The sequence below is a fragment of the Equus caballus genome, chromosome 24, assembly GCF_041296265.1.
Source record: "Equus caballus isolate H_3958 breed thoroughbred chromosome 24, TB-T2T, whole genome shotgun sequence".
NCBI lineage: Eukaryota > Metazoa > Chordata > Mammalia > Perissodactyla > Equidae > Equus > Equus caballus.
Genome location: NC_091707.1, coordinates 49,647,050 through 49,934,190, shown reverse-complemented (window position 1 = coordinate 49,934,190; position 287,141 = coordinate 49,647,050). Strand labels below are relative to the sequence as shown.

The 287,141-nt window shown below is 45.0% G+C and overlaps 7 protein-coding genes and 5 long non-coding RNA genes across 38 annotated transcripts; 7 read left to right on the top strand and 5 right to left on the bottom strand.

Annotated features, from left to right (window-relative positions):
* The first annotated feature begins 8,600 nt into the window (after nt 1–8,600).
* Nucleotides 8,601–16,073, top strand: LOC138920541 (alpha-1-antiproteinase 2-like). The gene is made up of 5 exons (XM_070249365.1): nt 8,601–9,634; nt 11,280–11,938; nt 13,372–13,642; nt 14,815–14,962; nt 15,796–16,073. Exons 2-5 carry the CDS (start codon nt 11,284–11,286, stop codon nt 15,985–15,987), a joined length of 1,266 nt encoding a protein of 421 aa, XP_070105466.1. The 5' UTR covers nt 8,601–9,634; nt 11,280–11,283; the 3' UTR covers nt 15,988–16,073.
* Nucleotides 16,074–21,877: 5,804 nt separating this feature from the next.
* SPI2 (alpha-1-antitrypsin) lies at nt 21,878–32,507 on the top strand. 5 transcript variants are annotated; one of them, XM_070249150.1, is made up of 6 exons: nt 21,887–22,012; nt 22,672–22,772; nt 27,696–28,354; nt 29,789–30,059; nt 31,226–31,373; nt 32,209–32,507. In XM_070249150.1, exons 3-6 carry the CDS (start codon nt 27,700–27,702, stop codon nt 32,398–32,400), a joined length of 1,266 nt encoding a protein of 421 aa, XP_070105251.1. In that variant the 5' UTR covers nt 21,887–22,012; nt 22,672–22,772; nt 27,696–27,699; the 3' UTR covers nt 32,401–32,507.
* A 5,512-nt stretch (nt 32,508–38,019) lies between these two features.
* Nucleotides 38,020–48,893, top strand: LOC100065068 (alpha-1-antiproteinase 2-like). Of its 4 annotated transcripts, none has more exons than XM_070249147.1 (6): nt 38,052–38,135; nt 39,080–39,180; nt 44,101–44,759; nt 46,191–46,461; nt 47,635–47,782; nt 48,616–48,893. In XM_070249147.1, exons 3-6 carry the CDS (start codon nt 44,105–44,107, stop codon nt 48,805–48,807), a joined length of 1,266 nt encoding a protein of 421 aa, XP_070105248.1. In that variant the 5' UTR covers nt 38,052–38,135; nt 39,080–39,180; nt 44,101–44,104; the 3' UTR covers nt 48,808–48,893.
* A 6,417-nt stretch (nt 48,894–55,310) lies between these two features.
* LOC138920523 (uncharacterized) lies at nt 55,311–80,813 on the top strand. 5 transcript variants are annotated; one of them, XR_011431859.1, is made up of 5 exons: nt 55,311–55,431; nt 62,062–62,209; nt 70,242–70,326; nt 71,041–78,506; nt 79,865–80,813. It is a non-coding gene; the product is annotated as an uncharacterized lncRNA (long non-coding RNA). The 5 variants fall into 5 exon arrangements; XR_011431857.1 differs by lacking the exon at nt 70,242–70,326 and having other exon boundaries at nt 71,041–76,790; nt 78,356–78,506; nt 79,865–80,809; XR_011431858.1 differs by lacking the exon at nt 70,242–70,326 and having other exon boundaries at nt 79,975–80,812.
* Nucleotides 80,814–92,534: 11,721 nt separating this feature from the next.
* Nucleotides 92,535–105,519, bottom strand: LOC138920684 (uncharacterized). Of its 9 annotated transcripts, none has more exons than XR_011432314.1 (7): nt 105,295–105,477; nt 101,212–101,360; nt 100,773–100,923; nt 99,824–99,978; nt 97,886–98,171; nt 94,975–95,166; nt 92,567–93,436 (listed from the first exon to the last, which is right to left on the bottom strand). It is a non-coding gene; the product is annotated as an uncharacterized lncRNA (long non-coding RNA). The 9 variants fall into 9 exon arrangements; XR_011432313.1 differs by having other exon boundaries at nt 99,824–99,975; nt 105,295–105,436; XR_011432309.1 differs by lacking the exon at nt 92,567–93,436 and adding an exon at nt 100,096–100,227 and having other exon boundaries at nt 93,862–95,166; nt 105,295–105,436.
* Nucleotides 104,149–122,631, top strand: SERPINA6 (serpin family A member 6). The gene is made up of 5 exons (XM_005605423.4): nt 104,149–104,316; nt 112,378–113,006; nt 117,885–118,155; nt 120,252–120,369; nt 121,706–122,631. Exons 2-5 carry the CDS (start codon nt 112,397–112,399, stop codon nt 121,922–121,924), a joined length of 1,218 nt encoding a protein of 405 aa, XP_005605480.2. The 5' UTR covers nt 104,149–104,316; nt 112,378–112,396; the 3' UTR covers nt 121,925–122,631.
* Nucleotides 122,632–131,757: 9,126 nt separating this feature from the next.
* Nucleotides 131,758–143,675, top strand: SERPINA10 (serpin family A member 10). Of its 2 annotated transcripts, none has more exons than XM_014735764.3 (5): nt 131,758–132,198; nt 134,387–135,197; nt 136,444–136,717; nt 139,431–139,581; nt 141,296–143,675. In XM_014735764.3, the coding sequence occupies exons 2-5, from the start codon at nt 134,438–134,440 to the stop codon at nt 141,485–141,487; spliced, it is 1,377 nt and encodes a 458-aa protein (XP_014591250.3). In that variant the 5' UTR covers nt 131,758–132,198; nt 134,387–134,437; the 3' UTR covers nt 141,488–143,675. The 2 variants fall into 2 exon arrangements, with proteins under 2 accessions (XP_014591250.3, XP_014591249.3); XM_014735763.3 differs by having other exon boundaries at nt 131,780–132,198; nt 134,391–135,197.
* Nucleotides 139,367–247,202, bottom strand: PPP4R4 (protein phosphatase 4 regulatory subunit 4). 4 transcript variants are annotated; one of them, XR_002803657.2, is made up of 27 exons: nt 246,900–247,196; nt 245,495–245,568; nt 210,603–210,705; nt 192,532–192,679; nt 191,689–191,762; nt 189,539–189,645; nt 188,623–188,730; nt 183,403–183,524; nt 180,735–180,857; nt 179,283–179,452; nt 178,825–178,944; nt 176,193–176,270; nt 175,263–175,346; nt 174,502–174,684; nt 169,905–170,010; nt 167,906–168,053; nt 163,830–163,974; nt 161,544–161,585; nt 161,369–161,443; nt 156,107–156,176; nt 155,591–155,674; nt 155,208–155,301; nt 153,585–153,649; nt 148,175–148,319; nt 145,085–145,277; nt 141,761–141,877; nt 139,367–139,613 (listed from the first exon to the last, which is right to left on the bottom strand). XR_002803657.2 is itself a non-coding variant. In XM_023628327.2 (25 exons), the coding sequence occupies exons 1-25, from the start codon at nt 247,014–247,016 to the stop codon at nt 145,253–145,255; spliced, it is 2,610 nt and encodes an 869-aa protein (XP_023484095.1). In that variant the 5' UTR covers nt 247,017–247,202; the 3' UTR covers nt 143,469–145,252. The 4 variants fall into 4 exon arrangements, 3 of the variants coding, with proteins under 3 accessions (XP_023484095.1, XP_023484097.1, XP_023484098.1); XM_023628327.2 differs by lacking the exons at nt 139,367–139,613; nt 141,761–141,877 and having other exon boundaries at nt 143,469–145,277; nt 246,900–247,202; XM_023628329.2 differs by lacking the exons at nt 139,367–139,613; nt 141,761–141,877; nt 210,603–210,705; nt 245,495–245,568; nt 246,900–247,196 and adding an exon at nt 195,893–195,994 and having other exon boundaries at nt 143,469–145,277.
* LOC100064891 (interferon alpha-inducible protein 27-like protein 2) lies at nt 246,842–285,323 on the top strand. Of its 4 annotated transcripts, none has more exons than XM_001495656.6 (6): nt 246,842–246,933; nt 282,681–282,819; nt 283,516–283,631; nt 283,783–283,812; nt 284,383–284,544; nt 285,104–285,323. In XM_001495656.6, exons 3-6 carry the CDS (start codon nt 283,625–283,627, stop codon nt 285,304–285,306), a joined length of 402 nt encoding a protein of 133 aa, XP_001495706.3. In that variant the 5' UTR covers nt 246,842–246,933; nt 282,681–282,819; nt 283,516–283,624; the 3' UTR covers nt 285,307–285,323. The 4 variants fall into 4 exon arrangements, with proteins under 4 accessions (XP_001495706.3, XP_070105888.1, XP_070105887.1 ...); XM_070249787.1 differs by having other exon boundaries at nt 284,349–284,544; XM_070249786.1 differs by having other exon boundaries at nt 246,908–246,933; nt 282,681–282,791.
* Nucleotides 252,196–256,090, bottom strand: LOC138920634 (uncharacterized). The gene is made up of 3 exons (XR_011432126.1): nt 255,755–256,090; nt 252,761–252,964; nt 252,196–252,386 (listed from the first exon to the last, which is right to left on the bottom strand). It is a non-coding gene; the product is annotated as an uncharacterized lncRNA (long non-coding RNA).
* LOC111770397 (uncharacterized) lies at nt 259,425–264,249 on the bottom strand. Its single transcript, XR_002803656.2, has 2 exons — nt 263,489–264,249; nt 259,425–262,401 (listed from the first exon to the last, which is right to left on the bottom strand). It is a non-coding gene; the product is annotated as an uncharacterized lncRNA (long non-coding RNA).
* On the bottom strand, nt 276,409–282,778 carry LOC138920633 (uncharacterized). The gene is made up of 3 exons (XR_011432125.1): nt 282,668–282,778; nt 280,298–280,413; nt 276,409–277,947 (listed from the first exon to the last, which is right to left on the bottom strand). It is a non-coding gene; the product is annotated as an uncharacterized lncRNA (long non-coding RNA).
* Nucleotides 285,324–287,141: the final 1,818 nt, after the last annotated feature.

The window sequence follows — 287,141 nt, the reverse complement described above, 5'->3', positions numbered from 1 at the left end:
CTAGAGCCTGCTGACACACTTAGTGGCGAATCGTCTCTGCCCTCCCTTCAGGAGAACAGCTCCAACGTGTCCCAGTTGACCAGACGACCAATACAATTCAATATTCAGACAGGGGATCTAAACAAGGATCTTGGGGTGGGGGGTGCTGATGTTGCATCTGGAAGATGTTCTTTAGACACAAAAATGTTGGGTTTCCCAGAGTTTTTCTGTGTTAGTGAGGCTAACAGGACAATCTTGAAATCCAGGGGACTCAACATTTACTGGGTGTTCACTCTATGCCAGTCCTTCACATATATTCGCTTATTTCACCCTAACGACCACCCTAAGGTTGGAACGATAATGTCCTTATCCAGATGGACACTGAAGGCAAGAGGGTGAAGCAACTTGTCTACAGTGAACTGAGGCCGGCGCTGACTGTCCCCAAATCCCATGTTCTTGCCAAAGTCCATGCTGTTCCAGGCAAGTGGCAGGACCATCATTTTTCTGGAGCTCTGCCTACAGGAAAGGGGAGCCCCAGAGACTCAGGTTGGGGTGGTACATGTCTCTCTGTGTGTGTCTGCGTGTGCGCACGTCTGTGTGTGTAAAATGTTTGCCTTCAACCTGCTGAATGGCCACACCCTCCCTGGTGAGCCTGAGGGCTCCAGCCCACCTGAGGAGGGCGCGTCTCTCTTAATCCCATCCCACAGCTTGCAGGGTCTGAGCGGAGCCACGGAACGGACGGAGCCTTCCTCTTGCTTGCCTTTAGCCCAGTGAGGCGCAGGTGGAGGATGGAGGGCAGAGAGAGGCCCAGAAAACACGGCGTCGCTGTTTGCTCTGCACAGACCCTCCTCGCAGGAGGCCGTGTTGACCTAGCGATGTTTACTTTGCTTGCCCAATGTGCTTCGAGGTGGAAAGTTGAGTACCAGGCCCCGAAAACCTGGTTAAGTAGAACAGAAATCATTAATTTCTCACTAAATTCCTGGTGGAATTTTGTTTTTCGTTCCCAGCCACTTTACAGAATTAGTTAATTTCTACTTGCCTGCCGTTGAGACAACTGTCACACAGCCCCGAGGGTGAAAGAAAGGGAAATAATATTTATTAAGCCAGGCCTTTCAGGATTGGTATCTCTTGTAACCCTCACTGGAAACTCATGATGACAAGATGATCGTCCCACCCAACAAAGTAAATGAAGCGACTGGCTCCAGGTTCTTAGCGCCTAAAGGCAGATCCTGGATTCGAACTGCTTCTCCATTCCAGCCCTGGAAGCTTTCACAGACATAGGGAAGGGCAAGGTGGAAGGGAGAGAGAGCAGCTCCTGATAAAGTTTGGCATACACTACCCTATAACTAGCCATTCCTCCCAAGAGACGTGAAGACATGTTCACACAAAGACTTGCCCATGAACGCTCACAGAGGCTTTACTCCCGCTGGTCAAGATTGGAGACAACCATCAACACCACGGAGACACCCATGAACAGATAAACTAATTGTGGTGCATCCATACAATGGAACTGTGATCAGCGAGAAACACAGCAGAGTGCCGATGTAGCAATGCCTTAGAGGAATGTCAAAAACGTGGTGTTGATCAAAAGAAGCCACACACACACAAAGTACACAGTGTATTCTCCCATTTACATGCCCTTCCAGAAGAGATGAAATTAATCCCTGGAGACGGAAGTCTGAACAGAAGCCGCCTTTGGGGGAAGATCGGGAGATTGACAGAAAGGAACTTCCTGGATGGATGGATTTGTTCTCCCCGTCTCAATCAGAGTGGCAGTTACACGGATGCACGCAAATATAAAAATGCGTTGAGCTGTACATTTAGAATTTTTGGTTTTACCGCATGTAAATAACACCCCAGTAAAAATAAATACATAAAAAGTAAAAGCAGAAGTGGTGATGGCAGGGACGAAGGCGGCAGCCGTGGGAAGTGGAGCCATAGGAGGGTTCAGGAGAGTTTGCATAGAGTGATCCTATTTATTCTGTCGGAGCCTCATCTGCAAAGTGGATATAATACAACCTTCCTTGCAGAGCTGTTGGGAAGATGAGAGTGTGTGTACACAGTGCCTGGCACCCAGGAGCTGAGCAGAGGATGGGTCGCTTTTGCTGGGATTACGCCTTGAGCAGCTGTGGGGGTGGGGAGACGGCAGAGTGAGGGCCTGGGCAGCGGGGCCAAGGAGGGAGGCCCCTGCACTCGCCAGGCTGAGCCCTAGGGAGAACGTTAGGAGGCAACCACGGGGCATAACGCAATCCGCTTGGCTCGGTAGCATTTCGCCGTTAGAGCTCAGCCCTCACTCTGCGGCCCTCCCGTGAACTGTTCCCCTTTTCCGGCAGGGTAGACAGATGAGGCCAAGGCGGGAAGCAGTGGTGGTGGGAGGGCAAGTGGGAAAACCAGGCTATAGGTCCCGGCTGCGGGGGTCAACCTGCTGCCCACCCCTCAGTCTTCCCACAGAGGGGGCGGGGCGGGGGGAGGTTTCCTCGGATGATGGCTTCCCCCTCAAATAGACAAAACAACTGTTTATTTCTCCATTTAAGAAGTTGCATGCACCATGCCGATTTTTAGCATTCTAAAGGTTTTCATCCTTTCACCCTGGCAAGACACCCTAACCATCTGATGAGAGAAGCGCTCCATTTCTACCTCCTTCATTCTTTTTAACTCAGTTCATCAAGCATCCTTTGAGCACCTGTGTCACACTCGGCAGCGTCAGCAAGATGAAAAAAACACAGCCCTGCCCTCGGGTAGCCTCAGTCTGGTGCTAGAGCTGAGCTTTGGGGTTCTGTGCTCTTGCCTTGCAGTCTCAGGCCCTGCCTGGTTCAAACCTCCCCTCCACCACTCGCCAGCTCCGTGACTCAGGGCTAGTTGCTTGACCTCTTTGAGCCTCAGTTTCCTCATCTGTAAAATGGGGATAACAAAAGCACCCATCTCATGGACTCACTGTGAGGATGAGAAGAGTTATTCTCTCTAAAATGCTTCCAGTGGCGTCTGGCACATGCCACGTGCTCAATGATTGTCAGCTCGTACGATATATGTTTTCAGGGACGTGTGCAAAGTGCTGTGGAAGCATCAAGAAGGGAGCCCTAACCCAGCACGGCCAGGTTGTGGGGGTGGGGTGGTCAGGAAAGCTTATCAGTGAACTTGTCCCTGAGCTGAATGTGGAAGGACACACTGCGTCAGCCCTGCAGAGAGGAAGAGAAGGATGCTTCCCTCCCGGGGCAGAGGGCAGCCTGTGCAAAAGCCAGCAGCCCAGGAGTCAAGGCTGCAATCGACAAATAGAAGGGGCGAACGTGACCGCAGTCTCGGGCAGGGATCGGCAAAGCTGTACAGGAAAGGGCCAGATAGTCAATATTTTAGGATTGCAGGCCATATGGTTTCTGTCGCAACTACTCAACTCTGCCACTGTAGCATGAAAGCAGCCGTGGACAATAAACAGATGGGCGTGGCTGTGGTCCAATAAAACGGTATATGTGGACCCCGAAAACGGAATTTCATTTAATTTCCTTGTGTTAAAAAACATTATGTTTCTTTTGATTTTTTTTTTTCCCAACCATTTAAAAATGTCGAAACCATTTTTAACTTGCTGGCCATATAAAAGAAGGCCGTAGGTTGGATGGGGTTGTGGGCTACAGTTGGTCGACCCCTGGAAAGAGGGATGTGGAGGGGAGGCTGGGATGAGTCCAGAAGAGGGACAGGGGACGGGGCTTCTGATGACCTTGGATGCCATGCTAAGGAGCCAGCTAGAGTGAGGGAGAGTTACAGTCTTGCTGGGTGGACGCAAAGAAAGACCAATGGGAGCTGATGGCTGTGTTAGTTCCTTGTGGCTCCGTAACGAATTAGCAGAACTTAGCTGCTTCGAACATCACAGATTTGTTGCCTTACAGCACTGGCGGTCAGAAATCCGAAATCCAGGCAAAAGCAGGGCTGAATTCCTACTGAGGCTCCAGCAGGGAAGCCTTTCCTGGCCTTCTCCAGCTTCGACAGGCCGTCTGCATTTCTGGGTCCCTGGCACCTTCCTCAGGTCCCTCCCGACCTCTGCTTCCATCGTCACATGTCCTTCTTTGACTCTGATCCTCCTGCCCCCCCATTAATAAGGAGCCCGAGATTACACTCGCCCCACCTGGAGAATCGAAGTGGCAATGCTGTGGCGGGACCAGCTTGAACCACACGGTCCATCTGAAGATACTTAACCTTAATCCCACCTGGAAAGACCTTTTGCCAGGCAAGGTGACACATTCACAGGTCCTGGGGATTGGGACTCGGGCATCTCTGGGGACATTATTCTATCTAGCACAAAGTATCGACAAGAGCGTGGCTGAAGTGATGGACCATGAGGCTTAAGCTGCCCACACCACACCATCTCCATTTGTCTACACTGGCAGTCCCATGAGGGCCAAGGACAGGTGGGGAGGGGGCAACAAGAGGGGGACCTGTGGCTGAAGCGTCGGCATCAGAGGCCTCAGACCTGACACCAAGGTCCCAGGTGTGGCCGTGACTCATATGTGGGGGGACAGGAATGAAGGAGAAGGCCACACTGGAGGTGAGTTGAACAGGCAGCAAGGGGCCAGGGGCTCGGAAGGCCATCCACAAGGAAGCTGAGTGGTGCAGAGAAGACCAGGTCGGGCCCACATGCCCTTCTCCTGTGATGCACATGGTGATCCAGGGGCCTGTGGAGGTCAGGGATGTGGCTGGGAGAAGGGGCGACTGTCCAGGGCGGTGGCTACATGGCTGCTGTGGAAGGAGAAGTTTGGAGGCCAGGAGAATCGGACCTTCTCATGGCGCCCAGGGTCAGGGATGTAGGAGGATGAAAGGCCCCCACTGGGGAGGACTTTAGGAGAAGCAAGGTCTCGGGGAAGCTGGGTCTCAGCTGCCTGACTGGCACACGGGACGAGGAGGGGCTGTTGGAGGAGGGGATGGGGGCCTGAGCCCCAGAGCTGAGATGGGCTGGAGAGAGGAGGAAAACAGGAAAGATGCCGTGAAATGCCCCTGCTGAAGGACATCTCCTCATCTGCAGGGCCCCGCCAGCTGGCTGTGGACCTGCCTTTGGAGCCGCTGCTCCCTGCTGTCACAGGAGGATGGGGACGAGCCTGTCTAGGGAGGTGGGAGAGTCCACAGAGAGAACAGAGCAGAAGGCCCGGAGATGGGGGTCCGGCACAGCGTGCGGGGGGCCCAGGGGCAGCCCACGCCTTCCTGACACTGAGCCCGAACGTCACCCTCATCTGCTGCTGCTGCCTCCTGTTTATGTCCCAAACCCACCCCTCCCCTCCGTCCCTCTGCCTTATCCTCCCTCCCTCTCCCTCCCTCCCGGGACATCTGAAAGGGCATCTGTGGTGTGAGTTCCCACCAGGGTGTGAGTTCCCACCAAGGTGTGAGTTCCCACCAGGGTGTGAGTTCCTAGACAGTGGGAACCACATCTTTTCACCTTTGCAAACTCTGAGGCAGTAGGTGATCTATATGTGATGGTTAGTGAGTGAATGAACCAATGAACAGACATATTACTAGATGGGGAAACTAAGGAAGACGACCCCCTCAGCTGACTGAGGACACAAGAGGGAAGGGAAGAGCAGGAGAGGGAAGAGCGGAGGAGGGAGGGATGGCGGCCATAGACTGGCTGCATCGTCAGCCTCCTGGTAACTCTCTGTGCCTCCGTTTCCCCATCTGTACTAAGGGGAGCAATAATGGTACCCAACACACAGGATTAGAACAGAGCCTGGCCGACAGTGAGTGCTTGAGAAGTAGCAGCTACGATGCCTGCAGGTGGTGAGAGGACACACATTAGGGTCGATTTGGGGGTTTGTATTGTAAACTGCAAGCAGCGAGAGGCTCAGTAAAACCAAGCAAACAGATGCTTAAAGTCAGCAACACGGAGACGACAGGGAGAATCGAACCATTGCCGCCCAAGGCCTGTGTTCGCAAAGGGCGAGTTGGAAGAGCGCTGTCGCTCCCCGTTATCTGAGCCACCCACGCAGGGCTCGGACTTCCGACCAGGAAGGCCAAGGTCCTGTGGGGTCCCTCTCTGCCCGGCAGGGGTGAGTCCTGCCCGGCCCCTGGCTCCCTGAACGAGAGGTGCCAGCTTCTGCTCTCTCCTCCCAGACACCATGTCTTGGGGCAGGAGAAAGTGAAGATGGGCCTGGGCCGTGGTGTCATTGCCAGAAAGCCAGTGTGTGCTTCTGAAATGTCAGCAAGGGCTGCCGAAAGGAGAAAGGAGACAACTTCAAGGGGCTCCCGTGGCCAAAGTGGGACAAGTTGACCATCCAAAAGGAAATACTCGTTATACTTCCATGACAGGTGAGTCTCCCAAAGGCGGAAAGTCCATAATGGCCATAACGTCCCATAAATTCAAAACCGTAAAGATTAAAAAAGCGTAGAAACTGTATGTAGAAACCGTTCCTTATAGACTTTAATAAGTGGGAGATGAAGCTACAGATGATGTTTATTCCCTCTATCAGCTGTATGGTCACTTACGAAGCACAGATTTGCCTTCTTTTTCTCCATCCCAGTAAGGATGAGGAGTGGAATTGAGAAGCTGTGAAGAAGCCAGCTAGTTTCAGAAAGAGCAAGAACTGAACCACACACAGGAAGCGGCCCTGGGGGTTGTGTGCAGGAGGGAGGAGCGTCCACTAAGATGTTGCAAGCTGGCAGATTCGCAAGACGCCAGAGGAAGGCAAACGGATGACGCAAACTGGGTTCATCCCCTGGACGAGAAGACCTGGGACACCCAACCCGGCCCCCTGCCCCTCACAGGTGCTCAGTAAGATGCTGATTGCACCTGGCCGGGGGCCTTCAGGAAGCAAGATGAGCGCAGCCCCCAGGAGAAGGGACTGGTGGCTTTCTGGGATAAGCGGAAGCTTGAATCTGCAGAGGCGTCCCTGGACAAAGGGCCCTGCTCCCCGAGTCTTCCTCTGGCTCAGCCCCTGAGATCCGTTGGAAAGGTTTTCCAGGCCTTGGACACAGCCCCGAGGATCTTATGGTGGTTGGTACATACTTAGGGCTCATCTATGTTTGAGGCTGCCCTGAATCTTATGTGCTATCATCTCATTGACCCTTCATAATCCTAGTAGAAGCAGCAGCCTTATCCTCCATCTCACAGATGAGGAAACTCAGGCCCAGAGAGGTTAAGTGGCTAAGATCTCACAAAAAGAGGGTGATGGAGTTAAGGCATGAACCCAGATGCTTAGCTCCCCAGCCCGTGCCTTAACCCTGACCCACACTGCCCCCTGAGGAAGGACCGGGCCTGGAAGGGGCATCCCCTAGAGAGTATGGGGGGATCCAAGAGTGGGGTGCATGTGGTGTGTCTGCGTATGTGTGCATGGGGCAGTCAGAAGGCTGGGGCCCACATCCTCTGAGTGGGTGCAGGGTCAATGGGTGCAGCGCCCCTGAAGTCCATCACTGTCCTGGCTAGTCTGGGCCTCTGGTCCTTGATCTGCTTGGCCGAGAGCCCCTCACACACCCCTCTCCCTCACTCCCTTCCTCCTGCAGAGCCCATACCTCAGCTCTCCTGCTTCTCTCCAGCATGCCCATCTCAAGGCATGGCCCACAGAGGGCTCAGCTCTCCCCCAACTCCCCTCATTCACAACCAGCCCACAGGACCTTCCTATGATGCAAAACTCCCAGGGAATCAGCACAGATTCAATCTGCAATCAAGAATTCCAGAAACAATCAAGTGGACAACACGTTCCCCACCAGGGCTGTGGCTCATGGGACACAGTGCCCTTGAGAATGGCTGCCGGAGGCCCCTTCACACCAGGGATTCTGTCCTTGCTCATTTTCCAGATGGTTCCACCCTTTCTTCCCAGGATGTGTGTCCAGAGGAGCTCTCCATAGCGTGAAATCCTGGTGGAGTGGGGAGTGAGTGGGTGTGAGGATGGAGAGATCACGATAAGTGAGCACGGAGCCCTTGACTTGAAAGGGGCAGGGCTGCCGAGGAGCAGAGCCCCTCACTTCCTCCCATTCCCCCCGCTGGGTGTGTTCTCTTCATTTCTCCTCCAAACGCCTCAGTCCCCTGGGGATGTCTCGCTTCCCTTCTGCCCCCAGCCAGGATCTGCGACACACACCTCTCCCCTCGGAGCCCTCAGAGGCCCGCTGAAGGAGGAGGAGGAGGCCTGGCTGCAGCAGGAGGTGTGGCCACCACCACAGGGCCTGGAATTGGAGGTAGAGGGGGCAGGGAGGGAGACCAATGTACAGATGGGGAAACTGAGGCACAGGGAAAGGAAGAAATGCCCAGGAGGTAGGGAGGGCAGGCCTCTCCACCACAGCCTAGCTCTCCAGGCTGTAAGTGGAAGCAGAGCCCCAGGGGGAAACGCCCATTCAGCCAGCTCAGGGGAGGCAGCCAGGGCCCTGGTGCCAGACTGTGGAACTGGGGAGTTGGGAAGGATGGGAAAGGGGCGTCCTCCCCTCTCTGAGATCTTCCTGCTCCCGGATGGAGTGTGCGCATTCTCCCCTCACAGGGTTACTGGGAGTCCAGAACGAGAGAAGCCTGGAGGAAAGCTCCAGGGAGGCACCCCTCACCCACCCACCTGGAACGACACCAGGGAGACCCACTGGGGGAGGGCACCATCACAAAGGGCTTACTGGGCGCGCCCAACCCCGGGCTAGGACCTTACCTTGAGCTGCTACATTTAATCCTCACAGCAGTCCAACAAGGTAGATGCTGTCACCTCCCCCTTTTTACAGATGGGGAGACTGAGGCACAGGGAGCTTAAACAGCTTGCCTGAGGTCTCACAGCCAATGAACCGGGGGGAGCACGGTTCCCTGGCCTGACTCTGTGTGTAGAGGAATCTGCAGGTCCTCCGCCTGGGAGAGGTCCGCAGCTGGGACTGCGGGAATGGGAGAGGAACAGAAACGCACTCATCCGCTCATTCCACAGACGTCTCTGGAGGATACACCGTGCACCAAGCAGGCATGGGAGGTGCTTAGTGGGATGTGGTCTGCCTTAGGCTTTTAAAGGGACCACAGTCCAGTGGGGGTCTACTGGCCTCAACCCTGCAGCCCCTTCAACTGCCGCCAGTGCCCGGAAGGGTCCGAAATAGCCCCAGAGCGGGGCCAAACTCCTGGAAAAATTCAACCAGTGTATATGGATGGCATTTGTCTGCCAGGAGCCACATCCAGTGGAAACAGAAACAGGCCTGAGGCTGGCCAGGAATTGAGCCTCCTCCTGCCCAGAGAAACCTGGGGAACAGGGCTGAGCAGAGGGCTGTGCAGGCCAAAATAAAGAACCTACTGGGTGCCACACACTTTACAGAAGTTATTTTGAACGTCCCTGATGACCATGCTAGGAAGTGGGACTTCCAGACCCCTGCCATGCAGATGAAAACACCTCCTGGTTCAGAGAGGTGATGCAGCTTGCCAGAGGCAGCATAGCACTTCTTCATAGATTTACTCTCTGACCCCTGACCTACGGTATAGGGGTTGGGCACAATGCCTGCCTTTGAGATAAGGAGCAGGGCTGGCTGCTGCCCAGGCACAGCACATACAGGCAGCGTGGGCGGGCAGCTCAGTGTCCAGCCAACGGACTTAGTCCCTGTTTGCTCATCGGAGAACTGGTTAATATTCACCAACAGCCTCCCCTGTTGTCGCTCTGGGCCCACTGCTTAAATACGGATGAGGACGGGTTCTGTAACCTCAGCCTCAGTCACCAGCACTGACGTGGGACAGTGAATCGTAAGTATGCCTTCCACTGGCCAGAGCCTCCACAGAGGCCCCCACATCCCTGTGCTGCCCAGGCAGGCTCGGGATGCAAGTGGATGGAGTGGGCCAGGGCTGGGTCTCCCATTGTGATAGTAACAGCAGTCTTAGAGGTCCTTTCCCGCTCCCCAAGCCTGCCCAGGGCCCCCTAATCCCTACTGGTGGATAAAGTGCCCTCTGTGAGCATGAGTGGAGGTGGGTGTCTGGCGCTGGAGTCCTGGGGCCCCAGGAAGGAGCACCTTTCAGTCGGCACAGCTCCTGTGTCATTTTTGCGGGTTGTCTCCTGTAGGCTGCACCACCTCCCCTACCGCTTGGATGAGTATCTTTCTCCCCTTCTACAGATGAGAAGGATGAGGCCCAGGGAGGGACAGTGAGGACCAGGCTCCTGTAGGGACCAGGTGGTGAAGCCAGGCCCCACCAGGAGCCCAGGTTCAGCCGCTTAATGGGCCTCCAGCCTCTGCAGATGCCCTGAGCAGAACTGCACCCGGCTTCGGCATGGAGGGGTCGCAATGGGCCTCACTGCACACGAGGGTCCTGTGGGAGTCAGGGCGATGGGAAGCCCAGGGCAGGGCGCTGTCGTCAGGGCTACGTGCTGGCTCCTGAGCCCTGGCTCCGGCTAGGTGGCTTCTCAGCTCCTTGCACGCAGTCGCACACAGAAGCCCCACAGCAACCTTCAGAGGCGGTTACTGTGCATGTTCCCATTTTACAGATGAGGAAACTGGGGACAGAGAGGTTCGTAACTGGCCCCAATTTATGCACCAGCCAGGATTCAAACTCAGGCCACCTAGTTCCAGAACCTATGCTCTGCATCCCGTTCCTACTGTCAACATGATTCTCTCCAGTCTCAGGCGCCAGTTGGGGAGTGGAGAGTCCAGGCTGACCTCCAGGCTTCTCTGATGCGGAGTGACCCTAGATGGTCACTCGACCTCTCTGTCTTCTTTGGCAAAACCTAGAGAACCTTTGCCTTCTCTCCCCTCACCCCATTCCTACCAGCCTTGATCTCCTGAGCATTGGGAGGATATGATTTCTCTGTCGTTGGTTTTTGGAGATGGGGTTTACAAAGATGTGTATACGGTGGCCGAGGCAACCGTATAGTGCTCTGAAAGATCCACAGGAATATCCATGACAACCGATGCTTCCGGAGAGCTGACTGTGTGCCCGGCATTTTATAAAACGGGGGCTGTGGCATCCGTACCTCAGGGTCACTGCCGATGTTAGTGGGGCCATGGAGAGCATGGACTCCAGACCCAGACCACCTGGGTGTGTGATGCTGGTCCTGCTGCCTTACTGCTCTGTGACCTTGGGCAGGTGACTGACATCTCCCTGGCCGTTGGTGCTCTCATCTGTAAACCGAGACTTGTCACATGACCTACCTCCGGGGTCCGTGACACCAGGACAATGGGATAAGACAGTAAAGTACCTAGAGTGGAGCTTGGCATGCGGTAAGCACCATCAAAGCCTTTGCACCGTTCTGAGTCTTTCCATGATGGTGATGTAGGACAATGCTTGGCGCAGAGTAGATGTTTCATAAACTGTGGTTGCTCTCCATGGTACTGATCAGTGGCCCAGGGACTCATTGTGTGGCCTGAATTGGGCTTGGTGCCCCTTCTCTCTCTTGCAGAACAATGCCATCCTCCGTCACATGGTGCCTCCTCCTGCTGGCAGGCCTGTGCTGCCTGGTCCCCAGCTCCCTAGCTGAGGATCTGCAGGGAGACGCTGTCCCGGAGAGGCACGCAACCAAGGATGATAACGAACACCCACAGGAGCCAGCCGAACACAAGATTGCCCCGAACCTGGCTGACTTCGCCTTCAGCCTGTACCGCCACGTGGCCCATCAGTCCAACACCACCAACATCTTCTTCTCCCCAGTCAGCATCGCGACCGCCTTCGCGTTGCTCTCCCTGGGAGCCAAGGGCGACACTCACACCCAGATCCTGGAGGGCCTCAGGTTCAACCTCACTGAGCTAGCTGAGGCTCAGATCCACGACGGCTTCCAGCATCTCCTGAACGCCCTCAACCACTCAGACAATCAACTGCAGCTGACCACGGGCAACGGGCTGTTCATCGACAAGACTCTGAAGCTAGTGGATAAGTTTCAGGAGGATATCAAGAACCTGTACCACTCAGAAGCCTTCTCCATCAACTTCGGGGACATCGAAGAGGCCAAGAAACAGATCAATGATTATGTAGAAAATGGAACCCAAGGAAAAATTGTGGATTTGGTCAAGGATCTTGAAAAAGACACAGTTTTGGCTCTGGTGAATTACATTTTTTTTAAAGGTAAGGTTGCACAACCAACCTGAGCTAGTTCCCATGGAAACAGCCAACAACATTGCCAAACACTCCCTTCTTAAACTTTCCGAGGCAGTGCAGGGTGGAATCTTAGGAGGTGCTATTCAATTTTCCACACACGACCACTAAAAAGTTTCCACCAGCAAAGAAGGTTGGGGAATCGTGGACTCAACAGGCGAATCATTGTCTTCTCTGCAGCCTTTCCAGAGCCGTTAGTGTCCTGCAGTGCGTGTAAACTCCCACCTGGGAGGGGGGTACAGTATGCAATGTCTCCTAAGATAGAGACCCAGAAAAGCAAATTTTAGTAGAGCCTATGAAGGGAATAGATTTATGGGACGCAATTCTGACAACTCTCGTCTAGTGGAAATAGGGACAGCTTGAGAGTCGGAAAGTCCCCGGTTGAAATCCTGCCTCTACCACTTCTTAGCTGTTTGACGGTGGGCAGGTCATTTTGCCTCTCCGAGGTTCCAGTTTCCTCTCTGTTACCTGGACATCATAAGACCCTTGGTGGCAGCTTCTTGTGAGGTTTAAACACGTTACAAAGAACACGGGACTCGGCAGTCTCTTAGCAGGTGCTCAGCTAAGCTTGAATGTCAGCCTGCCTCCTACCTGAGTGTTGAAACCGGCGGGAACCTGTGGGCCCTGGAGGGCATCTTAAGGCACTTTACACACCCATGGGAATAGCCTGGGGTGGGAGGGGAGGGTCCAGGCAAGGGGCTGCTTCCTGCACACTCTTGGCTGCTTGCTCTACAGGCAATAGTGCGATGGAGAGGTCCCAGCTGGAGTCAGCACTTCTATGTCTCAGCTCTGCTGTGGGCTTTAGGGGGGGGCTCTCACCCCCTCTCCCGCCTCAGTCTCCATCTCCTGTCCAATCAGAAATTTGGGCCCAGGGCTCCCCGAGGCACCCATCTACTCTGACCTGCTGGGACGGTGACGTTCTCTCCGTATGGCAGAGGGGAGGTGCCTAGGCATCCTCATTTCACCTGCTGGTCCAGGAACAGGAAGTTAGGGTGAGATCAAGAGTGATTTCCCTGGATGATAAGAACTGTCACCTGACAAGGGGCAGGGAGCCCAAGGCAAGCGGGTGCCCAGCACAGCTGGTGCCAATAATTCACATTTAGAATATCCCAAGCCACCAGCAAACAAATAAGCAAGAAATACAAGTAAAAACGCTTACTCTGCACAGCCAGATGGGCAGCCCTTCCTTTCTATAATATAGACATTCTGGATCCTTCTCAAGTCCTCCTTTATCCTCTCAAAAGTCCGTCAGTTTTCTGACTGTTCCTGTTAGCCCCGTTTACAGATGGGGAAGCTGAGGCTCAGAGAGGGGTCTCGTCTCGGAGGTTCTCGGCTCCTTCATTCTGCTACCCTATTCTAGACCTTTTCCCACCCTGGCTGATGTCCACCTTCCTTCTCTCCAGGCAAATGGGAGAAGCCCTTCGAGCCTGAGTCTACGACAGAGCAGGACTTCCACGTGGACGAGAAGACCACGGTCAGGGTGCCCATGATGCACCGCCTGAGCAGCTTTGACGTCCAGTACTCTGACGCGCTCTCCAGCTGGGTGCTGCTGTTGGACTACGCGGGCAACGCCACGGCCTTCTTCATCCTGCCCGACCAGGGGAAGCTGCGGCACCTCGAGGACACGCTCACCAAGGGGATCCTCGCCACGTTCTTGGAAAACAGACACTCGAGGTGACTTCCAAACCTTGAGATGCCACAGGAGGTCAGGCCAGTAGGTTGGAAGGGGGGTCCACATCCCATGGCACACAGCCACATCGCGTGACCTTGTGAGTCCAGACAGGACCTAGCGTCCGTTCAGGTAGCACCACTCAGGCTCCGGGAGAGGGACGGGCCCACAGCTGAGGAGGTGAACGTCCCGTTCCTGGGGACATTCCCCAGCACTGACACTGCCCATTCCGGTGCCAGGGCCCAAACTGGGCGAGCAACACCAGCACATGCCGTGGGGGAACCTGGAGGACGGGGTGGGTTCCCTGGCAAAGGGAGCAGTTGCTGTGCAGGAAAGGCTAGAACGTCCACGCTGGGCAGGGGGAGCAGCTGAGAGGAGGGAGAGCAAAGGCCCAGAGTGGGGACTGCAGCACATGCTGAGGGTGTTGGGTTCTTCTGATGTTAGATCGGGGTGCTTGGACCGGGTCCTCTGGAGTGAAGTGATACCTGAGGCTGCAGCCCAAATAGTGCAGATCTCTGAATCCATCCAACGCCCAGGCCTCCTGCACTCTTCTATTATGTACTTTATGAAACAGAAATGAGAAGGCAAAGAACTGTGAGGTTAAAAACATGAATAGACGTTTTAGGACCTCTTCCCCGCCTCCTGTGTTCGGGCACCAGAGGCAGAGTAAACAGAACAAGGTGGGCTGGATCCAGAACAGGCCAGACAGAGCCTGAGTGCCAGTCAGCCACATGTCAGATCCGCAGGGCGGCACCTTGTCCCCATGGAAAACGAGAGCTGACTCAGGCCCCCAGTCACTCATCACTCACCAAACAGATGTCACTCAGAACCTCAGACCAGGCCCCACGTTCCCCTGGGATTCAGGCCCAGAGAAGGCCCACTCTGGGGTGGCCAAACCCTGCAGGACAGTGTGCAAAGTGCTTCCCAGAGGACACCTGGATCTGCTTGGAAGGCTTCTCAGAGGAGGTGGCATTGGAGAGGCTTTGCAGGACAAGAGGGTCCTGTGATTCTGATGTCCTCTGACACAGGTGTATGGGGGCTAAAAGCAGAATAAACCCAGGCTGGCCTTGCCTCCTCATATGACAGGGGGTAGGGGGCTAAATGGGAGAAAGGCTCAGAAAGGAAGCACTTTCAATGCTCTGAAATAAACTCCTGTGTTATCTAAACTTTTTGACAGATATGCCAATGTAAGTTTGCCCAAACTGTCCATTTCTGGATGCTACGATCTAAAACGCATCCTGCCTGAGCTGGGCATCACCAAGGTCTTCAGCCTGGAGGCAGACCTCTCCGGGATCGCTGAGGAAACGTCCCTGACAGTGTCCAAGGTGAGGCTGTGCCTGTGTCCGTGGGGCAGATGTGTGGGGGCCGCAGCTCAGGGTTGGGTCTGAGGACGCAAACACGCCTGCAGGCGGGGGGCCTCCCAGGAGGGCCGCTACCTCCAGCCAGATTGGACAGGCTCAGAGGGCAGAGCGGAGGAGGCGGCCTCAGCGCTCCTGGTGTCTCAGGGAGCTCCTCCAGGCCAGACACCTCGACCTCTGTGCCATCTGTGTGCAGGGCTTTCCCTTCTTGGCCTCGATCGACCCATGTTTACAAAGACAGGCTTAGGCTCAGGGCTTTCCGAGCACTTTGGGCCCCTGAGTCCCCTGACTCTGGGAGATCCTCGCGAGTCACTGAGTCCGAGTGAAAAGGGACTTCGGCTGAGATGCCATTTCTTCAGGAGAATTGCAGGTGATCAGAGACACCAGTGCAGCTCAATGACCGGGCACCAACCAAGTGCCTGGTGTGGAGTGGGTGCTGAGAAGATCCCCGTCCCAGCCTGGGTCCCCAAGGAGCTTGAAATCTGCTACAGAAACAAGAGATGTGCCGGAAACCCCTCTCCCTCCTGAGGGTGAGGCTGTTTGCAGGGAGGCTGAGGACGGTGGCACGGGAGGAGGAGTGAGGGCGCCATGGCGGAGTCAGGCAGCTGCTGGAGGAGGTGAAGGAGGCTCGTGGGCCCCCTGCAGAGAGTGAGGACGAGGATGGGATGCAGGCCAGTGGATGAGAGAGGCCTGAGTGAGCCCACCCGAGAACGCCCTCCTCATCGGGCCTTGCTCCCAGGCCGGGGTGGGGATCCTCCCGACCCTGCTCAGAACAGGCCTCTGTGCCCTCTCCCCTCCAGGCGCTGCACAAGGCCGTGCTGACCATTGACGAGAAAGGCACTGAAGCTGCTGGAGCCACGATTGTGGAAGCCATCCGCACGTTACTACTCACAAATGTGGAGTTCAACAGGCCCTTCGTCTTAATCATCTACGATAGAAACACCAAGAGTCCCCTCTTCGTGGGAAAGGTGGTGGATCCCACCCAAAAATAACTGCCTCTCTGGTTCAGCCCTCCCCTCCCAGGCCAGGTCCCCACCCGAGACCACATTAAAGAATGGCTGACCTGGCACAAGCTTCAGTGTGACGGGCAAAGCCCTCATCTTCTTGTCTCTGATTCGCTGTTGATGACCCCAGGATGTGTGTGCAACCCAGGACACGGCAATCTTCCCTGTATCTACTGTATTCATATCAACTAGGCATTTACCCCTCCCAGGCCCTGTGCTGGGCCTCGATGAAATGTTGGCTGAAACCCACAGCTCCCTGAAAAGCTCCAGGCCTCCCAGTCTTGTCTGGGAATCCCCCAGGAGGAATGGCACGGGCTCAGATACCAGCCCGAGTCTCCCACCTCCACCAAGCATCCACTAGGCCCTCCTGCTGAGCCCCCAGCACTGCTGATACTCGTGGAACCCCCGCACTGCTCCGTGACAGCCCTCACCCTGCAGGGCAGCCAGTCCCGACCATGAGGCTGCCTCCCTGTTGCTCCCAGAGCCTTCAGCTCACATGGGGACCTTGAGATGCCACATCTCCAGCAGCAAAAGGGAGACACCGGCTCCCCGTCTCATCCCACATTGTTCCCCAAGCCGGGCGTGGACCCCAACAGCACACAGGTCTTTCTGCAAGTGGCTCCGGCTGATTCTCCCTGGAGCCCTTTCCAGTGCAGCTGGACCGGAAGTACATGCTTCTGTCCTCAGCATTTCATCTCTGCCTCAGGAATCCTCCAACACGCAGCTCTCCTCACCTGGCGTGCATCACCTGCTCCAATTCCCCCAGGACTCTCAGGCCCCCAAGGCACTTGTCCTGTGTGCACTTCTCCTCCCTAATCAGGTGGCCAGGGTGCCCTGGATGGCTCTGGAAAGTCATTCTAACGATTCTTTGGTCGAGAGAGAGGAAGTCTAACAGACCATCGACCGCCTCTGGCCCTGCCTGCCCTCCCCTGGCCGAGTCTGATGGGCTCACATTTCAACTTGCCCCAGGACCCTCCCCGTGGTCTTCGGAGGGAAAGCCCAGCTCCTGGGCCACAGCCAGAGGCTGTGCTGGGAGCAGCCCTTTCAGGAAGGTCCATCAGGCTCCTTCCCGTCTTCCAAGGCCCTGCTGAAGGGCCACAGCTGTCAGGAAGACACTGGACCCCCAGCCTGAGGGAGCCAGCTCCCCGAACTCCCAGGGAACGTGCTGGTCCCGTGGGAGAATGGCCCCACCCCACACAAACCTAGGAATCACCACCTAAGCCACTCCCTGGGCACGAGTGTGCACCTGAACAACTAGGTTGAGTCCTGTGACATTTATACCTTTTCAGTCAAAATGGCCATATGTGTGCAACTCCACATAACAGTATAATGGTTAACGATTCCCTTTTTCCAGTGTCTCACGTCCTCTTGAGTTTTCTCTGTCTCGAGACTTGCAACTCCACAAAGTCCATTAAGGATACGGACATTGTCAAGCACGTTCAATAATCCCAGACCCGAGGGGCTAAAGACCTTGATGGAGTTCAGCCTCTGCCACTCTCCAGCTGTGTGACTTTAGTGACTTGCCATACATCTCTGAGCCTCCATAGCCTCATCGTGGTTATATAATCTACCTTGAGTTGGGAGTTGGTGTGGGATCACTTCAGATAGTTAAAACAGCTAATTGAGGATAGCAGAGCAGGGTGCCAACATGAGGGATGACGGTGATGGCTTTTGCATCGATGAGCTCCCTGTGTAAGCACTCAGAGCATTTTCGCCTTTAATCCTCACAGCAGGGCTGTGAGGTCGCAAGTGGAGCCCCTCTCTCTTATTTGCACATTCTACAGGGGAAGAAACTGAGGCTCCGAGAAGCCAGTTGTCCTGCTCAAGGTCACGGAGCTAGTAAGCGGCAGAGCTGGCTTCCCGGGCTCTCCTTCTTCCTCCAAACCTCAGCACATCACCCACGCTACCTACCAGACGGCCACGCTGGACCTTCATGCAGCTAGATTGCTCCTTGAGGAGGAGGAATGCTGGGAGCCCACAGCGCAGGCAGCGATACTCTGCAAGAAGAGCTTCCCCTGAGCGGCTGGGGCTCTCCCCGCGAGGTTAACAAGCTCAGAGCCCAGAGCAAGTGACTTGTGCAAGCGTTTGTGGTCCCCACGTGGCATTCCCGATAGCCCAGGGCGGGCCAAGGAGGCTGAGCCGAGGGCAGTCACCTGAGATGCCGCCATTGTGCCCGTAAGAATGGCCTGTCGTTACATTAGTCTGGATTCTGGTTGGCAGAGACCCAATTCCAACTAGTACGAAGCCCCCAGAGGGAAATTCAGTGGCCCCTGTGGGAAGCACACAGCTAGGTTCATGGAGAGTTACAGTCTTGCTGGGTGGACGCAAAGATAAACCAATAGGAGCTGAAGGCTGTGTTAGTTCCTCGTGGCTCCATAATGAATTACTAGAACTTAGTTGCTTCAAACATCACAGATTTATTGCCTTATGGCACTGGCGGTCAGAAATCCGAAATCCAGGCGGATGCAGGGCTGAATTCCTCCTGAGGCTCCAGCAGAGAAGCCTTTCCTGGCTTTCTCCAGCTTCGACAGGCCGTCTGCATTTCTGGGTCTCTGGCCCCTTCCTCACGTTCCTCCCGACCTCTGCTTCCATCGTCACATGTCATTCTTTGACTCTGATCCTCCTGCCCCCCCATTAATAAGGACCCTGTTAATTATTGATCGTTCGTCCCCCATGGAGAATCCAGGCGGACATGCTGTGGCAGGACCAGCTTGAACCTCACGGTCCATCTGAAGATGCTTAACCTTAATCCCACCTGGAAAGACCTTTTGCCAGGCAAGGTGACACATTCACAGGTCCTGGGGATTGGGACTCGGGCATCTCTGGGGACATTATTCTATCTAGCACAAAGTATCGACAAGAGCGTGGCTGAAGTGATGGACCATGAGGCTTAAGCTGCCCACACCACACCATCTCCATTTGTCTACACTGGCAGTCCCATGAGGGCCAAGGACAGGTGGGGAGGGGGCAACAAGAGGGGGACCTGTGGCTGAAGCGTCGGCATCAGAGGCCTCAGACCTGACACCAAGGTCCCAGGTGTGGCCGTGACTCATATGTGGGGGACAGGAATGAAGGAGAAGGCCACACTGGAGGTGAGTTGAACAGGCAGCAAGGGGCCAGGGGCTCGGAAGGCCATCCACAAGGAAGCTGAGTGGTGCAGAGAAGACCAGGTCGGGCCCACATGCCCTTCTCCTGTGATGCACATGGTGATCCAGGGGCCTGTGGAGGTCAGGGATGTGGCTGGGAGAAGGGGCGACTGTCCAGGGCGGTGGCTACACGGCTGCTGTGGAAGGAGAAGTTTGGAGGCCAGGAGAATCGGACCTTCTCGTGGCGCCCAGGGTCAGGGATGTAGGAGGATGAAAGGCCCCCACTGGGGAGGACTTTAGGAGAAGCAAGGTCTCGGGGAAGCTGGGTCTCAGCTGCCTGACTGGCACACGGGACGAGGAGGGGCTGTTGGAGGAGAGGATGGGGGCCTGAGCCCCAGAGCTGAGATGGGCTGGAGAGAAGGGGAAAACAGGAAAGATGCCGTGAAATGCCCCTGTTGAAGGACATTTCCTCATCTGCAGGGCCCCGCCAGCTGGCTGTGGACCTGCCTTTGGAGCCGCTGCTCCCTGCTGTCACAGGAGGATGGGGACGAGCCTGTCTAGGGAGGTGGGAGAGTCCACAGAGAGAACAGAGCAGAAGGCCCGGAGATGGGGATCCAGCACAGCGTGCGGGGGCCCAGGGGCAGCCCACGCCTTCCTGACACTGAGCCCGAACGTCACCCTCATCTGCTGCTGCTGCCTCCTGTTTATGTCCCACACCCACCCCTCCCCTCCATCCCTCTGCCTTATCCTCCCTCCCTCCCGGGACATCTGAAAGGGCATCTGTGGTGTGAGTTCCCACCAGGGTGTGAGTTCCCACCAAGGTGTGAGTTCCCACCAGGGTGTGAGTTCCCACCAAGGTGTGAGTTCCCACCAGGGTGTGAGTTCCCACCAAGGTGTGAGTTCCCACCAGGGTGTGAGTTCCTGGACAGTGGGAACCACATCTTTTCACCTTTGCAAACTCTGAGGCAGTAGGTGATCAATATGTGATGGTTAGTGAGTGAATGAACCAATGAACAGACATATTACTAGATGGGGAAACTAAGGAAGACGACGCCCTCAGCTGACTGAGGACACAAGAGGGAAGGGAAGAGCAGGAGAGGGAAGAGCGGAGGAGGGAGGGATGGCGGCCATAGACTGGCTGCATCGTCAGCCTCCTGGTAACTCTCTGTGCCTCAGTATCCCCATCTGTACTAAGGGGAGCAATAATGCTACTCAACACACAGGATTAGAACAGAGCCTGGCCGACAGTGAGTGCTTGAGAAGTAGCAGCTACGATGCCTGCAGGTGGTGAGAGGCCACACATTGGGGTCAGTTTGGGGGTTTGTATTGTAAACTGCAAGCAGCGAGAGGCTCAGTAAAACCAAGCAAACAGATGCTTAAAGTCAGCAACACGGAGACGACAGGGAGAATCGAACCATTGCCACCCAAGGCCTGTGTTCGCAAAGGCGAGTTGGAAGAGCGCTGTCGCTCCCCGTTATCTGAGCCACCCACGCAGGGCTCGGACTTCCGACCAGCAAGGCCAAGGTCTTGAGGGGTCTCCTTCTGCCCAGCAGGGGCAAGTCCTGCCCGGCCCCAGGCTCCCTGAACGAGAGGTGCCACCTCCTGCTCTCTCCTTCTCCCAGACACCATGTCTTGGGGCAGGAGAAAGTGAAGATGGGCCTGGGCCGTGGTGTCATTGCCAGAAAGCCAGTGTGTGCTTCTGAAATGTCAGCAAGGGCTGCCGAAGGAGAAAGGAGACAACTTCAAGGGGCTCCCGTGGCCAAAGTGGGACACGTTGACCATCCAAAAGGAAATACAAGTTATACTTCCATGACAGGTGAGTCTCCCAAAGGCGGAAAGTCCATAATGGCCATAAGGCCCATAAATTAAAAAAGGTAAAGCTTGAAAAAGCGTAGAAACTGTATGTAGAAACCATTCCTTACATACTTTCCGAAGTGAGAGATGAAGCTATAGATGTCATTGATTCCCTCTATCAGCTGTATTGTCACTTTTATGAAGCACAGGTTTGCCTTCTTTTTCTCCATCCCAGAAAGGATGAGGAGTGGAATTGAGAAGCTGTGAAGAAGCCAGCTAGTTTCAGAAAAAGCGAGAACCGAACCACACGCAGGAAGCGGCCCTGGGGGTTGCGTGCAGGAGGGAGGAGCGTCCACTAAGATGTTGCAAGCTGCCAGATTCGCAAGACACCAGAGGGAGGCAAACGAATGGTGCAAACTGGGTTCATCCCCTGGACGAGAAGACCTGGGACATCCGGCTAACTTAAAGGAGTTGTGAGAAAATGGACAGGGAGAGGCCCTCACTTCTTCCCCCTCCTCCAGCTGGGTGTGCTGTCTTCACTTCTCCTTCACACGGCTCAGTCCCACGGGGATGTCTCGCTCCCCTTCTGCCCCCAGCCAGGCTCCGTGACACACACCTCTCCTATATATGCACACCCTTCCCAGCCTCCGGCTCCTGTTGGACATTTCAGAGGTGGCCCAGCCCTCTTCCCTCCAGAATTGGCCCTGGAAACCTGCCAAGATGCTGGTGCCAGGCCCGGGGCCAGGAGGGCAATGAGTGTCTTCTTCATTAATCGCTCTTACAGAGGCTCAGAGGAACTCGGTGGCTTGTCCTGGGTCACACAGGAGGGACTCAACAGGAACAGCAGGTGACATACTGGACAGCCCAGGACGGGAAGGGCCATCTGACTTCTGGCTGACTGCTGGCAGTTTGTGCAAGGCAGCTTCCTGCTCCAGTTCCCCACCCCTCCCGCACCTGCTGCCTCCACCACCAGGAGCCTCCTTCCTCCTGGGCGGGTCCTGCAGAGACTTGTTGCTGTGCTCAGGGCTGCAGGCCTTGGAGCCCTCGGAGGCCTCGGAGGCCCACTGAAGCAGGACGGGGGCGGTGGGCTGCAGCAGGAGGCGTGGCCTCCACCACAGAGCCTGCAATTGGAGGTAGAAGGGGCAAGGAGGGAGGCCAATGTACAGATGGGGGAACTGAGGCACAGGGAGAGGAAAGATGCAGCTTGCCTAAGGCAGCACAGTGCTCCTTTCTACATTTACTCTCTGACCCCTGACCTGTGCCCACGGCCGCCCGTGTCAGCCTAAAGTGGCAGTGTCAGTATCAGTCCTGACCCATCTCCTCCTAGGGGAAGTCCAGGGAGTTTTTGTATTTGAGACTGGCTTGGTGACTTGAGATGAGCAGCCTTTATACTTGGCCCTCAACTTCCCCATGTGCTAAATGGGCTCAGAACCTCCTCCAACACCCCCCAACCCCAGCCCACCGGTAACATCTTCGGCAGTAGGGATTTCAAGGTGGCCCAGGAAAGGGTAGCTCTTGCTCCTCGTGGGGCAGCCACTGAGAATTCCCAGTGGGAGTGTAGGCCAGCACAGTACTGCCGAGCCAAAGAGGGGCTGAGTCATGACAGCCCACCTTGGGCCCAGGACTCTGTGGTTCAGGAGCTGGGCACAATGCCTGCCTTTGGGATCCGGAGCAGGGCTGGCTGCTGCCCAGGCACAGCACATACGGGCAGCGTGGGCGGGCAGCTCAGTGTCCAGCCAACGGACTTAGTCCCTGTTTGCTCATTGGAGAACTGGTTAATATTCACCAACAGCCTCCCCTGTTGTCGCTCTGGGCCCACTGCTTAAATACGGACGAGGACGGGGTTCTGTAACCTCAGCCTCAGTCACCAGCACTGACCTGGGACACTGAATCGTAAGTATGCCTTCCACTGGCCAGAGCCTCCACAGAGGCCCCCACGTCCCTGTGCTGCCCAGGCAGGCCTGGGATGAAGGAGGACGGAGTGGGCCGGGGCTGGGTCTCCCATTGTCATAGTAACAGCAGCCTTAGAGGTCCTTTCCCGCTCCCCAAGCCTGCCCAGGGCCCCCTAATCCCTACTGGTGGATAAAGTGTCCTCTGTGAGCACGAGTGGAAGTGGGTGTCTGGCCCTGGCACCCTGGGGCCCCAGGAAGGAGCACCTTTCAGTCGGCACAGCTCCTGTGTCATTTTTGCGGGTTGTCTCCTGTAGGCTGCACCACCTCCCCTACCGCTTGGGTGAGTATCTTTCTCCCCTTCTATAGATGAGAAGGATGAGGCCCAGGGAGGGGCAGTGAGGACCAGGCTCCTGTAGGGACCAGGTGGTGAAGCCAGGCGCCACCAGGAGCCCAGGTTCAGCCGCTCAATGGGCCTCCAGCCTCTGCAGATGCCCTGAGCAGAACCGCACCCGGCCTCGGCATGGAGGGGTTGCAATGGGCCTCACTGGACACGAGGGGCCTGTGGGAGTCAGGGCGATGGGAAGCCCAGGGCAGGGCGCTGTCGTCGGGGCTGCGTGCTGGCTCCTGAGCCATGGCTCCAGCCAGGCGGCTTCTCAGCTCCTTGCACGCAGTCAGGCATTGGGCCCCACAGCAACCTTCAGACGTGGTTACTGTGCATGTTCCCATTTTACAGATGAGGAAACTGGGGACAGAGAGGTTCGGAACTTGCCCCAATTTATGCACCAGCCGGGATTCAAACTCAGGCCACCTAGTTCCAGCACCCATGCTCTGCATCCCGTTCCTACTGTCAACATGATTCTCTCTGGTCTCAGTTGGGGAGTGGAAAGTCCGGGCTGGCCTCCAGGCTTCTCTGATGCTGAGTGACCCTAGATGACTGCTCAACCTCTCTGTCTTCTTTGGAGAAACCTAGAGAACTTTTGCTTTTTTCCCCTCACTCCATCCCCGCCAGTCTTGACCTCTGGGGCATTGGGAGGATAGGATTTTTCTGTTGTTGGTTTTTGGAGACGGGGCCTACAAAGATGACTCTATGGTGGCTGAGGCAACCTTATAGTGCTCTGAAATATCCACAGGAATATCCATGACAACTGATGCTTCTGGAGAGCTGACTGTGTGCCCCGCATTTCTTGGCACTTTGCATGTATTTGCACAATAGCTCTGTGGGGAAGTGCAGCCTTATCATTTCCAGGAAACTGAGATTCAGAAAGGTTAAGTAATTTGTCCAAGGTCACACAGCTGATAGCAAATCGAACTCGGGCCTTCTGGCCTCATAGCGCCTGATCTTAGCCACAGGGCGACGCTGCCCCTTTTCATTCACTCAGGCCACCTTTGAGGTTTTCTGTTTCGAGCCCTCTGGATTCAGCTTTATACACAGAGAAGGGCTAAATGGCGGGTTCTAGAATCGAAATGCCTGGGCTTACATCCCAGTTCCATAAGCAACTAGCTCTGTGGTTTTCGGTAAGTCACTCAAACTCCGAAGGCCTCAGTTTCTCCATCCATGAAACAGGGCTAACAATAATGCCCACCTCACAGGGTAAGCTTCGAGGGGAGAGTGGCTGAGACAGTGCGTATGCAGCCCCTGCTGTTCCTAAGTGTGAAGATGACAGTGATGCTGATGCTGGCGTTAGCCGGGCATAGGGATTGGCAGCTAACAGGCAATAAATCAATCCTGGAGAACTGAATTTTATATTTTCCGAACTCAGAGGCAGTTCTGTGCTGAGCAGGGGCCCTTCTCTGGTCTGTGCAAGGTGGCGGCTCGCCGGAAGGAAATCTGCCAGTTCTCAAGGGTGAGCTCTGCCCGTGTGCAGGAGCAGGGAGGGCTTTCACACCTGGTGCGTGTCCGCCGCCCATCACCGTGTTGGTTCCTCACGTCGGCCCCTCAAGAGGTTCTTTTCTCCACTTTCCAGGCAGCAAGCCGAGGCCCAAAGAAGTGAAGCCCCCTGCCCATGGCAGACCTGGGTCACACCTGGGCTTCTTAGCGCCAGTTTTCAGCAGGTTGTGACCTTGTGCCACAGTGATCTCCCTGGACCCCGCTCGGTTGCGCCTGGTCGCTCCTTCTATGTTCCTGGGTGGAAAAGGTGTGAGAATAGGCAAAGCCGTGGCTCACCTCACCCTCCCCTCGCTGCCGGGGACTGCGCCCGCCTGCCGCGGACCCTGCGCGTGGCGCTGTGACGGCTTCATCCTTTAGCTTTGAAGCTTGGCCCGTATACCTCGTTCGCCATCTGCTTCCTCATGTCCCGTCGGCTTCCAGACACGAGGCTTTGGGGGTGTAGGGTGCTGCCTTTGGTAGAAGGGTGAGAAGAGAAGAGACTCTTGAGCCCCTGAAGTTGTAAGGAACCGACTGGGAGGCAAAACGAAGCCAACGGGAGGCTCAAGGCCGTCCTCAGCGTCCCTCAGGGCCCAATTCTGACATTCCTAGAGCCTGAGACCTGAAGAGATGGCAGTCTCGGTCTACATCTCAAGTAGGGGAAAACTAAGACTTGTTCCAGCTTTGTCACTGCCTCGCTGTGTGGCCTTGGCAAGCCCCTGACCCTCTCTGGGCCTCAGACCATTAAAAGGAGAAAGTCAGAGTAGGTGAAGTAACGCCCAGGAAGATGGATTAGTGGGACAAGTGCTCACCCCAGCTGTCGCCCCTCCATCACAACCCCAGCCACCTTGCGCCTTCTCAGAGGCCAGCAGCCCCCGGGTAGTGGGGGGACCCCTCACCCCAGCCCTCCGCATGGGAAGTCTCAGCCCACGTTGCTGCCCCAAACCCACAGACCCCTTTAATTCAGAATCCGGCGTCAGTGCACAGGGACCTCAAGTAGGTCTTTATGCACGTCAATTTACAGGGTCGGGAAGAGCGAGGCCCCAGGACCAGAAGGTGCTTGCCCAAGGCCAAGCCGACAGTAGTGGGCCTGTCAGGCCCGGAAGCCACAGCCTCTAGCCCTGAAACCACTCCGCATATTTAGTGTCCCCACCTTGCTAGGGCCCAAAACCCTTCTGATCTCTGAGCCCTGCAAAGACGGGGAATTTCCATAAACCGAGAAGGACAGTACTGGGATTCAGCGGGTTCAGTAAAGAGGAACCTGAGGGAAACGGGATAGTCAGGCCTAATTTTAGCACCATCGGCAGCTCTGAAACCACTGGCTGCTTTAGGAAAAACATACACATGTTTATGTAAATGTGTGATCTGCTCTGTTTGGGTTATTGAGAGGCATGAGGGCCAGAGAAAAGGAAGTGGAAAGAAACCAGCGTTGTGCTCTACTTTGTTGCTTGATTGGAAAGAAACGTTTAAAAGTCCACGGGGGTACATGCAACCCAGAATTTCTTGTTTCTAACTTTTTCCCCTCTGGTTTTCATATTCCAAATTCAAGGATTCTTTTGTCTTCGTGTTTTGTTAAGATGAAGTTTTTAGTGATGTGAGTAATAACTAGCTATGTGGTTGCAGGCATCTCTCCCCCGCTTGGAACTCGGTTTCCCCATCTGTGAGGAGAGCACGTTGTATGTAGGAGGCTGCAGGCTGGTGGCCGAGGCTGGGTCACACCTGGAGCAAAGGGAGCTCTGCGAGGCAGGGCGGGTCCATGTTGCTGTGGGGGACATTGACTTTGACCATCACTAGATGGAGCCTGTTCTTGCTGGTCCAGCCACAGGCCTCGCCACTCACTATTGTCTCCCCCCAACCACCATGGAACACATCTCCCTCTCTGGCTTATCCTCTGAAGGCTTCAAGTCTGCACCCTTAGCAGCCTCTTCCTCAAACAGCTGCTCCCTCAGGTCCTTCCAGTGGAAGGTTTGGTAGCTAGACCTATTTCACTGAATTCTCCCAACAATCTCCCTTTCCATACAAGGCAAACTGAGGGCTGGAGAGACTAAATGACTTGTCCTAGGTCACACAGCTGGTAGTGGCAGAGCCCAGATTAGAATTCAGATCTGTCTGAAGAGAAAAGAGATGCTTTTTCAACTCCTCCCCCTGCCAAACAGGCACACACGAGCCCCCACTTTACTGGAGAGACCAGCATCTCTCACACCCACGTCACTGATGAGCCCAGAGCTGGGGCACAGATGGTGACCAGGAGGAGCAGCTTAGCTGACTGCAGGGAGCACAGCGCAGTCATGTAGCTGAGGCCGCAGACTCCTCGTGAGGGCAGCCCTCCAGCTCAGGGAACTCCTAGGGACTGAGGCTCGCTGCAAGTGTTGAGTGGGGACAGCCTCCGCCTGAGTTTCGTCAAAGCTCCGCTGTGTGCTGGCTGTGTGTCATGGGGCAACATCCTCTCCTTTCTGGGCAGCAGCTCCTCTGAGCATTAAATAACAGGGTTCAACAGCAGCCCTCCAGGGCCATTCCAGACCCAATGATCCCTGAACCTGATCTGAGCTGCTTCCTGGGTAATTGTGCATGTGTACATTATGCTTCCCGTGCCTCAGTTTCCTCTTTTGTAAAATAGGGGCTGTGGCATGCCCAACTCGGGTCACTGCCGATGTTAGTGAGGCCATGGAGAGCATGGAGTCCAGACCCAGACTACCTGGGCGTGTGATGGTGGTCCTGCTGCCTTACTGCTCTGTGACCTTGGGCAGGTGACTTACACCTCCCCGGCCTTTGGTGCCCTCATCTGTAAACCGAGACTTGTCACGTGACCTACCTCCGGGGTCCATGACACCAGGGCAATGGGATAAGACAGTAAAGTGCCTAGAGTGGAGCTTGGCATACGGTAAGCACCATCAAAGTCTTTGCACCGTTCTGAGTCTTTCCATGATGGTGATGTAGGACAGTGCTTGGCACAGAGTAGATGTTTCATAAACTGTGGTTGCTCTCCATGGTACTGATCGGTGGCCCAGGGACTCATTGTGTGGCCTGAATTGGGCTTGGTGCCCCTTCTCTCTCTTGCAGGACAATGCCATCCTCCGTCACATGGTGCCTCCTCCTGCTGGCAGGCCTGTGCTGCCTGGTCCCCAGCTCCCTGGCTGAGGATCTGCAGGGATGTGCTGTGCAGGAGACACATGCAACTGCACATGATGAGGAACACCTGCAGGAGCCAGCCGAACACAAGATTGCCCCGAACCTGGCTGACTTCGCCTTCAGCCTGTACCGCCACGTGGCCCATCAGTCCAACACCACCAACATCTTCTTCTCCCCAGTCAGCATCGCGACCGCCTTCGCGTTGCTCTCCCTGGGAGCCAAGGGCGACACTCACACCCAGATCCTGGAGGGCCTCAGTTTCAACCTCACTGAGCTAGCTGAGGCTCAGATCCACGACGGCTTCCAGCATCTCCTCCGAGTCCTCAACCACTCAGACAATCAACTGCAGCTGACCACGGGCAATGGGCTGTTCATCGACGAGAGTGCAAAGCTACTGGATAAGTTTTTGGAAGACGTCAAGAAACTGTACCACTCAGAAGCCTTCTCCATCAACTTCAGGGACACTGAAGAGGCCAAGAAACAGATCAATGATTATGTAGAAAAGGGAACCCAAGGAAAAATTGTGGATTTGGTCAAGGATCTTGACAAAGACACAGTTTTGGCTCTGGTGAATTACATTTTTTTTAAAGGTAAGGTTGCACAACCAACCTGAGCTAGTTCCCATGGAAACAGCCAACAACATTGCCAAACACTCCCTTCTTAAACTTTTTGAGGCAGTGCAGGGTGGAATCTTAGAAGGTGCTATTCTATTTTCCACACACGACCACTAAAAAGTTTCCACCAGCAAAGAAGGTTGGGGAATGGTGCTCTCAATAGGCGAATCATTGTCTTCTCTGCAGCCTTTCCAGAGCCGTTAGTGTCCTGCAGTGCGTGTAAACTCCCACCTGGGAGGGGGGTACAGTATGCAATGTCTCCTAAGATAGAGACCCAGAAAAGCAAATTTTAGTAGAGGCTATGAAGGGAATAGATTTATGGGATGCAATTCTGACAACTCTCGTCTAGTGGAAATAGGGACAGCTTGAGTGTCGGAAAGACCCCGGATCAAATCCTGCCTCTACTACTTCTTAGCTGTTTGACTGTGGGCAAGTCATTTTGCCTCTCGGAGGTTCCAGTTTCCTCTCTGTTACCTGGACATCATAAGACCCTTGGTGGCAGCTTCCTGTGAGGTTTAAACACGTTACAAAGAACACGGGACTCGGCAGTCTCTTAGCAGGTGCTCAGCTAAGCTTGAATGTCAGCCTGCCTCCTCCCTGAGTGTTGAAACTGTCGGGAACCTGTGGGCCCCAGAGGGCATCCTAAGGCACTTTAAACGCCCATGGGAATAGCCTGGGGTGGGAGGGGAGGGTCCAGGCAAGGGGCTGCTTCCTGCACACTCTTGGCTGCTTGCTCTACAGGCAATAGTGCGATGGAGAGGTCCCAGCTGGAGTCAGCACTTCTATGTCTCAGCTCTGCTGTGGGCTTTAGGGGGGGGCTCTCACCCCATCTCCCGCCTCAGTCTCCATCTCCTGTCCAATCAGAAATTTGGGCTCAGGGCTCCCCGAGCCACCCATCTACTCTGACCTGCCGGGACGGTCACCTTCTCTTGGTGTGGCAGGGGGGAGCTGCCCAAGCATCTGCATTTCACATGCTGGTCCACGAACAGGAAGTTAGGGTGAGATCAAGAGTGATTTCCCTGGATAATAAGAACTGTCACCTGACAATTGGCGGGGAGCCCAAGGCAAGGGGATGCAGAGTACAACTCTTGCCAATAATTTGCATTTCAAATATCCCAAGCCACCAGCAAACAAATAAACATGATATACAGGTAAAAACACTTACTCTGCACAGCCAGATGGGCAGCCCTTCCTTTCTATAATATAGATATTCTGGATCCTTCTCAAGTCCTGCATTATCCTCGCAAAAGTCCGTCAGTTTTCTGACTGTTCCTGTTAGCCCCGTTTACAGATGGGGAAGCTGAGGCTCAGAGAGAGGTCTCGTCTCGGAGGTTCTCGGCTCCTTCATTCTGCTACCCTATTCTAGACCTTTTCCCACCCTGGCTGACGTCCACCTTCCCTTCTCTCCAGGCACATGGGAGAAGCCCTTCGAGCCTGAGTATACAACAGAGCAGGACTTCCACGTGGACGAGAAAACCACGGTCAGGGTGCCTATGATGAACCACCTGAGCAGCTTTGACGTCCAGTACTCTGACGCGCTCTCCAGCTGGGTGCTGCTGTTGGACTACGCGGGCAACGCCACGGCCTTCTTCATCCTGCCCGACCAGGGGAAGCTGCAGCACCTCGAGGACACGCTCACCAAGGGGATCCTCGCCAGGTTCTTGGGAAACAGACACTCGAGGTGACTTCCAAACCTTGAGATGCCACAGGAGGTCAGGCCAGTAGGTTGGAAGGGGGGTCCACATCCCATGGCACACAGCCACATCACATGACCTTGTGAGTCCAGACAGAACCCAGCGTCCATTCAGGTAGCACCACTCAGGCTCCGGGAGAGGGACAGGCCCACAGCTGAGGAGGTGAACGTCCCGTTCCTGGGGACATTCCCCAGCACTGACACTGCCCATTCCGGTGCCAGGGCCCAAACTGGGCGAGCAACATGCCATGGGAGAACCAGGAGGACGGGGTGGGTTCCCTGGCAAAGGGAGCAGTTGCTGTGGAGCAAAGTCTAGAACGTCCACGCTGGGCAGGGGGAGCTGCTGAGAGCAGGAGAGCAAAGGCCCAGAGTGGGGACTGCAGCACATGCTGAGGGCGTTGGGTTCCTCTGATGTTAGATCGGGGTCGTTGGACCGGGTGCTCTGGAGTGAAGTGATACCTGAGGCTGCAGCCCAAATAGTGCAGATCTCTGAATCCATCCAACGCCCAGGCCTCCTGCACTCTTCTATTATGTACTTTATGAAACAGAAATGAGAAGGCAAAGAACTGTGAGGTTAAAAACATGAATAGACGTTTTAGGACCTCTTCCGCCACCTCCTGTGTTCGGGCACCAGAGGCAGAGTAAACAGAACAAGGTGGGCTGGGTCCAGAACAGACCAGACAGAGCCTGAGTGCCAGTCAGCCACATGTCAGACCCTCAGGGAGACACCCTGTCCCCATGGAAAACGAGAGCTGACTCAATCCCCCAGTCACTCATCACTCACCAAACAGATGTCACTCAGAACCTCATCCCCCGCCTCACATTCCCCTGGGATTCGGGCCCAGAGAAGGCCCACTCTGGGGTGGCCAAACCCTGCAGGACAGTGTGCAAAGTGCTTCCCAGAGGACACCTGGATCTGCTTGGAGGGCTTCTCAGAGGAGGTGGCATTGGAGAGGCTTTGCAGGACAAGAGGGTCCTGTGATTCTGATGGCCTCTGACACAGGTGTCCGCGGGCTGAAAGCAGAATAAACCCAGGCTGACCTCACGTCCTCATGTGGGCAGGGGCATAGGGGGCTAAGTGGGAGAAAGGCTCAGAAAGGGAGCACTTTCAATGCTCTGAAATAAATTCATCTGTTATCTGACCTTTGTGACAGTTTCGTCAATGTACATTTGCCCAAACTGTCCATTTCTGGAACTTATGATCTAACAAGCATCCTGCCTGAGCTGGGCATCACCAAGGTCTTCAGCAGGCAGGCAGACCTCTCCGGGATCACTGAGGAAGTGCCCTTGACGGTGTCCAAGGTGAGTCTGTCCCTGCATCCGTGGGGCAGATGTGTGGGGGCCGCAGCTCAGGGTTGGGTCTGAGGACGAAAACATGCCTGCAGGTGGGGGGGCCTCCCAGGAGGGCCGCTACCTCCAGCCAGATTGGACAGGCTCAGAGGGCAGAGCAGAGGAGGCGGCCTCAGCGCTCCTGGTGTCTCAGGGAGCTCCTCCAGGCCAGACACCTCGACCTCCGTGCCATCTGTGTGCAGGGCTTTCCCTTCTTGGCCTCGATGGACCCATGTTTACAAAGACAGGCTTAGGCTCAGGGCTTTCCGAGCACTTTGGGCCCCTGAGTCCCCTGACTCTGGGAGATCCTCGCGAGTCACTGAGTCCGAGTGAACCAGGGACTTCGGCTGAGATGCCATTTCTTCAGGAGAATTGCAGGTGACCACAGACACCAGTGCAGCTAAATGACCAGGCACCAACCCAGCGCCTGGTGTGGAGTGGGTACTGAGAAGGTCCCCGTCTCAGCCTGGGTCCCCAAGGAGCTTGAAATCTGCTACAGAAACAAGAGATGTGCCGGAAACCCCTCTCCCTCCTGAGGGTGAGGCTGTTTGCAGGGAGGCTGAGGACGGTGGCACGGGAGGAGGAGTGAGGGCGCCATGGCGGAGTCAGGCGGCTGCTGGAGGAGGTGAAGGAGGCCCGTGGGCCCCCTGCAGAGAGTGAGGACGAGGATGGGATGCAGGCCAGTGGATGAGAGAGGCCTGAGTGAGCCCACCCGAGAACGCCCTCCTCATCGGGCCCTGCTCCCAGGCCGGGGTGGGGGACCTCCCGACCCTGCTCAGAACAGGCCTCTGTGCCCTCTCCCCTCCAGGCGCTGCACAAGGCCGTGCTGACCATTGACGAGAAAGGCACTGAAGCTGCCGGGACCACGATGTGGGAAATCATGCCCATATCGTTACCCCCAGATCTGAAGTTCAACAGGCCCTTCGTCTTAATCATCTACGATAGAAACACCAAGAGTCCCCTCTTCGTGGGAAAGGTGGTGGATCCCACCCAAAAATAGCTGCCTCTCTGGTTCAGCCCTCCCCTCTCTGGCCAGGTCCCCACCCCAGACTACATTAAAGAATGGTTGACCTGGCACAAGCTTCAGTGTGACGGGCAAAGCTCTCATTTCTTGGCTCTGAGTCTGTGTTGACGACCCCAGGGTGTGTGTGGAACCCAGGTCACAGCAACCTTGCCTGTGTCCACTGTATTCAGGTCAACTAAGCGTTTATCCCACCCAGGTCCTGTGCTGGGCCTCGATGAAATGTCGGCTGAAACCCACAGCTTCCTGAAAAGCTCCAGGCCTCCCAGTCTGGGAATCCCCCAGGAGGAATGGCACGGGCTCAGATACCAGCCCGAGTCTCCCACCTCCACCAAGCATCCACTAGGCCCTCCTCCTGAGCCCCCAGCACTGCTGGTGCTCGTGGAACCCTCGCACTGCTCCGTGACAGCCCTCACCCTGCAGGGCAGCCAGTCCCGACCATGAGGCTGCCTCCCTGTTGCTCCCAGAGCCTTCAGCTCACATGGGGACCTTGAGCTGCCACATCTCCAGCAGCAAAAGGGAGACACCGGCTCCCCTTTTCATCCCACATTGTTCCCCAAGCCGGGCGTGGACCCCGACAGCGCACAGGTCTTTCTGCAAGTGGCTCCGGCTGATTCTCCCTGGAGCTCTTTCCAGTGCGGCTGTACCGGAAGTACATGCTTCTGTCCTCAGCATTTCATCTCTGCCTCAGGAATCCTCCAGCACACAGCTCTCCTCACCTGGCGTGCATCACCTGCTCCAATTCCCCCAGGACTCTCAGGCCCCCAAGGCACTTGTCCTGTGTGCCCTTCTCCTGCCTAATCAGGTGGCCAGGGTGCCCTGCATGGCTCTGGAAAGTCATTCTAACGATTCTTTGGTCGAGAGAGAGGAAGTCTAACAGACCATCGACCGCCACTGGCCCTGCCTGTCCTCCCCTGGCAGAGTCTGATGGGGTCACATTTCAACTTGCCTGAGGACCCTCCCCATGGTCTTCGGAGGGAAAGCCCAGCTCCTGGGCCACAGCCAGAGGCTGTGCTGGGAGCAGCCCTTTCAGGAAGGGCCACCAGGCTCCTTCCCTTCCTCCAATGCCCTGCTGAAGGGCCACAGCTGTCAGGAAGATGCTGGACCCCCAGCCTGAGGGAGCCAGCTCCCCAAACTCCCATGGAACATGCTGGTCCCGTGGGAGAATGGCCCCATCCCACGCAAATCTCGGAATCACCGCCTAAGCCACTCCCTGGGCACGAGTGTGCACCTGAACAACTAGGTTGAGTCCTGTGACATTTATACCTTTTCAGTCAAAATGGCCATATGTGTGCAACTCCACATAACAGTATAATGGTTAACGATTCCCTTTTTCCAGTGTCTCACGTCCTCTTGAGTTTTCTCTGTCTCGAGACTTGCAACTCCACAAAGTCCATTAAGGATACGGACATTGTCAAGCACGTTCAATAATCCCAGACCCAAGGGGCTAAAGACCTGGATCGAGTCCAGCCTCTGCCACTCTCCAGCTGTGTGACTTTAGTGACTTGCCATACATCTCTGAGCCTCCATAGCCTCATCGTGGTTATATAATCTACCTTGAGTTGGGAGTTGGTGTGGGATCACTTCAGATAGTTAAAATAGCTTATTGAGGATAGCAGAGCAGGGTGCCAACATGAGGGATGACGGTGATGGCTTTTGCATCGATGAGCTCTCTGTGTAAGCACTCAGAGCATTTTCGCCTTTAATCCTCACAGCAGGGCTGTGAGGTCGCAAGTGGAGCCCCTCTCTCTTATTTGCACATTCTACAGAAGAAGAAACTGAGGCTCCGAGAGGCCAGTTGTCCTGCTCAAGGTCACGGAGCTAGTAAGCGGCAGAGCTGGCTTCCCGGGCTCTCCTTGTTCCTCCAATCCTCAGCACGTCACCCACGCTACCTACCAGATGGCCATGCTGGACCTTCATGGAGCTAGATTGCTCCTTGAAGGAGGAGGAATGCTGGGAGCCCACAGCGCAGGCAGCGATGCTCTGGAACAAGAGCTTCCCCTGAGCGGCTGGGGCTCTCCCCCTGAGGTTAACGAGCTCAGAACCCAGAGCAAGTGACTTGCCCAACCGGTCGTGGTCCCCACACGGCAGTCTGTGGGAGCAAAGGGGCAGGCACAAAGGCCAGTGGCATTCCTGAGAGCCCAGGGCAGGCCAAGGAGGCTGAGCCGAGGGCAGTCACCTGAGATGCCGCCATTGTGCCCATAAGAATGGCCTGTCGTTACATTAGTCTGGACTCTGGTTGACAGAGACCCAATTCCAACTAGTACGAAGCCCCCAGAGGGAAAGTCAATGGCCCCTGTGGGAAGCACACAGCTAGGTTCATGGAGAGTTACGGTCTTGCTGGGTGGACACAAAGATAAACCAATGGGAGCTGAAGGTTGTGTTAGTTCCTCGTGGCTCCGTAATGAATTAGCAGGAACTTAGTTCCTTCGAACATCACAGATTTATTGCCTTACGGCGCTGGCGGTCAGAAATCCGAAATCCAGGCAGAAGCAGGGCTGAATTCTTCCTGAGGCTCCAGCAGGGAAGCCTTTCCTGGCCTTCTCCAGCTTCGACAGGCCGTCTGCATTTCTGGTCCCTGGCATCTTCTCACATCCCTCTGCTTCCATCGTCACACATCCTTCTCTGACTCTGACCCTCCCGCCCCCCCATTAATAAGGACTTTGTGATTACACTCGTCCCATCTGAAGAATCCAGGCAGAGATGCTGTGGCGGGACCAGCTTGAACCTCACGGTCCATCTGAAGATGCTTAACCTTAATCCCAACTGGAAAGGCCTTTCGCCAGGCAAGGTGACACATTCACAGGTCCTGGGGATTGGGACTCGGGCATCTCTGGGGACATTATTCTATCTAGCACAAAGTATCGACAAGAGCGTGGCTGAAGTGATGGACCATGAGGCTTAAGCTGCCCACACCACACCATCTCCATTTGTCTACACTGGCAGCGCCATGAGGGCCAAGGACAGGTGGGGAGGGGGCAACAAGAGGGGGACCTGTGGCTGAAGCGTCGGCATCAGAGGCCTCAGACCTGACACCAAGGTCCCAGGTGTGGCCATGACTCATATGTGGGGGGACAGGAATGAAGGAGAAGGCCACACTGGAGATGAGTTGAACAGGCAGCAAGGGGCCAGGGGCTCGGAAGGCCATCCACAAGGAAGCTGAGTGGTGCAGAGAAGACCAGGTCGGGCCCACATGCCCTTCTCCTGTGATGCACATGGTGATCCAGGGGCCTGTGGAGGTCAGGGATGTGGCTGGGAGAAGGGGCGACTGTCCAGGGCGATGGCTACATGGCTGCTGTGGAAGGAGAAGTTTGGAGGCCAGGAGAATCGGACCTTCTCATGGCGCCCAGGGTCAGGGATGTAGGAGGATGAAAGGCCCCCACTGGGGAGGACTTTAGGAGAAGCAAGGTCTCGGGGAAGCTGGGTCTCAGCTGCCTGACTGGCACACGGGACGAGGAGGGGCTGTTGGAGGAGGGGATGGGGGCCTGAGCCCCAGAGCTGAGATGGGCTGGAGAGAGGAGGAAAACAGGAAAGATGCCGTGAAATGCCCCTGCTGAAGGACATCTCCTCATCTGCAGGGCCCCGCCAGCTGGCTGTGGACCTGCCTTTGGAGCCGCTGCTCCCTGCTGTCACAGGAGGATGGGGACGAGCCTGTCTAGGGAAGTGGGAGAGTCCACAGAGAGAACAGAGCAGAAGGCCCGGAGATGGGGATCCGGCACAGCGTGCGGGGGGCCCAGGGGCAGCCCACGCCTTCCTGACACTGAGCCCCAACGACACCCTCATCTGCTGCTGCTGCCTCCTGTTTATGTCCCAAACCCACCCCTCCCCTCCGTCCCTCTGCCTTATCCTCCCTCCCTCTCCCTCCCTCCCGGGACATCTGAAAGGGCATCTGTGGTGTGAGTTCCCACCAGGGTGTGAGTTCCCACCAAGGTGTGAGTTCCCACCAGGGTGTGAGTTCCCACCAAGGTGTGAGTTCCCACCAGGGTGTGAGTTCCTGGACAGTGGGAACCACATCTTTTCACCTTTGCAAACTCTGAGGCAGTAGGTGATCAATATGTGATGGTTAGTGAGTGAATGAACCAATGAACAGACATATTACTAGATGGGGAAACTAAGGAAGACGACGCCCTCAGCTGACTGAGGACACAAGAGGGAAGGGAAGAGCAGGAGAGGGAAGAGCGGAGGAGGGAGGGATGGCGGCCATAGACTGGCTGCATCGTCAGCCTCCTGGTAACTCTCTGTGCCTCAGTATCCCCATCTGTACTAAGGGGAGCAATAATGCTACTCAACACACAGGATTAGAACAGAGCCTGGCCGACAGTGAGTGCTTGAGAAGTAGCAGCTACGATGCCTGCAGGTGGTGAGAGGCCACACATTGGGGTCAGTTTGGGGGTTTGTATTGTAAACTGCAAGCAGCGAGAGGCTCAGTAAAACCAAGCAAACAGATGCTTAAAGTCAGCAACACGGAGACGACAGGGAGAATCGAACCATTGCCACCCAAGGCCTGTGTTCGCAAAGGCGAGTTGGAAGAGGCTGTCGCTCCCCGTTATCTGAGCCACCCACGCAGGGCTCGGACTTCCGACCAGCAAGGCCAAGGTCTTGAGGGGTCTCCTTCTGCCCAGCAGGGGCAAGTCCTGCCCGGCCCCAGGCTCCCTGAACGAGAGGTGCCACCTCCTGCACTCTCCGTCTCCCAGACACCATGTCTTGGGGCAAGAGAAAGTGAAGATGGGCCTGGGCCGTGGTGTCATTGCCAGAAAGCCAGTGTGTGCTTCTGAAATGTCAGCAAGGGCTGCCGAAAGGAGAAAGGAGACAACTTCAAGGGGCTCCCGTGGCCAAAGTGGGACACGTTGACCATCCAAAAGGAAATACAAGTTATACTTCCATGACAGGTGAGTCTCCCAAAGGCGGAAAGTCCATAATGGCCATAAGGCCCATAAATTAAAAAAGGTAAAGCTTGAAAAAGCGTAGAAACTGTATGTAGAAACCATTTCTTACATACTTTCCGAAGTGAGAGATGAAGCTATAGATGTCATTGATTCCCTCTATCAGCTGTATTGTCACTTTTATGAAGCACAGGTTTGCCTTCTTTTTCTCCATCCCAGAAAGGATGAGGAGTGGAATTGAGAAGCTGTGAAGAAGCCAGCTAGTTTCAGAAAAAGCGAGAACAGAACCACACGCAGGAAGCGGCCCTGGGGGTTGTGTGCAGGAGGGAGGAGCGTCCACTAAGATGTTGCAAGCTGGCAGATTCGCAAGACACCAGAGGGAGGCAAACGAATGGTGCAAACTGGGTTCATCCCCTGGACGAGAAGACCTGGGACATCCGGCTAACTTAAAGGAGTTGTGAGAAAATGGACAGGGAGAGGCCCTCACTTCTTCCCCCTCCTCCAGCTGGGTGTGCTGCCTTCACTTCTCCTTCACACGGCTCAGTCCCACGGGGATGTCTCGCTCCCCTTCTGCCCCCAGCCAGGCTCCGTGACACACACCTCTCCTATATATGCACACCCTTCCCAGCCTCCGGCTCCTGTTGGACATTTCAGAGGTGGCCCAGCCCTCTTCCCTCCAGAATTGGCCCTGGAAACCTGCCAAGATGCTGGTGCCAGGCCCGGGGCCAGGAGGGCAATGAGTGTCTTCTTCATTAATCGCTCTTACAGAGGCTCAGAGGAACTCGGTGGCTTGTCCTGGGTCACACAGGAGGGACTCAACAGGAACAGCAGGTGACATACTGGACAGCCCAGGACGGGAAGGGCCATCTGACTTCTGGCTGACTGCTGGCAGTTTGTGCAAGGCAGCTTCCTGCTCCAGTTCCCCACCCCTCCCGCACCTGCTGCCTCCACCACCAGGAGCCTCCTTCCTCCTGGGCGGGTCCTGCAGAGACTTGTTGCTGTGCTCAGGGCTGCAGGCCTTGGAGCCCTCGGAGGCCTCGGAGGCCCACTGAAGCAGGACGGGGGCGGTGGGCTGCAGCAGGAGGCGTGGCCTCCACCACAGAGCCTGCAATTGGAGGTAGAAGGGGCAAGGAGGGAGGCCAATGTACAGATGGGGGAACTGAGGCACAGGGAGAGGAAAGATGCAGCTTGCCTAAGGCAGCACAGTGCTCCTTTCTACATTTACTCTCTGACCCCTGACCTGTGCCCACGGCCGCCCGTGTCAGCCTAAAGTGGCAGTGTCAGTATCAGTCCTGACCCATCTCCTCCTAGGGGAAGTCCAGGGAGTTTTGTATTTGAGACTGGCTTGGTGACTTGAGATGAGCAGCCTTTATACTTGGCCCTCAACTTCCCCATGTGCTAAATGGGCTCAGAACCTCCTCCAACACCCCCCGACCCCAGCCCACTGGTAACATCTTCGGCAGTAGGGATTTCAAGGTGGCCCAGGAAAGGGTAGCTCTTGCTCCTCGTGGGGCAGCCACTGAGAATTCCCAGTGGGAGTGTAGGCCAGCACAGTACTGCCGAGCCAAAGAGGGGCTGAGTCATGACAGCCCACCTTGGGCCCAGGACTCTGTGGTTCAGGAGCTGGGCACAATGCCTGCCTTTGGGATCCGGAGCAGGGCTGGCTGCTGCCCAGGCACAGCACATACGGGCAGCGTGGGCGGGCAGCTCAGTGTCCAGCCAACGGACTTAGTCCCTGTTTGCTCATTGGAGAACTGGTTAATATTCACCAACAGCCTCCCCTGTTGTCGCTCTGGGCCCACTGCTTAAATACGGACGAGGACGGGGTTCTGTAACCTCAGCCTCAGTCACCAGCACTGACCTGGGACACTGAATCGTAAGTATGCCTTCCACTGGCCAGAGCCTCCACAGAGGCCCCCACGTCCCTGTGCTGCCCAGGCAGGCCTGGGATGAAGGAGGACGGAGTGGGCCGGGGCTGGGTCTCCCATTGTCATAGTAACAGCAGCCTTAGAGGTCCTTTCCCGCTCCCCAAGCCTGCCCAGGGCCCCCCAATCCCTACTGGTGGATAAAGTGTCCTCTGTGAGCACGAGTGGAAGTGGGTGTCTGGCCCTGGCACCCTGGGGCCCCAGGAAGGAGCACCTTTCAGTCGGCACAGCTCCTGTGTCATTTTTGCGGGTTGTCTCCTGTAGGCTGCACCACCTCCCCTACCGCTTGGGTGAGTATCTTTCTCCCCTTCTATAGATGAGAAGGATGAGGCCCAGGGAGGGGCAGTGAGGACCAGGCTCCTATAGGGACCAGGTGGTGAAGCCAGGCCCCACCAGGAGCCCAGGTTCAGCCGCTCAATGGGCCTCCAGCCTCTGCAGATGCCCTGAGCAGAACCGCACCCAGCCTCGGCATGGAGGGGTCGCAATGGGCCTCACTGCACACGAGGGGCCTGTGGGAGTCAGGGCAATGGGAAGCCCAGGGCAGGGCGCTGTCGTCGGGGCTGCGTGCTGGCTCCTGAGCCATGGCTCCAGCCAGGCAGCTTCTCAGCTCCTTGCACGCAGTCAGGCATTGGGCCCCCAGCAACCTTCAGACGTGGTTACCGTGCATGTTCCCATTTTACAGATGAGGAAACTGGGGACAGAGAGGTTCGGAACTTGCCCCAATTTATGCACCAGCCGGGATTCAAACTCAGGCCACCTAGTTCCAGCACCCATGCTCTGCATCCTGTTCCTACTGTCAACATGATTCTCTCTGGTCTCAGTTGGGGAGTGGAAAGTCCGGGCTGGCCTCCAGGCTTCTCTGATGCTGAGTGACCCTAGATGACTGCTCAACCTCTCTGTCTTCTTTGGAGAAACCTAGAGAACTTTTGCTTTTTTCCCCTCACTCCATCCCCGCCAGTCTTGACCTCTGGGGCATTGGGAGGATAGGATTTTTCTGTTGTTGGTTTTTGGAGACGGGGCCTACAAAGATGACTCTATGGTGGCTGAGGCAACCTTATAGTGCTCTGAAATATCCACAGGAATATCCATGACAACTGATGCTTCTGGAGAGCTGACTGTGTGCCCCGCATTTCTTGGCACTTTGCATGTATTTGCACAATAGCTCTGTGGGGAAGTGCAGCCTTATCATTTCCAGGAAACTGAGATTCGGAAAGGTTAAGTAATTTATCCAAGGTCACACAGCTGATAGCAAATCGAACTCGGGCCTTCTGGCCTCATAGCGCCTGATCTTAGCCACAGGGCGACGCTGCCCCTTTTCATTCACTCAGGCCACCTTTGAGGTTTTCTGCTTCGAGCCCTCTGGATTCAGCTTTATACACAGAGAAGGGCTAAATGGCGGGTTCTAGAATCGAAATGCCTGGGCTTACATCCCAGTTCCATAAGCAACTAGCTCTGTGGTTTTCGGTAAGTCACTCAAACTCCGAAGGCCTCAGTTTCTCCATCCACGAAACAGGGCTAACAGTAATGCCCACCTCACAGGGTAAGCTTCGAGGGGAGAGTGGCTGAGACAGTGCGTATGCAGCCCCTGCTGTTCCTAAGTGTGAAGATGACAGTGATGCTGATGCTGGCGTTAGCCGGGCATAGGGATTGGCAGCTAACAGGCATAAATCAATCCTGGAGAACTGAATTTTATATTTTCCGAACTCAGAGGCAGTTCTGTGCTGAGCAGGGGCCCTTCCTGGTCTGTGCAAGGTGGCGGCTCGCCGGGAGGAAATCTGCCAGTTCTCAAGGGTGAGCTCTGCCCGTGTGCAGGAGCAGGGAGGGCTTTCACACCTGGTGCGTGTCCGCCGCCCATCACCGTGTTGGTTCCTCACGTCGGCCCCTCAAGAGGTTCTTTTCTCCACTTTCCAGGCAGCAAGCCGAGGCCCAAGGAAGTGAAGCCCCCTGCTCATGGCAGACCTGGGTCACACCTGGGCTTCTTAGCGCCAGTTTTCAGCAGGTTGTGACCTTGTGCCACAATGATCTCCCTGGACCCCGCTGGGTTGCTCCTGGTCGCTCCTTCTGTGTTCCTGGGTGGAAAAGGTGTGAGAATAGGCAAAGCCGTGGCTCACTTCACCCTCCCCTCGCTGCCGAAGACTGCGCCCGCCTGCCGCGGACCCTGCGCGTGGCGCTGTGACGGCTTCATCCTTTAGCTTTGAAGCTTGGCCCGTATACCTCGTTCGCCATCTGCTTCCTCATGTCCCGTCGGCTTCCAGACACGAGGCTTTGGGGGTGTAGGGTGCTGCCTTTGGTAGAAGGGTGAGAAGAGAAGAGACTCTTGAGCCCCTGAAGTTGTAAGGAACCGACTAGGAGGCAAAACGAAGCCAACGGGAGGCTCAAGGCCGTCCTCAGCGTCCCTCAGGGCCCAATTCTGACATTCCTAGAGTCTGAGACCTGAAGAGATGGCAGTCTCGGTCTACATCTCAAGTAGGGGAAAACTAAGACTTGTTCCAGCTTTGTCACTGCCTCGCTGTGTGGCCTTGGCAAGCCCCTGACCCTCTCTGGGCCTCAGACCATTAAAAGGAGAAAGTCAGAGTAGGTGAAGTAACGCCCAGGAAGATGGATTAGTGGGACAAGTGCTCACCCCAGCTGTCGCCCCTCCATCACAACCCCAGCCACCTTGCACCTTCTCAGAGGCCAGCAGCCCCCGGGTAGTGGGGGGACCCCTCACCCCAGCCCTCCGCATGGGAAGTCTCAGCCCACGTTGCTGCCCCAAACCCACAGACCCCTTTAATTCAGAATCCGGCGTCAGTACACAGGGACCTCAAGTAGGTCTTTATGCACGTCAATTTACACGGTCGGGGAGAGCGAGGCCCCAGGACCAGAAGGTGCTTGCCCAAGGCCAAGCGGTCAGTAGTGGGCCTGTCAGGCCCGGAAGCCACAGCCTCCAGCCCTGAAACCACTCTGCATGTTTAGTGTCCCCACCTTGTGAGGGCCCAAAACTCTTCTGATCTCTGAGCCCTGCAAAGACTGGGAATTTCCATAAACCGAGAAGGACAGTACCGGGATTCAGCGGGTTCAGTAAAGAGGAACCTGAGGGAAACGGGATAGTCAGGCCTAATTTTAGCACCATCGGCAGCTCTGAAACCACTGGCTGCTTTAGGAAAAACATACACATGTTTATGTAAATGTGTGATCTGCTCTGTTTGGGTTATTGAGAGGCATGAGGGCCAGAGAAAAGGCAGTGGAAAGAAACCAGCATTGTGCTCTACTTTGTTGCTTGATTGGAAAGAAACGTTTAAAAGTCCACGGGGGTACATGCAACCCAGAATTTCTTGTTTCTAACTTTTTCCCCTCTGGTTTTCATATTCCAAATTCAAGGATTCTTTTGTCTTTGCGTTTTGTTAAGATGAAGTTTTTAGTGATGTGAGTAATAACTAGCTATGTGGTTGCAGGCATCTCTCCCCCGCTTGGAACTCGGTTTCCCCATCTGTGAGGAGAGCAGGTTGTATGTAGGAGGCTGCAGGCTGGTGGCCGAGGCTGGGTCACACCTGGAGCAAAGGGAGCTCTGCGAGGCAGGGCAGGTCCATGTTGCTGTGGGGGACATTGACTTTGACCATCACTAGATGGAGCCTGTTCTTGCTGGTCCAGCCACAGGCCTCGCCACTCCCTATTGTCTCCCCCCAACCACCATGGAACACATCTCCCTCTCTGGCTTATCCTCTGAAGGCTTCAAGTCTGCGCCCTTAGCAGCCTCTTCCTCAAACAGCTGCTCCCTCAGGTCCTTCCAGTGGAAGGTTTGGTAGCTAGACCTATTTCACTGAATTCTCCCAACAATCTCCCTTTCCATACAAGGCAAACTGAGGGCCGGAGAGACTAAATGACTTGTCCTAGGTCACACAGCTGGTAGTGGCAGAGCCCAGATTAGAATTCAGATCTGTCTGAAGAGAAAAGAGATGCTTTTTCAACTCCTCCCCCTGCCAAACAGGCACACACGAGCCCCCGCTTTACTGGAGAGACCAGCATCTCTCACACCCACGTCACTGCTGAGCCCAGAGCTGGGGCACAGATGGTGACCAGGAGGAGCAGCTTAGCTGACTGCAGGGAGCACAGCGCAGTCATGTAGCTGAGGCCGCAGACTCCTCGTGAGGGCAGCCCTCCAGCTCAGGGAACTCCTCGGGGCTCAGGCTCGCTGCAAGTGTTGAGTGGGGACAGCCTCCTCCTGAGTTTCGTCAAAGCTCCGCTGTGTGCTGGCTCTGTGTCATGGGGCAACATCCTCTCCTTTCTGGGCAGCAGCTCCTCTGAGCATTAAATAACAGGGTTCAACAGCAGCCCTCCAGGGCCATTCCAGACCCAATGATCCCTGAACCTGATCTGAGCTGCTTCCTGGGTAATTGTGCATGTGTACATTATGCTTCCCGTGCCTCAGTTTCATCTTTTGTAAAATAGGGGCTGTGGCATGCCCAACTCGGGTCACTGCCGATGTTAGTGGAGCCATGGAGAGCATGGACTCCAGACCCAGACCACCTGGGTGTGTTATGCTGGTCCTGCTGCCTTACTGCTCTGTGACCTTGGGCAGGTGACTTACACCTCCCTGGCCTTTGGTGCCCTCATCTGTAAACCGAGACTTGTCACGTGACCTACCTCCGGGGTCCATGACACCAGGGCAATGGGATAAGACAGTAAAGTGCCTAGAGTGGAGCTTGGCATGCGGTAAGCACCATCAAAGTCTTTGCACCGTTCTGAGTCTTTCCTTGATGGTGATGTAGGACAGTGCTTGGCACAGAGTAGGTGTTTCATAAACTGTGGTTGCTCTCCATGGTACTGATGACTGGCCCAGGGACTCGTCGTGTGGCCTGACTGGGGCTTGGTGCCCCTTCTCTCTCTTGCAGGACAATGCCATCCTCCGTCACATGGTGCCTCCTCCTGCTGGCATGCCTGTGCTGCCTGGTCCCCAGCTGCCTGGCTGAGGATCCTCAGGGATGTGCTGTGCAGGAGACACATGCAACTGCACATGATGAGGAACACCTGCAGGAGCCAGCCGAACACAAGATTGCCCCGAACCTGGCTGACTTCGCCTTCAGCCTGTACCGCCACGTGGCCCATCAGTCCAACACCACCAACATCTTCTTCTCCCCAGTCAGCATCGCGACCGCCTTCGCGTTGCTCTCCCTGGGAGCCAAGGGCGACACTCACACCCAGATCCTGGAGGGCCTCAGTTTCAACCTCACTGAGCTAGCTGAGGCTCAGATCCACGACGGCTTCCAGCATCTCCTCCGAGTCCTCAACCAGCAAGACAATCAACTGCAGCTGACCACGGGCAACGGGCTGTTCATCGACAAGACTGTGAAGCTAGTGGATAAGTTTCAGGAGGATGTCAAGAACCTGTACCACTCAGAAGCCTTCTCCATCAACTTCGGGGACACCGAAGAGGCCAAGAAACAGATCAATGACTATGTAGAAAAGGGAACCCAAGGAAAAATTGTGGATTTGGTCAAGGATCTTGACAAAGACACAGTTTTGGCTCTGGTGAATTACATTTTTTTTAAAGGTAAGGTTGCACAACCAACCTGAGCTAGTTCCCATGGAAACAGCCAACAACATTGCCAAACACTCCCTTCTTAAACTTTCCGAGGCAGTGCAGGGCGGAATCTTGGGAGGTGCTATTCAATTTTCCACATACAACCACTAAAAACTTTCCACGAGCAAAGAAGGTTGGGGAATGGTGCTCTCAATAGGCAAATCATTATCTTCTCTGCAGCCTTTCCAGAGCTGTTAGTGTCCTGCAGTGCATGTAAACTGCCACCTGGGAGGGGGGTACAGTATGCAATGTCTCCCAAGATAGAGACCCAGAAAAGCAAATTTTAGTAGAGGCTATGAAGGGAATAGTCTCATGGGACGCACTTCTGACAACTCTCGTCTAGTGGAAATAGGGACAGCTTGAGAGTCGGAAAGACCCCGGTTCAAATCCTGCCTCTACCACTTCTTAGCTGTTTGACTGTGGGCAAGTCATTTTGCCTCTTGGAGGTTCCAGTTTCCTCTCTGTTACCAGGACATCATAAGATTCTTGGTGGCAGCTTCCTGTGAGGTTTAAACACGTTACAAAGAACACGGGACTCGGCACTCCCTTAGCAGGTGTTCAGCCAACCTTGAATGTCAGCCTGCCTCCTCGCTGAGTGTTGAAACTGTCAGGAACCTGTGGGTCCCAGAGGGCATCCTAAGGCACTTTAAATGCCCATGGGAATAGCCTGGGGTGGGAGGGGAGGGTCCAGGCCAGGGGCTGCTTCCTGCACACTCTTGGCTGCTTGCTCTACAGGCAATAGGGCGATGGAGAGGTCCCAGCTGGAGTCAGCACTTCTATGTCTCAGCTCTGCTGTGGGCTTTAGGGTGGGGGCTCTCACCCCATCTCCCGCCTCAGTCTCCATCTCCTGTCCAATCAGAAATTTGGGCTCAGGGATCCCCGAGCCACCCGTCTACTCTCACCTGCCGGGACGGTGACCTTCTCTTGGTGTGGCAGCGGGGAGCTCCCCAGGCATCCGCATTTCACATGCTGGTCCAGGAACAGGAAGTTAGGGTGAGATCAAGAGTGATTTCCCTGGATGATAAGAACTGTCACCTGACAATTGGCAGGGAGCCCGAGGCAAGGGGATGCAGAGTACAACTCTTGCCCATAATTTGCATTTCAAATATCCCAAGCCACCAGCAAACAAACATGATATACAAGTAAAAACGCTTACTCTGCACAGCCAGATGGGCAGCCCTTCCTTTCTATAATATAGATATTCTGGATCCTTCTCAAGTCCTGCATTATCCTCGCAAAAGTCCGTCAGTTTTCTGACTGTTCCTGTTAGCCCCGTTTACAGATGGGGAAGCTGAGGCTCAGAGAGAGGTCTCGTCTCGGAGGTTCTCGGCTCCTTCATTCTGCTACCCTATTCTAGACCTTTTCCCACCCTGGCTGATGTCCACCTTCCCTTCTCTCCAGGCAAATGGGAGAAGCCCTTCGAGCCTGAGTCGACGACAGAGCAGGACTTCCACGTGGACGAGAAGACCACGGTCAGGGTGCCCATGATGCACCGCCTGAGCAGCTTTGACGTCCAGTACTCTGACGCGCTCTCCAGCTGGGTGCTGCTGTTGGACTACGCGGGCAACGCCACGGCCTTCTTCATCCTGCCCGACCAGGGGAAGCTGCGGCACCTCGAGGACACGCTCACCAAGGGGATCCTCGCCAGGTTCTTGGGAAACAGACACTCGAGGTGACTTCCAAACCTTGAGATGCCACAGGAGGTCAGGCCAGTAGGTTGGAAGGGGGGTCCACATCCCATGGCACACAGCCACATCGCGTGACCTTGTGAGTCCAGACAGAACCCAGCGTCCGTTCAGGTAGCACCACTCAGGCTCCGGGAGAGGGACGGGCCCACAGCTGAGGAGGTGAACGTCCTGGTCCTGGGGACATTCCCCAGCACTGACACTGCCCCTTCCGGTGCCAGGGCCCAAACTGGGCGAGCAACACCAGCACATGCCGTGGGGGAACCTGGAGGACGGGGTGGGTTCCCTGGCAAAGGGAGCAGTTGCTGTGGAGCAAAGGCTAGAACGTCCACGCTGGGCAGGGGGAGCTGCTGAGAGCAGGAGAGCAAAGGCCCAGAGTGGGGACTGCAGCACATGCTGAGGGCGTTGGGTTCCTCTGATGTTAGATCGGGGTCGTTGGACCGGGTGCTCTGGAGTGAAGCGATACCTGAGGCTGCAGCCCAAATAGTGCAGATCTCTGAATCCATCCAACGCCCAGGCCTCCTGCACTGTTCTATTATGTACATTATGAAACAGAAATGAGAAGGCAAAGAACTGTGAGGTTAAAAACATGAATAGACGTTTTAGGACCTCTTCCCCGCCTCCTGTGTTCGGGCACCAGAGGCAGAGTAAACAGAACAAGGTGGGCTGGATCCAGAACAGACCAGACAGAGCCTGAGTGCCAGTCAGCCACATGTCAGATCCGCAGGGTGGCACGGCGTCCCCATGGAAAACGAGAGCTGACTCAGGCCCCCAGTCACTCATCACTCACCAAACAGATGTCACTCAGAATCTCACCCCACACCTCACATTCCCCTGGGATTCGGGCCCAGAGAAGGCCCACTCTGGGGTGGCCAAACCCTGCAGGACAGTGTGCAAAGTGCTTCCCAGAGGACACCTGGATCTGCTTGGAGGGCTTCTCAGAGGAGGTGGCATTGGAGAGGCTTTGCAGGACAAGAGGGTCCTGTGATTCTGATGTCCTCTGACACAGGTGTACGCGGCCTAAAAGCAGAATAAACCCAGGCTGACCTCACGTCCTCATGTGGGCAGGGGCATAGGGGGCTAAGTGGGAGAAAGGCTCAGAAAGGGAGCACTTTCAATGCTCTGAAATAAACTCCTGTGTTATCTAACCTTTGTGACAGTTTCGTCAATGTACATTTGCCCAAACTGTCCATTTCTGGAACTTATGATCTAACAAGCATCCTGCCTGAGCTGGGCATCACCAAGGTCTTCAGCAGGCAGGCAGACCTCTCCGGGATCACCGAGGAAGCGCCCTTGACAGTGTCCAAGGTGAGTCTGTCCCTGCGTCCGTGGGGCAGATGTGTGGGGGCCGCAGCTCAGGGTTGGGTCTGAGGACGCAAACACGCCTGCAGGCGGAGGGCCTCCCAGGAGGGCCGCTACCTCCAGCTGGATTGGATGGGCTCAGAGGGCAGAGCAGAGGAGGCGGCCTCAGCGCTGCTGGCGTCTCAGGGACCTCCTCCAGGCCAGACACCTCGACCTCTGTGCCATCTGTGTGCAGGGCCTTCCCTTCTTGGCCTCGATGGACCCGTGTTTACAAAGACAGGCTTAGGCTCAGGGCTTTCCGAGCACTTTGGGCCCCTGAGTCCCCTGACTCTGGGAGATCCTCGCGAGTCACTGAGTCCAAGTGAACCAGGGACTTCGGCTGAGATGCCAGTTCTTCAGGAGAATTGCAGGTGATCAGAGACACCAGTGCAGCTCAATGACCGGGCACCAACCGAGTGCCTGGTGTGGAGTGGGTGCTGAGAAGGTCCCCGTCTCAGCCTGGTCCCCAAGGAGCTTGAAATCTGCTATACAAACAAGAGATGTGCCGGAAACCCCTCTCCCTCCTGAGGGTGAGGCTGTTTGCAGGGAGGCTGAGGACGGTGGCACGGGAGGAGGAGTGAGGGCGCCATGGCGGAGTCAGGCAGCTGCTGGAGGAGGTGAAGGAGGCCCGTGGGCCCCCTGCAGAGAGTGAGGACGAGGATGGGATGCAGGCCAGTGGATGAGAGAGGCCTGAGTGAGCCCACCAGAGAACGCCCTCCTCATCAGGCCTTGCTCCCAGGCCGGGGTGGGGATCCTCCCGACCCTGCTCAGAACAGGCCTCTGTGCCCTCTCCCCTCCAGGCGCTGCACAAGGCCGTGCTGACCATTGACGAGAAAGGCACTGAAGCTGCTGGAGCTACGATGTGGGAAATGATCCCCATGTCATTACCCCCAGAGCTGGAGTTCAACAGGCCCTTCATCTTAATCATCTACGATAGAAACACCAAGAGTCCCCTCTTCGTGGGAAAGGTAGTGGATCCCACCCAAAAATAACTGCCTTTCTGGTTCAGCCCTCCCCTCCCAGGCCAGGTCCCCACCCCAGACTACATTAAAGAATGGCTGACCTGGCCCAAGCTTCAGTGTGACGGGCAAAGCTCTCATTTCTTGGCTCTGAGTCTGTGTTGACGACCCCACGATGTGTGTGCAACCCAGGTCACAGCAACCTTCCCTGTATCCACCGTATTCATGTCAACTAAGCATTTACCCCACACAGGCCCTGTGCTGGGCCTCGATGAAATGTTGGCTGAAACCCACAGCTTCCTGAAAAGCTCCAGACCTCCCAGTCTTGTCTGGGAATCCCCCAGGAGGAATGGCACGGGCTCAGATACCAGCCCGAGTCTCCCACCTCCACCAAGCATCCACTAGGCCCTCCTCCTGAGCCCCCAGCCCTGCTGGTGCTCGTGGAACCCCCGCACTCCTCCGTGACAGCCCTCACCCTGCAGGGCAGCCAGTCCCGACCATGAGGCTGCCTCCCTGTTGCTCCCAGAGCCTTCAGCTCACATGGGGACCTTGAGCTGCCACATCTCCAGCAGCAAAAGGGAAACACCGGCTCCCCTTCTCATCCCACATTGTTCCCCAAGCCAGGCTTGGACCCGACAGCGCACAGGTCTTTCTGCAAGTGGCTCTGGCTGGTTCTTCCTGGAGCTCTTTCCAGTGGGGCTGGACCAGAAGTATATGCTTCTGTCCTCGGCATTTCATCTCTGCCCCAGGGATCCTCCAGCACACAGCTCTTCCCTCCTGGCGTGTATCACCTGCTCCAATTCCCCCAGGACTCTCAGGCCCCCAAGGCACTTGTCCTGCGTCCTCTTCTCCTCCCTAATCAGGTGGCCAGGGTGCCCTGGATGGCTCTGGAAAGTCATTCTAACGATTCTTTGGTCGAGAGAGAGGAAGTCTAACAGACCATCGACAGCCTCTGGCCCTGCCCGCCCTCCCCTGGCCGAGTCTGATGGGCTCACATTTCAACTTGCCTGAGGACCCTCCCCGTGGTCTTCGGAGGGAAAGCCCAGCTCCTGGGCCACAGCCAGAGGCTGTGCTGGGAGCAGCCCTTTTCAGGAAGGGCCACCAGGCTCCTTCCCATCCTCCAACGCCCTGCTGAAGGGCCACAGCTGTCAGGAAGATGCTGGACCCCCAGCCTGAGGGACCAGCACCCAAACTCCCATGGAACATGCTGGTCCCATGGCAGGATGACCCCATCCCACTCAAATCTAGGAATCACCGCCTAAGCCACTCCCTGGGCACGAGTGTGCACCTGAACAACTAGGTTGAGTCCTATGAGATTTATACCTTTTCAGTCAAAATGGCCATATATGTGCAACTTCACATAACAGTATAATGGTTAAAGATTCCCTTTTTCCAGTGTCTCATGTCCTCTTGAGTTTTCTCTGCCTCAAGACTTCCAATTCCACAAAGTCCATTGAGGATACGAACCTCGTCAAGCACGTACAATAATCCCAGACCCGAGGGGCTAAAGACCTGGATCGAGTTCAGCCTCTGCCACTTTCCAGCTGTGTGTCTTTAGTGACTTGCCATACATCTCTGAGCCTCCATAGCCTCATCGTGGTTATATAATCTACCTTGAGTTGGGAGTTGGTGTGGGATCACTTCAGATAGTTAAAACAGCTTATCGAGGATAGCAGAGCAGGGTGCCAACATGAGGGATGATGGTGATGGCTTTTGCATCGATGAGCTCCCTGTGTAAGCACTCAGAGCATTTTCGCCTTTAATCCTCACAGCAGGGCTGTGAGGTTGCAAGTGGAGGCCCTCTCTCTTATTTGCACATTCTACAGAGGAAGAAACTGAGGCTCCGAGAGGCCAGTTGTCCTGCTCAAGGTCACAGAGCTTGTAAGTGGCAGAGCTGGCTTCCCGGGCTCTCCTTGTTCATCCAAACCTCAGCACGTCACCCACGCTACCTACCAGCTGGCCACGCTGGACCTTCACGGAGCTAGATTGCTCCTTGAAGGAGGAGGAATGCTGGGAGCCCACAGCGCAAGCAGCGATGCTCTGGAATAAGAACGTCCCCTGAGCGGCTGGGGCTCTCCCCCTGAGGTTAACGAGCTCAGAACCCAGAGCAAGTGACTTGCCCAACCGGTCGTGGTCCCCACACGGCAGTCTGTGGGAGCAAAGGGGCAGGCGCAAAGGCCAGTGGCATTCCTGAGAGCCCAAGGAGGACCAAGGAAACTGAGCTCAGGGCACTCACCTGAGATGCCGCCATTGTGCCCGGAAGAATGGCCTGTCGTTACGTTAGTCTGGACATTGGTTGGCAGAGACCCAATTCCAATTAGTAGGAAGCCCCCAGAGAGGAATTCATTGGCCCCTGCGGCAACCAACAGGGTCCATTCATGGGATGGGCAAAGCCTCAGGGAAGCCTTGTCATAAGGAGGACAGGAGTGTGCCACAAATCAGGCAGGACAGCCATAAACCTCAGCTTTGCCTGGTCTTTGGAGTTTTTAAATGTATTCACTGTCTAGTCTCACCCTCAGAAAATGTCCCTGAAGGTCACAGGCTCAAATCGTTATCCTGTTTACAGATGGGGTAACGGAGGTCTGGCGGGTTGGGAGACCTGGCCACACAGGCCTAGATGGCAGATCCGTCCCTCACTCTGAGGCCTGGGCTGCCCTGATGGCGTACATTTTCCAGTCCACCTCAGATCTCATGAACCATTCCATCCTCCCCGTCCACGCACGGCCCTCTTTTCTGCCCTAACGCCAGCTGAAGCACGGCTGCTGAGGGTTCTGGGCTGGTCCAGATCCGTTTCCTTCTCCAGGCAAGGACCCAGCTCTGCCCTAAGACAGATGACAGCAAAACACACTGCAGGCCCCAGGCTCACGCAGGACAACACAGTAGTGACATTACACCTCTCTAACAGTTTGCAGCAACAAGACATACCAGTTAGATTTTAAGCATAAATAAATGAACATCTGAGTTTAAGAGTAAGCTCTGCCCAGACCGGTGGGGCCTTCTGAGCCTCATTCATCAAATGAGGACAAAGGTCAGGGGTGCTTCTGGGCTCTCATGCATGTGCACTGATTCAGAAACGGGGAATACAGATGGTATGTTGATTTGCATCCTGTAAGCTCACTTGATGCTCTCCACAAGACCATGGGGCGGGCATTTGTTCCACAAGGAAAAGCACCAGTGCTGGGTATCTGCCATACCCTGGGCACAGAGAGAAGGAGACCAGGGCCCCTCGGGGAACACTGCTCTCTGGCAGTGGATAGTGGGTAATGAATGAGGCTGGGATACTGTGATTTACAACGAGAAATATAGATTTAGTCTCATCTGTGTTTCTGGCACAGAGATCCTACAACTCTTGGAATTTCCTAAGTGCTGAGCACCTTAAAGGTTTTTTTTGTCATGTTAATGACGTGGATTTTGGGAAGCCCTTAGGTCACCTAAGGGTGGGGGCCACTTGCTGGGGGAACCAACCCCAGACCTCCAGGGAGGGGAGAGGGACTGGAGATTAGTTCAATCAGCAGTGGCCAAGGCTTTAGTCAATCGTGCCTCTGTGGTGGAGCCTCAATAAAAACCCGGAAGGACGGAGTTCGGAGAGCTTTCGAATTGGTGATCGCGTGGAGGTGCTGGAAGAGTGACGAGCTCAGAGAAGGCGTGGAAGCTCCATGTCCTTTCTCCAAACATTTCCCTACACATCTGTCCCATCTGCCTGTTCTTTTTTTTCTTTTAGTTTTTTTTTTTTTTTTTTTTGAGGAAGATTAGCCCTGAGCTAACATCTGCCGCCAATCCTCCTCTTTTTGTTGAGGAAGACTGGCCCTGAGCTAACATCTGTGCTCATCTTCCTCCACTTTACATGTGAAACACCTACCACAGCATGGCTTGCCAAGCAGTGCCATGTCCACACCCAGGGATCTGAACCTGTGAACCCCAGGCCGCTGAAGCAGAATATGTGGGCTTCACTGCTGTTCCATTGGGCTGGCCCCCTCATCTGGCTGTTCTCGAGTTATATCTTTTCATAATAAATTGATAATCTAGTAAGTAAAATGTTTCTCTGAGTTCTGGCAAATTAATTGAACCCACTGAGTGGGTGGAAGCTCCAATCTACAGCCGGTGGGTCAGAGGCACAGGTGACAACCTGGACTAGCAACTGGCGTCTGAGGTGGGGATGGGGGGCCGTCTTGGGGGACTGAGCCCTTAACCTGTGGGATCTGACACTACCTCCATGTATCGTCTCAGAATCGAGTTGAATTGTGGGACATCCGGCTGGGGTGGGAGGAATGCTTGGTGGTGTGGGAAATATCCTGCGTGCTCTGGAACTGGGTGCAGGACCCTTGGTGTCCCTGCTGCGTGGGGAGGGTGCCCCTTCGGTTCCAGCCTCAACAGTCTGGGAGCTCCTGGAGAAGCCGGGGCCTTTCTGTCATTGTCCTTCCCTGGGTAGTCCCAGCTGGTGCAGTGAGCAGAGTATGCGGCCACGCTCACAGCCAGGCCCTGCCTGGACAGCTTCTGAAGGAAACTGAGCCAAGTCCGGAAGGATGAACGGAATGCTCCTGGGTGGAGTAACCAGAGAAAGGCATGCTCACCGAGCCAGCTCCCTCCCCAGCGAGACAACTAGAACTCAAGGAAGCGCACTCAAAGAAGTCTTCACCTGGAGCTGGCCCAGTGGCAGCGCCACTTCAGCATGTTCCACTTCAGCAGCCTGGGGTTCACGGGTTTGGATCCCGGGCATGAACCTATGCACCGCTCATCAAGCCATGCTGTGGTGGCATCCCACATACAAAATAGAGGAAGATGGGCACAGGTGTTAGCTCAGCAACAATCTTCCTCAAGCAAAAAGAGGAAGATTGGCAACAGATGTTAGCTCAGGACCAATCTTCCTCACCAAAAAAAGAGAAGACTTCACCTAAGAAACAAGCCTGGAATGACAATGAAGGTCTGAAAAGGACAAAGGAAGGGTAAAGGGCAACTTTGGGAAGGGAGCCACATTAGAAAGTTCCAGAAAAGGAGTGTTCAGTGCATGCCAAGGGAAGTCAGCCCAGGTGAGGTAGTGAGCATGTGCCAGGAGTCTTGGGGGATGTGGGGCTGAGGCACAGGAGAGAGGGTCGCAGCAGGTCAGTCCCACAGGGAGCGGCCTGGCCCAGGTGGAGCTGACGAATGACTGCTTGAGACATATTCTCTCAGAAGTCCAAGCTGCCTTTCCATGACCAGGTGCTCACTTGGCGTCACTGGGCATCACTCTAGTTATCAGGGAACAAAGTGAACCCCATGTGAGGCAAAATCAGAGCCATCGGAATTTTTTTACTGCAGTGGCATGACTTTCACAGAGAGCATAACGAACAGAGCAAGTTAGAAATGTCTATTAAGTTAAAGAAGCGATTTTTTTCCTTTAGTCCATAATTATCCACAGCCTCGAAATATGTTCTGAGTATATCAGTGTAATTTCCTTTCGTTCTGAGGTGACTTTCAGCATGAAAATGTTAGAACGAAAATGTTCTAGGAGTAGAGCAAAATAGAAAGAATTCAGGAATCCCAACTCAGCCTTCTAATTGGTGTGGAACCCTGAGCAGGCCATTCGATCTGCGCGCCTCAGTTTCCATTCCTGCAAAATGGGGATAATGAGGCCTAACTCACAGGTTTCTTCCAAGAACGATTGTGCAAAGGGTCTTTTTATAGTCCTGGTTCTTACCAAATAGTAAACGTTAATCTAGACTGTGGCTCCCAAAAGTCATCGTCCGCGGGCGAGCTTGCCCCGTCTCTTGATTCACCGGCGGAAAATTAAGGCATACATTACAGATATTCACACATTTTGTTACCAACGATAGCAAAAGTGAGCTCGGAGTCAGACAACCTGGGGTCTTTTCCCAGCTCTACCAGTCACGTTCCCCCGGGGGAGCTGGGGTGGTCAGCTTCCCTCTGTGAGCTTCCGTCTCACCACCAGCAAAATGTGAGCAGCAAATCCTCTGGAGCAGAGCTTGATATTCTGCAAGATTCTAACCACATCAGGGTGACCCAATCCCTCTCTCATGTGATTCCTGCAAGCCTTGGCATCTGGCAGCTGCCTTTTATCTGCCTGCTATTCATGGCCAAACGGACTTTGGAGTGGAACGACACAGATTCCGGGCCCCAGGGTACGGTTTTCTGGGTCTGGGGACCTGGAGGTAGCTAGCCCAGTGACTCCACGCAGCTTACATTTATAGAAGGTCAAGCGTGGACCAGGCACAGTTCCAAGCTCAGGACATGTTTCAGTCACTTACTCCTCCATGAGATGGGTATGCAGATGAGACGAACCCTTGGTCTCGCATGGCCATGGGGCTGCCAATCAGTGCAGGCGGCCCTTACACCTGCCGGTCCGGTCCGCTGGAATAGGCCACTTCAGGAAAGAACAGCCAGGCCCCCAGGTGATATCAGGTCCTCACTGGCTGCGCTCTGGAGGCCCCTCAGGCTTGTTTTATGCACAGCAGTGGGGGAGGGGGGAGGGTGGATGGTGCTTACTGGGCCCATAGGACGGAGCGTCCCAACCTCCTGAGACTGCCCTATAAGTAGGGGCAGCTGTGTGAGAGTGTGGACAGCCTGTGGGCGAGTCCAGGTCAGCGAGCTTCTCTGAGGCATAAGTGAGTTCCATCTGCTGGGTGAAGAGTCCTCCCTCTGCCTCCTCCTGAATGGACACCGGTGGGTGAGCCTGAGCCACCGAGCCAAGATTATTATCTCCACTTGACAGAAGAGAAAACCGAGCCGCAGCCAGGTTTGGCTCCGACTTGCCAGGGTCAGGATTTGAAGGTCGGCAGCCAAGCCTCTGCTGTGCTGTTCAGCACGTCCTTGGGAGGATGGAGTCGCATCATTCAAAGGCTCCTGGCGCATAGTAGGCCAGCTATAGTGATACCTGCTGGTGGGCGGGGTGGCTCTAAGGGTCACTTTTCTCCTTCCCCCACTCTCCCCAGGCTTGGACAGAACCCTGTGGCCTCAGTGGTCTTCACCTGTGTCTCTCTCACCTGCAGAAGACAGGGGCACATCCCCCTGGAGGGTCCCCCTGTTCTCTAACACGCTTCTCTGCTTCAGGATCTTTCTTTCTTACCTGGTTTTTTTTAAACTCCAGCCAGAGCCGGAGTCCTTGACCTTGCCTTGTACATTCCACGTCCCACCACTTAACGATCTCACTGGAGAAAGCAGAAGCCCTTTAGCCTCCCCCCGGGGTGGCCTGTTCCCCAGATTTCCGGAGGACGGCCCATGGTCTCCCCTCTCTGCTCTCTGGCCCCCACCCTCCTGCATGGCAGACCCCCAGCCTTGACCTCCTTATTGGAACTCCTCCTCTGAAAGGTTGAGGTGTGTTCATTAACTCCTCAGATAACCCTGCTATCTTTTCTGTCACCTCCTCCCCTTTCTTATCTGGGTTCATGGCCCCATCTCCCATCCTTTGACTCCCCACTGGTCCTAAAACCTTTAGTTTGCAAAACCCACCACCCTCTTCTCCCAGAGAGCTGATCTCTCAGGTCCCTTCTGATTGTGAGTTTTGATGACTAGACTCATTTCATTTACTCCTCCCAACAACCTCATTTCAAAGGCTCAGAGAGATGAAAATGTTTGTCATGGGTCCACAGCTGGTAAGTGACAGAGGCGGATTAGAACCCAAGTCTGTCTGAAGCTAAAAAATAATGCTTTCCACCACCTCCTCCTGACACATCATTCTTTGTCACTGAAGGGACCAGCATCTCCGAAGACCTGATCATCTGAGCCGAGGGCTGGGAGGCAGGTGGTGCCCAAGTGGGCGGGTGAGCTGCCTGCAGGCACTGCAGACAATTTGGGCACTGGGACCCGAGACTCACCGTGGGGCCAGCTCAGGAAAGGCTTTTAGGGGCTGCGGCTAGGTGTGAGGGTTTGGGGGGAACAGCCCTGACTCTCGGAGGGGTTGTCATGAAGCTCCCAGTGGTAGAAGGACCACAGGGGCATCTGAGCTCCCAAGGTGGCAGGTGAGGAGATTTGCTGCGGTCTCCCGAAGGCCTGCACAACATGCCACAGCAGGATCCTGGGGTTCCCAGACAGGGTCCCCACCTAAGGAGAATGAACACCCTAAACTGATTGGGGTCCAGTGAGCACTTTGGCCCCAATGAGCAAACTCAGTTGGGACTCATTTGACCCAAATTTGCTCTGAAGTTAGAAAAGTTACTTCAACTGTGAGGAAGGGACCTCACAAATGGGCCTCATGCTCTGAGCCCCTCCGCCCCCCACAGGGGAACTCCACCTGCCACTTTGACTTCAGGGGACACTGGGTAATGTCTGGAGAATTTTTTGATTCTCACACCTTGGGGTTGAGGGGTGGCTCCTGGCATCTAGTTTTCTCTAGGATGCTGCTAAACATCCTATAATGCACAGGACAGCCCCCAACAGCATGGAATTTTCCAGTCCAGAAGGTCAACAGTACTGAGCTTGGGACACCTGACTTCCCATGTGACAGGCCTTAGGAGCAGCCAAGATCACTCTTCAGGGGGCCACTCATCAGGGGTCAACCCCCCAACCCCCGGACACAGAGTGCTGGGCCAGAAGCAGAGGGACCTGTCTGTCCCCGCTCTGCCTGACCAGCTGCGTGGCCTCGAGCAAGTTACTGGAACTCTCCAAGCCTCACCTTTCATGTCCTGTAAATTGAAGATAAGACATTCCATCAAGCGAAGTTAACATCTGTGAGGGCCTCGAGGCTGAGGGCTCTCGGCATTTGTTTTCAACAGCATTCCTAGGCCTGGATGTTGGAGGATCAGATAATAATCAACTCCAGGCTCAAGTGGCCTGTAAGGTGACGGCCATAGTCGTTGAGGGAGATGGATGAAGTGTGTGGAGTCAGAGAGAGTCTGCGCCGAAATCAGGCAGGATGGGTTTCCTCCAAGCTCCGCTGTGTTCTGGCTGTGTGTCATTGGGCAAGATCCTCCCCTCTCTGTGCAGCAACCCCTCTGAGCATTAAATAACAGGGTTCAACAGCAGCCCTCCAGGGCCATTCCAGACCCAATCATCCCTGAGCCTCATCTGAGCTGCTTCCTGGGTAATTGTGCATGTGTACATTACACTTCCTGTGCCTCAGTTTCATCTTTTGTAAAATAGGGGCTGTGGCATGCCCAACTCAGGGTCACTGCCGATGTTAGTGGAGCCATGGAGAGCATGGAGTCCAGACCCAGACTACCTGGGTGTGTGATGCTGGTCCTGCTGCCTTACTGCTCTGTGACCTTGGGCAGGTGACTTACACCTCCCTGGCCTTTGGTGCTCTCATCTGTAAACCGAGACTTTTCACGTGACCTACCTCCGGGGTCCGTGACACCAGGGCAATGGGATAAGACAGTAAAGTGCCTAGAGTGGAGCTTGGCATACGGTAAGCACCATCAAAGTCTTTGCACCATTCTGAGTCTTTCCATGATGGTGATGTAGGACAGTGCTTGGCACAGAGTAGATGTTTCATAAACTGTGGTTGCTCTCCATGGTACCGATCAGCAGCAGGAGGACTCACCATGTGGCCTGGCCTGGGCTTGGTATCCTTTCTCTGTCTTGCAGAACAATGCCATCCTCCATCACGCGGCGCCTCCTCCTGCTGGCAGGCCTGTGCTGCCTGGTCTCCGGCTCTCTGTATACATCCAGCCATGATGAGCAACCACCACCCCTCCACAGCCTAGGCCGCAAACTGTCCAACTTCGCCTTCAGCCTGTACCGTGTACTGGCCGCTCAGTCCAACACCACCAACATCTTGTTCCCCGCACTGAGCATCGCTACCACCATTGTGCTGATCTCCCTGGGGGCCAAAGGTGACACTCACACCCAGATCCTGCAGACCTTAGATTTCAATTGCAAGGACACATTTGAGATCTACATAGGCTTACCACATTTCGTCAACAGACTACACCAGCCACGCCAATCATTGCTGATGAGCACCAACAATATACTAGTCATTGATAAAAATCTGAAGAAAGTGGGTACATTTTTAGTGGATGCTAGAGAGCTGTTCCACCCAGAAGTCCTCCCCGTCGACTTCAGGAACACTAAGAAGCCAAGGAACAGATCTCCGAGAATGCACAGAAGACAACTGGGAGAAAATTGGTGGATTTGATCAATGACCTTGACAAAAACACAGCTCTTGCTCTGGTGAATTACATTTTCTTTCATGGTGGGTTTTACCACCAGCCGGAGCTGTTTCAAATGGGAACATCCAAAAATATTCATAGTCTAAATTTCCTTGACAGTGTAAGACAGGATGTGGCAGCACATCTCAGCCTGGGCTACTCAATTTTCTACACACAACCACTAAAATACTTTCCATGATCAGATAAGGCTGGGGAATGATGGGTTCAACTGTCAAATCATCAACTTCTCTGTAGGACTTTTCAGAGCCTTTAATGTCTTAATGTGCATTATAAATCCCTACAAGGGAGGGCGTACAATAAGCAATGACCCCCAAAATAGAGGCCCAGGAAAGCAAATTTTAGTAGAGGCTATGAAGGGAATAGTCTCATGGGACGCACTTCTGACAACTCTCGTCTAGTGGAAATAGGGACAGCTTGAGAGTCGGAAAGACCCCGGTTCAAATCCTGCCTCTACCACTTCTTAGCTGTTTGACTGTGGGCAAGTCATTTTGCCCCTTGGAGGTTCCAGTTTCCTCTCTGTTACGTGGATATCATAAGACCCTTGGTGGCAGCTTCCTGTGAGGTTTAAACACGTTACAAAGAACACGGGACTCTGCACTCTTAGCAGGTGCTCAGCTAAGCTTGAATGTCAGCCTGCCTCCTCCCTGAGTGTTGAAACTTTCCGGAACCGGTGGGCCCTTGAGGGCATCCTAAGGCACTTTACACACCCATGGGAATAGCCTGGGATGGGAGGGGAGGGTCCAGGCCAGGGGCTGCTTCCTGCACACTCTTGGCTGCTTGCTCTACAGGCAATAGTGCGATGGAGAGGGCCCAGCTGGAGTCAGCACTTCTATGTCCCAGCTCTGCTGTGGGCTTTAGGGGGGGCTCTCACCCCCTCTCCCGCCTCAGTCTCCATCTCCTGTCCAATCAGAATTTGGGCTCAGGGCTCCCCAAGGCACCCATCTACTCTGACCTGCGGGGACAGTGACGTTCTCTCAGTGTGGCAGAGGGGCGCTGCCCAGGCATCTGCATTTCACCTGCTGGTCCAGGAACAGGAAGTTAGGGTGAGATCAAGAGTGATTTCCCTGGATGATAAGAACCGTCACCTGACAGGGGGCGGGGAGCCTGAGGCAAGGAGGTGCTGAGTTTGCCTTGGGGAGCTTCCAACTGCTCCTAACAACTTTTATTAATCATCCTCCGGCCATCCATGAATAAACAGAAAATCCCAGGAAAAAAGGCCTGCTCTATGCACCCAGGTTGGTGCCATTTAGTCTCTGTGATACCGAAATTCTGGTTCCACCTCTGGCCTCAGATTATCCTTACAAAGCCCATCGGAAGCCTGATGGGTTCATTTTTGCCCCGTTTTACAGATGGTGAAGCTGAGGCTCAGAGAGAAGTGTCTCACTGCGGGGCCTCAGGGCTCCCTTCTCTAGCACGCTTGTCTAAACCTTTATCCCACCCCTAGCTGGGTGCATCTTCACCCTCTGCCAGGCAAAGGGAGGGATGATTGCGACGCTGGGCGCTCGATCAAAGGAGACTTCCAAGTGGACGAGAATGCCACCATCACGGTGCCCATGGTCAAACGCATAGGCGATTTTTTCCTGCACTGGACCTTTGAGCTCTCTTCCTTCGTCCTGCTGCAGCGTTACACGGGAAGTCTCTTCACCTTCCTGATCGTGCCTGGCCCCGAGAGGAGTATTCATTGGCTGGGTGACCGTATCATTGACAAGGACCTCTCCCTCTTCCTCAAACGCGTTAACCGACGGTGATTCCCAGCCCAGGGCAGACCGAGAGGTGCCACAGGAGACCTGACCAGGGGCTGGGAGGGCGGGCCCACAACCCCTGGGCCACAGCCACTGTGCGTGACCTTGTGCATCCAGACAGAGCCCAGCATGCATTCAGGCAGCACCAGCTGGGCCCCGGGAGAGGGACGGGTCCACAGCTGAGGAGGCGAAAGTCTTGGCCTTCGGGACTTGCTCTCCAGCAAGGACACTGTCCCTTCCGGTGCCAGGACCCGGTGCTGGGCCAGCAACGCCAGCACTTGCCATGGGAGAACCAGGAGGAAGGGGTGGGCTCCCCGGCAAAGGGAGCAGTTGCTGTGGAACAAAGGCTAGAAGGCCCACGCTGGGCAGGGGGAGCAGCTGAGAGGAGGGAGAGCAAAGGCCCAGAGTGGGGACTGCAGCACGTGCTGAGGGTGTCGGGTCCCTCTGATGTTAGATCGGGGTGTTTGGACCGGGTCCTCTGGAGTGAAGCGATACCTGAGGCTGCAGCCCAAATAGTGCAGATCTCTGAATCCATCCAATGCCCAGGCCTCCTGCACTCTTCTATTATGTACTTTATGAAACAGAAATGAAAATCAAAGAAGTATGAGGTTAAAAACATGAATAGAAGGGGCTGGCATGGTGGCATAGTGATTGGGTTCACCTACTCAGATTCAACTGTCCAGGGTTCATGGGATCAGATCCCAGGCATGGACCTACACACCACTCATCAAGCCATGCTGTGGAGGTGTCCCAGATTTGAAAGAGAGGAAGATTGGCAAGATGTTAGCTCAGGGCCACACTTCCTTAAGCAAAAAGAAGAAGATCGGCAACGGGTGTAAGCTGAGAGCCAATCTTCCTCATGAAAGAAAGAAAAACAATGAATAGACATTTTAGGACCTCTTCCCTCACCTCCCATATTCCGGCACCAGAGGCTGAGTAAACAGAACAAGGGGGGCTGGGTCCAGAACACGCCAGATAGAGCCTGAGTGCCAGTCAGCCACATGTCAGACCCTCAGGGAGACACCCTGTCCCCATGGAAAACGAGAGCTGACTCAATCCCCCAGTCACTCATCACTCACCAAACAGATGTCACTCAGAACCTCACCCCCCGCCTCACATTCCCCTGGGATTCGGGCCCAGAGAAGGCCCACTCTGGGGTGGCCAAACCCTGCAGGACAGTGTGCAAAGTGCTTCCCAGAGGACACCTGGATCTGCTTGGAGGGCTTCTCAGAGGAGGTGGCATTGGAGAGGCTTTGCAGGACAAGAGGGTCCTGTGATTCTGATGGCCTCTGACACAGGTGTCCGCGGGCTGAAAGCAGAATAAACCCAGGCTGACCTCACGTCCTCATGTGGGCAGGGGCATAGGGGGCTAAGTGGGAGAAAGGCTCAGAAAGGAAGCACTTTCAGTGCTCTGAAACTCCTTTGTTTTCTAACCTTCGTGACAGTTCTGCCAATATACATGTGCTCCAACTGTCCCTTTCTGGAACCTATCATCTGAAAACCATCCTGGGCAAACTGGGCATCACCAAGGTCTTCAGCCTGGAGGCAGACCTCTCCGGGATCACTGAGGAAGTGCCCCTGACAGTGTCCAAGGTGAGTCTGTCCCTGTGTCCGTGGGGCAGATGTGTGGGGGCCGCAGCTCAGGGTTGGGTCTGAGGACGCAAACATGCCTGCAGGAGGGGGGCCTCCCAGGAGGGCCGCTACCTCCAGCCAGATTGGATGGGCTCAGAGGGCAGAGCGGAGGAGGCGGCCTCAGCACTCCTGGTGTCTCAGGGACCTCCTCCAGGCCAGACACCTCGACCTCTGTGGCATCTGTGTGCAGGGCCTTCCCTTCTTGGCCTCGATGGACCCGTGTTTACAAAGACAGGCTTAGGCTCAGGGCTTTCCAAGCACTTTGGGCCCCTGAGGCCCCTGACTCTGGGAGATCCTGGCGAGTCACTGAGTCCGAGTGAACCAGGGACTTCGGCTGAGATGCCGTTTCTTCAGGAGAATTGCAGGTGACCAGAGACACCAGTGCAGCTCAATGACTGGGTGTGAACCGAGCGCCTGGTGTGGAGTGGGTGCTGATAAGGTCCCCGTCTCAGCCTGTTCCCCAAGGAGCTTGAAATCTGCTACTAGAAACAAGAGATGTGCAGGAAACTCCTCTCCCTCCTGAGGGTGAGGCTGTTTGCAGGGAGGCTGAGGACGGTGGCACGGGAGGAGGAGTGAGGGCGCCATGGCGGAGTCAGGCGGCTCCTGGTGGAGGTGAAGGAGGCATGTGCACCCCTGCAGGGAGGGAGGATGAGGACGGGAAGCCAGGCCAGATGATGAGAGAGGTCTGAACATGGTTGTTGAGCGACAGACAAGGGAGCGGTTCCCTGGGGAAGGGAAGGGTTAAGTGGGGGAGTCCAGGATGGGACTGGGTACGTTGGCAGGACCCGTTGATGGAGCCCACAGTTACCAGATAAAGATCTCGAATGTGACATACAAATCCCTCATCCTCTTGTCTCTGAGTCTCCCTTTACTTCCTCAGGATGTGTGTGCAACCCAGGTCACAGCAATCTTTTATGTATCCACTTAATTAATATTTATGAGGCATTACACTGTCCAGGCACTGTCCTGGGCCATGATGAAATGTTGGCTGAAGCCCACAATTTGCTTAATGGGTATGGAAAGCCAGCAATGACAGGAGATGGGCTTCTCTGGAGGTGGGTGGGAACACCTAATTAATTGTTTAAATTTTGGTAGAAGAGCAATAAGAAAATGGCCAACAGTAAGGCAAGGCCAAGCCAGGCCGGCCACACAACAGGGAGAGAGCTAAGCGGTCTGCACTCATTGGGGGACCACAATCGGTTCAGAGTGTTAAAGGCTCATGTCCACATTAAATAATGGGTGTTTGGATCTCTTGCTAGATCAAACACGAAAACATAAAAAACATAAATGTTCTAGAAGAAAGAAGTGGTTTAATTTATTTCTTGATATTGTAGTGGGTAAGGCCTCTCTAAATAAGGCAGAAAACCCAGAAGTCATAAAAGTAAGGATTGACGTATTTGGCTTTATAAAATGCAAACTGTATAGCTGAAAAAAGGCCATTCAATTCACCAAGACGATGCAGTTATACATGCACTGAGCATCAGAGTTCCTCTATATATGAAGCAAACATTGACAGAGTTAAAGGAACACACAACCGCACAATATAGCAGGAGAATCAATACCCTACTCTCGATAAACAACAGAAAAACCAGACAGAAGATCAATAAGAAAACAGAGGATTTGAACAACACTCTAGACCAATTGGACTAACAGACAAATACAGACCACTCCACACAACAGCAGAATACACATTTTTCTCAAGTGTACATGGAATATTCTCCAGGACAGACCTTACATTAGGCCACAAAACAAGTTATAATAAACTTTAAAAGATTGAAATCAGGGAGCCGTCCCCATGGCCAAGTGGTTAAGCTGGCCCGCTCTGCTTCGGTGGCCCGGGGTTTCACTGGTTCAGATCCTGGGAATGGACATGGCACCACTCATCAAGCCATGCTGAGGTGGTGTCATACGTGCCACAACTAGAAGGACCTACAACTGCAATATACAACTATGTACTGGAGGGCTTTTGGGAGGAAAAAAGCAAAAAAAAAAAAAAAAAACTGAAATCATACAGAATATGTTGTCCAATCAAAACGGAATAAAACTAGAAATCAGTAGCAGAAGGTAAACAGAAAAATCCAGAAATACATGAAAATTAGGCAACAACTTTTAAGCAACCAATGAGTCAAAGAAGATATCACAATTAGAAAATATCTTGACACAAGTGAAAATGAAAACACAACACACCAAAACTTATGGAATTCAGTAAAAGCCGTACTAAGAGGGAAATTTATGATTGTAACCATAGATATTAAAAAAAGAAGAAAGAGGGGCTGGCCTGGTGGTATAGTGGTTAAGCTCACACGCTCCACTTCAGTGGCCCAGGGTTCAAGGGTTTGGTCCCAGGCACAGACCCATACACCACTTATCAAGCCATGCTGTGGCAGCATCCCACTTATAAAATAGAGGAAGATTGGCACAGATGTTAGCTCAGGGCCAATATTCCTCACCAAAAAAGAAGAAGAAGAAGAAGAAAGGAAAATAAAGAAGAAAGATATCAAATCAATAACCTAACTTTACACCTTAAGGAGATAGAAAAAGAAGAATAAACTAAACCCAAATTTAGCAGAAGGAAATAATAAAGAGTCAAGTAGAGATCCACAAAATAGAGGATTAAAAAAACAATGAGGAAAATCAACAAATCCTGAATTGGTTCTTTGAAAAGATCAACAAAATTGAAAAACCTTTAACTAGACTAACTAAGAAAAAAAGAGAGAAGACTCAAATTACTAAAATCAGAAATGAAAGAGGCGATATTATGAGCAATTTTACACAGTTAAAAAGGCAAACATGTATACCAATGGAATAAAATACAGAGGCCAGAGATAAACCCTCACTTACATCAGCAAATGATTTTGGACAAAGGCGCTAAGACAATTTCATGGGGAAACGACAGTCTTTTCAATAAGTGGTGCTGGGAAAACTGGACATCCACATGTGAAAAAATGAAGTTGGACCCTTCACCCGCTACAACGTAGACAAAATTAGCTCAAAATGGATCAAAAACCTAAATGTAAGAGCCAAAACTACAGAACTCTTAAAAGAAAGCGTAAGGGAAAGCTTCCTAACATTGATTCAGTAATGATTTCTCAGATATGACACCAAAAGCATAGGCAACAAAAGTTAAAATAGATAAACTGGACTATATCAAAACTTAAAACTTCTATGCATCAAAGGACACAAACAACCGAGTGAAAAGGCAAACCATGGAATGGGAGAAAATATGTGCAAATCATATATCTGAAATGGGTTAATATCCAGAATATATAAAGAACTCCTACAACTCAACAACAACAAAAAACAACCAACCCAATTAAGAAATGCGCCAAGGACTTGAATAAACATTTCTCCAAAAAATATGTAAATGGCCAACAAGCCCATGAAAAGATGCTCGACATCACTAATCATTGGGGAAACACAAATCAAAACCACAGTGAGAAAGCCCTTCATACCCACTAGGATCGCTATTATTTTAAACAACAAAAAAGGAAAGAACAAGTGTTGGCAACAATATGGAGACATTGGACACTGTGTGCACTGTTGGTGGGAACGTAAAATGATGCAGATGATAGAAACTGTACAGCCCTTCCTCAAAGGACTAAAAATTGAATTCCCATATGATCTAGTAATTCCGCTTCTGGATAGATGTTACCCAGTTATCTTCCCAAGAGGCGAGTACCAGCAGCTGGGGAGAGGAATGACAGTTGACGTTTAAAGAGTATAGAGTTTCAGTGTTGCAAGAGGAAAAGAGTTCTGGAGACGGGTCACACAACAATGTCAGCGTCCTTAACCCTACTGATTGTGCACTTCAAAAGGGTAAGATGGCGAATTTTATGTTATACGTGTTTCACAACAATTAAAAACAGAGTAATACAAACTGTCTTTACATTTAATAGTAATAATTGTATTTCCTAAATAAAACGATGAAATTTCTGACATATTCAGCTATTACTTATAATCCTATGGCCTTAATAATAATTTTACATCAATTTGTTAAAAAATATATATTCAACTGCCATATCAAAAAGTGCCATAAGCAAAGCCGAAGGGCAAACTGAGAAATTTGTTAACAGATGTGACAGAGAGAGAATCGTTTTAATTTTAAAGAACTCTTTCAAATCTATAAGGAGACAGTAAGTAACCCAGGAGAATAATGAGCAAAGGATTTAAGCAGGCAGACCACAAAAAAAAAGTACGAATTACCAATGGAAATACGCAACGATTCTCATCTCCATTCACAATTTTAAAAACACAAATCGAACGAGCAGAGCGCCATTTTTCCACTTACCAAATTCGCGTGAATGTCTGTGGTCAACAGCACTGGGTGCTGATCTGCGTATGTGGAAACAGACATTTTCATACAATAGATGGGGGGGGGTGTAAATTTGTGCAACCTCTTCGGAAGATAATTGGGTAACATCTTTTAAAGTTAAAAGAAGAAAAACCTACTTTTTGACTCAGGAAGTCTACGACTGGAAATTTACCCTGTGGAAATATTTACAAACAAATGTAAAAAAGAAATTTCTTTTTAATTGCAGCTTTGTTTGAAGAGCAAAAAATCCTGAATGTCCATGAATAGGGAACAGATTATATAAATGCAGGTACATCCCTACAATGGGACATCGTGCAGCCTTTAAAAAGCCTAAGGCTAGTTCTGTACAGGCTGGTAGGGAGAGAGCGCTAAAAGCAAAAAATATGGGAAAAGCCAAGTGCAGAACCGTGTGCATATATGATTTCCTCTGTGAACACACATTCCTTTATCTAAGTAGTGTTTACTGGGCACCTACCATGCGCCAGGCACTGGCTGTGCTGCTGTGAACACAGACAAAATCCCTGTGCGCAGGAGCTCCATGGGCGATGCAGTCCCTAACCCAGGTAAGTCAGTACCGTGGTGCATGGGATGAGGGAAGGTGAGGAGTCCCGCAGCCAAAGGATAGGAAGTGCGGGGGTGTGTGGTGGGAGACGCGCTCAGACAGTGATCAGGCAGGGCAGACCTCACTGAGAAGGGGGCATCTGAAACTCCAGGGAGGTGAGAGAGTAAGCCATGTGGATAGGGAACAGGCAGGGCAAAGGCCCTGGGGCAGGGATGTGTCTAGCATATTCAAGGGAAGCAAGGAGGCAGTGTGCCTAGAGCAATGGAGACTATGAGCGAGAGAGAAGCAGAAGAGGCCAGAGGCGAGACTGCAGGGCCTGCCTTGGGGGGCTCAGGCGACGTACCCCTCTAAGGACTGGCTTTTGTTCTGGACCTGGAGCCCGAAGCGGGGTTCCAGCAGAGGCACGAAGTGATTTACATTTTGACAGAATCACATAGAGATGTGGGTGATAAAATCATAGATGATTGTCTTTCCTTCTTTATAGTTTTCTATATTTAAAAAATATTAAATATTAATTTAAGAATCAAATGGAAGGGGATGCAGGGAGATTAAGAAAGCTGGGTGGGCAAGTGAGAGCTCAGGGAGGCAGTTCTAGGAGGACAGAGAAGCAGGGGCCTGGCCTCCGGGGAGCTGTTCCGCCGAGGCGTTCCCTGCGGTGTTAGTTTGTGTTACAGGGGAAAAGCTTCCTTGGGAGAATGGGTTTAGCGAAGTCTGGATAAGTCTTTACTGGGGAACTTCTCAGTTCCTTTCCAATATTACCATCCAAGTGGAAGAGAGAGGATGCAGCGTTTCCCAAACTTATTTGACCACGGTTTCCTGAATCATCTCTAGGGTTCCATAGGATACACTTTGCAAAATTCTGCTGCAGGTAAAAAGGCTCTTAAGTGGGGTAGCGGCAAGGGCACATTGCGTCGAGTTGACTGGCTCAGGCAGTTGGGGGAAGAATTGGTTGGCGGGGCAAGATGAAGTATAAGGAGATCTGAGCACTCACTCTCTCGTCACACACATCTGTTGCCCCTTAGGAGCTAACAGGCCCTTGTCCCCACAGACAGGGATTCAAATACCAGATGCCCCTGCACTCCGAGACCCAGTGGCACCTACTGGAAGCATACTGATGTGGCAGAGCGACATTTGACATTCTTGGTTCAGAGTGACAGCACCGCCTGCTGCCACCCAGAGACCCAGCCCACCTCCCTCCTCCCTGGGTATTAATGGAGGGCAGCTGGGGTGCAAGAGGCAGAGTGGACAAACAAGATCGTCAGCTTCAGAGGAGGTGGCCAGGCCCGTGATTACACAAGCTCGCACCACCTGGGGGCTGTTAATATTAACTCAGCCTCCAGCCTGGGGCGCAGCAGCAGAGACACTGCCCTGATAAACCTTGACGTGCCCGTCTCGTTGGCTAGATCTTCAATGATTCTCCCTTGGCCTTAGGTTGGGATCCTGCTGAGTCCTCCATAATTATGGAGCTTTAACCCCCTGTGGTTACATGTTGGGGGACGTTCCTCCCATGGGACAGGGCGGAATGTGGCGGGGGGACTGAATGTGAGCAGAAAACCCACCCGAAGCAACATGAATGATCAACCAAAGGGCTTCAGGGTGATTGTCATTTTGAGCCATTGGTGCCATTAAGAGCTGCTTCTAAGAAGAGTATGTTTCTCCCTGGTGGGCACTCCCTGTGTGTTTGGTGTCTGAATACTTCTGCTTCCAATCATTGCTCTCGTAAACTAAGCTTATGCAGGAGGAGATTCAGTCAACCAATCATTATTTCGTTCAATCGTTTTGTACTGAGTGAATCATTCATTCATTCACCCATCTTGTACCCAATCCCAATCATGTGCAGGTCCTGGGCTACACATTGTGCTATATGTGAGTTCCACGTAAGTTCAGTGAATCATTATGAATTACAAACTTCTTCGCCAAAAGAATCAAGGGCTTTATAGATGGTCCATCACCTGCTGCTTCTTCAGAGGATTGTCTTTAGGGTCAATGAGGACAGTGGTACAGGTTGTGCACTGCACATGAGTGCCTGGCAGAGGAAATATGGGGCCTGAAATCCAGCCCATGCTACACTTGCCAAGTGGTGCACTCTGGTACCTGGTGACATTCATTTGGGAAAAGAAGTATTCTTTTTAATTTGCACAAGGATCCCATTACTCCAGAGAGTATGTGATAAAGCGAGCATAGTCGAATGTTAATGAAGAATCTAGGTCGTAGATTTAAGGCAGCCACTGTAAAAATCTTTCTACTCTGCTCTGTTTGAAAACTGTCGTGCTAGAATGTTGGGGAGGGTGGAATGCCATTCCGCATCAAGTTATGTCTGGGCCGGAGAGATGCTGTTAGGGGTTCAATTGTATCCCCCCTAAAATTTATAGGTTGAAGATCCAACCCTCAGTACCTCAGAATGTGACCTCACTTGGAGATAGGGTCTTTACAGAGATAATCAACTTAAAATGAGGTCATCAAAGTGGGCTCTAATGCAAGAGGACTGGTATCCTTACAAGAGGAAGAAATTCAGACACAGAGATGTGAGCATAGACGGAAGAACATGTGACAGTACAGTGAGAACACCACATGAGCGTGAAGATGGGCAATCTACATGCCAAGCAGAAAGGCCTGGAACACATGCTTCCACCACAGCCCTCCGTGGAAACTGACCTTGCCAAGAGCTTGGTTGCAGACCTCCAGCCTCCAGAACTGGGAGCCAATACATTTCAGTTGTCTAAGGCACCCAGTCTGGGGTACTTAGTGATGGCAGCCCTAACAGACTAACACAAATGCCTTTCCTAGTCTGCACAGGGGGAGGCACCCTGAAGACCAGCAGTGGCTGGGTCACCTCCTTGAACTCCTAAAGTAGACACAAATGTAAGAAGCCTTTTGGCAGTGTTTGAGTAGAGACTTCCACTGTGAGGTTTGGGGAGCTGGGAACTGACCACGGGCTAATGTTTGCCTTAGGAAGATGTGAGTGATAATGAAGGGAAGTCATTGCCCATTGGGATCTAAAGGGCAGCTAATGTATAATAACGGGGCTATAAACAAAGAGCTTTGGCACTGTTAGCTTTTGACCCCCAACGCTATTCTACGAATAAAGACGCAAGACAAGGTTGTTTAAAAACCCACAGGAACCCAAGAAACCAGGCATGGCAAAGAGTGGCTGGAGTCTGGTTCTGATCCTGGCACTAACCACTCACAAGCTACATCATCTGGGTAAGCCACTGGAACTCAACTTTCTCATTCACAAAGACACAGGTTGTTGGGAGGATTAAATAAGGTGCCACATGCAAAGCTCTAAGCACACAGTAGGTGCTCAAGAAAAGGGGGCAAAAATCCAGACTGAGGATCGAGATGAGCCTCATGAGGACTGATAAACAGGCTCAAAGGCTTGTTTGTTCAATCCACAAATGGCTATGGGTGAAGGTCAGCAGGACTGTGAATGTCAAAATCAATACTCGCCTGATAGCAGGTGTTTATTCCCAAGAGACTCTGTGAGAACTGGCTATGATCTCTTGCCAATCCTGAGAGAATGCATGGTACAGTAGAAAGAACACTTGCTTTAGAGGCAAGAGAAGGGATTCTAATTCTCACTTTGCCCTGGCCTATGTAACTCTTGGTATGTCTCTCTTACCTCTCCCGACCTCCACTTCCTCATCTGTCAAATGACAGCATTGGACTAGACTAACAATGGTAAACACACGGCTATGGGCAACTCCTTCTGCTCACATCCACAGCAGACATCGCTAATCAACCATGGCCCTGTTTTCACCTTCATTCAGACACAGTCTCAGAATCCTTCTCAAGATAATATGCCAGGAACCACTAGAATACATGCAAGATGGCAGCGTAGACGAAAACCATTTACTGTCCTGTCCTAGATGATCTTTTTTTTTTAAAGATTTATTTTTTTCCTTTTTCTCCCCAAAGCCCCCCGGTACACAGTTGGATATTCTTCGTTGTGGGTCCTTCTAGTTGAGGCATGTGGGATGCCGCCTCAGCGTGGTTTGATGAGCAGTGCCACGTCCGCGCCCAGGATACGAACCAACGAAACACTGGGCCACCTGCAGCAGAGCACGCGAACTTAACCACTCGGCCACGGGGCCAGCCCCCCTAGATGATCTTTAAAATATTTTCTAGTTCCTGTGTTTGCTGAGCCTGATTCCTTTCTTGGCCAGACATAACTCTATTTTGCATCTTTCAAGACTTTCGTGTGGCAATTATTCGAGATGTCTCACTGTCTAGGGTCTTATATCTTGTTTTATTGTCCTACTGCTCCACATGCCCTTCTCCCAGACCAGATGTCCAATATCCTCACCAGGGCCCTAGGTGTTGGTAACTTCATTATTTTAAGTAACCTGGCTCCGAGTAATAATCCTCTCTCTTTCTCTCTCCCTATCTCCACTTTCTCTTCTCTCTCTTCACTTTTCAAATCTCCTAGACACCTTAGAGCAGGGTTAATTCATGACATTTATTTCATCGCTTCCTCTGCCCATTCTGAAGACAGTCATGGTTAGCATATTAAAGTGCTCTCAGACAGCAAGAAGGAGTTACAACTGCCTTCTCTACTCAGTCTCCCACGCAGCCCCACCAATAGCTTGAAACTGATGTATCAGGTAAAAACTATTGCCCATTTCATCCCGGGAAAGTATGCCCAGAGAAACTTTCAAACAAATTATTAAACCAGGAAAAAACTAGCTCTGTGTGTGTGTACGTGTGCATGTTTACAAATAGCTTCAAACCAGTGCCATAGAAATAGCTTTCTTTTCAATGCTCAAGACTAAGTAAGCCTTCAAACAACCCTTCCAATTCTCCTCCTACCTCTGTGGCAACCTCCGAATGTGCCTATTCCTAAGAAGTCGCCTGTCATAGTAGAATATAGATCCGGGCGTCACGTAGCTTTGCATGCCAAGCCTGCCTCAATCTCTATAAGCTGTTTGCTTTGGATTGAGTAACTTTACTCAATCTTTCCTGGGCTCATCTGCAAAATAGGACTAATGCCTCCTTATTGGGTCATTTTAGCACGTAGAACATATTCTACCATCTAGAAGACATTCAACAAATAAATAACATTGGCTGTTATCCTTGCGTGTATTACTACCATTATTAGTATCATATCTATATTGATCTGTTGGTCCTTAGGCTTTTGCATGGAAAAATAAGATACTGTTCATGCCCCGGAGAACTGCAAAAGGGAGCAAGGGCAGATGAACAAACTGGAGGAATACCGCACTGGACTCTGAGCCCTCTTGAGGCACCGCTCAGAGGTTGCTAGGCCAGTGTATCCTCTTCCCTCTTTGTGGCTGCACAAATCCTGCCCACCCTTTAGGACCCAACTCAAGTCCACATTCTTACAGAAGCTCCACCGAGTACTCAAGTCTCTGCTCTGTCTGGTGGAGAAGCTTAATCTCTGTTAACTCTAGTTGAATTCTACTAGTTCAACATAAACCTTGTCACCTCAGGGTTCTTTTAGTCAATTGAGGGTTTCCCCAGTCCAGAGTTTCATACACTCTACTACTCGTCCCTGAGGTATCTGAGTATGGAGACAATAGGTATCCATGGCCTCAAGTGAGACACGCATCTTGAAGGCAGTGATAAGATCACCCTAAATCCTCCCTCAATGCCACCCCAGGCCAGCAGCACAGACTCAGGTCCTGAAGGGTCTGGGGTTGAGCCTTGCCCAGGTCCTCGACGACAAGGTCCACACGCACTATAGTCAGCTGCTCTGTGCCCTCCTGCTGCCCCCTGGGGAGTGCCAGCCAGACATGGGCAGCATGCTGTTTGTGGATGAGAAGCAGAACCTGCTGCAGAATTTGGTTGATATTGCCCAGAGTCTGTGCCACACGGAGGTCTTCCTCATCCGCTTCGGGAACCACGAGACAGCCAGGGAACGGATGGATCACGTCACGAGGGAGAAGAGCCACGGCAAACTTGGGAATCTTGCTCAGCAGTTGAAGGAAAACACTGTCTTGATTCTGGCCAGTTATATTTTCTTTAAAAGTAAGTAATTCTTGGGGCAGCCTGGTGGCATAGTGGTTAGGTTCGTGTGCCCCACTTCGGCAGCCCAGGTTGGCAGATTCAGATCCCGGGCACAGACTTATACCACTCACCAAGCCATGCTGTGGCAGCATCCTGCATACAAAATAGGAAGATGGGCACGGATGTTAGCTCAGGGCCACTCTTCCTCACAAAAAAAAAAAATCAAACTAACAAGTAAGTAAGGCTGCAATGACCCCTTTGCAGTTTATTACAAAGTTAATCCATCTTTCATCCAAGATAAATTTTTCCTCCTCCCTCACACAGCATCACATTCCCTCCTACCTCCCCGCTCACTGTTCTATCGATTAACCTCCTCTCTCTCCCATATCTTCATCCTCTCTTCTGGTGCCTTCATGGAAACATTAGAATCCAGTTCCCTCTCTAGCTATATTCCCAGCTCTCTCCTTCCCATCGCAGCCAAAGTTTTAGGAAGGGGTGCCCCTCCCGGACCAGCTACATGATTTGTGGGCCTTAGTGCAAAACCAATGTGTATGGCCCGTGTTCAAAAATCACATTTCAGAGTGGTGACAGCAGAGCGTTAAACATCTTTCAGAGCCCTTGTGACAGCCTGGGTGGCGCCTCCTTGAAGCCAGCCCTGCCCACAAGAGCTGTCCCCACTTGCCTCGGATCCCACCAAACACAAGTCTTGCTCCTGGGCCCATGACTCGTCTCAGATGGTTTTGTCAGGCTCCCTCCCATCCACCCCAAAAAGAGACTCCTTGTTGAGTCCAGGAGCCTCGTCCTTCTGTATCCTGCTTGCTTTGCTGCGTTTAACTCTGTTTTGTTGACATCTCCTCCTTGACGCTCTCCCCTGTGGGCTCAGTCAGCATGGCTTTCCTGATTCCCCTTCTACCTCGACTCCTTGGCACTTCTCTCTCTCCTGTGGAGCCATTAAATGTTGGCATTCCGTAGAGATCGTCCTCAGCCATCTTCTTTTCTTATTCTACACAATCTCCCTTGAGCGAGCTCGGCCCCTCCAGCAGCCGCTAACCCTCCAGTATGCGGAAGACTCCCAGCTCTCTATGCTCAGCCCACATCTCTCGTGAGCTCCAGACTCACATCCCCACCAGCCATCGGGTCACCTTCATCCAGGGGTCCAAGAAGCACCTCAACTCAGCACATTCTAAACAAGAAGTGTTTCTTCCCACTATCTCCCCGACCCCCCAAAAACGCCCTCCTCCTGCTCCTTTCCTCTAAGTCCCAGTCAATGACCCCCACTCCATGCACCTGCCCCAACCAGAGACCTTGGGGTCACTGCTCGTCGCTAGCCGGGCAGATCATCGGCGTCTCTTTTCTCTCCCGCACTACGCATCTAAACAGGAACCGCATCTTGTGGATTTCGCCTGCCTAATCTCCTCAAGTTGTCCACCGTTGTCCCTCTCCATTGCCACTCTCCTAGCTCAAGAAACGTTACCTCCGACGCGAAGTACTGCAATTGCTGGGCTGGCCTTCCTGTCTGCAGCTTGCCTCTTGCGCCCCACCCCCAATGCATTTCCCACACTGCGGTCAGGGGGACCATTCTGCAGGCCAAATTTGCCTGTGTAACTCCACTGCTTAAAACTTTTCCAAAGCCCTAACCCAATTGTAGCCCTTAGGATCACGCTCCACATCTTTAGGATGGGCCATGAGGCCCTTAAATAACCTGTTCCCAGACAGTTTCTTCAACCACATCTCTTGTCACCCTCCCTACTGTTCCTCTATCCTGAGGTGCCACAAGCTAGCAGCATGAAACAACTCCCCTTTCCTGAATTGCACCATCCCTCTTGCCTATGGGTCTTCACAAGGACCAGCCCTTCGCTTCCCAATTCCCCTCCATTTCCCCATCCGTCAGGTACCCATCCTTCAGGGCTCAGCTCAGAAGTCGCTGCCCCCAGGAAGACCTCCTTCACAATCTCTGCCACTGGGGCTGCCAGATGCAGGAACAGGACAAAACAAAACATAACGTACGCTTACGTTAAAAAATTATTTGTAGTTTCTCTGAAATTCAAATTTAACTGAGCGTCCTGTATTTTATTTGGCAACCTTACCCATCCCCCTCAAAGTAGGTGTTGGTGGGAAGAAATGTTCTTTGTTTTGAATGTGCTGAGTGTGAGGTGCTTCTTGGACAGTTGGATGGAGGTGACCGGATGGCTGGTGAGGATATCCACCTGGAGCTCATGAGAGGCGTGGGCTGGGTATAGAGAGCTGGGAGGCGTCAGCGTACAGGAGGGTTAGAGGCCGCGGGAGGGGACCAGCTCGCCTCTCCTCTGTGTTCTGGTAGTACCACTTCATTTCTGTGATCTGAAGACTTAACACACAGTGTTATCATTCTCTGGTTATCGTCTCTCCCCCGACAAGACTGTGGGCTCCTTCCCACGGGAGGGTGTGTTTGTGTAACACCCACCTTCACTGGAATCCAGACGCTGTCAAGATGGCAGGGCTCAGAAATGCTGCTCCCGGTTCTCCTCAGTACCAACTGCAGTGCAAAGTTCACCAAGTGGCCCTCAGAGCTGGGCGGCCCAGCTTTTGGCCAGGAGCCTCAGCAGCCAGAAGAAGGCAGCTTCTGGCAGAAGCTGCCAGAAGGAAGCACACCCCAAAGGAGGAGGAGGAGGCTCTCCCCAGCCTGCCGAAGCTGCTCAGGCTCTGGGAGCCCGCAGCTGACTTGTAGACTGCGTTCAAGCTCCTCCAGCAGGCACCAGGGACGACTATGGAATCATATTTTGTACAGTTGCAGTGAGCACTGTAATGGTAAAATGAGTAGCTAACAATTACTGAGCAGCAATGTGCCAGGCATTGTGGTCAGAGCTTTACTTAGAGCATCTCATAGAATGTTCACGGATACCCAGTAAAGTAGATGTCAGTAACCCTGGTTTACACCTGAGGACATTGAAGGTCTCCATTCCCTCTCTACCTCACCTACCACTACCCTCTCCCTCACTCCTTCTGCTTCAGGCTTCCCCATGTCCCTCCAACACGCCAGACCCATTCCTGCCACTGGGCCTTTGCACATACCATCCCTTCTCTCTGAGATATTCTCCCTGACACACTGTGGGTCATTCTCTTATCCTTTACTCTTTACTCCATGTCACCATCTCATATATTCATATTTTTCATATGAAGACTCTCCTTCCTTGGCATAACTCTCCCCTTGCTTCATTTCTCTCCTTAGTTCTTACCACCTTCTAACATACGGTTTCTCTCTCTTGCTCCTTGTTTCCCCTGGTATGCAAGCTCCCTGGGGACAGCAGTCTTTCGTGCATGACTGTATTGCCCACACCAAGAATGGCACCTGGCACATAGTGGCCTCTCCCTAAGTGTCTTCCAAAGGAATGAAATATCCGATGTCCGGAGCCCTCTGCCATGAACGCTGGTGACCTCCTCTGACACTCACATTCTCTCTTATCAGGGCCATAGAAAATCCTTTTTGAGCCAAGACTCACGGAGATCAGACCTTTCTCAGTGAGCAAGCGGGCCACGGTCCTGGTGCCCACGATACAGCGGGTGGGCTGGTTCCAGCCAGCTGCACGGCTATGTCCTCCGGTTGCCCGGCAGCTGCAACACCACCGCAGTCTTCATTCTCCCGACTCAGGGAAGACCAGGCAGACAGAGGAGGCTCCGATGAGAGGGGATTTGGACACGTGGACCCAGCCCTTCCCACTAAGGTGACACCCCAGCTCCCTCCAGCCCTGCGAGCGATGAGGCCTCTCAACAACCACCCTCTCAGCCTCAGCAGCTGGGAGGCTGTGACCCCTCTGTCTTTGGGGCCCATGCCATGAGGGGATGGGGCTAGACTACACCCTAATTGTCAGGCAGGATTCAGCTAACTGCTCCCGCAAGAGATGGAAAGAGGTGTGCCATCACAACAAAATCTTCATCATCCTCTTCCATCTTCCCCTGAGAGATTTATAATTCATCGTAGCATCTCACAGCACTGAGAAGTTGTAAGGGACTGCACGACATTTAACTTCGTTTTTGGGAGTTGAACATGGCACGCATTTTAACAAATGCCCTATAAACAAACAACTGTTCCGTGCGAGCCAGGGTAGGAGAGTCACCAAGGATCTGTCTTCCCACCTCATAAACTGATGCAATCATGGCGACCAGTAAGCCACCCAGCAGGAGCCAGCCCCAGGCCTCTCCACACCTAGTCACGCTTTCCAGCCACCTGCCCTTCCCTGCTTTCTGCCGCACCCCGTGATCAACTTGCTCCTTTTCCTGGAGCCCTTGAGCTCCCTGCTACTCAAACTGTGGTCCATCGACCAGCATCCTTGGCTTCACCTGGGAGTTTGTCAGAAATATAGGATGTCAGGCCCCACTCCACACCTCCTGACTCAGCATCCTTATTTTAACAAGACCTCGGGGGGATTAATATGCACATTAAAGATTGGGAAGCCCCCACCTGGGTCTCAGGGAAGTCCCACCACAGCCAGGGAGAACTGCACTGACCTGAGAGTTGAGGTTTTTGCCAACAGAACTCTCTTGCCCCGGATGCCTTCCCCTAGAGAGGACTCAGGGGTGCCGGCCCTCCACTCTGTTGCTTGGTTCACGTGGAAGACACCCGGGGCTGCTAGGAGGCCGCTGGCCCAGCGCCTGGTGGAGGGATGGAAGCCAAAGCTGGGAAGACACATTCTCCGCGCTCAGTCTCCTTGTGGCTGTGAACCCAGCGAGCCACAGTCCAGCCGCCCTGCAGGGAGAGCCCGTGTGCTTTTGAGGTGCAGTCATAGAAAGGTGAACCAGAAGGAAACAGGGGATGCTGGACCTCAGCCCTGCCCAGGGCCAACACGCATGCGAGGAAGGAAGCAGGAAAAGCTGCATGTTGGGCCACAGATAGGCAGACAGGCAGAGATGCTCCTGGTCCGCGGGGCCCAGTGGCAGGCTGCGGTCTTAGACGCAGCAGCACGGCTGGAGGAAAAGGTTCTGCTGTGGGTGCAATCCTTGCTTCTTAGGAACCGTGTGACTTTGGGCAAGTCACTTACCCTCTTTGACTCTCCATTTTCTCACTCATAAAGTGGATATCTTTAGCACCCAACGCCCAGGACCACTGTGAGGATGAAATTCAATTAGCTTATAAAGTACCTGGTCCAGATGTGTTCATCGAAGCCGGCCAGTAAATACAACTGATGCCGATTTGATTCCATTAACCTACGTGCAGCAAGGTCGCGGGCCGGGGCCATTTATTAGATGACACTCTTTCAGCTCTGTTTCCTCCTCTCGTTCCCCCGAGTAGCAGGAGAAGGATGTATCTTCCAAAACTCTCTTTATCTGGGAACAATCAACTGGACCAACTCCTGCCCTCATTGGGCATCTCGGATATATTCACGTCCTGTGCAGGCATCAGGGGAGTTTCTCAGCAAACCATCCCCGTGAAGATCTCCATGGTAAGCTGGAAGCCGCCAGTGTCTGGGCCCCTTGTAACACAGCACGCATCTTCTCTCTTCCTCACGCATTCAATACACCGAGGGGCCCTGGCCGCGCCGTTCCCTGTGCTCGGCCTGGGGCACACAGGGCCGGGCCATGAAGGGCTCCCCATCAGGGGCGGAAGCCAAAAGAGGAAATGGCAAGTTATAACACCCAGTGGTGACTTGGGGACTGGAGGGTGCTAGGAGGGTAGCACTGCTTTCCCAAGCTCACTGGTCAGGCAAGCACTGCTGCTCTGGGGAGGAGGGAAGGAGCTGTGGCGAGCCCGAGGCCCGCTGTGTTCCTGCAGTACTGACCCCTCCTGGGAGGGTAAGGACCCTTGTGGCTACAAAGGATGGTGGGAGGTTTCACAAGAATGGGGGCGTACACAAGGACGAGGGGCTGAGGCCTCCTAGATTGAGTCCTGAAGTCTTAACACTACTGTGGAATCTCTGGGGAGTAGAAAGAGGAAGTAGCCGGCTTTGGGAAAAGGCAAGTTGGAAGGAGGAGGAGGAGGGAAAGGGGGATGGGGAGGATGGGGAGTGTGGCTCCGCTGTGAGCTGGGTCCAGTTGCAGAAGGGCCTTGTCTGCCAGGCACGGGTGCTCAGACAGTCACGCTGTGAGCATCACTCTGTGACCTGGGGTGGGGGGTACCACCAGTTGGCTTGAAGCAAGGTCTAGATTGGATCTCAGCATCAGGGAGCTCAGGCCACTATGCCATGGAAGGAGACTGCAGAGCCTGAGGGTCTGAGGGTGGCAGGTGGATGAGACAGCAAGTGACAAGCAAGGCAGGTCTCAGAGAGAGGCACTAGAGACGGAAAGAGGGGCTGGATGGGAGAGGTGTTTTGGACATGGAGACGCCAGGACTTGTGTGGCTGGCTTAGGGGTGGGGAGTGATTAAAAAGAAAACATTTCTGAGAGGCAGGGGGGAAAGTGGTGCAAGCCATGTGCGTCACACAAGCACAAATGGTGGAGGCAACGGTGAGTCTCAGGGAGCAGGGGGGACCCCATCATCGATGAGATAGAACAAGACAGCATGCCCTTCTCACTGCAGAGTGAGGGGAGACCAGCCAAGGGCACAGAGCCCGATGGGGACAGGCAGCATCCTTGATCTCTTGTGGATGAAGAAACTGAGTCTCCACTGGAGACAGGATGCACCAGGTCATGCATCCAGTCTGGGCAGAACCAGCACTCCTGGGCCCAGGCAGTGCTGTCTCTCCACCTGGCTTTACTCACCAGCATCCAGAGGGTCTGAGCTTACAGCGAGGGTCAGTGTGGTAGCCCCAGAGAAGGGGCGGCTCCTGCTCTGATAAGCACTCTGAATCTTGGTCCCTCGCAGGCGGTGCACAGGGCAGAGCTGAGCGTGAATGAGGAAGGAGCAGAAGAGGAGGACACCACGGACCTCCGGTTCCTTCCCCAATCCCATCTCCCTCCCATTTCTTTCAACAGACCTTTCCTGGTGTTAATTTTTGAGGAAAACAGCCGCAGCCTCCTCTTCATGGGAAAAGGGACAAATCCCACAGCAAAGTCATAGTCAGGGGACGGGATGGGAGGCCGTGCCTCCCTGCCCCCACCCTCATCATCCTCCCCATGCTGTCCATGTTCTGGGCTCCTGAAGAAAAAGGGAAGCCATGGCTGGAGCCCACTGGCACAAGCACACAGCTTATGAGTCTATCTTCTGGTCTTTGCACAAAAGCCCTCTGAGTTATTAGCCTCGTTTCACAGATTAGCAAACCAAGATCCAGAAGAGTTGTGTGATTATGAGCCAAACTGGTTGCCCCAGTGCCAACCGTCCTGGGAAGATCTATAGACCCGACTCTCTCTCAAGATCTTCCACCAGCTTCATGTTCTCTGCTGGCTTCTGGACTTTGACTTCAACTTTTAGTTTTCACATTCCCTTGCCACCTGGATTGTAGCAGAGCTGTGTTCCTTCAGAGAATCGGCTCAATAAAGAGGCAAATGACAGCCTTGTGTGAGGGTGTTTGGGCGCCACTGGGCAGGCAGTCCCCCCGGGAGGCCTTGGGGAATCCACTGAGAGTGGCCTGGGAGCATGTTTGGGTGGGGTGGAGGGTACGACCCCCCTACCATCGCTGCCTGCTGCCATCTGACAGGCCCAGAGGTTTGCAAGGTGTCAGCCGGGTCTCGGGTCCCCTCCACAAGTGGCTGAGAAGGCAAGCACACAGAGAACTCCTCAGGGTCTCTTTGATAAGAAAGGCTGCTTAATGTTACTTTGTATTTGGAAGTATTTGTGTATCTCAGCCGCGATCCTGCAAAGGATGACCCAGCACAAACCCTCCCCAAACCCTGCCCAGGAAACTCTCCATGAGGGAGTCCTCCTCGGAAAGAGGCTTGGGGAGCAGCGACTGGAAGTCTCCATCGACATTCAATCTGTGTGAATCATCCGCGTGAGCATCCTCTGAGCACTAGATGTGCGCCAGGCAGCATCCTCAGGCTGAAAGAGATGGAGGAGACGGTCCCATCCTCAAAGAGCTCATCGTGAAGATGTGCACAGCACACTGCCCACTGCAGCCCCTCCTGGAGTGGGGGCTAACTGTAATCAGTGCAATATATTCTCTCTTGCTACAAAAGTCGGTCGGATGGAATTTTAAGCTGCATGGGCGAGGACCCGAGACTGACAGGGTCTGAATTACTGTGAGAGATGGAGCAGGGTGCAGCCTGATGTCAACTTGGTGCCAAAGAAGAGCTGCACGTTGATGGGAATCCGTGGGAACTTGGTTTTCACGACCATTCCATAGACCCCGTCCCTGCGGCCACAACCTCCCCACAATCTCAAGGATCCCCCTCTCTGTCCACCGCCTCCTTTCTTTCCAGCTCATTCTTTTTCACACCCAACTCCAACAACCCTTCAAGCCCACTGGGATGCACAACTCATTGATCCCACCAGCTTCCACCTCCCTCTCGTCCTCCTGTCCTGGCTTCCTCCTTGAATTCCATGGCCAACCATAGCCTCAGCTCCTTTGCTCTTCTCTGCCTTTTTCACAGCTGCTTGGCATGACCCTCCTGTCCTCCCTCCATTCCACACCTGCGCTCAAACTGCTGAATGTAGCTAGGGAAAAACACTGACTGGTCTCGTTTTAAATTCGTGATCACTAAACCTCAAGAGAGCCCTGGATCCTGGGCGGCAATCACTCTCTACTCAAGCCCTTTCATGAAGCCACTGTCTTAAGTAAATACTTCGTAGTTTCACCTCTTATCAAACCTCCGACAGCTCCTGCCCCAAATCGCTCTCGAATGGTGGCCTCACTTCCTTTTTCACTGGCAGAATATAGGCAATCGTCCACCCACCCACCCGCAGCTCTGCTCCTGTCTCCAGCTTCCCTCTCATTGCAATGACGGGAGCACCTTGTCATGATCCTGGCTGAGGCCACCCCTCCACCTATGCCCTTGGTTGTATTTTATCTCATCCACTCAAGGACGTCACATCAGCAATCCTGCGCTCTATCCCCTCAATCACAAATCTTCCCCGTCTACTAGACTTTTCCTATTAGGATGCAAGCGTGCTCTTGTTTCTTCCATCTTAAGGTAGGTAGATGGATGGACAGGTAGATAGGTAGGTAGCTAGATAAGATAGATAGAGAGCTATGTCTAGGTGCAGATATAGATATAAATACAGATATAGATAGATACATCACTTCCTCCTCCGGCTGACGCACCATTGCTTGAAAAAGTGGTTTATTCTCCTGTCTCCAAATTAGGGTGACCAGTTGTCCTAGTTTGCCTGGGAATGAAAAGGTTCTAGGACATGAGATTTTCAGTTTTAAAACTGGAACAGTCCCAGGACTTGGATTTTCAGTGCTAAAATCAGTAAAGTCCCAGGCAAACCAGGAACATCTGGGCATCCCACAAAATCCTCTCCTGTCATTCTCTTGAACGTATTCTGATCAGGCCCCCTTCCTCCCCCACGCCCCCTATCCCACCGCTATTATGCCAAACTACTCTTGGCCAGTCACCTGGGGTCAATTGCTAATTCGTCTGTCAATTCTTGTTCATCATCTTTTCCGACTTATTAGCATTATTTGACATAATTTATCAATTCCTGCTCTAGAAATATTTGCATCATTTTGATTCCAGGACCCCTCTCTGTCCTGGTTATCTGGCATTATCTTGATAGCATCCTTGCTGGTTGCTGTTTCTCAGCCTCCTTTACCGTTCTGCCTCGCCTCCCTAACTTCTCAACATCTGATGCCCCAGGACTCAGTCCTTTAGCCTTTTTTCTCTTCTATCTACATGTACTCCCTAGTTGACCTGATTCAGTCTCCTGGATGTAAAAACTATCTGCATGTTGATGCTCCTAAATTTGTATCTCTAGCACCAAAGTCTACTCTGAACTCCAGAGTCGTACATCTAACTCCATGCTGGCCATCTCCGTTTGAATTCTGATAGTCATCTCAAACTTAATGTGTTCACAACTGAGCTCCTGATGCCCACATCCCAAACTGGCTCCACTGGCGGTCTTCCCATTGTAGCTAATAGTGATTTCATCTTTCCAGTTGCTTGGGTTCAATCCTTTGGAGTCATCCTTGACCCATCTCTTTTTCTCACACCACACATTGCCTCTCTCAGCAAATACCATCATCCTGACCTTCAAAATACACCTGGAATCCAACTGTTTCTCACAACATCCACCACTGCCCACTGGTCCAAGCCACCATCCTGTCTCTGCTCACCTATTATTACAATTGCCTAAACTAACTCCCTAAATGTGGGAGCCTTAGGTAGGGAAAAGGGAGAGATGGAGGATGTTGAAAATGTACTAATCCAATAAATACCATGTAAAGAACTAGAGGATCAAGTGCAGCTATAAAATTATGCTTATAAGAAATCAACTCATACATTTATGCTCAATTAATTTTCCAAAGAGTTGCCAAGAAAATTCAATGGGGAATGGATAGTCTTTTCAACAAATGAGACTGAGACTGTTGGAAATCCATACACATACACACAAAAAAGAACTTAAACCCTTACTCTACACCATACACAAGAATTAATTCAAAATGGATCATAGACCTAAATGTAAGAGCTCAAACTATAAAACTTCTAGAACAAACCACAGGAGAACATTTTTATGACTTCAGGTTAAATAAAAGTTTCTTAGCTATGACACCAAAAATGTGATCCATTAAAGAACTTTAAAAAGTGATAAATTGGATTTCACTAAAATAAAATGTTTACACTTCAAAAGATGCAGTTAGGAAAATGAAAAGACAAGCCATAAGTTTCTTACAAAGCTAAACATTGTCTTATCATATGATCCAGCAATCATGCTCTTACATATTTACCCAGCTAATATGAAAACTTTGTCCACAGAAAATCCTGCACCCAAAGGTTTATAGCGGCCTTCTTCACAATTGCCAAAAACTGGAAGCAATCAAGATGTCTTTTGACATCTTGGATAAGCAAACTGGTACATTCATACAATGAAATATCATTCAGCGACAAAAAGCTGAAGTGATAAAAAGAAATGAGCTGTCAAGTCACAAAGAGACATGGAGTAATCTTAAACGGACAGTGCTAAGTTAGAGAACTCAGTCTTAAAAGGCTACATATGATACGATTCCAGTTATACGGCATTCTGGAAAAGGCAAAACTATAGCAACAGTAAAAAGGTCAGTGGTTGTCAAGAGTTTAGGGAGAAGAGGAAAGGATGACTAGGTAAAACACAGGGTAATTTTTAGGGTGATGAAACTATTTTGTATGACACTGTAATTGCAGATACATGACCTATGCATTTGTCAAGATCCAGAGAACTTTACAGCACAAAATATTAACCTAAAATATGCAAATTAAAATGAAAACTCATTTAGGAGATTTGAGAATCCCAGAATGGAAAACAGAACATGACAAAACAATCTAACTGGATTCAAATGTATGAAATAATTTCACCGAAGGGAGCAGTGGGGCAGGGTGCGGGGTGGGGAGAAAGGTGCTGACCTAAGCACCTTGGGAAACAAATGAAATGTGTATCACTACAGGCAAAAGAAATTGTTCATAAGCGCTGTACTGTGGTTTGTAAAGTCATTTCCCACAAGAGCACAGGTTAACAATTCAGATGCTGCAATACATGCATACAGGGAGTGAGCAATTAACCAAATGAAGTAAATGGATAGTGGATGGTGGGAGCCAGGTTGGAGTGGGAGGTTATAGATAAGCAAGAGGAAACTAAAATGATCTATATCTTAGAGTTGCAGACGTCCATATGAACTCATGTTTAACTTAATATAGATACAATGGTTACATAAAAAATGTTTATAGATATGTATATATACATGGGTTAATGTACATACGTATGTTCCCCTGCTCTGTCAGCTGAGAGGGTCCAGAAGCAATGATATCCCAGTAATAATGAGCTTGTGTAGTGCCCAGATCTGGGTTTCTAATACCATTCTCCAATGAAAGAAACCAGGACTCTTTGAAGAAATGGCTGATTCTGTGACTGCAGCAGGATATATACAAGATGAGCCTGGAGCATCTTGTATGCCAGAAAGTGAACATGTGATTTTTAAAAACCCCACAGTGAATGGTGGAGGGTATGTCACATCAGTACGGGAGCCAATGGAAAGAGCTCCCAATGTCCGAAGTTGGATCAATTTGAACAAAAAAAAGAAATAATTAAAGTAGATTATAGATTATAATAGCACAGCTACAGATTTCAGGTTATAAGATTATAAGCCAAAGTATAAAATAAATATCCATGTGTCCATACTGATATAAATAAATAAATAGACAAACGGTGGAGAAGAGGCAAATCTCCCAGGAAGACGAATTCCAAAGAATTTGCGTAGGCCCTCCCCCCTCACGGAGGTGGAGCGGAACTGCCCCCTGCTCAAGTTTGGGCTGTGCGTAGTGACTTCCTTCCAAAGAGGGCAGTTCGGAAAGGGGAGGGAAAGAGTAACTAATTTACAGTGGAAAAACAAACCTGACAAGCACGACCTCAGCCGGGGGATCAAGGCCAACATCAACAGTGATAAGTCATGCTGATGGAATGTCCCCTTGATCTGATGTAATGAAAATGGTAACTCTTTGATTTTCCTCTCAAAAACCCGTAACCCCAGGATAATCATGAGAAAAACATCAGATAAATTCCACAAAGGGGCATGCTGTAATATACTTAGCCAGTTCACCTTAAAACTGGCAAGGTCACCAAAAACAAGGCAAGTCTGAGAAACTGTCTTAGCCAAGAGCAGCCTAAGGTGATAGGATGACAAAATGCAATGTGGTATCCTGGATGGGATCCTGGAACAGAAAAAGGATAATAAGCAGAAAAGACTCACATTGAAATCTGAGTATAGACTTCAGTTAAAAATAATGTATCAAGGGCTGGCCCAGTGGCCAAGTGGTTAAGTTCACATGCTCCACTTCGGTGGCCCAGGGTTCATCCGTTTGGATCCTGGGTGTGGACCTACACACCACTGCTCAGGCCATGCTGTGGCAGCATCCCACACGGAAGAACTAGAATGACTTACACCTAGGTACTGGGGCTTTGGGGAGAAAAAAAGAGAAGATTGGCAACAGGTGTTAGCTCAGGGCCACTCTTGCTAAAAAAGAGAGAGAGAGCAACAGTCTCAAAAGAAAAATTAATGTATCAAAATTGGTTTATTAATTGTAACAGATGTATCATACTAATATAAGCTGTTAATAACATTGGAAACTGGATGTGGGGTTTATGGGACCTCTCTGTAATATCTGCAATTTTTCTGTCAATCTCAAACCGTTCTAAAAAATCCATTGCAAAAAAGGCAAGTTATAGATAGGAGGAAATATACGTAAATTATATATCAGGTAAAGAACTTGTATCTGGAATATAAAGAAATCTTATAACAACTTAACTCTTATAGCAAGTTAACCCAAATTAGAAAGGACAGAAGACTTGAACAGACGTTCACCCAAGAAGACATATGGACGGCTAATAAGCATATGAAAATGTCCTCCAGTGGGTCACCAGTGAAATTCAAATTAAAGCCACAATGAGATACAACTACACACCCACTAGGATGTCGACAATCAAAAAAGCAGACAACACTGAGTGTTGGCAAAGACGTGGAGAACCTGGAACTCTCACACATCACTGATGAGATTGTACAATGATGCTGCCACTTTGCAAAACAACTTGCTACTTTCTTAAAATGTCAAATATAAACTCGCCATGTGACCCACAATTCCGCTCCAAGGAATCTACTGAAAGAAATGAAAACATATATTATACGAAAACAGACTTGTACATGAATGCTTCTATGAATAACAGCCCCAAACTGGAAACAATCCAAACGTCCATCAACTGATGAGTGGCTGAACAGAATGTGGTCTATCCAGACAGGGGAATACTATTCAGCAACAAATAGGAACCATGTACTGATACGTACTACAACATGCACAAACCTCCAAAACAATATGCTAAGTGAAAGAAACCAGACCAAAAAGACGCATACTATATGATTTCACTAAACGAATCATCCAGACAAATGTGCAGAACCACAGAGCAGATCAGTGGTTGCCTTGCTGGAGAGGGGAGTAGGAATTCACTGCACAAGTGTTCGTGGGATTTTTTGTGATAATGGAAATGTTCCCAAACTGGACTATGGCGATTTTGGTACAACTCTATAAATTTACTAAAATTCATTGAATCGTACACTGACGATGGGTGAGTTTTATGGTATGTAAATTATATTTCAGTGAAGCTGTTAAAAAAAGAACTTTGGAGACACATCTAACACTGCACCTGGAGGAAATTTTGCAGCTTCAAATGCATATATTAATACATAAAATTTAAAAAATCTACGAGGCGATCATCATCTTAAGAAGTTAAAAAAGAACCACAAATGGAGCAAAACAATGAAGAAGAAAGGAAATAATAAACACAACAGAAATTAACGAAATGGAAAGCAGACATAAATTAAGACGGATCAAGAAACCGAAAGGTTGGTTTTTTGATTATGCAACAACATTAAGGACCCCTTGGTGAGACTAATCAAGAAAAACAGAAAGGGCGCACAAATAACCAAGGTCAGGAATGAAAAATGGGCCATTGCTGTGGATTTGGCTTACCGTTGCTAAAAGGTAATAAGAGAATGTTATGAAAACTATGTCCATAAATCTTACAGCTGGATGAGGGAGGGTCTTTCTGCTTGCTAGATGGGATGCTGCCAAATTCATGAATCATCCAATAAAGCCAAGTAGATCTTAAAAAAAAAAATAAAAGCTAGATGAAATGGAAAAATTTTAAAAAAATGCTACTTGAAGAAAAAGAAAATCTGAATAGTTCTCTCACTACAAAAGAAATTAAATCCGTAAATAACAAATTTCTCCCAAAGAAAATTCTAAGCCCAAATGATTTATCTGGCAAATTCTGCCGAACATTTAAGGAAAAAATAAGGTCAAGCTGACACACTTTTCCATGTTTTAGAATAACAGAGTGCCCTCCCCAACTTGTTTAATGAGGCCAGCTTGACCCCATAGCCACACCTGCTAAGAAAAGAGTAAAAGGAAAACCCGTCAACCATTGTGTGTTAAACACGTTAAATTATTTCCACTCATCACCACAATGACCCTCTTAGGGGAGTGAGATTTTTCACCTCATTTAATGAACCAGAACATCGAGCTTTGCAGCGAGGAGGGAGCTTGCCAAAGTCACACAATCAGTAACTGGCTGGAGCAATATTGGAGAAGGTCTGACCGACTCAAAGGTCCTGACAGTTCCTCTCTTACTGACTTGATTCTAATCTCCTGCCTCCTCTGCCCTCAGGGAAGGCGGGAAGTTAGGAACCGAGCCCCAGAGAAGTCAAGTGTCTTGACCAAAGTCGCAGAACAAATTTGTGACAGAGCAAGAGGCAGAGCTGGGCCCTGAAGCTTCTCCCGAGGGAGATGGTGTGTCCGGAGCTTCCTGCCCTGCCCCATGTTTCCCGGACTTTTTCAGGCTAGTGCCGGCTTATGAATTCATAGACCGTGCCTGGACAACAGGGGGCATCCACATCACCTCTCCAGACCCCGACCCAACACCCCCAGTGACCCCTCAGCCCCAGAATCTGCCCTGCGGAATTCCTCTAGGTCGAGACAGGAGTGCCCATAACCTCTGCTCTGATGTGGGACAAGGCAGGGAAGGGATGAGCGAAGACGGAAGCAGCTGAACTGTGTGGTAAGGGCTTTAGCTAAGGTCCCTGGGTTCAAATTCTGATTCCTCTACTTAGTAGTGTGACTTTAGGTGAGCCTCCTAACCTCTCTCTGCCTCAGTTTCCCATTCTGCCAAATGGGAACAGCAACAATCGTTAGCATTCTTATAGCACTTAGAATATATTGGGCACTGCTCTATGCTCTCTCCGCATATGCAAATGCCATCTTCACAACAACCTAAAGAGACTCTAGACACTGGGATCTCCATTTCCCAGCTGAGGCCTAGAGAGCTTCTGTAACTTGCCCAACATCACACAGCTAAGGTCCGGATTCGAACCCAGAGTCCATGCTGTTGACCGCTATACTATGCTGCTTGATAATAATACCTACCCCATAGGGTTCTCATGAGGATTGAATAGGTCAGTACACATAACATGAGAGCTGGCACCCAGAGAAGGCTCAATAAATGCCAGCTTCCATCCTCCCTTGGCACCAGACCCAGAGCTCAGTGCTTTACGTACGGCTGTAAAACCAGTGCAGAGCAGGAAGTGGCAGGTGGCAGTGAGAAGGGAGATAGAATTGGTGAGCCAATGCAAAACCTTAGCAGCAAATTAATAGCCCCCTCGAGGCTGTGTTCCTGGATTCCGGGAGGCGGAGGGCCTAGAGGGGCTTAGCATCCTGCTTGGTCCAGGAACTGCCCAAAGGCTGAGCTTGCAGGTGGGACCCCAGATGCGAGCCAGCAGGGCTGCAGGAGAGGCAGCCAGGCCATTCTGCTGACACTCAACAGCCAGAAAGCAGGCCCTAGGGCCAGCGAGAGCCAGCTCAGGTCCAGCCTCTGAAGCCAAAGATTTAGCCCAACCTACCCACGCCACCCCTATGCTGGCCACAAGAACTGGCAGGCAAACTTCCTTGCCAGCACAGCTCATGATCCCTTGGGTAAACAGCCAGCCAGGCTCAGCAAAGGCCAGCCAAGACTCCTCCCTGGCGATTCTGATCACTGTAGTTCTCTGGCTTGATGTGTCCTGTCCCACGCCAGGCAAGGCCCAGGCCCTGTTTTCCTGGGGACAAGATTTCAGACCACGCTGCCTTATCCACACGGCCGGAGAAGTTGGGAGGCCCTGAGCAACGCTCCCGGTCCCAGCTTCTATGGTTGGCAGAGTGAGGAAAGAGGAGCCCAGGGCAGCACATGTACCTTGGGGTGATTTCAGAGGAGGAAGGTGGTCATCCTTAGAGGGCTTCAGCCAGAAGCTCCTCTCAGGATTTGGGGTGAACCCTGAAAGACTTAATCATTCTCAAATGAGACCCGGATGCAGCAGTGACTGGCCCAGAGAGAACCACTGAACTGGGCCTCCTGGTAAGCGGGGAGCAGGCCTCGCTCATCTAAAGGCCACTAGCCAGGGCCTGGGGGGGCACAGACCAGTGGTTTTGGGAACACACAATAAACAAATGGACGTCTGATGCAAGAGTGCTTATGAAAAATGTTCCTTTATTTTAAAGAATTATTTTTCTATTTTCAGGGGCTAAGAGGTTGACGATTAAAGAAAAGGTCTTCTTGTCAGAAACCGGCTAAGCAGAACTTAGTACTTGGTGGGCGTCAGTCACGAAAGAGGTCAAGCACAAGTCGAGCAAAGGGCTTCTTCACTGAGGCCTTGTGATGCACTTCCGCTGTGCTAGGCTTACCGTTCCATCCGGGCTTCACCGCAAGCCCGTGTGTGTGTGTGTATGTCTATGCATATGGATATAGTTAACATGTCTATCCTCTCATATAGATACAAAAAAAAGAAAAGAACAATCTCTCCTTGTGATGAGAACTCTTAGAATTTACTCTCTTAACTTCCCTATAAATCCTACAGCAGTGGCCGCTATAGTCGTCATGTTGTGCATTACGTCCCTAGTATTTATTTATCAAATAACTGGAAGTTTGTGCCTTTTGACCACTTTCCTCTATTTCCCTTTCCCTCCACCCCTGCCTCAGGTAAACACAAATCTGATTTCTTTTTCTACGAATTTGGTAATTTTTCTTTTAGGTTCTATGTATAAATGAGATCATACAGTATTTGTTTTTCTCTGTCTGACTGATTTCACTGAGCAGAATGCTTTCGAGGTCCATTCAAGCGGTCTAAAATGGTATGATTTCCTGGTTTTTTATGGCTGTAATATTCCATCGTATGTACGTACCACAACTTCTTTACCGACTCATCCACCAGCGGGCACTTAGGTTGTTTCCACGTCTTGGCTGTTGTGAGCAATGCTGCTGTGAACATGGGGTGGCAGATATCTTTCTGAATTAGGGTTCTTGTTTCTTTGGATATATTCCCAGAAGTAGGATTGCTGGATGATATGATAATTATATTTTTAATTTTTTGAGGAAACTCCATACTGTTTTCCATAGCAGCCTCATCAGTTTACAATCCCACCAACAGTGCACAAGGGTTCCCTTTTCTCCACTTCGGTACCAGCATTTGTTAGCTGTTGTCTTTTTGATGATGACCTTTCTAGCCATCCATATATCCTCTTTGGAAAAATGTCTATTCAGGTCCTGTGTCCATTTTTTTAAATTGAATTATCCTTTTTTTTGCTATTGAGTTGTATGAGTTCTTTATATATTTTGGATATTAACCCCTTTTCAGATATATGGTTTGCAAATATTTTTACCTATTCCATAAGTTGTCTTTTCACTTTGTTGATGGTTTCAGTCACTATGCAGAAGCTTTTTAGTTTGATGTGGTCCCACTTGTTTATTTTTGATTTTGTTGCGTGTGCTTTAGGTGTCATATCCAAAAAGTCGTTACCAAGATCAATGTCAAAGAGGTTTTTTCCTATGTTTTCTTCTAGGAGTTTCATGGTTTCAGGTCTTATGTTTAAGTCTTTAAATTATTTTGAGTCAATTTTTGTGAATGGTGTAAAGTAGGGGTCAATTTTCATTCTTTCACTTGTGAATATCCAGTTCTCCAAGCACCCTTTATTGAAGAGACTGTCTTTTCTCCATTGAGTATTCTTGGCTCCTGTGTCAAATATTCGTTGACTGTATATGCCTGGGTTTATTTCTGGGCTCTCAATCCTGTACCATTGGTCTGTTTGTCTGTTTTTATACCAACACTCACATTTTGAAAGAATGCAATCCCTGTTGTCACTAAACGGTGTCAACAAACATATGGCAAAAGATAAATTTGACACCAACTTCATACCACACACAAAAATCAAATCCAGATGGATTAAAGATCTACATGTGAAAAATAAAGCTATAAAGGCTTCTAAAAGAGAACATAAGAAAATATGTTTCACAACATTGGGGTGGGCAAAGATTTCTTAAAGAAAACATAAGCAGCACTAACTATAAAAGAATAAATGGAAGAATTGGACTCAATTGAAATTGTGAAATATGTCCATCAAAAAATTCCATAAAGAGAGTGAAAAGGCAAACCACAAACTAAGAGAAGCTATTTTGCAATATAAAGTTACGCGTGACTTAGCAACGGGGATACATTCTGAGAAATGCGTTGTTAGGCAATTTCATCATTGTGCAAACACCATAGAGTGCTCTTACACAAACCTAGATGGTGCAGCCTATTACACACCTAGGCCATATGGTGCTAATCTTATGGGATCGCCATCGTGTATGCAGTCTGTCATTGACCAAAATGTCATTATGTGGCACATGACTGTATTCTCATCTATCTGGCGCTGCTATAAATCAATAAAAAAGATGATCTGACAGAAACAGGCACTTCTGTTCAATCTTAAGCAGGCACTTCTCAAAAGATCATAACCAAATGGCAAAAAACCCAAAAGTTAAAAGGTGATCACCTTCATTAGTCCTCAGAGAAATACAGTATAAAACTATCATGTTGTTGATCCAAATGAGCAACTTTATGAGGCAAAAATGAAATTTTAAAGAAAAAGAGGCTTTATTTAAAAAAAAAAAAAGGTTTGCAAACCGGGGAAGAGCACCTCCACCTGAAGGTTGATAGATGAGCCCCCCACCTCGGTCTTTGGTGGCTGGTTTTTTTTTTTTTTTTTTTGGTTTTCCTTTTTCTTCCAAAAGCCCCCCAGTAGATAGTTGTGCATTTTTAGTTGTGGGTCCTTCTAGTTGTGGCATGTGGGACGCCACCTCAGCGTGGCTTGATGAGCGGTATCACGTCCGTGCCCAGGATTCGAACAAGCAAAACCCTGGGCCACCGAAGTGGAGCGCGCAAACTTAAACACTCGGCCACGGGGCCCAGCCCCAAGGGTGGCTGGTGTTTAAAGGCAAAAAGCGCAGAGTCTGTAAGGCTACAGCTGAGCCCAGTTCTGAGTGGTCGCCCTTCCCAGCTGCAGTGTGTCTGTGTCTGGGGCTTTCTAAATATCCTGACTGCAGGGAAAGATGACTGCATTGTTCTCTGGCCATCTGGTGACAGACAAGGTTAAAATGTGATTTTTTATTTCTGCCCATAGTTCTTCCTTGCGGTGATCATGGTAACCATCAAGTTGACTCTGGCCTCACTGTGTTTTTTTCTTTTATCATTTTCGTCTCTTGATCATAGGTTCACCAAGGCAACACCTTCGATCAACTCAGAGAGTGTTCAGGTCCCTTGAAGCCCAAGTGTCCCCTCAGCTGCTTGGGTTCCATCTAGTCCCAGGTGGGAGGCATCAGAGGGTGGCAGGGCTGAACGTAGGCAGTGGCTTGAATCACATCATGTGGGGTGCCAGTGGTGGGGTGGTATCTGGATACGCTGTACGATGTTTAATCAGCAAGCAGGGGGAACTGTTAGCAAGCTGTTCTCCCACCAGTGGTCCTCCTGTCGTTCTGCAAAACAAGCTCAGAAACTTTGGTTACTTTGTTTCTCGTGTCAATCTTGTGGCTATGAGGCATGGTTTCACCCTAATCCAGGGAAAATTTCAACTCTTTTGTTCTCAGGGGGTTTTTTTCTGCTTTTTCTCCCCAAATACCCCCAGTACATAGTTGTATATTTTAGTTGTGGGTCCTTCTAGTTGTGGTATTTGGGATGCTGCCTCAGCATGGCTTGATGAGTGGTGCCATGTCCACGCCTAGGACATGAACTGGCAAAACCCTGGACCACCGAAGCAGAGCATGCAAACCTAACCACTCAGCCACAGGGCCGGCCCTGTTCTTGGTTTTAATCCCAATGTTTTACGATCATTCTTCAATCTTGGGGGTGGGGGCGAAGACCTCTTTAGCCACTTCCTCCTATGAAAGGGCAAAGAGCTGGGTCAGAGGAGTGAAATTGTTCTACTTTTATTTCAAAATATTTTTGGTACCAGGTAGGGAGAGCAAGAAATGCTTTGCATGACTAATATTTTAGTACTCTGGTCAGTGGCTTTGGAACAACATTTAAGTCCATATTTTATAATTATATAGATGACCATATATATTGGCAAAATAGATAGTCCAGATTTTAGAATCCCCACCATAATGAACCTCAATCCTTGGGGAACCCAAGAGAAGAGGCCTGTAAACCAATCAAGATTAGGGCCTGGAAACTCAAGCAAAACCTGATGAAACAAAAAGAAAAACAAAGTTAGTGGTTGGAACAAATTATAAATTAATTCTTGAGCCCAGACGATGTCTGGTCAAGAAGATTTCTAGATGTCAGGGTTGAAGCATCTTTTGCAGTTTGAAGTGTCTGTGACGATGTCATTTGGTATTCAGGTAAGCTTTTTCAGTGGCTTATACAGTAACGGGCATGAAGGTTGTCTAGACATAGGCCATCGTGGTGATCTCTCTTAAGTTTATACAAAGCAATCCAGTTTCAGTTTGCAGGGCCTCAGGAAAAAGGGTGGCCTTAGTCCTCAATGATTTCAAATGAAAAGGATGGAGAATGGTACCACATATTTGAGGAAACTAGAAGAATTCAGGATCCAGTCTAGTTTACAGGTAGAAAACTAAACACTCAAAGATGATTAATACAGCTAGAATCCATTATCCAAAAATGTGTATTATAGTTTTTATATGTGGATTATAATTTTGAAACATAATCTTTTTCTCTATAATTACCCTTATTTTTACCCAAAATAGCCAAATTAAGACTATGGGTTTGCAAAGTAAGCCTAGTTTTAATAAACTTGGCACAACTATTTACATAAGTACAGCAAGAATAGTAATTGATCATATACACTCATTGAAATCTGCTTTGCTGGAACTTTTAATAAGGAATCTCAGATTGAACTTTAAAGGCCTCTCAAGTCCACAAAAGCCAAGCCAAGGACTTATCATCAGACTCCACCTGCAATACCTACAGATTTGGGTGAATTTCTCTCTTCTCGAGGTCTCCAAAATATCCTGAGGTTCTTACACCCGCCAGGAAAGTGACCCTCTTTACTCACCTGGTAAGGTTGCCAGGAACTCTGTAAGCAAGGCATCAGGCCAATATTTCCAAGTGGCTTTATTTGTTCCGTAAAATCAATCCTTGTTCCTCAAAACTATTTGGTCACATCTGAGTTTATGCATGTTTTTCTCAAATATGATATTCCAGTAAAAGCCTTGGTAATATAGCCAGTGTCTCCAATTGTGTCCTGCTATAAGGAGAACAGATTTGTATTGAACTTACGCAAACAATTATATTGCCATGAAAATAGGGATACTTACTTATCAAAAGTTTTCCAACTTTGGAAGGATCAGGTAGGCAGAAAAGTATAAATGCTTCAATTCTGTTTACAAATTGCTATAAGTCATAGTTATCTTAAGAGAAAAGATTTCTTTAAATCTGGAATAACAAAACACTAGAGCATCTTTCCCAGTTCATGTAGTCCCAGGTAATTTAATTTTTTTTGCTTGAATCCCGTTTTCTCTCTTTTTTTTTTTTAACTTTGATGATTGAGGATGATAAGAACCAAGAATTTTGAAAGAAGTTTAAGAGTCTAAAAGTCCAAGAAGTTTAAAAGGCTTTTGTTAAGGTTCATATGATTTGCCCAGTGACATGAGTGCCTTGATAACTAGAGACTATGGAAGATATACCTCAAGTGGGAAATACATTTTTTAAATAATTTTTTTGCCAAAGTGAGGTTATCAGCTTGTGGCAAGAGAGGGCTTTAACCCATCTGGAAAACAGGTGCAGGTGTTCAAAGGACCCAGAGGGAGGAGTTCTGAGGCCTCTGGGGACAGAAATTGTTTTTCTTAATGCACTATGGTGGGTGAAAGAATGTAAAAATGAAAAAATAGGGCTTGTTGGGGAGCCAGGAAGAACACAATGACTGTCTTGGGTTTCCCATACCCTTGGCTGTTTGTTTAACTTACAACTATTGCTCACTCATCTTAATTTCTCTGATCTAGGAGAAGACTGTTGCCATGTTACAGGGACACCAGGAAGGTAAAAGTCTAGCAATGAGGGGTCAATTTTTTTTTTGGAGAGAAGCAGAACAGACATCATCTACATGTGTCATAACTTTTATAGATCTTGTTGTTGCTCAAAATTGAGTGTGAGCCTCAATTTTGATGACAGACCACATTTTATACAAGGACATATTAGATTTTCAGGAATTTTCATATAATTTCTGGAACTCATATATTTATGAAGATATAACAAAATGTAATTTAACATATCTAATAAGTCTAATTAGTTTAATATCTCTCTGTTTACAGAAAGAGAGAACAAATTCTTTGAGAAGTCTTAGGGCTGTTTAGAAACTCCCAAAGTTCCTTTTTAAGTCAAAAGAAAGATTTTAGCCAGGATTTGAACCTTGGGTTGTAGTTTGTTAAAAATATCCAAAGATTTTAAAATATTTGATCAAAAAGGATCACAGATTTTTATGAAACAATACTTAATTATCTACTTAATCAAAGTGACAAAGAAATTTTAGGCAAACATAGAAAGTTGAATAGTTCTGAGCAAAACCCAGCTTGTCTAAGTAATCGAAGACTTGGTAAAGACAAAACACAGAATCTTTATTTCCTAGGCAGATTACACCAAAGGTGAAGAAACTTTGTTTAAAATTTCTTGCTAAGAGCAACCAATAACCTGAGAAGACTTTGTCCCTTAATAGAGAGAAAAACCAAATTTTAATTTTTGTACCAGCGTACTTTTGATTTTAAAACACTTTAAAATAAATTTATTTTAATCTTAGCCACCTCAACCATGCACAAAACTCTTTCTTTGGGCTTCACTTCCATAAACCTTTTGTCACGTCTTTTTTACATTCAGAATTTGTCCCATGTCTTTTTTTCTTTTTCTTTTTTTGCTTCCCTAATGCTTGAGGACAAATTTATCTTTCTTAACAAAACAAACAATTCCCATTCCTTATACCTTCTTACTGAAACACCTGTTTTATTGCCTACTTTTCATATGCAGTCATTCTTTCAATTTTAAAACTCAGAAAGTTTTTCTAGAAAAGAAATGATGCAAAGCAGTTGTTACAGAATAATTACAGATTGTACTTTTAGAGGCTAGCACGGTTTCCTATGCATTACATTAAATGAATATAAATTTCTTTTACATGATATAGTTAAAATGGGCTGTACACCTTTTGGAAATGACAGTGTGAGATTCACCCGCGTGTATAGGTTTATCTTGACATTGTTCTGCCAAACCAGGAATGATAGAACAGGCAGAGGCAAGAAGATCCCCACATTATTGTTGCAGGGGATTGCTCTAGGTTGAATAAGCAGAGAAAATATTTGAAAGGTGGAATAACAACTTTTAAACTTATGGCAGAGCTACAAGTATCCGGGAAGCCACCACTGGAATTTTTTCTGCAAGCAGCCATAAGAAATGGGGAAAGTTCTTTTAAACCAAGATTGTTGCTGGGTTGTAAATCTGAAAAGACAAGGAAACCGAGTTTGAGCCTACCAGAGAGTGATTATAGCCTGGCCTTGAGGGGTTATCATTGTGTGTGTACAGAATAGAAATGGTGATCGTCTTTGTGCTAGTTTCTCCATCTGGCTGCATAGACCCTTCTGTTGTTCAATTTACTGTGGTATAAGAGCAGTGGCTTTCAAACACATTGTATCATTCTATAGGAAGAAATATACTGTATATTATGATCCAGTATATACCTATATATATACAAGACTCATATAAGTAACAGAAATAAAAGTTTAATAAACTGACTATTTTTTATTTTCATTGTATGCCATAAATGGATTTTATTTTGTATTTATGAAATTATTTTCTTTTATTTAAACACACAGATTTTATAATAAATTTGTTATAAATAAAATTGAAAATATATATTATTCATTTATCTATTATGATAAATGTAGATATCATGTACACTTTTTATTTAAATAAAGGTTACTCACAATTTATCAATGGGCTGTGACCATAGTTTGAAATATAAGAAGTCGCAGTAAGTCCTTCCATAGTAGGAGAAAGCTTTCGTGGCAGCTCCATTGTTTTTATCTTTCCAAAGGGCTCTTGTTGCTTTGCCCGCACTCTCTCAGCATCAATGCACCCGGTTTGTTTAGGGTTAATTTACGTTATTACTCTAAGTGTTCTGGCATTCCTTCTTTGATTCCTTTTGTAGTTTTAGCTCTTTTTCCAACTTTTTTTTTTAAACTACTCGTAATTGTTGTTTTCCAGTGAAATCTAGGAAGCAGGCAATTGTGAAGTGTCTATCATACATTAGCATCCTGAAGGAGAGTGGCAAGCCCACAAACACATTTCATAATTTCCAGAAACATATTTCTCTTTACAAAAAGACTTTTCAGTGTGGCACAAAACATGTCTATTGACATATTGTTTGTCTATGTAAAAAAAATTAGAAAGCCAAAACTAAACAAACTTATGTTTAGTGATCAATGTCTCAGTTTATCATCTTATCCAGAAAAGATTTGGATATTTAATGAACATCCATTATTTAGTTTAACTTGGTATAAGCTTTTGTCTTATTTACATTTATTTAAACATTTGTTTTTAACAGTTTTGCTTGGATTAGGCATTAAATAGTTAACCATTATCCCAAGTTATTTTCCCTGATGACAAATTCCATAACAAAAACGGCATGACCATCCAACCAGTAAACCCAAGAAGAAAGGGTCGTATGTTTGTATTATATTCAGTATTGATAATTCTGAAGACATGCCTGTTTTTGTTAAACCAACAAACTTAAACAAGCTTTTATTTACCAAAGATCATTTTTGTATCACGTTAACTTGAAAGATATCTGGGCTAGTTTCTATTATATTTAGAAATAATTTATGTAAGCATTTATTCTGAGCCAATTAAATAGAGCTCCTTTAGAAATTTTTGCTATCCAGGGGCCGGCTCCGTGGCCGAGTGGTTAAGTTCACACGCTCTGCTGAGGCGGCCCAGAGTTCGGATCCTGGGCATGGACATGGCACAGCTCGTCAGGCCATGTTGAGACGGCGTCCCACATCCCACAACTAGAAGGACCTGCAACTAAGATGTACAACTGCGTACATGGGGGATTTGGGGAGATAAAGCATGAAAAAAAAAAAAAAGAAGATTGGCAACAGTTGTTAGCTCAGGTGCCAATCTTTAAAAAAAAAAAGAAATTTTTGCTATCCAGAAGCAGACAAATATATAGAGACTTACATACAGAAACATACACATACACATAGACACAAACAGGGATCTTCAAAATGTTAGCCACGTCTCAGGCACAAAACTCAGAAGAATAATTGGAACCAAATTGTTCCCTGGCAGATGGACTTGCTCAGACGGCCAAAGATTTTTATTAAAATTTTTTTCTTTTTGTTGTAAGGATCCTTTTTAGAGCTGTTTTTGAAGTCATTTGTCTAAAGAACCTTCTGCATATTAATCAAAGAACACATCCCATTGCTTCTGAGAGGTTTTGAATCCTCTCTTTTCCAATGGAGAGTGCAAATAAACCAATTTGGGAGTATCAAGGGAGCTCCATTGTGGCCAATGTAATCTCAGATCATTTCTAGTAATTTGGACCCAGGTGACAAGGAACTTGCAAGTATTCGGCCCGTAATTTTTCTACAGAAAGGTTGCAGGAGTGGCAGCAGGTGGCTAGCCATTTGCAGTTTCTCTAGAGCAATTTTAGAACAAAAGGCCCCGATCCTGAGGGGAGAACCCTCCCAGTAAACCAGCTGCAGCTGAACCTTGTGAGGAAAGCCCCTCCTTAGAAATTGAGGGACCCCCTCCTTAGAAATTGAGGGACCCCCTCCTTAAAAATTGAGGAAAGCCCCTCCTTAAGGAGCCTCTAGACCTCTACCAAAGCACGGGAGCTCGAGGCTGTGAGAGGTCCGCACCTTGCTCGTCCCCCTGAGGCTGTTGGAGATGCGGAGGAGCAGTGAAAGGGCTCCGAGTTGTGCGGGATGCAGTGTCCAGTTGACCCCCAGGAGGAGATCAAGTGGCCTCTTCACATCCCATCCTCGTCGCCGGAAATGTTGACTGAAAGGAGCTGCTTTACAAGGCAAAAATGAAATTTTAAAGAAAAAGAGGCTTTATTAAAAAAAAGGTTTGCAAACTGGGGAAGTGCACCTCAACCCACAAGTTGATAGGTGAGCCCCGCCCGCCCTACCTGGGTCTTTGGGTGGCAGGTGTTTAAAGGCAGAAAGCGCAGAGTCTGCAAGGCTACAGCTGAGCCCAGTTCTGAGTGGTCGCCCTTCCCAGCTGCAGTGTATCTGTGTCCGGGGCTTTCTAAATGTCCTAACTGCGGGGAGAGATGAGTGCATTGTTCTCTGGCCATCTGGTGATAGTCAAGGTTAAAATGAAATTTTTTATTTCTGCCAGTAGTTTAGGCTTGAGGTGGTCATGGTAACTATCACATCGATTCTGGCCTCATTGGGTTTTTTTCTTTTATCAATGTGGTACCACTACACACCCACCAGAATGGCTAAAATGAAAAAGATGGACAACACCAAGTATTGGCCAGAAAGTGGAGCAACCGTATCTTTCATACACTGCAGCTGGGAATACAAATTGGTCTGATCACTCTGGAAAATTGTTTGACAGTCTCTACTAACGTAAGTTTATGACTCAGCAATTTTGGTTATCTGTTGCTGTATAACAAACTATCCCAAAAGTTAACGGCTTAAAAGAACAATCATTTTATTATAATTTGCAACGTTTGGGTCAGGAACTCGGGCAGAGCATGCCTGAGTGATTTTCTACTCCACGTAGCATCAACTGGGATCGCGCAGAAGGATTCAGTTGGTGGCTGGGCTGCTCTCAAGGATCCAAGATGGCGTCACCCACCTGTGTGGCATGTCGGTGGGGATAGTGGGGAAGCAAGACTCAGCTGGGCCCCTCTCCCTCCACATGTTGTCGAAGGGTCTCTCCACAGAGTCTGTCTAGCAGAGCAGTTGGACACCCTACACAATGGCTCAGGGCTCCAAGGAAGAGGGTTCTAAGAGACCAAGAGAGAAGCGGTGAGATTTCTTACGAACTAGACTCGGAAGTCGAGGACATCACTTCCTCCACACCTACAGGTCAAGAAAGTCACTAAGACAAAGCCAAGATTCATGAGGAGCAAGGAACAGACTTCATCACTTGATGAGGGCACAGCAGGGAGAGAAGGAACGGATGGCAGCCATCTTGGAGACCAGGCACCGCTGTCTACACTCTAACCCCAACAATTCGTTTCCCTCACACATGAGAAATACACTCACCTCCCCTGGGACTCCCCAAATCTCACCCTGTTAGAACATTGCCTTGAAATCCAGGATAACTTCATTTAAATCGTCACAGATCATTTAGGTTAATGCAGCTGAGGGGCCTTGGGTATCATTCCTCAGTGTGTACAGCTCCTCAAGGCCGGCTCCTCTTGGTCTGAAGACCTAAGAACTAGAGAGATACGTCATCTCTTCCCTCCACAGCACAGTATAACACGGTGCGACTGGGATAATGTCACACCATAGGTACTCCCATCCCGCTCCCGGGAGTAAGTCTCTATGACCTTTTTATTAGTCCCTTCAGATCTTGGTTCTCCTCTCGGGTCGTCCTTCCTTTTCCAGGAGAAATGCCCGTGTCTGTGACTGAGCAGCTTCTCAGCCTGTTTCCTGCTTGTAGAAGTTTGGGGTTTCAAAGGTCTCTCATCATTTTGCACTATCCTGTCCCTTTCAGACTACGCTGATAGCGTTACTTTTCTTAGTTGTGGGTTTCACATGAATTAACTTATAATCCTTTCCATTAGAATGAAGGCCACACCCACCAATCTCTTCAAGATAACCTTTTCTCTACTTTTGGCTTCCTGTAAGGCCACGAGGAACGTTGGCCTGGAAATCCTTACAGTTAGAGGGCCTTTTTCTCTGAGGCAACACTTTAGCTCTTTCAGAAGTCTACATCAGGACCCTTACTGTCCCACGCGAGATTTATCATTGCTTTGAAATCCCTCCTTAATTTGAGAATTTTGGAGAGGCTGAGGAGCCAGAAAGTCCTGGCTTTTTATATTTAACAGAGTGTTTTAAGCTTGTCCATCTCCTCTCACATTTTACTGTAAGAAGCAAGAAGAAGAGGCCAGCTAGACCTCCAACAGTCACCCTGGAATCTCATCAGCTCCCAGCTCATTTGCTACATTTTCTGTTTTCGTGTTACCGCAGGTGACAGTGTTGCTAAACTTTCTGCCGCTACATCATAAGCATCCTCTTTCCTCCAGCTTCCCGTCACCTGGTCCCGACTCTCCTTTAAGTCCTTCAAGTCTTAACTAAGTCCAACAGCCTCCTGGAGGGCCACGGGGCCATCCACCAACAGTCCTTATAGGGCCTTCCAACTCCCATTGGCCAAGTGATCCCAGAGCTGAACCCACACTTTTAGGCTTTTGTGACACAGCACCCCACTTCCAGGTACCCAAAGCTGTCCAAGGGGCTGTGGCCTAATCAATTATCCAAAAACGTAGTAGCTTAAAACAACCATTTAGGGGCCAGCCCCGTGGCCGAATAGCTAAGTTCACACACCATATATGAGTGCAAAAAATAACAAAAGAGTAGCCTAAAATTCTAAATAAACTAAAAGTCATATTACTAAATTACCCTTGGGTTAAAAATGAAACCATAAAGGAAATTAAGAAATACTTAGAAAATAATGACAAAGAGAAGAGTAAATATCAAAAATTGGGGGACTAGCTAAGTCAGTGTTTAAATGAGAAAATTTAACTTTAAATACATTTCTGTAGATAATAGAAATGTTAAAAAAATAGGAAAGTTAGGCATTTAACTCAAGAAAATAAGAAAGAGCAACAGAGAAAAATCCTGGGAATTTGAAAGGATGGTAAAAATAAAGATAAAGGCAGAAATCAGTGAAATATAGATTTATAAATCCAGTAAAGATTAACAAAACTAAAAGCTAGTCCTTTGAAAAGATTAATTAGTTAGATCTCCCTAACAGGACTTCCAAAGGAAAAAAAAAGAGAGAAAATACATAAATAAAATATAGAGCCAAGAAAAGTTAAAAATAATTACTGATATGACAAGGATTTAAAAATAATAATGGTGAGGCATTAGGAATAACTCTATGGTATTTAACTGGAAAACAGATGAAATAGATAAATTTCTAGATATAAATTCCAAAATTGGCTTAAGGATGAAAATCCTTGAAAAGACCAAAAAGGATCAATAAAACTGAAGTGCCCCCAAACTCTAGACCCACCTGTGGACCCTTCTATCTTCTTTCCTCCTGGAAACAGCTCCCATTATCCCTGGCGGGAAGTAATGGTGCTGTTAGCCCAGCAGAAGACACAGGACCCTGGCTGGGCATTCACACTGCACACTGTGGTCAGTCCAAGGATGGGCAATCATGCCCAGGGTCCTTTGGGGCACTGATAGGAACACTGAGAAAAAAACGTGTCTCTCTCCTGACGTCAAATAACCAGTTAGAACCACCTGCAGTGTTTCTCTGCACTGCAGAGCTGTGGTGGCCACCACAGGGAGACTAAAGCAGGAAAGCAGAAGAAAGCAGAGCTAAGAACAAATTTTTAAAAAGAGACAGAGCTCTGATAACCAACTTGGGACCCCTGGATCCAGCCATGCCTGAAGCCCTCTCCACTCTTCAGAACTCTCATTCGTGAGACCCAATAAACACTTTTTTTTTGCTTTAAAGCAGTTTGAGTTTGGTCTCTGTCTCCTGCCAGCAAAAGAGAATTGATGAATAAAAATGTGGGGTAAGTTAGAGTTGCATAATCTTGGGTTTGAATCTCAAGGGCAGCTCACTTAGGCTTCATGTGCCTCAGTTCCCTCATCTAAAGAAGAGTGATAATAACAGTATCCCCTTCATAAAGTCATTGCAGAGATTAAATGTTAATCCATGAGAAGCTGGATTATTTGGTCGCTTTTATTCCATGTCTATCTCTCCCACCACATGGAGGTCGCCTCAAAGGCAGGACCTCGCCAGACCCATCACCAGCCCAGGCTTTGCACCTGCTTCTTCACAGGTGTCAGCGCCATTGTGCTAATTAAGGGCAACTTTGGCTCCTGTGCCAACTGCCATGGGGCGAAAACAAACACTGACGCAAATCCAGCCACATTTTGATATTAAAAAATAAAACTTCAGGGAATTGAATTCAGGGGAAAGTTAATTTGTGGCATTGCTGTTTACTCAAATTTCCTGGAATCCTCTCATTGGTTAAGGGCTGGGGGAGGGGGCCACTGAATGGTGGAAGCCACTGGCCCCCCTCTAACCATTAACCAGCAGGGACGCTGGCAAACAAGATTTAGCCGCGGAGCCCCGCCAGCATTTACTGTACGCATGTCAGGCCCTGGGACAGCAGGACCCGGCCAGCAGTTGCAGCCTGAGCCCACAGCAGACCGTGAGTACCAGCTGAGGACGCTCCAGCCCTCTCTCTCCTGCGCGGCCTCCAGAAGGAAGCTATGTCGGCCGCTGGCTGATTTAAGTTTTTTGTAATGGGGCCTTGAGCATGCGGGCAGCCAGCAATGATAGAATGCAACCCTGGGGAAGGTTTTCCAGAGTCTGTGGGTCACCCACAGGGGTTTGATTTCCTGCCTTGCAGGGGTTGACACTCAGCTAAGAGCCATTCCCCCTCCATCACCATGGTGATGCTCCTAAGCCCAGCCAAACAGCAGGACAGCTTCAGGCTTGAGCTAGGATGGACCAGCGCAAGGCAGCACCCTTGCTGGGGGACTCGGGGGTGGGGGTCGGGAACAGCGCAGACCGTGCATTCTAGAGTTGTACACACGTCCGTGCTCAGTGACCCGGGGCAAGGAGACTGCGATTGGAAGGGAGCTATGCATGTGCATTACGCCACATGCTCTGAGGTTTAAATGCAGAGGGCCTCGCACTGCACCTGGCACAGGGGCAGCGGGGAAAATAGAGAACATGGTGGGTGTTAACAACACGCATCACTTCAGAAAGGAAGGACAAGAGGACTCGCATGAAATGAAACCCATGAACAATATTGATACACTGCATTTTTACGTCACTGGGTATTTTCAGAGAGCTGTTTGCCTCATCATCTTGCTCTCTGTAGAGAGAGGCAGAATGGCGGGGGCCGGTTCTGCAGTCAGACTGCAGGGCTGGCAATGGCAGCTCCAACTCCCCGGGCCTCAGTTTTCTCATCCGTACAAGGAACCCAGGATGACCCATTAAATAAGGTCACATAAGAAGCCCCGCTCGCAGCTGTGGCTGAGGGTCACAACAGTCTTGCGAGGTGAACACAGGACTTTAATCTCCATCTTGGAGGATTAACACAGGAGTGGATAAGGCATGAGATCTCAGAGATAGCAGGAAGAGAAGGAAGAGAGGCGAGCTCAAATCTGGGGCCACTTACCTCACTCCGGGTTGTGCACTGCAGGGGGTCATCATCCAAGAGAGGGTCAAAGACAGGCGTGGAGGTGACCAGGGCTAAAGCAAGGATTTCACTGCAGTCCGACAGCGGCAGTGACAGAGAGAAGCACAGAAGAAGGGCTTCCTGGAGGTGGTGACCTAAGGACCTAAGTGCCAAAGGACAAGAGGGAGGGAGCCAGGCAAGGCAGGGAGGGGAAGGGCCAAGAGTGGAGCCACACAGGGCAGGACTGGGCAGGTCCATCCTCGTCCTCAGTTCCCAGGCCAGAGCCGGGCTCCACAAACATTGGGGAATGACCTGCCCTGCCCTGTCCTGCCCCTGGCACAGAGATGGTGCATGCCAGGGCAAACCCCCAAGATGCCCAGCAGTGCCATGACTGAAACTTCAAGGGGCCAGATTTGAGGCTGAGGGCAGGGCTGTCACCAGGACAGGGTCACGAGGACTCCCTGGGCCACGTTAGTGAGGATCAACCGTGCCTGGGAGGAATGGGCCGCTGAGAGATTTTCAGCAGGAGAATGGCCATTCAGCTTGAATTTTAGAAAGATACCTGTGGCTGCAGAGGGGAGAGAGGGTTGGAGGGAGCTGAGCTGGAGGCAAGGAGACCAGGTAGGGGGGCTGCTAATCCTGGGGGAGACGACAAGCCCCCAAATTGAGCCGTGGACTGAGTGAGACCGGGGAAGAGGAGACAAACCCCGGGAAATCAGAAAGTCGAACGGACCAGGCCAGAGGTGGGCATCATTATTAGCTCTATCTTACACTGAGGAAACTGAGGCAGAGACTAAATAGTCCACCCACGTCACCAGTTCATAAATAGGGATGCTAGGATCTTAATCCAACGTGGTCTGCCGTGAAACCCAGGAAAATGAAAGAATCGTCCAGAAAGCCAGGCAGCCAGGAAGGGAGGGGACAGGGCTATCATCAAAGCCCAGAAGTGGGGGGAACTCAGGATGGCAGTTCCAGCAGGAGATGTTTTTCTAGCACATGGAGGAGGACACGCCGGGAGGGTGGGGAGAGGGCTCAGGGAGCAGGGGATGTTTGCACCTGTCTCCCAGGAGGTTCTGGTTTTGGAACACGCCAGGGAAAGGGCCTCGGGGACGTTCCGGAACAGACCAGTGGCCCCCACACTCCAAGTGCACCACGCTCTCCTTAGGGGGCTGGTCTCCCTGTGGGTTCCCGGCCCCCTCCGTCGTGGCTTCGTCCACAGGTGGGGCGGGGCAGGGGCACCTGTGTCTGCTGCAGCATCCCTTCGGAACTGGGATGCAGGTGGCTCCACGAAGCACAGGACCACCGGCCTTGCCGACAGAGCGTCCACTTACTGATTCTGACCTTGGCTGCATTTTTTTTTCAGTTGCTCTTACCAAACATTTTTTAATGGTTTCTATTTAATTTTTTTCCTGAAATTTTTACTGTGGTAAAATATACAAAAGACTGATTATTTTAACCATTTTTAAGTGTACAGTTCAATGGTACGAAGAGAATTCGTGTTATTGTGCAACCATCACTGCCATCCATTTCCAGAACATTTTCATCATCCCGATTAAGTGCTGACTCCCCACCCCCCTCCCCCCACCTCTGTGAACCACTGGTCTACTTTCTCTTTCCATGAATTTGCTCTTGGTCCTTCATACGAGCAGAATCGTACCATATTTGTCTTTTTATGACTGGATTATTTCACATAGGATAACGTCTTCAAGGTTCGTCCATGTTGTAGCACACGTGAGAATGTCATCCCTTTTGAAAGCTGAATATATTCCATTGTGTGTATATACCACCATGAAATAAAAGAAAAAAGACATGTTGGTCTCTGCCTCCAGTCCCAGGCACAGAGCTCCTAAAACCCTCGTAATTTCCTACATGATAAGAGCACTAACAGCATCTTTTATTCTAATATTGGGTCTTTGACCCCAGGTCCTGACGGGCACTTGGAAACTTCCGCCCCACCCCTCATCCTCCAGGAAGGGGAGAGGGGCTGCAGATTGAGGTAACCATCCGTCCTGCCTTCCTGAGGAAGCCTCCATAAAAATCTCAAAACACGAGGTTCAGAGAGATTCTGGGTGAGATGCCGAGGGGTGGTGCTCACCAGCTCCGCAGGGACTGGGGCTCCTATGCTTGGGACCCTTCTGGACCTCGCCCTATTAATCTCTTTATCTCGCTGTTCATTCATATTCTTGACTGTGTCCTTTATAGTAAACTGGTAAAAGTGTTTCCCTGAGTTCTGTGAGCCATACTAGCAAAATACCCGACCCGAGGAGGGTTTATCCTTTCATCCCTTGATGGACATTTGGGTTGTTTCCATTTTTTAGCTATTGTGAATAACACTGTTGTGAACATTTGTGTGTACAAATATCTGTTCAAGTCTTGCTTCCGATTCTTCTGTGCAGATAGTCAGAAGTGGAATTGTCGGATCTAATGGAAATTCCATGTTTAAAGATTTGAGGAACTGTCACACTCTTTTTCTACACAACTGCACCATTTGACATTCCCACCAGCAGTGTACAAGGTTTCCAGCTTCTCCACATCATGCAACATTTATTTTCTGTCTTACTGTTGTTGTTATTGTTTTATTTTGTTTTTTTTTTTAATAATAGCCACACTAATGGGTATGAGTGGGATCTCATTGTGGTTTTGATTTGCGTTTTTCTAGCGGCTAATGACACTGAGCATCTTTTCACGTGCATTGGCCGTTTGTATATCTTCTTTGGAAGAATGTATACTCAAGTCCTTTGCCCATTTTTTTTGAATTGGATGGTTTTTTTGGTTTTATGGACTGGAGTATTAGGAGTTCTTTATATATTCTGAATATTAATTCTTTATCAGATATGTGATTTGCAAGTGTTTTCTCCCATTCTGGGGTTTCCTTTTTACTCTGTTAATTGCGTCCTTTGATGAACAAGAGTATGTAACTTTGGTGAGGTCCAATTTGTCTAATTTTTCTTTTGTTTCCTGTACCTTTGGTGTCATATCCAAGAAATCACCAAATCCAATATCATGAAGCTTTTACTCTATGTTTTCATCTGATTTTTATTTATCTCTTACATTTAGGTCTTTGATCCATTTTGAGTTAATTTTTGTATATAGTATAAGGTAAGGGCCCAACTTCATTCTTTGGCATATAGATGTCCAGTTTCCCACTACCATTTGTTGAAAAGTCCTTTCTCCACTGAATGATCTTGGCTCCCTTGTGAAAAATCATTTGATGATATACGCAAGGGTTTATTTCTGCCCTCTCTATCCTATTCCATTGGTTTATATGTCTGCCTTTATGCCAGTTCCCCACTGTTTTGATTACTGTAACTTTATAACAAACTTGGAAATCAGGAAGCGTGAGACCTCCAACTTTGTTCTTTCTCAAGGCTGTTTTGGTTATTCTCAGTCCCTTGAGATTTTAGATAAATTTTAGGATGGATTTTTCAGTTTCTGCAAAATACATCATTGGGATGTTGATAAGGATTACACTGAATCTGTAGATTTCTTTGGGTGGCATCGACATCTTAACAGTATGAAGCCCTCCGATCCATGAACACGGGATGTCTGATGTCTTTCCATTTATTTATATCTTTTTTATTATCAACTTTATTTTTTATACTATTTATTTTGTATTAAGGTAACATTGGTTTATCACATTGTATAGGTTTCAGGTATACAATATTATAATTCAACGTCTATACAAACTACAGCCTGCCTACTACCAACAGTGTAATATCCATCCTCACCGTATAATTGGCCCCTTTGACCCGTTTCACCCTCCCCCACCCCCCTTCCGCTCTGGGAACCACCCATTTGCTGTCTGCTTCTATGACTTTGTTTTTGTTTTGTTTTGTTTTTTACATTCCACATATGAGTGAAATCATACAGTATTTGTCTCTCTCCATCTGATTTATTTCACTTAGCATAATACTCTCAAGGTCAATTTGGTGTATGTGTGTGTGTGTGTGTGTGTGTTGATTTCATACCCTGCTATTTTGTTGAATTTGCTTATTAGTTCCAACCTGCTTTTTTCATGAGATCTTCAGGGTTTTCTACCTATAAGATCATGTCGTCTGTGAACAGAGATAATTTTACTTCTTCCTCTCCAATTTGGAGGCAATTTTTTTTCTTTTTATTGCCTAATTGCTCTGGCTAGAACAGCCAGTGCCGTGTTAAGTAGGAGAGACAAAAGCAGACATCACATCTTGTTCTAAATTTTAGATGAAAAGCTTTCAGTCTTTCACACTGAGTATGATGTTAGCTGTGGGCTTTTCACATATGGCCTTTATTATGTTGGGGTAATTTCCTTCTATTCCTAGTTTGTTGAGTGTTTTTATCATGAAAGGGTGTGTTGAATTGTGAGATGCTTTCTCTGCATCAGTCGAGAGGGTCATGTGGTTTGCTTCCTTCATTCTGTTAATGTGGTGTGTTACATCGATCAGTGTTTGCATGTAGAACCACCCTTGCTAAAGCTTCGTCAATTTTGTTCATTTTTTGAAGATTATGTTATATTATATTTTGTTATATTACAGGCATACCTCAGAGCTGTTGTGAATTCAGCTCCAGACCACCACAATAAAGCAAATATTGAAATAAAGCAAGTCACGTGAGTTTCTTTGTTTCACAATGCACATAAAAATTATGTTTGGGCCAGCCCCAGTGGCTAGTGGTTAACTTTGGTGCACTCTGCTTCAGTGGCCTGGGTTCCCAGACGCAGACCTACACCACTCATTGGCAGCCATGCTGTGGTGGCAACCCACATACAAAATAGAGGAAGACGGGCAACAGATGTTAGCTCAGGTGCCGATCTTTAAAAAAAATAAACTTTATTGCTAAAAAATGCTAATTATTATCTGAGCCTTCAGCAAGTCGTAATCTTTTTGCTGGTGGAAGGTCTTGTAAAGAAACACAATATCTGCAAAGTGCAATAAAGCAAGGTATGCCTGCATATTATATTATATTATTAGGCTATATTATACTCTATTGCTTAGATATATTTTGCTTTCATTGGTTTCCTCTAGTTTTTCTACTCTCTACTTTATTTATCTGTGCACTAATGTTTGTTGTTTGCTTCCTTCTGCTAGTTTCCGGTTTGTTCTTTTCTAGTCCTTAAGTAGTAAAGGAAGGTTGTGATTTGAGGTCTTTCTTCTTTTTCAGTGTGTTTACAGCTGTCAATTTCCCTCATAGCACAGCTTTTACTGAATCTCATACATTTTGGCATGTCGTGTTTTCATTGTTATTCATCTCTACACATTTTCTAATTCCCTTCGTGATTTCTTTTTGATTCATTGGGTGTTTGAGTGTGTTATTTAATATCCACGAATTTGTTAATTTTCCAGTTTCCTTTCTGTTATTGATTTCCAGCTTCATTCTGATGGTCAGAGAAGACACTTTAGCTAATATCTCTTTTTAAAATCTACTGGGCCTTGACCTGTGCCCTAACATATCCTGCAGCCGGTCCCATGTGCACCTGAGAAGCTTGTGTATTCTGTTGTTGAGTAGAGTGTCCTGTCTATGTCTGAAAGCTCTAGTTTATTGTTCAAGCTCTCTATTTCCTTACTGACCTTCTGTCTGTTCTATCCGTTATTGAGAGTGGGGCGTTGAAGTCTCCAACCGTCCTTGTGGAGCTGACTATTTCCCCCCTCAGTTCTGTCCATTTTTGCTTCATATATTTTGAGGATCTGTAATTAAGTGTGTAAATGTTTAGAAATGGTATACATTGTTATATCTTCTTGCTGTATTTAACCTTTTATTGTACATATATACATTGTTATATATATACATATATACATTATTATATTATAATGTCCTTCTCTGTCTCTTGCAACCTTCTCACTTAAGATCTGTATTGTCTGATACCAGTATAGCCATTCCCACTCTTTTTCAGTGACTATTTGCATAGAATATCTTTTTCCATTCCTTCACTTTTATATCTGTGTCTTTGGATCTAAAAAATCAGTCTCTTGTAGTCAGCATGTAGTTGGATCCTGTTTTTTCGTTTGTTTTTTTAAGCCGTTCTATCAATCTCTATCTATTGATTGGAGGATTTTATTCATTTACATTTAAAGTAATTACTAACAAGAAGGGACTTCTGCCATCTTCTATTTGTTTTCTATATGCCTCATAGACTTTTGTCCTTTGTTTCCTGCATTCATGTTTTCTTTTGATTTTTTGTAGTGAAACATGTTAATTCTCTTTTCACTTCCTTTTGTTTACATTCTATAGCTATTTTATGTCTGGTTACCATGGGGATTACACTGAACATCTTAAAGTTATGACATTTAATTTGACTTTATGCCAGCGTGACTTCAACAGCACACAAAAACTCTGCTCCTCTGTAGCTTTGTCCTCACATCCCCACAAATTACATCTTTATGCATTGTGTGTCCAAAGAAATGTAGACTAATAACTGCTTTTATGCATTAGTCTTTTAAATCACATAGAAAATAAAAAGTGGAATTATAAGCCAAAATTACAGTAATACTGGTTTTTATAACTGCCCATGTATTTACTTTTCCCAGACATCTCGTTACTTCATACAGATTCTAGTTACTGTCTTGTGTCCTTTCATTTCAGCCAGGAGTCCCTTTAGTATTTCTTGCAGGGTGGGTCTAGTGGGAATGAACTCACTCAGATGTGTTTATCTAGGAATGTCTTAATTTCTCCCTCATTTTTGAAGGACAGTTTTGCTGGATATAAAATTCTTGGTTGCCAGGTTTCTTTCTTTTGGTACTTTGACTGTGTCAGTTGGGTGAGTATTTGATCTTTCTGAGCCTCTGTTTCTGCCTACCTAAAATCAGAATAATAATATCTACTTTATTCATTTATTGGTGGGGATCAGATGAGAAAATATTGGCCAAACACCCAGGTCAGTGTTGGGCTCCTGGTAGGTACTTGATAATTCACAGCAGGTATAATTTATACTTTCAGGTGAGGAAACTGAGGCCCAGGGTCCTGACCTGCCCCAGGGCCCATAGCCAATGCAGAGGAAGGAACGGGGGCTTGAATAGGGTCTTCAACGGGGTCTTCTGGCTACCATTCCACTATGCCCCACTACCTTGGTGACTCCATGTCGTCTAACAAGCCTTCCCAACTTTTCAGGGCCCAGGCAACCTCAACAATGCTGCTTGGCCTGTCCACCTGTCTCCTCTGGCTGTCCACCAGTGGCCTCTGGACCATCCAGGCTGAGGATCCTGATGGTGATATGAGCATTAGAATCCCTCACCGGGACTTGGCTCCAAGCAATGTTGACTTTGCCTTTAGCTTATATAAGCACCTAGTGGTCTCAGCTCCTGGCAGGGATGTCTTCATCTCCCCTGTGAGCATCTCCACAGCCTTGGCCATGCTGTCCCTGGGCACCCGTGGCCACACACAGATCCGGCTTCTTCAGGGCCTGGGCTTCAACCTCACTGAGATGTCTGAGGCCAGGATCCACCAGGGCTTCCAACACCTCCACCACGTCCTTGTGGAGTCAGAGACCACCTCGGACATCCTCATGGGCAACGCCTTGTTCTTTGACCACAGCTTGGAGCTTCTGGAGTCGTTCTCAGCAGACACTGAGCGCTACTATGAGTTAGAGGCCTTAGCTACAGATTTCCAGGACCAGGCCATAGCCAGCAGACAGATCAACGAGTATCTCAAGAATAAGACACAGGGGAAAATCGCGGACCTGTTCTTGGAGCCGGACAGCCCAGCCATGCTCATCTTGGTCAACTACATCTTCTTCAAAGGTATCCCATATCCATCCCATTCTGAAAAGGCCCCATCCACCACTGCCAAGAATAGTAGCAGCTATCCAAACCCAGGATGCATTCTTGGGCAAAGCCTTTGATTTTACAAAGCACAGGCATGTCTGTGAGTCTCCGTCTTTCCCCTAATCCTATTAGGAAGGTAGAACTAGATAATCTTACAAAAGGTCAAAATAGCCCCAGAAGAGTTGCGCAACTTGCCCAAGCTCTCACAGGCTGGTTCAAGGCCCAAACACGTAACCAGGAACAGCCTGGCTGCCTCGCAGTCTAGAAATATTGGCTGAGTCTTGGCTGTGAGTCAGGCACTGGGCCAAGGGCTGGAAATGCAGCCTAGAACCACACAGATCCCCACCCTCAAGAGCTCCTAGAAGGCCCTTAAGCTCTCCTGCATGCAGTTTCCGAGTGCTCACAGCCAGCTCTGACCAGGTCCTGCCTCAGCCCAACGGCAGTCCCTCAACACCAGTTGGGAGCAGGGTTTTCCAAAGCGCCTGTTTATCAAAGTCACCAGGGAGACTTGTTAAAATGACATATCCAAGAGCCTGCACCAAACCCGCTGAAGCTACACCTCCTCAGGAAAGGCCTAGCATTTGTGTCTTTAACAAGGCCCCTTCCTCCAATTACTCATGTGAGCTGACAATTCGGGGATACGTTATCCTTGAGAATAAAGTCTCAACTCCTTACCATAGCAGTGGTTCTCAACCCAGGGTGGTCCCCTGCTCCATCCACCCTCAGGGATGTTTGGCCATGTCTGGGGACATTTTGGGGGACCACAGCTAGAGGTATGGGCGCTATTGGCATCTAGTAGATGCCAGGGATGCTGCTCAACATCCTACAGTGCACAGGACAGCCCCCCAACAATGCTCTCTGCCCCTACATGGCTATATCCCAAGGTTGGGAAACCCCGGCCTAGAATCACCTCTTCTCTGTCCTCTCCAGCCTCATGTCTCTACATTTTCCCTCCTCCAAGTCCCCAGCACACAGCAGACACACACACACGCACATACAGTGTCCAACCACAACTGAACTCCTTTCACGTCCTTGAGCCTGACTGTCCCCATGGAAGCCTGTATGAGTTCCCGATTGCTGCTTAAAACGATGCAAATTCATTATCTTACAATGCGGGAGGTCAGAAGTCCAGAATGGGTCATGCTGGGTTAAAGTCAAGCTGTGGGCAGCTTCTGGAGGCTGCGGGGGAGAATCTGTTCCTTGCCTTTTCCAGCTTTTAGAGGCTGCCTACATTCCTGGGCTCACGGCCCCTTCCTTCTTCAAAGCCTTAATCGCCTCTCTCCAACCTCTGCTTCCATCACCACGTCTCCTTTCTGTCTCTGATCCTCCTGCCTTCCTCTTCCTCTTTGAAGGACCCTTGTGATTACATTGGGCCCACCTGGATAATCCGGAATAATCTCCTCATCTCAAGGTCAGTTGGTTAGCAACTTTAATTTCCTCTTACCACGTGACATAGCATATTCACAGGTTCCAGGAATTGGAACATGGACATCTTTGGGAGGCCATTCTATCTGCCACAAAGCCCATGCCCTTTCTGTCCCCTGAGCCCTCCCTCAACTTGTCTGACTGCCTCAAACTTTTTCTTACCCTGCAAATCTTGACTCAAAAGTCACCTCCTCCATGGAGCCTCCTCTGATTCCCTCAGGCAAATTATTGTTTCTCATAGGCATCCTCAGCACTTTTCCTGCCTCTCATTTGAACAATCATCGTGTTAGGACAGGTAGCCGCGGACCCAAGTTGTTTCAGTTAAGCAGTCATATTCAAAGAAATGCAGGTGGACTAGCACCAAAAAAAAGTAATTATAATATTTAACATGAATCTCTCAACAACATTAAAGATCACCCAAATCATAACACCCAGCAAAGACTCTTCACGCGCCCATCTCTCTCCTCCCAGCCCTCGCTCAGGGCCTCCCATTAGCCAACTGTCCTGCTTCCCTCCCCCAGCTCTTAATACATTACCTGGACTGACCTCGCCTCTCGGGGAGTCCACCTCCTCCTGCCTCGTGGTCTTTCTCTGTCCGTTCTCCTGCACAAGCCTGGGGACCCACCTGGCAGAGGCCTCCCTCCTTGGAGGGGGTGGGGGTGAGGGATAGATAGTTTGCAAATATTTTCTCCCATTCCATAGGTTGCCTTTTCACTTTCTTGGTGGTTTCTTTTGCTGTGCAGAAGCCTTTTAGTTTGCCGTGGTCCCATTTGTTGATTTTTTGTTTTTGTTGCTTGTGCTTTTGGTGTCATATCCAAAAAAAATCATTGCAAGGACCAATATCAAGGAGGTTTTTCCTATGTTTTCTTCTAGGAGTTTTATCGTTTCAGGTCTTTCACTTAAGTCTTTAATCCATTTGGAGTTAATTTTGGTGAGTGGTGTAAGACTGGGTTCTAGTTTCATTCTTTTGCATGTGGCTGTCCAGTTTTCCCAGCACCACTTATTGAAGAGATTATCTTTTCCCCATACAGTATTCTTGAGTATTCTTGGCTCTTTTATCAAATATTAGATGACCGTTAGATGTATGGGTTTCTTTCTGGGCTCTCAATTCTGTTCCATTGATCTGTGTGTCTGCTTTTATGCCAGCGCCATATTGTTTTGATGACTATAGCTTTGTAATATAGTTTGGAATCAGGAAGTGTGATGCCTCCCACTTTGTTCCTCTTTCTCAGGATCCTTTTGGATATTGGGAGTCTTTTGTAGTTCTAAATGAAAAGTAGCCTTCTCAGCACCTGACAGTGGGAGGGCCAAGGAGTCTGGGAACATTTGCCCAGAAATGGTTCTGAGTGCTCCCACGAATTCCAAAGGCCATCTCTCCCACTAGATTGTGCACCCTTGTGTATGGCATCCTAGTATGTTTGGGGGCCCCAGTGCCTTTGCATAGTGCTCGGCACATGGATGGAGCTCAATAGAGGTTCTGGCAACACAGTAGAAAGACGCAGTAAACCCAGGTACAGGGAGGGCCCTCCTGAGCCCAAGAGGGGCCCAAGCACCTATGGGCAGGCTGGTGGGACAGGTGCTGGCAAGGCATCATTTGGGACAGGGCTCCTCTCTCACAGTTTGCCAGCATCCTCAGGACCAGAGTGGGGCAGAGTTGATGGGGAACAATAATCCCTGGTAGTAACATCAGAGGGGCTTTGAACATCGGCAGGTAGGGCGAGGCCTGATCTGTACTCAGTGGGCTATCTTGACGGGTCTTTGTAAGGAACATTAAAAACATTGTTAAAAGATTTTCCAGAGGAATCACCCTTGCTCTCTCAGACACGCCCCCAAAATTCTTAAGTTTCTCTACCACGAGTTTCCCTAGCCCAAGAATTTTCAAGAAGAAGTCCCTTAAAGTAGAAGTTAGACTCCATTCTGTATGTTGGTTTGTGCCACACTGGATGTATGAAGAAATTCTCAGTATAAAACAAGCAGCAAACTTTTAAGGAGGAAAAACTTAACACTGAAAGGTGTTTTATCCGCATTTTTTTTTTATTGTGAGTTGGACAAGTTAGCCACAAAGCGCCACCCCCTTCAGTCCTGAGGATCCCAGACGTCCTCTGGGGGATAGCTCGAGAACTTGCAAATTATCTCACTTGCTGTGAGTCAGCGAGACTGTGACCTTGCACTCAGTCATGAGGGATGGACCAGGCACAGCTCCTGGGTCTCCAGGATCCACGGCCAAAGCTCTTTTCCCTATATCCTCTGGCCTCAACCTGTTGGCGCCCTTGGCAGCCCTCATAGGGGGCTTGAGGCTGGCTCAGAACCGAGAGTTTTGGCCTCACGGTCTACAGATCCCGCAGGCGGCGGGATGGAGAAGGGTCCGCCTGGAGCTACGCTCTGGCCACCTTCCAGAAGCCTCAGTTGGGAAAAAGTGACCTCACAAGGACTTCTGGGCTTGAGGTCAAGGGCAGCCAGGACACCTGGGAGCTGCTGGACTCAGGGTCCTCAGTCATCTCCAAACCTGGGGAGACTCAACCTGGAGCAGAGGAGGCCCTGGTGAGACTCAACCCATGGCTTTAAATACCCAAAGCTCTGTCGCCTGCAAGAACACTCGGGGTCCCGTGGAATAAGCCCAGAAGGGCCGGAGGGCTCAGCAGGCAGGCTTTGGCTCCATCTAAGGAGCAATTTTCTTCCCATCAGAGCTGACCAGCAGTGGAAAGTCCCGTCTGTGAAGTAGTGAGGTCCCTGTCACAAGGGGAACAAACAGATTGCATGATGATATCGCGGAACATGATAGGGGGCATTCGAGTCCAGCTGGGGGGTGGGAGCCTGAGACCTTGAAGGGATCTTCTCACCCTGACTATGCCCCTAAGAAATGCGGTGGAGCCCTCGGGCCACGAAGGAGGTCAGGAGCCTCCTACAGGGGAGGGGGTACTTCACTGGGCAGCCACACTTCCTGCTACGCTTCTGTGGCCAGGACATCAGGGGGTGGGGATGGAATGGATGGTCCTGGTCCCTGAAACCGACCAGGGACCTTGAATTCACAGCCTGAGGTCTGGCAGCACTTCCAGAGCCCTCCCATCCAGGGTCCACTCCAGGGTGGGGGCAGCGAAATGACGTCTGGTTTACTCAATCCTGCCGCCAAATCCTGGGGCCAGCATTCTCTTGTTCCCCACCTCCTTCCATTATCGGAAGTCAATCTCAGAAGCGGAGAGAATCCTCAATCTATTCCAAGGGCGGAGGAGGATGGAACAGGCTTCAAAACTCTGGGAATTTCACATCTGACCAGGAAGCTCTAGCAGCTCTGGTGGGGACCTTCCCGGGCAAGGGGGCTGCTGTGTAACTTGCTTAGTACTTACCCCTGGCGCTCTGCTGCCCCCCAAGCTGCATTTTCCTCTGCTCTCACAGTCCCGTCTCCTGCCTTCCTCTCCCTCCTTTTCCCAGGCGCGTGGGCACAACCCTTCAACCCCGAAAGCACCAGGGAGGAGGACTTCTATGTGAATGAGACAACTGTGGTGAAGGTGCCCATGATGTCCCAGTCAAGCACCATGAACTACCTGAATGACCCCGTGCTCTCCTGCCAGCTGGTACAGCTGGACTACACGAGCAACGGGACCGTCTTCTTCATCCTTCCAGAGAAGGGGAAGATAGACATCGTCATCGACGCGCTGAGCCGGAGCACCCTTGGGAGGTGGGAGATGTCCCTGACCAGAAGGTAAGCCCCTGTCTTCCTTCCCCCAGACTCAGGGCTCACTGTTTTCCTGTCTGCTGGGTCCTGAAAGGCCACAAGACTCTCTGACCTAGAGGTCACACTTATTTATCCATGGGTTGATTGACACTGAGACACTCAGGGGCAATCCACAAAGAGGTCCCCCTTCAATGGAAAGTTAATAACCACCCTCTGTACTACCACATTTTTGCATCATTTTCTTAAACTGAGTCCACCAACCACCCAGCATCCCACTTATCCACTTTATTATCTTGCTTACCTGAAAGCCAGCACAGCTCAAGATTCATGAAAGACCTCATAAAAAAAATATAACAAAAATGACCACTCTGTCCATCATGGAACCAACATAAAGCCTGTGAATGGTTCTTAAGTCACTCAGAGGGTCTAACTCTTCTTCAATCCATCGGTAAATAAGCAAGAAAGTAAGGACCTGCCTCAGTAATAAGGGAGCCAGGAAGAAGAGTGAGGGGTGTGCGCTGACCGTCCGGTGACCAGGAGGAGAACCAGCCAGTGAATCCCAGGCCCAAGCAAGGGGCCGGCTAGGAGCACACGCTCTGGGACGGCTGGCTGAGCGCATGAACGAGCAATGCACGGATGAATGACAGAATGAACAAACGCGCTCATCTTCCCCCAGGCACCTCTGAGCTAGAGGACAATCAAAATTATGGTCAAGCGTGTGCCCCACCCTGATCCTCCCATTGGAGGAGGGAGAGACCTTCCGTGCAGAGCCTTCAGAATAACGCCAGCGGGGGTGGGGGGGTGCGGAGTTAAAGGGCTGAGGGGATGCAGGGGAGGGAGAGGGCCCTTGGATCAGGAAGGCTCACGGGGCAGGTGCCATTTCATTCATTCATGCATTCATTCGTTTACTATAAAAGGAAGCCCCTGCTGTGTGCCATGCACTAGGCTAGCCACAGGAATAGAATGGTGAATAAGACAAAGAGCAGATCTCAAAGCCACGCCTTCTGGAGTGGAGAACAGATCCTGGTGGGGTTAATAGTGGTACAATGACGTCAGCCCGGTCAGAGCGAGAGAGGGAAGGAGATGTGTAAGTGGGTGAGATGCTGGTGGCGGTGGAGGGACGTCTGACTGTGCCCTAGGGCCCTGGGGCAGGGGCTGCGGGACAGAGTGCTTGCCAAGGCGCGCACATTGCATGAGATAAAGAAGGTAAAGAACATCCTCCAGGCTCTTGAGGTCAGTCCGTCTCCCTTCTTCTCAGCTGCCACTTCCCATCTAGAAGAGAAGGGACAGACACGTCCCGCTCAGCTTCGAGTCCTCCTGGGCTCCCCTCGGGTAGTAAGTCTTCAAATTCGGCTTGGCTATTTGCCAGCCTCCGGGCCTCCCAAAACGACTTTTGCTCATTGAAGAGAAGGTTTCTGCCTTCTCTCCCCGTGCTGGCCAGCCCATGCCCTTTCGCTGACACCCCTCAGCTGCAGGGTTTCCGGCATCTTCTCTTCCTCTGGAGATCAGGAAAAGGAAGAAATTTTTCAGTGAAACTGCTGCCTTGATATGTAAAAAAGTGCAGTACCCACCCCAGCCCAGGCTGACTCCACTTACCTTTCTAGAAACCTGCTTTAGCCAGTGGAAACTGCTGAAGGACCCTGAGGGAGGCACTTGTTGTCCAATGTGGAATTGCCGTGTGGATGAGGACACCAGCACAGAGAAGGACAAAACTTGGCTAAAGCCACACAGCATTGGTGGCACAGTTGGGGCCAGGACCCCTGCTCCCAGCCAGGTGCTCCCTCAGCTCCCCAGCATCTGCCAGGGGGTGCTTGGGGGACCACAAGGACTCCTTTAGGGACCCTTTTCTTCAATGTCCAGTGGTCCAGCTGTATCACAGGTGGAATCAACTCAAAGAAAGATCTGAGAAGAAAAGAATTTGCAATTCAGAGGCTCAAAGAGGAAGCTGCCTGTGTGGTGGAGGGAGAGGCGAATACTGGCTCTCGTCCTGTCCCTTCCCCATCCCCAAAGAGCATGTCTGGCTGGGAGGCAGGGTCTGGAGGGATCACAGGGTAAATGAGAGTCGGGCTGGCCAGGCCCAGCCCGGGAAGGGCTAAGCCCATCTTCTTCCCACACCCGAGCAGCCACGTGGACCTGCATGTCCCGAAGCTCTTCCTCTCCAGCACCTATGACCTCGGGGACATCCTGAGGGACAGGGGCATTGCAGACTTCTCAGGCATCAGCCAAGAGGGCCGGCTGAAGGTAAGTGCCTCTAGAGCCCATCTTTTTTCCCCAAATTCACAATATAAATAACAATGAGCAACACGGAGCCCATTCATAAGGAGGCCTCCAGGCCCCAGGCTCAGAGCTCCAAGGTTTGTCCAAGCCCCTAGTCTTACAATGGGCTCAGTGCAGGCTCAGCAAGAAAGTGAGACTTCGCCAGGGTCACACAGGAAGCTAGTGACAAGGGAGGGCTGCAGCCCGGACATCTACCCATTCCGCCAGGCCACACAGAGGGGGCACTGTATAAAACAAAGTCATCATGGCAGGCCTGTGAGCAGCTTCAGCTTTACTGAAGATGATTCATTCATTCCTTATGAAAGCATTTATTGAACATCTATTGTGTGCCCCAAACTGTGCTAGGCACTAGGCATGCCTCCCCTTGCTCAGACGTGGCCCTGCCCACACAAGATCTTACAGTCTCATGGGTGACAAAACGAGAGGGGACAGGAGAAAGCTGTAGCGGCGGCAACCCCTCCCTCAAGCACTGACCCTAACTACTGTGCAGCCTGGCACATGGCGTGTGCTCGGGAAAATGCACGATGTGTGAAGGACTGAGTCAGTACAGCCACCTCCTTATAAGGTGAGCGTTATCCCAATTTCTCAGAGGAGGAATCTCTGGCTCAGGAGGGTAAATAACTCACCGAGCTAGTAAATATCAGCCTGACATCTGAGCTAAGGTCTATTTGACTCGAAACCTCACATTCCTAAAACACGCGGCAGGGGTTCCTATCCCAGCTTCTTCCTGGCGCTGCGTTCCTCTTTACAGAGCGGCTCAGGGCTGTCGAGTGGATGGGAGTCCGCCCCCATAGGGTGGTGTTTATTTAATTAGCTAGTTCTGATTCTGATCCAAGGCTTTTGATGCAAGCTACTCAAGCGTTTTGCTGATTTCCTTCTAATTTTGATCACAACAAGAAGCGTTTCAACAGTCAGAGATTACCCTTTTCCGTGCACAGTCGGCACGAGCACTTTGCATAAATGGCACCCTAGCATTTACCCAGCAGAGGGGAAGGTCTCCGTCTGCCAGCCCAGGACCCAGTGAGGGACCCTCCACATGGAGGCTTAAGCCCAGTTCGGGCGGCGACACGCTTAACCTCCTTGCAGTGGGCTCCCCCTGCCGGCTTTCCAGGGAGGGAGTCCAGGTGCAGCCCGGGTTCTGGAGGCGGTCAGCCCTCGGCTCTAGCCCAGCAGGTGACCTTCTCTGAGCCTCAGCTTCGCCATCCAGAAAACAGAGGGTGGGAGGAGCCAGAGCGAGGGGGCGTGGAAAGCTCCCAGCGCGCGGCAGGTGCTCATCGCCACCTCCGTCCACACGCAATAGGTGGTCCATAAGGCCGCGCTGCACCTCGATGAGAAGGGCGAGGAGTCAGCTGCCCCCACCGGGATCCCCCCAAACGTGGGGTCCAAGCCTCTCACCATCCGCTTCAACCGGCCCTTCATCATCCTGGTCTTCGACCATTTCACGTGGAGCAGCCTATTCCTCGTCAAGGTTGTGAATCCGACCGAGGGCCCCGCCCCCAGGAGCCACCCCGCCGTCTGACTTTGGGCACTGAGGACCCCTCAGAAATGTTCTGGCAGCGGGAGACTCCCCCCAGTCTTCTCCAGGTCCTCCTCTTGTAATAAACAACTGTCGCTGTAACTGATGACAAGTGTGCTGCAGGAGAAGGATGGGACAATTGACAAAATTTGAATAATATTAACATAATATAGGGCCAATGTAATTTCCTGGTTTTGATCCTTGTACTTATGTAAAATGTGGAAGCTGGGTGAAGGGCATATGGAAACTATTATTTTGTAAGTTTGAAATTATTTCTAGACAATAACTTTAAAAAGAAGAAATCATGCGAGCCAAAACATAATGGAAAGACGTCTTTAAAGTGCTGGGGGGGGGGGGGGAATGTCCTGTTATCTTTCAAGAAGCAAAAAAAACCTACAAAAATAAAAGCAAAATAAAGTTTTTTTTAGACAAAGACTGAGAAAGTTTATCAGCTTCACTAGAGAAATGTTTTGTCTTCTTTTTCTCCCCAAAGCCCGCCCCCCGCTACATAGTTGTATATTCTAGTTGTGAGTGCCTCTGGTTGTGCAAGAAATTTTTAAAGTAGTTCTTTAGGCAGAAACAAGATGATTCTCGATGGAAATTTGGACCTACACAAAAGAATGAAGAGCACTGGAAAGGATAAATATATCGATAGATATAGAATATTTTTTAAATATCTTTAAAATATAATTAACAGTTTAAATCAAAAATAATTCTCAACTTATTGCTTCTCAACTCCAAATTCTCCCTTCATTGCTGCTTTTTGCAAAAACGGCCCTTTACATCACTTTTGCTTTGCCACCTGGACATGATGTTACGATTTGTCAATAGAGGGCGCTAGAGAGACATTTCCGAAGGGAGAGACCGGACCCTCCTGGTTCAGGGTAAAAAGCATTAAAGGAAATAAAGAAGAACCAGATGCCTAGAAGGATGGATAGATAGATGGCAGATACACACATATACTGCTAAGGTCGAGAGCAAAACAAGGCCACTTCATTACATCCACTGCCGTTTCACGTTGTCCTGGGGTATTAGACTATGCAATTAGAGAAAGCAGACCCACAGAACTGGAAAAAAGGAAGCAAAACTCTCTATTTGCAGGTGACATGTAATATACTGCATAACTTTAGCAAATCAATGATAAGCTCAAACGAAAGAATACAGCAAGATATAAGGATATAGAATTAACATGCAAAAACAATCACCTTCATATACACAAATAACAGCTTAATAACTTAAAACGTACAACAGTAGAGAAAACCCAATAGCAACCAAAAAAGATACATTTAGAAATAAACAGGAAATGCGTAAAAATCTATATTGAGAAAATTATAAAATACTCCTTAAAGATGAAAAATTAGACTTGAACAAATGGAAAGACATTCCTCTTGAAGAAGATGCTTCAACACCATCTAGATGTCAATTTTTCCTAAAGTAATTTAACAATTTGATGGTATTACAATAAAAATACTAACAGTTTTTTTTTTCCGGAGATAGACAAGATGATACCAAAGTCCATGTAGAAAAAATAAACATGAAAAGCCAGGAAAGTGCTGAAAAGGGAAAGCTATCGGGGGCCGAGGGGGAGCATAGTGGACTAGCCCAACCAGATATTAAAGACACAATAGATGCTTTCATCAGATCTGTGGGACTGCTACATGAACAGATAGGCAGGTCAGTGAACTAGGTTACAATGTCTGGAAATAGACTCAAGGACAAGTGAAAATTTAGTATTTGATAAAGGACTTTTAAATAAATGGTATTAGGACAACTGGATAGCCATCTGAAAAAAAATAGGATGAAATTAAATCCATTGCTCACACTATATACACAAAAATGAGAATCAGAGATCTCAATGAAAAAAGGAAAGAATACAAGTACTAGAGGAAAACATGGGTAAATTCCTCTATAATTCGGGTGTAGGAAAAGGTTTTCTAACTATGCCTCAGTCTGGATGAAATTAAAGATCGACAAGTTTGACTACACACAAAAAATTCTTTTATTGGATGGTCACAAATTCATAAGCAATTTCATTTCAAAAGAAATGAAAACTTGAGAGAAATATTTGCAAGCTATGCCACTGATAAAGAGATTATATCCCTAATAGATGGTGCTTAAACAGATGAAACTGCGCTCAACTTCACTTATAATTAAAGAAGCAAATTAAAACTACACTGAGATAGCATTTCCCATCCATCAAAATGGCAAAAATTTGAAAGCTTCACAATACACTCTATTGATTGTGTGGAAACAGTCATAACGGGGATGGGAAAATTCCTCTGAGAAAGGGAATCTGGCAATCTAAATGTATTCGTTTCCTAAGACTGATGTGACACATTGCCACACACTAGGTAACTTAAAACAGAGAAATAAATCATTTCACAGTTTTGAAGGGCAGAAGTCTGAGAGCAAGGGGTCAGCAGGATTCGTTCCTCCCAGACTCTCTGAGAGCGTCTCTTCCAGGCACCCCCTCCTGCCTCCTGGCGGCTGGCGGCAGTCCTTGGCGTTCCATGGCTTGTAGACACGTGCTCCAGTCTCGGCCTCTGTCTTCACATGGCCTGGTCCTCTTCTGTCTCTGTATCTCAAATCCCCATCTGCCTTTCTCTTATAAGGTTAACTGCCATTGGAGTTAGGGCTCACCCTAAATCCAGGATGACCTCATCTTGAGATCCTTACCTTAATTACATCTGCAAAGACCCTTTTTCTAGATAAGGTCACATTCATAGGTACCCAGAGTTGGGACTTGTTCATATCTTTTAGGGGGCCACTTATCAATCAAATACATAAAACAAAAATATAGATATATTTAATTTTGATCTAGACATCCCACTTGTGGAAATTTAGCCTAAAGACACACTTCCAACTTTTTTTTTTAATAATCTGCCCAAAGTTACTAATTGGAGCATTATTTGTAATTGCACAATATTGGAAACTACTGAAAGGCACAAACATAGGCCAGCGGTGGAATAAACAGCAGAGTACTACGAAGTCATAAAGAAAGAGGAGGAAGACCTCTATGAACCAAGTTTACAAGGAAGAAAAAGAAATAAGCAAGCATGCACGTAAATGCTTGTCCTTGAAAAAAGAAATACAGGAAGGATGAACCGGAAACTAATTAGATGGTCATCTGCAAGGAATGCGGAGGGGGACAGAGGGGAAGGGGGGCAGGGAATGGGCTCCTATTCGTGTCCCTTTTTATATGGCGTACACTTTGGGATAATGTGAGTGTTCCATATACTCAAAAATAAAACGAAATGACCAAGGTGAGCCAAGCCCTGAAACCAAATGAAAAGAAACACTGGTGAATTCAAACACATTTCAAATAGATAACACAACCACACGGAGAAGGAAAAAGAGAATTAATCCAAGGAATTTCTAACACAGTGCTTGGCCAATATGTCCTCAGTTTGAAAAATAAAAGGTCGCAAATATATCTTGAAGCTTCTTTCCAGGTTCTGTTTTCATGGTAGAATGGGTATGGCAGATGTGACATTATTTATGTTTTGTAGGATTGAGCAAGAAGACAGATGCAAATATGGACAGGGGAGGCAAGGAAGAATCCTGTGGGGTAGGTTGTGAATTGGGGGTATAAACACATGGTTTCTCGTACATTTCTGATTTATATGTGTCCCTGGGACAATTTGAACACCTAAATACATACATACATACACACTTATACATATATAATAAGAACAGTAATGGATTAAAATGCATTGAATAAAGTCAAGAGTCCTTGAATCCATAATGATAATGCTGATAAATAAATATGAAAGGAGTGATGGATTTAGACCATCATAGTAAAAATCCATTTGGACAAGCGTATTCAGTGGACAATAAATCTGGGAGCACAGGGAATTTGATGAGAAACAGGATATTTCAAAGTATCTCCTCACCAATTACTTATTACAAAAGGAGAAGTGGCAGCCATATGTTGGAGAAATGGACATCACCTTAACCAAGTCATTAGAATTAGCATCACCAATCAGGGACAAATGCAGGTCAGGTGTCTCTGGATGTGATCCTTTGGGAAGGACCCAACATCATTTCTGTGATATTCAAGCCAGAACCGTATAATCTGAGGCTGATCGTGGGGATAATCATCAGCCCGAATTGAGAGAACCTATAAAATAGGGACCTGAACTTTTCAAAATGTCAACATAATGAAAGACAAAGGAAGGGCTGAAGAGCTGTGCCAGAGTCAAGGAGACTGAGGTGACATGGCACCAGCTGCAAAGGATGGCCCTGGACGGACCCTGGACTGAAGATCAAAATGCCACAAGGGAGATTGTGGGGGCAACTGACAAAATTGGAATATGCTTGTAGCTTCAGGTATGGTAACAATACCGAATTTCTTGGATTTGATCATTTGATACTATTTACATAAGAGAATATTCTTATTCTCAGCAATGCCTAATCATTTCAAGTGGTTCAGAATAAGATAATGGAGGGGAGCAGGACACAGATATAGATATATAGAGAAAAGAGAACTGTAAAACGTGGAAAATGCTTTAAAAATAGGATAGAGGGTTATAGGAGCTCTTTGTAACTATTCTTGCAATTTTACTTTGTTTGAAATTATTTAAAAATAAAAATTTTTAAGTTAAAAACTGAAATAAATACATAATGACCAGCAGCACAAAAGAAAAATAGGGAAAGGATACAACCAGACAGTTTACAGGTGTGTGCACGCATAATGGTGTGTGTGCGTGCCTGTGTGATACTCGCACCCCAACAGTGGTGGAGAGAGCCCAGATGCCAGTGAACCACCTAGAACAGTGCCCCAGTTTCAGGCAGTCTGGTTCCTGACTGACCTAAAGGCTCCTTCCTCCCCCGCTCGGGGTCCAGGACTGTGTCCCTGTGTCCTGGGCCCTGAAGCCGGGACCAGAAGCCACGTGGCTGGAAGGGCAATTTCCAGCCGGCCTTGGGAAGGAGCGTGTAGGATCCAGAGTCTGTGATTCTGCTGGGTGAGCTCCCTCAAAATCCGTCGGTGACTCAGCAGCCATTCACGCCCACACCACCCCGTCCCCACCCTTGGTCGTAGCACTTGGAATCCCGGGCAGTCAACCAGGCGGTCCCTCTGCCTCACGCTGGGCCAGAAAGAATGCCGACAGTGGTTCCCATTTGCCATGTGGGGCACTGGGCAGAGTGTCACAGACATCTCACTTACTCTTAGAACAACCTGCTTGTGACATGGGTACTTTTGCTGTGTCCATTTTACATTTTTCTGTCTTGGAGACACAGAGAGGTTAAGGGACTTGCCCCAGGACAGCTGGTAAGACCCTGTGTTTGACTCCAGTCTGACTCCCAGCTTTGTGCTATTATGATGAAAGCAAACCTCTACTCCTGAGGAGTTATTCCAGGAGGGAGCTCAGCCTTAGCCCAAGCTGGGCCCTCAGCCGGGATTTAGCCAGGATGGGTGCGACAGGCCCTGTACAGCCGATCCGGGAAAGAGGTGTGAGCAGGAACGTGAAGGAGCGTGGGCCACACGCGTCTGCCTGCCTCCCTGGCACAGGAGAGATGGGCTCCGGCACATGCGGTGGGAGCTGCTCTCCCAGGCGCTGGGTGGAGAAGGAGGTTGAGGCTCTCGTGACAAGTGGCACAGAGTGGGGAAAGGTGCCCCCTGCCCTAGCTGGACCTCGGATAGCAGCCTCACTGCAGGAACTCCAGAGACCAGCTCTGCATGGCGCCGGGGGACTGGCAGCTTTGGGAACGCCGGGAGATGGCACCTTGGTGTCTGTTCCTGTGGTGGCACAGCAGCTGTGCTGTGCTGGGGCATCTAATACGGGTCCCAACCCGCAGGAGACCTCACTGAAGGCAGACAGGGCTGTTGGGCAGGAGAGGAGTCATGAGGCAGACGTCACAGGGCAAAGGACCGTTCACAAATTCAAGGGACACATCCGTGGGGAGAGACCTGGCCGGGACTGGAGCTGCAGCAGGAGCGGGTGGAGGCTGGGCTGGGGAAATGTGGGTTGTCACCGTCCATGGCTGCAGAGGCCTCCAGGGAAGGACATACTCCACCTCACCATCTGCCCCTTCCTCCTCCAACTATGATCCCTAATTGAGAACCTTTTTTTTTTTTAGTTTATAATCTAAAATCCATTATTTTTGGCTCAAAAAATAAATAATAGGGCTTCCAGGATCAGATTCCTGAAGCCCACTTCTGATCTTGCCTCTCCGCTGCTCCAAAACCTTCAATGGCTCCCTACTGCCCCCACACCCAGATCACCACACCCCAAGAGGAAAAGGATCCTTCTCCCTCCACCTGCCTCTATCCTGGATCCTGCCTCTGTTCCAGATCCATTCAAGTCCTACCACCTGCACAAGGTCATCCCCAGCAGCCTGAGGCCCTCCCAGGTAGAAAGCCCATTTTCTTAGTTAAAATGCGTTGTCCCAGTGGGTGGTTGTGCTGGTTAAGTCAGGGGCTTAGGAGACACACCACTGCCTTCAGAGCCAGAGGTCTGGTCCAAATCCAGAGCTCTGTGCTCTTGAACCAGTTGCCTGACCTCTCTGGGCATCTGTTTCTTTAGACCCTCTAAGGAAAACATCGTTTCTCTCCTATTCAAAGGTTCTTTTGACTCCACCAAAGAAAAAACCCATGTCAAGGAAAGCTTGGTTCTTTACTCTTCAGGGCTCGGCAGACTATAGGTGCCAACCAGTCAAACTCCTGGTGACCCAGAAGTTACCCCGCCTCGTGGACCACTGTCCTGAGGACGGCTTCTCAGGGCCACCGTACGACGACTGAGCTGTCTGCAGCACTGCACTGGGGACAGAACGGCTCAGTCTGCAACCTTGTTAGGTGTCCCTGAGGCGGGTGAGGTGGGTGGAGCACAGTCTGGAGCAGAAGCAGAGGATCAAAGGGCCAACCGGGAAGGGGCAGAAAGAGAGGGCCTGGCAAACAGCGGGACGTTGACCTCACGCGGGGCATGTGGCAAGGACTCGGAAGCCTTTCCCACCTCTTTGCTGCCCCGCTGCCCGAGCTTTCCTCTTGATCTGAGCCACGCAGAACAAACTGCCCGGTTCTCACTCTTCCCTGAAGCCTGACGATGCCAATCACCGGCCCCAGTAGTTTCTCAGACACATAGCCCCCTCGGTGCGGGACATATTTCCTTTGGGGCCCCTTGATCTCGTCCTGCTGGGCGCCTTCCGGAAGCCTTGTGCTTCTGGCCGGAGGGGAGTTCGAGGAGGGACTGTGCTGTGTCCCCTGATGTCACTGCCGTCCCCAGAGCCCTTCCTATCAGATCTTTCCCAATCTTTCTCTGCGGGGGCACGGCATGAGCTGCAATCGCGTGCAAACTGGAGGTCAGGTGGCCTGGTTCTCTTCTGGCTCCAGCGCTGGCGGGAAAGGCCTCAGTGGGCGTGGACCTGCATTGCCAAACTCTAGAGCCCAAACCCGGGCTCCACGTGACCTCTAGGTTCATTCTGGCTCTAAAATCACGCAGCAGATGCCATCCATCAGAGCTTCCTACCAGGTACCAAGCTCTTTACCCCACTGAATCCTCACAACCATGCTCACAGCTCAGCCTTGGGAGCCCCATTTCACAGATCAGGAAACTGAGGCAAAGAGAGGTTAGGGAGCTTGTTGAGGGTCACACAGCTGGTGAAAGAGCTCGAGCTACAGGGGTAGGCCTGGTGTTTGACCTGCCGAGAGCCTGCAGGACTCATGTCTTCGCTGGCGGTGGACAGTTCCGAGCCATACTTCCTGAGGTCCAGAGCTCATGGCCTTAGAAACAGTGTTGTCCATCTCCTTTCCGGTTCCCGGGTGCTGCTGAGATATTTGTGCCTCCCAGAGAGGGGAAAGCAAGCTCAGAGAGGTTAAGTCACATTCCCAAGGTCCATCAGCTGGGGCTCTAGAGTGGAGGACTTGGGACCCAAGCCCAGGGGGTGTCTGACGGAGGCCTCATGCTCTTTTCTATACGTTCTGCTGCCTTCCCTTGTAAAGGACCATCTCTGAAATCCAGCAGCAGTTTGAAGAGCCTCCTGAATGATCGAATGCAGCATGATGACTTGTATGGCGCTTCTGAAGTCCCAGGGATGCCCTGCTCCGCCGTGTTCACGCTCCCCGGTTCCTCCCAGACATTTGGCGAAGCTGACACTTCCTCAGCCTGCAGGACCAGCCCCTGTCTCCCAGGACAGCAGGGCTGCCCCGAGGCTGCAGGACAAAGTGGATGGGACGGCCAAGGCTGGCTCCTGTGCAGTCTGAGCCAGGAAGCCCCCACACAGCCTTGCCCACGTGCACCCCTTGCTTTGACCTCTTCAGGCAGGGCTTTGCAACAGAGCAGCTACTGCCCCAAAGGAACACTCTGGAAACTTGCTGGAACACTTCTGCTTTTCTCAAAGATTTGGGGGAGCACTATTGCATTTAGCGAGTGAGGGCCAGAGATGCCCAGACATACTGGAACCCTCAGGACTGTCCACCACTAGGAGTGAGCTGGGTCCCACATGTCCCACGGCAAGTCCATGTGGGTGAAAAACCCGCTCATAAATTATCTGAGCCTAGGCCCTTCCGGTCCCATAGTGTTTTATTTCATATAAAAGCACTATTTTCCCCCAAGGGTTTAATTCCCGTTGAATTTTCTATGAAGACAACTACCATGTAAATCAGAGGGAGATTTATACTTTGCTTTTTTAGAACTGTACCAAGCGTGACTCACCATTGTAGAAACCCACATGGCTGGTGGTGATTCTGGTTGTAGCATCGAATGGCGGGCACAACGAAGGTGCAGGATGCGGAGGTTCTCTAACTGTGCCCACATCTGACTGCATCACTGTGTCTTCTAACTGGCTAGGGCATTTATATACTAAAAGAAACGTTATTTTCTTAGAATTTACTTTTATTTCCCCTCCATATTATAGTTAGAGCATGATTTCATTTTTTTTTAAATTTTGTGAGTAGCATTAGAATGTCAAAAATAACCAAAACAAAAATAACAAATGTTGGACAGGTTGTGGAGAAAAAGGAACCCTCATATGCTGCTAGTGGGAATGCAAACTGGTGCAGCCACTATGGAAAACAGTATGGAGATTTCTCAAAAAATTAAAAATAGAAATACCATATGACCCAGCCATCCCACTACTGGGTATCTATCCAAAGAACTTGAAATCAGCAATTCCAAAAGTCCCATGCACCCTTATGTTCATGGGAACATTATTTACAATAGCCAAGACATGGAAGCAACCTAAGTGCCCATAAACTTATGATTAGATAAAGAAGATATGGTATATATATATATACAATGGAATACTACTCAGCCAGAAAAAAGGATAAAACCATCCCATTCACAACAACATGGATGGACCTTGTGGGTATTATGTTAAGTGAAATAAGACAGATAGAGAAAGACAATCTCTGTTTGAATCCACTCATATGTCGAAGTTAAACATGTGGACAAAGAGAACAGATTAGTGGCTACCAGGGGAAAGAGAGGGTGGGGGGTGGGCACAAAGGGTGGAGTGGTGCACCTACAACACGACTGACAAACAACAACGTACAACTGAAATTTCACAAGGTTGTAAACTATCATAATCTCAATAAAAAGTTAAAAAAATTGTGGGTGGGTTATATTAATTGTAAATTTCAGTTGAGGGCTGTAAGGGGCATGTAACAAAATGTTTATATTATTAAAAAGAGAGTCTTATAGGTCTGAGAATTTTTGTGTTAAAGGGTCTCCTCCACCTGTCTTCGGGTACTGGAGGACTTGGTCTCATAAGTCCATCGACATCGTGAAGGAGTAAGTTGACCTTGAAACAGGCTTCGTGTCGCTGATAGCAATTCACCTGCCTGCCTCTCCCGCTGGACTGGAAGGTCCTCAGGGGGTGGCGGGGGGCAGGTCTTCATTATCTCTGTCCTGCTTGCCACGCGGTGCCCAGCCCAGGACTCAGGAGGCCCTGTGCCATCCACCGCTGCCTGACTTCCCCCCGACCCCGCCATCCCCCACCCCCCACCCCCACCCAGGTGCTCAGCGCCTGGAGCAGCTCCTCCCACAAGGAGCTGGATCTTACTAAGGCGACCCCTCGAGTCAGAGGCAGAAGCTCTCCTGGTGGGATTTCGGTCACATTCAGAGTTGGAGGAGCAGCTGGGAAATGTGGGAAGCCTCTCTCTCTGTCTGCTTTTCCAGAAATGCCACCATCTCCAAGCAGGATGTTAATCAGTAACAGCCCCACCGGGGAGCATACTTTGGAACAGCAAATATTTACTGCAGGCTTTCGGCTGCAAACCCCAACCTTCTGTCTTTGCTCTGAATGAAGGAACTTCCCAGGCACCAGGGGGCCACTCACTGGTAAGAAGCAGCGGATTAAAGGGAGACCTTCGTAGAAGCCAGCGAGGGATGGGGAGAGAGGTTCTCCTCGTCTGGAGTGGGTTCCAAGGGGAGAGGGTGGGTGTCTGGGCAGCGCCGTGCCCTCACTCCCCATCTGGATAGGGCAGGGTGGGGTGAAAGGCGGGTGATAGACACAGGGGCTTCCTCTGCAGGGAGAGGCTCCTAAGGCTTGAGATTTCATGCCCAGCACACTCACTGTGCAAGCCATACTCAAGTCCCTGGCTTTCTTCCCGGGGACCCTCCTGCCAGGTGGGCCAGCCGTCCCTCCCAGGGCCGGGGTGGGGGTGCTGCTCCGGGTACCTTCAGGTGGGAGAAGTGGCAGGTGAGCACTTGACTTCTTACCACTCAGGCTCCCTTTAGGATGACATATCATTGATGGCACCTAGTGCCCGAGGGGGTGCCCCCTGTGTATAATCTGTTCCATCAGTAGATGAACAGAGACCTTCGGGGATACACAGGGCTGTCCAGTAAGCAGCGTGCGGGGGCACCCGTGTATTCCTGGGCTGCACGCCATGCTGGAGGAAGAGCTGCAAGGTGACACTCAGCCATCAGAAGGGGTGACATTTTTGGTGTGCTGGGATCATTTCCTGATGACCGTCACAGAGAGAAGTGACTCTGAATTCGGGAGTATCCTGCCGTGGGATTAATTTTTTAACTTACAAAGTAGCGCTAAATACTGTACTATAATGAAGGCATGAAGTTGGGGTACGTTTGGTCCACTGCAGGACGTACTCACCCAGCATTTACAACCCTGAGTGGCCTGCTGAACGCAGGCTTGTCTTCAGAATTGGACAGGATGCCCGAAACACTGACACTTAGGAAACACAGCAGAGGTATTTCACTAAGTAAGATAGTGATGCGGGACAAGTGAGGCCCTGAATTCTAAGGTGCCACTTAGCATAAGCAAGGAGCAGTGTACTGAGTCCCAGGACAGGGTACATTTTGTACCAGGCGCGGATGAGGACACAGCCCCCTGCACCAGGTAGAAGAGGCCTGGAACTTGACCCTGTCACATCTTGCTCCAGGGGGCCCGGTTCAGAATGAGGGTCTCTGTTGATGGGAACTGCGTCTGCTCTGCTCCCCACTGTCCTATAAGAGGGTGAGGGTGCATTTCAGTGACCTGCCCAGCCAGCTTCTGGGATGCAGGTCAGGTGCCATCAGCTGAACCTCAGGAACTGACTGTGAGGCCAGGCGGCACAGCCCAGCCCGTGTTCATTCGGACGGAAAACGTGCAGCTGCTCAGGAGCCAGGGTCTGTGCCCTGGATGCGAGGTAGCCCCGGGAGGTGGTAGGGGCGGGGGCAGCTAGTGGGGAGGAGCCTGGAGTTGGGAGACCCACTCTGGGGCTGGAAGGCTGGCTCCACTAGGATAGGTAACCGGGGGCTGGTGAGAAGTAGGACACACTTCACAGGTCGCTGTGAGGATCAGATGAGATTGTCCAGGTGGAGCTGAGCCCAGGCCTCGGGCGGGATGAACTGGCTGGTCATCTGCTTCTATCTCGAGAACTCCAGGTGTACTGAAGGCAGGATGCCTGGAAGGAGCAACTGGGCCCAGGGCTGGGTGGGGAGCTGCACGAGAGGGGCCGCAGGGGAATTCCAGCACCATGTCAGGCCATCTGGGTACTGGCCCTTTTCCTTGCTCTGATTGCCACCTAGACCCCCTAAATGCCCAGCAAAACACATCCCCAGACCCAGGTCCCCCCAGCCCAGCATGGATGGGCTGCTGTACGGCCCAAGGATCAAGGGCAATGAATGAAGCAGATCAATACAAGGTCTGTGAAGTCTCCCGACTCCGGCCCCGCTCTGACCCACACCCGGTCAGGGCCGGTGCCCAGACCATGCCCTCTTTAATGCCCACTCCTTCTGGGAGGAAGTGGAAGAAGTTTGGGGGGACCAGGAGCTGCCCGAGGGCCTGGCAGGCGATGGGAACCAGAGGTTTGGCTCCGTGAATGAATCCCCCTCTTCCTTGGGTGAACAAATGCTGCCCCTTCTTGCTCCAGGTCTCCCTGAGGCAGCGCCCAGCTGCATGAGCCCAGAGATAAGACCCCAACTCCCACGGAAGGAAGGGGGGTTGCTGGTGGAATTGCACCACGACACAGGGAGGAGATGTTGTCCTAGGCATTAACGACAACCTCTGCCCTTTTCTCCCGAGGAAGTCTTGCTGCTGAACGGACGCGCCCCTGTGGCCTCCACGGCTGACCAAATGAAGCTGGCACTGAGCCTCCTGCTCCCCTGCCTCCTGGCCGAGGCGTGGCTGGTGCTCAGTTCAGCCCCTGGACGCCAGTCGCCAGAGGCCCAGGCAGGGCTGGAGACTCTGCAGACCCCCACTGCCCAGAACCACACCAGAGAGGGAGTGCGGGCTTCAGAGGAGGAGGAGGTGGTGGAGGCGGAAGTGGTGGAGGTGGAGGAGGAGAAGGTGCAAGAGGAGGAGGAGGGGGAGCCCCGGCTGAGGGCCAGCGGGCAGAAGCTCTCCGAGGAGATCTCCAACCTCGGGTTCAGCCTGCTGCGCAAGATCTCCATGAGGCACGACGGCAATGTGGTCTTCTCCCCGCTTGGCCTGTCCTCGGCCATGGCAGCCTTGATGCTGGGGCCCAAGGGGCAGACCAAGGCCCAGCTGGAGAGTGCGCTCCACCTGCGGGCGCTGAACCAGACCAGGCCCCCGCACCTGCCTGCCCTGTTTAAGCAGCTCAGAGCGAGCCTCTCCCGCAACCCCGAGCTCGGCCTCGCCCAGGGGAGCTTTGCTTTCATCCACAAGGATTTTGACGTCAAAGAGACCTTCCTCAATTTTTCCAGGCAGTATTTCGACATAGAGTGTGTGACTCTGAATTTTCGCAACGTCTCACAGGCCAGGGGGCTCATGAATCGTTACATTAACAAAGAGACTTGGGGGAAAATCCCCCAACTCTTTGTTGAGATCAATCCTGACACCAAATTAATTCTTGTGGATTACGTCTCGCTCAAAGGTACCATGATGACATTCTGCTCTCGCAAAGCCACGGGTGCTGCATCTGTCTCCTCCTTTCCTCTGACCAGTGTACGGTGATTGCTGAGTGATTTTCTATGAGTGTGTTTTCGGGTTTCACAAACAGGTTGAAACATGCACTGAACACGTAGGACGTTCTAGGCATGGTGCTAGATGACATTTCATTTGATGCCCCTACCCTGGTGACCCCACATGCTTGGTAGTCATTACAGTTTTCCAAGCACCCCCACACAGCTCCCCTCTGACATTCTGACACCATGACTTTTCTGGGTCATTTTAAAAAAAGGCACATTTTTTGAGAGATTTAGGGTTACATATTTGCTCCTTCATCTACTTTTGTGACCTGGGGCAAGTGACAAAGTGTCTTGTCCTCAGATTCTTAATAAGAAAATGGGGACACTCCCACCTACTCCACAGACCAGAAAGAGGCTTAGAGAGGTTAGCTTGATCAAGGTCACGTGACAAACGGCAGAGGCCAAACTCAAATGAGGGGCTCCTGACACCCTCATCCCAGGCTCTCTCCATCTGCCTCACTGGACTTGCGTGGCCACCGTTGTACTAGACAGGTGACACTAGAGGACTTGCAAAGTCCAGGAGGAGGACATGCTTCCAGTCAGCAGGCCACGCACCCAGGACAGAGGTCTGTGTGGAGCTCTGCCCCTGCATGCTGGTGGCCTCCTCTGGATCCTGTGGCTATTTGCCAGCAAGGGGCCCTGTCCCTCTGAACCACCCTAAGCAGGGGATGGGCAGGACCATCCTCACTTCTGCCACAGTGGACTGTTTGCACGTGATGTGCCCTAGACAGAGTGGCTGTCAGACAGTGAAGGGAGAGGCCCAAGGTCTTCTCTCAGCTGGAGCCGACACGGGGAGGGAGTGCAGAAGGAAGTGGGTCGCTAGAGCACCGAATGGAATCAGTGGATTTGTTTGGGTCCAGAATGATGGAGGAGCCAGGGATCCTAAGGCAACACCTCCTTGCTTTTGTGCATGATTCCAATAGGGCCTGCGGGCAGATCCGAGTTTACAGCTGGGAAAGAGGCCTGGGAAAGGCTGATCTTTGGGCGATTCATTTTGCCTGCCTGCGCTGTGGTCAGAACAAACCCGACAGGGGAATGCCTTTCCGAGTTGGGCAGGAAGGGGGACGGAGCCCTGGCGCTCTACTACTTTAGCAAGAATGATGCCTTCGAGAAGGGTGGCTTCCACAATGCGTTCTCTTCTCGCCCGTTTAGGGAAGTGGCTGGCCCCCTTTGACCCTGTCCTCACGGAGACAGACACTTTCCACCTGGACAAGTACAAGGCGGTTAAGGTGGCCATGATGTACAAGGTGGGCATGTTTGCCTCCACCTTTGACAGGAATTTCCGCTGCCATGTCCTCAAACTGCCCTACCGAGGAAACGCCTCCATGCTGGTGGTCCTCACGGAGAAAATAGGTGACCACCTCGCCCTGGAAGACTACCTGAGCACAGAGCTGGTGGGCACGTGGCTCAGAAACATGAAAACCAGGTACGGCTCTTCCCCTCGCCCTACCCGAGCTCAGCCTTCCCATCCTTAGGAACACTCACCACAATTTTGTGGTTCTAATGCCGGTCTCCCACATGAGAGGGCCAGGGCTGCACCCGCCCTGTTTTCCACTCTCTCCCGGCATCGATCACAGCGCCTGGCTCGTTCTTTCACTCAGCCAGCATTCAGTTACGTTCCCCCACGTGCCAGGCTGTGATAATGCACGATGCTTACATCGTGTAGGCTTCCATCATGGAGCTTACATCCTCGGGAGGGAGACAAACAAGTCTTAGTGCAGGGAAGGGACAGGAGCGCCAGCAGGATGCGGGTAGGTGCCAGGGAAGCCTTCGCTAGGAAGGGAGCGGTAAGCAAACATGGGAAGGAGGAGGGTGCCTGTGTGGCCATCTTGGGGGAGAGGAGAGTTACAGGCAGAAGTGTGGAAGTTCGGGATAGGTGTGCTTGCTGGGCTGGAGGAACAGCAAGGTGGCCAGTGAGGCTGCAGAGGGTGGAGATGAAGTCACAGAGGAACCAGCAGCCCGGTCATCCAGGACCGTGTGTTACAGGCCCCGGGAAACACTTGGGCTTTTCCTGAGGGACGATGGGAAGGCACTGAAGACAAGCAGAGGAGCAACATGGTCTGACCTGTGCTCTACAGGGCTACACAAGCCCCTGTGCTTGGAAAAGACACCAAGCGGACGAGAGGGGAAGAGAGACCAGTCAGGCGGTCACTGATGCAGATCAGGATGCTGGGCTCTGTGGTGGCAGTGAGCTGATGAGAAGCAGCTGGATCCTGGACCTACTAGGAAGCTAGAGGTGGCAGGCTTTGCTAGCGAACTGGACATGGGTGAGACAGAGAAAGAGGGGAGTCAAAGATGATTGCAAAATTTTGGGCCTTAGCAACCGAAAGATGGACTTGTCATTTACTGAAATGGGGAGACTATGGGAGGGACAGGTCTGTGGCTAAGTGAAAAAGTTCAGTCTGAAACATTTGGATCAGAAATACCTATTTATACATACAGGTGGAGATGTCAGGAAGGCAGTGGGATCTGGAGGTGAGGTCCAGGCTGTAGATACAAATTTAGGAGAGTCATCAGCATAGAGATAGGCAGCCTCGGTGGTCTTGTGGTTAAGATCCGGCGCTGCCATGGCCACAGCCTGGGTTCGTTTCCCAGTCAGGAACCACACCACTCGTCTGTCAGCCGTCACACTGTGGTGGCTGCATGTTGCTGTGATGCTGAAAGCCGTGCACTGGGACTTCAAATACCAGCAGGATCACCCATGGTGGACAGGTTTCAGTGGAGCCTCCAGATAGACTAGGAAGAAGGACCTGGCCACCCACTTTCAAAAATATTGGCCATGAAAAGCCTGTGAATAGCAGTGGAGAGCTGCCTGATATAGCGCTGGAAGGTGAGAGGACGGCACCAAAAGAGAGGCAAGACTCCACTCTGCTATACACAGGGTCGCTAGGAGTCAGAACCCACTTGACAGCACTAACAACAACATATAAATGGAACTGAGAACCATGAGACTGGATGAGATGACCCGGGGCGGGGGGCGGGGGGAGCTGTGCGTAGAGAGGAGTCGGAAGCACAGAGCAGGCCCTCAAATGTTTGTCGACTAAATTAATCCACCTCCTGGGGTACAAGGAAGTCAGCAGCAAGAAGAGTCCCACGGCTCCGCCTTCTGAATCCTGTCACCCCAGAAGGTGGCGCAGACACAGTCCAGCTAAGAGTCCCCAATGTTAGCTTTATCTTCATTACTCTTTGTTTTTTCTTCAAATCCTTAGGGCCTAGAAAAAGGACCTCAAACATAATAAGCCCTCAACAAATGTTTGACTGGATCAATACACTTATAAATCAATCTTCAAGACATGTCATATGCTCAGTTATATTCCAGTCTGACAGCCTGGCCCAACTCCGTGCAAGAGAGAGAACGAAGGGGGATAACGTCCCCAAAAGGAAATTAATATGCATGAAGCCCCTACTGTACACCAGACATTGTTCTGGATATTTATGTATTATTTCATTTAATCCTCTGAACAACCCTGTGAAATTGGTATTGATTGGCATTTTTGGGTATACTTCACCAATTAAGAAATTAGGATGTCTTTAAGACTAATTTAGTATCAATTAGTACTTTTCATCCTTTTTATGTTTGAACCACAGAATTCATCTTTCCAAACGAAGTATTTTCATAGAACTCCAATACATACAAAATTGATAATATCAGAGTTTCTCAGGCTAAAGATAGGTAGGGGTTGGAAATTTCCTTCACTCCCCTCCCCCTGTCCATCCCCAGACTCCTAAGCTTCTTCTGGAACCTGGGGGTCTGCAGAATGCAGGGAATGAAAAAAGCCACCATCCAGGAGTCTGCAGCATCGCTGGACACAGCTATTTGGCTGGTTTGGGTTGTTTTTAAAACATAGGGAAATGGATGCAAAGTACGGCATTCTTTGCTCAAGAGAATGGGAGTCATTGGCCAGGAAACTAAACTGGTTCAGTGAGGCTGAAGTGAGACACATTTCATAAGCCAGAACTCTTTTCTCCGAGCTGGACCATTACAGAAGAAGGGAACGAGCCACACACACCGTCACCTAGGGAGACGCGTTAATGGAAGTAATCTTGGAGGAAGGAAAAAAAAGAAACTGTGATCTTTTTAGTGTTCAGAATCTATGGCTTTTATCTACATTTCACTATTATATGTACTTGTACCACAGAAAAACGGAAGTTTTCTTTCCAAAGTTCAAGTTAGATCAGAAATACGAGATGCACGAGCTGCTTAAGCAGATGGGGATCAGAAGGGTCTTCTCACCCGGGGCTGACCTGAGCGAGCTCTCGGCGGTTGCAAGCAATCTCCAAGTGTCCAAGGTGAGCCAAGGTCTTCCACGCGGGCCCAAACCCTAAGGATGAAACGTGACCCAACCAACACATAGTTTTGCAAACCATTCAACGTTGATAAAATAATAAGTTGCAGTAGAAAATTAGGTTTAAAATCCAAAAGACTTGCAATAGCACCCAACTTGCATGTTTTAAGAATTCTGAGCCACTTTATTAAAACATTTGTTCAACTAATTTAATTTCTCTTATGTAGAGCTTTCCCTTTTCTTTCCCAAGGCTCTCCCGAAATGGAATTGGTTCACAAAGTCATTTAAAATTCATGAAATTACATGACTTTCCAAATGAAAGGAACCCCGAGGTCATCTGGCCCAACTTCCCACCCCTCGTGGAAATCTCCTCTATAACATCCCTACAAAACAGCTCTCTAGTCTTTTGTTTTCAAGTGACAGGGAACTCACCACTTCTTTGAAAAGCAACCCAATCCACAAATGGCTAAAACTGTTTTTGTTTTATACAAACACACACACATACACACACCCCTGTAACTCCTCCCTCACTCACTCATAACTCTCTGGTCCTAGTTCTGCCTCTAAAGCTACTGAGAGCGAAGTTAGTCCCCTTCCATACGGAACACCTTTGGCTAACCCATTTCTCAGTGGAAGTGCTGCTGGTTTGGGGAGAAGCAATCATCTGTTGTCACAGCTGTCCTGTGCTGCAGGGAACTGGTTAGCATTCCCACCTGTGTTCACTAACGCCAGCAGCCAACCCCCAGTCATATTACAACCAAGAAAACACTCCAACATTTCCACTACATTCCCTACATCTCACTACATCCTTTCTTAGCTGTGGAGTTTGGTTATTATTTTCCCAAACAATTGTATTTTCCAATTCCAAGAGAGATTAAAGATGGCCTCCACTGAGGTGGGACTGGGTAGGGTAACCCTGGCCCACAACCAGGCCTCAGCATCTCAGGGAAGGGAAGACAGATAAACACGAGAACGCCGCAGACCAGCACCTGAAAAGCTCTCTGCTGTGCACACATTAAAAAATGCTGCTGTTTTACAGTTTAAATCGTGAACCATGAAATACATTCTCCCTCTGTTTACCACGGGCAGTAAATTTTCACCCCAGGAAATTAGAGAATTTCCAGGGGTTATGACACTGGTGCTTTCATTTTCTCCTCTTATAATATTTATATAGTTACATCACTCACCCCACATGGGGTTCCTGGACAGAAGGGCCTCCCAAACATGACAAGCGACCTGAGTACAGGCAACCAGAGTTCAGGGACCCCGGCTTGCCCTGGGGACTGCCTCAGAGCAGTGACAGGTGCCAGGAAGCTGGTACAGAAGACTAACCATGCCCCTGCCCCCACCTTGCCTGCTAGAAGGAAGGTAAAAGGATCCAGGGGTTCTAGGCAGCTTGAAAATCTTCTGGGAGGAGCACCAGCTCAGCACAGGAATCAGGAGCACAAAGTACCTGCTCAATAAGTATTTGCTGATTTGATGCACCTGTGCATAAATTGGCCAGCCAGAGTCCCTGGGTCCACGCCCAGAATGCATTGCACATCTGGGTGCCTGGGGTCTCCTGGTATTGTTTTGGACTTCCGGGCAGTCCCTATCAGCACAGATGAGCCCTGGACAGCCAAACCCCAGGATCAGACAAAAAAATGTCAAGGGGCCCCAAATAATTCCCTCCTCTCCACCGCCACACCAATGGTCTCCCACGTTGTTTCCTTTTCTAGGTTTTACAAAGAGCAATAATTGAGGTTGATGAAAAAGGCACTGAGGCTGCGGCAGGAACCCTGACAGAAATCACTGCTTATTCCATGCCTCCCATCATCAAAGTGGACCGGCCATTTCATTTCATCATCTATGAAGAAACCTCTGGAACGCTTTTATTTCTGGGCAGGGTAGTGAACCCAACTCTCCTATGATTTATGGCACGTGTTAAATACTTTGTGCGATAGCAGATGAAGAGTCTGAGGCATTTGAACCCACACAGAATACTGGCACTGGGTGGCAGAAGAAGAGAGTGTCCCCTTGTCCTCTGCCAGTTTGAGTCTTTCTTAGATACATCTGAGTATTCAAACTTATTTTAGGGAGATGTTTATACACTCTGTCTGGTATATTAAGCCTGTTTCTAAGAGTCTTTCTTACTGACTCAAGACCAGCTTGGTAGAGTATCTTTATCTTTCTCTGTTACTCACGTTTCTGGACTTAAAAACACATTAGGTCAGAAGACTATTTGAAGATGAAGCCTTTGGGAGGAAGACATGTATACATTCTCCACGAGCCATGTGCTTCACTCTCTTTACTTCCCTCTGCTGCAAAATAAGTGTTTTATTTTAATCTATTAGAGAATCATTTCCTGCTGGCTAAAATTAGAAGAAAAGAGCTACAGTCAGTCCTGATCACAGCAGCTGCCTCCACCCAGCCCCGTCTACTCCATGGTGCGTCAGGTCATTCGGCAGAGGCGTCAGTGAGCCACAGATCATCTACTTCAACACCCTCATTTTACAAAGGGAAGAAATGGGGAACCAGAGACAGGGCCACATTATGATTTTCATGGGTCCTAGGCACTTTTTCCTTAGTAGGCTCCTGCCTCCATTAAAAAATATATATATGTATGTTAAGAATTATATTTTATGACTGCAGTGGTTTAATGATGAATATATTCCAGATAATATTTTCCTTTAGACCAATGCAGTCAAAGTATATAACTTGCTTATTGCAAGAAGTAAAACATCTTAATGGGCCCCTAACAGTATTGTGGACCTTATGCGCTGTGCCTACTGCACTAACGGATGACTCATACAGTACGTCTCAGGGAAGGAAAACACTCGCCCAAGGTACCCAGGGTGACGCGGGCGGCGTCAGAGACCCGGTCTCCTGACTCCAGTGCCCCAGCCCCTTTCACTCTTCCTTCTTCCTACCTGAGAGTGACTTGTTAGTGTTCAACTAGTCAGGTTTGTTTGTGGAAAAATAGTAGAAAGGAAAATAAAAGAGGGTTCAAATTACTCACTTTTAAGAAATGAAATCTAGAAAAGAAAGTCTAAGAGAATAAATACCTTCTGGAATAAATATGGGCCCACCCAGGTTGGGTTCATTATTACTGAAGGATTCGTATAACATGCAGATCAAACCTCCCCTCCTCTCTCCACATGCACTGCCAAACAGTAACAGCAGAGTAACTGTATCTAACACGTTACTCTTTAAGGCAGAAAATGGCCCTATTCTCTACTCAAAAATTTTTTTTAACATTCCCCCACATATGCTTAAAGAAGCTCCTAAGACACTAGGCTTCAGATTTTCCAACTTATACATGCCTGATAAAAAAATGCAGACCAATGAAAAATGTAACCAATCTTATAAAAAAAGTTCAAGGTTTCAAGAGAGGGGTAAAAATCCGCATAGCGTAACAAGGCTTCATGATACTTAAGGTTTAGAAACTTCCACACACACACACGTGCGTGTGCACGCGCTATCTGTAAAATCCTTTTTTTAGCCTTATCTCCATTTCTGCCAGTAAAACTGAGTTCTACGAGGAGTCAGTTTTTTTGCTCGTTATGCTTACTACTGAAATTCTAGAACCTATCCTTAAAAATCAAGTTGCCATAATTAATAAAAAGATGAAGGAGATGTCTCAATCTCGCTGCAGCTACAGACGGACACAGGTCTGTCTGTCATACAACTGGTTTAAAGGGTCTATTTGATAAGTTGTTAAGCTGAGAACTTTTACAAGAATATCAGTCTTGTTTATGGTATAAATCAACATATGTACGGCTATTCATAACTGTCACCAATTTGTTTTTTACTCTGTTTTTATATATATGTCCTTGGAAGTATAATTTTAACAAATCATATCAACTTTAGAAATTATCATGTTCTGTGGAAAAAGAAGAAAACTTGCAAAAGTAATTTTAACTGTTTTAATTGATAATTCAGTGAGTAGGAATAAGACTACAGCTGATTTCTGTATATTCCTGAACTTTATAAGTAGTAGCAACTTCTCTCTGTCAATCGCTTTGCTGTTCTCCTGCACGCATGATGAAAAACAGAAGCTCCTAACTCCGCTAAATTTATTATTAAACAAATAAACTGAAATTCTCCATTTTGTTTAAAGCAACAGAGTCATTGCTGACTATGAATAAAAGTGTTGGGGAAACTGATGCCACTTGATGTCCCATTAAGCACCACAGACACCCTCCTACATCATCATGTGTTCACATCCACGCTAGTGATGTTCGTGGGTGACGTCACTAAAATAGTTAAATGAAATCCACAAAGAATGGACTAAATTCATTTAGCCAGTACTGCCAAGTTTCTCATACCTGCCCAATTTTTAACTACTGACAAATTGAGTAGTGGAACAATTCCATATGTCCTTAATTTGTCTGATTGTCCTTAAATGAAAGATATTAAGAATCACTAAAAATAGCCAAAAAGAGGCCATCAGAAGGAAAAGGGGAAACCAACGGCATGGAAAAGTCTCCTGCTGAGTGCTCTCCCCTGGGTAATACACACTGACATCAGTGTGCTTCTTACTCATTACTTAAAAATGAAGCGCCTCACTCTTTAATTACAGAATAAAAACTGCAGGAAGGTATTTAAAGCTTTTTTCACAAACACAGGTATCTCATTAACCTATGTTTTATTTTGAGTAAACTCACTATTCATTATTTCACATTATAAAAAGTAACCACACACTCATATGCATTCACAAATTAGATCATCTTTATCATACCTCAATATATTTTTAAAAAACAAGTATTTTCCTAATATCAATATAGTTATATGCTGATTGCATTGTGAAATACAGAAGCTGACAATAGCTTCATACAGTATATCTCAAGAACTGACATTTTAAAATTAAGAACTGTATATTCCACAGGCAAATTTTGATGGAAATATTAGCATTAGTACAAATAAATGCTGTTGACATAGCTTAAGCATGATAGCTTGGAATAACAGCTGATTCTAACTAGATTCATCATTTTAAATTAAGTGAGGACAGGTACAATCTAAAATGTAAACAAAGTATTTATAAAATAAATTCTTCTAGGAAATAAAGGAAATCATCAATCTATTATTTTGAAGGTAGTTGTAGCTAAAAGTTATCAGACATCTTTGTAGAATTCTCGCTGCCAGATTTAAATTTCGGGATGTCCCTGTACAACACGTGCTCGCCACAATCACAGGACTGATAAAATGGCGGGCGGCTGTTGGTACCCTTCTCCGTGTGACTCCAGTTGGTTGGAAATTCGTGAGAAAACGCAGTTTGTCTGAGGCCCCAGACCCCCTCCAAGTGATTATCTAGCTAAAGCAATTTCAGTTTATTTGGACTTTCATATAATTTTTAAATGCTAAAACTCTAGAACAATTAAATAGATGGTTTCCTGCACAAATAAATGCTGACTTGCCTCTTTTGCAGCAGTAGTTAAAAGCACATACCTAAAGCTGTTTTTCGTTACACTTCACTATAATGCTGGAATTCTGTTACCACATTATTCTTCAAGAAATATATACCATACCTCCTAGGGAAGCTAATTTCAAACACGGTAACTGTAACATCAGCTGCCATCAGGTCTCTCTTTTCCATTCCTTTAAAAAAAAAAAGCCCCGCCATCACTCCAGCCTCTGTCCATCCATCGCATTATCTCCTGTTGTCTTCGTTTTGCCTCCTTCATCAAGCAGACGATTTAAGGATTGGATTTTCTAGATTTTCTTTGTCAAGCAAGAAGGAGGGAAGGGAGGGCCCAGGTGAGGAGAGAAAAAGAAAGAAAGAGAGAAAAAAAAGAAAACAAAACACGAAAAACTTTATCCACATAACGCCTTCAAAGTAAAGAAATAAACAGAATCTACTTTGAATAAACCTACTATAGGGGAATTCTGATTAAGTCAAAAAATGAATTACGCATTAAAGATTACTTGGAATTACCTTTATTACCAAATCCTATGTGCATCTAACAGAGCATTAAATTCAATTTATACATCTTTTCCTAAATTTTTTTGTAAAACCATAACGGAAATTAACACAGGCTTACATATATCAATTGTTTGGCCTTAAAAGACATAAAATATGATGCATTCCTGTACTTCCTAAATACCAGATGTGTCATCTCTATGACATGGAAAAGTTGGAGAATGTATTGCATAGAATTTTTTCAGAAACAAAAACTGAGATAATTAATACTTCCTGAAATCACTTCAAATAACAGAGAACAGAGGCAGAACAGGGTAGTGGTCTATGGAGAGTGTGGAGCTGTGCCTTCTGCCCTGATTCCAGCAGCAGCTAAGTAGCCGTGTACAGTGCGGTTCAGCACCCTGGGCCTCATTGTGCCCATCTGCAAATTGACAGGGTTGATGCCTGGTTCATCCTCTAAGGTGCCTTCCACTTCTGGCACCCTGAGATCCTTCCTCTCTGTCCCCCTAGAGCCTCTTCCTGTCAAAATACTGCCCTGGGATTCTTGTATTGAAGAACATAATTAATAACATCAGAATGTAATTCATTCTCTTCTCAACTTACTTTTCTAAAAGGAGATATTTTCACTTGGATATGGCATGACACTGAATTGTGGATAACACTTCATAGAAACAAGACTACTGCAGACCCCGGTCCCCTATTCCGGCTATATGGCAGTGTGCGTTCATGAGAAAGTCCCAGCTGGAACCACACCGTGTGGAAACCGTTACAGCCTTGAGTACTCAGTCACATGCGAAAGCAGCAGCTGTGACACCAATACTCCTTCTCCTTCAGGACAGTCAGAAAAGAAGAAACACACTTGATGTGATTTGTTAGCAGAGCGTTTGTTTCTAGTTTCATTTTTTTTTAATCATCAGTTATATACATACAATAAGTAAGAGAAAATATACTAAGAGAAAATTCAGTCTATAAAAAGGAAAAACATGAAGAACAGATAAAGATAGTAATCTGAAATAAAGGAGAGCTGGTATAAATACATTAGGTTTCAATGGTCTTTACTTAAAAAATTGCCTAGGAGCCAGCCCTGTGGCCTAGTGGTTAAGTTCAGTGCACTCTGCTTTGGCGGCCCGGGTTCAGCTCCTGGACACAGACCTACACCACTCACTGGCAGCCATGCTGTGGTGGTGACCCACATGCAAAACAGAGGAAGACTGGCACAGACGTTAGCTCAGGGTGAATCTTCCTCAGCAAAATAACAGCCTATGACACTTAGAAAAGTAAGTTGAGAAGAGAATGAATTACATTCTGATGTTATTAATTATGTTCTTCAATACAAGAATCCCAGGGCAGTATTTTGACAGGAAGAGGCTCTAGGGGGACAGAGAGGAAGGATCTCAGGGTGCCAGAAGTGGAAGGCACCTTAGAGGATGAACCAGGCATCAACCCTGTCAATTTGCAGATGGGCACAATGAGGCCCAGGGTGCTGAACCGCACTGTACACGGCTACTTAGCTGCTGCTGGAATCAGGGCAGAAGGCACAGCTCCACACTCTCCATAGACCACTACCCTGTTCTGCCTCTGTTCTCATCACTTTTCAATGCACCTTACATAGTATAATCATCAGAGCAATAACTGTAGGGGCAAAGAGCATTCTCTGTAAATAAAAGTACCCTCTGTGTTAATCCTACTAATCTGTAATAGCAATATCACCTCTTCTATCTACGATTAGTTTTTTTACAGTCCTACTCTTCCCTTGAGCTCCATTCAACAAATTTATTTGTAATTTTCAAATGAATTTTGAATACATCTATATATGTATATACCAATAGCCAATTAAAATTTAGAATAAATTACAATATAGTTCAGTTCCTAAAAGAGGACTCCGGTGTGGAGTTTCTGCGAAAAGATTTTCTCCTAAAAAAGATTTTATTAGAAAATATTCATGAATTAAGTGAAATACATTTAAAAGAAAATCTGAATCCCGTTTAAATTCTGTTCTGATCAGAAGGTTCCAGCGTCCCGGATAAAAGAGTAATAAGCCTGTAACTACAGTTTGAGCGTCGTCCTGGCTGAATCACTTCTACCTTGATTTGAGCTCTCATCACGGTGATTTTTATGGCACCACCCTCTTAGATGTTTAAACTAAAAGAAACAAAGATTTAGCAATTCAAACAAGATACAAATAGTGCATAAAAAGGACCCCCAGTGGGAAGGAGAGGCCCTTTATAAGCTCAACTTTAAGAACAAGCATAGTCTGCAGAAATCTCCAGCTCTGGATTATACGCCACAGTAATATTTAAGTGGCATCAGCTGTACCCATCCTTCTGCGCACTGGGCAATTAAATACTGTCTACTTAAGCTAGTTGTTTAAAAGGATGCAATTACAGCCAGCGCCTTCTCAGAGATAAACTCCCTGAATGCAAAGATTTCACAGAAAACTAAATAGATCTCGGATATTACTGGGAGCCATTTAAAGTTTCTTGTTGATTCCCTAAGGTTATAATGTTTTTGCCACATACAAATTGTCTCATGTAAAGTATCTAACATCACACAGGCACATGTGGTAATAATCCCTTTTAATTTACATTTCCTCCTTACAGACAAGTTCTGTTCTTTGGGAAGTATTTACGTGGGAAGGAACGTGCACAGAGAAAAGACTAGGACAGTCGACCTAGCAGCATGTCACTGGGTTACTTACAAGGTAGCCTTCCGTGGTTGTGCATCTTTGCCACTGCTCTTCGCATCAGCGGAGTTACCTGTCCCTCGGGAGGTGCTCGGGAGGGGAGTATTAGGAGAAAAGGAAGCTGGCACACTGTTGGCATTACGAGTCCGGAACGAGTTATCTGAAAGTCACACAAATAGAGTCAGACATGCTGAATATACAAAGAAAGATGTTAACCTAAGAGAAGAAAGGTCAATGACAGCTGACTACTTCTTCTTTTCGAATCAATTTTATTAAGGGTATAATTTATATACAATAAACTGCACAAGTTTAAGGTTTTAACATAGGTATCCACCTGTGAAGCCATCCCCTGTGGTGGAGCAAGCATGAACAGCGCATCACTGCCAAACGCTTCCTCCTGCCCCCATGTAATCCCCTCCTCCACTCTGGCAACCACTCATCTGCCTCCTGCAAACTGATGAGTTTGCATTTTCTAGAATTTATATAAATGGAATCATACAGCATATAACATTTTTTGTCTGGCTTCATTCATTCAGCATAACTGTGCTGAGATTCATCCACGCTGTCATATCTATCAGTACTTCATTCCTTTTTCTTGCTGACTGGTGTTCCATTGTACGGATATGCCAAAATTTGTTTATCCATCTCCTGTTGACAGACATTTGGATTTTTTCCAGTTTTTGACTACTACTATAAAGCTGCTGTGAACAATCGTATACAAGTCTGTGTGTGGATATATGTTTTAATTTCTCTTCAGTAAAAGCCTAGGAGTGGAACTGCTGGATTGCATAGTAAGTATATTATTTAACTGTCTGAGAAACTGCTAAATTGTTGTCCAAAGTGTTGTACCATTTTGCATTTCCACCAGCAACGTATGAGGGTTCTGGAGAGCTGTTTCACAACCTCACACACACTTGATACTGTAAGCTTTTAAAATTTTAGACATTCTAGTAGGTTTGAAGTGGTATTTCCTTCTGTTTCTTTTCTTTGTTGCTTTTAATTTGCATTTCTCTAATGATTACAGATGTGAAGTATCTTTTCATGTACTTACTTGTATATCTTCTTCTGTGAAGTACATTTTCAAATCTTTTTCCCATTTTAAAACTAGTTATATAATTAGTTTTAATGGCCAGCCCTGGTGATCTAGTGGTTAATGCTCTCACCACCATAGGCTGAGTTCGCTTCCCAGTCAGGGAACCACACTGTCCATCTGTCAGTTGTCACACTGTGGCCAGTTGCTGGGATGCTGAAAGCTACACCACTGGGATTAAAAATACCAGCAGGGTCCCCCATGGTGGACAGGTTTCAGTGGAGCTTCCAGACTAGACAGACGGACCTGGCCCCCTACTTCTGAAAAAGTTGGCCATGAAAAGTCTGTGAATAGCAGCGGAGCATTGTCTGATACAGTGCCAGAAGGGGAGAGGATGGCGCAGAGAGACCCAGCAGGATTCCGCTCTGCTGTACAGAGGGTCACCAGGAGTCGGGATCAACTTGACGGCACTAACAACAAAACTAGTTTAAAGATTTCTTTGTACATTCTGTATACAAGTCCGTTGTCAGGTATGTGTAATAAGAATATTTTCTCCCAATCTGTGTCCTGCCTCTTATTTTTTCAGTGCTCTACATCAAAGTGCAAAAATTTTAAATCTTGATCATGTCCAATATATTAATTTTTTATGGTTCGGAAAAATCTTTACTCCAAAATCACAAAGACTTCCTTCTATATTTTCATGAGATATGTCACAGTTTTAGCTTTTATGCTTAAGTTTACAATACATTTTGAGTTAATTTTGTTTACAGTATGAGATAAGAACTGAGGTTCGGTTTTTCGAGGTTTTTAATACGGATATCCAATTGTTCCAGCATCATTTTTTAAAAATGCTATCCCGTCATCAGTGATTTATCTTGGAGCCTTTGTTGAAACTCAGCTGACTATACACGTCACTGTAAGCCACATGCTCTTGATTACGGAGCTTGACAGGAAGTACTGAAATCAGGTAGTTTAAGTTCTCCACATTTGTTTTTCTTTTTCAAAACGGTTTTGACTATACTCAGTTCTGTACATTTTACTATAGATTTTAGAAACAGCCTATAAATTTCTACAAAAAGACTGCTAGAATTTTGACCAGGATTTCATTAAATCTCTGGATCAATTTAAAAAGAATTGACATCATAATATTAAATTTTCCAATCCAAAAAAATGGTATATCTCTCCATTCATCTAGATCTTTTTTAATTTCATCCAGCAATGTTTTGAATTTTTTAGTGTACATATAGCACACATTTTGCTAAATTTATCCATGAGCACTTAATGCTTTTGAAGTTATTGTAAATGTTACTTTTTAAAATACTTTATTTTTTTAAACACTCCAGGTTTACAGAAAAATTGAGAAGACAGTACAAAGAATTTCCATCTACCCCCCCACCCAGTTTCCCCTGTTATCAACACCAGACATTAGTGCACTACACTTGTTACTGTTACAATCAGTGAGCCAATGGTGCCACATCATTATTAACTGAAATTCACAATGCTCAGATGTCTCTAGTCTTTCCCTAAATGTCTGTCTCTGTCTCAGGCTCCCATTCGGCATACCACACGACATTTCCTTGTCAGGTCTCCTTCTTCTCCTTACACTCCTTGGCTGTGACAGTTTCTTAGCCTTTCCTGTGTTTGATGACCTTAACAGTTTTGAGGGATACTAGTCAAATATTTTGTAGGATGCCCCTCTTATTAGAATTTATCTGATGCTTTTCTTACAATGAGACTAGGGTTATGGGTTTGAGGGAAGACAACAAAGTGTCATTTTTATCCCATCATACCAAGGGTGCACATTATGACTTATTTTTATCACATTTTATGTATTTTATTTTATTGTTTCATGACAGATGACTAGAAATGGGATTTTTTTGAGTCAAAGAGTTTTTTTTTTTAAAGATTTTATTTTTTTTCCTTTTTCTCCCCAAAGCCCCCCCGGTACATAGTTGTGTATTCTTCATTGTGGGTTCTTCTAGTTGTGGCATGTTGGACGCTGCCTCAGCGTTGTCTGATGAGCAGTGCCATGTCCGCGCCCAGGATTCGAACCAACGAAACACTGGGCCGCCTGCAGCAGAGCGCGCGAACTTAACCACTCGGCCACGGGGCCAGCCCCGAGTCAAAGAGTATTTTTAAACAGTAAGATCCCTGATGAACTTCACCAAACTGCTTTCCGAAAGAGTTCCATCAATTTCCAGAGCCACTAACAATGGCTACTCTGCCACGTGCTCCCCTGAATCCCGCCTAGCACTCTCTCTTTCCCACATGGCCTTGGGTGGAATGTGGCAGCAGATGACAGACCCATGTCACCAAACGTTAACGATGGGCTCACGTTAATTGAAAAATATTCAATTTGACCTTTCAAGCCATGACTTGGATCTTTCCTTTCAGTTCCATGCAACACCACTCCATGCTCCAGCCAAACTGGCCTGCTGTTGCTCTCTGAGGACACCAACACTCTACTTTTGTTTACGACAGACACTCTGCATGGGGCGTTATTCCATACTTGTCCCTGCCTCTCAAACTCCTAGCATACCTTAAGGTTCATCTCAAATGACATAACCATCTTGAAGCCTGTTTTAAGTCCCACAAGTAAATAAAGTCTCTTCTCTACATAAACACCTAATGCATTGCTAGGAGACGTTCTGCTCCCATTTTCTCTTCGTAGATCAGATGTGTGATTGTATAGTGACTTTTTCCTCAGCCTGTACTTCATGAAGTAATAAATAATAAAAACCTAGGAGGTATTTCATTCAACCTATATTCTCTGTCCCCAAAATAGAGAGAGGGATAGAGTATTTTCCAAATATTTTAATAAAAGATTTACCCTTATAAAATACATGCTTTTATTTAAGACTTTGGATGTTAAATTTCAGGATCTGTACCATCATAAACACTTTGTTGATTCTCAAGGTGACAAGAGCTAGCAAAATAAAAACTAAAGACATCAATGCACATAATTAAAACTTTTAAAAAACCAGTTCTGAATCAATATTCTTAATGATTTAGGCAAAGAAATTTCTTGGCAAGAATTGTTACAAGTCCATGAATAAATATGCTCATTTATAGCTGCGAGAAGTCATCTCCAAGAGGCCAGAAGAGACCCACCCATGTTTGAAGAGCCCCTTACGGACATCTATAATCATTTGCACCAATAGCTCCAAATTGAGCTAATTCAAACTGACTTTCCATGTACATTGACAATTTTTAAAGGCACTCTATACTGTAAATAAAGTTATGAAACCCTGAAATGTTTCTAAACAATTCACTGTTTGGTTGAGATAAAAGTAATAAAGAGTTTTATTATTTATAGCCCTCACTTCAAGAAATGTTGGTAACTTCACTTCAGCAACTGTTACCGACTTCTTTCAGGTTTCTTAGGATACTCAGTCTACCTTGTAGAACTGCTCACACACTGCATATGAATGTCAACGCTTTAATATCGGACACACTTTCTGCTCTGGCAAATGAAAACACACTGTTTGCAGAACAGTCAGCAAGTGCATGTATATGCTCATGAGAACAATGAGAACACAGTAAGAGGAAAAGGAAGAAAGAATACTCAAAGTGCAACCTATAGAGGGAAATGTAACTAACCTTTTAAACATTTCAGACCTTTGAATAGATTTGCTATTATTCACACTAAAAAATTACCATAGATCACTATTACAATTTTCAACCAATATTTTCCAAGGCAAAAAGTTAAAAATATACTTTCTGCCACTAGCAATTTTTAGTAATATATTTTCCCTTACTCAGGGTATAATTCTACGTTGCATTACATAAGCCAGAGGTCAGCAAACTAACAGCAAGCCTGTGGGCCAAACCTTGCCTGCGGTCTGTTTTTGTAAATAAAGTTTTACTGGAATACAACCATACCCACTCATTATATATTGTCTATGGCTGCTTTTACTCAACAGCAGAGTTGAGTAATTGTGACAGAAACCAATTTGGCCAACAAAGTCTAAATAAAATATTTACTATCTGGCCCTTTCCGAAAAAGTTTGTCAGCCCCTGGGATAAACTTTCAAATACACAATACTGCAAATTTTAGTGGCATATGATCCACAGTGAAGCCCACCTGTTTTCAACTTCCTTAAAAATTACTGGAGAAACTTTGATTCCATGCCTCACAGGTCCTCAGACTATGGAAAAACCAACCCTGTCACTGTCCTTTTTCTCTTCTAACAGTACTGAACTCTGACACAGTGGAAACAAAACAGTATAGTCAAGTATTTTCTCACTTCTAGTGCAAAGTTTAACTTCTTAGGTATTTGATAAACAGAAATTTAAGAAAAACATTGTATCTAGAAATAAAGAAATAGGTCATTTAAAGAAAATCATATTTTATCAACTTCAGCAAATTTCTGAAGAGCTCGGATTTCTACTTACCAGTTAGTGAAATCACAGAAGTCTTTGCTGAAACGGAAGGAGTATATGCTGCTGCAGAACTTTTACTAGAAAAGAACATGATTTAGTTTAAAATACAAGAATCATGCTTCCCTCAGTCCCAGTCATCCAACACTTAGCCTTTTCTAACCTTTTTTTTAAGCTTTCCTCTACTTATGAAACACGCTTGCAACTTTTCTCATTTCCTTTTTACATTCCATGCCTCACAACAATTACTTTGTCTTTTAAAAAAAAGCATTTCCTTAAACTTTTCCTAAATCAGAATAATGGTTTTTCTTTTGATGCTCAGACAAGACAGGCAGTATGAATAAAACTTTCCTGGAAATAACTTATCTTTAGGTCTAATCTCTTTTGTCCATCTTGAGATCACTCTGTTGGCTAGGAACTCTAAACAGATCTATAGATAATGTCCAAAAATATAGCTGAAAATCTAGAATAAGCTATCTTTAATAATAATAACTTTAATAAAAGAAAATCACGGTTTTTTTCCATAACATGTTATTTTTCTTGATACTTTTTTTTGGCAGAGGAAAATTTGCCCTAAGCTAACATCTGCTGCCAATCTTCCTCCTTTTTTCTTCCTTTTTCCCTTCACAAAGCCCCAATACATAGTTGTGTATAGTTTTAAGTTCTTCTATGTGAGCCGCCACCACAGCATGGCAACTGACAGATGAGTGGTGTGGTTCCTCACCCAGGAACTGAACCATCAGGGCTAGCTCAATAAATACTTTTAAAGACATTTATGTTTCCTTAAAATTACTTTGCTTGTCAATTGATATGCAGCTGTTATACACTATATGTGTGCGACATATATAAAAAATCATGGTCATTTAATTTATGCTGATTCTCTCCTAATCTTTTCGTTTTTTGAGGAAGATTAGCCCTGTGCTAACTACTGCCAATCCTCCTCTTTTTGCTGATGAAGACTGGCCCTGAGCTAACATCCATGCCCATCTTCCTCTACTTCATACGTGGGATGCCTACCACAGCATGGCTTTTGCCAAGCAGTGCCATGTCCACACCCAGGATCCAAACCGGCAAACCCCGGGCCGCAGAGAAGCGGAACGTGCAAACTTAACCGTTTTGCCAACAGGTCGGCCCCTCTCCTAACCTTAACTGTTTATAATTCTGCCTGTGGGGCTGAAGTGGAAACTAGACATTCATCTATTTTCAAAGAACTCTGTTGCGATCACTCTACCATAGAAACATGCCAGTGGCTTCTTTATAGACAGAAACAATATTAATAGCAAATAGATGTCCGCATCCATTTAGCAAATGGGACACATCCATACCCATTCAGAAGTTGAGCGGCATATGTGACATAGTACCCTCTTCCTCATAAAATGACACTCGGATTACATGATGTTATTATACAGCATCATGGCAGCAGTCTTCCCAGAACGCTAGGATACCTATTCTTATGGAAACTGGTAGACTACTATTTTTTAATATAATAATCTTTACAGAAGAAAACTTACAAATTATTGACCTATTAAAAACTCAACATTAATTCTGATTTTATATAATAATGTAACTATTTCACATAAAGATGCATGACTATAAAATAAAAATTAAGTTAAAACATGAATAGCTGACAGATCATACCTAGTACACTTGTCTAAGTTGCCATATTTTGCATGAAAAGCTTGATTATTAAAAGACTGGCTTCGAATCAATTTGGATTTCTTGATTTCTTTGCCTAGAGTAATAAGCAGAAGGAAAATGCAACTGTTCACTTCATCATTAGCGGTCCCAATCTCGTTCCCTCTCCAGCTCCCACCATTTGTATAAAACACCTGGTCTAGCTTCCTCTCCTTAGTTTGAGCTGACTATCTCTGACCACTATTGCCCATTAAGAACTCCCAAAACAATGAACTATAAAAGGCATAGGGCTTTAGAATAATATGTCTCACCTAACAGAGTGACTTTCGTTATAATTAATTTTTATAAAAGGGAAAAAGGAGACATAAAAAGAAGTGGCTTCTTACTTGTTGATGAGGTGCCAGAAGAGGGCCCAGCAACAGCAACGGGGAGGCTCTTGGGCAGAGCTGCTGGTGTCTTAGTGTCTCGACCTGAAACAAACTCTGTTTTAAGTGCTATAACTTCCTGAGTTCTTATTATTCTCCATAAACATAGAAGACAACACAGAGAATAAGAATCACTATGCCCAGCTAGCAGCACTCCTTCCCAAGTATGCTCACTTCACACATCTACGTGTTTCAATCTTAGTCATTCAGTGATCAACTTCACAATCTTATTGCTGATCAAACTTTAAACTTCCCTTTGAAGGCTCTGAACCTCCACCCTGACCTCCCCATTTATTCACGTATTTCTAAATCTGTACCACATTAAGCAGCCAATTTTTAAAATCAGCTTTTTTAAAAAAATGAAAGAATGTGGAGCAATTTTTCCTATCAAATTAAAAAGTCAGCATGGTCTTTCAGAATGCCAGAACGCAACACCATTGTGTGACTTAGTGATGAAGACACAGGAAAACTACTTACGTTTCTTTTCAAAGGTTTTATCACTCATGGGCCTTCCATCATTCTGTTGCTTCTCTTTCTCTAATTGTTCCTATTATTAAAGGTAAGCATAAACAGATTTAGAAAATCGTTCTAATGAGAAATTACTGTAAGCTTTACAGATACAAATATAGTTCACAAAAATGCCTAAAAGAAGCATTTTTTCCCCAAATTAGTGTCTAAAGAAGTCAAGGTTCTTTCTGATTTGTGTCCTTTTAACATCTACAGAATTGTGCCTTCAGGAGTTTGTCAAGCTAAAACAATGAGTTTCATATCATTGCTGTAATGAGCCTTTCTTTCCTAGAAGGTATTTACCAATTCTCATCAGCAAAACACTTGTCACTATTGGTCATTTCCATTTATGATTGGTAAATGGCAAAATAACACTTTTCTTTAAAAAGATTGAGAGAAAAGAAAATAGTCTTTTCAAAATTTTTAAAATGTTTTATTGAAGTATAATAATACATAGAGAAAGTGCACAGATTATAAGTACACAGCTCCCTGAATTTTGCCCAGATGAACATAGCTACATAAGCAGGTCCCAGACCAAGAAACAAAATGTTACCAAAACTCGAGTCCTTTATCCCAATAGGACAAGCAGGCAAGAAGATCAATAGACATGTCAAGTTCTGAACAAACTTGGCATAACTGACAGGTATAGAACGTTACGCTCAACTGAAGAACGCACGCTTTTTTCAAGTGCACATAAAGAAAAAGACAGAGAAAACACATGACAAGATAAAAACCTTTCACATACAATTGGACTGCATAAAAAAGAACCAAATGGAAATTCTAGAACTGAAAATAAAACAGGTGAAATTGAAAAATAAAATATCATTCAGTGGGCTTAACAGTAGCATTATCTATTTTCTCCATCTTTTTCTTTATTATCTTAATCATATTAATCACGGCTGTTTTGAAGTCCTTGTCTGCTAACTCCGATTATCAGGATCATCTGTGGGTCTCTTCCTAGTGTCTTATTTTTGTCTTGGGTTTAGGTCACTCAGTCCTAAAAATTTTTAGAGCTTGCTTATTCTCTGCAGCTTCTACCACTGGCAACACTGAACTTCAACCTTTGTCTTAGAAGACTGCTGAAATAATGGAATTTACTTTTCAGAAGATTTCCACTTAAGTTTTACTCACAAAGTACAATTCTCTGCAAAGAAATAGAAAATATAAAAAAGAAATAAATGGAAATGTCAGAACTGAAAAATACTAGAAATAAAAAATTCACCAGATAAGAGCCAGCCCCGTGGCCTAGTGGTTAAGTTTGGTGTGCTCTGCTTCAGCAGCCTGGGTTCGCTTCCAGGTGCAGACCTACACCACTCGTCAGTAGCTATGCTGTGGCAGCAACCCACATACAAAACAGAGGAAGACTGGTACAGATGTTAGGTCAGGGTGAATCTTCCTCAACATAAAAAAAAAGAAATTCACTGGATAGGTTCAGCAGCAAATGGAGAGAACAGGAAAAGAGCTGGTGACACTGAAGATGAGTCAATAGAAATTATTCACTCTGAGTAGCATAGAGTTAAAAAATAAGAACAAAGCCTCACGGACCTGTGGGACAACAGTAAAAGATCAAACATATGCATAATTGGAAACCAAGAAGCAGAAGAGTGAGGAATTGGGATAGAACACATATTGAAATAAACAATGGCTCAAACCTTCCCAAATTTAGGGAATGATACACGTTAACAGATTCAGGAAGCTCAGCAAATTTGCAGTAAATTATGCCTAAACATATCAAAAGCAAAGTGCTAAAAACAAAAGATAAAAGAAAAATTCTTGAAAGTAGCCAGAGAAAAACAACATTACATACGGGACAGAATTCAAATGAGAGCAGCTATTGTATCAGATGCTACAGGGACCAGAACACAGACAGAAGCACGTCCTCAAAGCACTGTCAACCCAGAATTCCACATCCAAAGGAAACATCCTTCAGGGATGAAGACATTTTAGATAAAGGAAAACCAAGACGATCGGTCACAAAATATCTGCATTTCAAAACCTGCTAAAGAAAGCTCTTCAGGCTGAAGGGAAAAAAATACCAGAAGGAAATTTGGACCCTAAGGAATTAATGAAAAGCACTGGAAATGGTACATATGAGTAAACACAGAAGTTCGCTCTCTTAAGTTCCTCAAGATACCGATGACGACTTAGAGTAAAAATTGTAACACTGACTGGTGGGGTTTTCAATGCAGATGTAATCACATAACTGTAACATCAGGAAAGGCATGGAGTGGGTAAAGGGGTCTGTATCATTGTTAGGTGGAGTGGCACAATATTAACAATGAGCAGACTCTAAAAGGTTAGGTATGCATATTGTAATCTCCAGAGAAACCACCCAAAAAACAATTCCAAAAAAGAAAAAGAGAGAGAGAGAGAGGAGAGAGGGAGCATCAATCACTAAGATAAGAATGCAACAAGGGTTATCCCCATAGATCCCACACATATTAGAAGGACAATATAAGGATATTGTAAACAACTTTACGCCGACAAACTTGACAGCTTCGATGACACAGACAAATGTTTGGGGGGAAAAAGCAATTTATTAAATAGACAAAAGAAGAAACAGGAAATCTGAATAGTTTTATATCTATTAAAGTAGTTGAATCAATTATCAAAATCCTTTCCAAAAAGAAAACTTTGGGCCTTGACAGTTTCACTAGTGCATTCTTCTATTAAACATTCAAGGGGGAAATAAGCAATTGTATACAAACTTTGTCAGAAAATAGAAGAAACGGCAATACTACCCATCTCATTTCATGAGGCCAGAGTAACTAATTCCAAATTTAAAAGACCCAAAAAAGGAATTTAGAGACCAACTTCACTATGAATCTATGACTATAGATGCAAAATTCCTTTGAAAAAGTAGCCAAGAATCCAACAATAGAGAAAAGGACAATACACCACCGCCAAGGAGAGTTTATCCCCAAAACACAAGATTGGATTACCGTTTGAAAAATCAAAGTAATTCAGTTTTAACAGAATGAAACAGAAAAACCAAATATCATTTCTAGATACACAGAAAAAGCATTTGACAAAATGCAACAATCATTCATAGAAACTTTCAGCAGACTAGGAACAGGAGAAAACTTCCACAATCTGATAAAGGCCCTTGGTAACGTAGTACCTAATGGTGCTCCCTAAGATCAGTATAAAGACAAGCATGCCGCCTTGTATCACTTTTATTCACTTTTATTATACTGGAGGTCCTGGACCTTGCAGTAAGACAAAACAGAGAAAGAAAAGGCATAAACATTGAATAGAAAGAAGTAGTCTTGCTTACTTAAAGATGACATAATGGCTCACATAGAAAATCCTTTAAAATCTAAAAAACAACATACAGAACAAATAAGCAAACTTAGCAAGTTTGCAAGATACAAGGTTAATGTACAAAAATCAACAGCATTCTTATACTCCAGCAAGAAAAAGCTAGAAAGTGAAATTAAAAATTACAATTTCACTCACAATAATGCCAAAAAACTTAACATAACTAGAAAAAAGTCTAACAAAAGACTTACTTGAGCTCAACACTACCAAAATTATTGAGAAAAAAAGTAAAGACAACTAAATAAATGGAGTGGTAGACAATGTTCATGGATTAGAAGACTCGTTAAGATGGCAATTTTCCAAACTGATCTATAGATCAATCTTAATTAACACAATTCCAACAGGATTTTAATAGAAATGGACAAACTGATTCTAAACTTTATATCAAAATGCAAAGAACCTAGAATGGCCAAAGCAATTAAAAAGGAGAAAAGTTGGCAAACTTACCCTACTTGATTTCAACTTTCATAAAGTTACACTGTTCAGGACAGTTAGGAACTGTCAAAAAGACAAACATAAAAACGAGTAGAACAGAACAGGGAGTCAAGAAATAGAAATATACAATATGGACAATTGATTTTTTTAAAAGGTGCTAAGGCAATTCAACAGGGAAAGGAAAGTCTGTCAACAAATAGTGCTAGAATAATTGAATACTCAGATGGAAAAAATAAGCATATATAAAAACTAACTTGAAATGGATCATAGACCTAAATGTAAAACCTAAAACTAAAATTTCTAGAAGAAAACAGGAAAAAGTCCTTCTAATTTTGGAACAGACAAAGGATTCTTGGAACAAAAAAGCATGAACTATAAGAGAAAATATTGATAAGTTGGACTTATCAACCAAAATTGAAAACTTCTGCTCTTCAAAAGATACTGTATTAAGTAAATGAAAAAATAAGCCACAGGCTTCAAAAAGATATTCATAAAATATTCATCTGATAAAGGAGTTGTATTCAGAGTGTATACAGAACTCTTACATCTCAATAAGATAACCCACTTTAAAATCTGAAAACAGATTTTATCAAATAAGAGATAAGGATGGCCAATAAACAAAAAAGATGCTCAACATCATTAGGCATCAAGGATATGCAATTTGAAGCCACAGTGAGACACCATGACATACCCACCCTACTGAGCATTAGAGGGGATATGGGGTTAAGCGAAGCCCTCCACCACAGCTGATGGGAACGTAATGCCATTCCATTTCTAGGTATTTTCCCAAGAGAAACGAAAACACATATCCACCCAAAGACTTCTTCACAAACGTTCATATCATAGCGGTTTTATTTGTAATATCCCAAAACCAGAAGTAACCCAAATATCCACTAAGAGGTAGATAAACAAATTGTGGTACACTCATAACATGGAATACTACTCAGAAATAAAAAGGAATGACCTGTTGATATATACAACGACATAGGTGAATCCCAAAATCATCAAGTTGATGGAAAGAAGCATGACAAAATGAGACTACAGAATATGATTGAATTTATATAAGTTCTGGTTGTAAACTAGATTTGTGTTTTCTGGGGACTGGAGTAGAAGATATAGATTACAAAGGGGCACAAGAGAACTTCTGAGGGAATGGAAATGTTTGGTAGTTTGATTGTGGTGATGGTTTCATGGATATGTCCATATGCCAAAATTCATCAAATTGTAAACTTGCAATATATGCAGTTAATTGTATGTCAATTATACTTCAATAAAGCAGTTTTTTTTAAAAAAAAGGCTCTCAAATGTAGTTTTTCTTCCAGTTCACAAAAGAACAGATTTCAGAAGATCAGGATTCTTCTTTAGTCATATTGAAGGAAAAAAGTGTGAAATTGAAAGAAATCATTTAAGTTTAATAACAAATCATAGTTAATATCAGTCAGAAAAGAATATGTGTGTGTGCGTGTGAAAACATACCATTTCCAAAAGAAGTAGTTCTTCTCTTTCTTTCTCTTGATCCAACAAGTCTTTTTCATAAAATTTTTTCTGAAACTAAGTTCAAAGTTTAAAATGAAACTGTGAAACATTAATGATGAGTTTCTGCCAATTTTTAAATATTCCTTTCAACATAATGTAAAGAGAGTGTACTTACGGCATCCATCGACATTTCCATTCTGTCCAACTCTAACACAGTCTATAAAGAGAGTTTTTTAAATTATTCAACAGCAACTAAATTAAATCAACCCATCACTTCTCAAGAAGACTACTTTCCAGTAAGAGGTTCAAAGAGACTTACGCACTATGTGAAAGGCTAAATTAGAAAACCTAAAGTTCTCCCCAATTCTACACTGTATTTTTAATCAACCTTTATACATTAATGCCAGGATCTATTTAAACTTTTAAAAGTTTTCAACCTTAAGAGGAGTAAGTCCAGAAGAATATTTTAAATAGTGAACACATGCAAATTTAACTAATTTCTAATAAGTCCCAGTGCTACTCTTTTCTGAATTTTCAGAAATACACTGTAATTTTTGAATTTTTAAAAAATATTTTAGCTAAATATATAAGAAGCAAGCTATCATTTGGTTTAACATCTTTATTAGCTTTTCACTGAAACTTTTGATCAATATGACATTCTAACCAATAGAAAAGACCTTGCTCTGACCGTATTCCTCAATTTTGTATTGTCTTTCAGAATACATTAGTCTGAAACTAATTATTTCAGTCAAACAATGCTCCATCCAATCATGTTTCTGTCTCTGATACAGGACAGTGCTTCTCTGCAGGAGTAACTCTGACGGCCAAAATAAAGAACATTCATTTATTCACATGCCCAAGGCTATCCACTGCAGGCATAATATTTATTTGAAGCTTGATTTTTATGCTGAAATTTATGAAGTTGCTACAATTTATGCCATGAAATATCCTTTGTAAATAAAATTACTCCCATCTTAAAAAAACGACCAAAGTAAGCTATTCCGTTTTTATCCCAAAACTTTGTAGGGCTTCCTCAGAGGTTCCCATCCCAATACCTCAGTTTAATAAACATTATACTATAGAATTTCCATGTGACAAATTAACTTCCTCATGTGACCTGTACTCAAGACAGGAGCGGTACTCCAGAATAATCCATTGTAGATTAATAATCCATTAATTTAATTATATCATTTTTTCATCATATTTATGGGGTCAGCTTATATTCTCTCTTGAGTTGATAAATGCTTTCAAGAAAGTAACCCTCTCAGGTTTATTGTTGTGAAAGTTAACCCCATTGCCTAAACTTCTGTAACTAAATGGTAAGGGCAGAAATATCTGCTAGAAACAAATGTGTGTGTGTGTGTATGTATATATATGCATAAATACATTTATACATATATATACACACACACATTTTTAGATTTAGATGTATGTCCAAACTCTGGGTGTTTCTGGCTATTTCAGTTGATGAAAGTAGAATTCATATTTCAGTAAAATAAAATTATACTAATTAATACCAAGTTATCAAATCATTTTATTAAAAAAGCTCCTCATGTGACATCTGGCACTGATCTCTAAAAAAAAAAATCAAAAGATTTTCTTTTTCTCACCACTGATGCTAAGTTATTTAAGACATTAATAAATTAATTTCCCTCACTATAAATAAATGCTCAAAAATGATGTGTCTTGAAGTTCACATTCAGATTCATAAAAGTAATCACTTTAATTTGACTTAATCTCATAAAAATATTAGTTACACAGATATTTAGCAGTTTTTGAAGATTACGAAATATTTTAAGGTTAGACTTCACTAACCCAAATTTTTACTGTTTTAGTTTTCCAACATTCCCAACAATCCATATAATAAGATCATGTGCTAAAATAAAACAAAGAACCCCTAAGACACAATGTTAGGATGACACAATGTTGAGAAAGGAACGCACTCAGCAGGGAGAGATCTCTATTGCAGTCCTGGCTCTGCCACTTACTCACATGATCTCCAGCAGACACTTGGTATTTCTAGGCCTAGAGCTTCTGCAAAGTCAAAGAGATGACTGAGGCCCTTCCAGCCCTCCCAGGGCCAAGCGTCGATCAAATGTGACCTTCCCAATTTTACCAACAAAGTTCTCCTGTATTATAATCGCTTATAAATAAAGTCTGGTGAATGAAGTATTCATTACTAGTTGAACAGTATTTACTGAGTACCTAAAATGTGCCACGCTCTCTCTCATGGAGCCTGCGTTACTAGTGAGGAAAGTGTAACGCCGAAGTGCCCTTTCGAAGGAACTTTCACATCCAGCTGTAGCACACATCAACCAGATCGGACACTAATTCTTACTGCTCTAGCAACAGCACAAGTATTTTAACATTTTGCTATGCTATCAAGCCAAAATAAGTGAAGCTATGAATAACAGTATCTAGAGGCAAGGAATGCACATGTTGTGCCAAGAGTGATACGTACTCTCTTCACAATGGCCAGGACATCCTTGTCTTTTTCTTGACACAGGAGCTTTCTCACACACATTTCTAACTGCTGAAGCAGATGCTTGTCTGCAGGGATCTTCAGAGTAGACTTCACTTTGGGCAATAAGCAGCAAAGTTTCATTCTAAAATAAACAGTATTTTCTTTTGAGTGAATTCACTAAGAATAGTAACATGAAATTGAAAGAAAATTCAAGCTTCAGATAGCCTGGGAGTCCATTTACTATGCAACAAACGTTTATGCAGCACCCACTACGAGTCAAGCATTCACTACTCTGGGCGCTGAGAGACAAGAGTGAACAAAACCAGCAAAATTCTCTGCTCTCGGGGAGCCGACATTCTAGTACGGAGTAGGAAATAGAGAAGAAACAAACAAGTAAAACGTCTGCCCACAGTGCTAAGTGCTGTGGAGAAAAATAAAACTGGGAAAAAAAGACGAGGGAGTAGCAGAGGAGGGGGTTACAATTGTAAAACAGGTGGTCAAAGAGGGTTTTAACGCAGGTTTCACTGAAAAGAGGACATTTAAGCAAAGACCTAAGGAAAATGAGGGACCAGGCCACGGGACTATCTGGAGAAGAGCATTAAGGCAGGGGCTGCAGTAAGCGCAACGCCCTACAGGCGGAGCTTGCCTGGTGTGTTGCCCCAAATTAGCAAATCGGCCAAAATTGGAAAATTGGCTAGAATGGAGCAAAGGCAAGATTAGCAGACCTCGGAATAGCTATAGGAGGCCAGCTTGTGTAGGGCCTTGCAGGCCACTGTTTGGAGACTGGCTTTTATTTTGAGTGCAATAAGAAGCCATGGAGGGTTTTGCACAGAGGAGTGAAACGATCTGATTGAACGTTTTCAAAGTATCATCTGGCGACTGTGTTGAGATTAGACTGCAGGTGGTCAAGGACAGAGGGGAGACAATGGAGGGGGGGGGGCGGCTCGTGCAACAATCCAGGCGAGAGGGGACGGTGGCTTGAGCTAAAGTGGTGGCAGTCGAGGTGCTGAGAAGTGGCTGGATTCTGGATATGTTCTGAAAGCAGCAGGCTGTGCTGAGGGATTGGAGTGGACTGACAGACGGAGTTAAGGTTTAGACCCGCGCCAGTGGCAAGATGCAACAGTTATTCACTGAGATGGAGAACACCACAGAAGGAGCAAGTGCAGATGAGGAAGATGAGGATTAATTTTGGACAGATTAAGTCTAAGTGCCTATTAGATATTCAGTGGAAATGCTAAGTGGGCAGTTGGCTCAAAGAGTGCTGGAGACATGTGGTCAGGAATACTTAGCGTACAGATGACACGTGAGCCATGAGACTGGCAAGATCACCAAGGCAGGAAACGTAATTTGAAAAGATAAAAGGATACAGCCTGGGGCACCATCACAGTCTAAACTGGGTTGATAAGGAAGCAACAGGCAGACGGAAGAATGCCAGAGAGGTGACAGGAATTCCAGGAAAGTAGGGAAAACCTTTCTAGGAAGAGGCATGCACAACACACTCTGCTTTGCTAAGCTAAAACTCAGCTGCTTTGCCTGGTCTGCTTTTAGAGAGGGATGCGAGGGGGCTACTTTTTGCCTGTCGTATTCATTCATTCATCTGCGTGTCCTCCAGATATTATTATTATTTTATTTCTATGCCAAACTTGAGACAACTAAGTCCCATTCCTAGAGTCTCCAGGATGCTTTCTCAGCTGCGCCTTCAGTGGAAGATTCTTCATATACAACAAAATGTGCTATTGAACTAAAAGGGAAAAGAAACTCCTCCTCCAGAATTTTCAGCTCTGTACATAGCAGTAATGGTCTCAAACTCATTCAGAGCTCACCACGATACTGCTAAGCCTGGTGATGCTTTCTTTACTTAAGGGGTCCCAATCACTCCAAAGAGAAAGTTTTTTATTTCTGCCAGCTGAGGAAAAGGTTCCTTTGAATACCAATAGTCTTTTGAAGCCTTGATATTGTCTAGACTCAGTGATTTAAATTTTAAACATCTACTTAAGGAAAAAAAAAACACAACAGTCTATGCACACGTCATTCTTTATAACCTAAAGCAAGTCTAGAAAACATGTTCAGTAGAAGCTCTAGAAGCCATAGTAGGGATGTATCTCTATGAGAATCCTGAGCCCATGAGATTATAAAGATTTTGAGATCAGGGATCACACCTTTCTGATAAATTAAATCCTTTATGTACATTATCTCAGGTATTTATTCCTCAGAAAAGCCTATGAACTAGGTACTAAGGAAATCGATGCACAGAGAGGTTTGGTAATTTGCCCAAAGACACAAAGCTAGAGTAGAACTAGAAATCAGCTCAGGCAGCATAGCTCCAGAAACTATCCTCCTAACCTTCATGATCCCACCACTCTTGCCTGTGGTGGCTTTCACCGTGTCTGCACATTTTGTCTTCAAAAGCTAGTTAGCATATGGTGCTGCTGGACTGATTTGTTTGGCTGGCAGCTGCCCAGGCAGGAGAGTAAAACCTAGACAAATTGCTATACAATGATGTCTTACCCAAAAAAATCACCAAAATTCACAGAGCGATATTCAATTAATCTTCACTTGGTTTTTGAATTGGCAGGTTGCTTTCTCTTAGAGTCAACGCTATGCTATTAGTCACACTGACCTGAGGAGAAATGATTTCATTTCCTCCCAAATAATTCTTGTCAACTGCTTGGTAAGTGATAATTCATCACATTGAAAGCTGCTTTTCTAGAATCACAACTTTGGATTTTCAAAATGTTTAACAATGTGGTTGGATCTATTCGTTATTTAGCAAAAGCTAAATGCTAAAGAATCATCAACAGGTTCTTTAAATTTACTTTAATCTCAAGTCAAGGAAACCTCACCTCTCACTTACACAGCACAGATAAGATGCACAAAATACTGAAGCCAATGCAATTATGCTTCCTGTATTTTCTCTCTAAAAGCACAAAACAAAAACCACTCTCTAGATTTGTTTCCCTTAAATAATGCTTGCAAAATTCTCAGGCTGAACTTTTCAACATCTTTTGACAATTCTTCTTGGCGTATTTTCTCTCAACAGCAACACTATCAGTCTATGCTTACTGCCTGGCCAATTCTTCCTGTTAAAAAGTATTCAATGTGTCACAGATTGCCTACAATTCATGTCAGTTGTTTAGAAAAGATGCACACATGTCACCCAGCATAAAACTAGGTGTGGCTAGCACATGCAAACCCAGCAGGGAGCTCTGGAGCCTGTTTAGGAAGTCTTGGCCCGATGACTGGCTGTGTCTCTCTCCTATGGATCTGAGGTCCTCAATTTCACAGCAGACACACAGAGTAGAGAACACAGAAATCTAATGGCTGAGGGGTTAAAATTCTCTTCAACTCATTATGCAATGTGCAAATAACTCAAGAAATGGTATGTGTGCACTGAATGTCACTGAATTGTACTCTTAAAAATGGCTAAAAGGGTAAATTTTATGTTATGTATATTTACCACAATTTTTCCAAAAAAAAGTAATATGCTTATTTGGGGAGGAAACAAAGGCAAAATATATTTATTCTTTTTTTCAATTTCCAAGCAAGCCGTTTTCAAGTCTGTTTCATCTAACTTCACAGTTAATTTATCAACTCCAACTAACATTTACTGGATTTCAAAAACGTGAGACAGCTGAACACAGGTAAAAAGAGACGAAAAAGACTTCGAAGCAGCCCTACTTCTCCGAATAAACAGGCCTCTAAAAATGGACAGATCTTCTCCAAGCCAACTTTGAACTACTTTTTCTTTAGTGTTTGAAGAGAGATAAATTAATAACATCTACTCAGTCTTCTCTTGACGTTGACGTGTGTATCCAGGTGGCGAGAGAAGCCTGCCCGGCTGGCACTGACGACAGCTCTGTCAACCCGGTAAACAAACGGCCTGAGACAGTGTTAAAAGATTACGCTTCCAAGTCCTATTAATGCTCATCAATTAAGACTCTTAAGAATTCCAAAGCAAGTATAAGTTCTTCACTTAGTTTTTTTAACTAAGAAAAAGAGTTTGCATATATTCATTAGAGCAGATACATAAAAAATACAATTTTTTCAAGTATTTTCTTGGACTGGTACCATACCTCACATTTGCCACTGGATCATGTGTCAGTTCGATAACAGGCAGAAAGAAATATTTACAGAAAAATGATTTGGAAAAGATCTCTATAATACATTCACAGGTATCCAAAAATCGAAGTCTATTCCAGTAACTTTTTCCTTGGCCCAGTTCTAGAAACAACAAAAAAATTATAAGTTTAATTTTTCCTACATGAAATTACATGTGACAAAATCAGACGCACAAAATCCAGGACAAGTTTCTTTATACCCACAATTTGTTTAGCAAATACAAGAGATAAAAGAAAAAGCTTACATAACCCAAATTTGTAGACACCCAAATTACTGAAATTACTCAAAAAACAGAAAAAGTTGTATTAAACAATGCATTCAATTCCATAAGCATTTATTAAATACTGAACGACTATTTTTGATCATCCACTATGTGCTAAGTACTTTCCACATATTATCTTATTTAATCCTGAAAAGCACTCCAATGGGACACGCACATACTTATCCCTCAGAAGAGATAAAGATACTGAGATTCAGAGAAGTTAAAGTCACAGGGCTGGTAGGTGCAGAGCTAGAATTCAAACACAGGTCTGTACGACTTCACAATCTTTTAACAATCAAATTGTTTTCTTCCTCTCAGTTCCTTAAAAAATCTTTGAAGTGGATAAAGTCATATGTGAACAGAGTATTATGGACAATAATTCAGATCAATATTTAAAGGATAATTTTCTCCTTTATTACATAAATATCTAAAAGCAAAAATTCTTTATATTTAAAAGCAAATAGAATCTTCTTTCAAAATAACCTATTCTAAACATTAGGTCCTACCACCAAAAAATGAAAACTGAATTAAAATAGACTGAAAAAAGAAAGATTAAAGTATACTGAACATAATTTTTCTTAAATGGAATTTTATGTACTCTTAATTTTTAAAAAGTGGCAATCCACACTTAAAATGGTAAACTCCAATAACCAGAAAATTCCACTACCTACCTATGCCAGATAATAGTTTAGCAAAAGCATTAAGACATTATGGTCAAAGCAAACAGACAATAATTAACAAATTCGCTAAGTATATATAGGTGTGTGCCACTATTTCTAGAATTAACACTTTAACTAAAGGTTTTTGCCTTTTTTAAAAACATGTTCTCATATTTATTTCATTTATTTTATTTATTTGTTGTTGTTGTCGAGGAAGATTGGCCCTGAGCTAACATCTGTTGCCAATCCTCCTCTTTTTGCCTGAGGAAGACTGGCCCTGAGCTAACATCTATTGCCAATCTTCCTCTTTTTGCTTCAGGAAGATTTGTCCTGAGCTAACATCTGTGCCAATCTTCCTCTATTTTGTATGTGGAACGCCACAACAGCATGGCAGCCAATGAGTAACGTAGGTCTGCGCCCAGGATCCGAACCCATGGACCCAGGCTGCCGAAGCAGAGGGCACTGAACTGAACCGCTATGCCCCAGGGCCGGCCTCAGGTTTTTGCCTTGATTTTAGCTCTTAGTAAATTAAAATAAACTTGCATTTGTTAACTGGCTCAACTTTTTTAAGACAACATAAACAACCTGGGCTCACCAGATTCACATTCATGTGTACTAACAACTCTATTCAAGAAAAAAAAAAAACCCTCATCCTGTTAATCTTTAAAACAGGAACATAAAGTAAATGATTAGATTCATGGATCTTCTACTTATACTCTAGTTCCAAATTCCGTTTCATCAGGGTAGAAACTAGGCTTTCAACATAAGTATACATATTTAATTTCTCAAGTACACAAATTCACAAAACAAAGTCCAGAGTTGTTATTACTTTCATTCATCACAGATCTAATCCTGCCATAAAGATTTCTAAAACCAAAAAATTAACCTATAAAACACAAATACAAACATCGTCTAGATATTTATTAACAACAGCCTAATTGTTTGTGGCAAAATGATACATAATGTAAGTCAGATCTAAATAAGGCCAGTTTGTGCCCTTTTCTTCTTTCGAAATAAGAGACCATTACTTACGTTCAATTAATTTTTGAATGACCTCATGTCTCTGTTCTTGTTTACGATTATAACGTAGAAAAATGCATAGAGTTCGGGAAGCTGCCTTTTGGACAGGTAAGACATTCTTAAAAAAATAAGTAAGAAAGACAGTTAAACTAGTCTAATAGTATATATTCTAAATAATTTGGCCCCACAAATCAATTTTAAGTCATTGGCCAAAAGCAAGAGCAGTTTTGTCTCCCTCTCGTATCACTGTGCTTATATCCCTCTAGAAGCACCTTCATAATTTAAGGTTAATATCACTCAGGCAAATCAATTAACACATCACATCACAAAGTTAATTTGGCACAGTCATTTCCAAATCATCCAGATTTGATTTGTTACTTGACTCTCATTTCCTTGCCACCTCATCTTAGTGACATTCTCCCCAAATACTCATTCCCTTAGCTGTTTCCTGGATATCGTCACTCATTTAATCAACACACATTTGCTAGAACATATCCTGTGTCAAGGACATCACCAAAAAGATGCCACTTTTAAGATATAAATTTAGACATTCCACGATCAGGAATGGTCTTCAGTCCTTCTGGCTTACTTTTGCCTCTTCAACCTCAATGTCACTAACTGAGATCTCTGGTCCATGACAAAGAGAGAGCTTGGAATCCAAGGGACATCATGTCAATCACTCTTACCAATGTTTTAAACTCCTCTGTCCTTTCAATTTCTGGGCAGAACCTTAATTCTAAACTAATTCAACCATCCGTCTGCACCTGGTTTGAGCTCAAACTATTTATCAGAGAAAAACCCCTTAACAAGTGTATTGTGTCCAGTGTAAATTTACGTTCACCATCCTGACTTACATATAAATATCCTAATATTCAATCCTTGAAGATTCAGACTATTATAGTGGGGATCCTCGAAATTTAAGTAGAATACAACTTTACATTGCTGAGAGAGTGTTGCCTGCTATCTCATCCCATATTTTATATAAGCTATTTTTATTCTATTGGGTACTATTCTGTGTTTTTAATCTGTTAAATGTAAAAAGAGAATATTCACTATAAATTAGAAGGGAAAATTTAATCAATGTACATAAACAGAAACACCACCAGAATTAAGAAAAATGAATATTAGATAAATGAACTAAATAAAAGCATGTTACACTTTTCTTTCATTTTGTGTATACTAACAGAATTTCAAATGCATATATACTAGTCATATGAAAATATCTATAATTTTGTACCTCACAGTATATTATATTATACAAGGTAAGTTATCTTTTGGACCAGAAATCAAAGATAAATTGTAATTGTACCAAAAGCATAAAAAGGCAGCTTGAAGTTGTGACAATTTAGCACACAAATAAAGACTGCAATTATTTGATTTGAATGATTAAAACATTACTTAACATTAAAAAAATGAGTCGAAAAAGAGAGAAAACCAAAACAAAATTCATTTACCACCACTGGAAGTGGCTACTGCACCAACTCCTAGCTCCGAAAACTGATAGAGGCAAAGAATTAAGAATTTATCCTGTCTTTACACTAGGAAGTGTATTTCAGGGTAATCAAATGGCCCAAGTAGATGAAGAAAAGCATTTCTTCACAGAAGAATGTCATCAAAAATGTAGAAGAAATGATAGAATTTTTTTAAATCACTCTTTGGCAAGTTCTAATGAAATAACTGGTTCAGGCAAGGATCATCAATGGATGCAAAAACTCACGGGTAAAAGGTTGATGGGAAACTGGTATTCAGTGTTGAAGTGTCAGCTTCAAATTACAACGCAGATCACAAGGGAGAAAACACAATTTTGCAGTGGACTAGTGGAGCCGTCACCACCTGCACAACCGCTCTTAGCTCACTTACAGAGAGACAACCATCCAGATACGACACAACATGAAATACATAGCAGCATTTATGAAGTATTCTTGCCAAATGTTTAACCTACAACTCAGCAAGCCCCTCGATCTAACTTCCAGGTTACAAGAACTCTGGAGAATTGATGAACCAGTTAACACCATGAAACAGCAACCTGACAAATGCAGAGTTGAGATATTCCACAGGACAGCTGACCAGGTCTTTTCCAAAGTTCAACAGCAAGAAAAGTGAGGAAAAGGGGAAGAGGGACCTACTGTGGGTTAAAAGAGAATTAACAGATGTAACAATCAAAGGCAATGCATAGATCTTACTTGGATCCTATATGGAATAAAACTATTGTAAAATACATTTGGGGGATAACTAGTAAAATTTTAATATGGACTGGATATGAAATGGAATTAAACAATAGTTATTCCTTTTGTTAAAAGTAAAACTAGTGTGATTATATAGAAGAATGTCCTCTTTTAGAGATGAATATTGAAATTTTTAGAGATGAAATATATTGACATCTACAATTTAAAATTCTTCAGTCCAATGAAATAGAAAAAACAAATATGGGAAAACGTTAACAATCGTTGTATCTAGGTGATGGGTATATAAGAGTTCATTACAGTATTTTCTCTGCCTTTCAGTATCTCTAAAATTTTTTCACAACAAAAGTAGGGGAAAACAAGTTGGCTTATGTCATTCCTCTACTCAAAACCTTGCAAAGATTTCCCCTGTATCAGAGAATACAATCTAGATCCTACATCATGGCTTTCAAGCGCCAAGTGCTGTGGACCCAGCTACCTCTCTAGCCTCACCTCTCTCTACTACTCGCCACACTGGCTTCCTTGCTGCTCTTCACACAACCAAGCATAGCCCAAAACACACCTTTCACTCGCTATCACCTTTGCCTGGACCACTTGTCCTTCAGACGTCCACGTGGTCACGCGCTTACTTTGTTCAAGCCTCTGCATGAAGCACACTTGATCAGAGAGGACTTTTTCCTGACCATGAGATCCACAGCAGCATCCCACTACCCTCCATCACTCTCTTCCCCCCGAAGCTGCTTCACTGGACTTCTCGGCCCCGACACACTACATATGTATGTGAGTGTTTACTCCTATCTCCAGCGAACGTAAGGTCCTCTGAGAAGATGCCCTCTGTCTCCTTCATTCACTATGGTATTCCTAGCATCCAGGACAATGCTTGGCACATAGTAAGTGCTCAGGAAATTTTGTTAAATGAATGAACGAATATTACGGCCATCAGGTATGGAACTAAGTATATAAATGTTTCTTTTCTCCAGAGAATGTTGAAACAGAATATACATGTCTTCTTTAATCACGGAAAATGTTCTATAATAATCAAGTATTTCCTTCTGAGTGTGGAATTACCTCCTTGTAAAAGAAAACATAAAACAAATGTCTCAGGTTTAAAAGTATTTTGTTCACATCCTATGTTGTAAATCATTTCTCTTTCCTGATGAGACACCAAAAATAAGGAATAATGATCTATTCTCAGCTTTCTAAACACAAATATGCCTACTAAGTAGTGAGGTTGAGACAAACAATTAAGATCAAACTTCACAGCACTCATCACCACCTGTTAATGTATTTATTTTATTTTATTATTTATCACTTCCTATATCACCACCACTTTAGAACATAAGCTCCATTAGAGTAGGATTCTGTCTGTCTTGTTCACTCCTATATCCCCAGCCCTTAGCACAGTGCCTGACACATAGTAGACACTCAAATAAGCAACTGCCAAATAAAGTAATCAATAAATTCTGCTCAGTTTTATGTGACACTGCCTAGGTAGTACATTCACGCACTGTCCTCTGATAAGGACGTTATTGTTGTCAATATTACTTTTTAAGATTGTCCCTCTATACTGTAAACTTCAACCTCTAGGCTTTGCTTTGATATATGAAATAAACTTGTAGAGATGTTAGTTCATGAGATGTATACCTATTTTTTTTAATTTAAGTTGTAAATGACACCAATAATGTCATTTTTTCTCTTTCTAATCTTTGAAGCTAAAACTGATTTTGGGCTTTTGAGATGGTTACTAGATTTCATTATCTCCCTTTTATTGAGAAGAATGAGAATTTAATAATCTTCTCTGGAAATTTCTGTGAAAAAGGGAGACAACTTACTCTATGGGAAGTTTGAGTACAACTCCCCACCCCACACTGGCCCCCTGCTTCTGACGCTAAGTTAAGGCCATCCATAGTAGGGCACCCAGGTTTTGGTACAAACTTTATCTGTTACACAGCCACTCTTTAGGTGCTATAAAAGAAAAAGGAACAAACTAATATTAAGGAGCTTAAAGGAGGCCTTGACAAAAGGGCATCGTTGAGGTAGCACTGAGGCCGAGATACGTAAAAGGTGTACGTCAGGGCAGGAGGTACTCTGAGTGGGGACCACTGACCCTGCCAACCTTCCTCTGGAGAAGAACTGTCCCAAGTTTGAAGTGAGTCTGTTTACCCTCTTCCTGGCAGTATATAGACCCAGGGTACGCGAGGGTACCACCCGTTCACTCCTCTCTCCAGCTAGGCAGAAGATGACCAAAGCGGAGAAGCAAAGGCAAACCCGAGTTCCCTCCTCAGGGACCCGGGAAGAGAACTTCCCTCCAGGCACAACGGAACAAACTGAGCTTGTTGTACTATTTCAAGACTGTGAAGAATTCGCATATTCCAAAATCAGGTGCAAGTTCAAAAGAATAATAAGATAAAAAGCGTTGGGCTCACATTTGTCATCATGATTGTGAACATTCTTTGCAAGAAACGATAGTAAATCTGATCACTTGATATGACATGTGGCAGACAGGCATATTTCTGTAGGAGCTTCTCGTGAGTTCTCCATTTTAAGGAGGCTGCAGCTCGCTGCTCAGCGGCCGTGAGGGCTGGAATCAAGTCAGGAAGAGACAATAACTGGAAAGGAAAACACATCAAAAGAATCAATGATAATTAAATAAATCCAGTGCAGCATTCGGTCAAATCATTCAGCCTTACAACACTCTTGCTGGTTTCAGAACTTAGGAGGCATCTCAGTTGTCACAGGGAGATAATTATCTGGTGAAATCAAATAGTTTAAAAAAATCCATTAGCAAAATTTATGGTTACTGGAAACAAAACTTTGAAATAGAGACTGGGACTCACAACCTTTCTAATTAAAGTAAAATTTATTATATTTCACTGTCAGCAAACTTTGACCTTCTAAATTCCCACCCTTTTTGTCCTCACCAGTTGCTATTCTTGAAATAATAATTAATGCTAATAAAAACTGAAAATATGAATATAAACCCTAAGGACAATAAGTAAGAATCATGGTAATATAAGAATTGTGGAGGAAATTCAAGCTGCTCAAACTCCAGCACACATTTACCGCTATGTGGCCAGCACTACTTCAAATGTTTTCCATGCACTCTTTCATGGATGCCTCACAACAACTCTGCAGAGTAAGGTAATGCTTACGACATGCAGAAACTTTTTACATACACGGGATTTACCTTATTTTCTTGCACGCTGCTTTCTCCACCAGTAGACATAAGTTCCAGGATCTCTGGAAGATGATCTATAAGAGCATCCAGTACCTTTTAATAGAGATATTGATTACTCTTATGGTGATGATTACATTTTTCTAATCTTAAATTAGTTTACTTCACAGGTCAATTTCTACACAGAAATAGTGTTATTTACCAAATAACATTTTGGGGGTTTCTATTTTCTTACTTTGCCATCTTCTTGCTGGAAGGTCTTAGAAACATGATCAACTGCCTTGATTAAACTACCTTTGAAAAGGGATCAGTATATCTGCCTCGTGATACTGTTCAAACAGTCTAGATCTGAGGCGGCTCCTTCTACAACAACACGCTCAGAAACTGCCTCCCAACTTCTGAAAAGCAGCTGAAGTCAGCTGACACCCTCAGGGACGTCTAGATGTTGATGAGGTGAGCTTTGGCAAGCCAGTTAGCATTTAGGTGAACAGCATACACTAAACGCAGTATCAAAATAAGGTATTTCAAAGCCTTCACAAGTATACTCCCCAAACGATGCTAAGAGAAAAATATATACATAAAATGTGATACAACATACGATTACAATTGTGTGAAATAAAAACCTTTATATAGAAAAAACAGAAAATGAAAAATATAACAAAATAGTAACAGTGATTGGAAGTAAAAGTATTCTTCTGTCTGTCTATTTTCCGGCATTTCCAAAACTTTATCAAATAAATATACATATATTCTTTAAAACCTAATGCTTTTTAAACACCTTCCCAATTTCCAGTCTATGATACAGTGATACATTGACTTGAAGCCTCTGGGGCTCGTCAGATGAAAGAGTTTGTGCAATTGCCAAGAAGCAGGGGAGAAAAGGCACTAACATATTCAGACTTCACACAAAAGAAGTGAAATCCAAGAGTAAGAAGACATTACCTCCAGTGATTCGTCTTGTAACAACGTTATCAGTTCTTTGTGTATTAAATATACTCCAGAATTCAGAAGTTTAGACACCTAAAATGTAGCAATAAAGTCTCTCAGGTTTGAGACTACTAGACATACAAAGGTTATAACAGTAATCTTTAAAATACATCCCTGATACTTCTTCTAAAACGAGACTAAGTTACAACATAAGTATAAAATTGAATTTCTAGAAAAATTAATTGCATACATAACCAGCTTTTTAGTCTGCTTCATAACACACTGGAGTGTGTAGACATATGAGGGTGCGGAAGTGCACATATGGGGTGGGAAGTGCAGAAGAAGGGATTTATCAGTCATAACGTTCATATCACAAGCAATAATAAGCCCACGGATGCCTCTAGTTCACATTTTAAAGGCTTTAAGCAGCAAACAGCAAAAAAGGACGTCTTTCAGGACATCCCAGGCATATGAGCATTCATCGCAATTCAGAGCTTTCCAGAGAGGGCCAGCGCTGTGGAAGGTTTATACTGACAGAGGGATAGAGAGGATTCCCACCCAAGCAAACATGGAAGACGTTCCCCATCAAAGACTCCAACCGACAGGAAAGGAGCTGGGAGAGTCCAGACTAATCCAGCTCCTCTGCGAACAGGGGATTCTTCCCTCCGGAAAGACACAATGGTAGATTCACCAGTTTCTAATTCACCCCCTGCTTTTTTTTTTAACATACTTTTTTTAATTTGAAAAAAGTGTTCCTGGATAAATAAAATGTTTTAAACATCTTTGTTCTACAGAGTTGTTTTGACTTGTTGAAAATATTTTCAAAATATTTTTCCGAAAAACAAAGTCAGAACATACTAAAGTAATTATCAAAATCTAGCAATAACACTGTTAGGAAAATTTAAATCCATCAGTGGATTTTCATAATTTAAAAGGGTAAACCTAGACTAACCATTTATTTTATGGAGTATCATTATCAGCCTACCTATATAGTATGATTGTCAGAAAATGGAAATTAGCCATCCAGTAAATGGCTTGATCAATGATTTCCAAACTCACTACTATCAATGAAATAGTTTTGTACACATATTTCAATATGTTCATTCTTATGATGCTAACATATTACGCCCACTATAAAACACAAATTAAAATGAAATATTAAATGGATGAGACAAAAGTAAACATAAATAGAAACTCTCCCATTTCATAAACATGGCATTCTCAGACTCTAATCTCACGCAACCATCTCTGGAGACCACTCATCTAGACAAATCCAAGCACACATGGTAACCAAGCCCACACACCCAGTTAACACATATTGAAGACGAATATTTCACTCGGCCAGCCAGTGCCCTCTGCGCCTTCTTCTCCTCCAAAAGCAAATTTCTATACACACATTTACAAAGATGACTTGACTATGCAACACTGGGATTATTTTAATTAATTTAAGTTAATTATGATAATTAACTTAAAGGGAATATTTCCTAGATTTTGCACAATGAACATTTATTTCATTCACACCAGAAAACAATGTTATTCAGGCGCCGGCCCCGTGGCCTAGTGGTTAAGTTCGCGTACTCCACTTCAGCGGCCCAGGGTTTCACCAGTTCGGATCCTGGGCGCGGACATGGCACCGCTCATGAGGCCATGCTGAGGTGGCGTCCCACATGCCACAGCTAGAAGAACCCACGACTAAAATATACAACTATGTACTGGGGGAATTGGGGAGAAAAAAGCAGGAAAAAAAAAAAAGAAGATTGGCAACAGCTGTTAGCTCAGGTGCCAATCTTTAAAAAAAAACAATGTTATTCAAAAGAGGCAAACACTATCACTCAATAGCCAAAAGAATCTTAAGTAACATGTATAACGATGTTATGGATATCCTGCACACTTTCAGCTAATCTAACAATGCTTTGATGTAGGAACACTGTGCAAGGAAGGGGATGAAATATGCTCATTGAGAAAAAGAACATTTATCATACTTCTTATAAAGAAAGGAAATACTTTATTATAAAGAAATTTTTATGTGACGGTTTTGAAGTGGACAAGTTCTAGTTTACACATTTTGCTGCAACTACAGCATACACACACTTTGCAGTCATTCAAGAAACACGCCCCCAATTTCACCAAGGGTTAAACAGTTAATTACTTTCACCACAAAACTTTAAATCCACTTTTGCTCTTACATTATGGAGAGTTGTTGTAACAGCTGACTCTAAAAGCTATGCTCATGAAACATGAGCTATTTAAATAATCTCTCTCTCAAATTTCCATTTGTTCTTAAGTTTAGGTGGAAAGTTCAACATGAAGATTATAAAGCATATAAAAACTGATTTTACTTCCAAATCTGCAACACCCACATCCACACCACAATGTCTGGCTTAAAGTATAGATATATTGGATGGATGGATTAATAAATGACAAACGAATATAATATATTTATGTATATGAATTCTGTGAACATTCTAAAAAGAGAATTACGGGAATTTTAAAATAAGATTTAGGATCAGAATATGAAAGACATATGGAACCTATATTTTATAATAAATCTGTAAACAGAAGTGTACAAAATATTTAAAAAAAACATCCAGTACACCTAGGTCGAATTAACAACACATGTAAAGTGGTATCACTTCTTCAGACTTACTTCATAAAAGCAAATAGCGATAGTGTATCTGACTGGTACTTCAGGGTCATGACAAAGGCAGAAGAATGTAGAATAGAGTTCCATGTGGAAGTTTTTAGGATCAACGAAAACAATCATGGCCTGGTGGAGGTGGAAGGGAGAAGATGAATGTGAAGGAGAGAAAAACGTGGGTCAATACCTAAAATTATAATCATTTCAGATAAACTGAAATCACATCCTCTGAATCACAGTTCAGTTAGAAATCATATTTGAAAGATCCAAATGCATGCATATAATTCTGATTTATACACAGAGATAAATGTAAATTACACCAGTATTTACTTGGTACCCACTATTTATACCAAACACAATGCTGAGCAGCAAGCGTCGAATATGGCAATACTTCTTAATGCTATCTATTCGCATATTTTTAAGTTATAATCAAAATGTTTAGTGGATACAAATACATAATTTATTACCGGAAAGTTATAAGCACAGTTCTTCCGTACTGAAATATATTTCTTCTCCTGCTCGAGGATTTGGGTTGGAATCTGGTTTTCATTATGTCCATTTTCTTGTTGCAAACCCAATGTACAAAGTTTCTTATAAAACTCCAAAAATCTCAAGTGTTGATCTGGAGTAAAAATTCCTAAAACAAATGTAAAACCTTTGCTCAACAGTTTAATTGAAAACCAAAATCAAAAAGAGAAGAGTAAAGTACAACACAAACATAATTGGAACCAAATATTTAAATAAATAGTTAGAGATCATAGATAAAAGTGACAAGGTGAAAAGAGTAACTATTATGAAGAAATCTAATGGGTCTATTCTTTTATGTTAATTTTAATAATATTTTAACTTTAATTTCAATAGTATAAACCATGAAATGCAGGAATTATGCCTGCATTAATTTCTGCAGCATGCATCATGCTGTAGACCACTAACAAGTCACTACAGCAACAATACTGTGGCCATTACTGCCGTTTACTTATGGTAAATATTCTAAAACTGCCTGCAGAAAAGGCATGCATATGTGTCTGCAGAGAAGGAGCTTAAAAATTGAATCTGAAAGATGGCAAAGGAAATTCAAATTTTTTTTTTTTGAGGAGGATTAGCCCTGAGCTAACTACTGCCAGTCCTCCTCTTTTTGCTAAGGGAGCCTGGCCCTGAGCATCCGTGCACATCTTCCTCTACTTTATATGTGGGACGCCTACCACAGCATGGTGTGCCAAGTGGTGCCATGTCTACACCCGGGATCCGAACCAGCGAACCCAGGGCAGCCAAGAAGCGGAACGTACGAACTTAACCGCTGCGCCACCGGGCCGGCCCCTCAAAATATTTTTGATCAACGGACTGTTTCCACATTCATTGACTATCTTAGGGAGCCAGGAACTCATCATGTATTGCAATACATTTTTTTAACCGGCCATTCAAAGTCTACAGTCCATATAAAAAATGTTTTACTATGCTAGATGGTTACAACTTAATTGATACTTACATTATTATCGTAAGCTAAGAACTGAGTAATATGTTCAAAATGCCAAGAGTTAGGGATATTATTCTACATTCTAAGCTGAACTTCTCACATGATATATTAATTATTCAACAAATGGCTAATAAGGGTACACTTACTATGCACCAACAGTTAACACATCCAAGCTTCTATTATCACATACCAACTAATACATAAATATAAAATATTCATAAACTTAAAGGGTTATGCCTATTTCACTGTCTCGTTCTTTCAAACAGATTCTACTAGTGAAAAACTCATTCCTAAATGTGTTCTAAATTATGCTAGCAAAATTCTAAGATCTCTTAAGATTTTAGACACAAGGATAGGTTTTACAACTGAAGAGCTGAAGTTTAGGGGTTAAGGTAGAAGAAAAAGGGAAAAACTATAACCTAGAAATTCTTAGGAAATGTCATACCATATAGTCCATGGCATAGTTTTCCTAAATGGAAAGATAAGGAAATAAGAATTGATTCATCTGCTTTGAAAGATTTTTCACAAAATGATTTCACTAAGGGAAGTATAGTTTGACTTCTGTCATCTGGAAAACAAAACAAAATAAAACATACTTTAGAACGAGTTGCCCACACTGCATGTGTGGTAATTAATACAGAGACACAAATTGAGAAATAAAAATTACCAAATTAGCCACATAGTAATAGAAAATGCCTGAAAACAATGACGATGGAGGTGTGTGGTGAAGAAGGGGTGAGAGGAGAGTCGAAATTATCAAGAACTTCAAAGCCAGGCTGAGGGGTTTAGGCTTCATATCATGGGGAATAGAATGCTAAGAGTGGCTGCAAGTTAAAAAGCTAAGATGACTGAGGTTTTGAGACTGAACAACCAAAAGAATCCTAATACCACTAACATAAATAGGTGAGCAGCAGAAGCAGGAAATCTTTCTTATTCTCTTCTGCATGCATCTCACACCGTGCTGCAGCTTAAGCCCATTTTATCATTTCACTGTTGATAGAAATTGTTAGCTTACAGTATGTTCTGCATATGGAAATTCCTCACTTTTATTTCTTAAAAATAAACTTTCTTTAAAAATTTGTCTTTAAAAGTTGATTGATTTTTTGAGTATGTCTGCTTAGGCTGATGTATTAGCAATATTTAATTCTTGATTGTAAATACTCTCTAAATTTCCCACAGTTCTCTTAAACTTTCAGAAATGAATCAGTGCTTTATTTGGGGTCTGACAATACTAAGTAAAGTGCTGAAACAAACAGGCTTATTAGTATATTGTTATTACTGTTGTTATCCTCACATTTCAGTACCACATCTACTGTTTTAACTAGATGTTCGCTCGACATTTATTGAACTTCTTACAGAACAAGCATTATATTAAGTAGAAGTAGAAAGACAAATGAGAAATGGTCTCTGAACTTGAGAAACTCAGACTAGCAAAGAAGCCAGCCACAATAAATATCATAAGACAACGTGACCACTATTTTAAGAGTTGGTATAAGACAAGGGTCTGCAAACTATTTTTGTACATGTTCCAGGCTTTGCAGTTTATCTGTCGCAACTACTCTGTCACTGTAGTCCAAAAACAGCTACAGACAACACGTAAACAAGTGGGCAGGGCTACGTCCCAATAAGCTTTATTTACAAAAACACGTGGCAGCGGGACTTGGCCCATAGGCCATAGTTTGCCAACCCTGGTATAAGGGATTTGGAAAGATGTCATGGAGGAAACTGTACTTGAACTGAGCACTGAAGGGGAAGCTGGCTAGCATAAAAACAGAAGGAAGGGGGAAAAAATAGGGAGAGAAAACAGAATGTGGAAGGGCTAGAGGTATGAAAGAATTTGGTACGATAAGTAATGTCAGGTGCGGCTGGAGCACCAGACACCAGAGGAGTGGGAAAGAATGGAAGGAAATAAAGCCACAGACACAGGTTAGGCCCTGATCTGTGATCCCCAACTGTGGGGCAGTGAAAGGGAAGAGATCAGAGATGACGACAAGGTTCCTAGTTTGGACGCCTGGGGGGGATGCCCCATTATCTGGACGAGGAGAGTCATTCATTCATTCCTTCCTCACATATCGCAGCTTCTCCTCCTCTGGCTCATCTGATAGCCTAAATGACTGCTCCATAACATCCATCCATAACTACTGCCCACAGCGCAATCATCTTTAAGAGGCTCTCCTAGTTCAGCTAAAATGTTAATCCAAGTAAACGGAATCCTGTAAGTACACAACAGAGTTTTGCACCTGAGTACCTGACATTTACCCTCCGAATTTCACCCTATCAAAATAGTAAATATTTACTGACAATCTGACATCCAGCAAGTCAAGAATGTAGTCACACGCTCAGGAAGGCAGCAAGTTGTCTTCGTGATTTGATTTGCACAACACTAAGAGATGCCTCCTTATCCATTCCCACTCAAATACCCCATCCCAATTTCTCCTCCTATGGCCATGGGATTTCCAGCATTAAAATATTAGGGAGGGGAAGTTAATTTAGACTTTGTTCTAGTCAAGATCTGTCTTAGGGTCAATTAGTTGAGTAAGTTAAAGGCTAATTACCCAGTCAAATCCTTAGGCCTACCCACAAGTCAGTTAAATGTCGACGAGAGAAAAGGGAAAGGTGTGGAATACATAGCAACACTGGGGACATGAGCGTAGAAGTGGCAGCAGAGAAGGCACCAAAAGAGAAAAGACCAGAAAAAGAAAGAGCGGAAGGGAGGCTCGACATTCATCATAAAACTTAACATAAGAAATTCTGTTGTCCATCTACTTTTTTTTTTGATTTTTGCTTTTTGAGGAAGATTAGCGCTGAGCTAACTGCTGCCAATCCTCCTCTTTTTGCTGAGGAAGACTGGCCCTGAGCTAACAACCATGGCCATCTTCCTCTACTTTATATGTGGGACGCCTACCACAGCACGGCTTGCCAAGCAGTGCCATGTCCGCACCCAGGATCCGAACCAGCAAACCCTGGGCCACAGAAGCAGAACATGTGCACTTAGCCGCTGCGCCACCGGGCCAGCTCCTGTTCTGCATCTACCTTTACTCCTTATTAGTGATAGAAATTATATGGGAAAACCTTGCTTTCAAAAGCAAAAATGTGTCCACAAGAAGACTTACCTGTATCAAATATGTCAAGCAGATTAACCAAAGTTTCAAAAGCTGCAAGCCGCACACTGCTGCCCTCATCCCTAGAGAGTTCTATTAATTCAGGGAGCACCACACTTTTTGTAAGTTCTGTCCTGCACAATAAGCAATAGAAGAAAATAAATCAAATCAATACATTTGTATCAAGAACTTACTAAGAGCAAGTCACTGAGCTAGTTGCTGTATAAAACAGGAAAAATCATAAAGATATGGCTCCTGCTCTCCAGAAGCTGGTAGTCTGATTGGGAAAGCAAGATATAAACGTAAGAAACATTAATAGTCATTGCATAATTACTTAAATCAATTCAAGTTCCCCAGCACAATATTATCACCTATAGAAATCTTAATGACTGGTTCATATTAAACTTCATTAATTATAATATAGTTTTCCATTTTAAGCAACTTCAACAAATGATCTAAACAAATTAGAAAAACTTAGTAGTACTTATAGAAACTCAAACAAAATCTTTTTACCTAGATTTTGGGGGACAAATTATTTTTTCATTTACCTAAAACATGACATTACTAACTTATATATAGAAGAATGATATATGACACTAGATGCTCCCTCTAAAAGAACAAAACACAATATAAATGCTTTTAGAGGATATATAATATTTATAATAGAATCACAAATGCATTATTCAATACTTTGTTTTTGCTTATTCACCACGATAAGATGTCATCACAATGACACACACTCTCATAAAGGGGAGGCTTTTGATATGGCCAGCTTTCTTAGGTACAAGATGGAAGATGGCATGAATTATAATTTGATAGAGTTCAAGAAAGTCAGTAAGTGCTGAAGAAAATCTAAAAAATTCAGGACAGAGTGCAAAGACTCTAAGACAATGCTGTCAAGCACCCATCTGCTATGATGGAAATATTTATAATCTGTACTGTCTAATAAGGTAGCCACATGTATCTAATGAGCATTTAAAATGAGGTCAGTACAACTGAGGAACTGAAGTTTTAATTTTATTTCATTTTACTTAATTGAAATTTAAAAAGCCACACATGGCTAGTGCCTACCATACTGGACAGTACAGGTCTAAAACAAGGACATGAGCAACTGGAGGGTCAAAAATTGTAAGAAATTAATCTAGATCATACAGATACAGATATGCTGGCATTATCAGTAGTTCACAAACATTCATCAAATACAGGAAACAGAAAGGGGAGGTGGAGTAACAGATGAGAGAATACACTCTGGCCCAACAACGCAGACTTATCATTAACTTTTACAATTTCAAGGCAAAAGTAGTATTTCACTATTGTTTTTGCAATACGTGTCTGTTCAAATGTACTGCTCTTTTCTTATCTGGATTGTTTATAAAAGTTCTGCATTATTGAGTTGTAACAGATCTTTATATATTCTGGATACTAGCTTGATATATGTATTGTGAATAGTTTTCCATTCTGGGAATGGAAAACTTTCTGCTTTGTTAACATACGTTGTTTTGTTGACTTTTTGTTTTGAAGAGCAAAAGGTTTTTTTGATGAAGTCCAATTATCACAATTTTCTTTCATGGTTCATGATTTTTATCTAAATAATCCTTTCCTACCCCAAAGTTGCAAGATTTTCTTCTATATTTTCTTCAAGGAGCTTTATAGTTTCAGCTTTTACATTTAGGTCTCTGACAGATTTCAACTTAATCTTTCTACGGTGTGAGGTGAGAGTCCATCAATGTTCATTTTTTCTCTTATGAACATCCAGGTATCCCAGAACCATGTTTTGGGAAGACTTTTCCTTTCCTCATTGAATCACTCTGGCGCTCTGCTGAAAACCAACTGGCCACATATGTCTGGGTCTGTTTCTGGACTCTCTCTTTCTGTTCCACGGATCTATACATCTATCTTTTCACCAACATTACGTGTACCTGATTACTGTAACTTTACTGTTAAGTCTTGAAAACAGGTAATATAAGGTGTTTGTAATTTTTTTTTGGATTGTTTGGCTATTCTAAGTCATCTGTATTTCCACACAAATTTTAGAATCAGTTTTTCTACAAAACAGCCCCATTTTGGTGGAGATTGCATTGAACTGCTAGATCAATTTGGGGAGAAATGAGATTTTAACAACATTAACGGCATTGTCTTCTCATCCATGAATATAGTATTTATCTGTTTTTTTAAAATTTCTCTCAACACTGTTCTGTAGTTTTTCAGTGTAGAAGTCTTGCACATCTTTTGTTAAATTTATTATAAATGGAATTTTTAAATTTTCATTTCCTAAATATCTTCTGCTAGTATATAAAAACACAATGGATTTTTGTATATTAACCTTGTATCCTGCAATGTCCTTAAATGCATAAGTTTTAATAGCTATTTTCTAAATTACTGAGGATTTTCTTTGTAAACAGTGATGTCATCTACAAATAAAAATCATTTCACTTCTTCCTTTCAGATCTTTAGACTTTTTTGGTTTTGTTTTCTTGCCTTATTTCCATAGCTAGAACCTCCAGTACAGCGCTGAAAAGAAGTGATGGACACTATCCTTGCCCAGTTCTTACCTCAGGGGAAAGCACTCGATATCCACCATTAAGTACGACATTCGCTGTAGGTTTTCCATACATGCCCTGTACCAGATTAAGGAAGTTCCCTTCACCCCTAGCTTCCTGAGAGTTCTTATCATGAACAGACATCAAATTTTGTCAGATATTGTAATGGCGGGATTTTCAGGTTATCTTGTTTTCCACATTACCAGCATTAGAAGTTTGATCAACTTTTTCAAAAGTATGTTCTCCCTTTCCAATCTGAGTGCTGTATGCTCTTTCCCTCTAACACTGAAGGATCTTTTCGTAGATCCCATGTTTGCTTTTCTCTTTAGTCATCCCTGTACAAGGAGGGGTCTATTCAGCACAATTTTTTCCTATAATGAATGTGTACGACCTCTTCATAACACTATTCACTATTAATCTGATTATTCTAAGAATTGTCCTCTTTGATCCCAAGCTGGTGCACAATCCCTAGTTAGCTTTCCAGTGTTTTGCAGCTCTTCTTTCATATGGATATGCCAGCTTGAGAAGAATCTCTTAATTTTGCTTCCTGATCATTTTATTAATCACCTTACTAATGAATAATAGTGCTCATTTCTGGTTAAACCAAGGTGGTCAGTAATTCTTCCCCTGCCAGCAAATACAAAATTACAAACCCATGTCGGTACTGTTCTTGGATCTCTTCCCAGCACTTGTCGCTCCCAAATGCCTTAAACTTGACTCCCAGTGCAGGAGTGGGTGGTTGCTCTCTATCACATCAGCAGGAGTCTCTGAAGTTATCGCTTCCCAATTCCCTTCACCTAACTCAGGGCTTCATCTAAGCCTCCACTGCAGGAAATTCCTCTTGATGGCTATCAGATCTTAACAATCTTCCTACTTTCCAACGCTGAAAGAAAAAAGTATGCACCTCCCCTTGGTTTTATATATTTATCAAAGGGAGAGTAAAGAATATGAATCTTAGTTCTGATCTTAGTTAAGGAGCCCAGATCTGGGCAAGACTGAATTAACTATCCACAATCCACAATGATGCAGAGTCAGCCTAGCCTAAGAAGACCTATCAGAAAGAAGTTGGCTCTGAGATCAAAATTAGGGAATTGATTACTCTGATGAAGTTAAGCTTCCAACATAACACTTAGCTCTTACTCAGCAAGGGTGGACACAGGACAGAGGACACAATGCTACCTTGAATCTGTGTGACATTCTAAACTCTTCCTGAAGCCTTAAATATTGGCCCAGACTTTTTAAAAAATTAGCAATTGTACAAATGGCAACAACCTGATTGTCCTTGCTTGTAAAACAAAGAACCAGGTGAAATAAGTACAACTTCTACTAAAAATGAGAGGTTCGAATGTTTTTTGTACCAATTTAGGATCCTTAAAAAAAAAAAAACCTATTTCCCAAGATGGGTTTTAGATAAAACTCCCTTTAATATCATACTTAGACCTTAACATGAGATCAGTTTTTATATGTGAAGGGAAGAGACTGCCTGCCCTATGCCCGTCCTTTCTGAGCTTCAGTACCCAAAGGGCAAGGAGAGCAACAAAGTAGATAGTGGAATCACGGAGTTGCAAAGGAAACAAAGACAAGACTTCCAGTTAGTAACTCTATCTGAAATGACCCAATAATACAACTGCCGGCCAAAAGAAATGCTTCAGCTAAAGCCCAAGTATGATTTATGCAGCAGTCTCCCCTTATCTGTGGAGGATACGCTCCAAGACCCCCAGTGGATGCCTGAAACAGCAGATAGTTCCAAACCCTTTATGTACTGTTTTTTGTTATACATACATATCTAATTTATAAATTAGGCACAGTAAGAAATTAACAACAAAAACTAATAATAAAGTTGGCATTAGGGCCGTTATTAAGTAAAATAAGGGTTGGGGCTGGCCTGGTGGCCAGGTGGTGAAGTTAGCACCCTCCACCTCGGTGGCCCAGGGTTTCGCCGGTTCGGATCCTGGGCGTGGACATGGCACCGCTTGTCAGGCCACGTTGAGGCGGCATCCCACATGCCACAACTAGAAGGACCCACAACTAAAACATACAACTATGTACCAGGGGGCTTTGAGGAGAAAAATAAAAAATAAAATCTTAAAAAAAAAGTAAAATAAGGGTTACTTGAACTCAAGCATTGTGATACCGAAACAATCGATCTGATAATCCAAACAGCTACTAAGTGACTAACAAGCAGGTGGTATACACAGTGTGGATACACTGGACAAAGGGATGATTACACCCTGGGCAGAATAGAGCAGGACGGCACGAGATTTCACCATTTACTCAGAACGGCAGGAATTTAAAACTTACGAATTGCTTATTTCTGGAATTTTCCATTTAATATTTTGGGACCACAGTTGACTGCAGGTAACTGAAACCACATAAAGTGAAACCATGGATAAGCGGGGACTACTGTATTGGGACATTTTCCCTGCCTGGATCTAGGCATTTGGGATGATAACTAAGTAACTTAAGGTGACAAGGAAAGAAATTAACATTAATTGAATGCCTACCACCATGCTAAGCATCTTCACTTTTATCTCTTTTAATCCAGATACATCAGGAGGCACTTGCTGTTATGATCATTTTTAAACATGATATAAAATTCAGCCCTTCAGTAGCATGCTTTCATGGAAGAGGACACGCATGTCTGACAATACAGAAATAAGAATGTGACATAAGGAACTGAAAGTACACTTACCCAATGCCCTGAGCTATATTCTCTAACTGTCGACACATACAAGATCGAACTTCATATTCTACATCTTGACAGAGGGATTTTACCAGGGGAAGTATTTCTCTCTTAATGCTTAGAAGGGGAGGAAAGAAACATGCAAATGGATGAGTGTTTTAGAATAATTAATATTTTCAATTACCATCAAAATCTTAGCTTAGCTTAATAATAACATATACTTTAATACAAAGCTTTAGAGTCTACACTGTATTTTTACACATGTTATTACATTTGGATGCTATCATCAGCTACTTGTAAATTATATATATGACTGGGTCTTTTTTAAATAATGGTTAGTTTTGGATTGGCAGTTAAATATCTTAGCTAAGATAAAAGGCCTTAGGCAAGTGGAATATCTGAATCCAGCAACCATCAACCAAAATAGTCTTCAATTTTATATTTTACTCTTGTGTCATAATTATACTACATTCTATTCTTTCCATTTGATATTTATTATCTGGGCAGAGAATAGCATATGAATTATAAACATTCTCCACAAAACTTCAAAATAAGATAAACTATTCAAAATAATAAATTCACAACACAGAAGAAAGCAGAAAGACTATCTTTACGTCATGTTTACCAATTTCTGAAGTCTATAAGATAACACCGTTTTATCCTCAGAACACTAGGTACGTCACAGAGACGACGAAGATGGAAAATAGGAAAAAGCTAACCTTACTGATTTTGAAAAGCCATGAGCTCAAAAAGAAACGACTGTGAATAAGTAGACTTCTTAGAATTCTATATTCTGTAAAGTTAAAACAGCTAAACTTGCATGCAGTATGGAATAAACAAACCTAATTGTTAATCGTACAGTCATTATATATTTTAAATCAATTTAATTGAAAAAAGTAGACAAAAATTCTACATAAATACTCACGTATGGGCATCAAACTTGTTGGTCAATTTTCCCAAAATTTTACAACTAACTAAACGAGACTGGACTGTTTGGGAAAGCTGTGCCTTGGAAACAAGTGGATTCAAAATCTAAAGAGAAAAGGTTTAGATAACAAATTAACAAAACTTTACATATTCTTGCCACTCATGTCAGATATTTTCTTTAAAGAATATTTTAATGTACTAAATGTTTTTAAAGAACCTGAATTCTAATTTGCGGTGCATAGTTGCTTATAACCTGGATCACCTTGTTTGTCTTCTGGGTTATTAAGGTACAGATGATAATAAATTATGTAATTAAAAACAGTCACAAAAAATTCAGTTAAAGCTTATGGTGAATTCTGCAATGATCTGTATGCACATAAAGTATAAGTGTGAAATACACATTTTCAAAAGAAAAAAGCAAATTAAGTACCCGATACCCTGAAATTTATTTTTATTCCATATAGATTAATTTTTTTATTTATCCTAAGGGGATGCAAAACATTATAGCTTCAAATAGATTCTATTAAGTAATTCTGTCATTTGAATACAACAGCCCAAGTCTGATACTGAATTCTGTATATGCTAGACACTCAAAACCTCAACAGCATGATAGACTAAAGAACTATGAAGATCAGATTCTGATTCTGGTCCCAGCACTTCAATTTGCCCAAGTAATCTTGCTATTTCTCATCCCGAGGTTTATCATCTAATTAAAGTGGAAGGTAGGGTATGTGGCAGTAAGATCCCTGCAAGTTCTCAATTCCACGACTCTAATAAAGGGGTCAACTGGTGTTTTTTCTCAAGAAAGTAGCCAGAATTACTGAATGCATAATGATAAATATAACTTAAAAGTGAGAGATCTGATGTAAAATAAAAAGCTATTTAAAATCTTAAAAATTACATGTTAAACAATACATGGCATTCTAGAGTAAAAACTGCATTCTACTACATATCACTCTTCAAAAAATATAAATGACACATGTCAACATTACATTCAACATTTAAATATGTATAATCATCTAGATGTTGGGCATCAAGTATACAAACATCCTTATAACTGGGTAAATCTTCCCATTTTCAAGCAAGTATTTAGGCTTTGATACAGGATCATAAACTGTATGAGGACAAAGAAAGGACAAAGACTTTTCATGACATCCATAGAGGACATTTCATTCACAGACAACTGTTTTTTTCACCCATAACATATTTGAAAATAAATATATACAGGGATAATGTTCAAAGAATGAAAAACCATTTCACTAGAGAATAAAATTCTTTTCTAATTTTCCTATTCTCTCATCTTAATTTACCAAAACTTTTAGAGAAGGGTATTTGGAAAATACAAATTAAAATTAAAAAGCAAACAATAAATTGGGAAAAATACTTGCAACATAACAACAAAGGATTAACAACCTTGACGGATAAATAGCACATATAAATAATGATCAAACGATATGATCAGACAATTCCAAAAAGAGAAATGGAACTGATATAAATATATGAAAAAATATTGAACAGCATAATAATCAAAAAAATCCCAATTAAAACGTAATTCCACTTTTGGCCCATCAAATTAAATCAGAATGTTATTGCTGATAAAAGTCCAGGCAAACAGGCATTTTCATATATTGCTAGTCAAGAGCCTTAGGAACATTAATGTCCTCTGACCCAGTAATTCCACTTTTTTGGAAGCTACAGTTAAGGAAATTATCTGAAAAACAAGAAAAGCTCTACAGAGATGTTCATTAATGCCTTGATAGTAAAATACTGAAAACAGGCTTCAATGTTTAATAAGTAGGTAAAATATTTTGTAGCTACGACCAAATAAGTTTAAAACACATAGGAAAATAATAAGTGAAAGGCAACCGTCTATAAATTCAGTACAATCACTAATATGGCAAATAGTAGCCATATACACGGAAAAATCTGAACTGAAAATATATCAGAACATTAAAAGTGGTGAAGTACAGAACCATGGTTTTCTTCTTACTTTCTGTATTACTTAAATTTTCTATAATGAACATGTGTTGCTTTCAGAGTGGGGAAGTAACTCTACTCTTTTTAAAAATACCATTTTTACCAAAAATAAAATCAAGAAGACCTTAGAGTGACTCACTCATTACTATCTACAAAAAAGAAAAGTGTTACCTCATGTCTTAGGGTTTCTTTGGGCAATACTTCTATCACAGACAGAAGAGTCTCCAACCATGCGTTGCTGACACCTGATTGACACAGATAAAACACGCCAAATTAAATCTCACTCACAAATTTAGGTTCAATTCAGCCATTAATAGTCACTATAGTATTTAACGATAAAATGGGAATAATTGTTTTTAATACTACTATAAGAAGTTTCTCTATTTTTTATTTTAGTCAACATCTAGAAAACCTGTCTTTAAAAATAATATTGGGAGGGTGCTGGCCCAGTGGTATAGCAGTTAAGTTCGCACACTGCTTCAGCGGCCCAGGGTTCACTGGTTCAGATCCCGAGCACGGACCTATGCACCACTTATCAAGCCATGCTATCGTAGGCGTCCCACATATAAAGCAGGGGAAGATGGGCACGGATGTTAGCTCAGGGCCAATCTTCCTCAGCAAAAAAGAGGAGGATTGGTGGTGGATGTTAGCTCAGAGCTAATCTTCCTCAAAAGATAAATAAACAATACTACTGGGGGGATATCTTTAACCCAAAGTATGTGCTTTTTGCTGTACGATAATATTATAAACATAAATGTTGTAACATTTTTAAAAATCTAAGAAGAAAAGTATAAATCACAAGATGAACTAATAGGTCTTCAGCTTTCAAGCATACTGAATTTTGCAGGTTTCATAAGGAAACAGCCACGGCTACTTTTAGTCATACTAAAGATCAACTCCTGGGCAGCGTGGCTTCATTCAGTTACCCTCATCAGGCTAACAAGTCAAAGGACATCATGGCCACATACAGGAAACAATCAATAAATACATAATTAAGCACGTGAGGCCCCTGACCTGTGTCCCTGTGCTCCAGATGTAACAGAATGACTTGGAGGAAAGAGTGGGCATACGTATGAATTGACACTGATTCTTCCTGTAGAACGGTCAAAAACGATGCCGCAGCCGTTAGCTGCATCTCCACTCCCGCAACATGTAGGACTTCCTGTATCATCAGAAAGAGTTTGCTATTACATAGACGCGTGATCAGAAATCATAATTTTTAAAAGTCCAAGTCATAGAACCCAAACAGTCATATTTCACAAAATAACTATATGTGACCTTCAAGGATATGTACTTCCTCTCATTGCTTTAAGAAAACTATATTAATCTGCTCCTGATCATTTAACTCATCAGACCACAGCAAGTTTAAATGTCTTAGAAATTTACAAATAACATTCCATTGCTTTATTGAATGAAAATTATAGAAGTACATATACCTTTAAATAGCAGGATAGGCATTTCTGACAGATTTCAATTTCTGTTCTATTTGCATTGTACAGTTTCCATCCTACCTCGAATAATAATGTCAAAGCTCAATCACATGTGTTTTCACTACTTGTATTTCTGCTTCAAAAAATAAACATTCTACTATAAGAAAGGAATACATTTAAGATTGTACAAACGTATTTTCCCCTTTAAACAACAAAGAACATAAAGTACCATAAAGTAAATTACCATGAAGTAAATTGTCTTTAAAAGAAGGAATTTTTTAAATATAAGAATGTTATTAAAAATGAATTATATTTATAGCCATCTCCATTCACTATTTAAAAATTTTAAATGTGTATTCAAAATTAAAGCCTATATGAGAATATTAGTTTTCAACACATAAAAAATTTTTTAAAATCTTATAAATCTCATCAAAGATGTATCCTATACTTCTCTAGAAGAGAGAGAGTGTGTGTGTGTAATGTACAGGTAGCCAAAGGATTAGTTTGTTTAATCAATTATGGCAATTATGAGAATTTCCCTTGAATGCCTATTTTATAACTAATATAGCAAAGTTAATAGAACAATGTGGAACTTGCAGCCATATAACAAAGTTTCCTATCTGTGATCTTAAGAAAATTAATTTTTCTGCATTATCTCCTAATATGTAAGATGTGAATTATAGTACTGTTTTCTTAGAGATTTAAATCATTTAAACAGAACTTTTACGATTTACCAACTTGTACTAACTGAGCATTAAATAACAACATTGTACATCCAGCTGTCTCCTCTCTGTACTGGGCTATCTACTAGGAATCTCATCTTGTCCACACCTGAACTGATGTCTCTCCAGAACTGCTCCTCCTCCAATCTTCATCTCTGTAAACAGTGAATGCCAACTGTGCCCTTCCAGCTGTCAGCCCAAAAACTTTGGGGTCATCCTTAACTCAGCTCTCAGTCCCTCACTTGCCACAATCAAACGACCCACCAATCCTGATCCAGAATCTGATCACTTATCACCTCTGCCACTACTACCCTGATCCAAGCCACCATCATTTCCAGCCTCAATTATTCCAACAACCTGTTAACTAGTCCCTGATCCCATCACTGCCCCTCTATCTATTCTCGATACAGCAGCCAGAGAGAGTCTTGTAAAGAATAAGTCAGATCATGTCACTTTCCTGCTCAAAACTTTCCAATGGCTTCCCATCCCACTCAAAGGAAAAGTCAAAGTCCTTTCAATGACTTTCAGAATCTGTTCCAAATTGCCCGTTTTCCCAGATTTCCACGCAGTTGGCTCCCTGATCTTTTTTAAGCTTCTATTCAAGTATGGCCTTTCCAACAAGCCCCTCCCTGGTGACTCTATTTTAACTGAAAGCCACTCCCTTGCCCCAGCTCTCACCATCCCCTTTACCGGTTTATTATCTCCATCATCCAACATCCAACACATTCACTTGTTTACGGTCTGTCTTCTACATCCACAACATAAGCTTCATGAGTGCAAGAAGTTTTGTCTGTTTTGTTCACAACCGTATCCCCAACTCCTAGCATACAGCAGGCATTCAACAAGTAATTGCTGGATGACTGAATAGCTCTTACCCTTCGACCTAAACTTTCTGCTCTTGATGCTCTCTCCCTTCACACACATTTTCCACATCTCCTAAAAGGTGGCTTCAAGAGATTTTGAGGTGAGTCCTAAAGATTAGGGATTGGCAGAATTAGACACAAGGAAAAGCAAAAATGGATCACAGAGAAATGCATCTTCAGTTCTCTTTCTATCACGTCAGTAAGGAGATGTTCCTGCCACCTTCTACTCCAGCATCTCTGGAACCATGTTCAAACCATGTGCCCAGACTCTTTGATTCTGCAGGGTGGGACCACTGCCAGTCACCACACTAGGAGATAACATGTCATTCCATAGTTGAAGAACAGATTCAAAGCCGTCAAGTATTTTGCTGAAATCCAGCGAGCTAGTAATTTGCAGCTAAGACTTAACTTTTGTCTGCCTGATGCCAAAGCTAAGCACTGAATTCTTCTCACAGATTCTGTTCTTCCATTCATCATTTACTAAGGCATAGCTTAAATCAATCCTAAGACTTCATGTGGTAGTGTGGGAGCTCTGGCAGTGGTTTTTCTGAGGCAAATGTTTATGTGGTTTGGTTAATTCCCAGAAAAGCTATCACACTTGAAGGTGGCTGCTTTTTGTTTTGTTTTGTTTTGAGCTTTTGTGTCACACACACATTATCTGACAAGTTTTTTCAAAACGGTCAATTACGTATCCTAAGAGTTCTTGGCTGAAAGAAAAAGAGAAGAAATGATAAGGTGCAAAGCAGAAGCAGCCAGTGGTCTCTGAAATCAGCCCTCCCATATCCCTTGTTTTACTGTGTCCAAAACAAACATTTGTTCCACACTAACAATTTTGGATTTGGAAAACACTTTTAAAAGATTTGATGTGGCCAGTATACATCACTTACAGGTTTCAGAAGCACAGCTTTTATTTAGAAACAAAAAGTACTTTGCAAAGAAATATTAGAATAAATTGTGAGGGCCACAATGTACAGTCCAGTTCACGTGATTCTGCCGTTTTAAGTTCCAAGAGACGTAATTCTGCCCCTCTTAAAGTCATTAAAGTCCTGGGTTTTGTACATATGCAAACTTTATGCAAAAGAAGAACATGAGAAGCTCTCCAACTTCATATCTTCTTACTGTATTACTTAGTCTTGACTCCCGCAGCAACATTTGCCCCAACTATTTTGCATTTAATTTTCGAAAAATCCTCAAGTCTTATCAGGATTTGGGTTTTTCTCTTGTTGTGCTGACTTCAACATCTGGGACTGTCCACTGTTAAGAAACCAGCACAGACTAAGAGATTTTATCACTGCTAAAAATCAATTGATTGCTAAACATATTTTTCTGAATCATATTACAATGAGAGTTTGATACTTACCAGTAAGTGCTCTCCTCCACAGAGTCACACCTCTGGACAAACAGAGTGAGATCCAGACTCTCTGGGTAAATAAGTGTGCATCCTCATGGACCTTGGAAGACACTGAAAAGTAAATTCCTCTATTGCTTAAGTGCATGCCTTAATGCCATTTACCGTTCCTCTTACATACTACTGTATGGCTGGCATTCCAACTTGATTTCCTCAAAATGAAATGAGACGTTTTATAAATGAGTTAACGGTATATTTCAATATTTAAAAAACGATTCCTATTCAAGGAAGGAAAATATACTAGACACTTTTGTGTTTAAATTCACTCTTTAGTTAGCATGAGTGGTGCAAGAAAGCATTTTTTAAAACAATATAATACAGTCCTTGCAGAGGGAAGCTGTTCGGTCTCCAATAAATGCACATCATATACATCGAGAAGATGTTTCTCTTTACAATACACAACATAGAGAACCATTGAATACATCACTGGCTCATTCCAAAAGAGCACATATTTTGGATTCACACATTTGGAAACTACACTTATTGACTAAAACTGGTAAACACATTTACCATACACGGTGCTGGTTAAAGGTAAGGGAGCACTAAAATTACAAAGTATCTTCATATAGTTTTAGAGATAACATCACTGATTATTTTGAAATTAAATAACAGAGATTTAAATATTAAAATATTGAAGACCTAGGACATACAAAATATCTGGGGTTTTGAGGGTCATAAATGTGGGAAGTTTTAGTAACCAACAACAACAGTGACAGCTCTTTTCACTATCAAGTTATAATATTTATAAAAGACTTTAAAACTGACTTAAATACGAATAATTCTAACACGCCTTTAACAACTAACTATGATACCTCATTCTCTTCCCTATCACTGATTGCTACATTCCACACTATAGAAAAAGGTGGGGAGGACTAGTTGAGAGCACCGAAAATCAAAATCTGAGAGGGAAAATAAAGTGGAGATAGTAAACAGGAACAAAAGGGATGTTTTACACTTATTTAAATCTTGGTTCATGAGGAGGTACACATAAAAGTACTCCAAAAATCTTGTTCCACAAAGGAAATACCAACAGTAACTATCCTATGACTACCGCAAACGTGCAGCGAAGTGTCCTGCCGTGCAAATCACAAGGACACCACAACAAAGAAACGAATTTCAAGACTGTGGTTTTGAAACTGAACTTCTGGCTGGAATACCCTGCCAAGTCATCTTCACATATAATAAATTAGAATCATGTAATTGCAGGATTTAGGCTTAAAATATAAATAAAAAGCAATTTAAAACATTGCAAAGAAAGATGTGCTTATCAAAGGAATATCTATTTACTAGATACAGCAGCTGTAAGTAAGCATTTCCAATGATCTATTGGAGCCACATTTGATTAAATATTTTTTGAAAAAATTATAAACTGTTTTCTGGGGGGAAAAAGCAGCATTGGAAAGTAGGGCAAATTTCTATAAGCAAGTGGAAATAGAGCTTTCTTTCTAGTCAGTCACAGTCCTTTTCCCTCCTATCCTAATTTTCTCTAAAGTAGCCCAATGAAAATCTAATTCTGATAATATAATTTTAATTTCATTCACAGCTATTTATTAAGTAGTAACATCAAACTAAGTGTTCTGGGAAACTGGAGAAAAGTCAAAGACACAGTTCGCTACCTTTGAGAGACTCCTGTTGCTTACACACATTCAAACATTCAACACATATTCATTTAGTTGCATTCAAGGTACTGTGCTAGGTGCTGGAGACAGCAATGAGCAGAAGCAGCAACGCACCTGTTAACACTGCAGCTAAAGCCGCCACAAGAGCTAAGGATGGGAAGTACACGCTGCCACAAGAACATCCACCAGGTGACCTGATCTCCTCGGAGGAGGGGGGATCACTGAGAAGTGACAACTGGCCTGTGTGAAGAGAAAGAAGAAACCAGACAAAAGCTGGGATAGAGAGAGGTAGGAAAGCAAGAAAAGTAAGAAAGAAGGCAGTCCCAGCACTGAGAAGCAGGAAGGAGCATGGCAGCTGCAGCGCAACAGAAGGGGCTGAGGCTGGTCAAACAGTCGAAGCCCAAATTATATGGGGCCTCAGATGCATTAAGCAAGAGAATACTCAAACTGCAGTCTTAAATGCTTTGAAATAGCATGCTGACTATAAAGATGAAAGTGAATCAGAAAGTAGCGAGGTGGGGTGGACTGGGAGGGAGGTAGTGGGCGAGGATCTCTTGGGAAGCCATTACACACACCTGAGCAAAGCCTCATAGTAGCTTGGACTGGGGTGGGGGTAGTGCGGTTGGAGAGAGGTGGATGGATTCCAGAAACATTCAAGACATAAAATAAACAGGATTGTATGCATTAGTAGTAAAAGAACAGTATCAAGGATGACGCCCAAAGTCCTGGCTTGTAAACCAGACGGATAACAGTGTCACCATTACCACAGGGGACACTGCAAGAAGCCCAGGTGTCGAGGGGAAATACCAGGAGCTCAGTTTTGGACTTTTTAACTTTGAGATGCCTTTAAGGCATCCAAGTAGAGATCATAAACAGGGAATTGTGTATACAGATCTGATACTCTGAAAAGGTCTGCTACAAACAGGAGAATTTATATGGAATAGATAGGCTTTATACAGATGATATTTAAAGGCTTGCATGTGGATGAGACTGCATACAGAGAAAACATAGACTGAAAGTGGAGATCCACTCTTGTAAACATAATTTCAGCCCAACAAGAGTGCTGAAGATCTCAAAGTTTAAATAAAGAGATCCATCACAAATGTTTTGAGAATATTTAATTTTAAGTTCTAGATTATTCCTAACACATCACTAAAAAACAATCAATTGGTCTGTGTGGGGGTGAGGGTGATCACAGGGTATGGTGGAGGGGTATATGCAGGTATACAAACAGAAACATTTGGGGCTAACATTATAAGATTAAATCAAAAAGGAGAAAACTTTTGTTGTTTTTTTGTTCGTTTTTCGGTGAGGAAGATTGGCCTTGAGCTAACATCTATTGCCAATCTTTGTCTTTTTGCTTGAGGAAGACTGTCCCTGAGCTAACATCCATGGCAATCTTCCTCTAGTTTGTAAGTGGGACGCCTCGACAGCATGGCTTGATGAGCAGTGTGTAGGTCTGTGCCCAAGATCTGAACCCATGAACCCCGGGCTGCCGAAGCGGAGTGTGCAAACTTAACCACTACGCCACCAGGCCAGCACTGAAAATTTTAAAAAGGAGAGCTGCTTCTTTCAGTAATAGCAGACTAGGTAATTCTAATCAGCTCTCCTGATGAGGATAATTTAGAAACCTGGACAAAATATAAAAATCATCTGCATACTGGGGCTACCCCCATGGCCAAGTGGTTAAAGTTCCACATGCTCCACTACAGCAGCCCAGGTTCACGGGTTCAGATCCTGGGCATGGACATACTCCATCCATCAGCCATGCTGTGGTGGCATCCCACATAAAAAAAATGGAGGAGGACTGGCACAGATGTTAGCTCAGGGACAATCTTCCTCAAGCATAAAGAGGAAGATGGGCAACAGATGTTAGCTCAGGGACAACCTTCCTCACCAAAAAAAAAATCATCTGCATAAAGGCATACGGAAACTAACAAAGTTATCCCTCCAAAACTAAAAAATTACCCATTCTAGATTACCCATTACTAGAAAAATTACCCATCCAAGATGTAACAGACAATGGAATTCCAGAAAGGTGAGCATGTAATTTAGGGCCTATTTTTCCCCTGGGGCCATTTCCTGGTTCTACAAAAGGCTCCTGAGAGGCTGAGAGCTTAAGTGACTTTTCTGACAGCCTTGCAGAGGCCCTCCCCTGGGACAGAATAAGGGTTATCCCGAAGGTGACTGGCCTTCACAGGGAGAGCAGCCCAGCTTCCAATCATTCAATACCTGAAACTGGATTAAGTGAGATTTTATTGCTAGGCAGTTAAGTGGCTGCCAGAAGAAAACATATTCCTTTCTAGAGAAGGACATCACCCTAGGCCTCAAACTATTTCTGCAAATAATTTATCAAATACAAGATCAAATACACAATCAATAATATCCAGGCGCATGAAGAGAGAAGACAATATGAATGAGAACCAGTAGAAGCAACAGAAAATAGAAATGCACCCAAAGGGGCTCCAGGTATTGGTGATATCTGATACATACCTGGTTCAAGAGGATAAAAAGATACAATTGGAATTACAACAGAAAATTCTAAGATTTTTTTTTCTTAAAAAAAGGATGTGGTAGATTTTTAAAAGAGCTAACTAGAAATTCTAGACCAGAAACATATAATCAAAATCAAAATTAGGTTAGACACAGATGAATTAGTGAATGGAATACGGGTCAGGATAAAACACTCAGAATGAATCACAAAGAGAACAGAAGAGAAGGTAAAAGAGGTGGAAGATACTATGAAAAGGTCTAACATATGTGAAATTGGAGTCCTAGAAGGAGAGCAGAGCAGATTATTAGGCAGAAGCATATTTGAAAAATGTCTGAAGAGATAATGATCAGGTAATCTTAGTACAGCTGTTCTCCAAGAGGTATACAGAGTTATTTGCATTTATCTAATGATAACGACGCTGAGCATCTTTTCTTATGCTTATTGGCCATCCACAAATCTTCTTTGGTGAAGTTCACATTTTCGCCCATTTAAAAATTTGATTGTGTTTCTATTACTGAGTTTTAAGAGCTCTTTATGTATTCTGAACACGTCATTCACTAGGTATGTGATTTATAAATATTTTCTCCCATTCTATAACTTGTCTTTTCATTCTCTTAACAGTATCTTCTGAACAGTCAAAATTTTAAATTTTCATGAGGTCACATTTATCAAATTTTTCTCCTATGGATCATGCTTTTAGTGTCATACATAATAAACCTTTGCCTGACCCTAGGTCACAAAGATTTTCTCTTACGTTTTCTTGCAGAAGTTTTTACAATTTTAGTTTTTAACTTTTAGGTTTATGATCTATTTTGAGTTAATTTTTGTATATGGTACAAGGTATAGACTTTTTTCCCAACTGACCCAGCACCATTTGTTGAAAAGACTATCATCTCTACACTGAATTGCCTCTGCACCTGTGTTGAAATCAATGTATGTGTGGGATTTTCTTCTCTATATATGTCCCACTGATTTGTCTTTATACCAATATCACACAGTCTTAATTGCTGTAGCTGTATATTATGTCTCAAAATCAGGTAGTAAAAGTCCTCCAACTTTGTTCCTCTTTCTCAAAGGTATTTTGGCTATTCTTGGTCATTTGAATTTTCACATGAATTTAAGAATTAGCTTGTCACTTCCTACAAAAAAAAAAAGAGAGAGAGAGAGGAAAAAAATCTAACTTGCTGGAATTTTGATTATTTTGCACTAATCAATGCTGAGAACTGACATCTAACAATATTGAGTCTTCTGATCCATGAACATGGTGTATCTTTCCATTCACTTAGTTCTCATATTATTTCTCTCAGCAATGTCCTACACTTTTCAGTAAACAGGTCTTACATATCGTTTATCAGATTGATCCCTAAATATTACACACTTTAAAGCTACAGAGATAGTTTAAGAAAAAGTTCAATTTCCAATTGCCTGTTGCTAGTATGTAGAAATACAATTGATTTGTATATTGACCCTGTATCCTGCAACCTTTCCATACTCATGTAGTTCTAGTTTTTTCCTTTTGTCGATTCCATCATAGATGATAATGTTATGTGACAAAAAGAGACAGCTTTACTTCTTTCTATGCAACGTGGATGCCTTTCATTTCTTTTCATTGCCTTATTGCACTGGCTACAACAGCCAGTACAGTGCTGAACAAACGTGGTAAGAGTAGACACTCTTGGCACGTTCCTGATCTTAGAGGAAAGCATTCAGTCTTTCACCTTTAAGTATGATTTACCTGTATGTTTTTCACAAGGAAACTCCTGTGTATCCCTAGTTTGCTGCGTTCAGGAATGATTGTTGGATTTGTCAATACTTTCCCTACCTCTACTGAAATAATCAGATGATGATTTTTTTTTTTTTAGTTTGTTGATATGATGACATATTGATTAGTTTTAAAATATTGAACCAACCCTAAATTCCTGAGCTAAACCCCAATTGGTCATGAAGTATTATCCCTTTTATATATTGCTGGATTTGCTTTGCTGCTTTTCAGAAGATGTTTGCATCTAAGTTCATAAGGGATAAACATCTACAGGGTTTTTTTGTAATGTCTATGTCTCATTTAAATGAGTATTAGGGTAATGCTGGTCTCATAGAATGACTTGTGAAGTTCTTACTTCCTCCTCTATTTTCTGGAAGAATTTGTCTAGAATTATTATTTCTGGTGCTCTTCATTGCTTCACGTAAATCCAATTTCCATCTGGTATCACATTACTTCTACCTAAAGAACTTTCCTTTCCACTTCTTGTAGTATAAGTCTGGTACAAAGAATCCTTTCAACTTCTGTTTGTCTAAAAAAAAAAATAGCATTTTGCCTTCATCCTTGACAGATATCGTCACTGGGTGCAGATTTCTTGTTGACTTGTGTTTGCTTTTTCTTTCAGTACTTCTAATATGACATTCTATTGTCTCTGGTCTGTCTAGCTTCTGACCAGAAGTCTGCTTTGTCTTGCCTTTGTTCCTCTGTATGTAATGTTTCTTTTGTCTCTGACTGCTCCCACGATTGTCTCTTACTTGTTATTTTCAGCAGTTTGATCCTGATGTGCCTAGGCGGGGTGTGTGTATTTATTCTGCTTGGGGTCCTCTGAGCTTCTTGGATCTTTGGTTTGTTGTCATTCACTAATTTCAGAAAAGTCTTGGCCATTACTTCTTCAAATAGTTCTTTTTCCCTGTTTTCTCATTCTGGGACATCAATTACATGTATATTAGATCACTTTACCCTGTCTCAAAGCCATCCGATGCTCTCTTCTATTTTTTTCTCATTCTTTTTTACCTTCTTGTTTCAATTTGGATAATTTCTACCTTCAAGTTCACTGATTCTTTCCCCAGCTGGGTCCAAACTACTGATAAGCCTGTTGAAGGAATGCTTACCTCTGATATCATCCTTTTTGTTTCTAGCATTTTCAATTGTTTTATAGTTTCCATCGTTCTGCTGAATTTCCCTATACATCCAGGCATGTTGTTCTGAGAAGGTGGGCAGTGTTGTATTCCTGTCCCCCAGCAGCAGCCAATCATCGCCTCACCTGCATCAGCAAAAGCCAATCTCTCCAGTCTCCTGCCTGCCCCCCAAGGCAAGGAGGCTTCTGGAAAAGAGCTTGCAAGTGAGTGCAAAGGTCTCTTGTGTCTGCAACTCCAAGTTATTTTAAATTGATATGCTAGCTCACAGTCAACCTTTAAAAACTCATCACAATATTAGCTCATTTTTTTCTAACAACCTTATGTGGTGGCCACTTCTTCCTCCTCTACTGTGTCAAAAGTCAATGTGCCTGTGTCTCATCTTTCTTCAGAGGGGCTGCTGCTCTTTTGAATTGTTTATTTGGTTGCCTTGTGACCACCTCTAACAGGCTAAAGTTATACTTACTTGGATTTTGTGAATAACCCACTGTTATTAAAATGGGAGTGATGTTTTCTTGCACATTCCTACATCCTAACAAGAAATGGAACTGACTGCTTTGTTTTTGAGCCCTGAATCTTCCTTACCTCTCTTACAAGCTTAATTATGCATTTAACAGAATGCTCATTGTACTTTATCTAGACTTTCTATATGTTCTGATTTGGGAAAATTTTCTAGGATATTTAGCTCACCACACCGCCAAAAGGTTAGCTAATTCATAAAGTTTTAAATTAAACATTACACACCTTTATTACAGTGAAGTATGTAAATATCTTCTTTGTTTTATAATTTTGCCAGGATTGTAAATATTTTTATTTACATGACCCTTTGTATCACTCAAATGCCTAAAACCAGAAACAATATTCAAGTAGTAACAGTGGTTCTATTATCACAGAAATAAAAGATTTCCTATTAAGAGTTTCAGAAGTTCCAGGTCATTTTTATTCTAAGTAAGGTAAAAATAACACACGACTGAAGGACTATGAAGCGCGTGTGAGAACACTGGTCTCCACGAGAACTTACTAAGAGACAGTGTTTTGAGGTCTATCAGGAATATCGGCTAATATAACGTTTCATATATGCCCACAAAAACGATATGCTCAGTAAATGTTTCCATCGAATTTAATTATTTTTGTAAAATAATTAATGATGCTAACCTATTTCATCCTTAAACACAAATAGATATACATAAAAAGGAAAAGACATAACACAGACATTACTTTCTAAATTCACTGAGGTCAACGTACTTTTACTTTTGAGCTGTAAACCACAGAACACAAGAGGACTTTGTATCATCTGTTCATGCTCTCTAATTTCTTTGGTTAACACTACCTCTCTTTCTTTTTCTTAGTGAACTAGAAAAATGGTTATGTAATTTTATGCTTCCTAGCCCATAAAACCTCCTAGGAAGGTCAATTCTGACCCTGATGACTGTTTTCCATCAACTTACATCACAGAAATTATTTCACTTTCTTCCTCACCTTCCTTCATATCAGAGTGTCCCTAAATGCTTAGTTTGTCAATAGAGTGCTATACTCTCCCGTGGGCTTTTTATGACCTGTGGGGTGTCTGGAACATCATGTCTTGCTTATTATGTATAAAAGTGTTGCTTTCACAAAATCCTTTTGCTTTTCTCAGAACTTAACTTTTAACTTATCTCAGAAAACATCACCTACAGGGAGAAAGACACGTACTTTCATTTTTGAGCAGCAAACCAAAGGAAAAAGCAATTTGTATTATCTGTTAATGCTCTTTAATTCCTTTAGTTAAGACTATTTCTTTTTTTGGTGAACTGTAAGAATAAATTATATAATTTCATGCTTCCTAGAAACCTCCCAACAAAATATTCATAGTCAAAACACTGAACTTTTTAAGCCTAGATTTTCTCAACCGTACAACGAGAATACATCCATCCTGTGGAGTTGTTATAAGAAGTTTAAAAGGACGGGTCTAAAGCTTTGAGCACTGTGCCTGGCCCACACTGAGTGTTCCTCACATTATTATTGCTTATCCACACATCTGTGCCGCTTGAAATAGGACTTAAAAAGTAAGTAAAGTTAAGCTTTTTATTCACAAATATCTTTATTTACACAGTAAAGTCTTTCTATAAAAATCTGAAAATAAGGGGGCTGGCCCTGTGGCCGAGTGGTTAAGTTCGCGCGCTCCGCTGCAGGCGGCCCAGCGTTTCGTTGGTTCGAATCCTGGGCGCAGACATGGCACTGCTCACCAAACCACGCTGAGGCAGCATCCCACATGCCACAACTAGAAGGATCCACAACGAAGAATATACAACCATGTACTGGGGGGCTTTGGGGGAAAAAAGAAAAAAATAAAATCTTTAAAAAAAAAAAATCTGAAAATAAGATCTTTTTAGAAAATTTCCCTATATTCAGTAGATATAAAATACTCAATCACATTGGGAGAAACTTGTGGCATTTTCTAATATTTCCATAAATGAAAAAAAAGTCATGCAAAATTAATAAAAGTAGAACTAATGCATCTTTTCAGAATCGGAAGACTGGTAGACCACACCTACTGATCTCAAATTACCAAATTTCATATTGATTATGCTTCTTTGATCCTTTCCTTATCATGTATCTCTCCCACTCCCCCAGAAAAGGTCTCTCTAGGAACAGGAATCAGCATTATATCACTCCACTGATATCATGTCTTTACTTCTCATCCAAGAATACCATCAGTGGATCAGGCCAATGTGTCATCGATCTTCCAGGGAGACACTTACTGTCTCAGAACATTAAGTTCAATCAATGCTCACTTTAAAACTATTTTTGAGTGCCTAGTATTTGCCAAGCACTGTTCTAGGTTCACGGGATATCGCGATAAACCAGACTGACAAAGATTCTGCCTTCAAGGAAGAAGGGGAAAAGAATGGTAGGTGATGAGGTCAGAAAACTAGACACAGTCATTTAAGAGTACGGTAAGAAGTTTTATTCTATTTGAAATGGGAAGTTATTAGCTTCCTGTGGCTGCTATAATAAATTACCGCAAACTGAGTGGCTTAAAGCAACAGAGATTTATTCACTTACAGTTCTGCAGGCCATAAGTCTCAATCAGTATCACTCAGCCAAAATCAAAGTGTTGGCAAGGCCGCACTCCCTCTGGAGGCACTGGAACAGAACCTGTTCCTTGCCTCGTCCAGCTCCTGGTAGTTGCTCACATCCCTTGGTTTATGACTGTATCGCCCCAGTCTCCGACTCTGTCTTCACATGGCCTTCTCTTCTGTGTCTGTGTCAGATCTCCCTCTGCTCTCCTCTTATAATACATGTGATGGCACTTAGGGCCCACCGGATAATCTCTCTATCTCAAAATCCTTAATTACATCTTCAAAAACTCTTTTTCTAAATAAGGAAACATTTATAGGTTCCAGGGATCAGGACCTGATATCTTGGGAGGCCATCATTCTGCCTACACACCACTTATGTAATTTTCCTGCAAGAAGAAGATGTGATTGATGCTTTTAAAAGATTTCTCTGAAGAAAAAAAGTAACTATGTGTGAGCAAGTTACTCAACTAAGTTGTTTCTTCCTCCAGCAAGTGACACTTACAGAACTGCTGTGAGCAATCGAAGAGACAAAAATGCATAAAATGTTTGACAGAATTCAGTCCCTGACACATAGTAAGACCTCAAGAAATGTTAGCTATAGCTATTTTTATCTGTTCCTGACATTGCACATTTTCTATTACATAATTTTATGCCATATATTTTGGTTCCCAAAATAAGTGAAGAAACAATTAAAAGGATTCAGTAACTAAACAGTTAGAGACTTCTGTGCACTTCATTGTAAAGGAGTCACCAGTGTTACGTGTTGTAATTATATCATTACCATTTTAAATTTTACAAAGGACCACGTTTCAGAAATGTATCTTGACAATCAAATTCTTTCATTTCTAGATAACCAGAAGTTTAAGTCAAATACTGAAATCTAACATTTAAGATTTCAATTAAATATATTATGGAAAATAATTCAAACAATCAGTAAAGACCACAGAAAAAGATCTATTTCTTTTTGAAAAGATACCCTAGGATTAAATCATATAACATGGATATATTATAACAACTATATTTAAAAGTGGCTCCATATCTAGGGAATCTAAATTGGAGGTCAAAATATTTCTTTTCTGGATTCCAATTTAAATTTAACCTTGAGAAGAGTGGCTTAATTGCATCATCATTCACTGTCCACTTCAGATGAAATTTAGAAAGCAAACTGTAGAAATACTACGGATTAGCTCAGTTCTAATCCTGACTCTCTTTCTGCCATTTTATTTTTAATCTTAAATTACTTCACCTTTAATACAGTAAAAATAGCAACCTATTTTAAAAACGATTTTTCAGTTAATACATTATTGTAAGGATGAAACAAAAATGCAATTAAAAAAACAAAAACGAAAATATCATTGATGAAATTTTATAATACACAAGGCTAGAAACATCTCCCTCATCACTTTATCTGATGTTCTTTCTACAACCTGCTTATACTGCTGTTATAAATGTGGTAATAATCTTGGAAATGATTCACTTCTTACATAAAATATTTATTGTTCCTACCTTTAAACTCTCTGGAAGCAAATCATTCATAGAAGATTAGTATTAGGAAGTACTCAAACTATTTTTCCCCATGGATTTAATAAACTATCAACCAAGATGCTCAAAACCAAGCAGAACCATACGGATGCTCAAGCCAGATACCTGGAAGCCACCTCTCACTTCCCACATCCAGTCCGTTAGGAAGTTCGCCTCATTCCACCTCAATAAACATTACCTCGGATATATCCACCACTCTCTACTGTCCTGATCCCAGCCACCTTCAAACATCACGAGGACTAGTGCTGTAGCTTCCTAATCCTCCCCCTCCAATCCACTCTCCACACAATTATGAAAACGATCACTGTAAAATGTAAATGGGGTAAGTCCCTTCCTTGCTTAAAGCTCTCAAATGGTTTTCCACTGTCCTAAGAAAGGACAACTCTTGTATCTCCGTCACTGACCATCTCTCTAACCTCTTCTCAAGTCACACCCCACCACCACCCACTGGATTCCAGCTGTACATGCTTCTTTCAATTCCCCCAGGCTCTTTCATCTGAGGGCCATCTGCTGCTCTCTCTGCCCGGGCCACTCATTCCTGAGTCTTCAAAGGTTGCTTCCTCCTGTTCCTTCAGTTTTCAGCTCCTCAAAGAGGCTTTCCTTGACCTCCCAAAGCAGAGGAGGTACCCCCGCCCCACCCCAGTCACGGTGTCCTGTTCTGTACACTCACTCACTTGTTGAACGTCTGCTTCCCCTCCTCTGGACCGTAACCTCCTTGAGAGCAAGTTCTCTGTTCACCTCTGTTTTCTCAGTGCTTAGAACAGTGCCTGGCACATGGTACGCATTTATGAATGAATGAGAATGTCAATATTACTAAAAGCTCATTTGTATTACAAGGTTGCTTTTTTATGAAACTAACTAAGAAATTATGGCAAAAGTGAATAAAGTGGCTATGTGCGATTTTTGTCATGGTTTTATCACTTGAAAGTAACCACTCACAGAGGCAAGGCAGAATTAAACAAGGTGCTAACTATGAGTACCAATACATATTAACAACTGGACACAATGATTTAAAAATGGTCTGCACATAAACATAGCTTTTATAATTTGACATGCACTGCTTAAATGTTTAGCTGCCTACATTATATAGTAACCCCCCTATAAAAGCCATTATTATTGCCCCATAAAGTTCTTCCTCCTTGCTTAATTCTTCAGCATTTTTACATAAGGTCCAACGATACAATTAGATACTTTGCCATGCTTGTTGTTTTCTACAGCCTTTAGGCCTTCCTGACATACAATCTAATCTGGGACAGCCTTCTACCTTTTTTGTATCTTTTTTAGTACAGGGCAAGATAAATGAGAGTCCTAAATAAACGGTTGCTTGTTGATTAACTAAAGAAATGGATCAAATCATTCAGCAATAAATAAAAGTTTTCTTAATACATACTCATTAGTATACATTTTCTTTATATCCATTTATTCAGTTAATCTTCTGTATTACAGATTAATTTTAATTACTTTAAAAGCTTATTAAAATCATATCTTCCATAACTCAGTTATATAGTTTCAGCAGATACATTTGATTCTTTGTATAAATATGCTCTATATATGAGTGTATAATATTCTTTATATATTCCCATGAAATTAAGATTTTTGGGGAGTTATTATTTAACTAACTTTACTGTGAACTCATTAGTAAAGGGATTTTTTCAAAATAATTTAGAGACCTCTAGAGGTCAATACTCTATCCTTCATTGTTTATTCTTGCTTTGCGAAACTTTAGACATTCAGTACGCTGCCTATGGACCAGATCCAGCCTGTTCAACACAGAGTGTATAGTATGCTCAGTATTTTTAGCTTTAAATCTAATTTACTTACACACAATAACTCCTTAGTCAAGAGCACTAACCACCTGTTCCCTTCTACTGTTGTTTCACTGGCACTTGCAGGTATCACGCTATCAAGCAGTTAACATCACTGAAGTTGAATGCGAAATTAAACCTGGACTGTGCAGACCTAATTCCACTGAAACTATGGCATGATGCTGAGAACAACACATAGGAAAAAGCTTGACTCATTTTTGAATCACACAGAATGCCAAAATTAACATCTCAATTCATCATTGTAACCAGTAAAAAAATTCATATTGCCTGAATAGAAATGTGAGCATCTCATAAAAATAACATGGTACGTCACTGATCCAAATGACGGTAACTGGAACCATGCCACATATGCCTAAAAATAAACCCAAGGACACACTAATAATTACAGTATTTTAAATATGTATAAATTAACCAAAAAATAATGAAAAAGTTATAACCAAACAAAAAGTCAAAGCAAAGTATACAAAACTCACTACTAGCAAACATAATCCCCATTAGTCTGTGACCTCCCTGAGTCCATTAGCAGGTAAGCTCCCTGAGGACACATGGATTGTTGTCTGTTTGTTCATTCAAGTTCTTATAAAGAATAGCACTTTGCACACAGGTACAAATAAGTAAATATTATGTATTAAATATTTAATATAGATACTAATAATAAATATTAAATAGTCAAGAGGAAAGAATGTCCTAGTACATCAAATATTTTTGTTTAAAGCAGGAAAACTAATTCTGAAGAATTTAGGAAGCAATAAAATAAATATAAAACTAACATCGTGATGGCCACAATTCGGTCTTTATTCAATTTATTCTTTAGAAGTCACCACAGAGTCATTATTAGAAATATCAGTTAAGTTATATTATCAATATTGTAGAATACTATTAATATAGATTTATGTCAACAGAATACCAAATAAGATAGGTATGATTTTGTAGGACTAATTAAGATTCTTTTTTTTTGAGCTAGTGAAAAACTAACCTTATTAAAATGTCTCTACCAAGAAAATGACTAAAGAAATCGTTCTAAGTTAAGATCTGGATTTCTCCTTTCCCATCAGCTAATTTCCCTAGTTTCACTATAATTCAAATGTGGATCACAGTATTTCCTCCACTCAATGATCAGGTACAAAAGATCAGCCATCAAAGCTCTGCAATTTCCTCCTGACAATGACAACATGCTACTAGGAAAAAAAAGGTAAATTTAAATCTTATTTTGCACCAACTTACTCTAACTTTTGGCAAGACTCTCCGAAGCGTCTCAGCTGGATTCTGTCGCATCAAACATGGAAGATTTGCAATCACACTTGTTCCTTGGATATCTTGACCAGCGCTTTCGAAGAAAACAGAAATTTAAAATTTGTGATTAAAAGCTGAATTCCTGGTTTACAATTATAAAAAGTGGGGTTTAAATTGAAAATGACTACTTTTAATGATAAACACTCAGACTTCTGACAAAGTTGTAAACACATCATCTGGATACAAAAATAAAACCAGAACTGAAATTTCATTAAGTAAATCTTTTAACAAATGCATGAGAATATTAATTATGCTTATGCTAAAACAAGATTCTCTATCTACACACACGTTGTAAGTTGAAAAGTCTTGAAGACTGTTATTAAATAGTCATTTTAAAATTCTACCTTATTTTTTTCCTGTGACCTGCCAGTTTGCTGTACTTTATTAAAAAACATAAGTGGTAAAATTTCACTGTGGTAAAATATTAATAATCACAACAACAGCAGGGACAGCAACAGAATCAACTACAGCAGAATCATACAACTACCTGTTGCACTAGCCTGACTCTATGAGTTGCCAGAAACTTCTTAAAGATATATTCAAGATTCTTAAAAGTCAGTAGGATATATTTATACAGTACATTTTTTTTTCTGTCTGCTTTTTCTCCCCAAATGCCCCCAGTACATAGTTATATATTGTAGTTGTGGGTCCTTCTAGTTGTGGCACATGGGACGCCGCCTCAGCACGACCTGATGAGCCGTGCCATGTCCGCACCCAGGATCCGAACCAGCGAAACCCTGGGCCCCCGAAGCGGAGCCCACGAACTTAACCACTCGGCCACGGGGCCAGCCCCTATACAGTACCTTTTTGACATAACATTCATTAGGTCAGTAAGGCTTTACCAAAATAATTTCAGTGATACTCTAGTGGTCTAATATACCTTAGAAAAGGTGTCCAACTCTTCTGAAAAACCATTTCCATGCAAAAAAGCTCTTTGCTTTTAAAACATAAACTAAGTGACATAGTTGTGCAAGCACCTGAAATATACATATAAAAGATGCTGGTAAATGTGGTATCACCTCAAAGGAAAGTTTCACCTGTTCTTAACTGATACCAATTTAAATGCTAATTGCTGATGCCATAATATTTACTTATCTTAATTAAAATTATTTTTACTCAGCTCTTCAGATGGGACTATTTGTTATTATATGTACACAGACTTTAACATGATTTTTAAAGGTTTTTTAAAGTATGATATACTCGCTTCAGAGTTGTATAAGTCCTGTTAAGAAGAAGCATGTTCTGACTGTAAGTGAAGCTTCCCCGCTGTGAAGAAAGCTCTTTTTCCCTGTTGCAGTATGGCAGGCTGTAAACTACAGGTCAGCACAATCATTCCTCTCTTCTCACCACTCTCTAAGTGAACTCTTTAAAAGACAAAGTCAAGAAAGGGACTGAAATAGAGGACCCAGGCCAAGATGGGGAGAAGATCAGAAAAGGAAAATTTAGGTTGCATATAAAAATACTACCTGCAGTGGGTTTAATGGTGGTCCCCCATAAAATATGTCTACACCCTAATCTTAGAACCTATGAATGGTGTCTTAACTTGCAAAAGGCTCTTGAGATGAAGAGATCATCTTGGATTATCCAAGTAGGCTATAAACCCAACAACAAGTTTCCTTAAAAGAGACAGACAGACAGAAGGCAATGTGACCACAGAGCAGAGACTGGAGAGATGCTGCCACAAGTCACAGAATGCTGACAACCACTAGAAGCCGGAAGAGGCAAAGAAAAGATTCTGCCCTAGAGCCCTGCTGACATCTTGACCTTGACTGAGCAACACTGATCTCAGACTTCTGGCCTCGAGAACCAGGACGGAATAAATTTCTGTTGCTTTAAGCCATCCAGTTTGTGGTCATTTGCTACGGCCACAGGAAACAAACAGACTACTAAAGAACTGAGGAAGAGAAGAAATATCTGCGACAGTAATGCTGCATATGACAACACCTAGCTCAGAGCACAGGTTCAATAAATGTCTCTTAAAAGGATGGATGAATGAACAGCTCACTGAGTGAAGTGATGTCAAGGATATTTAATATTGAACACTTGGTGAATTTTATTCACTAACTTTGCAATCAGGAAGAAAAACCAATACGATCTCTAATAATTCCTCACAGATATGAAGACAAAGCATGGCATGAAAGAAACAAAAAAAGAACAGAAAACAAAAAATAAAATGGTAGACTTAAGCCCCCAAATATCAATAATTACATTAAATGTAAATGGTCTAAATGCATCAATTAAAAGACAGGGATTGGTAGAGTGGATTAAAATACATGACTGAACTAAATGCAGCCTACAAGAAACTAATTTCAAATATAACAATATCAGCAGGTTGAAAGCAAAGGACAGAAAATGATATACCATAGAAATGTGAATCAAAGGAAAGCAGGAGTGGCTATATTAGTATCAGATAAAGTAGACTTCAGAGAAAAGAAAATCACCAGAGACAGACCAGGACACTATACAGTGATAAAAGAGGAAATCCACCAAGAAGACATAACAATCCTAAATGAGAATATACCAAACAGAGTTGCAAAATATGTAAAGCAAAAATTAATGAAACTCAAAGGAGAAATAGACAAATACACAGGTAGATGGAGATTTCCACACCCCTCTCTCAACAATTAATGGAACAACTAGACAGAAAATCATCAAGGATATAGAAGAAGTCACAACACCATCAACCAACAAGATCTAACTGACATTTATAGAATAATCCATCAAACAACAGCAGAATACACATTCTTTTCAAGTGTCTAAAGAACATATATTAAGAAAGACCACACCTTGGGCCACATAACAATCCTCAACAAATTTTTAAAAATTGAAATCACACATAGAGTTTTCTCTGACCACAATGGAGTCAAACTAGAAATCAGTAATAGATATGTCCCACATATTAAAATTTGTGGGACACAAAGTACAGAGACAGAATTTATAACACTAATGCATACATCAGAGAAGAGGAAAAATCTCAAACCAATAGCCTAACTTTCCACCTCAAGAACCTGGAAGAACAAAATAATCAAAATGCGAGCAGAGGAAGGAAATAATGAAGAGCATAAATCAATGAAATAAAAACATAAAACAATAGAGAAAATAAACAAAACAAAGACCTGGTTCTTTTAAAGGATCAATAAAATTGACTAACCTCTAGCAAAACTGACAAAGAAAAGATGAGCGAAGAAACAAATTACCACTATCAGTATTGAAACAGGGTACATCACTACAGACCCTGCAGACATCAAAAGGATAATAAGAGAATGCTATGAATAATTCTACACACAAATTTGACAACTTAAACAAAATGGACCAATTCCTCACAAAACACAAACTGCTACAACTCATCCAATTTGAAGGGCACCATTTGAATAGTCCTACAACTATTTAAAAAACTGAATTCCTATTTTAAAATGCCTAAAAAAAATCTCCAGGCCCAGTCAGTTTCACTGAAGAATTCTACCCAACATTTAATGAGGAACTCATAGTACTCGACACAAGCTCTTCCAGAAAACAGAAGAGAAGGGAACACTGCCTAAATCACTTGATGAAACTGCTATTACATTGATATCAAAACCAGGCAAAGACAAGAGAAAACGTACAGAACAAAATCCCCCATGAATATAGATGCAAAAATCCTTAACAAAATACCAGCAAATAAAATACAGTAATATATAAAAGGAAGAATTATCCACCATGATCAAATGGGGTTACCCCAGGGATGTAAGGCTGGTTCAATATTTGAAATCAGCGTAATCTATCATACTAACCAGTTAAAGAAGAAAACTATAACATGATCATATCAATCAATGCAAAAAAAAACCATTTGACAAATTTCAACAAAAACACTGAAATTAAAAATACAGCATCATTTACAATCACTCAGAAAAATGACAAAAAAAATAACAAAAGTAAAAGACATGCTGAAAACTACAAAATGTTAATAAAAGAAATCAAAGGAAATCGAAATAACTAGAGAGACATACTTTGCTCACAGATTGGGAAATTCAACATAGGAAAGATGTGAATTCTCCCAAATCAGTGTATAAGTTTTACACAATTCCTATCAAAATCCCAACAAGACATAGACAATATTTTTCTAAAATTTATATGGAAAGGCAACGAAACTAGAACAGCTAAAACAATTTTTAAAAAGAAGAATAAACTGGAAAACATCTGTCTACTCAATTTTAAGACTTATTACATAGCCGCAGTAACCAAGACTGCATGGTATTGGCAGAGGGATAGACACATAAATCAATGCAACAAAAAAGAGAACCCAGAAACAGACCTCCACAAATACGCCTGACTGATTTTTGACAGAGGGGCAAAGGTGATTCAGTGGAGAAGCCTTTTCAGCAAATGGTGCTGGAGCAACTGGAACCCACAGGCAAGAAAAGAAAGAACCTTGACCTAAGCCTTACATTAACTCAAAACAAATCACAGACTTAAATGTAAAACTATAAAACTTTCAGAAAAAAACACAGGAGAAAATCTTCTAAATCTAGGGCTAGGCAAAGAGTTCTTAAACTTGACACCAAAACCATGATCTATAAAAGGAAAAAACTGGTAAATTGGACTTCACCGAAACTAAAAACTGTGAAACTGTGAAAGACTCTGTTAAAGAGGATGAAAAGACAAGCCACAGACTGGAAGAAAATATTTGCAAACTAAATGTCTGACAAAGGCCTTGTATATCTAGAGAATAAAAAGAACTCTTGAAACTCAACAGTAATAAAGCACATAATCCAATGAGAAAATAGGCAAAAGACATGAAGAGACATTTTACTGAAGATGATATACAGACTAAATAAGCACATGAAAAGATGTTTAACCTCATTAACCATAGGAAAATGTAAAGTAAAATGACAATATCACTAGACGTTTATGAGAATGGCTAAAATTAAAAATAATACCAAAAAAATGAAAAGAAACTGGGTCATTCATTCATTGCTGGTGGAAATGTAAACTGGTACAGCCACTCTAGAAAACAATTTTTCAGTTTCTTAAAAATAAAGATTCAATAACATACAACCCAGCAATTGCACTCTCGGGCATTAATCCCAAATAAATGAAAACTTACATTCACATAAAAATCTGTGGATGAATGTTTACAGCAAATTTATTTGAACCAAAAAAATGTAAACAACCCATATGTCCTTAAATGGGTAAATGGTTAAACAAACTGTGGTACATCCATACCATGGAATGCTGCTCAATAAAAAGGAACAAAGTATTGATAGATGCAAGAACTTGATGAATCTCCAGAGAATTATGCTGAGTGAAAAAAGCCAACCCAAAAAGGTTACATACTGTATGACTCCATTTATATAACATTCTTGAAGTGATAAAATTATACAAGTGGAGAACAGATTAGTGGTTTCCAGGGTTTATTAAGGATAGGCATGGGGCAGGAAGGAAATGGATGTGACTATGAGAGTGTAACATGAGGGATCCTGGGGTGATGGAAATCTTACCTATCTTAATTGTATCAATGTCAATATCCTTATTGTGATATTATTACTAAGTTTTTCAAGATAGTACTATAAGAGAAACGAGGAAAAGGGTACATGGGTATCTCTATTATTTCTTACAACTATATGTGAATCTATATCTAAATAAGTTTAATTTTAAAATAGCAATATGACAGAATTTTTAAAAAACACATATGAACATCTTAATAGTTGTAGAAATCTGATAAATCCAACATTCATTCATGATTTAAAACTATCAGCAAACCCAGGGGCCAGCCCCATGACCTAGTGGTTAAGTTCGGCATGCTCCACTTTGGCAGCCCGGGTTAGGTTCCTGGGCACAGATCTACACCACTCAGCAGTGGCTATGCTGTGGCAGGCGACCAACATACAAAATAGAGAAAGAGTGGCACAGATGTTAGCTCAGGGCAAATCTTCCTCAAGCAAAAAGAGGAAGATTGTCAACAGATGTTAGCTGAGGGCAAATCTTCCTCAGCAAAAAAAAAAAACAAAAACAAAAAGAAAACCTATCAGCAAACCCAAAATTCCTAGATAAAGAATGCCTTTCAGGTAAAGGGCATCTATGAAAAACTTACAGCTAACATCATACTTAAGGGTGAAAGAATGAATGATGCTTTCTCCCTAACCAGGAACAAGGCAAAGATGTTCACCATTATCACTTCTATTCAGCATTGTGTTGGAGGTTTGAGCTAGTGCAATAAGGCAATAAAAAGAAATTAAAGGCTTACAGATTGCAAAGGAAGAAGTTAAATTTTCTTTATTCACAGACAACATGATTGTCTGTGGCAAAAAGCCGAAGAAAGGTACAAAATAGCTAGAGCTAATTCATAAGTCCAGCACTACAGCAGGATACAAGGTCCATATACGAAAGTCAACTGCATGTCTACATACCTGAAAGGAAGAATCATGAACAGCAATTTAAAAAGAAATCCAATTTACATTAACATAAGAATATGAAATATATCAGGAAAATTTGGTAAAAGATGTGTAAGATCTGTAGACCAAAAATTACAGAGCATGCTGAGAGAAATAAAGAAGATCTAAACATATGGAGAGAGATTTATCACTCAAGGATTAGAGACTCGATACTGTTAAGATGTCAATCTCCCAAAGTGAAGTACAGAATTAACAGGATCCCAATCTAAATCCCAGCCGGCTTTTCGTAGAAACAAACAAGCTTATTCTAAAATTTATGCAGAAATGTAAAGGACCTAGAAAAGCAAAACAAATTTGAAACAAGAAGAAATTTGTAAGGCTAATACTATCTGATTTCAAAACTTATTATACAGCTACAATAACCAAGATAGTGTGGCACCGGCATAAAGACGGATAAGTAGATCATTAGAAAAGAACACAGTATCCAGAAATAGACACAAACATAAACGGGCAATTGATTTTTTAACAAAGGTGATAAAATAATTCAATGAGGAAATGATCATCTTTTCAACAAATGGTGCTGAAACAAATGAATAGCCATATGCAAAGCATGACTCTCTCCCCGACCTGAAACAGTCTATGAACGTAAACTCAAAGATCACAGGCCTGAATGTAAGAGCCAATACTATAAAACTTCTAGAGGAAAACTTAGCAAAAAATCTCAGTTCTTTTGGGTTTGACCTTGGGTTTGACAAATGTTTCTCAAATAGGACACAAAAGACATAAATAATAGAAAAAAAATCAACAAAATCAACAAAATCAACATCATCAACATCATTTTGTTTTTCAAATGCACTGTTACAAAAACGAAAAGGCAAGCCATAGACTGGTGTAAAATATTTGCAAGACAGATATTCAACAAACAATTTGTATCTAGAATACATACAGAACTCAAACTAAACAATAATAAGAATATCCAACAAAAAATGGACAAAAGATTTCAAAACTTACCAAAGAAAATATACAAATGGCAAATAAACACATGAAAAAGATGCTCAACAAAATTAATCATTAGGTAAATTCAAATTACAACCACAATAAGATACTCCTACACACAGACTAGAATGCCTAAAATTATAAAGACTGAACATACCCAATGCTGGCAAGGATGAAGAGCACTCCCATACACTGCTGCTGGGAATGTAAAATGGTACTACTACTCTGGAAAAGTCTGCCAATTTCTTAAAAGGTTATGCATACACCTTCCAAACAACCTAAACATTCCACTCTTATTTACCCAAGAGTAATGACAGCAGATGTCCAAAGAAACACCTGAACACAAATATTCATTGCCACTTTGTTTGTAATAGACAAAAACTGGAAACAACCCAAATGTTCACCAACAGGTGGATAGATAATCAAATTGTGATATATCCGTACAGTGGAATACTACTACCAATAAAAAGGAGTCAACTACTGATACACACAACATGGATGAACTTCAAAATAATTATGCTGAATTAAAGAAGCCAGACTAAAAAGAATACATACTACTGTATGATTCCATTTATATAAAATCATAGAGAGTGCAAACTAAACCAGAGTGACAGGAAGCAGATCGGTGGTTGCCTGGGGATGAGGGAAAAAAAATGAAGTTGAGATTACAAAGGGGCACGAGAAAACTTGCAGGGGTAATGGATATGTTTACTGTTTTGATCATGGTGAGGGTTTCATAGGCACATACATATGTCAAAAGTCATCAGACTGCACATTTTAAATAGGTGTGGTTCATTGTACTTGAATAATACCTCAGTAAATCTGTGCAAAGTACATAAATACAAAAAGGAAGACTGACAGAAGGGCATCTAGGAAGATGGCAGCAGTGGACACACAGTTTTTGAAATTTCCTGAATTCCTCCATAAAAACATAGCAACTAGGAGAGTAAAACAAAAAGCAATGCACGACATCTACATATAACTAAGTGATATGATTTCCCACACAAACTCAAAATACATGTGTGTGTGTGCAGCAGCTAAAACTATGAACGATTTTGTACATTCCAATAGCTAATGAGGTCAATGAGTCCATAATAATAACTGAAGGGGCTTATCCCATGAGCTCTCAAAACATCTAGAACAAAGCCCCACATGGAAGAAAAATTCTAGGAAACAGAATCTGAATGGAGCAGCACAGAAACAACAGATCACAAAGGAAAGAGAAGGTCCAAATAAAAGTAATGTAGAGAAACAGAACCCAGAAACCTCAGAAAGTAAGGCATCCTATATGGAACACTACAAAAAAAGAGAGAGGGCATTCTAGAATCTTGAAATTAGAAAAGCTATTTTGAACTACGACTTCTTCTAAGGTTTATGAAGTTAAGTTCACATAAAAAATAAGAAATATACAAGGATCATGATCTAATTCCATATACAGTTATTAAAAGAAAAAAGAGAATAAGGAGTGAACTAATACTCCTAAAGACATGCCCACAAAACAGCTAACTATAATCTACTACTTCTCCACAAGCAAAAAAAATTAAGAAAATGTGTAAGATATGGAAAAAAACACAGGAATCACAACTATGAAAACTCAGAAATAAGGTGATAGAACTCAGGAAAGAAATGGAAGAAAGTATTTCAGAAAAGACTAAACTAGAAAGAACACAAGGGTCAACAAATATAATAGATAATGCCTTAAGAAAAACAACACATGAAATGAAGGAAAATTTAAAAATAAAAAAAGATTTGAGAGAAAGTGACAGATAAGCCAAGAAGATCCAACATACTTTAAATAAGAGTCCCTAAAGAAGAAAGTCAAAGCTTTCTCTGAATAAAAAAAGATTCAAGGACAACACAAAGAAGGAAAACTACAGGCCAGTATCACTGATGAACATAGATGCAAAAATCCTCAACAAAATTCTGGCAAACCGAACACAGCAATACATCAAAAAGATTATACACCATGATCAAGTGGGATTTATACCAGGGAAACATGGATGGTTCAACATCCGCAAGTCAATCAATGTGATACACTACATTAACAAAATGAGAAACAAAAACCGCATGATCATCTCAGTAGATGCAGGGAAAGCATTTGACAAGATCCAACATCCATTTATGATAAAAACCCTCAATAAAATGGGTATAGAAGGAAAGTACCTCAACATAATAACGGCCATATATGACAAACCCACAGCCAACATCATACTCAACGGACAAAAACTGAAAGCCATCCCTCTGAGAACAGGAACAAGACAAGGGTGCCCACTCTCACCACTCCTATTCAACATAATACTGGAGGTGTTGGCCAGAGCAATTCGGCAGGAAAAAGAAATAAAAGGAATCCAAATAGGCAACGAAGAAGTAAAACTCTCACTGTTTGCAGATGACATGATCTTATATATAGAAAACCCAAAGAATACCTAGGAAAACTATTAGAAACAATCAACAGCTACAGCAAAGTTGCAGGGTATAAAATCAACATACATAAATCAGTAGCGTTTCTATACACTAACAATGAACTAACAGAAAAAGAACTCAAGAACTCAATCCCATTCACAATCTCAACGAAAAGAATAAAATACCTTGGGATGAATTTAACCAAGGAAGTGAAAGATTTATACAATGAAAACTACAAGACTTTCTTGAAAGAAAATGATGACAACATAAAGAGATGGAAAGATATTCCATGCACATGGATTGGAAAAATAAACATAGTTAAAATGTCCATACTACCTAAAGCAATCTACAGATTCAACGCTATCCCAATCAGAATCCCAATGACATTCTTTACAGAAATTGAACAAAGAATCCTAAAATTCATATGGGGCAACAAAAGACCCCGAATTGCTAAAGCAATCCTGAGTAAGAAAAACAAAGCCGGAGGCATCACAATCCCTAATTTCAAAACATACTACAAAGCTACAGTAATCAAAACAGCATGGTACTGGTACAAAAACAGATGCACAGATCAATGGAACAGAATTGAAAGCCCAGAAATAAAACCACACATCTATGGACAGCTAGTCTTTGACAAAGGAGCTGAGCGCCTACAATGGAGAAAAGACAGTCTCTTCAACAAATGGTGCTGGGAAAACTGGACAGCCACATGTAAAAGAATGAAAATTGACCATTCTTTTTCACCATTCACAAAAATAAACTCAAAATGGATCAAAGACCTAGAGATTAGGCCTGAAACAATAAGTCCTCTAGAAGAGAATATAGGCAGTACACTCTTTGACGTCAGTTTCAAAAGAATCTTTTCGGACACCATAACCCCTCAGACAAGGGAAACAATAGAAAGAATAAACAAATGGGACTTCATCAGACTAAAGAGCTTCTTCAAGGCAAGGGAAAACAGGATTGAAACAAAAAAACAGCCCACTAATTGGGAAAAAATAAAAAAAGATTCAAAAGAGCAGGCGATATACCTGAGAAAAATCAAACTAGCATAACCAAAACTGAGACATATTACTGGACTCTAAAGAAAAAGAAAAATCCTTTGGGCATCCAGGCAAAATCAGCAAGTTACTTAGTAATACAAACAAAATCAGATTGTCATCAGACTTTGACAGCAATAAGATATTAGAAAAGTGAGTAACTGTCTATGGTGACACAGCTTACTATAAACAGCACATGGAAAAATATAAAAAGAAAGTGAACCTAAATTGCAATCACCATCATCTCTATCAAACACAAAATCTAAATTCAATTTCTGTAATCAATTTATGTCTGGCCCTTCTCCCTCTCAGGGAGAAAAATATATATAATATGGGTAGTGTGTTGGATAGTATTGCTTAGAAGAGAAAGCAACTGAGTTCGCTAGTGGTTCTGAATTGGGAGTGATGCCCCCTCTACCAGAGCATGTATGACAAGGTCTGGAGACATTTTTCTTTTTAAAGATTGGCACCTGAGCTAACATCTATTGCCAATCTTTTTTCCTTCTTCTCTCCCTCAAAGCCCGCAGTACATAGTTGTACACTCTAGTAGGTCCTTCTGGCTCTGCTATGTGGGACACTGCCTCACCGTGGCCGGATGAGTGGTGTCCACGCCCAGGATCCAAACCAGCGAAACCCCAGGCCGCCGAAGCAGACTGTGCGAATCTAACCACTCAGCCCCGGGGCCAGCCCTGGAGACGTTTTTGATCATAACAATTTCAGAGACGCCACTGTAACGTAGTAGGCAGGATCCAGGGAGGCTGCCAAACATCCTGCAACACACAGAATAGCTGTCCTCAACCAAAAACAAGCTAAGAAACCCTGGTTTACAAAAAATAACTATTAGCTCACCATATAAGACTGCCAATATTAGATAATTATTGACCTACAACAATGGCTATCTCATATTTTCAACCTATACATTGAGCTTAGCAGAAATATATTAAGTCAAAGACGTCGAGGTCATGTATAGAGGTTGGTAACCACAACATGCTAAAGCAGTGGTCCGCAAACTCCAGCAGGCACCAGAATCACCCGGGAGCACGCGTTAAAACAAGGCCCTACCCCCAGAGAGTCAGGTTCAGCAGATCCTGGTGAGGCCTGAGAACTCTTTCTAACAAGTTCCCAGCTGATGCTGATGCTGCTGATCCAGAGACAACACTCCGAGTGCTACCATGACAGAGGAAGAGTCAAACAAAAAAGGAGGAGACTGCAGATTCTTCACATTTTTTCGACTACCTGAGTGAATGGGCCAAGTACAGAGCGGCTGTTTGTCCAAATGTAGCGGAAGGTCCATCTGACCTTGACTGCAGGCGTCACTACTGCTGCTAGTCCTAGCAACAGGGCTCCTCTTCAGAATAACAACGTTAAAGTGATACAGCAAAGAAGAGTTGGCAGAGGTGGGATATCACGTGGTCTACTCTAAGGCTCGTTAGAAAAAAGCATGAGGAGGAGCGTGAGAAAGGGTCACGTGTCAGACAAAAGAGACACTGAGAGGAGTAGACCTGGCTCCACGCTAAAGTGGGGTACTGAGCTTGCATGCCTGGGGATTTCTTGGGTGCTGTGGACCTGCTGTTATCTCCAGCTGACTTTGGTCACAGGTAACATAAATAAACCAAACATGTATGGATCTATGCTATCATCACTGAATGGAAGGAACCCCAAAACAATCAGCATAGGTTTAAGTCAACAATACAAAATTCACTTGACTGTTGTTTGATATAGTATACGTAATTTTAAAATAAATGCTTAGTCAATGTCATACTTTTTATTTTTACACACTAAGCTTCCTCGACTTCAAAACCTACCACTTTCAAGTGAAAGGCACAAGGAACAACCATCCTACCTAGAACATGAGCTGCTCCTTTTTGCCCCAATTATGCTATTCTTTGGGACATGTTCCTTTTCTAGGATACTCACTCAAAACAAAAAGGACACGAGCCCACTCAGCAAACCATTCCTCTAAAACTACAAAGAACTGGGTTAATCACCTAATCTGTACACTAGTGGCTAAAAAGGAAAGAGAAGGAAAAAAAGGCTAGTTAAATAAAAGAATTTAGGACAGCTATCTTCTAAATTCTAAATTAATGTTACTAATTATTTTATTCCCATCAGGAGATGCACCTATTTTAAAGAGCCATTTATAGTAATACCTTAAACCAGTGAAAAACAAGTCAATCGACTCAGGCATTTTTTGCTATAATAAAAAGTTTCACAGTCTGTTGTCATCCCAGCTCCTGCTATTTTCATGGGTAATTTCATCATTCAAGTGATGGCTAATAGCTAGTTTTTGACCCTCTCTAATCCAATGATGTTACCCAAACATTAGCTTCCCCAGTGTTTAACACAGTATCTAGCACACGCACAGCAAGGGCCCCATGAACATCTGTTGATTTAAGCTGAATTTGTCTCCACTTCACATTAGCAATCCATGTCAAAGGCTGCATTCTTATCCTTACCTCGAAATGCTCCATCGCCAGAATCTCAAATTCTGACCTCACTTACTGGCTATAAGCTCTTATCTATTCTTCTACTTCTAAATCCATTTTTCACCCTCATCACATTTCTATTCCCTCAGCTCCTTCTTATTCTCCAGTTTCTAACATTCCTCCCAGTCTCACTTTCTTCCTTGCCAGCCTGAACCTCCCCAACTATTACTTCAATTACACTCTCATCAATAACCTTACTTTAATTCTCCTCCTCCTAACAACAATAAAAATAATACCTAATATACTATTTGCTAGGCATTATGCTAATAAGCACCTTACTTATAGTCATCTTAATTAATTTTCACAGTACTATGAGGTAGATTAGATACTATTATTAGCTCCATTTTATAGATGAGGAAGTTAGGGCTTAGAATGATGACTTGCCCAAAGTTATCCAGCCTGTACAACTTCAAAACCCAGGCAGCACACTGCCTCTCTTCCAGCCTGTGCACCCACCGTACCAAACTCATCCAAGCACTTGTCCCACCACTCCCAATCCCAAGCTACGCAGCAGTAGAGAAAATCGCACAACGGTGCTGCTTAATGCTTCTAAAACATACAGTTTCAAAAACAGCTCGTCCTCAACAATGCTGGAAGGAAATAAAATGATAACCAATTTGTGGGAAATCAAGAAAAGAACTAGAAATTCTTAGCATATCATATTGCCTAAAGTACTTTCAGAAACATTATATTGTGTCTCTAAAAATGAGGTCACCTGTGCTAGTTTATGAAACCCATGTCCTTCCCCACAAAGAAGAAGGTGCTTGTTAGAACAGATCTAGATACTGACAGTACTGTCTTTCTCCATTCTTCTACCTTGCTTCAAACTTCTAAGAGCTCAAAGTGTGATGAGGAAGACAAATTCACACACCAAGAATTCTGACTGTATAGCAACAAGTCCTAGCTCTTTCCCTAGCCGGACAACCCTCAAAGTTTATTTAATCCTAAACCAATGGGAAAAGGGAGAGGAGAAGGAGCAGATGCTATTCAAAAATGAGGATGTCACAGTCAGTCACTACTGGAGAAATCAATCTCAGAATTCTCGCTTTGCTATATTGTTCAACTATGTGCAGGATCTCAAATGATTTGTATATACAGAGCCTGTGACCCTAATCCGAGCAGCTCTCATCTCAAAATCCAAAATACAACACAGAAGCTGCTGACACTGTGCTTGAATTTATAACAATAAAGCAGACGTCACACAGACCTTGCTTTGCGTTCGCGATGAAAACTAAACTTTACATAGTTGATATTTAATTATTTCTTTACTCAAATTATTAGAGTTTATTTTATTGAATAGAACAAAATGAATTAAATAACTACCTTAGAGAATTAAAATGCCAAGAAAGACAAAATCTTCTTTTAAGACAAAGACGACTCAAGAATCTAAAGCAGAAGATACTAAATACCAATCCATAACATCAGTAATTTTTCAAATGTAGTATATTTTCATATGTTAGTACTATAAAATCAAATCCTTAATAATGTTAAATCTTCAAAGTGTCATCTTAAAAGATTCACATAGTAGGAGAACCATTCAACCCTCCGTATAGTCATTATACTTTAGAATCACAGAAATTTTTTTTTTGAGGAAGATTAGCCCTGAGCTAACATCTGCTGCCAATCCTCTTCTTTTTGCTGAGGAAGACTGGCCCTTAGCTAACATCCGTGGCCATCTTCCTCTACTTTATATGTGGGACGCCTGCCACAGCATGGCTTGCCGAGCGGTGCCATGTCCGCACCCGGGATCCAAACCGGTGAACCCTGGGCTGCCAAAGCGGAACGTGCAAACTTAACCACTGCACCACTGGTCCAACCAAGAAATGTATTTTTTAATAGTACCAAAGAAAGAATAAGAGAAAAATTAACATTTAAGAGTCTACTATGTGCCAGGCAATGCACTTTATACACATTATCACATTATCCTTCACAATATATTTCTATCCTTACTTTACAGTTGAGGAAACTGAGGCCCGGAAAAAAAACGCAACTTACCCAAAGTCATCCAACTACTAAAGGTTAGAGCCAGGATTCCAATCTATGATTTCTAAACCCATAACCTAGGGTCACTATATCATCTAGGATCATGGTCCCATCATAAGTGGCTGAACTAAAATGTCTAAATGTCTCTAGGCCTAAAAATGTCTATAAGTTGATAATTCTGCAAGAGAAAAATTTGCATGATTTATTCAGTAATTTTCATGTTACAATAAATTCTTTTACTGATAACTTCCACTCTATATCTCTTACTATTACAATGCCATGTCAACACAGTATGCAGAAGTTTTGTGTTCACTGTGAACAAGAGACAAATTCCTCTCTTGATTAAAACAAACAGCATAAATTATATAGAAAGCATTTCCTTTTGAATGGCTCTTCAACTTTCCATATCAAAAATCGAGGGGCCAGCCCCGTGCCCGAGTGGTTAAGTTCGCACGCTCCACCTCGGCGGCCCAGGGTTTTGCCGGTTTGGATCCTGGACGTGGACATGGCACCACTCATCAGGCCATGCTGAGGTGGTGTCCCACATGCCACAACTAGAATGACCCACAACTGGAATGTACAGCTATGTACTGGGGGGGGGGGGATGGGTGGGGAGAAAGAGCAAAGGAAATAAGAGACTAGCAACAGTTGTTAGCTAAGGTGCCAATCTTAATTAAAAAAAGAGAAAAGAAAAATCCAGCTCATTTCCCCTCCACCTTTTTACACACAGAGGCACAAACAGCCCTGTGACTCTCCAGGTACACATCTTAGAATTACTTTAACCCTCCCTTTCTTCCTCACACTCCACATCAAATATCACAAGTACCCAAGATGAGCATCATCCTCGCTTGTTCTGGTGTGGAATGAATTTATTAGGGGCAAGCACACCTGCCACATTAATAATTCTTTCCTTATTTTTTTTTTGTATTGTTTATTTTGGATTTTTCCACATTATTAACGAGATTATATTTGATGTTACCTTTGATAAGTTTTTATTTCATTATACAAAGAAGTACAATTATTGTTAAAATTCAGTTTCAGTTATATATATTAAATACACACAAACACATGTGCGCATATGCCAGGTCACAATTTAAAATATATTCCTTACTGTGGGTCGTGGTAAAACACAATTGAAAATCACTCCTCCATAGTATTTTGCAAAGAGTAAAAGGGAAGATTACCAAGAACCTTAAATCTATGAACTATCAGCATGAATGTTGAAAGGTACGCAAATACAAGTTCAGGAGTAACTATACAAATTTGGAAGATTTCTGAAAACACTGTAATCTCCCCTATCATTTTTTTAATCAGGATTTCTATTTCCCCATTAATGAATAACAGTAAACATTCTTTTAAAAATACTTTAAAAAAATACATAGATATATTAGGACATAGCAGGGGAAAGGAGATAGCTAAGAGGACGGGGTTTACCTAGCTACCGACCCAGTAAGAGATGAACCCAGAAGAGATTATAGAATAGTAAAAAAGAGATAAAAGCAGGCCAAATCCCTGGCACCCACAGGAAGAAAAGATGATAAACAGCTATCACAGGAAGGGGAAGAGACTCAATCTCTTCACCTATAGAAGACAAACGGAGTGACATGTTCAATAACTCGGGAAGCATCTATTCAGGATGTGCTGGGTGCCAGGCACTGGTTCCGGATTCTCCAACACAACTCAATAATGCTTTGTGCCCACCCACAGAATCTGTCCAACAACAAATATAGACTGAGCGTTTCTTACACGTTAGGCACTGAACTAAGCCCTGGCAGGGATGTGGGGTACAGACACACCCCTGCCCTGTCTGACCTTCACACTCAGAGAAGACACGAATTACACAACCACGATCATCACGTCATCTCAAGTGTGCGAAGACCTATAAAGGGACAGTAAGTACTATCAAGAACACCATTCAGTGTGCAGTAAAGGGAGGGCTTCCCTGAAGAGTTGGGACCTGAAAAATGAGTAGGAACAGGTGAAAAGAGAGAGTAGAAGGAACTGTGTGTTCAAAGGTCCCAGGCTAGATGGGATTTATTCAATTGTTTAACAAAGATTTACTGAACACTTAGGATTTGCCAGTCCCTGTGCTCTGGAAGTAGAAAGAAAAGAAAAACAAAGCACTCTGATTCTGCATATCGGAATTAGAGGGGAAAGGAAGGAAGGGCTTCTTGTAGAAATAAAATCAACAGGACCTGATACAAAACTAACTACTGAGAGAAAAATGAAGAGGACAAAATTACTCCCGCGTTTCCCTCCAGCATGATTAAAAAGGACGGTCAGGCTTCAATAACAAGTGAAGGCATATTTAGATAAAAAGTGATGAATTCAGTTTCAGGCACCCAGCGTCCAAAAAGCCAGCAAGACTTTCTGGTAGAGACATCCTGGGGGAAGAAGACAGCAAGCAATCCTGGCCGAAAGTTCAGGAGAAGACCCAAGGCCACAGCCACAGAGTCGGAAATTATGTCATGGAGACAGTAACTGAAATCTGGGGGTGGATTACATGACCTAGAAAGAGAGTCATAACAATATACAACGGCTCCTGTCTGCTCGTTTGACGGATATTACTATAAGTGAGGCACCGAATCAGAAGAAATGTAATAAAAACAAATCAATTTTAAAATTTAAAAGCTCATCAGTCAACCCAAAATCAATGTGTAAAAGCTGTGTGAAATGATTCCTTTTCTCTAATGCTAATAAGCTATACTGGAATGCTGAAGCTGAAGAGGGCCTAAGGATCATCGTCCCCAGGACATAATTTCCAAGTCTGTGGAAACACAAGTCACCTCCTCACACCGTGACAAGGAAGAAACCAACATCTATAGAGATCATGGAAGTGGTTCAAGGTCAACCAGCTAGTTATTGTCAGGGTCAGGACACTATCTCCACAAGGCAAGAATCTAATTCAAATAAAACAACAACACTATTGGTCCTACAAGATCTCTCATGGGTTCCTAAACAACTATTAATTTAAATTAATTTCACACGTATATTTTCCTCTTTAAGAGAAAGATGCAAACAATTTTCCCTGATGTCCCTTTCAGTAAAAGAAATGTTTTAGACATTCCTCTCGTTCTTTTTAGCAATGTATGAATCACAGTCCTCTGGTTATCTTAAAAGAAAAACCGTCTAGGGGCTGGCCCCGTGGCCGAGTGGTTAAGTTCGCACGCTCCGCTGCAGGCAGCCCAGTGTTTCGTTGGTTCGAATCCTGGGCGCGGACATGGCACTGCTCATCAAACCACGCTGAGGCAGTGTCCCACATGCCACAACTAGAAGGACCCACAACGAAGAATATACAACTATGTACCGGGGGGCTTTGGGGAGAAAAAGGAAAAATAAAATCTTTAAAAAAAAAAAAGAAAAACAGTCTAAAGAAATATAACTGATAATTATACCATATGTAATTCAGTGAGTAAATACTGATATATATAAGTAAATAATGAGTAAATTTACTTATATATGAGTAAATACATAATGATATATATATCTTACATAAACTATATATCTCAAGATTTTAATATGTTGTCCAAAAGATGAGGTCCACATGCTGTTTATGTGGGAATCAAGAAGAAACTAAGCAATCTAATGGACTTTTTAAATCACTATATGTAATGATTTTTACTAGAAAATAATGACTTGATGAAATAACAAGTCCTTCTACTCTTAATTATACACTGTTTATCTGCACAAAAGGATATAGAGCAGTACACATGTTTAAACATGCAAAATATTGAACATTTTAATATTTTTTAGAAAATACTATTTAAAAGAATCAGAGCTGAGTAGTATACCCTGAGCCTTTTTTTTTCAACTAGAGATAAGTAAATATTTTTGAAGGAGTAAAGAAATAGATGTACTAACCACTCGAGGTAGGTTGATAAGGGGGGTGAGCACTGAGTTGAATTTACAGAGTCACAGCGCAAGAAAGAACCTAAATAGCACGACTAGAACATCTCCCTCCCTTACTGACACAACACAGAGAAGCTAGACGAGGTTTCTTAGGTCACGCAGCTGGTTAATGGCTGTGCTCCATGTTTCTTAGCAACAAGGATAAACAGAAAAACACAAGTTATATAGCTCTCACTGTCTAACAAAAAGAAATAAAAAATTAGTCTACAGACTGATGATATATATATTCCTGTATAACAAATAAAAGACTAGAGCTGAACTAATAAAATGTATGCTATTTTGGAACATTAAGAAGTATTTCTCTAGGGGGCTGGCCCCGTGGCCGAGTGGTTAAGTTCGCGCGCTCCGCTGCAGGCGGCCCAGTGTTTCGTTAGTTCGAATCCTGGGCGCGGACATGGCACTGCTCATCAGACCACGCTGAGGCAGCGTCCCACATGCCACAACTAGAAGAACCCACAACGAAGAATACACAACTATGTACCGGGGGGTTTTGGGGAGAAAAAGGAAAAAAATAAAATAAAATCTTTTAAAAAAAAATATTAAAAAAAAAAAAAAAGAAGTATTTCTCTTGAAGGAAAAAAAAAAAAGGAGGCTATGTCTATTTACCTACTAGTGTACCAAAAGAAATGAATGTTTCCCCAAAGTAAAAACACTGGAATTTTGACCCTCCAGCAGGTTTCTCCTAATCAAGTATTTGAAAACTGTCTTGACTAAACAAATGTGGGGTTTTTTAATGTTTATATCAGAAGACAACAGAAACCTTGTGAATGTTCCTATTTTGCAAAGGAAAGATTTAATCTGCTTAACTATCAGAGATGAGGAACAAGAAAAATTGAAAACGCTCCCAGATTTTTAACCTGTGACACTAGGTAGATGATGGTGCCATTTATCTGATATAAGTTGGCAACCCACATTTGAGTAAATATCTGAAGGAAACGATAGAGCCAGCAATGCAGATATCTGAGGAAAAAAACATTAAAAGCAGAACAAACAGCAAGTGCAAAAGCCCTGAGGTAGATGTGCAGTTGGCATATTTAATGAACAGCAAGGATAGCCGGAGTACACACTAAGCGAAGAAAAGAATAGTAAGAGATGAAATCAGAGTTGTCATGGAAAAGGAGGGAGAGGTCACAGAAATCAGACAAAGCACACTCTCAAACCATAATGAAACTAAACTAACAATCAGCAACAAAAAGATATCTGGAAAATCCCCAAATATTTGGAAATTAAACAACACACTTCTAAATGACTCATGAGTCCAAGAAGAAGCCTTGAAAGAAATTTTTTAAATTTTTAATTAAATTATAATGAAGATACAACATGTCAAAATTTGTGGGATGCAGCTAAAGCAGTGCCTAGAGGGAAACTTGTAGCATTAAAAGGCATATATTAGAATAGAAGATCTAAAATCAATAACTAAGCTTCCACCTTAAGAAACTAGAGAAAGAAGAGAAAACCAAATGAAAAGCAAACAGAAAGAAGGAAATAATACACATTGCAACAAAAATCAATGAAACTGAAAAAAGAAAAACATTGGAAAAAATAATGAAACCAAAAGCTAGTTCTTTGAAAAGATTAATAAAATTGGCAAACCTCTAGTGATATTAAACAAGGGAAAAAAAAGCAAAAAGACACAAATTACCAATATCAGGAATCAAAGAGCGGACATCACTACCAGTCCCACAAACATTAAAAGGGAACAGTGGCATAGCATAATTCAATGCCTATAAATTCAATAACTTAGATGAAATAGAGTTAAGTACTCAAGACAGGAAACAACAAATGTTGGAGAGGATGTGGAGAGAAGGGAACCCTTGTACACTGCTGGTGGGAGTGCAAACTGGTGCAGCCACTACAAAAGGCAGTTTGGAGTATCCTCAGAAAATTAAGAATAGATCTACCATATGATCCAGCTATCCCACCGCTGGGTATTTATCCAAAGAACTTGAAAACACAGAGGCATAAAGATACTTGCACCCCTATGTTCACTGCAGCATTATACACAATAGCCAAGACTTGGAAGCAACCTAAGTGCCCATCAAGGGACGAATGGATAAAGAAGATGTGGCTCAGCCATAAGAAATGATGAAATCTGGCCATTTGTGACATGGATGGATCTTGAGGGTATTATGCTGAGTGAAATAAGTCAGAGGGAGAAAGTCAAATACTGTATGATCTCACTCATAAGTAGAAGATAAAAACAACGACAAACAAACATACAGCAACAGAGACTGGATTGGTGGTTACATAGGAGAAGGCGGGAGGGCAAAAGGGGTGATTAGGCTCACATGTGAGGGGATGGACTATAATTAGTTTTTGGGTAGTGAACATGATGTCACCTACACAGAATTCGAAATATATTATGATGTACATCCGGAGGGGGAAAAAAAAAGAAATAGAGTTAAATACTTGAAAGACAAAAACCACCAAAACTCACTCAAGGAGAAACAGACAACCCAAAACCCTACATCTATTAAATAAATTGAATTTTTAATTAAAAACCTTTCAAAAAAAAAATTCTAGGCCCAGATGGTTTAACTGGTGAATTCTACTTAACATTTAAGGAATAAGTAATACCAATTCTACACAACCTCTTCCAGAAAACAGGAAACCAGTTCCCAAGTCATTTCAGGGCCATTCCCCTAAAACCAAAACTAGGAAAAGATATTAGAGGAAAACTGCAGACCAATATCTCTCACTAAAATGGATGCAAAATCCTCAAAACTATTGTAGCAAGTAGAGTCCAGAAACATAAAAAGACTCATACATAATGACCAAGTAGATTTCATCCCAAGAATGCAAGGCTGGTTCACCATTTCAAAATTGATCAGTGTCATTCACCATATTAAAAACTAAGTAAGAAAAGCCACATACTATACATCGATATATTCAGAAAAAAACATTCAACAAAATTCAAAACACACTCATGATAAAAACTGTCAGCAGATTAGGAGTAGAGGAAACTTCCTTAACTTACTGGTATCTATAAAAAACTTACAGCCAATATCATATTTAATGGTGAGAGATTGAATGCTTTCCCCCTAAGGTCAGGAACAAGGCTGGGAGGCGATCTCACCACTCCTACAGTGGAGGAACCTGGCAGATGCTACTTTACCCAACTGATCAGGATTAACATCACCAGTGATAAGTCATGTTGACAGCATGTACTCCGTGCAATGATGGGACGAGAAAGGCACTTCACCTCTATGGTATTCTTCCCAAAAACCCATAACCCAAATCTATAAGGAGAAAAACATCAGACAACACAAGCTGAGGGACATTCTACAAAATGGCTGCCAGTATTCTTTGAAACTATCAAGATCATGAAAAACTAAGCAAGTGTCACAGCCAAGAGGAGACTAAAGAGTTACAACAACTAAATTCAATGTGGTGTCCTGGATTAGACCCTGAAATAGAAAAAAGGGACATTAGTGAAAAAGCTGGTGAAATCCAAATAAAGCCTGGAGTTTAGTTAACAGTGACATACCAATGTTAATTTCTCAGTTTTGACAAACGTACCATGGTTATGTAAGATGTCAGCCTTAGGGGAAACTCGTGTAAGGTATACGGGGACTCTCTATACTATCTTTGCAACTCTTCTAGAAATCTAAAATAATTCCAAAATGAAAATTATTTTTTAAAAAAGTAAAAGGACAGAAAAAGATAAGCTGCGTAAACAGTAACCAAAAGAAAGCTGGATGAGTATATCAATATCAGATAAAGTAGACTTCAAAACAAAGAATATTTCTAGGGATAAAGACAAACATTACATAACTATAAAGAGGTTAATTCACCAAGAAAACATAACAGGCCTAACTGCGTATGTCCCTAACTACAGAAATCAAAATACATGAACTACTAGTGAAAACGACAAATTTGAAATAAGGAACAGACAAATTCACAATTCCAGTTCAGAGACTTCAATACTCCACTCTTTGTAGTCAATAGAACAAGTAGACAGACACTATCCTTAGAGACGTAGAAGACCTGAGAAAGACCGTCAACCAACTTGACCAAATTGACATTTATAGAGCATTACATCCAACTACAGCAGAATACACATTCTTTTCAAGTGTACATTGAGTATTCACCAAGATCAACATGTTCTGGCCACAACAAAACACCAGCAAATTAAAAAGTACTGAAGTCAAGCAAAATATGCTCTGTGACCATTACAGAATTAAACTAGAAACCAATGACAGAAAGATATCTGGAAAACCCCCCAAATAACTGGAAGGTTATGTGAGGTACACATTCAGCCCCAAACATATTCAAACCAAACCTACAACATGCAGAACTCTTTAAAGAAAATATTCTTCAACTCTGTTATTTTTCAGTTCATCAAAATGAATAGCATTTTCGGTTTGATTATAATGAAACAGGCCCTTTCTGAATTACGAATATCTACCTTACAAATGACCTTTCTTAAAAAGCTCTGAAACTGTTCACCTATCCAAGGAGTTTCTGCCCTACAGGGATGTCCATCTGCACTGCCTAGTGCATGAAATAAGAAACTGGAGTTCAACAACTTTTTCTTATCTTCTTTCTTAGAATTGCGGATAGCCTGATGAAGCAAGATGCAATGTTAATTTCTATCAGGCCCAAGCCATCATACCATATGGAGAGAAGAGGGGGTAATGATGCCTGGAGAACTGAAGTGACTTGAATGTGATCACAAAGACAGATGCCAGGTCCCCAGATTTTTACAGTAGCAAACTGGCCCTTTCTATTATACACCATAGCCAGGTGCAAAAAAAAAAAAAAATTAACCTCAATCCTTACATCATACACAAAACCTGACTGGAAATGGATCATAAACCTAAAATTAAGAACTAAAATCTTAAAACTTCTAAAAGGAAACACAGGGAAAAAATCTTAATGACCTAGGATTTGGCCAAGATTTCTTAAGTATAACACAAAAAGTACTAACTATAAAGAAAAAAATCAATAAATTAGACCTCGTCAAAATCAGACCATGGCAAAGCAAAAGACCATTGTTCTTAAAAGATACAACAACAGGCAAGAATAGACTGGGAGAAAATATTTGCCAAGCATATATCCAACAAATGGGCAAAAGATTGAACAGACGCTTCACCAAACAAGATGTACGGCTGGCTCATAAACACATGTAAAGATGCTCAACGTCCACTGGTCATTTGGGAAATCCATATTCTAAATACAATGAAATACCACTACACTAGGCCACTGGAAACACCACCAGGATGGCTTAGAAACTAAAAAGTGCATACCAAGTGCCAGTGAGTGTGTGCAGCAATTCACACTCTCGTACACTGCTGATGAAAATGTAAAATGTACAATCACTTTGAAAACAGTTTAGTAGTTTCTTAAAAATGTAAACATACACCTACTAAGTGACCCCGCCATTCCACACCTAGCAGCTGACCACAGAGGAAGGAAAGCACATGGCCACACAAAGATTTGTAATAGCCAAAAACTGAAAATTACCCAAATGTCCATCAACTGATCAATGGATAAACAAAATAGGTATTATCCTTAAAGAATAATTATCAATAATAAAATGGAATAAACTATTGATACATGCAACATTATGAATGAACTTCAAAATAATTACGTTGAGTAAAAAAAGCCAGACAAAAGGAGTAGCTTCTGTATGATTCACTTTTATAAATTCCTAGAAATTTCAAACTAATCCATAATAACAGAAAGCAGATCAGAGGTTGCCTGGAGTTGGGGAGGGGATCAGAAAAATGGGAGAGGATATTACAAAGGAGCACAAAGTTACTTTTGGGGGTGATGGATATGTTCATTATCTTAATTGTGGTGATGGCTTTATGGGTATGTATATGTGTGTCTGTGTCTGTGTGTCAAAATTCATCAAATTGTACAATTTAAATATGTGCAGTTTATTGGATGTCAATTGTACCTCAATAAAACTGGAATAAATGAAAATAGATGTACATTCACCATATGACCCAGCATTCTACTCTCAGGCAATCATCCAAAAGATATGAAAACAAAGGTCTACGTTCTAGGACACAAAAAACTAATCTATAGTGACAAAAAGCAGATCATTGGTTGCCTAGGGTCAGACGGAGGACTAATTGCAAAGGGGCACCACCTGGAGAGAAAATTTTTATAGCTACATGAAGTTTCTGGATGGGAATTTTCCTATACATCCAAAGTAAAACATGTTCTGAACTGCAAACAGATGATTTAAAAGACCAGTAACAACGATCCTTTCCTGCCCACAACTCTGCACCAAGTATTGTGCCCTCTAACATACATTTCCTCTAATCTTCTTAAGAATCCTACAGTGCAGGTACTATTATCCCCAGTTTAGACTAGGAGGCCTGGGCTCGGAGAAGTAACTACCCAAGGTCTTGCAGTAAGTAAATGAGCAAGTCTCAGCCTTCAAGAAAAATCTGGGTCTTTCTAAATATAAAGTATTTCCAATGCAACATACTACCTTCTCAATGCCCCAAATACTTGTTAATTGGGGATGACTTCTACTGAAATTTAAGAAAAACGCATTTGCTTCCTTAAACAAGTACTTCCTTGAACACAAGTATCTGCTGGTACAACGCCATTCATTGCCTGGCAACTGCCTTACACATAATAAGTACTCAATAAATATTTTCTATGTTTTAACCTAAATTCATAAGATTTATTCTAAAGTAACTTTATCTTTACATTACATTACAAATTACAAATCTTTCCCATTACAAACATGTCTGATTTGGAGGAAAAAATTACACTGTAAGGCGCATCCATACACAAGGATATAGGAGATTTTGCAATTATTTCTGACATGATTACCACATACTAGTACTACACAAAGATGAAGCCAAAAGTGGCGACTGTGAGGGACTGAACCTGAACTCTTTCTCCATGCCTCCCACATCTGGCGACCAACATGGCCAACAGAAGTTACCCCAAAATCCAAACATCTGAGTGGAAAGAGGTACAGGCTTAAAGATCATTGGACTTTATTCAACAGGTTAATGCCCTTCATGTGATCCTAATTCTAAGAAAGTTATACCTTTTACCACTTGGTGCAGTCGATACTTTAACGTGTGATGGGGCTACTAAAAAGCCACGACACAACTCTACAAGATGGAGAGCCAAGCGACACAAGTCAAAATGTTTACTGGGAACTAATCAGCTACGATTCAGGACAAAACTCAATCTTCCTGTGTCTCATTTAGCTACTTCCCAAGTGTCGGTATGAACTAATTGTTCGTGAAAATAAATATATACACTCACACAAATATATATACATACATTTATAATATACACACACATATATATGTTCTAATATGGTTACATTGTAGTTACAAAACTTAACCCATATTGTATTCAAATCTGTACAATTATTCATTTTAATATTACCTTATAGTGTTTTATCACAGAAATTTGTAGGTATGTTACATAGCTAATCAAACAGCTACAGTTAAGATGAAAACTGCTCGAATCTCTCATAATTGCATCATGTTATTAAGCTCTAGGTCTTTCCAATGACATGATATGGGTTACTTTTACATTGATGAAAATAGTTTACTTTTTATTTTTAAGCTTTTCCTACAGATCCCATGAGAGCAGTCTGCTTTCTACTGATGTCACAGTGAGAGCCTTGTGAAGCTTCAGTAAAGAGGAAAAAAGAAACAGATGCCTCCCATCGTTGTCTCATAACAAAAGGCAAGGAAAAGGAGACGGGAAATAATCTCTAAACCCCTTATATTCAGAGACCTAGTACTTTTCCAAAACAGAGACTTCAGGGTTTGCCAAGGACTTAAGTAATTTGACCTCTGTGATAATGGAAGATTTACAGCTAGAATCCATTATTTACTCCTCTTAATATGTGAAACAGTGATCCTTCTATCCTGGAACATGAAGATGAAGATGCCTCCAATTCCTACGTAGACAGAAACTTCTATGTGCATCGTCTTCACAGAGGATGATAACCTGGGCAACATTTTTTAAAATGGGACCTCTTGGAGTCATTTAAAGTGCGGCAACTAGAGGTGGTACTCCTAAAAGCACTTCTAACCCAAGAGTTATCTAATGAGTCTAGCAGTAAAAAACTAATTGTAAAAATTTATAGAAACTCTCTTTCTCACAAGGAAATAAAAAGTTAGATGATGTAAGTAAATCATGCACAGAAAAACAGAAACTTCTATGGGCTATTAAGTAGATAGTTCATTATTGATATGCTAGAAATTTATGTACTAGAAAGTTTGTCACTTTTGTTTCCTAAAAACTATAGGTTGAGACCACTCACGCACTGCTGGCAGAAGTATAGACTGATCCAAGCGCTTTGGGAAATTGTTTAGCAGTATCTTTTTTTTTTTTTTTAAAGATTTTATTTGTTTCCTTTTTCTCCCCAAAGCCCCCCAGTACATAGCTGTATATTCTTCGTTGTGGGTCCTCCTAGTTGTGGCATGTGGGACGCTGCCTCAGTGTGGCTTGATGAGCAGTGCCATGTCCACGCCCAGGATTCGAACCAACAAAACACTGAGCCGCCTGCAGTGGAGCGCACGAATTTAACTACTTGGCCACGAGGCCAGCCCCTGTTTAGTAGTATCTTTTAAGCTGGACATATGCATATGCTATGACCAATAATTCTACTTCTATAAAGATACCTAAAAGAAACGCATACATATATTCACCGAAAGACTTACACAAGAATGTTCATGACAGCATTACTCCTCAGAGCCAAAAAAAGGAAAGAAGCCAAATGTCCACAAACAGCAGAAGGAATTGTGGTATATTCACACAATGGAATACTACACACAAGCGAGGATGAACAATTCATTTCTCCATGCAACAATAGGGACAAATCTTTTTTTAAAAAAGGTCGAGCAAAAGAAGCTAAACATAAAACAGTACATTCCACGGTTGCTAATATATAAAGGTCAAAATCAGGCAAACTAATCCGTGGTGTTAGAAGTCACGATAGTAGTTACTCTTTGCAAAGAGTAGGACAAACTGGACTAGGGTAAAAGGGAGGCTACTAGGTGAATACAATAGATTATGTTCTTTTTCTTAAACTGGGTGCTGGTTACAATGGGATGTTCACTTGAGAAAATACAACAAGCTGTATACTAATGATGTGCACATTTCTGCACATGTTCAGAAAGTTTGTTTTAAAAAACAAAGAAAATGCTTATAAGAGTACCTCCCTAACTGAGAATCCTACTTCCTTAATTTCTTTTTTAGTATATAAAGATGAAGGAAGAACAGATCAGACCATGGACCACATTCAATGCAGAGACAAGAGGAATATCACAGGTATCCAAGAATGAAGCAAGATCATTACAATGCACGCTTTGAAAAGGGAGAGGATCTCTCTCAAGAAGGTGTTAAAAGACTCTCCCAGGTAAGCAACACTCTCCATTCCCCTGCCAAAGGGGAGCTGAAAGCTCATAGCTAATAGCCTAGGCTCTAGAATGCCCACAGGCTTCTGCTCTCACTAGCTGAGCTGCAACCAAGAGTCAGATGTGTTTGTTCTCAGACCAGTTTATCCCCATTTCACTTGACAGTGCAATTACATAATTTAATTAAATATTATATAAACATATGAACGCAAAAAGAGTAGTTTCTATGAAAACTAAATTGAAAGTTTTAGAAAAACTCAGTAAATTGCTGAAGAAAACTGCTATGGAAGCAGGAAGAACAAGACAACTTGCAAAACATGAGTAGAAAACCATAAAAATCTAGAGCCATCCTTTCAGACTGCTTCATAAGCATATTTAAATTCTCACTCAACTTTAAAGAAACCTGAATTTGGCATTGTAAGTGCATTCTGGGAGTGATTTATGCAACAAAGAGGATTCGGAACTGTAATCAGCAGACTCATACTAAAGGAAAGGTGGTGGACCTACAACACAAGATTGGCAAACAACTATCTATTTTTTTACACCAAAATGAAATGTTGAAGGTGTGTATCATTTTTATGATTCCCCATGTTAACCAATTTTTTTGAATTAACTAACCAACTATCCATCCCAATTATGAGGAATTAAAAAGGCCTCTCCTGCACATCGCTCCAGAAAACTGGGCAAGCAATCCTGGCCACTCAAGACTGCCCTCAACAAACACACACACACACACACACACACACACACACTCTCACACACACACACGCACACACTCTCTTTCTCTCTCTCACACACACACACACCCCTTACACACCCGCCTCACTGAAAGAGTATGAAAGGCAGAAGGCATCAAAAAAAAGAAATCAAGACAACAGTGAAAGTAAAAAGTGTGGGGATATACAAAATCTTAGCAATAAGAGCATACAAAGGAGTTTTACACACAACCTTTCACGATTGCATAGCAAATAGGATAGGTATTTTTAAAGATAAAACAATCAAAAGCTCGCCAGGCAGCAAAGCAACCACTGGGTTTCTGCCTCAGTACCTCATTGCTACCCTCTTCTAGTCTCGAATGCAAGAGCTCCCAGACGTAAGGAGCAATAGCCACAGTTTACAGCACTTTTGTTTATTTCCAGATTTGCCTGCAGAAATCTCATCCTGTGAGATCACTAGAGGGAGTACTTCCCCTGAAAAAAAAAAAAATGGGAAGAGAAAGAAAAGGGAAAAAGTTCCTAATTAAAGATGCACTTTGGGGCCGGCCAGTGGCCGAGTAGTTAAGTTCAGGCGCTCCACTTCAGTGGCCCAGGGTTTTGCCAGTTGGATCCTGGGCACGGACATAGCATCGCTCATCAGGCCATGCTGAGGCGGCGTCCCACGCAGCACAACCAGAGGCTCTCACAACTAGAATCTACAACTGTGTACTGGGGGCGGGGGGCTTTGGGAAGAAAAAAAAGAAGATTGGCAACAGTTGTTAGCTCAGGTGCCAATCTTTAAAAAAAAAAAAAAAAAGATGCAGCTTATCTGACTGTCCTTAGAAAGCAAAGTGCAAAATGTTCTAAAACTCACAGTGCAAAGTGACAGTCTAAAGGTGATTGTAAAAGTATGCAACATAAACGTTAGGTTAGGTACATTAACCAATCGACGCATTTAATGCATAGCATAAATAGCAAATATTACTTAAGATAAGGTCATTTGGTAAGAAAATATAAATCTGTAAAACAGGCTGACCTTGTTATCACTCAGTTTAAAAATCATAATTTGTGAAGAGCCGGTTTCTGATAAATACTATTAGTAGAGGAAGTTAATAGATATCTATCACAAACTTCAGTTGATATACTTTACTTGCCTGCTACTTTATTAAATTATTGGAAGGCAAAGTTAATACTGCGATCTTCTTTAAAGTCTAAAATGTACCTTGAGCACCTAAGTGGCAAGGAAGTAGGGACTGGGGAAAGGAGACAGAAGGGAATTAACATTTATTGGGTACCTATTCTGTGTCAGGGACTCTACACATAATACAACCACCTTGGGAAACAGGAAATATTTCCATTTTACAGAAGAGAAAACCAGGGCACAAGTAACTTGCCCATGGTCACAAACATAATAAATGGTAGAGTTTGAGGGTATTATGTTAAGTGAAATAAGCTAGACAGACAAAGACAAACACTGCATGATTTCACTCATATGTGGAAGATAAACAAATACACGGACACAGAGAACAGATTAGCGGTTACTAGAGGGGAAAGGAGTTTGTGGGGGGACGGGATGAGGGGTAAAGGGGCACAGATATATGGTGATCCAAAAATAATAACGTACAACTGAAATTTCACAATGTTATAAACCATTATGACCTCAATAAAATTTAAAAAATAAATAAAATAAAACAAATGGTAAAGTAGTATATAACCTTAACCTGATTCTATTGCCTATGATACAAAAAAAGCAGAAGTTGCTTAATTCATCTGGCATTTTGGCCATCTTAAAATAAACAAGCATACTTTATTCCATTAGGAGGTATATATTTATACCACAGCACAGAACAAGAAAGAACGAAAACAGCAAGAACACAAAATATGGCTTGCCCTCCAAGAGCTTACAATCTATTAAAGAAAATGTACACACACACACAAGTTAAGGAACACAAGGCCATGCTTAATTACTACCTGAGAGATACAGCCACGAAGTGATATGGCAGCTCAGAGAAGCCTGGGATCCATGCGGTTTTAGCAGTTAGGAAAGGCCTTATGAAAGATGCAAGATTACAGCTGGATCTTGGAGATGGAAAATGTTGGATAGGTATAATGAAAGGTATTCCATGATGGGGAAAGTTAAGAGTTAAGGATGAATACGATGTATCTGAGTAAGAGTGAAGAGGCTAGCATGACAACTTCAAAAAGAGGAGGACTGAGTGGAAACAACCCAAGAGTCCATCACCTGATGAATGAATAAACAAAACGTGATACAGCCACACAATGGAATACTATTCAACAATAAAAAGGAAGAAAGTACTGACACCATCCTACAACAGGGATGAACCTTGAAAACACTATGCTAAGTGAAAGAAGGCAGACACAAAAGGCTGCATGGCATATAATTTCATTTACATGAAATGTCCAGAATAGGCAAATCCATAGAGACAGAAAATAGACTAGTAGCTCCCAAAAGCTGGAAAGGCTGGGAGAAGTGGGGAGTGATTGCTAATAGGTACAGGGTTTCTTTATGGGGTGATGAAACTGTTCTAAAATTGATTGTGGTGATGGTTCCACATGTCTACGGATACACTCAAAACCACTGCATACTTTAAATGGATGAACTATATAGCATATGAACTAGATCTTAACCAAGCCATTAAAAAGCGATGGCTTGGTGAGACATCATTGCACCGCTAAGACAGAGCCACTTATGCCAAGCTTAAGGGTCTGAAATTTATCTGGTAGGCAGTTAGAGATACATGAGTAAAGATTTAGCTAATGAAAACACAGTATACTACACAGGACTCTTTTCTAATAAAATTCATGTGTTTTAAGTACATTCCTAAAATATATTCCAAAATCACAAAGAAGAGAGAGAACAGGAAAAAGCTGTTGTGATAGGATTTTGACTAAGCCACAAGCTGTGACTATCAGGAAAGTTGTTTTGCTTCAGTGCTAAATGCCACAGATGGGTATATCAGCATTATATTTATGCAAAACCACAAATTCATCTGTGTCAAATCTTCGGATACTGTAATGTTCTAAACTTAATTATGAAAATAGCATTAATAATTGATCTGCCATATTCTAGGGTAAGATAATGAAGAGTGTAATTTGTTTTTCATTAGATGACAGGACTCTGTACATAATTTTTTTTAGATATTAGATTCAATTTAAATGCCATCAGAACCTCCACTGACAGAGCATTTCCTACCAACACTTACACATTTGACTCTGAATTCTAATTTAACATCATATTCCAGGATACTTTTAGTATAAAAATTAGCTAAAGAAACAAATCTGACATTCAAAAGCAGAGAGGAAAAAGAAAATCTGGATATTAAATGTCTAATACAGAGGAAAAAGTAAGGCACTCAAAAATAAACCTGAAAATCATAGGGGGAAAAACACACCAGGGCTCAGTATTAGGTTCTATAGCAATGGGAAGTATAAATGGGAAAAAAAGGAATAGATTACATTTAAAATGGCAGGTTCAACACATGAGAGCAGATGAGGCTTTAACAGAGGCAAAGTGTGGAACATGTCTATTGAGACAGGCCCACGCCCTCCTCTAAACCACAAGGAAGAAAGAGCCTTTCAGGCAGTCGGCGCGTTATCGCGACCGAAGCTGGCCTAAAGGTGAAATCTCACTTTCTCCGAGGAGGTGGTGAAATGGTAGGAACACAAAAGAAGAACTTGGCTGGAGAACCCGTACACAGCCAAGCTAGTGTTCAGTCTTCTGAGTCACCTTGCAAACCTCCTTCAAGGTAGATGAGCCACAAGAAACTAAAGGACATATCAGATCTCTTTTAAAACAGTCTTGCCTAAGAATGAGAGGACCCATCTGTCTCTATAAGGGCTTTGTAAGTTCCAGAACTAGATGAAACTTATGTTCTGTGTCTGAGAAATGCAGACAACTTAGACGACCTGGTTTGCTAACAAACAATAAAAGCAAAAGAGAAAACAAGCTATCCTAAAAAAGAAGGCTTGTCGCTGATATCTAGAATAAGGTATCTGCTGTCACAAGTAAGTAGAGAAAGACTCTCCATTTCCTGACGCTAAGCCAGCGTTTACACGAAAGAAGAGAATTCAGGAGGAGTAAGTCGGAACTTATTTCAAATCATTAATTGCTGTGTGCTAAACTTACCCAAACTTTCATCAATTGTCTGTCTACTCCAAACAAAAGAACTGTGGGAAAAGGCACATGTTTACAGCTATTGTTCACCATATCGGACATGTTAATTATTAAGGAACAAAGTACTTCAACTATAACACAGTAAAATATCAAAACAGGTTAAACGTTGGATCATTCTCTGCGTAAACACCAAAAATATATACTGTTAATTCAGACATAAATAAGAAAGTTTTTCTTTTAAATAAACAGGTAGAAATGATGAGAGAATGCTACCATGGATTACCAAAAGAGATGGGGAAATGGCATCAACACGAGGTCTAAGATCCAGAAACGTTTTAAAGTGATAGAATTATTGGAGAGAACGGTCTGAATTGTAAGCATGCTAAAATTCTGACTAAAATAAGAACAGAACCCAAGATGCCACTAAGAGGCTACAGAATAATTAAGAAAATGGAAGTCATGGAGAGGGGATTTTTTTTTTCCACAGGATCATTCAGTGAATAACATGGGGCTGGAAACATGATCTACAAACAAGAAAGGAGAACGAGAAACTTGCCAGCACCTGAAACTGGCAAAACAGACCTGAGCTAAGGAAACAAGGATGACAAATATCCCAGGGGGGAAATAACACCAGTTTTCCAAATCTGATTCTGAAAAACAAAAGCGAAAACTAACTTGCCAAAGGGGAAAAAAAGGTGCAAGTTAAAGAAAAATTTTAAAACAAATGTACATAAAATGCCTTCAGAAAATTTCTGTTTCTGAAGTATTTTCATAGATATGTTCACTAATGCTCACCACATTAGCTTTTAAGAAGCTAAATCGACAACACAGTTTTTTAAAAGTCAAGAGAAATCTTAAGTATTTGCAATAACCGTTTGCCTTAAGCAAGTCTGTAGAGCTTGTGATATGAAACGTAAATCAGAGTGGGCTCAATTAAATTTTAAAATCTCTCAGGCAAAACTGTGAAGCTCACACAGCAAAAGTAATATAAACAGGAAATCCTGAGCAAGAAATTGAACTACCATCTTTGTGGATTTTTTAATCTATATAATAAATAGCATATAAGGTTCATACACTACAATTAACTTAGAATTAATCACTGGATATTCTTAAGTTTCATCTAAACTTATTGGATCTTACATGAGAACAACCAAAGCTGGAAAATAAAATAAAATAGAATGAGATTCCACTCAAAACATTAACTGTTCTGTTCCTTCTCCTCCAAGCAATATCCTCTAAGTTAGCTATCTTATTTGATTTCAGTTCTCAAATTTATAAGTCTATGTCTAATTCTTAATTTATACCATGATTAAGTGCTATGCATGCACAACTACTCTGTTCAAGCGGTTAAGTGAACCTGAACATAACCATAACATGACATTTCGGAAAGCATTCACAGATGCTGCCACAGAGGACGAGTAGCGATTGCACAGAAAGACTAGGAAATACCTGAGCAGATAGACAGCCCTTTCAATATCACTGAGGTCTTCATCAACTGTCAGTCTTTCTATTTCTTCTGGTGTCTGTCAAGTGTAAAATACAGATTATGCACACAAATACCCATCAGTCTTGCCCTTCGGTGACCCTCCAGGGACCCTATATGAGTAGAGACTAGTGAAGTTTCACAATTAAGCATTATCAGGGAAAACTAACCAAGGGTCTGAGGACTCTAAGCGACCTCGACCACAGAGGTCTCTAATTGTTGGGTTTGGGTGGTAAGAGTTTTGGGGGTTTGGTGTTTTTTGTTTTTACTCTTCTAGCTTCTAGATTGAATCTTGAGAATCACGTTGTGGCTTCAGAACATTGCCGAAATCAATTTTATATGCATATATAAAATTACACATACTTTTTCTCTCTTATACCCCAAGGCTGTTTCTCCAGCATTTTCCACCCCAGGAAATGCTAAAAGGGGACATGGAGGAAGACTGCAGCCCAGCGGGAACGAACAAGACGATATCTGGAGTAGGGGGAGGGCAGGGAATGAACTCCAGGGCTGGAAGGAAATCAGAGATTGGAGATACTGCGGCAGGTGGGAGTGAGAAGAGCTAAAGGAGGGAGTAAGAGGATGGCGGGGGTCCATGAGCCAGGTGTGCCAGCGCGGAGGGCTGGAGCCTCGGGGAGGCTGGCAGGAAGATGACTCTGCGGGCTGGGGGAGCTAGTGGAGGCTGACTCCGTCCAGGGGCCGGGGAGCGGGGTCCCAGCTAGAGTCCCGGAGGGGCCGGGGGGGGGGAAAGGACGTGTGGCGATTCAGGACGGAGGCAAAAGGGTCGAGAGGGTTCTGAAGACCGGCCGCAGGACGACTCCAGGATGGGCGCTGGCTGGGAGGGGAGGGGAGGCCGGGCTGACTTGAGGGCAGGGGCACGCGAGCTTGCTCTGATGGGGGGATGGGACGTGGGGGGTCTCGGGGAAGAGTCGGGGCTGTGTTGACCGAGGTGCCAGGACCGGGGCAGCACCCGGGGGCCATGGGGATGCGGGAGGGGAGGACCCGCGAGGAGCGGGCTGCGGCTGCGGGGCAGCTCCCGCAGGGGCGGGGGGAAGCGGGGCCAGGGCCGTCCGAGCGCGGCGGCGCGGGAGGCGCCGGCGGCCGTTCCTGGGGGCGGGCTGGGGAAGGGCCCGGGACCAGGGGGCCGGCCCCGGGGCAGGGGGTAGGGTCCAGACCCAGAGAACCGGGCCGTGTCGAAGAAGGGGCCCCGAGAGGAGCCAGTTTCGGGTGACACGGGGACCGGAGGAGGACTGAGGGGCCAGTCCGACTCCGAGGGGGTCCCGGGCCGCCTCGGGGAGGGGCCAGGACGCGGGTCGGGGCCGGGGCACGCCGCCGGGCGCCTGCGGACAGCTCCTCCTCCCCGGGGCGCACCTTGAGGCTCCGGCGGACCGGCCTCTCGATGATGGTGAGCTCCTGCAGGTCCTCCATGTAGCCGAACAGGCTGTTCTGACTGAAATCCATCGCGGCGCCGGGCGGCGGCGGATGCATGGACCGCCGGGCCGCCTCGCCGCCCGGGCCGGAGCGGCCCCGGGATGCTGGACGCGCGCAGCCCCGCGGCCGCCCACCAGCAGGACTTTCTCCCGCTCTCGGCCGCGGGAGCCCGGCCGGAGGCGAGCGGGCGGCGGGAGAAGGAGCGGGGCGGCCGAGGGGGCGGGGCGGGCCGGCCGAGGGGGCGGGGCGAGGCGCGCGGGCGGGCTGCGGGGGCGGGGCCAGGGCGGGGGAGGGGCCACCGTGCCCGCCTCAGCCCCGCCCCCTCCCGGGTGCCGCGCGCTCGCGGACCGGACGCAACTGCCGCGCAACATTGCGGCGGCCCCCAGACCCCTCCGCGCCCGACGGGCTCTGCCCTCCACTCCCACTCGCCCCGCCCCCGGCCGAGCGGGTCCCACCCTGTAGCGCCTGCGCAGAGCCTGCCACCTCCCGTGGCCGGCAGAGGCGGGCAGGGGGCGGGGGCCGGCGGCGGAGAGCTTGAACCAATGAGAGGGGAAGTAAACGAGAGGGAGGTGGGCTGGGGTCTTGTTTGACCTGCGGCAATAACTTTCCAGTTATTCGTGGGACCGCCCACCCTAGCCGGCGAGATGCGGTCTTAGAGACCAGCCTAGTTCAGCTCTAGCCCTGGGGGAGGGGTGTGTATCCAAAAAAAGCAATTACAATGTGGTGCATGGTGGGGGGGGATGGAGGATGGGAGGATGGGAATCGAGTCCTGGCGGGGCTAGCATTTGGGGAATGGCAGCGGTCAGAAAGGGGCTGCTGAAGGGGAGGCACTTAAACTGAGTCTTAAGCGATCAATAACTTTCCCAAGAGGAGAGTAAAACCATTTTGGATTGAAGCCTGGGCGCGTTTTGGTTGTGGGACGTGCAGTAAGAGTCGAGCTTGGAGTGCTGGAAGCGAGTGCTTGGCGAGGTGGATGGGAGAGAGGCAGGTCCTTTACGGAGAAAGGCGCTGTTCTGAGCAGCCACGTTGAGTCTTTTGCTTTTGATTCTGTTAGGAATAGGAAGCGATGGAAGGAGGTTGGGGCGATATTTTTGGACCTCAGGGATAAGAGTTATGTTGATCATACTCCTCAGCTCGTTAGAGTCAGCGAGGTCCGTCTCTTTTTTATTTTCCGCTCGTTTCCTCTCCACACTCCCATTTACCCTCCATTTGCACCTCTCTCGTTGTGTTTAAGAATGTCCCAGTAAGTGTATATATCCTGGAAAGATGCTGCTTTAGTTTGTCTATTTTTAGTGTACGTGAATGGTATTGTGATACGAACTCACGCTGTTTCTTGTTTCTCCCTCAACATAATGCCTTAGGGATCTATCTATGGGGCTATATATACCAGGAGTTCATTAATTCTGACCACTGATAGAATTTGATTTGTGTCCAACACATTTTACTTATCAATTCCTTAAAGAGTGTACAATTAGGTTGCCAGCGGTTCCTTGTTGCCACAGACAATGCTGGAATGAGTATTGGACGTGTCTTTTATGGACCCTAAGAAAGAAATGGAATTGCTGGGTCGTGGAGTTCACTCTGCCTCGTGGCCCTCCAAAACGGCTTTGCCAGTTTGCACTCCCACCAACGGCACATGAAGATAGGAAGACTCCTGTTTTCCCACTCTATAAGCTAACATTTGGTATTATCTGATATCCTAATTTTTATCAATCTGATATCGGTAAAGTAGTATCACATTGTAATTTTCATTTGTATCTCCTTGATGAGTAGTGACGTTAACCGTTTTTCCATATACTTAAGAACCATGGAGATTTTTTCCTTCCATGAATTACCCGCTTACATCCTTCGCCTGTTTTTCTGCTAGATTTCCTATTATTTTTCTGAATGAATTGAAGGGTTTTTTATATATTCTAAATATTAATCCCTTGTCAGTCTTGGACATTGTAAATGTCTCCCAATCTTTCATGCATTCTGTTAACTTGGTCTTTGCTATCCTACAGTGTAGGGGAAATCCTGAATTTTGATGTAGCCAAATGCATCAAATTTTAGCCTTGTGGAGTGTGCTTTTTGGGTCTTGTTTAAGGATCTTTTCCTTCCCACGGTCGCAAAATATTCTCCTACATTTTCCCCTATTTAGCTTCATACTTTTACCTATCACAGTTAGGTCTTAATTTATCCAGAGTTCACCTTGCATGCAGTGCATGTAGGAATGTGAGATTAATTTTCTCTACATCGTGAGCCAGTTTTCCCAGCGGTACCCACCAAACAACCCACCTTTTCCCCACTGTGTGTGCGATGGCATCTGTATCATATGCCAAGTCTCCATAGACACACGTCTCTGTTTCTGAGCTCTCATTGCTGATCTGTTGCTCTAGATCTGTTTCTGTACCAGGGCTGTGCTGATTTTCTTGCTATGGCTTTGTTATATGTCCTAATATCTGGTAGAGTGAATCCTCCCACTCTTTGCTCTTTTCCTCTTTGTCAAGATTGCCTTTGAAGTTCAAAGCAAAAAGGGTCAGGGCTTACCTCAAAGCTGAAATTCAGGTTTCCTGATCTCTCCTGCACTAGGGAGGAGTGAAGGGAAAATGGAAAGGGGTGGACCTTGATGGGATCAGGATGGAGAGGCACAAAGATGTGGGGGAGGTGGTTTTTCCCTAGCAAATACCTTGCAGCCTCCCCTTTCTGTCAATTTCTGAAATTCTCCTCCTTTTCGCCTTGATTTGCAACAGAATCTAAAGAATACTTGTAAACTTTACCCAGTTTCAGCTAAGAAGTATTATTTCATATTTGGATTTTGTAAAAGCATCCTTTGAGACTTGATGACATTCTTAATGAGCAATTGATTGAATACACAGTTATAGCTTTGACGTTGGCTGTTACAGGCCAGGAGGTTGATGAAGGGAAAATGTTCAGTTTGATGGCTGGAATCTGTAGCTGCTCTAGTTACCGCTCTGTGGTGGAAATAGCCCACACCAGCCTGGCTGCCAGGAAACTTGAGTCCCAGTCCTGGCTCTGCCAGAGACATGCGGTGGAACGACGAGTCCCGTTTTCCGCATCTGAACTACTTTCTCACAACTGGCCTCCGTGTGCCCTCAAAGCAGCCTGTGAAGTACAGAAAAGATGACGACTGTTCCAGTTTTACAGGTAATGAACTTGAGGCTCAGAGAAGTTCTGTGACTTAAGACTTGAACGCACAGCTAAGGGAAGCTAGATTTATTCACTTCATTTGTTCACTTCATTTGTTCATTCAACGGTAGCATGGTGGTTAAATTCGTGGGCTTTGGAGCCCACCTGCCTGGGTTTGAATCTTAGCTCTGCTGCTTCCGACGGTGGGCAAATTACTTAACTGCTCTGTCCTTCCCTTCACTCATCTCTGAGACAGGAGTAACAGTAGTTCTTAGCACAAAGTCTTGTTGTAAGAGTTAAATGAGATAATACACATAGAATGCTTAGAGGACATTCCTGGCACCTAGCAAGCATTCAGTGTTTGCTATTATTATCATTACCACCAGACCAGTGTTCCCTTGTGCACACGTTCAGAAAAGATTTAATAAACTGTGCTGAATTGATTGATTATTGTAGGAGGCAGAATAGTGCTCTCCCAAAGAGGTCCACATCCTGTTCCGCTGAACCTGTGGCTGTGTTACCTTACCTAGCACAAGGGACTTTGAAGATGTGGATTTTAAGGTAGGGAGATTATCTTGGATCATCCAGGTGGGCCCAGTGTAATCATAAGGGTCCTTATGCGTGAAAGAGGGAGGCAGGACAGTCAGTGTCAGGGTGACGGTCAGTGTCAGGGTGATGTAAGGCAAGAGAAACTTGACCGGCCCGTGCTGGCTTTGAATATGGAAGGGCGCCCAAGTGGGCAGCCTCTAGAAGCTGGAAAAGGAAAAATAACCCAACTCTCCTAGAGCCTCCAGATAGTACAAATTGTTATAGCAAAATCCTGGTAACAGCTCAACGCTCGTCTACAAGAGCACAGATAAATTAATTGTATGATACTCAATCAATGGAAAACTATGACAGTGAAAATGAACCACAACTACATAATCCAGCAGAGATGGATCTCATGAGCACGTTGAGCAACAAATGCAAATTGCCAAAGGTTGTCTACATATGATGCTATTCATATAGCATTCAAAAACGATAATATATATAATATCCATATGTGGTTAAAATGACCAAGAAAAAAAGACGATAAAACAAAATGCAGTCTGTTGTTACTCTCTAGGACAGAGATGAGATCAGGGAGGGGCGTGCAGAGGGTAACAGTGACGGGAGTTTTTGAACTGGGTAGTGACAGAGAGTGTTTTATTGTTATGCGTAAGATGTACATATGTATTCCATATAGTATTTTAGGCGTGAAATATTTTAGAATTTTTTAGATCAGGGAGGTTATGCGGTTACAGCTGTAATTTAGCCACTGCATTCATTCATTCATTCTTTCAAAAGACGTTTCAAGCATTCTGGTGTAATACAGGCATCGCTCTAGGTCTAAGGATACAAAGCAGGTTGGGTACCGGTCCTACCATCAAGGAACACAGGTCCTAGGGAGAACAATGGAAATTGATCCAATAATCATAATTAAACATATAGTTACAAACTATGATAACTACTATGGAAAAATGCAGGGAGTTATGAGACTAGTGGAGGAGGACCACCTGACCCACTTTTGGCTAAGTGAGAAATAAACATTTCTGGTGTTAAGCCACTGAGATTTCATGTTTTCTCTTACTGCAGAATGACCCATCTATCTTGATTATTAAAAGATTGTAGGGGGCACCAGAGTGACAACAGAGAGAGCAGGTGGGAAATGATAATAGTTTGGACTAGAGTCATTAAGATGGAGCTGGAGTCCTGTGAACAGATTCAACAGATATTTTGGAGGTAACTAGAGATGCTTGAGGGATGGAGGGGGTAGAGGTCGGAGAGGCAGAGGCATGAAGGATGATTTCCAAGTTTGGGGCTTGTGCAGCTGGATGAATGAAGACGTCACCCACTCTGTGCTCATTCTGTGCTTTCCTTAGTGCCGAGTAGATGGCACCCGCTGACGACTGCCGCAGAGCTCCATCTGCAGCCCCAAGCGGACTTCCCAAAGTCTGCCCTCCAGGTTAGCAACTGTTCCCCGTAGCTCCCTTCTCTTCAGCTTGGGTCTGGGCAAACTAGACAAGGGTCCGAGTGGGTCATGTCTGTTGGAGTCTGCCCAGCACCTGACACAATGGTTAGCACACAGTAAGAGCTCTGTTCATGTTTATTGAGAAAGTGAAAAGAGAAAGAGGGAAGGGCAGGGAGGCTGGCACTAAATTGGCATAGGAGATCTTCTACTTCCTGGTCCAAGCAACCATTATCTCTCTCCTGGATTAATGGAGCCTCTGCTTCTGCTCTTCCTCATTTAAAATCGCTCCCAACATAGCCAGAGTAATCCTGTTAACCAAAAGTCAGACCCAGTCACCTTATGCTCTAAGCCAGAGCTTCTCAACCTTGTTACTATGTGAGACCCAGCAATTCTTTGCTTGGGAGGAGAAGGAAGATGCTGTCCAGTACATTGCAGGATATTTAGCAGCATCCTGGCCTCTGCCCACTAGATGCCAGTATCCTATCCTGACTTCTCCTCACCGCCCCCCCAATTGTGACCATGCAAAATGTCCTCACACATTGCCAAATGTCCCCTGGGGACAAAAATCCCCCTGCCCCAAATTGAGAACCCCTGCTCTAAACTCTGCACTCCCTCCCCATGTCACGCAGAGAACCTCCTCCTGCATCCCCTCACCTCTTGATCTGACTGTTTTCTCCCTCACCTGCTCTGCTTTCTTCATGCACGCTGGCCTCCTTGCTATTCCTGGAAGACTTGCGGTCTAATCCCCGTCAGAGCCGTGGAGCATGCCGTTCCCTCTGGCTGAACGCTCTTCCCTCGCGTTTTCAGATAACTCACTCTCTATCACCTCCTTCAGGGTGTTACTCAAATGTCACCTTCTCAGTGAGGCTAGCTCGGGACACCTTTTCTGAAATTAAAATCCCACTGTGTTAGTTTGCTAGGGCCACCAGAACAAAATACCACAGACCAGGTGACTTAAATAACAGAAAGGTATCATCTGCCAGTTCTGGAGGCTGGAGGTCCAAGATCAAGGTGTTGGCAGGGCTGGGTTCTCGTGAGGCTTGCAAATGGCCACCTTCCCACTGTGTCCTCACATGGTCTTTTCTCTGTGTGTAGGCATCCCTGGTGTCTCTTTGTGTGTCCAAATTTCCTCTTCTTATAAGGACACCACCCTAATGGCCCACCCTAACAGCCTCACTTTAACTTAATCACCTCCTTAATTGCCCTCTCTTTAGATACAATCACACTCTGAGGTACCGGGGGTTAGGACATCAACATATGAATTTTGGGGGACACAGTTCATCCCATTATACCCGCTATCACCACCACTAGCACTCATCAGCCTAACATCTGAATATTTTACTTATTCATTTCATTTACAGCCTTTTTCTCCTCCACTCAGATGTTGTGTCCCATAAAGGCAGGGATTTTGTCCATTTCATTCACCACTGCATTCCCAGCATCTAGAATAATGCCTGGTGTACAGTCAGTGCTCATTAATTATTTGTTAAAGTAATGACTACGCATTGCTTCTCCACTGACTAGCTGTCACCTTGGGGAAATCACAACTTCTCTAGGCCTCAGCTCCCTCTGGCAAATGAGGGAATTAGGCTGGATGATAGAGAATAAGAGTTCTGTTCTAGTTGAATCCTAGTGCTGACTTAGCCCAGGTGCCTTAGAAAAGAGTCTGAGGCAAAGCTTTAAGTGCTAACCCTTCCTTGGGAGGTGCAATCCCAGGGCAGCCAGAGCGAGGGAGAGCAAAGTGAGGCGGCACAGAATGGAAAGCAAATACCTGGCTCTGTGCTGCCAAGCTGGCCCCAAGTTCCTGCAGAGGCACAGCCGGGTGCTCAGCCACCGAGGACATCTCCAGACAGGCTGGGCGGAAGCCCCAGGCCTGGGAACTGTCCATGGGAAGGAGGCATGTAAAGCTTCCTCCTGCCTTCTGTCTCTCATTGGTCAAAGTTGGCTCCTTGGGGAATCAACTCCCCAGCCCTTTAATGGTCTCTCCTGGCTCTTTCAGCAGCCTCTGGGGGAGCCAAATCCCAAACCCTGAGGAGGAAGGCTTCATCCCAGTTAGGAAATGGGGACAGGAGCCTGAAGAGGTTGGCCTCATGCTGCAGAGAACCAAGAAAAGAGGGTTATCAGGACAGCAATTCCTGGTCCCTAGGGCTGAGCAAGTAGCTCACAACCTAGGAGACAGCTGAGACCCAGAGAATCTGAGACGGCCTGAGATGTGTCTAAGACAGGAGGGATGAGAGAAGGAATAAGTGAGGAGGGAAACAGCTGGGTGTCTGGGACAGAGGTCAGGAGAGAGCTGGCGGGGAGCACTGATCAGCTCCAACAGTGGAGGAAGGAGCTCACAGGAGAGCAGCCAGGCAGGGGCCACTTGAGTAGGCCTGGAGAAACTGGATGGAGGTGGTCCTTTTGAAGTCCTGCAGGGGATTCCATGGCTCCAGCCACCCAGCCTCATGTAACTGTTCTAGTAGGGTCCTTGAAGAGGGCGCTCAGCCTCATTAACCACCAGGTCAGACTCCAGGCGTCTGTGGTGATGGAGGGGCTCTGATTTCCTAGGTAAGAAGCTGCTTCATTAGCAGCAGGCTCTGGGTGCCCGCTTCCCCCAGGTACTCCTCCCTATTAGCCGCTGCCTCAGCCCCTCTTCTGATCATCACTTTGCAAACTCTTCCTACCCTCCAGCCGCCCCCTCAGCTGTCTCTGGACGGGGAGAGGGCGTTCACTGCCAAGGCTCCCCTCCTCTGGAAGGGGGTGTTTTTTCTCATGTGTGGGCCGTGTGTTGGGTTGGGCCTCCACTCGAGGGCAGATTGCTCCCTCCAGAGGTGATGATACACGCCAAGAGCAGATTGCACATTTGTCTCCTGGGAGGCAGTGGGCGAGGGAAGCAGAACTCAGTGTGTGAGCGTGGGGAGGGGGTGTCTGCAGAACCGTGATGGGGTGATGGGCCCGGAGAGCAGGGAGCTGGCTGGCTGACTGTCGCTGCTGGCTGTGTGCAGAGGCAGCAGGAGGCTGATTATAGGGCTGGGTCCCGTGGCCCTGGATGTGGGTGCAAGAAGCTGCGTACGCACTTGACTGTCAAGGTGGGGGTGATGGTTACCCTGGTGACCGGGCTAGGAAGTGGGTTGGCCCGGCAGGCAGAAATGCTGGAAAGAAAATATAATAAATACTGGTGGGGGCTTCTCTCCCTCTTTTCTTTTCCTTGATTAGATCACCAGTTAGATGGAGCCTTGTCATCATAAATGAAGTATGACTTTCAGTGGTTGCGCCCACCATATCCTGTTCTGGTTCCCTGTGAACACCCTCCTCTACACCTCTAAGCCCGCTAAGCTGACATAGAAGATCTGGATCCTAGTCCTAACTAGTCCTGGGTCCTGGGACAAGTCACTTCCTCTCTCTAGGCCTCACTCAGACCAGGCAACCTCCAAGATCCCTTTGTGTTCTGATTCCTGGGCCCCACCCACAGACATTCTCATTCAGCAGGTCTAGAGCTGTGCCTAAATGTCTGCATTTTAGCCATTCCTCCCCCCACACCCCCAGGTACGCTGTACCTGTGGTTCAGAACCACTGCCCCTTGGCATTGACCGCACAGGCATGGGAATCATTAGACAGACTCAGATTCTCATCCCAGCTCTGCTCCCTCCTTGGGCAGTTTATCTGTAGCCCATCTGAGCCTCAGTTTCCTCACCTCTATAATGGCAGAAAGAGGACCGCCAGACACAGGTGTTATTGCGGGAATCAGCTGAGATGAGGCTGCAGGAACCTGGCATGTGATAAGGGTCCAACGAGTGTTACACTTTTTAGCTTATTATTCCATATGAATCTGTAGTGTCTCTACTGTCCTCTCCCCTTGCCAGCAATCCCCTTCCATCTGCTCATTCTTCTCCATCTTCTCCAGCCAAATCCCACATCCAGGAAAGCAGTCTCTGCGGTAAGCAAGGAATCGTCAGGCTAGAACGCAGGCAGAGGAGGAGGAACAGTGCACTCACAGCTGGAGTGCTCACACCCAGTTCCAGCTCCGTTTAATCTGTTGCCATGACGACTCATAGCTTACCCACCTCTGTGGAGCAAAATGACTTCCTCCAGCCTTGGGGAGCTCTGGATGTGAACGGTCATTTTACCAAGGCCCCAGGAGATGGCAGGGCTCCATGCCCACCCCCATCCCAACCACCACATTTTCATTTCAGCATAAACTGAGGGCTTCTCCAGCATGAGGACTTAGCTGCATTTCACTTTAAAGCCCCAGCACCTAACACGGTGCCTGGCATACAGGAGGAACTTGAGAAATGCTGGTTGAATGAATAAATAAATGTGTAAATCTGATTCTCTTGAGTCTCGTCATCAAAAATGAGCTTTGTTTAGGAGAGGTAAAATGAAATTAGGATGCCAGGTGTCTGTCATTTGATATCTTTCCCACCCATCCCCTTTGGGCAAACTGCATTCCAGCCTCTTTCGATGGCATTTATTCACCTTGGCATCAACACATTTATACATGGGAAAGCCCAGGGCATGCAGATACAACTCCCCAGCCCCCCAAAGTTTTGAAGTAGTATTGTCTCGACAAATTTGTTCATCTAAACTCTTCCAAACCAGAGTGTTATTAATATAGCAAACTCTAGACACTGTGAAAATGAACCTTTCCTTTGCAGGCACTTGCTTCCCCCATCCGGGAATTTTTCATGTCTCATCAAGTCCCATCCTCCCCTCTCTTGAGGACCGACTCTCTCTAGCAAGAGATGGAATTGATGAAACTCAGATCTACTCAGTATTGCAACTGATTAGCAAATCTCATATCAAAAACAGAGATGAGGGGCCGGCCCCGTGGCCGATAGGTTAAGTTCGCGCACACCGCTTTGGCGGCCCGGGGTTTCGCTGGTTCGGATCCTGGGCGCCAACATGGCACTGCTCGCATCAGGCCACGTTGAGGCAGTGTCCCACATGCCACAACTAGAAGGACCCACAACTAAAATATACAACTTATGTGCTGGGGCGATTCGGGGAGAAAAAGCAGAAAAAAGAAGAAGATTGGCAACAGTTGTTAGCTCAGGTGCCAATCTTTAAAAAAAAAAGAAAAAGAGATGAGAACTCATGGCTCAGAAGTTTTTAAAAAAATTATCTGAGAGATTAATATATCTATTCTGTCTTCCATTACTAGACAATTGTGAGATAATAAAAAATGTATATATTGGTCTCTGCCCCTGGTTCCTGGCACAGAGCTCCTAAAACCTTTGTAATTTCCTAAGTGATAAGAGAACCAGGTGCATCTCTTGTCCTAATATGTGTCTTTGACCCAGTCCCGGACATAGTGCTTGTAAATTCCTTGTAAATTCCTAAGTGATAAGAGCACTAGGAGCATGTTTTGTTCTAATGAAGCGACTCTGGGTGGGTTCCTGGATAGGGGTTGTCACCAGAAAGACCAGGCCATGATTAGAAGCTTGGAATTTTCAGCCCGTCCTCCAGAGAGGGGAGAGGGGCTGGAAATGGAGTTAAGAATTGATCATGCCTATGCAATGGGGTCTTAGAATCATTTCAACAATTGAGTTTGGTTAATGAGGCCTGTGCTTAAGAAGTAACATTTGTTCATTCATTAACCAAATATTCATTGAGTACTTACTATCACCAGGCAGGCCCGTCTTCATGGGCCTGCAACCCGGATGGTCCCACAGGGAGGGCCCGGCACTCAGAAGGGCCCCATGCTTGAGGTTTAATGCTCTCCTGTCACCATCTTGAAATTCTTAACAACTTTATCTTTGAACTTGTGTTTTGTAAGTGAAGTCCAATGGAACGCATGTGCACGAGCAGAGAAGATAATAAGCACGATATGTGTACAGCGGCGAACTTTCCTCATTCACTGGTTTCTGATGCTGGGATTCTCTGTTAGTTAGCCAGCACAATATTTTCTTTTGCTCTGTAATTTGGATTTCAAAGCTATGAAGAGAAGCAGTGCACCCAGTTGCTTCCAGCTTCGCCACTCCCTGTTGGCATATACTTGGCCACATCACACATTTCTTACTTGTCTGTTTTTCCCCTGGGCTTTATTCACTTGTTCCTTCAACAAGGCTGGGTTGAGAGCTGGCTTTGGTTCCTGTCCTGCCTGCTCAGCTCCGTTGCATGAAGGAGGTGACTCCTTTATTCAAATCCAATATGAAAAACTTATTCGATGTAACAAAAATATTTATAAAACATCCTTCTATCGCCTAGCACCCTGCTTGGAGCTAAGAGAAGGCGAAGGGGTGTAAATCAGATGCAGTCCCTGCCTAGATGAGCTTATGACCTAAGAGGAGAAACAAAATAGACAAACTGTTAAAAAGTGCAGCTTCAGGGGCCAGCCTGGTGGCGTAGTCATTAAGTTCGTGTGCTCCGCTTCGGCAGCCTGGGGTTTGCAGACCTGGATTCCAGGCACAGACCAAGCACCACTCATCAAGCCATGCTGTGGCAGCATCCTACATAAAATAGAGGGAGATTGGCAACAGATGTTAGCTCAGGGCCAATCTTCCTCACACACACAGAAAAGTGTGGCTTCATATGATGACCAAGTATTTTAAAAGCAAAACTGACTGCAGTTACTCAAAAGTTACCTCTAAGGCAAAGGGGCAAGGGCAGAGACAGTGGGAGACATAATTTATATCCATGGGTAAATTAAATCTTTATACTACTCGCTCCTCCCCCTTAAAACACAGGTAGGAGAGGGAGTAAGACCTAAGGTGGGTGCTGACTGTTCTAGCAGACAGCGTCAATGACTCTAGCCACCAGAGATATTCCCTGAGTCATTTGGGAGACAGGAATGAAAGTCACCCCCCAAGGGAAAGGGGACAGAGGAGATGGCCAAATACAGGCACAGCAATGGAAAGACTTTTATTTTTTTTTTTCCAAAGATTGGCACCTGGGCTAACAACTGTTGCCAATCTTCCTTTTTTTTTTTTTCCAAAGATTGGCACCTGGGCTAACAACTGTTGCCAATCTTTTTTTTTTTTCTGCTTTATCTCCCCTGTACACAGTTGTATATCTTAGTTGCACGTCCTTCTAGTTGTGGGATATGGCACGCCACCTCAACGTGGCCTGACGAGCAGTGCCATGTCCGCGCCCAGGATCCGAACCCTGGGACGCCGCAGTGGAGTGCGCGAACTTAACCACTCGGCCACGGAGCCGGCCCCCTGGAAAGACTTTTAAAGACAGTGATGTCTAACATTCAGTATTAAGTTGTTGGCACTGCTGGGTGGTGAAGGCCCCTTCTTTGCCAGTAAATCTTCAATAGAATAAAACCCCACAGACAAAGACCCTGTGTCCCGAGTGGGGCTTCTTCACCATGAAGAATCACATTCATTTTTACATCTCCCAGTGTGTCTGGCACTTGGCAAGAAATTGATGAGTATTTATTATAAGAAAGAAAAAAATAGAAGAAATGTTTAATGAGTAGACACAAGTGAGAGAGCGAATGCTGGTCCACTTGCACCAGGGTTTCTCTAGCCTTCACATCCGAGTATGACTTGGAGATGCAGAACGCACAGTGAGGTACTTCCAGACGGTGTGGGTTAGATGGCGGGATGAAGCCGAGCTTTTGTTAATTTCTATTTGGAGACCCATCTATAAACAGATGCTGTGGCCCAAAAGACTCAAAGCACCTCTGCGGTAAGCCTGTGTCCGAATGGCTCACATTCAGGATGAAACAGACTAAGCAGCTATCAAGTGCTTCTACACAGTTTCTCAGCAAGACCACGCGAGGATCTTTAATGCTGCGCGCTGTGATCGCGTTTGTCTTGGCAAATGGAGCTCCAGGCAGTCCGTCACCACCTGTTTCGCCACAACACGTGCTAATGCTTTTTCCTGACTCACGCTGGCTCACTGTTTCGTAAGAGGGGGCAGCTCCGTTTCTCTCCCTGTGTCACCACAGTAATTATTGAGAACAAAAATTTGAACAATGAGAACCTATAATTCTCTAGTAACATGCAAAAGTACTGTCGTTTACAACCAAATAATCTCCTGAGTATTGGGTAATGGAAACCATCATGTTCTACTCCAGCTTGCATGGCAAGTGTCAACCTCGGCTGTGAGTGCGATTAGAATCACACACTCACTCATTCACTCATTCAGCACATGCCAGTGACATGGCAGGCAGGGGACATTATGGAGTCTAGAGTCTGGCTTTTTCCCTCCCACACCTTGATTCAGGGAGAGGGCCTGCCAGAACAATGACTGCTTGATGCTGGGCTCTAGGGGAGTCATGACATATATCACAGACAGCCAAGAACATTCTGGCTACCATGTTCGAGGGGCCACAATATAGGGGTTTAAGTCTCAAATCAGAAACCTCCTATATATCCCACAGACACGATGCAGTGGGCTGCTCTGGGTCTGAACCCTAGGCCTGCCCCTGGCAAGCTGAATGGCCTGGACAGGTGTCTTCCCCTCTCAGAATCTCTACTGCAGGAAGTAAAACAGAAATAAGTTATGTCTCTTAGGTCACTCAGCAACAGAAAATAAGAGGGAGTGATGGATTTAGAAACTAAGGCAGATCTTAAGAATGGATATTCTCTGCTACTCCAGGCAAATTGGTATAACTCAAGGCATAGCACACGTTAAATGATAAGCATAAGCAGATAAGATTAGTTCCTCTTAAAATTAGCTCCAGACCCATGAAACAATTTCAAGAATATTACAGCCTTTCAAACTCTTTGTTGGGTAAACACACCGCAGTGGAGTCTAGAGAAGAAAGCAATGCACACACAAAATGTCCATCTACATTCAACAGCGACCACAGCTCTCGATACACGTGAACCCAGACACAAACAAGACTTACTTAACACAGTTTCTAGTTTTGTTGCTAAGAAACCACGACTGCCTGGTATGAGTGTGTGACCGCTCTCTGTCTTGAGTCAACTCATTATGCCAACAGAATTAGAGTGAACTTAACATTAGAGAATGGAATGTGGGATTACATTTTTCATAACCTATACAGCTAGTCTATTATTGTCCAGAGACCTAAAGAATATTTTCCAGAACATAGTGGAAGAACAGAGAGGTCAAGGAAGAATTGAGATTATATAGGAGGGAGGAAGGAAATATGACTTTTCACATGACAGTCCACAAGGGCCTACCAACTGGGCGGCAGCCATTCATCTTCTCTCCTTTTTCCCTTTCAAATACTGTGCTGTCATACTAGTCAAGCATGGACACCTAGGGATTGGTGCCACAATGGAAGTAGACCGGAAGAGTGAGAGCAATATTTCCACAGTTATGGTCATTGTTACCCTAAGCCACTCCTCTCTCCTGGTCATGGGAGAAAAAGTCTAGTGGGAACGTGGTGGCATTCTCCCCAGGAGTGAGAGGGTCAAAGGTGATTGGCGTCTCCTCCTAGTAGCCTGTCCCAGACGGCTGGGAACCCCTTAGCCTGTGGGTGGCTGCAGTTTCCCAGAATTCCACAATCACCCGGAAGCCCAGAAACACAGCCAGATGGTTTCTCTCTGTGCTTCTGGAGGACATTTTGTAAATCACTTCTCTTAGGAAAGCAAATGGTCTCAAGATAACTGCAAATTATTCACTCACTCCTTCAGCTGGATATAAGTTCCTTCACCCCATTTCACTGGACAATCAATTTTTTCAAAACATTGATGCAAGCGATGACACACCAGCACCGGAGAGAGCACGGGAGACAGATAAGTTAGCAAACGACAATTCAGTGTGGTCGGTAAGGCGATCAGTGTAAACACACAGAGCTCTGGGGCCCCAGATAAGACACCTATTCCTGAATGGGACAGGTGTGTGTGTGTCAGAGAAGGGATCCTTGAAGAGGTGACCTCTGAGGACCCGCAACTGTGGCTTCTTCACTTGAGAGCAGACACTTGGCCTCGGTCACCTTTGCATCTTCCCTCTGTCTAGCACAGAGCCTCACACTGGGCGGACGTGCAATAACCACGGCCTTGGACTGTCGCCTACTCAGGCGTCTCAGATGACCCCTGACCCTCCCAGCCATTGGTTTCACCTCTCTCTAGCTTGCTCATTCCTTGAGTCCTAGGGTAAGCTCATTTGTGCTTGTTTAGCTTTGATTTGACCATTTTATAAAAACCAAATCAAAGTCAGCTTCCAGGCTCTCATCACGTCTTGAAAGAGGAGCTCTTCCGCTCTGGGTCTAAGCAGAGCCTGGCTCTCCGGGCCCGTTCTAGGCATCAGTGCTCTGAAGCTCCCCAGACCAAGCCCTCCTTCTCAGCACCTGCAGGGGGTTCGGGCCAGTCAGGGGGCAGATGGCAGGGCTGTCGCTACCATCTCCATTGTCAAAGCAACACGGCTCCTCTCACAGCTGTGTGGGCACGCATAGATTTTGTTTGGGGCAGTAGTTTTCTAGAAAAATAATACAAGTGTCAGTTAAACTCATTAAGTCGGAAAAAGGAAAAAACACCTACTTGATGTGTTAGTTAAATTTCGAATGACAGCCCTTTGTAAAATACACCCGATGTTAGAAAGAAGACTTAGACACTGGCTGTTTAAAAGCCGCCTCTTATCAATACCTAATTTATAGAGCTACATCACGTGTCTTCTTCAAAGTCCTGTCTGTGGGGGTAAACTCTGTACCCTAGACGTTAATCTTCCTTAATCACTGTTTTCATTGTGTCACTTTTCTGCTGAAGAACTTGAGCTGATGCCTAAGTCCCACTGAAGCCAGTCCAAAGTCTCAGCCCTCATATTTTTTACTGCAAAGTCCCTCCCCACCTTGGCTTCCTGCTCTCCCCAGGACTGTTGCCTCTGCTTGTGCTCTAAACCGTGCTCATTCCTGCCTCCATACATTCGGTTATGCTCTTCTCCTGCCATGAATGTGCTTGCCCTTTCCTCCACTAATAGTAAAACACCTTGCCCTTCAAAGTTCAATGTGTGCCTGCTTTCCTCCTGGACTGTCTCGGATAACCGTAACCCTCCTGTCCTCCTCAGTCCGAATCCTCCATCGTTTATGCATATGGTCTGTTCCGGTCTTCTGCACTTCCACGTGTTTTGTGTCTCTGTTTCAGCGGTGGAAGGCAACATATATGACAGGAAGCTCACTGGATTTGGTTTGAGCCTCAGCTTTGTCACCTATTAGCTGTGTGAACTGGGGCAAGTTACTTAACTTCTCTGATTCCTCATCCATAAAAATTTTTTAAAAAGGACGATAATGTATACTTTGCAGGATTGTAGTGATTATTAGAGCTAATGGGCATAAGTGCACCTGGCATACAGGGAGCTTAGTAATGATGACCACCATTGGCATTAGTGATCTGCAAGGCTTCTTTCTTTTGGCCTGACCTTCTCAAAGGACGTGATTAAAGAGAGCTGGCTGGCTGCCGAGGGGGCAGGAGGACAGTGACTTCCTCCTGATCCCAGCCCTGTCTGAACATGCAAACTCCTCCCACCCGTCTCCTCCCCTCCTGCCCGCCACACACAAACTGCCACTCACCATTGTTGGCTCAAGAGAGAAACTGTGCATTTTGATCCAAGAATGTTGTTTTGTTCTCCTTTGTGCCTTGGTCTGGGTGTTTCACGTAAACATGTCCTCTTTAAGCCACTCCCTCTCCCCCCCCGCAGGGCCCAGCTCAAATCCACCGCCTCCCTCTTCCTTTCAATCAAAACTTGCTTGGAGGGGCCACCCGGTGACGCAGCGGTTAAAAGTTGCACGTTCTGCTTCTCGGCGGCCCGGGGTTGGCTGGTTCAGATCCCGAGTGTGGACATGGCACTGCTTGGCAAAAGCCATGCTGTGGTAGGCATCCCACGCACGTATAAAGTAGAGTAAGATGGGCATGGATGTTAGCTCAGGGCTAGTCTTCCTCAGCAAAAAGAGGAGGCTTGGCAGCAGATGTTAGCTCAGGGCTAATCTTCCTCAAAAAAAAAAAAAAAATGCTTGCTTGGAGTGCCTGTGAATCCTCACCTGGCTTTACGTGTCCTCTGCCCATGGCCCTGTGAGGAGTCATGGAGTTAAGCTGGGAAAAGCCCTTAGAATAATTCCTGGTCAGAATGAGCACTGTGGAAGTGTTGGCCTTTATTTTTGTCATCCTTGTCCTCCATCACGGACTGTGCTGGATGCCATCTGTCTGTCCATCTGTCCATTCGTCAGTTTTCCTCTCCAGACCCAGTCTCTGTCCACAGAGGCTGACTCCAAGGGACTGCAGCTACCAGGCTCCTTGCCTCCAGCTTCCTGTTGGGCTCGGCTGATGAGGAACCCTGATGAGGGACGGGAGGAGAGAGGAGAGTGTTGTCAGGGGACTGTTTTGTCCCAGGGCCTTGCCTGTGGGCTGCTGAGGGCTAAGGCCACAGGAGGCCCCTCCACACAGCTTTACCCCTCTCCATTTCCAACAGTGGCTCCCCCCCACACCCCCTCATGTTACCAGCCCTGAAATACTGCACAGTCTCTTTACTAAATTCTCCTGAAATTACCCAAATTGACTCTGTCATTTATTTCTTGCCAGGACCCTGCCTGAGACACCTGCTTTCTAAACGTTGTACATAATCACGTTTTGTTTGGCCAAATGTCATAGGTCAGTCGGGTTCCCTGAGGTTCTTCTGGATGCACTCTTTTAAAGACCATTTTAAATGTATATGTATTTTTAAGATCATTATTAGTCGGAATTTGAGAATTCATACTAATTTTAAATATTTAACCTTGAAGCTCCCTGAGAATATGTCAGGGACCCCTGGAACGTGGTGCATTCCTGGAGAATGCCATGTAGCGCCCTAAGGCAATGGGCCCTGGATGAGGAGATGAGGAGGAGGCCGCCCCATGAAGGCCCTGGCCTTCACAGCAGGGGTCCTTAGGAAGGGCTAGCTTCGGCCCCTCCTCAGAGCCGCAGTGCCCCTCAGAAAATGAAGGAGCTGCCCTTGTCAGCTGCACTGAGCAGCAGAAGGAACAAGGCACAACACCAGGGGTCTCTCTCCTGTGACTCTGGACAGGGGGGCAGGGGTGCACCAGAGGGAGCCCCATAGTACGACCGAGAGTCAGCCCGTTCCAGACCTTGATAATGGCATCTCCAAGCCAGATTTGATTTGTTTAAAAAAAACAAAGAAATGAGACATTTCTTGAACCTCATTTTTGTGGCAGAGACTGTCATCTCTCCCGTTTTGTAGGAAAGGCTCAAGACAATGGCTGCCTAGAACAAAGGCCTCACTTCCCTGATCCTCTGTGGTTAGACATGAGCAGAATTTCCAGGTCCTGCCCTTAAGGAAAGGGGCACGATGATAGGAATTTATCCTCACTCAGCTCTGCTCTGCATAGCCTCAGGGCCCACACTCCTTCTCTCCCTAGGACATTGCCTTCATCTGCAGGCTCTGAGTGGCCTTCCCGCTTACGTCTGCCTTCCCATGATCGTCAGGTTCAGCACGGGGCATGAAGGCAACCCTAAAGGGACAGCAGGAGGGGTTTTTTGGGGTGATGGATCTGTCCTATATCTTGATTATGGTGGGGGTTACACAAACCTATAAATGTGTTTAACTTCATAGTACTGTACACAAAAAGGGGAAAAAGTCAATTTTACTGCATAATTTAAAGAATAAAATTAATACACACACGTATGTATATGTGTATATGTCTGTGTGTGTATATAGATACACTATATAGAGAGAGTGTTTAGTTGTGTGCCTGATGCACAGAAAGTGCTGTAGAACGGTGCTACTCAATGTGTGGTCCACAGCCCAGCAGCCCACAATTATGGTAGGGTCCATGATGAGACAGGACCTCGTGTTAGAAGATACATCAACTACTTTGTTAAGCGCGCACTTTAGGCTGTAGCTGAATTTTCTTTTGCGTAGTAAGACTTTCTCACTGAAGTTAACAGTGTGTTGATTTCCGTTATGGTGAAGCTCCTTTCGTAGAAGCAGATGGGCGCTTTGAGAAGCACTGTGCTAGAAAGGGTAGCTATAGTAATATCTATGTCATTTACAGAAGAGCATTGTAGCAATGGTCACTGAAGGCAGAGACCACGGCATTGATCTCTGGGTGGCTGGTGCCGGGCACAGGACCCGGCTGGCAGATGGGAGATGTCGAATCAGGTTTGTTGGAGAAGAAAATGAGGACCTGAAGGAAGAATGACTTGCACACACAGCTCATCCACTCATTCGATGGATGAACCTTTCCTGAGGAGCAGACAAATGAACAACGCACTCTAATGCAAGGCATATGGAAAAGCCAGGTGAATAGCAGCCCAAGAAAGGAGCTCTGCACAGGGACCAAAAGGGGTGACGGTCACCTGTTGAAATGTGGGTCTTTCCCGATGCCAGAGGTTGTGCCTTTTTCCATGTGCAGAATGAGTCCTGCTCTCCGCGGCTGTACAGTCTGCTGTTTTAAACCCCGAGTCCCTTGTCCTGCTTAAGAAAACTCAGACAAGATCTGGCCCATGTCAAAGCAAAGGGATGAAGTGGGTGGAAAAAGCTGAGACTACAGTTCAGAAGCCAGTATCCTGGCCCCAATGCTGCCTGCAATAAGCTGGGCAGCCTCGGGCAGGTGTCCATCTCTAGGAGCCTCTGTTTCCCCAGCTGCCCAGAGGATGGACTGGGCTCTCAGACTCTCTCACCTCCACCCCTCCTACCCAACATTCTGAGATTCATTGGGGCTGAAACTGTCTCTCACTGATTGGACCTTTTCATTTTTCTTTTCCTGCCCAAGATCTGCAGCTCTGAGTATGTTGGTCCTTTGCCAAAGGCCAGCAAGCTTTAACCACAGAGAAAAGCATGTGTCCCTGCTGACAGGACATCCAGAAGCTGACCTCCTGGCCTTAACCTCCCCTTCCTCTTAAATTCTCTCTGTGCCCTCGGTACAGCCCATGGTTCCTGAGCAAAGAAATCCCTCATCTTGGCCATGGCAGAACTTCCGGCAGATTGCAGCAGCCTCTATTATTTCAATGTATAATTCATATGGCCCATTTCCACTACCAAGGACAGCCCACAAAACAAACTTGATCCCGCAGGGAAACGGGGAGCTCTGCCCTCTGAGATGTGTGTGTGCTCTCCCCCTACGGCCGCACACACCTTTTCCAAAGGCTTTCACTTTACTGGGGCACCTCACTAGGCCAGGAACAATGGGACCTCGGAATAATAGGACAGTCACCACAATTTCAAGGCTGCTCTCAAGGAGAGATGTGGGTGATGTTCAACACACAGGATGGTTTGCAGCACCTGCAGAGCTGTACCTGGCAGGCTGCAGTCCACAGCTACACGCAGCTACAACTTAGCAGTTGAGCAGCATGGTGAATCAGGCATCGGGTTCCTGATCAGGAGCCTGGTTCCATTTCCTTGATACGTTTCCTGCTTGCTACCCAGGAGGCTGCAAACATGTCATGCCAACTCTCTGGACTTCCGCCTCCTCAGCTGTAAAATATAAATGCACTAGCTCCTGCCCTGCCAACCTCACTGGGTTGTGACAAGGATCAAGAGCAATAATACGTGTAGAAGTTCTTCATAAAACACTATATACTGTGGCTACTCAAAGTCTGGTCCATGGACCAGCAGCATCAGCATCATCTGGGAGCTTGTTAGAAATGCAGAATCCTAGGCCCCTCTCCAGACCAAGATGCCCAGCGATTTGTTTGAGAAGCATTGTGATATGCATACATAAGTGTGCTATGGGGGCAGAGGGGAGGAGAATGTGCAGTTTGGAGGCTGGAGCTCTTAGTTCAAATTCGTCTCTGCCACTGACTGCCTTGTGGCCTTCGGAGCGCTGCTGGGGCCTTGTTTCCTCAACTAGAGAACAGTGTCACACTGCTGCTGTACGAGAATGTGAGATGAAGCCATCAGGCAGAGGGCAGAGCGGCAGGGACCCTTTCCTGGAGGGGTGAAAGGGAAGTAAGGGGTCAGGGAAGGACTCTGTAGCCAGATGGGAAATGGAGAAGATAAAATGATGGAGGAGAGCAGGAAATAGACCAGTGCTTCCTTCTGCCTGCCCTGTGTCACCTCCACCCCGTCTCTTGCCCAGTCACCAAACCCTCCTGACATGGACTCTCAAGTCAGCTGCTGACCAAAGGCAGCTGAAGAGTGGACAGCTCCTGCTTGGTTTGCAGATATCCAAAGACGACAACCAACGCAGATGGAAAGAAAAGGACCAGGGCTCGGGGCTATGAGGGTTCCCCATTCCTCCAGGAGGGCTGGAGGGGTTTCGGACTATTCCCAGACCACAGAGCATCCCATGTATCCATGTACGGTACCTGGGGACCCAAGACTGAAGTTGGCAAGTGAATGGGAGAACCACAGAGCAGCTCCATCCTCCAGTTGCAAAGGGGGCAGCTGAGGAGGTCCTGCAGGCTGTCTCAGAGACTCTGCCTGCACATTTAATGAGTGACATTCTTATTACACTGGATTTTCTATTAAGCAAGCTTCTTGATATAACTTGAAGGTGAGGGTACTTGACCTGTGTTTCAAAATTTTCCAGCAATGCTGGGAAATGGACTGCGTCACACTCGACAAAATTCCATTCAAGTAATTACCCAGGGAGAGGTATTATAATTGCACAGATGTAAGTGCTCCATTTCGTGGGTTTAAAAATACCAACTTTGCAGGGCTGTGGTAAGCATTAAATGAGATAACGTGTGGACAGCTCTTGGCACAGACTCCTTATTAGTCTTTTCCCTGCAGTCTTGCAGATGAATTGAAAGCTGTGCTCTGGCCCAGGGGCTTGTCCTTGGCCTCAGCCCTGGCAGCTGCATTCTAATGGCTCTGCTAATCGATGTTGCAAGTCCACGGAGATGGAGCCCCAGGCCCCCTGATCCTGAAAGCCGCGACTCATGGCTGGTAGAGGTTTTTGGATGTTTTTTTCCCAGAAAAAGCTCTTCTATTTTTTTCAAGAACTACAAGCAGCTTGGCCCTCTGTGCTTTCTGCAACCGCAAATGATCGCTTGAAAAAATTAAGTCAAAAAAGCCCTTGCAGACAGTAGTTTTAAATGCTTCTGGGCACATATTCAAAATCGAGAGAATATTCAAGTTAACCTGGGGGACAAACAGTACAAGTTGAGCACTGACCAGGAATGAGAGATTGAGTTACTGGCCCCAATGCTTCACCTCTCTCTGTGTCTACACCCTTGCCATGGCCTCATTTTGGGCAGAGTAATTCCACACTCCTTGATTTGGAGCTTGACCATGGACTTGCTTTGGCCAACTGAATGGAGTCAAAGTGACAGCATGCCAGTTGCCAGCCGAGACCTTAAGAAACCTCATATGTTTCTGCCACCACCACAAAAGAACTTCCCCAAGGGGGGCTGCTGCCCATCAGACTGGACTCCAGAAGGAACACACATGGAGCAGAGTCACCCCAACTGACCCACAGACCATCACTGAAAGCGAAAGTTGCTGTAGCTGCCACAGCTTGTGGCAGAGCCACCCAACCATGCCCTGCCCAGATCAACAGAACTGCCCTAGCTTGCCTGCAGAGCCACAAGAAAAAAACTGTTGCTTAAGCCAATGTGTTTGGGGGTAGTTTTTAATGAAGCATTATTGTGGCTGTAGGGAACCGATACAATCTGTGATAGAATTGAAAAAGTAAAATGGGAGGGAAAGAAATGGGCAGGAGAAAAGAGCAGGAAAGACAGAGAAGGGGGGAGTTCCTTATACTGTTAGCTCATTCCAGCTAAAGACTGACATGACCTGTTGCCTGTTCTCAACTGCAGGCACACATGGTGATAACGGACCTTGGTGTCACATAGCTTGGTGATACCGGCTACATGTAGCCCTGAGAACCAAGGTAAGACCAAGCCCAGCATAAGTGGAGTTCACAGAGATGCAGGAAAGGAGCTTCAGAGGTAGGAACAGCCAGGGAGGGGTCAGCAAGGACCAGATCTGCCTTCAAGGTGAGAAAAGATCAGGGACCTGAAGTTATAGCCTGTTGGGCACAGCTTTGGAAGGCAGGTCAGGCTCGTCAGAGTTAGCCTCGGGCCAAGGCAGGCAAGGAAGAGCCAGAATCAAGTCCATTTCCTGCACAGTGGGGGCGGGCAAGGACAAGGCAGGTGCCAGGTTTTAGGAGGCAGGAACTTGAGAGAGCAGAAAGGAGTCAAATAGGCAGACAGAGTGTATTAGTCAGGGCTCTCCAGAGAAACAGAAACAGTAGGGTGTATATATAAATATATATGAGGAGATTTATTTAGGAATTGGCTCACGTGATTACAGAGTCTGAGAAGTCCCAGGATTGCCATCTGCAAGCTGGAGACCCAGGAGAGCTGATGGTATAATTCAGCCTGACGCCAAAGGCCTGAGAACCAGGAGCACCGACATCCAGGGGTGGGAGAAGATGGATGTCTCAGTGCAGGCAGGGAGATGGAATTTGTCCTTCCTCCACCTTTTCGTTCTATTTAAGCGCTCAGCGGATTGGATGCTGCTCACCACATTGGTGAAGGGATCTTCTCTGCTCAGTCTATCAATTCAGTGCTAATCTCTTCCTGAGACACCTTCAGAGACACAGCTAGCTACCTGGGCCTCCCTTAGCATCGTCAAGTTGACACATAAAATGAACCATGATACCCCAAGGTTGCACCTAGGGGACCTTGGGGTGTAGGGTACTTGCCCACTGTAGTGGATTGAATGGTGGCCCCCAAAAGATATTTCCATGCCCGAACCCCTAGGATCTGTGAATGAAACCTTTATTTGCCAAAAAGTTCTCTGCAAATGTAATTGAACTAAGGATCTCAAGAGGAGATCCTCCTAGATTAACCAGGTGGGTCCTAAATCTGATCACAAGTGTCCTTGTAAGAGACATAAGAGGAGAAGACACAGACACAGAGGAGAAGACCATGTGAAGAAGGAGGCAGAGACGGGAGTGAGGAAGCCACAAGCCAAGAGACATGTGGAGCCACCAGAAGAGGAAGGAAAATCCTCCCCTGGAGCCTTCAGAGGAAGTGCAGCCCTGCCAACACGTTGATTTCAGAGTTTTGGCCTCCAGGACTGTGAGAGAATGAATTTATTTTTAAAGCCATTCAGTTTGTGGCCATTGTTATGGCCGCCCCAGGAAACTGATAGACCATCCCACCCGGAATCACAGCACAGAATGGGCTACGAGGGGAGAGTTCCGGCGGGCATGAAGTGGAATTCTACTGTGGCTTTACTGTGCATTTCCCGCATGACTAAAGATGTTGAGAATATTTTTTTGTGCTTACTGGCTATTCATATATCTTTCACCATGAAGTGTTTGTTCAAACCTTTTTAGATTGGGTTGTTTGTCTTTTTAATATTGTGTTACACATGTTCTTTATATATTCTGGATACACGTCCTTTATCAAATCTAGGCATTATGAGCATTTTTCCAGTCTGTGGCTTGCCTTTTTATTTTCTTAATGATGTCCCTTGAGGAGCAGAAGTTCTTATGAACTGATGAGCAGTTTCTCATTTTCTTTTAAAGTTGAGCTTTTTATGTTCTATCCAAGAAATCTTTGCCTGTCTCAAGGTCACAAAGGTATTCTATGATTTCTTCTAAAAGTTTCAGAGTTTTAGCTTTTATTTTATTTATTTACTTATTTTTTTTTGAGATTAGCCCTGAGCTAACATCTGCTGCCAATTCTTCTCTTTTTGCTGAGGAAGACTGGCCCTGAGCCAACATCTGTGCCCATCTTCCTCTACATTATATGTGGGACGCCCACCACAGCATGGCTTGCCAAGCGGTGCCATGTCCGCACCCGGGAATCCCGAACCGGTGAACCCCGGGCTGCTGAGAAGCGGAACGTGCGCACTTAACCGCTGTGCCACTGGGCCTGCCCCAGCTTTTATTTTCATTTTATGCTTAAGTCTGTAATTTATACTTTGTGTATGGTATGAGGTAGAGGTTGAGGTTCGTTTTTTTCCCTTATGGAGCGTATTCGTTTCCTGTGGCTTGCTGTAACAAATTACCATAAACTTGGTGGTTTAAAACAACAGAAATGTTTTCGCTCAAAGTTCTGGTGACCAGAAATCTGAAATCAGTATCACTTGGCCAAAATCCAGCTGTGAACAGGGCTGTGCTGCCTCCAAAGACTTTAAGGAGAATCTGTTTCTTGCCTCTGCAGCTTCTGGTGACTGCCAGGAGTCCCTGGCTTGTAGCCACATCATTACAATCTCTGCCTCCATCGTCACGTTGCCTTGTTCTCATCCATGTGTCAGAGCTTCCTCTGCCTCCCTCTTGTAAGGATACTTGTGGCTGCATTTGAGGTCAACTCAAATACTCCAGGACATCTCTCCATCTCAGACGCATAACTGAATTACACCTGCAAAGACCCTTTCTGCATAAAAGGTAACATTTACACGTTCCAGGAATTAGGAGTTAATATCTTTGGGACCATTATTTCACCTCCTGCGTGGATATCCAGTAATTCCAGCACCAATTTTTGGAAAATCTATCTGTCCCTATGGAATTTATCTTGATACCTTTGTTGAAAGTCAGTTAACCATATATGTTTGGGTTTATTTATGGAATATATTCCATTGATCTCTTTGCCTATCCTTACACCAACACCACACTGTCTTAGTTACGCAACTTTAGTCTAAACCTTGAAATCAACTAGTGCTAATCTTTCAACTTTGTTTTTTTACAAAAAAGGAAAAGAAAAGGCTATTGTAGATCCTTTGCATTTCCATATGCACTTTTTAAATTTTTTTTAATGTTACCTGTTTTTTCTTCCTGTTTTTTTTAACATTTATTATTTATTTATTTATTTTTGAGAGAGAGATTAGCCCTCAGCTAACATCTGCTGCCAATCCTCCTCTTTTTGCTGAGGAAGACTGGCCCTGAGCTAACATCTGTGCCCATCTTCCTCTACTTTATCTGTGGGACGCCTATCACAGCATGGCTTGCCAAGTAGTGCCATGTCCACACCTGGGACCCGAAGTGGTGAACCCCGGGCCGCTGAAGCAGAGCTGCACACTTAACCGCTGCGCCACCAGGCTGGCCCCCATATGCATTTTAGAATCATCTTGTCAAATTCACAAAAGGAAAAAAAAACGGCCAGCTGGGATGTTGATTGGATTGCATTGAATCCATAGGTCAATTTGTGGAATAGTGACAACTTAAACTTCAGTTCAATTTTTTAAGCTTCCCTTGAATATCACTCAGCAATGTTCTGTAGTTTCAACGTATGTGTCTTACACATATTTTGATAATATACTCCTAAGTGTTTTACAGTTTTGATGCTATTGTGTCATTTGAAGACTCTGACGCTGTTGAGGTGTCATTTTAACTTTTGCTGCTAGTATTTACAAATACAATTGATTTTTGCAATACTGTTCTGTTCACTTGTCTAGTAGTTTTTTGTGGATTCCTTAGAACTTTCTACATAAACAATAACGTTGTGCAACAGAAATGATGAAAGTGGACGTCCTTGCCGCCTCCTAAGCTAAAAGGGAATGTACTCAATGTATCAGCACTAAGCATGATGTTTCTTGTTGATTTTTTTCATAGAAAAATTTTGTAAGATGTGGACAATCCCTTTTATTCCTAAATTGCTTAGAATTTTTAATTGAAGCATCTATTGAGATAAGCATATGATTTTTCTTCTTTATTCTGCTTACATGCTAAATTACTTTAATTTTCAAATGTTAAACAAACCTTATATTGCCAAGGTGAACCTCACTAAGTCATGATATAGTCTCTTTTATACATTGATAGATTTAATTTACTAATATTTTGTTCAGAATATTTGCATCAACGTTTTTAAGGAATATTGGTCTGGAGTTTTCTTTTTTGAAATGTTTTTGTCAGATTTCGGTATCAGGATTGTATTATCTCATGAAGTGAGTCAGAAATATTCTCTCTTCCATTTTCTGAGTTTGTTTAATTGGGGCCAGCCTGGTGGCATAATGGTTAATTTCCCATGCTCTGCTTCAGTGTCCCAGAGTTCACAGGTCCCAGTTCCTGGAGTGGACCTACACATCACTCATCAAGCCATGCTGTGGTGGCATCCCACATACAAAGCAGAGGAAGACTGGCACAGATATTAGCTCAGTGGCAATCTTCCAAAAAAGAGTTTAAGATTAGTAGTATTTCTTCCTCAAACATCTTATAGACTTCATCGGTGAATTTATTTGGGCTTGGAATTTTCTTTGTGGGAATAATTTTAATTATGAATTAAATTTGTTTAATACATAGTGTTTCTCAGGTTTTCTATTTCTTCTTGGGTCAGTTTGTTAATTTTCCAAGGAATGAGTCCATTTTATTTATATTGTCAAATTTATAGGCATAAAGTCGCTTATAACATTTCCTTATTATCCTTTTAGTGTCATGATAACTACTCTTTTATTCTTTTCTGTTGTCTGTTTTCTATTTCATTGATTTCTGCTATCTTTATTTCTTTCCTCCCCCTTACTGTAGATTGAATTTGCTCTTCTTAATTTGGAAACTTACACAATTTATTTTAAATCTTTCTTTTCGTCTAATGTAAACATTTAAAGTTGTACAAAAAATATTTTTATGTACTGATTTAGTCGCATCCCATGTATTTTAGTGTTTTATCTTCATTCAATTCAAAATATTTTCTAATTTCACTTGTGATTTTTGAATTTGTCCCATGGATTATTCAGAAGTGTGTTGCTCAATTCCCATATATTTAAGGAATTTCTAGATATCTCATTGCTATTGATTACTAAGTTAATACTTCTGTGGTCAGATAATGTACTCTGTATGTTTTCAGTCTTCTGAAGTTTACTGAGACATGTTTAATGGCCCAGTAGATGGTCCATCTTGGTGAATGTTCTATATACTTTTTATAAATTCTGACAACATCTGCTTCTTACATAAAGTATTTAGTTCTTTGATATTTAAATAATTATCAGTATGGTTAGGTTTAAGACTACCATCTTGGTTTAGTTTTTTATTTGTCCCATATATTCTTTTTTCCTCCATTGACCATTCTCTGCCTTATTTTGGGTGAACTAATCATCATTTAGCATGCCATTTCGTGCATCAATCAACTCTTTACCAAAGACTGCTTCTGTTGTTCCCAGTGTTTTTTTCTAGAAATTGAAACATGAATCTTTAACTTATCACTTTCTGTTTTTGACTAATAGTATCCTACCTCACCAACAATGTAAGAAACTTCCAATATTAAATTCCAATTCTCCCTCCTCTATGCTTTGTGCTCCTGTCATATATTTTACTTCTATATACCTTACAAATCCCATAATACATTGTCACTATTTTTAATAATTATTTTTAAGTTTACATTCATATGTGCTTAAAAAGACAATTCAAAAGACCTTTTATAGTAACCCCCCACATATTTACCCTTTCTTTTTTTTTTTTTAAGGAAGATTAGCCCTGAGCTAACATCTGCTGCCAATCCTTCTCTTTTTGCTGAGGAAGACTGGCCCTGAGCTAACATCTGTGCCCATCTTCTTCTATTTTATACGTGGCATGCCTGCTACAGCATGGCTTGACAAGCGGTGCGTAAGTCCACACCCGGAATCTGAAGTGGAAAACCATGGGCCGCTGAAGCAGAACATGCGAACTTAACCACTGCACCACTGGGCTGGCCCTGAGAATTTCTTAAGATGTACATCTGCTGGCAACAAATTCTCTAAGCTTTGGCTTATCTTAAAATATATTTATTTCTCTTTCATTTTTGTAGGAGATTTTCACTGGACATAGAATTTTAGATTGATAAGATTTTTTTCTTTTAATACTTTAAAGTTGTCATTCTGGTCACCATTATTTTTGATTTTTTAAAAATTGCTATTAATGTTATTATTTTTCCTTCTATAAATGTTTCTTTTTTCTTTTTACCTCCACTGCTTTTAACTTTTTTTAAATTTTAACATTTGATTGTCAGAAGTTTGACTATGATGTGCCTAGGTGATTTAGGGGTTCACTGAGTTTTCTGGGTTCAATGAGTTACTGTTTTCATCAAATCTGTAAAATTTTTAGGCAGCATTTTTTCAAATATTATTTCTCCCCGATTATTTCTCTCCTCACTAGTTACATAGATGTTTGGCTACTTGATACTATTCCACAGGTTATTGAAGCTCTGTTCATCTTTTTCCTTTCTGTGCTTCAGTTAGATTATTTTCTTTGGATTCAATTCTGTTGTGTCAAGTATGCCGTCAATCCTATCCTGGGAATTTATACTTTCATATACTGTATTGTTCGGTTTCATGATTTCCATTTAGTTCTTTTTCACAGCACCCAGCTCTCTCCTGAAATTCCCAATCTCTTCAATCACTATGTTTACATTTTCTTCTAGATTCATTAATTTGTTATACTTATTTAAAAGTATATATCTGATAATTCCAACATATGGGTCAACTGAGGAACTGTGTCTATTAACTGATTTTTTTCTTGACTACAGTTACACTCTCCTGCTTCTTTGTACGTTTCATCATTTCTTTTAATTGGATGTCAGACATTGTATCCAGGAAGGGCTTCTTATCTCTTGGGAGTTCAGTTATTTTAGATTTCTTTGTCCATGGCTCTTTGATGACTTTAAAGTGGGGGTTGGCCAACTATAGCCCACAGTCTAAATCCAGCTCATAACCCGTTTTTGTACAGATCATAAGATGAGTGGCTTTTACGTTTTTAAAGGATTGTTAAGAAAAAAGAAGGGAAGGAGGAGAAGAATAGAGATCCTGTGTGACCTAAAATATTTACTCTCTGACCCATTACAGAATATTTGTCAACACCTGCTTTAAAGAAAATATATATATTTTTCATTTATCCATTGATCTCTTGTTTTTCAGTGATGATAACGGCCTTTCACATCCTTCCACATCTAAGCCAGAAGTAGAACTCCTCATATTGTGGTTTTAATTTCTATTTCCTGGGTTCACAATGGGATTTTGCATCTTTTCACATAGGTATTGATTATTAGAATAGCCTCGTTTCGTGACTTAAGTCTCTTGCAGGTTTTTCTATAAGATTGTTTGCCTTTTTATTGATTTGTAGGAGTAATTGATACATTCTGGATATTGGCCATTCATTAGCGATAGGTATAGCAAATATTTTCTCCCACCAAGTGACTCGAGTTTTCCTTCTCATGGTGCCCTTTGTTGAATAGAGCATCTTAATTTTAATGTATTCAAATTAATAATCTTTTCCCTATGGTTAAATGCTTTCTTGTGTTTAGTTTAAGCTTATGGTCTTTATTTGCAAATTCTAGGAAATCAGAAAAGACCCAGTTGGCACTACACCAGAGGGACTATGAAGGTGGCTGCTATACCTTTGGGTTTTAGGTTATCCTTGAAAGCAGCTTTCATAAACAGTAAAGGCTATTTGTTGCTCGGGTCTTAAAATTAATATTGAATTTATTGAAATAACAAATTAAAAGCTAATATCCTTAAATTACTAGGTTTAATTAAAACCTCCATATTCTATTTATAAATCTAAGAGGATCTTTACAACTTAATCAAATTCTCCTAAATATTTTAGGTTGCATATTTATTAACATAACCTATTTTCTTTTTAAGTTTGTATATATTTATAATCCATTTTTTTTAAAACACTGCATTTGTCTCTAACAAGCAAAGCCTTCTCAAAAACATTGTTGAATCATAAATCTAATAAAATAAACTTATACAATTTTGAATTTTAAGTTTTCTTAGATGATATTGTTTACAAAATTGATTTTAAAATAGACTATTTTTCATCTTCGTAATCACAAGATTAAATCTCTTACTGAAGTACACCATTAAAATTGGAATCAGAACTCTAATCTGTCACATGTACCAAATTCTTATGCACAAGTTAAATATTAAATGTGCACAAATTATTCTTAAAATGAATGCCAAAATATGAATATCATTGGTTTTACTTATTTCATCTTGAAATAATTATAAATGTTCCTAGGTTTTTGTTACCCTCTAAGATGGTAGTTTTTAACAAGGATGGTACTGCCCCCTAGGGGACATTTTGGAAATTGGCGAACAGCTTTTTAGTAGTCACAGACATGGAGAAATTTTCCAGTATTCAGCACAAAGGAGTCAGGGACGCCCGACATCCTGAAACACACAGAACAGAACTGAAAGTTATCCACACAAATTTCAAAAGTCCCTTCATGTAAGCAAAACTCATAACTACCTGAGCCTAGAACTTCACTATGTTTTATATGTATTTTTTGCATAGTTTTATTATAGATTGAATTTGCCAGGAATTACAATTATCTTGCAAATCAGGGAGAGAGTGCACTTTGATTTGTCCTGAACTTTACCAAGAGTTATTGACCATTTTAGAAAATTGTGTCTCCGATAGCAATGTCCCTCATGGGACTTGACTCAGTCAGTATGTGCAGCTGTCCCAGTCGTGGTGATTAGATATTGATAGGTGGATAGGAATATACAGACATATTTCTTAAGCCCTTGTTTCAAATTATCAAATATAAAAAAGTGATAATTTTCAGTTGCATATTCTCTTATCTTAAATCTCAACTTAAATGGGCACAAGCAACTGATTCATTATATCTTTTGGCATAATTGTGCTTGAGCACATACTTATTGAAATATACACTTCTTTATTATAAATAACTTCTTTTTATTTCTCTTTTGCATCACAGTTTGGGCAGTATATTGTGTGTAACTAGATGATGTTATCTATGAATTCCATTTCAGGATAGTAGAAATCATTATAAAGAATTTTTTTTTTTCACTGAGGAAGACTGGCCCTGAGCTAACATCCGTGCCCATCTTCCTCTACTTTATGCGTGGGATGCCTACCACAGCATGGCTTGCCAAGCAGTGCCATGTCTGCACCCGGGATCCAAACCGGCAAACCCTAGGCCACCAAAGCAGAATGTGTGCACTTAACCACTGCGCCACCAGGCCAGCCCCTATAAAGAATTTTTTAAACTTCACAAAAAATATGTAGCCTTGGATTAACAGTTCTGATACTACTCGGCTGTATCCTGGAATTGAACAATTAAGTATGTTCCAGTAAAAGAAACCAGGACTCCCATTGTAGGACTAGAAAAGAAATACACAAAATGAGCCTGGACCATCTTATAGCGCCAGACAGTAATGAAATGCTAAACACACACACACACAATGATGGAGGTATGTCAAGACACACAAGAAGCAACTAAAAGACTCCCATTGGCTAAAGCTGGAAAACTTTGAGCAACGAAATAATTAAAGTGGCATTTGGATTATGCACCAAAGTATAAAATAAGTATCAGTGAGTCCATATTGATATAAATGATGATTAAATTAATAAATAGGTGAGAAGAGACAAACCTCCCATGCAGAAGAATCCCAAATAATTTATAAAGATACTCTATCCTCCAAGAGGTGGAACGTAATTCCCTACTCTTTAAATGTGGACTGCAGTGAATTCCTCCCCACGAGGAGAGTGTGGAAAGGAATGGGAGGAAGTAACTTGGCAGGGGAGCAACCTAACAAGCACGACCTCAGCCAGGTGATCAAGGTCACCATCAACAGTGCCAAGTCATCTTGATAGTGTGTACCTTTGACATCATGTGACGAGAATGGCAATTTACCGCTGTGGTCTTCCTCCCCCACACCGGTGTCTCTAATCTAATCATGAGGAAAAAATTCAGACAAATCTCAGTGAAGGACCATTCTCCAAAATACCTGACCAGTACTCCTCAACACTGTCAAGGTCACCAAAAACAAGGAAAGTCTGAGAAACTGTCACAGCCAAGAGGAGCCTAAGACGACAGGACGACTAAATGTCATGTGGTGTCCTGGATGGCATCCTGGAACAGAGGAACATTAGGTCAAAACCAAGGAAATCTGAATGAAGTATGGACTCTAGCTAATAATAATGTACCAACATTGGTTCATTAATTGTAACAAATGTACCCTACCGATATAAGATGTTAATAATAGGGGAAACTGGGTGTGCGGTATATTTGAACTCTTTTTGCAATTTTTTCTTTAAATCTAAAACTTTCTTAAAAAATAAAGTTTATTTTAAAATATATAGTCCTTAGATAAAGACAATTACAAAACTTTACCAAGGGATATAAAAGAAAACTTGCGGGGCCCGGCCCTGTGGCTGAGTGGTTAAGTTCATATGCTCAGCTTTGGCAGCCCAGAGTTCGCTGATTCAGGTCCTGGATGCGGACATGGCCCCGCGCATCAAGCCACACTGTGGCAGTATCCCACATAGAAAAACTAGAATGACCTATAACTACGATATACAACTATGTACTGGGGCTTTGGGAAGAGAAAGGAAAAAAAAAAAGAGGAAGATTGACAAGAGATGTTAGCTCAAGGCCAATCTTCCAGGAAAGAAGAAAGAAAAGAAAACTTGGATAAGAGACATCATGTTCCTGGATGTAAAGAACAGTTTTTGTAAAAATATTTCTCTGTAAATATTTATTCAAAAATTTACCTCAGGGCTGGCCCGGTGGTGCAGTGGTTAAGTTCACACGGTCGGCTTCTCAGTGGCCCAGGGTTCGCCAGTTCGGGTCCTGGGTGCGGACGTGGCACTGCTTTGCAAAAGCCATGCTGTGGTAGGCGTCCCACATATAAAGTAGAGGAAGATGGACATGGATGTTAGCTCAGTGCCAGTCTTCCTCAGCGAAAAGAGGAGGATTGGCTGTAGTTAGCTCAGGGCTAGTCTTCCTCAAAAAAAAAAAAAAAAAAAAGCTCAATTTCAATCAAAATAGCAAAGAACTTTTTTTTGGAAATTGAAAAAATATTTTAAAAGTTCATCTGAAGAATTCATAGGTAGAAAGAGTCAGAGGATTATTTTAAACCTAAATCAAAATGAGCACAGTAAGACTTTAAATCAAATATTAAATTTATAAACATTAAAATAGTATGGGGAAAAAAAGGAGGGGGCTGGCCCCGTGGCTGAGTGGTTAGTCAGGTGCTCTGCTTCGGCGGCCCAGGGTTTCATGGACATGGGACTGCTCATCAGGCCATGCTGAGGTGGCGTCCCACATGCCACATCTAGAAAGACCCAGAACTAAAATATACAACTATATACTGGGGGATTTGGGGAGAAAAACCAGAAAAAAAAAAGATTGGCAACAGTTGTTAGCTCAGGTGCCAATCTTTAAAAAAACAAAACCAAACAGTATGGTATTGTTGCCAGGAGAGAGAGCTCGGTGGGACAGAATACAAAATTCCGAAACAGATATATATACTATTATATGAATTTTAAATATAAGGATGTAATTTCAAATCCAAGAAGAAATGAAAGATGATTTAATAAATGATTTTGGAACAACTGGCTAAGACATATATAGATATGTAAAGCACCCTGTATGTACCAAACTAAATTCCAGATGGATCAAAAAGTTTATTTTGAAAAGTCAAACTCAGGGCAGCCCGGTGGCCTAGTGGTTAAGTTCCCAAGCTCTGCTTCGGCAGCCCAGGGTTCCGGGTTTGGATCCTGGGCATAGACCTACATACTGCTCATCAAGCCACGCTGTGGCAGCATCCCATATACAAAAAAGAGGAAGACTGGAATAGATGTTAGTTCAGGGCCAATCTTCCTCACCAAAAGAAAAGGCAAATCCCAGAAGACTTTAAAGAAAATACAGGTGATGATGTATCTGAGAGCTAGTGAGAACAGGCTTTTTAGGCACACAAAGACAAAAATACTAAAGTAAAATATTGGCAAATTTGCATAAATTTTAAAAACTTTTCTGCGTTGACCCCCTCCTACCCCAAAAAAGACAGTGATGAACTGGAAACAAAACTTCACAACATCTGTGAGACTGGATTAAGATAGTTATATACAATAACTTATAAAAATTCCTACATATCTGTAAGAAAAAAATAACACTTTAAAGGAAAAAAGATCCAAAAATAGGAGAAAATAAGTCAGAAAGTGAGAACTGCATAAGCTTCATAAGCTTAAAAATAGTTTGGCCTTGTTAGTGGTAAGAAGAGATGTAAATTAAAATGTCATCATTTTTCACCTGTCGTCAGCAAAGGTTTTTTTAAATGACAAAGCTAACCGTTGGTGAGGAGTAGGAAAAAGGTAGCTCCTCCCACATACTTCTGGGGGGAGTGGAAACTGATACAATATTTTTGGAGAGCATCCTAACAATAAGTACCAAGTACCATAAGAAACGCAGAGTTTCAGACACAGCAACTCCCCCTCTAGGAATATATGATCAGAAAATACTTGTGCTCCATGCCGTAAGCATTTCATGCCAGGATCACTGGTAAGAGCAAAAATTAGAAAGAATTTAAGCCCTGAAAAAGGAGGGCTGATCCACTGAACTATGGCAACTTCACAGGACAAAATATTTGATGACAAGTAAAAATCATGTTGAAGTTCGGGAAAAGACAACTGTGTGAGGACGAAAAACAGATCAGTGGTGGCCAGGGTCTGGGGTCCAGGGAGGGCTGGCTACGAAGGAGCGGGTGGGGGCACGGGTGACGACAATGTTCTGTATGTGAGCTGGTGGTCCCGCGACTGTAACAGTTTGCCCAAACTCATAGAAGTATGCTCTAGAAGAACGAAGTTTACTTTGTGTAAATTATATCTCAGTGACCTTGACTTTAAAAACGTCCTGTTGAAGAATACTAAACAGCCTGGGAAAATTTCGATGACCGATTAAATAAAGTGAGTAATTCGCAAAGTAGTGTGCACAGTGTGATTGGAATTTGGCGGGGAGGGCGGGTGTTACTTTTGAGAGCGACAGAGATGGGCGGCTTTGGCGAAACAGACTGAAAGGAAATGCGCCAAAATGTATCAGCATCTTGCTCTGGAAGTGAAATGAAATATTGCTTTTCTCCTTACTTTTTTTGTGCAGCGAACAACTCCTGTCAGGAGGGGAAAATGTTACAACTTGGAACCGTGGCCCTCTTGCTTCAGCTTTCGGGTGCTTTGGTGCTCTTTTCTCTCCGGCAGAGCCATCGAGCAAGTGAGAAACCCACCGAGGGAAACCAGCAGTGAGCAGGAGAGCCAGCGGGAGAGTGGGCGAGCGGTGGGCGGGGTGGACGCGGGCTGGCAAAGGGGGGCGGGGCGGGGCGGGGCGGGGCGGGGTGGACACGGGCGAGCACAGGTGGGCCAGTGGGGGGGGCGGGGTGGACGCGGGCGAGCAATGATGGGCGAGCGCGGGGCGGGGGTGGGGTGGACGCGGGCGAGCACAGGTGGGCCAGTGGGGGGGTCGGGGTGGACGCCGGCGAGCAATGATGGGCGAGCGCGGGGCGGGGGTGGGGTGGACGCGGGCGAGCACAGGTGGGCCAGTGGGGGGGTCGGGGTGGACGCCGGCGAGCAATGATGGGCGAGCGCGGGGCGGGGGTGGGGTGGACGCGGGCGAGCACAGGTGGGCCAGTGGGGGGGTCGGGGTGGACGCCGGCGAGCAATGATGGGAGAGTGCGGTGGGGGGGGCGGGCAAGCAAAGACGGGAGGTGGGGGGGCGGGCCAGCAAGGATGGGCGAGCGCGGGGCGGGGTGGGGTGGACGCAGGCGAGCAAAGATGGGCGACTGTGGGGGCGGGCGAGCAAAGACGGACGAGTTGAGGGGGGCTTCGCGTGGGCGAGCAAAAATGGGCGAGCGCGGGACGGGGAGGGGAGCGGACAGGCAGACAGACGGTTGTGGGGTGGAGCGGGCGCGGGTAGAAGGCGTGTTCCTGCGTTTTGATAGGGCTGAGGAGCTGCGAGGGGCCGGCCGTGTCCCGATTGGTTCACTGGGAATTAACGCCCAACGGAGCTTAGTCATTTCTTGAGCTGCGCTGGACGAGGAGGGCCTCGCCATGATAAGTGAGTCGGGCTCTCCCGCGGGGCTGGCGGCCTGGGCAGGGGGCAGGCCTCCCGGACCCCAATCCACGAAGGGCCAGAGGAGTCGCTTCCTTCCCTCACTCCCTCAACCATCTAACTAGCTGACTGTCTCTCAACCTTTTTGTCTCCCAAGAACGGGCGGCTGCTGCTGCAATCGGAGGAGGTGAGTTATCTGGATGCCCTCAGTCCCCACACCTTTGCTGGGCCCCAGGTCCTGGGATGGATGGAGAACTTAGAGACCCAGCGCTGCAGGGGTTATGAGGGCTGGCCCACCATTAGCCACTCCACTCCCAGAGCTGCCTGGATGAATCTTAGGGGCTACAGAGCGATACTCACAATACTCCTGCGGAAGAGGTCATCTCCATCCCCCACGCCCTGCTCCTCTAGTCCTTTTGTATAATGAGCACATACAGAAGATTTCATTTGAAAGGGGGTTCCTTGCTAAAAACAGCAATGGTTTATTTAATCCCACAAATATACACACACACCTGAGGCCCAGTGAGGGTTAGTGACTTCTTCAGTGTCACACAGCAAGTTAGAGACCCAACCAGGGCTATGCCTGGGCCTCCTATGACTTCTTTGCCCCCAACTGGCTTCACACCCCTTGGGACCCTTCTCCAACTTGCTGTCTCCCTTATGCTCAGAGGAGACAGTCCCCAGAAGAAGTCAAGGAATTCCTAAGGGGTCTGTTCTCTTGAGCCCATGCTCTGAACCAGGTCCTCTCCCCCTACAGCCCTGGCCGTGGGGGCTGTGCCCCTGGTGCTGGGCGCCATGGGCTTCACGGGGGCAGGAATTGCTGCCTCCTCCATAGCAGCCAAGATGATGTCCGCAGCCGCCATCGCCAACGGGGGTGGCGTTGCTCCAGGCAGCCTGGTGGCCGTTCTACAGTCCGTGGGTGAGTGTGCCCGGCAGGAGGAGGAGGGAGAGGAGGCCAGAGCCAGGAGGGGATTCAGCTCAGAGGCTAAGCCTGAGGGAGGGCCTGGCCCCTCCCTCCAGTTCCAGGGTCCTCAGCATCCCTGCTTGGTCTCTCCCTCACTGTCCTCTTTCTGGCTCCTTCTGAGTGAGGTTTGAGGTGGGAGGAGAGGGGTGAGGGGTTCTGAAGGGAGAAGAAGGGAAGGAGCCCAGAGCTGTGGATCCAGCCCTACCCAAATCTGACAGCTGGGTGGCCTAGGCAGGACCCCTCCCCTCTCTGAGCCTCCTAGCTTCCTGTGTAAAGTGAGGGACCCCGTAGCTCTTGGGGTCTGTGGCTGACTCTCCTCTTCCCATGTCTCTCACTTCCCATGAATTCACCCCTCTCTTCTCCCTCTCAGTCCCCAGCATCCTCTGCCCAAAGTGGAGCCCCCGGGGGTGTCAGTACCTAGAGGAAGGCCCAGGTAGGATCTCTGGGCCTCCTGAGGGGCCCAGGCCTCTGACCACTGCACGCTCCCTGTGCCCACCCTCTGTCTCTTCCTCAGGGGCAGCTGGACTCTCCACGTCATCCAACATCCTCCTGGCCTCTGCTGGGTCAACTTTTGGGGCCTTGCTGGGAGGTTCAAAAAAGGTACCCCCTCCCTCTGTCCCAGGTGCCCCCAAGGCTGAAGGGGACCAGCCAGGAGAAAATGTGTCCCAAGTCAAACCTCCAGAAGCCCCACTCAGGTCAGAGAAGCCTGAGAAATAAAGATCATGGCAGATGCACTTCTCTGTCTTTGCTCCTTGCAGCCCTTGTTGGAGGGATGTGAATGGGAGGTTTCCCGTTCTCCCCATTCCCACAGCCTGCCTTCTGGGGGGGCGCAGAGGGAGGGGGAAGGCTGACCAAGCACAGCTCAGTTGGCAGAAGGCTTTGGTTGGTCTAGTCTTATAAGGGATGGGCTGTATAAGCCAGGGCCATTCTCAGGCAGTCTGGGGGCCTCAGTTTACCCCTCATTCAAATCCTGATAAGACCGACCTCCCTCTATAGGCCCATACAGGAGGCGTCTCTATTTCTGGGTATAAGTACGCCACCTCTGTCTCTCCTGAGCTGGTGCAGCGGACACTGCAGGAGCCTTGCCCATATCCCCGGCCCTCACTCTCCCAGTACCTGCTGGGCCCCCTGTGACTGTCCTTCCTGGGCCCCGCCCCTGAGGCCTACTAGGCAGGCTGGAAGTGTCGAGGTGTTGGTGCCCCCAGAATAGCCCTCAGCCTGTGATGGATTCTAGTCGGGGGATATGCACCCCTCAGGGGGCCATCTGTGAGGCCTGGCCCACACTGTCTCCCATCGTCTCCAACAGGAGCGACCCTCAGATGCCCACAGTGCAGCCTCACTCATTAACGGCCCTTTCTTGGCTGCCTGTCCTTCCCTGTCTCATCTCCCACTCCCCTGTTGGTGCTCCCTGGGGTCACCTTTCACTCAACTCCTTGTCTCGGGGTCTCAGCCCAGGGCAGCTTCCCGCCCTCTCCTCAGGCCCCACTCAGCGTCCCACAGGGCTGAGCTCGCACAGCCAGCACTCTAGCAGATGGTTCCTGAAATCCGGCTGTGTTCAGGCCTTGTCCATCCTCGTCCCTCAGGATGAGGCTCAGACAGGAGGCCCCACAGTCTATCTCATAGTGACCCACCTGCCAGGACCCCAGGCAGGCCCAGGTGTGTCAGAATCCCAGCAGACAACACAGCTCACCTTTGGGGCAGGACCCCGAGCCCGGCTACCCAGGACAAGGCCTCATGCCAAGGCCCGAGGGGGAAATCTCCCAAAACAGTGGACAGTCCCTAAGTCTTTGCAATTTGTCAGGGAAAGCCTGGCACAATTTCACTTTGAAAAACATTCCCTCTTGGGGCCGGCCCAGTGGCATAGCGGTCAAGTGCACACGTTCTGCTTTGGTGGCCCGGGGTTCACCGGTTCGAATCCCGGGTGCGGACATGGCACCGCTTAGCAAGGTATGCTGTGATAGGCGTCCCACATAGAGAGTAGAAGATGGGCACAGATGTTCGCTCAGGACCAATCTTCCTCAGCAAAAAGAGGAGGATTGGCAGCGGTTAGCTCAGGCTGATCTTCCTCAAAAAAATAAAAGAAGAAGAAAAATGTTCCCTCTCACTTAGCTTTTCCTCTAGAAAATCCCGGAAATCCCGGTTCTCAAAGACACTCAACTGAGTCTGGCTGGGCCTGGCCCGAAGATGCTGGAACCTGTTGAAGTACTCCAGCTCCCCACCCACCCCCACCCTGAATCTCTTCATCAGTTTGCAATTGTCTGATTCAATACAAAAATAATTTTATCTCCCCAAAAACAGGCCAGGTGCTCGAGGAGGCAGCTGGAAGGGAGCTGGTGGGCAGGGAGCGAGTTTAAGGCTCCAGATCTCCTGGAAATAACCCAGAAAAGGGCCATCCTCACCTGGGGGAAGGCGCCCATCACGGGTAGTAGCAGAGTCAGGACGTTGGTCACTTCCCACGGGTTCTTTACCAACTTAGCAAGAGGGATGGCAGCTCAGCCCATCCTGGGATGCTGTGCGCGTCCATGTCATGATCCTGGGCCGTGTCTTAACCA

Excerpts from the sequence above, each read along its gene's own strand:
- SERPINA10 (XM_014735764.3), top strand. The coding sequence starts at position 134,438 with ATGAAGCTGGCACTGAGCCTCCTGCTCCCCTGCCTCCTGGCCGAGGCG. Across the intron at positions 136,718-139,430 it reads CTCAGAAACATGAAAACCAG|AAAAACGGAAGTTTTCTTTC; the intron begins GTACGGCTCTTC and ends CTTGTACCACAG. Across the intron at positions 139,582-141,295 it reads GCAATCTCCAAGTGTCCAAG|GTTTTACAAAGAGCAATAAT; the intron begins GTGAGCCAAGGT and ends TTCCTTTTCTAG.
- SERPINA6 (XM_005605423.4), top strand. The coding sequence starts at position 112,397 with ATGCTGCTTGGCCTGTCCACCTGTCTCCTCTGGCTGTCCACCAGTGGC. Across the intron at positions 113,007-117,884 it reads CAACTACATCTTCTTCAAAG|GCGCGTGGGCACAACCCTTC; the intron begins GTATCCCATATC and ends TCCTTTTCCCAG. Across the intron at positions 120,370-121,705 it reads GCCAAGAGGGCCGGCTGAAG|GTGGTCCATAAGGCCGCGCT; the intron begins GTAAGTGCCTCT and ends CACACGCAATAG.
- LOC138920541 (XM_070249365.1), top strand. The coding sequence starts at position 11,284 with ATGCCATCCTCCGTCACATGGTGCCTCCTCCTGCTGGCAGGCCTGTGC. Across the intron at positions 11,939-13,371 it reads GAATTACATTTTTTTTAAAG|GCAAATGGGAGAAGCCCTTC; the intron begins GTAAGGTTGCAC and ends CCTTCTCTCCAG. Across the intron at positions 14,963-15,795 it reads CGTCCCTGACAGTGTCCAAG|GCGCTGCACAAGGCCGTGCT; the intron begins GTGAGGCTGTGC and ends TCTCCCCTCCAG.
- PPP4R4 (XM_023628327.2), bottom strand. The coding sequence starts at position 247,016 with ATGCATCCGCCGCCGCCCGGCGCCGCGATGGATTTCAGTCAGAACAGC. Across the intron at positions 174,685-175,262 it reads GCAGCGTGCAAGAAAATAAG|TTATTGTCTCTTCCTGACTT; the intron begins GTAAATCCCGTG and ends TTTCCTTTCCAG. Across the intron at positions 163,975-167,905 it reads GATCCAGTGGCAAATGTGAG|AATGAAACTTTGCTGCTTAT; the intron begins GTATGGTACCAG and ends TGTTTATTTTAG.
- LOC100064891 (XM_001495656.6), top strand. Across the intron at positions 283,813-284,382 it reads TGCTGCTGCAATCGGAGGAG|CCCTGGCCGTGGGGGCTGTG; the intron begins GTGAGTTATCTG and ends CTCCCCCTACAG. Across the intron at positions 284,545-285,103 it reads GGCCGTTCTACAGTCCGTGG|GGGCAGCTGGACTCTCCACG; the intron begins GTGAGTGTGCCC and ends TCTCTTCCTCAG.
- SPI2 (XM_070249152.1), top strand. The coding sequence starts at position 27,700 with ATGCCATCCTCCGTCACATGGTGCCTCCTCCTGCTGGCAGGCCTGTGC. Across the intron at positions 28,355-29,788 it reads GAATTACATTTTTTTTAAAG|GCACATGGGAGAAGCCCTTC; the intron begins GTAAGGTTGCAC and ends CCTTCTCTCCAG. Across the intron at positions 31,374-32,208 it reads TGCCCTTGACGGTGTCCAAG|GCGCTGCACAAGGCCGTGCT; the intron begins GTGAGTCTGTCC and ends TCTCCCCTCCAG.
- LOC100065068 (XM_070249148.1), top strand. The coding sequence starts at position 44,105 with ATGCCATCCTCCGTCACATGGTGCCTCCTCCTGCTGGCATGCCTGTGC. Across the intron at positions 44,760-46,190 it reads GAATTACATTTTTTTTAAAG|GCAAATGGGAGAAGCCCTTC; the intron begins GTAAGGTTGCAC and ends CCTTCTCTCCAG. Across the intron at positions 46,462-47,634 it reads TTGGGAAACAGACACTCGAG|TTTCGTCAATGTACATTTGC; the intron begins GTGACTTCCAAA and ends CCTTTGTGACAG.